General features: G+C 45.3%; 1 protein-coding gene and 1 long non-coding RNA gene across 3 annotated transcripts; one reads left to right on the forward strand and one right to left on the reverse strand.

Annotated features, from left to right (window-relative positions):
* Positions 1 to 25,908: 25,908 nt before the first annotated feature.
* Positions 25,909 to 194,229, reverse strand: TECR (trans-2,3-enoyl-CoA reductase). Of its 2 annotated transcripts, XM_069231698.1 has the most exons (13): positions 194,042 to 194,229; positions 131,447 to 131,497; positions 103,309 to 103,360; positions 103,171 to 103,215; positions 101,918 to 102,021; positions 101,180 to 101,295; positions 79,917 to 80,022; positions 79,627 to 79,699; positions 52,852 to 52,895; positions 52,117 to 52,174; positions 49,858 to 49,946; positions 26,608 to 26,653; positions 25,909 to 26,485 (listed from the first exon to the last, which is right to left on the reverse strand). In XM_069231698.1, the coding sequence occupies exons 1-13, from the start codon at positions 194,054 to 194,056 to the stop codon at positions 26,358 to 26,360; spliced, it is 927 nt and encodes a 308-aa protein (XP_069087799.1). In that variant the 5' UTR covers positions 194,057 to 194,229; the 3' UTR covers positions 25,909 to 26,357. The 2 variants fall into 2 exon arrangements, with proteins under 2 accessions (XP_069087799.1, XP_069087798.1); XM_069231697.1 differs by lacking the exon at positions 194,042 to 194,229 and having other exon boundaries at positions 26,208 to 26,485; positions 131,447 to 131,737.
* LOC138292860 (uncharacterized) lies at positions 148,952 to 187,940 on the forward strand. Its single transcript, XR_011202828.1, has 3 exons — positions 148,952 to 149,048; positions 158,493 to 158,633; positions 184,557 to 187,940. It is a non-coding gene; the product is annotated as an uncharacterized lncRNA (long non-coding RNA).
* Positions 194,230 to 288,358: the final 94,129 nt, after the last annotated feature.

Genomic DNA, 288,358 nt, shown 5'->3' on the forward strand with positions numbered 1-288,358 from the left:
TGAAGTGTAAGAGACAGATGCAGCGTTTTATGGTTTTCAGTATGTTGTTAGCTTTGATCAGCTCTGTAGATCCCTTTATGGTATTTCATACAATATCTCCTTAGCTGCCTACTGGCCTGAATTCTCTAATCTGAGATGTTGTGTATAGTTGTTGTTGGAAATGGGCCTTTTTGCAAGGTTATCCCCAAACTTTTTGCCTTCTTCCTCCTAATTTTTCAGATCTGCTTTGCTGGTTTTTGTCTGTGCGCGCTTTACCACTGCAGATCAGTGCTAAAGTGCAAGTGCTCCCTGTGTAAATTATATAAGTGGTTGGTTTATCCATAATTGGCATATTTGATTTACTAGTAAGTCCCTAGTAAAGTGCATTATGTGTGCCCAGGGCCTGTAAATCAAATGCTATTAATGGGCCTGCAGCACCGATTGTGCTGCCCACAGGAGTAGCCCTGTAAACATGTCTCAAACCTGCCACTGCAGTGTGTCTGTTTGTGTAGATTTGCACTGCCAATTCGGCCTGGCAAGTGTACTCACTTGCCAGGCCCAAACCTTCCCTTTTACTACATGTACGTCACCCCTAAGGTAGGCCCAGGGTAGCCCCAGGGGCAGGGTGCAGTGTATTTAAAAGGTCGGACATGTACTGTTGTGTTTTACATGTCCTGATAGTGAACTACTGCCAAATTCAGTTTTCACTACTGCAAGGCCTACCTCTCCCATAGGTTAACATGGGACTGCCTTTAAATAACTTTAAAGTGCAGTTTCCCATTGGAAGCAGATAGAGATATGGAGTTTGGGGACTCTGAACTCACAATTTAAAAATTCATATTTTGGTAGAGTTGGTTTTTAGAATGTCTATTTGAAAATGCCACTTTTAGAAAGTTGGCATTTTCTTGCTTAACCATTCTGTGCCTCTGCCTGCCTGTGGAATCCACATCTGGATCAGGCTGAAAGTTGGACTTTTTGTGAATTCCTTCTAGACAGTGACACAAAGGGAGCTGAAGTGTGTCCTGCATACCCTGATGGACCTTCCAGGGCAAGAGTGGAAAGGGAGGAGTCCTCACACAATGCAGTCTGTAACCCCCTGGAGCACACCTGGAGAACAACAGTAACTTTTCTTTGAAGTTTGCCTACTTCAAAGGCAGAAATGAGCATGAGTAGTGGACCCTAAGCCCCAGACTTTTAGAACACTTGTGGATCAAGAGGAACCTCTGCCAAGGAAAAGAGCTGGAGGAGGAGTACTGTCCCATTGCTGTGTGTGCTTTGTTGGGCTGGTCTATAGTTGCTGCTTCTGCCTTAAAGAGGACAAAGACTGAACTTTGCTGTGTATCCTGCATGTGAAGTTTCTCCAAGGGCTTGAAGTAGAGCTTGCCTCCTGTTGGAAGTCTCAGAGATATCAAAGATTTCAGATTCATCTTCCTACAGGACTCAGAACTGTGTTTTGTGCTGCAACAGAAGAAAAACCACTACAATGCCGCCAATGACGCCGCTGCCTGCACCATGACCTGACAACGCTTTGCACTGCAACCCTGGTCTCACCGACATTGCCATCGGATGCTGTCACCGGGCCGCTGCTTGCACGTTACCTGTCAGCCCCACACTCTGCATCAGCTTGCTCACACTGTAGCCTTGGTATCCCGATGCCGCCGCTCTACACTAACACCGATGCCACTGCCTACACCGTGGCCTGAGGACACCGCTCGTGAGGTACAAGAAGCACCGTCCCGTCCCACACCGCAGCCCCAGTCCACCAGCGCCAGTGCCATCGACTCCAGCATTGTCAACAGATGCCCCTGTCTGCACCACAACGCGCGGGTGCCGCACGGAGCATGCCCCAAGTCGTACTACTACCTTGAGCCTACCTGCGACAGTGCTTCAGCAATGACACCGCCGCTGCCTACACAGCAACCTGGAGACACCACACGTTGCATCGTTCTGCTTCACACTGCAGCCCTTGTCTCACCGATGCAGCAGGACGATGCCGCCACCGACCACTGCCTGCACTGTGACCTGCGGACACTGCACGTTGCATCGTCCCACTTCGCACTGCAGCCTGACGCCAATAACGCCAGTGCCCCTGAGTTCATCAGCTTGGAGTTCGATCTGCAACACGTGTGACTTCAATGGCCTGACGACCCCTGCACTGACCTCCGGAACCGACGCCTGCTGACGCCAGTGACGCCGTATTCCAGATCTCATGGTGAGGACCATGATGCCCTGCATTTCCAAGGTAGTGTTTGCGGGTCTTCCTGACACCATAGTTGGCCCGCAACCCTGCATTCAGACTGAACTGTTGGATTTGTTGTTCACAATTCCATGATAGCCACAGATGGAGCTATCAACTTCAAGAAACTGTATTTTTAAGTAATTTTTGCAAAATTCATATCTTTATTATTGTCTGTTGGATTTTCTCGTTTTGGTCATGTTTTACACAGATAAATATTGGCTATTTTTTTTTAAAGGAGTTTGGTGTCCTTTTGTAGTGTTTTTATTGTATTACTGTGTGTTATGAGCAAATGCTTTGCACATTGCTTTTGAGATAAGCCTGACTGCTTGTGCCAAGCTACCAAGGGGGTGAGCAGGGGTTATCTGAGCTGGGTATCCCCCTTACCCTGACTAGAGTGAGGGTCCCTACTTGGACAGGGAGTAATGCAGTATTTGGACTACATTAAAGTCCTCCAAAACTGTCCTTTAATGTGTGACAGATCTCTTCAGTTACTTCACGCCAGATCATTTGGTGATATTTGTTTCTTTGGCTGTACACTGCTAGTGATGGACAACTGTCATAGCAAATATGTATTATGTGGCTTTAATAGGTAAAAGTTACAATTTGTTGCTGACCTCTGTGTGATATGGTTTTAGTATTAGTGTGGGCCATAACAGCTATATATGGATTTACATAACTATACAATGTCACAGAAATCTGCAAGTTAGCCCTTTTTTTGCATTTCTGCATAATGAAAGCAGTTTGCTGGTTATGTTGTTTGCAATTCATGGGTAGTAAGCTGAAGATTGGACTTGAAGGTGCAATTGTTTTCTGGGCTCTGTCGCCAGGATGCAGGTGGTGCAGTTATTTAGGAAATAGCCATGTTTTCAACTGTCTTCGGAAGTGTATGTGCTCTTGGGGGCTTTTAATGCTGGCCAGTAGTGAGTTCCAGAGCCTGGCAGTTTGTACTGAGAAAGCAGTGTATTCTATGGATTTCCTATGGTAAGGTGGTACGATGGTAGCTGGTGCAAGCCTAGAGCACAGTGTTCTGTTTGGTTTGAATTACTTGAAGTTAACTTGTAGGTATAGCTGTCCTTTTCCTTGGGAGTCTCTGTGGACAATGCAGACTGTCTCGAACATTGCCCTTCTAGTTATAAGTAGTCAGTGGAGCAATTGCAGGACTGTAGCCACGTGTTCTCTTGGGTGAAGTCAGGGAAGCAGCCTAGCGGCAGCTTTTTACACAACTTGTATTAATGTAGGTACACCAAGGTATAGGCTATTGACATAGTCAAGCTTGGAGAATGAGGATGGCTTGCAGTTCATGTTGGTATGCAAGGTATTGGAAGATGAGACGCAGTGTTTTCATTGTGTAGTAGGCACTCTTTGTGACATTGTTAGCATGAGGTATCAAAGGTGAGTTTGAATCCATGGTGACTCCAAGGTTTCCAACTTCTTGTGATGTTGCCAGAGGGGCATCAAGTTCCTTAGGTCATATGGCAGTAGGCTGGTAGTTTTGTTGTTGTTTGCATGCCACAATCTCTGTCTTTGCAGTGTTGAGCTTTAGATGGTTATTCATCTTCCATGTGTTTATGGAGAGAAGGCAGTCATCGAGTTTTGAATTTTTAGAGGTCTTCGGGCTGTCCATTTTTAAATTATTTTGGTGTCATCTGCATAGCTGCAGTAGGTGAGGTTGTCTGATTTGGTAGGGGTAGGTGTTGAATAATAGAGGGGATGTAAAGGACCCAGTGTTGTATATGAAAAGGTGATGTGAAATGGGGTAGGTAGACTACACTTTGTGAGGAAAAAAGCAATCCATTTCAAAGCATTTTCATGGATTTCCATTTTGTGAAGTCTTCGCAGTAGTTTATGGTGGTGGACAGTGTCAAATGCAGCTGATAAGTCCACAAGTAATAAGGCAGTATTTTGTCCACTGGGAGTTTAGATCATCCTAGATGGATATAATGGCTTGCTCTGTATCTCTGCCTGGTCTGAAATTGGACTGTAGGTCGTACAGTAAGCCATAATGCCCTGTAAAGTTAGAGAGTTGAGTAAACACCGCTCCCTCAAAATGTTTGCCTAAGAATGTTCCTTTCGATATAGGTCTATAGCAGTGGTTTTCATACGTTTTATTGCTGCGCCCTTCCTAGTGGAAAAAACAATAATCATCAGGCCCCCCCTCAGAATTTTTCACAATTATTCTACTAAGTTGGCAATATTTAAATATGTTTAGGCTTATTTAAACATTGCAGTTCAGCTATGTTACCTTTTTAAAAATGCAATAAATGTATTTCTGCCTAAAACAAAGCACTGTTATCTGCATATCGCTTCCTTTGGCCAGAGCCTGGTGCCCCTTCTGGGATCACCAAAGTCCCCTCGGGGGGCCCGCCCCTCAGTTTGAAGACCCCTGGTCTATAGTTTGCTTGGCCAGATGGGTCAAGGTTTTTCTTTTTCAGGAGAGGTCTGATGTAGGAGGTTTTTGAGCTCAGATGCAAATGTACCTTGTTCCAGTGAGTTGTTGTGAAGGCATCTCACTACCTCACCTACAGAGGTTGATCAAAGGCTATATTTAAAGAATCTTGGTGGTGCTGAGTCTGATGGTAACCCTGATGATCTGTCTGCAGTGATAATATGGAGAAATCTTTTGTGACAGGGTATTGAGGATATTCATTGATAGATGGTTATTGTTGTCTCTTGCTGTGGTGGTTAGGTCACGCATTGTTGTGGTGTTGTCTGTGTTCTCCTTCAGGTACATTTCAAGCTTTATAATTTATTAGATCAATTCATCTGAGATTTTGTCACAGAAGTCTTGTGATCACAGTGTTTCTGTGTTTAGGCACTCTGGATTGCAGAATTCTGTTAGTATTCTATGGAGTTCTTTGGAAAGGCAGACTGCTTCTGTTATGTGCGTGGAGTAGTGGTATTGTAGTAGCATAGGGCTCTTTCATGTTTCATGTCCGGATTTTTTTCATTTGTGTTGTAGTTTGTTTAGTTGTGTTTTTCATTCTTTTGATGTTGTTATTAACCCATGTGTTCTTTTTGTGGTTAACTCTTGATGTGGTTTTTGTTGGTATCTGTTTGACAAGTGCAGTGGAGATCCCATTGTAGAAGGTGTGTATGTCTTTCAACCGCATGTGTATTGGAGGTTTTTGAAGGTGGGTGTTGAGTTGCTGGATGTCTATTTTTTTCCATTGTCTGTACAGTCGTTTGTGTGTGGAAGTTCTCATTGTCTTTGAAGTGTTGTTATTGATAGGTGCGTGGATCTTGAAGCTGATGTTGTGGCTGCTCCAGCTTACAGAGGAGTTGTCTATAACTGTGGCTTGTCCTATGGGTGCAAATATGATATCTAGGCCCAGATTTATGAAGCTATTGTATTGTCCATGAGCCACATAAGATTACATAAAGGACAATGCAAAGTCTTCAGTAATAGTAACATAGCCACACAAGGCCTGATTTGCATGGCGTTGGTGGCTTTGTGAAGAAATGTAGCGCAAGGCAGCTGCTTGCACTATGTTATGTTACACTTTAAGTTGGGAGGCATTCCATGGGTGGAGCATGGGCATTCCCATGCATCCACTCATGGATTTTTGGAGTACTCCCAGTTTTACAAGGACTTGTAAACCAGGGACTATATCAAAATCCTGCACCTTCCCAAGTGAGACACAATGAGGAGCAATATCTTTATTTCTCCTCGTTGTTTTCTCATTCTGCAGCACACATATTAAGAGGAAATGAGTATAAGGATTGTTTTGTGTAAAAAGGTGTCCTTTCCTGACCAAAAAGAATTCTGGCCTGCTCTATAGTTCAAGGGTGGGTCTGCATTGTCACTAAGCTGCACATGGTGCACCAGCACAAGGAGAGAGCAGAAATGCTCCAACTCTTTTTAAACATAGAGCATTTCTGCTCTCTCCATTTCACTCAATAACTTTGCTTGCTGTGAAATTTTAGTAAATGTGCCCCCAAGAGTGTATTCTGAGCAGTGAGTTGAGCCAGAAGCGATTTGTTGTAAATTGGAGCCTTTAAGGTTGGTTGTGATAGCTTAGTGAATGGGTGGATGGCTAAGGATGGGTGAGTGAAAGGGAGGATGGATGGAATGAAAGGGAGGATGGATGAGCAAAGTGACAGATCAATGAATGACTGAAAGGGTGGATGAAAGAGTGAAAGGGTGGATGGAGAGATGGATAGGTGAAATGGTTGATGGATGGATAGGTTTAATGGATAGGTTAGGAGATGGATGGATAGGTTTGGATAAGGATGGGAGGACAGACAGAATGGTGAAAGACTGAACAATGGATGAAAGAAGGAATGGAAGACAGAATGTAAAGCTGAAATGGTAGATAGCAGGTGGATGGAATGATGAATGTGTAGATGCTTGGATGAAAGAAACAAGAGAGCTCTTATAAAGAGTGTCGTGATGACTTTTTCATTTGCTCTGTGACTAGGGATATTCAAAAGGTAAGCTGTAGGGACAGCTACCCCTATGATTTACCCATGATGTGTATCCCTGTTCTTAAGTCAGAATGAAGTAGGGGCAATACTTGCCCTACGAGTAGTAAGGCACAAGACACTGCTGGAATAATTAACTTTTATTACAGAAGTGTTTTTATCTAGTTTAGCTAGCAAACTACATAGGAATTACCAACCACTTACTAAATGATGTCAAACTGCCTACCGACCCTTGCTCCCACTGACTCCTCAACCTAGGAAAACACAAGATTAACTCCCAACTCTCTGCCTTCATCAATGCCTCGCTATCCACTGCTCCTTACCCGATGCTTGGAAACATATGGAGGACAAACCCCCTCCTCAAGAAACCCTCGGAAGAACCCAGCGAACCCCAGAACTGCCGTCCCATCTTTCTGCTCCCGTACCCTACCAAGTACTGTAAAAGGCCATCAAGCTACAACTAATCAACCAACTGGAAAGAAACAACTTGCTTGACCCCTCCCAATCAGGATTCTGAACCAATCATAGCACAGACACAGCGTTGATCGCCGCAATCGACAACATCCGCACCCCACTTGACAGAGGAGACTCAGCCACCCTGATCTTGCTCGACTTCCACGCCGCCTTCGACACCATCTCCCACCACACTCTCATCAACTGCCTGTGCTAGAATGGAATAACAGACAAAGCACTCAGATGGATAGTGTCTTTTCTCCGAGGGGCACCCAGAAGGTCTGCCTCCACCCTTTCTCATTGCAAGCCTAGCACATCATATGCAGCGTGCCCCAAGGCTCACCCCCTCAGCCCCACACTTTTCAACATCTACATGGCCCCTCTTGCAGACATCCTCTGAATGCACATCATCAACATTACCTCCTACGCTGACGACACTCCGCTTGTCCTATCGCTCTCCGAAGATCCCTCCTCAACAAAGGCTAACCTCCACAACTGAATGAAGGATGAGCATGGATGAGGGACAACAGTCTAAAATGTAACACCAATTCGGAAGTCCTCATCTTTGGCAAACACACAGCCCTCTGGAACAACTCCTGGTGGCCCTCGGAACATGGACCCACACTGAAAGACCACACCTGCAACCTCAGCATCATCCTAGATAGCAAGTTCTCCATGAAACAACAGGTCAGCGCTGTCTCCCCAGCCTGCTTTCACATGCTCTGCAAAATCATCAAGGAGCTCCCCATCAATACAAGGAAGACAGTTACGCATGCCCTCATCACCAGCCGACTGAACTATGGCAACACACTATATGCAGGTACCTCCACAAACTCATACGAAGACTCCAGTTGATCCAGAATGCAGCCGCCAGATTGATCCTCAGCCTACCCAAGAAAGCCCACATCATTGAACACCTGAAAGACCTCCACTGGCTCCCGGTCCAGAAGAGACGCCAATTTAAGCTTCTAACCCATGCCTACAAAGCCCTCCAGGACAAGGGACCTACCTATCTGAACCACCGACTGCACTTCTTTCTAGGAACCTCCGCTCACTGGGTCTTCGCAGAGATCCCCCATGTACGCCATTGCCACAACGGAGGACGTTCCTTCTCCCATCTCGTCACCAAAATCTGGAACACCCTCCACCTTTGCACCTCGCCCTCACTGACCAACTTCAAAAAGGGTTTAAAGATTTGGCTCTTCAAATTAAACCTGCAGCAAAGCGCCTGGATAACCTTGCGGGTGATAAGCTGCACTATATAAATACAACTTGATTGATTGAACTGTGGCATTTCCAATTGCCAGGCTGAAAATATGAACTTTCTTTTAGAATGCCCCTACTCCCCACAAATATGCATCCCCAGCATGTTAATACACTGTGCTAGAACTGGCTTGCTTTGCAGTTCTGAAGATTACCACAGCACGCCCTATGTGCAGGAGCTTTGCGGTTCTGACTTTAACAGATATACAAGATGCTGTTTTTAAGCTTTAACGTGAAGCTTTCAATAACTTGGCGGGACAAGGCTGAATTCAGCAAGAAAAGCTTTTTTGGGTGCTGTGGATTCCTTGGCACCGAGGACAGAATATGAAGCAATCACAGGACTTGTCCTTTGAGGGCAAAGCTGTCCCCAGGTACATGCAACTGTGGTGCTACGGCAACGAGGGCAAATCTTGCAGACCCCTAATAGGGTTGCTGCAGTGACTATTGTCACTATGTCAGCAGAGCTGCAGGCATTATGGACAGCATGCCAGTGTGGCTTTTACAATGATGGCAGAGTTGTTGACCCACCACTGTTGGTGAGGCTGCTGTTACAGAGAGGGCAGGCACTACAGGAACTATGGAGAGGCCCTACAGACATCCTTGGTGCACGTAGCGGCAGCCATACTAGTTCCAAGCGGTCTGAGCTACAGACACCTTGAATGGCAGACATTAGCTGCAAGGAGGGCAAAGCTGCAGACACCTCATCACCATAAGCATAGGAGGTTGATGCCACAGAGACAGAGATGCAGACACCCAAAGCAAGAGGCTCCTTAGAAGCGGTTACAATGGGCGCCAAGCTGGAGACTCCTTGAGTAGCAAACAGCAGGATGATTGCAGCTACAGTGAGGACGGAACTGCACACACCCTGGATAGCATGTAGCAGTATGACCCACTGCAATGAGCAGGACCCAAGTCGAGGGAACACACCGGTAGACAGCATCCACCTACTATTTTTACAGGGTGGGCGCCTCCCATCCTGCCAAGACGTTGCACCCCACTGAAATATGCTGAACTTGTCCAGGTGTAATTTTTAGACACCGGGACACGTTCAACAGCGCCTGCATGTTGTCTGCATTCAATTCCCAGCTCCAACGTTTTTTTTTTTTTTCGCTTATAGCTGGACAAAATATAAAAGCGAAGTTTAGGGGCCATCAGGCCTCCTTTTTGTTCCAACATGATCCTGGCATGGTCTGGAGCCTCGCGCTTAGATACAAATGAAACAGAGGGGAAACAAAGCATCACAGCTTATTATCACTTCCCAGGTATTTAAGAGAGGGATGCTTTATACTTGTTCAGTCCCTATCGATAAGAGATATGCATGCACTGTTGATCTGTCCCAGTATTTAAACAAATAATTTAAATACCACAATTGTATTAATTTTATAGTGTTACTCATCCCAACGCAGGGTGTCAGCACACTTTAAGAAACATACACATTATACATTGACAATAAATCGTGTTAAGTGTGTAAATCAATGTACAAGGAGATGTGTTACAAAAGCCTGTGAAGGGTACAAGGTGTAGGAGTCGCATGCCCTTCATAGCTCACTGTGCACTGTCTTTAGATATACACATCTAAGAACGCCACGAGATAGAAGGACTTTTCTGTCCTTTCTGCTATCTTGCACGACGGTAAGCAGGATATTGTGTTCATACACCATTAGGGGCACAAGCAAGATAACTCGGACTACATTTTGGTGACTGAAATTTTTGTTTGGACGCTCGGGAGGAGTAAAAACGATATTTAATCCGTTCTCCTTGATCATTTTACGTAAGCCCTGATGAAGTCTCTGAGAGCTAATCCTCTCACAGGACGAAGCACGTGTTGGCTGTTTGCTGTAAAGTACACTGCATTTCAAGAATAAATTGACAATTAATTCTTATACTATCCTGGTCGGACTTATGATTACTGATGGTGAACAAGACACCAAAACAATGACACAAGAACAACGGAGTTTGTGATTCACGAGTGCCTTGACATTTTGTTTTTTAACTCTCTGTGCTACTTTGATTCAAAACTGGGACTAGACTAAATGCAGATCTCTCGACCAAACGTTTTAACCTCCAGAGTTATTTCATCATCATTATTATTATTATTCCCTCAGATTTACTGGGCACACAAAGATCTCTGCAGCAGGTGCCTTAAACCCATAAGATATTTTAAACTACAAACGCAGTAACCAATTAATCAGAATAGATCTACTGCCATGTTTCTCCTTATTGTCAATTTCTTTGGGGCGTAGTTAAAAAAAAAAAAGTATTAGTTGGGGCCCAGATTTTGCATCTGGGTTGCATCACTTTTTTTGGCAGAACCTTGACGCAACATCTCATTTGCCAAATCCCATAATGCATTTAAATGTACTTGTGATAAACTTGCCAAACGTGTGAGGTCTTACTATCTGATGTCACTTCTTGTGATGTCACTTCCTGTGATATCAGGCACATAGGTATCATGTGCTATGATCCCATACACCATGATGTCAATTGCATGCTGTCTAACTTGGTTAATCCTCACACTTTTTTTTTTTTTTTTTTTAGGACTTGTATCTCGATTATGAGGGTAGAGCTGCGGAAGCCGGAAAGGGGGGCAGGAGGTAATGTTATAATGTTGGCAGAGCAGAAGACACTTCCGAGAGGATGCTGTTGTAATGAGGGTGTGGAGGGACTGCTGACTCTGAAGATCATGCACTAGTAGAACTACTGCAATGTATGTGGAGCTGTAGATGGCCGCAGTAAGTCTGTTATGGTGATGGGGTGGTTTTGCATATACCCCAGGAGATATGCAGCAGTCAGCTGCTGCTACTATGCGGCCAAAAATGTAGAGATTCTTGAGAGCATACATCAGTGGGGCTGCTATTGCAGTGAAGGCACCACTGCAGAAACCCCAGAGAGCATTAAGCAGCGGGGGCTGCTGCTACTAAACAGGCATTGCTGCACACACACACCTCTGTGTACACCCAGTTTACAACAGTGAGGTTTGTGTTGCACTCATGGGCAGTAGCGCTGGAATACTTTTAAGAGTGGGGAGGGGTACTACCATCAATGCCAGTAGTGTAACAAAGACTCCCGCAGCCCGTGCAGTGCAGGGGGCCCCACGCAGCTCAGCACCTGGCCTAAGTGAGTCTGGAGTGGAAAAAGAACAAGTGTACCAAATGCTGGTAGTGCATTTTGCCAAACACGGTCGCAAATATAATTCAAAAGCATAGTATGATAATGCAGTATCATTTACAGACAGAACATTTTCCATTGAAAGCGCCATATACTCAGGTGTACAGATTTATTGTTAAAAAGCACACGAACGATAATGTGTGGAAATTGGGTTTCAGGATACAGGTATGTTTTGATTTGTTTTGATCCTATTAATATCTTTGTTTCCATCATTTCAAAATAACAAAATTGCATACAAAATTGTGCTTCATATGTGCTTTCCGAACAGGTATATTCTGAAACAATTGTACAGTTCCCCTATGGGTATTTACATTTTACTGTGCGTTAGAAAACAGTGACATACTACACCATTTACTTACACACTCCTTGTACCCATGCAACACTGCCACATATATCACTTTACAGACAGAGTAAGTTAACATCAAACTACATGTTAAAAGAATAAAAATCAATTTGCCATAAAATACTGCCTGGCATTAAAGTTTAGCAACATTACCAGTTAAAAAGAAATGTTAAATGCATCTTTATTGCTCATTCACCTTCTGAAGTGAAGTATGGTTATTTTGGGGGTGCTGCAGCCATTTTAAGGATTTTCTAGGCCCTGGGCCAAACTGATTTTGGATGCCCCTGTTCAGAACAGCTTTGAATTTATGATCCAGGTTCAGCTCTTTCATGCCCTCTTTGGCCAGGTTACTGACAATGCACAGGCACACTTGTCGAAATTCTATTCAGGGATAGTGACTTGTGTATTCAATTTTGTAACACAGCTGCAGCCCATTAAGATTTCTACAGATAATCTCTGTCATGGCCTCTCATTTCTCATGTCATATGTGAGGTCCTGTTTTGATCTCAAATAAACTTTTTATGTACATTGCATGAAGCGTAAACACAACATTTCTCTGCAAGATGTCTGTAATAGACTCCCACGCATCACCCACATTAAAACAAATCAAATGAAAACGGTCTTCAAAACAGTTCATTGAAAAAAATATTCAAGGTCATCAGTGCAAGAGTGCAGAACAGAGCTGGCTCTATAAAGGGGCCCCTTGAAGGTCCAGAGCCCACTTTGCTCACGCACCCCCTGCTGTCAGCGTCTATGCTCAGGGGTGCCTGCAGCAATGAGACTGATTTTTGATATTTAGGGAAAAGTAGCAGTAACCAGAGGCGAGCGTGAGAGGCCGCTCAGATAACTGGTACATAGGGCAAAGAGCGTCGCTCCCACCGAGAGCACGCAGTAGTGTGGCTATTGATGGCAGAGCTACAGAAACGCCGGAAAGCATGCCTGCTTGACTTTCCTACTGTGAAATCAAAATGTACAACTAACCGTTCAAGACCAATGGGTTATTTAAAAACTGAAACACAAATACAACCGCTTTAATAGCATCTTCCATCTAGAAGACAATTCCCTTACTTACATCAAGCATTGAAACTGCTGTATATTAATTAAGCAAACAGACCTTCATTTTTTAAAATGCTTGGGTGCCTATTTATTTATTTATTGTTTGGTAGGCCGCTGCCCACTTGCAAAACAGGCGCGGGTTGTTCATTCACAGAAACCTCCATAAATTGGGAGCAAAGTGGTACTTTAGGGGTGGCAGACGTCACAGCATTTAAAATAATCAGCTACAACGCGTCTTAGTCACAACATGTGTCGTTCCCTATTAGTGCTAAATGCTTCGTGACCGACACTACCTTCTTTTAATTACTAAGGTGTAGTTTATAATTCCCCCGCAAGGGGACGCCAGGCACCTACATATCAGTAGTTCCATAGTGTCATGAGAAAAAGAACCATATTTACCAGCGCTGTTTATTTTGATTTGAATCCAGTGCTTAATTTGTGCTTGTTGTTTCCGGTGCTGAGCACCGGCACTTATTTGTGAGGGCCGGGGCTTATTCTTATGCCTGAAGCATTTGCTGCGAGCAAAAGACACATATGGGAAAGACGGAAGAAGGAAAAACTAAAAAGCGTCATGAAGGGAGAAAGTTGCAGGATGAGCTAAAGGGGCCGGGAGTGGTTTATATGGATTGAAGAGGCCCGAGATGGCTTCAGGATTACGCTGCCTCAGTATTCAGTGCTGGTAGATTTAATTACAGCAGTCTCGTGTTTAAGAGAAGGGCTTTGAGCACCGGCACCTCTTTATTTACAAATTAAGCACTGCGTGAATCACTCTAGTAAGCTATTCGGAGCCCACTTCCAAGGGAGTGACTGGATCGCATACTGCTTTATCTGGAGCGTTCATTGACTGCTTCCTCTTAACTGATCTTTGGCACATGTACCTCAAAAGAATATAAACAGAGCAGCAGAGACGTTTTAAGACAAGGGCAAAGTGGGCAACTGGCAAGGGCCTCACTCTTCCAAGTGACTACCTAGGAAAATTACTTTTATCCCTATTTGACCTTTGTCTATTCAATTTAAGGATATCTGGGGTCCCCGGCAAGACATATTTTAACAACGTTTAACATATAGTTTTAGTGTTCTTGGCTTCATGTGGGCTGGAACTAGCAGGAAGCTGGTAATAATATTCAAAGATTTTCCAAACCGGGGTCCCCAGAGTATGTCTTGACTGAGGCCCCAAAATCCTCAACATGACACTGCAGAGCAGTGCAGGACTCATTGTGAATTTACACCCCTCTAATCAGTAGAAGATCCAAACAAATCAGGAAAGGAGAAATGAAAAATACCGGGCTATACATCTTTGAGATCTGTGAGGCATAGCCAATATGTGCCAACAAAATGCCTGCCTGTATCCAAGAGCTGCCAGATCCAAGAGGCCAGGCCCTGCCTTGAACGTAAGCAGACACTCTTATTTCAGCATCTCCTGCAAACTGAGGCCCATATTTATATTTATTTAGGGCCGCATTTGCGCCGCTTTTGAGGCAAAACGGCGCAAATTTACAAAATACAAATGTATTTTGTAAATTTGCGCCGTTTTTTGCGTCAAAAAATGACGCAAAGGCGGCGCTAAAAAAGTATAAATATGGGCCTGAGTGTCTTGGCCTTCATAAAGGTGCCAGCAAGTCTTACCTTGGACTCTCAAACAAAAACCCTGTTGCACATGGCGAGCAGACTTGATGCACCAGTCCCATTCAAGAAAATTGCAGATTTGTCACCAGCTTTTCAGACAACTGTACCCAGGGGTTTGCGGTGAGTTAGGAGCAGCGATAGTTGTTGAGGCCAAAGCCAGTTTATGAAATAATACTGAATGGGCTTTAGATGATGGGCTCTTGTATAGGTATCTTATTCAGGGTTATAGAGGGGGGGCAGAACTTGCTTTTGGCCAGAGGAAGGGAAATACCCAATGGCGGCGCTAGTGCCTGAGGTACCGGAAGCAGAACTTCAGAAGGGTGAGGAACTGTAGTGCTTAAAAAATGACTGACAATTTGGCGTGTAGTGTTAAAGTGGGAACCTTCTTTTTAGCAACTCCTTGCACAAAAAAAATCAAAGTTACTTTATTTTATTTTAAAAAGTGTCACTTGTGCCCGAGAAGATGTTTAAGATGTGAGAGTTTGTATCCTGTCAATTCAGAAAGAGGGCCTTTATTGGAAGAACACGTGCATCTAATGGAAAATAGATATCTTTGATGGTGAACCAGACTTTTGAGGAGACTTAAGCAGCCTGAAAAATGATGCCGTGCCAACCGGATCGTCGAGTAATTTTGGATTCTTTGCATGATGGCATGAAACTGGTCCCCTTCGATGTTAGAGTCGTAGAATGGTATTTGACTTACGAATGGGGAGAATTCCTACTCGGAGAGTCCTCTGGATTACAAATCGGTAGTTGCACCTAATGTAACGTTTTCTTCGTTGCAGGCAAAGCTTCAGTGGAACATGTGTGTCAAGTAAGTATCCTGGAAAAAAATATGACCCAACGTCTACAGTTTCATCTTTTAAGGTGTTGTGGACAGACATCGATGGAGGCTTCAACACCGAAGAGGTCTCGATGCTCATAGTTGTCAATGTCAAGGTATTTATATTTCGCACATGTCGATACTATCCTCTGCAGTATTCTGTCTGCTAGAGCAGCATAAGGAGCACTGCAACATCAGTGGCAAAAACTAGGATCAAAAGTACTACTCACTCATACATTAAAAGCACTAAAGATCTTCTGTTTGTGGCTAGACCTTGTCGGGGTAGATGGGCAACCTATCCTGTGCGCCTCTCCTGCTTTTTCCTTCAGGTCTGTTCCCGCCAAAGTGAACTCCTTTTCGATCTTTGCGTTTGCATCTTGAAAAACATTTGCAAAATTAGCATCCCTCTGTCAATTGGTTGTCGGACACGCATGTGCGTACATCCCCAACTACAACTCCACCGCTATTCTATCACATCCAAATGTGCCAACAAGGACCCTTTACAGGTTTTTCTATTGTAGAAAGAACATTTGACAAAGAGAGAGGCCATCTTCACTGCTGAAGAAACAAGCACTGGCAAAGCCAGTAGGCATCGCCTAAGCAAGAGCTAATGGCTTTGACAATGTGTTTTAGCCAATTTGTTCACATGGCTGCTCTTCAGTATGGCTAAAAGTTAGTGGCATAGAGGAGAGTGGCATGGAGTGTTGTTGAGTGAAATGGCAGAGAGAGGAGTAGCAGAGTGTGTTGTGTATTGGGATGGCATAGTGTGGAGTTAGGTGAAGTAGCATAGATTGGATTGGCGTAGAGTGCACTGGCATAGAGTGTTGCATAGTATAGTGGCAAAGAGTGCAGTGACATTGAAATCAGCATCATACAGTGCAACTTCATTCAATGCAGTGGTGTAGATCAGAGTGGTGCATAGTAGAGTGCAGTGGCACGGAGTCGAATAGCAGAGGGGTGCAGCGGCATTGAGTGCAGTGGAGGTGTGAAGAGTAGAGTGCAGTGACCGAGTGCAGTGGCTGAGAGTAGAGTGGCTTAGAGTGCAGTGGCCCAGAGGGGAGCAGAGTAGAGTGGTAGAGTGCAATGGCAGAGTGGATTGTTTCAGAATAGGGTGTAGTGGCGTATAGTGGAGTGGTGCAGGGCTGAGTGCAGTTGTGCAGAGTATAATGATGTAAAGTGGTGTAGAGAATAGTGGCACAGAGCACAGTGGTGCAAAATAGATCAGAGTGGCATACAGTGGACAGGCACAGAGATGAGGGGCATAAAGTTAAGTGTTAGATTAAAGTGCACTGGCGTACAGTTGAATGGGCTAGAGAGTAGTGTTGCAGAGGGGTGTAGAGTACAGTGGTGTGGGGTTGTTGAGAGCAGATTGGTGTGGCCTAGACTGCAGTGTTATATAGTGCAGTGGCAAAGAGTGCAAGTGTGTAGAGTGGTAAAGAGTGCACTGGAATGGAGTAGAGTGGTACAGGGTAGAGAGGAGTGGAGTGGTGCAGATTACAGTGGCGTGGAGTGGTGCAGAGTGGAGCGGTGTAAAGTGGAGTGCTGCAGAGTAGAGTGCAGTGGTGCAGAGTAGAGTGGAGTATTCATGGTGTGGTAGCACACTGCCAACACAGACAACACATTTTCCATTGAAATGCCCATTATATTTGCACACATACAGTTTTACTAATAAAACTATAAAGTGCACAGACAAAAATGTGTGGAAATTGCATCACCCAGTTTAATGATTTGTTTTGATCATATTAAAGTATTTGCTTCCAACACTTCAGAAATAACAAAAACATGTGCCTCATGTGTGCATTCATAGTTTGCATATATTTTGATATACTTACACAGTTCATTTAAATGTTATGTGCTAGAAAAAAACTCTTTCATACCCCCAGTATCCAGCAAGCTTTTCACATAAATCCTCTCACTTTGAAGTTGGAGAAGGAAAAATAAACAAGCACCCTTGAAAGACAGCGCCTGACATTTGATCTTGGTCTTTGAATGAACAGCAATTGTGACGAGATAACAGAAAGCAAGTTTGTGGAAGAATACAGAAAACACAGTTTGGGCAATGGGAGGGACAAACTGAACCTAGAGATCCTAAAGCAAGCAAATGGATAAGCAGAAAAAGTGAGTCACAAATCAGAAAGCCAATGATAATCAATGAGCGGAATTCATTCTTAGGTCAACTTTCTGAAAGTCCCTAAGATGTCTTTAGTCAACCAACCAGACAGCTGTGCTGTCTGGTAGGCTGTAATCTAGAAATGAATCATGACAACTTGTTGATCTTCATGGGTAAAGCCAATCAAAAGTGAAAACATCAAGTGAACAAAAAAAAAAGTAATTGATATCAATTATTTTCTGGTCAGAAATGGTTATGAGTAAACAGCCAAAAGCTCCAGTATTCTACCTCAGTGCAACTAGAAAAAAAACTCAGACACCAACAGCCAGTAAACGTTACTGTGGGACAGAAGTGGAGCTGCACCTCTTAAGGAGCAGTGTTCCATTTACAGTATCACAAAGCCAAGCCACTGCTTGCTGGCCTTCTTTTGCTTCATTATCTTTACTTTTTTAATTTAAAAAGAATGAAAAGAAGTTAACAACCACTAACTAGTCTTTTGAAGGAAAAATCAAATGAATTAATAAATTAAAGCCTCTAGATATATGCTCCCAAATGACAGTTTGAAAAAACATACTATAAAGGTGATCCTGGCTCCCTCACTGGTGGGACATATTCAGTGTTTAGGACTATCAAAGAAGATCCCATGATGGATGAGTATCTTTGTTTCTGATGGCTATTTCTTCCTGCAGACACCCCACCTCTTGAATTCTCCTCTAGGAGCCAGAATGGTCTAGAAAAACCTGTCAGATTGCTCTCCCGTGGTGGTAGGGGGAGCCAATGCAGTACCAGCATTACAGGAACATATAGTGCCTATGCACTCACAGCAACATCAGTCACATTTCTTTCTGGGCCTTCAGCATAATCCAGAGCACTTCTTCAGAGACATTTCTCTAAGAAATTCTTTCAACTGCAACAGTGAAATGTCGCCCTTAAAATTTGCCGGGTTTAAGAAATGTAAGGACTATTGGGTTCAGATGTCGGTCACTGACAAAAATGACATTTGCTTCTGGTGTCTAGGTTCTGGTCACAACTCACATTCTTGCAAGCCATGCCAAAGTATGCATATGAGGGCTAATAAAGAGAAGGAAGCCAAACTCTTTATGCAAGGATGACAGAAGTAGCACATGTAAGACAGCTTCGATCTCTATCAAGGTCACCAGGGGTCATCATCTTCCAGGTCTTCCCACCATAAGCAAAATAAAAAAAGGCATTGCAGAAAGAAAAGAAGCAGTAAGACCCCGAGGAGTTCTGCTCACCCCTCAGGCTCTTCTTCAGAGCCTGTTGACATCCAGGCTCCTTTGGAGCAGGTGTCACTATCTCGAACCAGTGACCAACACACAGCTGCATCCCAACTTCCCAATACCCAGTAGGAGTTTGGCGCCATACCTGAACATCATGTTCAAGGTTTACAGACAGGATATGGCCCCATCTGGACTGCCTTTGGGGCCCACAAGTCCTTTTGGGTGCCCCGCAGACTACTGTCAGTGGGTCTTCCCACAATGTCATTTGCACATTTCATGTCCCAGTTGGCACCTTTGGTCCCAACAATGCAGTTCTTGGCACAGACTCCACCAACACCCTTGTGGCCATCAGCCCCGGTTGTGCCTCTGATGCCATCAGCACAGATACAGATGCTGGCAATGGCTTGTAAGACTTCACAAACTTCAAGGGTTAGTCAGAGGAAAAGAATGGAAGCACTTCTTTCTGGAGGAGAAGCAATATAAGAGCTACTCCTTCTTATGAACTCTTTAGCACAGAGTCAGACCCGGATGAGCCTGGAGAGTTCTGGGATGTCTCTGAAAGTTTCCAAGACCTTGCAGAGGCCAGTAAGCTAGACACAACCTAAGCTGGAATTTACTGACCCTTCAGACTCTCTCTCCAATGGTGTCTTCTTATAATATGGCAGCTAGGAAAGCAGCAAAAACTTTACATTTATATTTATCCGCTGCAGTTTACCCCTCATTTAACAGACCCGCTCACTTTTAATGAAGATTCAGATCCTGTCCTTGCCCAGAACAAGCATTCGTCTACTTCAGCTGTTAACTGGACTATAGCCAGGAAAACCAGGCCAGCACTAGGTGAATCCTAGTTTCTCTCGGAACAACCTTCCACTGAAAGTCTAGTTATGCAGGCATCCTCAACCTCAAACGTCTCTGTGGGCAACTTCCCTTCAGCAAAGGCAGCAGAAAATCCAAAAGCGACTGGAAGCCTGGTCCAAAATGGGTTTCTCTGCTGGGAGCGTAGCTCTGAAGTCCCTCAATGGAATACTACGCTTTATGGAACGTGGCTAATTTGATCACACCCAAAACAGCCTGATGATCTTGTCCCATTTCATCATACAGGATGAGCAGGAGGCCTACGGGCAGGTCATTCAGTCAGCCCTGACAGGGATGACTCCATGGCCAAAGCAATGGGGACATCATTGGAGGGTGCATAGGCATGCAAGACTCAGGAAATTGGGGTTATCTAATGATTTCCAATTCACCGTCATGGACCTGCTCTTTTACTGTTTCAAGTTGTTCAGGAGTAAGGCACCACGCCACCTTGGAGCATTTCAAAGCCAGCTCAGCCACTGAGCTGATCCCTTGGTTTTAAGCCCCAAAGAACAAGGTACTTACATTCGGTAACACTTTTTCTGGTGGATACACTAGCTACATGTGGATTCCTCACCTTATGAATTGGCGCACTGGGAGAATTCATAAGGTGAGGAATCCACAGGTAGTTGTATCCATCAGAAAGACACACACCAAGGCTTTCGAAAGTTTTGTGATTTTGGAAATGAGCTCAACTTCCACCAGTGCTAGGCAGCCATGGCACAGCAGCAAGCTTAGAACTCTATCATGTGACAGTATAGAGGCTGGAGGAAGAACATAGCTCGGACCCCTTCCCAGTAAGTAATTTGTCACCTTCCCCTGCCCCCACAGCTCAGCCCTCCTCCCCCAAGCCACCAGAGGAAGGAGCTGTGGTTTGCCCTTGTCGGGGCATTCAAAACCATTTGGAGGCCAGGTGTCCTCTTTTCCACAGACATGAAAGGCCTTAACTTTAAGCCAATGAGTCATACAAATTGTGGAAAGGGAATTTAGTCTATGCTTCCACCATTTTCCCCCGACTGTCTATATTTCCCTTACTCATTTGGACGTTTCACAGGAACACCTACTTCAGCAAGAAGTGGCAACCGTGCTTCAGAAGAGAGTTGTGGAGCTGGTGCCAGAGCAGGAGATTGAACAAGAATGTTATACCTGGTACTTCCTTGTTCCCAAAAAAGACAACAGTCTTAGTCTGATCCTGGACCTTGAGGGCGTGAACTTCTTCCTTTGGGGACAGAAATTCAATATTTTGTCAGCTTCTTCTGGCAGTGGAACTCAGTAACTGGATGGTGTCACAACTTGCAGGGCACATATTTCCACATACTGATGCTGAAGTACTTGTGATTTGTTTTGGGTATCACTTACTACCAGTTTCCTTTAGGCTGACATCGGCCCCACAGAAAAGTGTTGGCTACCCATCTCAGAAGGTCAGGAATCCCTGCTTTTCTCTACCTGGATGACAGGCTCCTAAAAGCAAGGGCAAGTGAGATGGTGTGTTGCATCTGGAGTTGGCAGCATCTCTGCTGCACAACATGGGCTTTCCATCAATGTGCCCAAATCTGACCTAGAGCCTTTCCAGAACCTCCTGTTCACAGGGGCAGTACTAGATACCACCATGACGTAAGCCTTTCCTCAAGCGCAGCACATATGGGCCATCCACACACTGCTTACACACTTTCAGGAAGGTGCTTATATTCCAGTAGTGTGTGTCCTCTCCCTGCTCAGTCTGCTAGCTTATTGCATTCTCCTAGTCACACAAGCAGCTGGCATAGTAGGGATCTTCAGTGGTGCCTCTGCAGGCAGTGATTCCAACAATGGGGAGATCTCAGACTCCATATGATCCCCAGGGATGCAGCAGGTGTGGGGAAGAACCTGTCCAGATGGATAACTTCGCAACCCCCTCTGGCCTTGACTATGGTGGTAGGGTACGGTCCTCACCCAGAGGAGCTAGAGTTCAGAGGTCTTTGGTCTTCAGAAGAGCAGATTTTCACATCAGTTTACTCAATCCGAGAGCAGCTCACCGGGTGCTCAAGGCATTTCCCCCTCCCATCGCGGTCAGCCAATTCAGATCTTGATAGACAATACCAGCCTTGTTGTGGTATGTCAACAAGGAAGGAGGAGCATGTTCCCAGCATCTGTCCATATGGATCTCTTCCACTTGTTCGAATTCACACTTCCCACTGTTCTGTGCCTTACAGCATGCAGTGGAAGAAGCTTTGGAGGATGCATTTCGGTTGAAGTGGAACTTGCCTCTTCACTACGCATTTTCTCCCAAACCTTTAATTCCTCGGAAGATCCATCAAGACCAGGCTGAAGTCATCTCAGTGGATTTGGGTTGGCTAAAAGGGTTTGGTCCACATATATTCTGCACCTCTCTCTCTGTCTGTCCACTGCTCAGTTTCCCTTTCAGTGTGGATCTTCTCTCCCAGTCAGAGAGGCAGGTCTTCCAGTCAGATCACCAGACTTTACACCTTCATGCTTGGAGAGGGAGAGGGAGAGGGAGAGGGAGAGGGAGAGGGAGAGGGAGAGGGAGAGAGAGAGAGAGAGAGAGAGAGAGAGAGAGAGAGAGAGAGAGAGAGAGAGAGAGAGAGAGAGAGAGAGAGAGAGAGAGGGGGAGAGAGAGAGAGAGAGAGAGAGAGAGAGAGAGAGTGTGTGTGTGTGTGTGTGTGTGTGTGTGTGTGTGTGTGTGTGTGTGTGTGTGAGAGAGAGAGAGAGAGAGAGAGAGAGAGAGAGAGAGAGAGAGAGAGAGAGAGAGAGAGAGAGAGAGAGAAAAAACTAGATAGGCTTCCAGCTGCCTAATGATGTGGTGTGTGTGTGCTCTTATCTGCCCATCATTCCTCCATCAAATCAGTTTTCTCCAGGAGGTGGCACAGATTTCTCGCTTGGTGAGCAAATCACAAGACTGGCCTCTTGAAAGCACTGCTGTCTAGCATTCTCAAGTTCACACTTTCATTGTCCCAATAAGGATGTGCTTTAGGTTTAGTGGACAGTTGTACAGTGGATTTTTTGGCTTTCCTTAGTCTCTCTTACCAACCATCCAATTTCAAGTCCCTCACTGCGTGAATGTTCTTGAAAAGGTCTGATCAACAATGTATCCTTCAACCCCAATCATTATGCCCCAATGGGACTTTAATTTGGTCAATGTTTACAAAGTTGTTCCCTACACCTCTTGACTCTTCAGTGCAGTTTTTTTTAGCTGCCATTACGTCAGAGTTATGTTAGTGAGTTACAAGCACTGAGTGTCAGGCCTACTTTTACTTCATTCTATCGAAGAGCTGCTTTCCTTCCTATGGTGGTGCCCCCCCCCCCACCCACTTCCCCTTTGGTCAATCGGTCCCACTCCCTTAATTTTTTTTTGCTCCCACCTCATCCCACAAAGGTGAGGTTGCACACGCTGGATCAAAAGAGCCCAGAGTTTTACATCACATGCACAAAGAGATTCCGAGTGGACAACCAACTCTTCATCTGTTTTGCGGGCAACAGGAAAGGCAAAGAGGCACAAATATGGACCTTATCCAGATGGTTTATCTTTTGTATTAAAATCTGCTAAGCTATAGCTTGAAAGCAGCCACCAGGCATTAGGGAACACCCAATGAAGCACAACACTTCAACATCTGCTCTGGCCAGCAGAGATTCCGTAGGTGACATTCACAGAGCGTCTGCTTGATCATTTCTCCACATCTTCACCAAGCATTAATGTCTGGATTCGGTCATGAAGAGGGATAGGCATTTTGCCTGATCCATACTTCAAGAGCTCTTAGTGTAACTATCCATCAAGAACTCCATTATCGGGAGTCGCATTGCCTGGGAGTCTATTCAGTAAGTGAGGAATCTGCAGGTAGAAGTATCTATCAGGAGAAAAAGTTACTTATGGGCACTAACAATATTTCTGGTGGGGACTCTATCTACAGATTCCTCACTGATCCCACCAACCCCCCGGGTTGTGAAGGATGGTTCTAGGCCTCTAAAATGTTCAAATTTCTTATGCTGTTGCACTACATTCACAATCTGATGTAATTATCATCCTGCTGCCTTTGCAGCACGAAAAAAATGCATGGGAAACTGATGTAATCTAGACAATGAGGGCGCTTTATAGCTCCTGTGACCTCACATGCCGTTACTCCCGGAGTCAATATGAAGCCGGTGCTCTCTAACATCAGAGAAGAGGTATGGGAGACGTTTTTGCAGACCAGTCTGGTGCCGGGAGGAGAATTCAAGAGATGAGAAATTTGCAGGAAAATAGAGTATCTACGAGAAACATTCTTACCAAAGCCAAGTCTCTTCTTCATTAAAGCAGCCTTTAGCAGCAGGTTAGACTAGAGCACAGGAGTCGTGTGTGGACAAATTCAACAATTGTTGCAAGAAAAGAAGAAACATGACTTAATTCATAATTTATGTAAGAAAAAAGCTAGAGGGCATTAAAGATCTAATCCATCCCATTTTACTTGGAAAGCAGTCATATCAGTTAATGCCCTCTTAGTGTGTTTCATGAGTTGTTCAGATACAGAACATTGATCTCACTCAATCAACAAACGTAAGATCGGTAGGCAGGAGCCCAAGAAGACAGCTTAAAGTAAGAAGTGCATCAAAGACCCAGCTGTGCCAAGCAATGGGCACACTTCAAGCAGCGAGGGGTACCACAACACGCATGTTTCAAAATCACAATGATTGCGATGGTAGCAAATCAGACTGCATTGGAATCTGATGCAGACCTAGAGCTTGCATGCTATTCCCTGGCAGTCAGCCATGAAGAGACCCCCAAAACGTGACCTGGCCCGATTCCTTCAGAATAAGTCATGGTTATTAGCAACCGAGGAAGATACTTAACGTGACATGGCTGTTTCCTGCAGGCTTCGTCAGTGCCCTCGGCAACAGGGCATAGACACCTAAACGTGACACTGCTCATATCTATAGTAACAATAAACTGTGTATGCTAAAATAAAAACTGCTGTGTGGTTCTCCTTGTTTACCATCTCTAGAGATCCCTACACATCTAGACATAGGGAAGACTTAATGTCAATCAGCCATTCTGAGCCACAAAAGCACAAATAAACACAGGACATACAGTAAAAGTAAGAGGGAACTTATTGTATCATCACTGCATCTACATATGGACTAGGCAAAATAATCAGTAACTCGTTTAAGACATTTCCCCAGGCTAAAGAGCAAGCTGGCACAGAGCTAATCTTTCTTCGACTTAATGCTACTTTCTATAACCCTTAATCTATAGGGGAGAATCTGTGAATCCACCATGGTGCAGACTCTCGCCAGTTTTATATTCAGGAAGGACTCTGCCGCAACTTCTGACATACAATCGCTAACTTTGCTCAGCCCATTACCTCATCCCCAGTTTACAGGCCAGGACTTGTCTGCACCCAACACTTGACAGCTCATCCTTTGGTCCGTCATTCGAGAGCTCCCGTCTGTTCATTTATCACGTTACTGCATGAGCCACCAGATGTCCAGATTACAGATGCTGCTGCCCAATGACGTCACCACAGACCGACTCCAAGTCCTTTTTCAAATCAAACTGTTTGAATTTTAATCTGTTTTACGTGAAAATAGCTTGTTTGAAAAGAGGAAAAGAGTATCTGCGTTCAGTTTCTCAAGTCTTTTTTCTATCTTTGCTTTACCCATTCCTATCTTTCACTTTGCTGTTACTTCCCCCTTCTTTATTCATCCCCTTCCAAAAGCCGTGGTATATAAAGGTGTTCCTGCTCTTCTTGGCTTCTTTTCTAAGCCCTTCCCTTTACCATCCGACAAGAGTACCTCCCTCTCCTTCGAATTCATCCATGGTCTAAGTTTGTTTTCATTATTTGTTTCCCTGTAGTTCCTGGGAGCTCCATTGTGCAATATACTACCAAATCTACTGTGCATTACAATAATGCACCTAACTTTTTATTCTTGAAAGGGACTTTCTAGTTAAAGGTTATTTCTTCCAATTCAATTTTGCAAGGCCATGCTCCCAGAAATGCCTCGTCACTAGGCTGCTACAATTAGGATTCACCTGAGGCATCTCCAGTAACCCTTTCCATCCAACAAAGAAACAGATCAAGATTAAACATACTCCAAAGGCACCCAGTTACCTAGCTCTGCCTGATCCCTGTGACAACACTTCCACAGTAGTCTTGCATAAGATCGTGAGACGATACCCATTCTTGAGCAGGAAACGTGATTTAACAGTCACTCAACAGAATAGGATTTCATCAGATTTTAAACTTCAGAACAGCTGGCAGCACAATATCTGAGAGAAGGGATTATTTTAAGATTATGAAATACACAAAATATGTTTACACACTGCCAACAAGCACGCCGGAGAAAATAACATAAAAAGTGATCTCAGTTCCTCAGAATGAATGTATTTCATGATTATTTTCCTGGTCTTACAGTTTGACAACATACTGCATTATTTCCCACTAATTGCTTTCCCCCAATCACAGAACTAGCTGTCAACCTCAAAGTCAACCGATTGCTCTGAATGCATGAGCGCCATGTTGTAAGCATAATACGGTGGTTTGAGCTGGGCAAGATGAACACGGGAGTAGAAAGCAGATGATTCCAGACTTCGACAATGAGATTGAGAGTGTTCAAGAGGGGCACCAAAGGCATCAGAACATCAGCCGCTTCGAGGACGATCTACGCAGCTCCCATTCTAGTGCCTGGATTTCACAGTTTCGGCAGCAGGGTTCAGTGTCCACAAATCCCTTTTCTACCGTGCATTCTTTAGCAATATCAGGCTATTCTGGTCTGAATCAGGGAACCAGAAGCCCCTCTGAGCATGAGCCACTTTACAGCAGGAATGGGACGATGGGAGAGCGCAGAGGCGGGTAGTCACGGAACTCCTTAAGGTAGCTGCGATGCTTTCCTCTTGCCCAGATCGTCATTTGGATGAATCCAACCAGACTAAACAAGGCAACTGCAGAGAGAAAAAACACACACAAAACTAGAACATAAGTAAAAACAATGAACGAAATACCAGAAAAATCCCAATTATTAGGAGAGGAGAAGACGCACAGGAGCAACTCAGAGCAAACGTACCTGGCAGACACTGTGTCATGATGGAGAAACCAATCCAGGAGCCCACCTAGTAAAGACAAGAATATTTTAGCAGAGAGGCACGAGTGTCCAATTAAATGATAACCCACTCCACATACATTCTTTGGTCTTCAATTAAACTGTTAAACAGTAGCCTATTCGCTACATTGCACAAGCCCAGCACAACAATAGCACATTTCCTGACATGCATTGCGCTGATGCAAAACTGTGCACACTCCATCTGCTACACCACTCAGCACTAAGATACCCAGGTCCACATGCCTCATTGCCTGGCACGATATCCACTTCTTCCTCTGTTCAGCTTGAGGTCTATGATTCCCAAACTCCCTGCACTGCATGGCCACAGAACAATCATACCCTATACATTCTTGTACATGGCTCAGGTACAACAATTCTCCACTTATGCCTCTGCTGGGCTCCAGGAGTGAAATTTGTCATATTAGATTAGTGTGTGAAGATGTGTAGAATTCCTATAGCTCCCCACATCCAGGATATTTTGTTTGGGGTCAAGGACACGATGTTCTGTTTATTTTTGTACACTGGACACGTAGGCACAACCCCTTGCAGTATAATAAACCCTTTGCTTGATAGGTTACAATAGCACAATGTTCATCTGTGAAAGATAATTGTCTGCCCCCATGTCATGATTTGTATAAGTTCTTCAAACTTTAATACAGAATTAATTAAGAGCCTTTACTATTAGGGCAAGAACTCTAGGGAAATGCAGTGAGGTAGGCGGTTAGCATGCACTAGTGACAGTGGTTCCAATATAGAAACGTGTACAAGTTTGCAAAAATTAACAAACCTATGCTACCTATAATGCTCTCTGATTATATGCAAATATATGCAGAAGCATGAAGCAATATTGGTGGTTGAGTTTTCAAAATAAAATGTATACAAAAATGTGCAACTTGGAAAAAAAAGACCTTTTTGTGTAACATTGAATAGCATTTCTAAGAGGCGTCCTATAGTAAAATGTGTTTGGTCAATGGCAATTTCTCTTAAAGAAAATGAGAACAGTCATTGTAAAACCGTTATGGACAAAATTAAAAATATCCTGACGGATTTGCTTATATAAGTCATTAAAGGGCATCTGCAGGTATATCACCCCTGCAATGATGTAACAGCTTTCAAGAATTCAAAAGAGTATACAAAAGTAGGTATTGAAAGCTTACGCCTAGCAAAGATTTGTGCATTTTATTTTCACATGAGCAAATATACATGTATATATCTGCTTGTGTATAAGACTGCTGAACAATTCCAAATTCACGTTCCCTACACTACCCCCCCTCCCCCCCCCCCAACCCCACCCTGGAAGGGATATTTTAGTTACCCCCAAAGCATCTAGTGTTGGGCTCAGACGTTTGCAAGTTTTTTTTTTCTTTAAAGAAGTCTTTTCAATCACAAAATGGGCTTCATATTGGCTTGTTTTTCACACTGTGGGTGAGAATGTATATGGCGTATTGAGTTGGCATAGAATGGAGCACTATGCACACTGCAGTAGTCCATTAGTGAATTACAGAAGATATCTCTAGTCAACACAAGCTTCAAGGAAGAAGGTGGATGTGTATGAATCTAAGAGTCTCTGCTGATGGGAAGTCCCTGTGTTCCTCAGAACCCGGGTTAATAATCGGTACAATCACGTATGGTTCTTTTGGAATTATTTATGAAACATTTAAACACTGATGGAGGTGGCATGGCAAAGCTCATGATGGTGGCAGTAGCTTGAACTGGTGGCATCTGCCCCAGCATACAGGTGTTTTTTGCACTCCCAAGTATCCAGACTCCCACAGTGGCCACTAAGCCCCTGCAGCCCCAGGAGCATTTCTTTTTTGTGAGCCTGCTGCCCCGTGACACAGGGCCTGCCTGGTGCCCCATGTCTCCCTCCACCCCCAGAGACTAGGTGGCACGGCTGGTGGAGACTGTGAGAGAAGTTGAATATGGGAGTCTCCCGCTAACGATCCAAAGTCTACACTGCTCGGCCTAAGATGGTGCCACTGTACTACCTCAGCCGCCATGATCCAGGAGAGCACGTTTTACCTTGGTCCACTGAGTGGTGAGTGTGGGCCTGGGGCCGGAGCTACCTCCTTGGCACCCCCACCCTCCAGCCACCCCTTATGAAGTGAACAACAGCAGAGAGTTGTGACGTGCATCCACCCACATGGCCCATAGAGGTGGTTGAAACCCAAAAAGGCTCATCTCAGCGATGGACCGTATTGCCCCCTGCCCATTGTTTCTGTGACTGCTGTGGCATCAGTAAGGAAGTGGACACTGGGAGGTTCTCCTGTGAGAGGACAGGTGCTGGGGCCAGTCACAGGGGGTGCAGACTTTTCTGAAGCGGGTGCCTGAGGCCCCTGCCCCAGGAGCTGGGATCCAAGGTCCTACTGGGCGTGTTGTTGGCAACTGGAGGGTGGTGATGTTGGTGCCTAGTCTGGAGAGCCCAGCCCCCTCTTTTCTGCTGCAATCACCTGCCCTATCTAGAGCTGGCATCATGCGGCGGGTCAGGGCTGAGGACTGGAGACCTCAGACTATCAACACCCTAGAGCTAAAGTCTCACAGAGGTGACTCTAAAAGAGGGACCATCTACCACTGCCACAAGGGGTAAGCCTCACGGACACCCTTTTACTCTGAGTGTTGGATACCACTCCGCTGCTGGGAACGGCATGCCCTTGGATGGCCCTAGAGTCTAAGCCCCTCCACAATGGAAGGAGGTAAGACCAAGAAAGAGAGCATGATTAAGGACATGCTTCTGGTAGCCTCTGGGAAACTTAATGAAGTATCTATGCAGTGATCTGAGGTGGGAGAAGTCTTGCACTGTGACCCCACAGTTGATGACGACTAGATGACCAAGAGCTTTAGGACAACTTCTTGAAACTCAAGAGTGACATCAGAGCCTTCAGAGCGAATCTTCAGCAGAGTCTCTGAAGTGCGCAAAGATATTTTGGGAAGTGGGGGAAATCTCAGTCACAGAGGGAACTCCCTTGAAAAGACACATTATGAACACTGCTTGGACCTGGAAGAAAATAGGGCCCGGCTTGTAGACCTGAGTGAGCAAGTCCTTGTATTGCAAGAGAAGCAAGAAGATCTTGAGAACCGATCTTGGTGCTCCAATCTCCGCATCAGGGGAGTCCCCAAAGACAAGGAGGGAAAGGACATCCAGGGCTTTATTTAAGGCCTCACATAGTCACTTCTAAATGACTATGATCCAGATATGCTCCAGATTGACAGGGGTGATGTGGCAGGACCTCCCGGCAGGGGATCCAACCTGCCGCCTGACATTCTGGTCTGCTTACACAACTATGTGGACAAGGAGGCAGTGCTAGCAGTGACCAAGCGAGGAGGCCCTATCCACTATAACAGATGCAAGCTCCAGATATTTCAGGCTGTCTCTCCCATTATGCTGGCCAAACACCAGGTCTTTTGCCCAGTGACCTCGTTACTAAAGGAATATAGCTTGTGATACCAACAAAACATCCTTTTCGTCTCCATTTTGAATGGTAGGGATGCAAATGGGTGATTAAATCCCTAAAAGAATCTGCCGGACACCAGCCTCAACCAGACACAGATGAGGGCCCCCACTGGAACTACCCAGGCCAGCCAGCTCAGGGTGGATGACAGTACGCAGCCCACAACAACCTGCAACCCCCAGGAGAGAGGAGATTCTATAAGGGCAGAGAGCAGCACTGGAGCACAACCAGGTTAGTAGGCCTTCGTCTCCTATCCAGCAGGATGAGTTCACTAACACCATAGCTAAGTAGTTTAGAGACTCATTGGAGACAGCCGCAGGATTTGGGAACAATGGAGATGCCCTTGTGCGGTATGAGAACTGCATGACTCGATGGCGTTCAAATGAGTCATGGTGAAGCTGTGGCCGAGATGGGCCTTTAGAACACGTACCTGCAACAGAGGCCGTATTACCCCCAGTTGTCCACACGGCATGCACGAACACTATATGAAGACACTTACCTTTTGTGGTGTCCTCTATGCCCTACCCTGGGAAGGAGGCAATGCCAATGGTTTTGTTATTTGTTTATTGTTGGATTTATGGGGGCCCAGTTGGGCTGTTAGGAGACTGGTGTGGAAGGCCTGACCACTCGTCCTATTGCAACAAGGCCCTTAGTCTTATATCAAGCCCTTCCCAAGCTAAACCTGTAGACTACACTTTGCCATTCCTACTCTTAAAATAACCACTTACAATGTTAGGGGCCTCAACAATCTGCTCAAGGCGCTCCATTTTGAGCTGTCATACCTTTCCACAGAAAACTCACCTACAAAGGAGAGATCAATCCAGACTCAAATCCCTTATATACCAGGTCAATACTTCTCTTCAGCCGGCAGGAAGGTGAAGGGAGTGGGGAGCATAGAGTTGCTTCCTTGAGGCAGAACACACCCTTAAAGACAAAGCTGGCAGGTGGGTTGTGATCTGGGAAATGCTGAGAGGTGTACCCTTGACCACAGTCTCACTATACTACCCCAATCGAAGCTAAGAATCCTTCCTCATTGAGATTATCCACACTGTGACTGCATGATCCACAGGTCCTCTTATCCTAGGAGGCGATCTTAACTTGGCTCTCAACACAGAGGACAGATATAGACAAGCATGGATGGGGCCAACAGCAATACTATATGTAGCTGTGAGGATATTTTTACAAGAAATGGGCCTAGTGGATGCCTGGTGATGCCACCATCTGCTGAGCACTTATTTCTCACACTATTCAAAAGCACAAAAAAACATATGCTCATCTTGACTACTTCATGCTTGGTAGGCTCTCAGACTTACTTGATGCCACACAAGAACCACTCACTTTATCAGTCCACAGTCCAGTGACTTGCACACTCTTCCAAACATGCAATACACAGGTCCGAGCTGGACGCTTTTGACGTCTTCAAGACATCCTCCTCAAAGATCCAGTGACGGTTGCTGACATCAGCAGAAGGATTGCAGAATATATCAAACACAACATCACCAGGCTCATGTCTGCAGCTACCCTGTGGGATGCTCTGACGGTGGTTCTCAGAGGGAATTTTGTTGCAGAGGTTGCTCGCCTTAGATGGCTGCGGTGCATCCTATTTCAGGAGCCAAGGGAAGAGCTTACAGCTTTGGGACAAGATAACAAGGGCACCCATTCCCAGAAAACATGGAGGAAAATCCTCAAGACTCAAGATCAGCTTAAACGCCTGAGCTCGACCATGCTGCATTCTCCCTTGCTAGGTTAGATAATAAATACAGCTAACTGGGAAATAAGTCCGGGAAATTGTTAGCTATCATGCTCAGAGCCAAACAAGTCTGCAGCAATATCACTGAAGTCAAGGATCGGGACGGGCGGGAATTCCTCAATAAGGCTGAATGCTTTTGGGCCTTCTCTTCAGCCCTCTACACAAAGGAAGACACAGACCCACAGTTACGGGCCTCTTATCTATAGGGAGTTAATCTTCCCAAGCTTAGTGCATCCAACAGGAACGACTTAAGCATCCTACAGCGAAGGAGGAAATTTTATTAGCCATAGCAAAACTCTCCCCATCCAAGGCAACAGGGCACAACGGCTTCCCAACAGCCTTCTACAAATTCTCTGCATCGCCGCACTCACTCTATTACTGAAAGTGTACCAGGAAATGTTATGTCAGAATCCATTATTTCCCTGATTCTTAAACCTGGAAGGACCCCAAAGAGTGTGGCTCATATCACCGAATATATTTACTCAATTTGATGCTAAGATCTTTACTAAAATAACCACCCTTCGACTCCAAGACCTTCTGGGGGAATCCAGTGCACCAGAATCAATCAAGCCCTACCCCTGGGTGGCAGGTGGCCGATAACACCAAAATGGCGCTTCACCTAATAGATACTAGGCCAACAAGATTTGACCATTCCCTCCTGGTCTCCCTGAATGCAGAGAAAGCATTCAATAGGGTAGACTGGGATTTTATGTCAGAGGTGCTGCTGAAACTGGGGATTGGTGACTCATTTATTAATTGGCTTCTGGCAGGCTATAACTACCTGAGAGCAGTTATCCAGCTGAATGGTCTGCTGTCTCACTGGATTTTCATGTTCAGGGGGACCAGGCAGGGATGTCCCGTCACCCCTCTTATTTCCCTTCCAGTGAAGCATCTAGCCCAATGGATCCAGGTCAACCCCCTCATCAAGGGCATTAGGTTTGGCATGCAGGACACAAAACTCACTATGTTTGCAGATGATATATTAGTCTAGCTAACCGACTTGACGTCGTCAATACCCCCACCTGATGGCCGAGCTGGAGGCCTATCAGAAAGTATTAGGATTTAAGCTTAATGTAGCGAAATCGGAGATCATCAGTCTCTTTACTCCAACACCCGTCTAAGCTTGCCTTCAGCCGACATTTCCCCTTCGCTGGGCTGAGTCCCACTCTGACTACTTGGGATTGGCACTAGCCCCTACACTTTCCTGAGCAAGATCCATGAATCTTCAGTGGTTGAAGAGGGTGGTGAAAGCCGATCTGGGTAGCTGGAAACACAAATCACTATCTCTTCTGGGCCAGGTGGCTGCCATCAAGATGGCTATCCTCCCCAAGATTCTCTACATCTTCCAGACCTTGACCCTCTTGATTCCTAATGATTACAGCGCAGAACTTCTGTCATTCTGTTACATAAACCTTTGAGAGGGGAAAGCAGAGCGTATCTGTAGACACCAATGCACTTTCAAAACACAGTTTAGGAGGATGGGCATCCCAAAAATAGCATATTACTATGCTGCAGCACACCTTTGCTTCCTCGTCTCCTGGACTAGGCGAGAAACTGAAAAAGGGTGGTGAATGGTTGATCATACTATGGCAACGGGGCCCCTGTGGGGAATTCAATGAAAACACAGGCCTCAGAGAACGGGCATCCTTTATAGATCTCATGTAATCAGGGTTACCTGGAAGTCTGAGACAGAGTGGCGATAAAAAAGGGCTTATGTTCTCTCCATAGCCTGCAAATAGGTATAACCCTAGATGAAGCCCAATGGGAAAAAAATACTTATCAGCACACACTGAGTCACTCGCCACACAGGGGGAAAGAAAATGCTAGCCAAAATTTCAACCGTTGGCACTACACACCTGTTTGCTTAGCTACAATGAAAGCAGGAGAAGTCTCACGCTGCTGGTGAGGTGTTGGGGAGGAGGGTACATTCTTACACTTGTATGGTCCTGTCAGGAAAAGGTGTTTGACCTCCCACTTACTTCTTGCTGCCAAGCAATACTTCCTATCGCTCTAAGGGCCAACTGACGCCGCTCACAGAACTCAGTGGGATTGAAAGACTATGGTGGCTCCTGGGTATGGAAAAACTGTCAAGTGAAACTAAGGGTGATGTCAAGGAGTTTTCAAAACAATGGTGGCCACTATCGAACTTCTTTCTTTGCCTCGAGCTACAAGGAATTGACATTCCCTAAACGGCTCAGGGTCGTGGAAATTTTAGAGGTCTCCAAGCTCAATGCCTGTTACTCCTCAATTCATCCCTCTACTAATGATGCCTCTTAGCTTCTTGCTATCTATACGCACCTTTCAGGGCTTTGGTCCCTGCGGCACTACCAATGCCTTTTGACTTTTGCTTATTCCTTTAACAGAGTAATGGAGAGTAGATGGGCCTAGAGAAGGGAGGGTTTTTGTTGGGTGGTGGGTTTGTTGTTTTGTTGACTTGTTTTTACTAAATTAAATGACAATAAAACTTATTTGCCTTAAACATTTATGGGGATAGCATTAATTTGATCTCCGTATTGTCAAATACACTGAATGTAAACATAAAGATCACCAAGCTTAATAAAAGTGTTGTTGATGTAACAAATAATATTTCAAAAAAAGGTTTAAAAAAGGCAGGATGTGCTGAAGTAATAGTGATACAGAGTGCTCGTGCAATGTGACCAAGGCGATAATGTTAAAAGCAACAAACAAATTCGGAAGAGTCCCACAATACCTCAAATAACTCTGATATTATCCGTTAACCAGCATTTTACTCTCTCCGGAGCACTGATTTAAAATGTCTCCAGACCCGATGGTAGTAGTCCATGTTTTCCTTTTTATAGTATCAAAGTTTAGACTTCCTGTTTCAGACTGTGTAAATTAATGAGTCTACTGAGATCTTCCTCAGGACCAACATGAAAGATCAATCATTTTTCTGGGTCAAAAAGTGTATAAGAAAAACATGAGCCTTCTATGGTTGTCACAGAACATTTCATATGGAGGGTCAGCTAAAACCACTTACCTAAACTAATTGTAACATATGTGTGCCCCAACAGTGACCTCGAAACAAACCCTACTCCTCACCAACTGAAAGTTAAGGGGAAAAGATATCACTACTGACTGATGCTGAAAACAGCTCATGCAGGGATGCCCAATACGGAACAAGTGTCCCATACCGTAAAGGAGCCATATTCCAGTGGCACTTTATAGGTGCAGACCAGCGTTTGCAAAACCCAAACATTGGTTACTATATAGAATACAGAATGAAGGTGATCCTGATTGATGCACTGAGACTCCGTGGATACCCCACAGCCGTATACAGGATAAACTGGCAGGGCGATGCCTACCTATAGGGGATCAGTCCTTTTAGTGAATAGGAGGTAAATATATATTTGTGATGGGAGGGAATCTTGACAAGCGAAACATCACTTTTAGACAGCAACAAGTTAACAGACCTGGGAAACTGAAGGGATTCCTAAAATGGGACCAAACTGGAATTAGAAGGCAAGGAATCTTCTGGAAAGAACGAAGCAGTGTGTACCTAATGGCAGATCTGCAAACTTACAGGATACATTCAAATCAGACACATGCTGGTGTGACTACAGAGGATTCGTTCCCACTGGAGGATAGAGTCCTTCCTGCACCCTACCCCAAAAATTCCTCTGATTTACAGAAAAATAGTTAATTATTACCAAGTTCCATGGAAAAATGAAGAAGCGACTTTGAGAGAGAGCTAACAAACTAGCAAACTAGAGGATGATGGATGAGAGAAGGATTACTACTACTTTATATTTGGAGAGGCCATGGCCCGTTGAGACAACCAGTTGTAACACACTGTGGTGGTCATTCTGACCCTGGCGGTCTTTGACCGCCAGGGCGGAGGACCGCGGGAGCACCGCCGACAGGCCGGCGGTGCTCCAATGGGGATTCCGACCGCGGCGGTAAAGCCGCGGTCGGACCGGCACCACTGGCGGGGTCCCGCCAGTGTACCGCGGCCCCATTGAATCCTCCGCGGCGGTGCAGCTTGCTGCACCGCCGCGGGGATTCCGACCCCCCCTACCACCATCCAGATCCCGGCGATCCCTGCGCAGACAGTGAAATACGCGACGGGTGCAACTGCACCCGTCGCACAGCTTCCACTCCGCCGGCTCGATTCCGAGCCGGCTTCATCGTGGAAGCCTCTTTCCCGCTGGGCTGGCTGGCGGTCTGAAGGCGACCCCCCGCCAGCCCAGCGGGAAAGTCAGAATTACCGCCGCGGTCTTTCGACCGCGGAACGGTAACCTGACGGCGGGACTTTGGCGGGCGGCCTCCGCCGCCCGCCAAGGTCAGAATGAGGGCCTGTATCTGGTAAAAACACATATGCAACTCTTTGGTGACATGAATAATTGTTCACTTGAAAATGTTAATACTTTTTTCCTCCACAAAAAAAAGGAATCAGCAAAGCGTACATGATGTACTTTACCAGAAATAAAGTTTGAGGCCAGTCACCTATATCCACTTAAGTGGAGCTTTTTAGGTACCAAAAAACATCCTGCTCAGATAACTCCTGTTTCCTGCGTTAAGTGGAAGCTCCACCTAACTGATGGAGTATGGTGATGCCTCCATCACGCAGGGCAGGACCAATCTTGACCCTATTAAATCAGTTTCAACACACACTTTGGGGAATCTTTTGAATTCTTCTACACATTATATCCCCTACCGGAACACTGATTATGCTAAAATAATCATGGGTTTTCATGTAGGGATTTGCTTTTGTGAACCAGTGTGACCAGCTTGAACACTCTCTTAATCCAGGGCCTCCAGCGAGTAGCTCCGGACCTACTGGTAGCTCATCAATACTCTGGAAGTAGGGCTCGGCGGTGAAACCAAGCTCTGTACCTCATTGAGAGAGTGTATGGATATTATTATTATTTTTTAACCAGTTTTTATTAGTTATTTAGCATGTAGACATAAAGCATTGATACAAACAGATCTACACATTGCAGAGTGTAGCCATATTAAAGGCAGCAATGCTCATGTCAAGACCCTTAAAGTGATACTCGGCTAAACCAATGGCAGGGCTCCATGATAAGTTAATACAGTTTGACAACCTACAAGGTCTACCACATGAACATCTCTCTCCACTCTCAATCTAGCTAAGTCACAAGGTCATAGGTCATGTTGTAGGTACTGCTCTGTTAGTTGCACTAAGGGACAAGTTACTTACCTTTGGTAATGCCTTATCTGGTAGGGGTAATATCTAGTTACAGATTCCTTACCTTAGAATTTCACCCCTGGTGTCAGTCTGGATCCAGAGATTTTTCTTGAGCAGTACATCTGCATGCCGTTAGGTTGCATTGATCAGCTCCGTGTCCGTTGTCATCCACTCCAGATATAACACCCAGGTGCTATATGGGTGCCACACCGGCGCTCTGACATCAGTTTCTTTTCAAAATTTCCACGCCAGAAGTGCAGAGCCATGAAGAACACCAACTACTGGTGTGTCAAAACTAGGGCCCTGGAAGGGGAGTCCATGTCCCTAAAAATCAATTCGCAGTATTGGGAGGATGGTTGGGACGGTAAGGAATCTGCAACTAGATATTGTCTCTAACAGATAAGGCGTTTCCAAAGGTAAGTAATTTGTCCATCTGATAGAGACATCTAGTTGCAGATTCCTTACCTTAGAAAAAAATACCCAAGTAATACCTTTACTGGAGATGGGTCTGCAAACTAAGATCATACTAGAAAGTCCTGCAGGACTGAACAGGCATAGTACCCGTCCCTACAGACCTGACTGTTCAGGAAGAAGGGTTTTGGAAATGTGTGCAGAGATGCCCACGTTGCTGCCTTACAGATATCACGAACTGAAACGCAGCATGCTAACGCAGTGGTCACAGCTTTAGCTCTTGTAGAATGAGCACACAAATCCTCAGGGGGTTGCTTCTTAGCTAGTGCTTAGCACATTTTACTGCAAAGTATGACCATCTGGATACGGTTCTCTTTTGCACTGCCCGACCTTTCTTCGCACCCACAAAACCAACAAAGAGCTGATCATCCACCCGGGACTCTTTTTTACGATAAAGGTAGAATGCCAACACTTGTTTTTGGGTCCTGGCAGTGGAGTCTCTCCTCATCCTTATAAGGATGCAGGGGAGCGTAAAAAGTAGACAAGGTGAGGAATTGGTCTACATGGAAGGGTGTAACCATTTTCAGCAGAAAGGAGGCCCCAGTGTGAATCCCCACTTTGTCAGGATAGATGGAAAGGTGGGGTGACTTCGATGACAATGCCTGCAGCTCAGGCACCCTGCGGGCAGATGTAGTAGTCACAAGGATGGCGGTTTTGAACCCGAGAAGCCTGAGAGGACAATTGTGGAAAGGCATGTCAAAACAAATTCAAATTCTATTGGGGCAAAATGAATTGGGATATAGGAAACAAATTAATAAGGCCTTTAAGGAACTGATTTATAATAAGGAATTTAAACAAAGAAGGTTGATCAGCAAACCTTAAAAAAGCAGAGATCGCTGACAAATAACCTTTGAAAGTGCCCACAGCAGAGCACCGCTGAGACAAAGAAAGTATAAACAACAGAACCTCAGAGAGAGGGGCAGAAAGGGGGGGGTCAACAGACTTGTCTGTACACTATGCCACAAATTTCTTCCAACAACAGACATATACCATTTTGGTGGAGGGATGCCAGGCTGCTAAAATTACATTACTGACTTTGGGCAGAAGGTCAAATGCTGTCAACTACCACTGCTTAATCTCCTCGCAAGACGGTAGAGACTGGACAGGTTCAGGTGGAGAACCCTCCCCTGCTGAGACAGAAGATTCTGTTGAAGGGCCAGCCTGATCAGAGGTCCAAGGGCCATGCTCAATAGCTTGGGATACCAAATCTTTGTGCCCAATCCAGAGCCACAAGCATTATTTGGGCACGGTCGTCCTTGATCTTCTTGAGCGACCCTTGACCCCAGGGTAGGTCGCTCCCCCGTCCTCACAGCGCCACCAGACCTGTGTGCCTTCTCCCTTTTGCTGTCTGCCTGCTTGGTTTTGCCTGTGTGTGCCCCTCGCTGCCTGCTTGTTGTGATCGCGCTCCCCTTCTCTCCGTGTACCCCGAGTGCCTGCCTTCGCCGAGTGTCCCCACCGTCCCCCCCCGTCCTTCCGCTGCCTTTTCTCCTCGTTTTCTGCGTTTTTTCCCCGTTTTTCGTACCTTTTTCGGTACTTTTTCGTTTATAGGCCTCCTCGCCATTCTCGAGGCTTCCCGCCGTTGCTTTTCCCGCTTTTTCACCTACCCGCCCACCTCCCGCCTCCCAGCTAACCCCGCCTCCCCGGCTACCCCTTAAATGGCGGCCGCTGCGAGGCCGTGGTAGCGACCCTTGACCCCAGGGTAGGTCGCTCCCCCGTCCTCACAGCGCCACCAGACCTGTGTGCCTTCTCCCTTTTGCTGTCTGCCCGCTTGGTTTTGCCTGTGTGTGCCCTTTGCTATCTGCTTGTTGTGATCGCGCTCCCCTCTCTCCGTGTACCCCGAGTGTGTGCCCTTTGCTGTCTGCCTGCTTGGTTTTGCCTGTGTGTGCCCCTCGCTGCCTGCTTGTTGTGATCGCGCTCCCCTTCTCTCCGTGTACCCCGAGTGCCTGCCTTCGCCGAGTGTCCCCGCCGCCCCCCCCCGTCCTTCCGCCGCCTTTTCTCCTCGTTTTCCGCGTTTTTTCCCCGTTTTTCATACCTTTTTCGGTACTTTTTCGTTTATAGGCCTCCTCGCCATTCTCGAGGCTTCCCGCCGTTGCTTTTCCCGCTTTTTCACCTACCCGCCCACCTCCCGCCTCCCAGCTAACCCCGCCTCCCCGGCTACCCCTTAAATGGCGGCCGCTGCGAGGCCGCGCAGCGGACGCGCCAAAGGCGCGCCTAAGGCAAGCCCGTCTGCGCCCGGACCACGCCCAGCGCCCGACCCCCTGGTCCCCGCGCCTCCCGCCTGACCTACGACTCCACCACGCTCACCAAACTCAACCCCGGCCGCAGGCCGGGCTGCTACCGCGCCACCCCGAAACGGACCCACGGATCCTTCACCTGCAACAACTGCCGCTTCACCTGCCTTCGGGCCCACTCCGCTCCCGCCAAGAACAACGCCCCCGGAAGCAATCTCCACTGCATCCTGGTCAACACCCGATCCATCCACAGGCACGCCATCGAACTGTGGAACCTCATCAACTCAACAAACCCGGACATCGCCTTCCTCACCGAGACCTGGATGAACCCCTCCTCGGCACCCGACATCGCCATAGCCATCCCAGACGGCTTCAAAATCATCCGGAAAGACCGCACCAACCGCATCGGAGGAGGCATCGCCATCGCACACAAAAACTCCATCCGCATCTCGACCCACACCGACGACTCACTCCCCGACGCCGAACATCTCCACTTCACGATCCACAGCGACCCCAAGACCACCCTCAGAGGCACCCTCATGTACAGACCACCAGGACCCCGCGCCAAGTTCAGCGAAGACATCGCAGACTTTGTCAACCCTCACGCACTCTTGTCCACCGACTACATCCTCCTAGGAGACCTCAACTTTCACCTGGAGAACCTCACCGACAAAAACACCACCGCCCTACTGGACAACCTCGCCAACCTGGGACTGAAACAACTAGTCAACACACCCACCCACCACGCCGGACACACGCTCGACCCCATCTTCTCCTCCAGCAAACACATCACCGTCAGCCACGCCACCGAACTCACCTGGTCGGACCACAGCTGTGTCCACTTCAGCTTCAAGAAGACCACCATGCTTCACCACACCCAGCAACCACCAAGAAGACACTGGAATCGTATCACCACTGAACAGCTCGCATCAACCCTCTCCCAGAACCAACCCACCAGCACCACCGACCCAAACGAAGCTGCCAACAACCTCACAAGCTGGATCTCCGACTGCGCCAACCTCCTGCCCCCCCTGAAGACTCAAGCCAACACCAACAACCACAAGAAAAACTCCTGGTTCACCCCCGACCTCAAGAACTCCAAGAAAGAATGCCGCGCCCGCGAGAAGGCGTGGCGCCTCAACGAGACCGAAGAGAACATGTCAGCTCTCAAGGACGCCACCCGCCAACACCACCAACACCTCCGCGCCGCACGAAAAACAGCCTACCGGAACAGACTTGACAACAACGCCCACAACAGCAAGGAACTATTTGGCATTGTCAAAGAGCTCTCCAACCCGGACGCAGAAAACAACCCTATTCCCCCCTCACAGGACCTCTGCGACTCCCTCGCAACCTTCTTCCACCACAAGATCATCGACATATACAACAGCTTCCCGACCGCCAACGCAAACCCCCACCCGGAACCCGCCACCGACATCACCACCATCCTCACCTGGAGCCCTACCACCACCAAGGAGACCACCCGCGTCATGAACTCGATCCACTCCGGATCCCCATCAGACCCCTGCCCGCACCACATCTACAACAAGGCCGACAACATCATCGCACCGCACCTTCGAGACGTCATCAACGCCTCCCTCACCGCCGCCACCTTCCCGGAGAGCTGGAAACACGCAGAGCTCAACGCCCTCCTAAAGAAACCTACAGCAGACCCCACCGAACTCAAAAACTTCCGGCCCATCTCTCTCCTACCATTCCCCGCCAAAGTGATTGAGAAAATCGTCAACGCTCAACTCACCACCGCCCTGGAAACCAACGACTCCCTCGACCCCACACAGTTCGGTTTCAGGGCCAACCACAGCACCGAAACCGCCCTCATCGCAGCCACGGACGACATCCGAGCCCTGACCGACAAGGGAGAAACCGTGGCCCTCATACTCCTGGACCTCTCTGCAGCCTTCGACACGGTCTGCCACCGCACCCTGATACACCGCCTCAGCAACGCCGGCATCAGAGGCAAGGCCCTGGAATGGATCGTCTCCTTCCTCTCCGGAAGGACTCAGAGAGTCCGCCTGCCCCCCTTCAGATCCATAGCCACGGAGATCATCTGTGGCGTACCCCAAGGATCCTCCCTCAGCCCCACTCTCTTCAACGTCTACATGACCCCCCTGGCGAACATCGCACGCAAACACGGACTCGACCTCATATCCTACGCCGACGACACCCAGCTCATCTTATCCCTCACAAACAACCCCACCTCAGCTAGGACCAGACTACATGAAGGAATGAAGGAAGTAGCGAACTGGATGACAGACAGCCGGCTGAAACTGAACACAGATAAGACGGAGGTCCTCATCCTCGGCCCTACTCCCGCCGCATGGGACGACTCCTGGTGGCCCCCCGCTCTAGGCAGCACTCCCCAACCCACTGACCACGCACGCAACCTCGGCTTCATCCTGGACTCATCCCTCTCCATGACCAGACAGGTCAACTCGGTGACCTCGGCATGCTTCAACACCCTCCGCATGCTCCGCAAGATCTTCCGCTGGATCCCCACCGACACCAGGAAGACCATCACCCACGCCCTCGTCACCAGCCGCCTGGACTACGGGAACACCCTATACGCCGGCATCACCACCAAGCTGCAGAGGAAACTACAACGGATCCAGAACGCTGCCACACGACTCATCCTGGACATACCCCGCCACCACCACATTTGAAGAGACTTCATTGGCTCCCAGTCAACAAGAGGATCACCTTCCGACTCCTCACCCACGCACACAAAGCCCTCCACGACCTCGGACCCAAAATCATCAACAACCGCGTCTCCTTCTACACCCCTCCGCGCACTCTACGCTCGACCGGACAGGCCCTGGCAGCCGTACCCCGCATCCGCAAAGCCACCGCCGGAGGAAGATCCTTCTCTTTCCTAGCAGCGAAAACCTGGAACTCTCTGCCCAGCCACCTTCGCGCCATACCTGACCACCTCTCCTTCAGAAGGCAGCTCAAGACCTGGCTCTTCGAGCACTGACCCCACCCCCCCCTCCAGCGCCTTGAGACCCTTTATGGGTGAGTAGCGCGCTTTATAAATGCGATTGATTGATTGATTGAGAACTCTGGGCAAAAGTGGTATAGGCAGAAAGGCATACAGTAGGCCTGAGTTCCACTCAAGGTGAAAAGCGTTGCCAAGCGATAGCCACCTTGAAAACTCCAATGCGCAATACAGCTGGCATTGCAGGTTCTCTGTGGAGGCAAACAGATCTACCCAAGGCTCTCCCCACTGCTAAAAGAGACCTTGTGCCACCTCTAGATGGAGACGGCATTCGTGATCGACTAAGCATTGTCAGCTCAGTTTGTCCACTCTGACGTTCAGATAGCCCGCCAGATGTGACACCACCAAGGAAATGACCTGTTGTTCCAGCCATGTCCAGAGGCACAGATCCTCTTGACAAAGGGTCCATGACCCCACCCTGCCCTAAAGTACCAAGTGGAGGTGGCGTTGTCTGTGACCACCTACACAACATTCCCTTTGAGAGAGGAAAGAAATGCTTTCAATGCTAGTCTGATCACCCGGAACTCTTAACAGGTTGATGTGGAGACCTCTCCCAGGTGGCCGCCCCATCCCAGAAGTGACGCATCTGTCACTACTGTCAGATCTGATTGGGGAAGGAAGAGGGATCAGCCTCTGACCCAAACGACACCACTACAGATCTTGCGCAGTTCACTCAGAGATCTGGACCATGTCGTAGAGATTCCCCTGATGCTGCACCCACTGGAACTTCAGGTCCCAATGCAGAGCCCGCATATGCCACCTGCCATGTCTCCCGGCAGGATGCAACAGGCCCAACAGCCTCAGAGTCATTCTCAATAAAATTCAATATAAATACTGAAACTTCAGCATCCTAGCCTGAATATCCTGGACTCGCTCCTCGGAGGATAAGTTGGAAACTGCACTGTGTCCAGAACAGCTTTGATGAAAAGGAGCATCTGAGAGGGAGTCAGGTGTGACGTTGGCACGTTTACATTGAACCCCAGTGAATGCAGGAGGTCTGCCGTAGTCTGGAGGTGGGGGACAACAGCCTGAAGCGAGCCTGCTTTCAACAGCCAGTCATCGAAATAGGCGAACACTGAAACCCCTGATCTGCACAGATGAGCTGCGACCACCTCCATCACCTTGGTGAACACCTGAGGGGCACTGGTAAGGTAAAGGGGAGCACGGTGAATATGAAAGTAAGTGGAACATCTGTAAGGGCTTCATTAAAGGGGAGAAGGGGTTCAGAGGAGGAAGCCCCAAGCTGAAGCACCTCAGTCAGGTGGTTAGTCCTGACTGCCACCAAAGACAGTTCAATTCCAGGACCTCGGCCACTCTCCGCATCACCACTGAGTAAGAAGATCCCTACTTTGTAGCCGTGAATGGGGAAGAGAGCATGCCAGTATCTGGGGAGGTCCATACCCCAGTCTATTAAATCTTGGAGCTGATATTCTAAAGGGTCCAGCGACCCCTCCCCTTCCTCATCGAAACTTAGCCTATAGTAATAAGGCTCAAAATCTGACATAGGAGGCAAGGGCCCGTACTGGCGCCGGGATCGGTTGTTTTTTCAGAAAATGATTTTCTTTGTTTACTCCAAATGTAAACTGGTGTTTTTAATTTATATGCTGATGAAGACTACTAGACTAAAGTTGTAATTCCAAGACACATTTAAAGCTGTCTTAAAGTGAATAATAACTCAACCCGAGTTTTGAAGACTTACTGCTCTGGTGTTATGTCCCTTGCGCTAGAGGGTATGTGATGCTTTGCCTAATATTTCATTAGGCAGATGGAAGCATTTAATATTGATAAGCTTTAAATTAGTATTTCTGCTGGTAACCTCTCCTGCAATGTTTGGGTGGCCACTACTAATACTGTATAATGTTATATATGTGGTTGCTACTTTACATTGATAAAATCTGCCTGTGGCTCGAAAGGACTTTCCTTCAGCAAAAGTAGCTCTAACTACTGAAAAAGTTGGAAATGCCTGCTCTAACTATCGAGCTACGAATTTTCTGGAGCATCTTTGTGCTTTTCTCTGTTTGTTGTCCTGATATTGACCCTGACACTTTCAGAGATGGGGCTGAAAAATCAATACAACGTGTTAAAAATACATTCTCTCTAATGATTATTGTAAGTGATTGGATTTTAATATATACTGTTGTTTCACAAGACAATCAGACTGACAGCCTCTTTACAACATGTACATCAAGTTCACTTTAAGGGTTTCACTGAGTAATCATCTGAATACTTTGGTTATGCTTATTACATGCAATTTACCTTTGGAAAAAAACAATGAAGAAATGTAACGAGATTGTGACTGATTTGTTCAATTTTGGTATTAATCATAAGTCATTTATGTACTGCTTAATTATTTTTTGTAATGCTACTACTGAAAGACTGTTGGGGTTTGTAATTATAAGAAATATAAACAAATCAAAAATAAAACAAAAATAAAAAAAGACTGTCTGGCCAACCATAGCTTGTTGGCTTGCCCAGAGACCCACACAACAATGCCTGTCAAAGGAGCGTATGATTGAACAGGTGGCTGCTTTGCACAAGTCAGCTAGCAGAATGTTGCCCAAGAAACCCATGTTTGCTTCTTTCTTATGGGTGGAGTGTGACCTGGGTGGAACAGGTAGAACTCTCTTTGCCCTAGGTTTGGATACACTTTACTATCCAGCTTGCTATGCCAGCCTTAACGATGAAATGGTCCTTGTTGGGCTTCAGAAAGGCCACAAAGACGTGCTCAGACTTATAAGAAGGCTTAGTCCTGTTGGTGTAATACACGAGAGCCCTTTAACATGCAGCTTGTGTTGAGCTCTTTCCTGTACGTACTCTGATTGTGGTAAGAAGATTGGGAGTGCTATGTTTTGGTTAAGGAAGAAGGATGATACTTTCTTAGGTAGAAATTAAAGATTGGGTCTGAGAACAAGTCTATCTTTGTGAACCTGAACAAAATGCTTGCAGTTCACTAATGATTCGGATGTAATGCCTAGAAGGATGGGCACCTTCAAGGAAATAAACTGAAGAGGGTGTGAGAGTAAAAGCTCAAAAGGCAGCTCCCTTATGCCTTGTGGGGACTGTGTTAAGGTTCCACAAGGGTGCGGAAGGAATTCTGGGAGGTATGACCTTCTTAAGACCCTCCATTAATGCTTCAATTATTGAAATCCTAAATAGGAATTAATGTTCATTGATTTGCATGTAAGCTGCAGTGTCAGCTAAGTGTAGGGGAGGTCTGATTTCTGAAGATGTAAAAGCTAGCAGATAATGCCCTGGACATTAGCGCACATCAAACAAGTCAAAGCCAAATTCAAATTTGATTGGGGCAAAATGAATGGGGATGTAGGAAACATATGAATAAGGCCTTTAAGAGATCGATTTATAATAGGGTCTTAGGTGCAGCTTCTGGAGAAGGCTGACAAACATCTTCATAAGCATGGAGAACCAGGGTTGCCGGGCTCATCTGGCAGCAACCAGGATGAGTGTCAGGGGTGTCTGTCTCATCTTCCTCACCATGCACGAAAGGAGTGAGAAAGGTGGTAAAGTGTAGTTAAGGACCCCTAGTCCCCAGGAAATGCACTATGGACCCAGGTCCATAGTGCACTGTCCATGGAGATGGGACTTAATGGCACTTCTGGTGAATCTCAAGGTTTGGAGCACGGAAATTGCTGCTTGAGTGTGGGCTAGGCACTGCTGCCTGCCGTTGCTCTTGATCAGTTATCGACGCAGGAAAATGTGAGTGCCCCTTTCGGGAGTGGGCAGCGATCATTATTACGTACTTCATGTACAACCTTGGGATCTTTGTGATCCCGAAAGGAAGTACTTTGAATTGGTATAGATGTTTTCTTGCCACTTAATGAAGGTACTGCAGAGGGCAGAGTAGACGGGTGTGTGAAAATAGGAGTCCTTGAGGTCAACCACTGTCATGTAAGTACCCTGTAATAGCCCTGTTGGGAGCACAGGGATGACATCCGGAAGGATAGTCATATGGGAATGTTCAGATAGAATGTATTTTGAGAGGCCTGAAGTCCAAGACAGGCATGACAAAGCCGTAATTTTTGGGGATGAGAACTTACAAAGGCTAGATGCCTTGTCCCTACTAATGGAGTCTCTCTCTCTCTCTCTATTATGTCTTTCTTGGGAAGAGCTTGTACCTCTTCCTCGAGAAGGCAGAGATATTCTCTGCTGAGGACATGTGATCGTGTGTGCCTGTGTGGTGGGGGTGTGTGAAATGGGGGACAGTGAGGCACGTCACTGCTTGAAGTGGAAGCTCCTTTCCTGGAGCCACTTCTGCCCTGACCTCAGTTATTACCCCTTGGCTCCTCTGCTGGTGATCACTTTCGCAAGGAGTATCTCACATCCAGAGTTTGCTGGGACACCCATAGACTTTTTCAGTGTCCTTTATTTTTTCCTACATCCCTTCAAACTGAGGGCTGAGAGGATGCTTTCTGTCAAACGAGAGAGTGAGGCGATGCTGCTGAACCTTGGGTTTGAACCTGTAGATGCAAAGCCATGCAAGGCATCTCAGGTGGATGCTGGTGTTAGGGCCTCTAGAGGACGTGTCCATTGAGTGAAGTGCACAATTAATTTTGGTGTTTGAGATGATCTTGCCCTCAGACACTATCTCCTTCACCCTCTTCCTGTACTCCTCTGAAAGATATTTTGCAGACTCCTGCATCTCTTCACACTGGGACCAGTCTTAATGGTTAAGGAGCCCGACAGACTTGGTCATGTGCGAATGTCCCCACAGCTACCCACTTGCCCGATGCGTCGATTTTCTTACTCTCCTTTCAGGAAGAAACAGTCATAGCCAGGTTCTGGGTCTAAGGGCTGGCTGTATTGGTCGATGGGGTCCTAAGGACTACTTGGGTATGAAAAAGTACACTGGTAACCCTCTGGTGGCTCGGATGGAGACTGAGAAAGTGGTCGGCTGGAGTGTGGTGGCGAAGTAAGTGGAGTTGATGGTACAGGCAAGGGAAGCAGAGGTGAACATAAAGGAGATGACTAGTGCCTCTGTGCTTCATCTGTGCCAGTTCCAAAGGGGCCTCGGAGGATGATTCTGTTTCAAAAGGTGAGCCTTATCTTGTGAGGCAGTGTCTGATGGCTTTGGTAGAGGTGGTTTTTCTCTGGGCTTCCCGATGACGGGTGGGATAAAGAGATGTTTCTGCTTGGCATCCTGCTCCCCCTGATGTCAGTGCATGACTAGCAAATCCTATTCCTTCGATCTAGCTCTCAATAAAGGTTTTGGTGTAGACAAGGCATTAGGTCTTGACTGGATTTTCTGCACCGGCTCCGGTGGTGCTTTCCCCTTTTGCTCTGTGTAGGAGCACAAATGCTTGACGCCCTTTGAACTGTAGGGCTCAATACCCCTAGGCAGAGACCTGGTTGACTTCAAAGCCTTTTTTGATGCTGACTGGAGGGAGCAGTTTAGATGCCGACTCCCATGACAGCATGTTCTGCTTCGGCATGGGATTTTTTCTATGGCCATGACTTGGTGGTGTGGGTCTCGGAGCCAGGCGGCATACATAAGCCCTGTGCATAGTCTTTGTTCGAGGGCCACTGGTTTTTGGCACAGGCTTGATGTTCTTCTCTTCCTTGCGCTCTCATACGCGTGTCTGTCTCTGGGCTTAGGTGCCAGGATTCTGGATAGGCTAGTCTCCTCACCTTCTTTGGCACCAAAAGATTCTTCTTCTTTAAAGATGTTCAGGGTTTTTGGTGATGTCTCTTGGTGCATCTTGCGGTGTGTTCAACACTTTTCCTTTTGGTAACTTACAGTTTTCTTCAAGCTGAAGGTGAGGCAGGACTCACAGGAGACGTCACAGTCATTGGGAGAAAAGCACAGTTGCAGACATTGTGCTGGTCTGACTACAGGTATTTAAGAGTTGTTCCAGGCGCACGACTAAAAAGGTGTTTATTCACCTCCCCCCTTTGGTCCTCAAAGGGGGTGGGGCGGCAGCGCTTCAAATATTGATGGTGGTCCTTTGAAGGTGCCTGGTAGCGAGGCAGGAAGTAAAATTGTCAAAGTTCAGACTGGGATTCCGATGCGTCGCTGTCAAAATCAAACAGTAAGCATCCGAAGAAAACATGAGCTCTGAGCCCTTTCAGTACACATTCGAACCAGGTGGTAGAACCGCCTCCCCCCCCCCCACCACCACACAACGTAACGTGTAGTTGGTGCCCAAGAGCGCTGCCCACTGATGGAAGAGTTTCACCACATCTCCTGACTCAAGCAAATTCGTCACAGAAAAACAACTTGTAAAGGTCCAAGCCCAAACGCTAGATGGCAGGTGTAAGCAGAGGGTAAGTATCTACATGGTCTGAACAATCTATTACTCTTGCCTTTCTCAAGCAGAAATTTCCAACCTATTCCAGTGAGAGGACCCATAGATAGTTAGTGAATATCCTTTAACATGCACGTTTGTAAGTGTGCATAGACTCAGAGGGCATTCCAGCCATGTAACTACTGATCCCCGCCTACTTCCGTACCTGTATGTAGATTTGCAGAAAGATAGCGAAATTGAAAGGTGGGCAGTTTTTATAATTCAAATCCCGATATAATATGAACCCTGCTATAATCAGAGTGGGGCTATAAGGAGAATGCCACCAAAATTCGTCAACTCACTGCATGGCATCAAAAGATATCTTTTTTTTAACAGGACTAATAGATTTCAGAAACATTTTGGCCTTGGACAAGTAGATTTAAAAAAAAAAAAAATTCACACGGCTGCTTATGAGGCCGGGGTCTAAGCTCAAACTGCACAACGGCTCCAATTATCGTCTGCTTAATCCTGATACCCACAACCGCCATAATGCAGACTTCTCGTACTGCCTTGCCCATCAATAAACACCTGCTCTTTCCTAGATTCGTATCGAATCACATGTGATTAGCTGACACCTCAACTCTGTCAAAACACTGGAAGGAGCATCTGCAATAACTGCCCCATGAAGAGACTGGACACAATGATACAATCATGCACAATGGCTTACCCCCGCGCACATACATACAACTAAAACTCTCCTCGAAATGTGCATTCGTGTCAGCATTGAGCTAGAGCTAAAACACTTAAAACGAGGGAATCGATTTTATAAAGGGGGATGGAAACCAGCATTGAGGACGCTTAAAATGGGAACCATGGAATGTATCCTCTTACCTCGTATGTGTAATTCGGACAAGAAACGAGCAAGAAGAGCCAGGTGAACGGATTCTTGGTGGGGAACGGGATCTTCCTAGTCTTGGAACCTGTGGGAAGAAGGATAAGCTGGTCATAAGCATGAGGAACTGCAGAGCTCTGTTGCTCCCCATCCAGGTTTGCACTATACAAGTACTACTACAAACATACATAAGCATGCCAGACCCGGAGATGCCCAGAAAACCCTAACACCAACATTATATGCCTGCATGTCAAGTATTCTCACTTGAAGCAACTTCAACTTTTCAAAAAAACACAAGAAGAAAAACCTACATTTTCACTTTTACATATTTAAATGGTTTCTAAGGATTACCAAACCCATGTATCTGCACACTTTATATAATTTTAACCATGATCAAACATTTTACATTGATACCCCATCTCTCTAGTGGGCAAAGCTACCACTTACTGTCACTGTTGAATTGCTGACCAAAATGTCAACATCCTTTCAACTACCAGAAAAATATTAGTTAGACCCTGTTCAGGTAGCCAGGGGACAAACAGTGACTAATGGGCCCAAGGGGTTATGGCCTGGTACAATCCCTTAAGCACCTGACACTAAGTGGTAGCACTGGCAAGCAGTCATAGGTTTCTCAGGGAGATAGTGTGGGGCGCATCAAGATCAGAACTCATCACACAGGAGCATAACGCAGTACCTGCTGCCATTTCTCATATTCACTGCACCCCCACCACCATCAACAAAGTTTTCCACCTTGAGCTGGCCTCCTTCCTTGCTCACAATACTCTCCAAACATGGACTCAACTTCCTTATTCCCAGCTGACTGGTCACCATCAACAAGGATTGACCACAACGCTCACCGAGCATGGCCTCAACTTTCTAACACTTGGTTGACATGGCAATAACAGAATCCGCTTACTATAGCCTCCCAATTGCGTCTGTTATTTACCTATGGATAGTCTGTTCCGTCCGCTTCTCCTGAATCAATTTTGTCTCTTAAAAGTAAATTATTTCATTTTGTTACTGAATTAAATAATTAAACCGAAAAAGACTTCCTTACCATGCAGAAGCACAGCCAGACCCCACTCTTATTTGTGCTTACTTTGACGGCCAACAGTCGGATGCTCTTGGCCTAATAGGCGGTTACCTCATCAGCTAGACTGCAGGGCTTTGAATTTCGAATCTACAAATCTGAATTGAACCCAAAGCTCCAAGATGAGCGAATAACAGACTTTCAACAGTAGAATAATGATGCAGTCATCGCAGAGGACACATCTGAATACCCTAGTGAATCCAAGGAACACTATTAAGGTGGGCTAGGATGCAGTTATGGGGCGCAGGCTAGCACCACATTTACAGTACCTCACTTGGCCAATGCCAAATCCTACCCCATTTGAGAAAAATTTTGATCTGTATTCATTTTAAAATTCCCAGTCCCACCAACAGGCACGCATGGAACATCCTGCCTTTTAACAGTACTGATGACAGCACCTTAGCAAGCTAAGCTCAGAAGCTTGAAAGTGAGTAGTTGCCCCACCCACCCCAAACTCTGCCATACTTCTATATCCTGCAGTTCTTGTGGGTCCATGTTCCATTTTTCACCCGGCGTTGTGAAGCTGGGTAATCTTTCGACTAATTTCCCTAGCTATTTTTAACATTTGAGAAAAAAAGAAAAAAAAAAGATTTCTCTTTTCCACCCAATTCCTTTGAAGTAGTTGTCCTCACGGTGTGAAATACTGCAATTCGTGCAGCTCATCTCATTTGGTTTAAAAGCACCATGGTCAAAGTGCACCAATGTTGGATTTCTGTATATGTACCTCATCAGGCAATAGAAGAGACAACATTTGTCTTTATAAATGGGATATATTTTCGTTAGAACCATCAAAAGGTGCTTCTTTATAAAATCAACAAACGTAAAGGGCTACTTTACTCCTCCAGCTCCCAAAAGTCTTTTAGAACCAATATATGCTGTCAAGTCATAAGCTCTATGAAACCACTCTTTACTCGCTTCTAATTGTTATTTATGGACCAGGATGTGGAAGGGTCAGGAACCTTACATTAGTCATTTAAGAAAGTGGGATACTCGGTATGTGCCCCTTGATTTTCTTGGCATGTCATCTAATCATGTCACGTATGCCTGTGACTCCTTATTTGCCTTCTATTCTACTTACCGGCGAGAAATGACTCCTAGTGCAGAAGTCTCTTTTTCGACCGCAAAATACTGAAACCGTCAGAACAGTATCTCAAAGGGAGAAACTTACCAGCTGGACGTAGGTTCCGAAGGGCAATGTGAATGGAAAAGTTTCCCAACTGGCAAATCTGTTGTCGTGGGAGAGAATACACAAAACAAAATGACTGACGAAAATACATCCTATAGCCACACATACCAGTTTACTGAAGACTCCACTGCCCAAATCCCGAATCCTGCAATGCAAATACCCATCTCTATCTGTTCACCCCACTGATTCACGGACTCACAACTTTCACTTCCTATGTTAACAAATTCCTCATGAGGCAAGAAGCAGACACAATTTCAACTCAAAATCTGAAGCTAAGGACACCTCCACTATCCCCCCATCTATCAGTATGGGGCACATATTTTCCCTACAGCTCAGAAGAAATAAGCATTTCAGATTTAGAGCACTATCACGTATCTGTGCCCCCACAACCTTATCCAGATAGCTTTAAATTACTGATACACATGGCAGAGCCGCTTTCTCAACTCTACATCAACATCCTAAAACTGTATTTCAAGATGGTGATAGTGCTGAGCTTGTCATAAACTCTCACCATTTGCTTGTGTTTAACGTTACTTAGTCCCAAATATCTCCGTAACTCACACGGATATTACGCAATGATACCTTGTGATATCTATAACTCAAGGTCCCTTCATTCAAGGTTGTCTCCCATCTCCTCTATATGGATGGCACCTTGTGCAGGATTCACTTTCCCACCATATTCATTAAAGCTTGTTTGTGCTCAAAACACATTCTTACCAGGAATATAATAACTGCAACTTTGATCTGCTGTTCTCCAAAAACTAAAGAAAAAAATAGAAAAAAAAGCACAGGATTTTCAGGAGGAACATAAAGAAAAAGATGAAAATGGTACACATGCAAATAAAGCGGCATGGCTTATTAAAATAAGGGAATGGGATGTAGAATACTATTAGGTCAATCACGTTTGCTGGAGGTTTATAAAATTCACGGTGGTGTGACTGCACAAAACACTGAAGGATTACACACAATTAAGGTTACTAACCTTTAACCAACTAAAAGCTTCCATAGCAGCACTGAAGTTCTATCGCCAAACGATCCGTAGTGGCTCTAAATCTACAGTCTAATTTTCTCCAGATATGTTGGCCAGCTGACAGATGCAGAAGACATCAGAGAACATTTAAAATTCAGGATAAATAGTTAAAAATAGTAAGCCCTGGCACACACACAAGCGCCTCCCCTCCTCACACCAACTTTCTCCCGTGTAAGCAGAATCAAACATCTGGCTTTATGCTTCAGTAATTTATTTCGTAATGTACTAATGTAGACATGACGTGGGAATGGCATGATAGTGAGGAAGATTTTAGGGCTACAAGTACAAACGTCAGTAGCTTTTTATAACTTTTTTTTTACTCCTTCGTATAGTGCCTTTCAAATGGACCAGTGGAAGGATCACAGAAAATAACAAGGATTTCCAATGCAATAGGTCTCGTATTTGCTTGAGTTAGAGCTATTGGCTTTGTAAATTCTTAATGTACTTTTCATGCCACAGAAATTGCTCAACTCCGCCTCATAATTTGGTCTTTTCCTGCAACAAAATTGCAGTGGCCCTGCATGTAACTAAAGCACTTCCATTTACCTTCTTCCGTTTTGACATTACTTTCAGTGTCACTCAATGCCAAGAAAAATAGTCCCCACCCTTTTTTTTCTTAGAACTTGTCCGAAATATCTGAATGAGGAATATAGCTCTCAGAATGCAGTAGCTTATTCAAGGCAAGCCCAGAACTGGAAACAGTGGATCTGCGGTTGACATGGAGACATCTGATAACCTTACCAGACTTAAAATGATGTCTGTTTACTCTGGTTCTAACACAAGAGAAATTGATTGAAATGATCATAGCGACCCGTTGCCTAACATTTCCGGAATAAGGATCTTTGTTTTCCCGTGCACAGTGTCACAAGCAAATTCTGAATAATGAAAAATATATACCGGTTTGTGCAGTTTTTGTTCCACCAGAAGATGGAGACTGCGTGTTTTTATGTACCCGGGCACTTGCAATTTCACAAGAGGAAGTTGCTGCCCTTGTGTAAGTGGAATAGAGACAAAAAACACATGATTATGTATTAATCAAAAATAATGGATCCCGAAAAAAAAAAAAAAAAAGAATGAAAGAGGATAACTTTGCCAGAGGAAATAAAGAGTTACAGTGTCTACGGTGGTTACTGCGGTAGTCAAAAAGAGCTTGTGACGTGTTGCCTGATCCATCTCTCAAGATGGCAAAACTGAAACCACATGGGAGGAGGGAGGAGGGGCCATCACATGTTGTAACAGGAGGAAGCGTGACAGATTGATGGCCAACAAAAATCTCTTCGTGAAATCCCCGGTGTGGCAACTTAGCACCCAAAAGGAGGGATACTTAGCAATACGCACCAATAAAAGTGAAGCATTTAAGAGACGCAAAACAAAGAATGAATGGCAAGAGTGGTCGTGGTTAAAAGCCCATATTGAATACCACACGTCTTACAGACAGTGCTGCCAAAGCTTGACCTAAAAATAAAAAACACAAGATTGGTGGGTGTACTAGAAACTTCAGCTGTCTAGCAGAACCTATTCTTTACCACATAATAAAATAATCTGAGCATCTGATAAGTAATGAGTATCTAATGCACAGCGCTTAAAAATACAGCTGTACGGACATAAATAACAGCATAAAATGACACTGTAAGGCTACTGAAGCTGCCTTACCGTAAAAACATGGATTGGAATACCATTTGGAAAAACATAATATCCTTTAACGCTGCAGATCAATAAAAAATAAGGACCAACACAGCACATATTACATAATTTAGAAAAAAGTTCACACCAGAGACTTCAGAAACAAGTACAGGAAAGAAACCTTACATCCTTAGAAAACAAAGCAGGCATAAGAATCCTGTGCACAAATGAGTCCTAAGAAGCATACCTGAATGCTTTCATACAGCACAATTAGCAGGTCAACACCCACTCCAAGTGGTAAAGACTCAGCAGTCTTCAAAACATTACCCAAAGACACATTATAAACCCTACAAAAATAACTTTGGTCTCTTAACTACCCATTACACAACTTGAGATTGCCAAAAGCAAAAACGCGGAGATAAAATCTCTGAACTCACCCTAGGCTTCCTTTCCTCCGCAAACATAGCTAACAGATGCTCACTCCTTCATGTTAGAAATCTGACTTGGTCTGTTCTGGTTATAGTGAATCGCAGGCAAAGACAAATGCGCAAGAGGGCCAACAGCAGCAATCCACTGAGATACATTCTCATGAAAATTAAACACACAAAAAAAGAGGTATCTGAATCATTAAAATTGTTTTGAACTTCTCCCCTAACGATATTATTTTCTTTCATGCCATTTAACACCCAACAAAATAGAATGATGACTTATTCAACGAATTCACAGAATGTAAATTAGAAGCAATTTAATCTGAAGAAAATATCTAGAATGGGGATTTCAAAATAAACTGAAAGTACACAAAACGATCAACATTCCACTCTCCAAATGCTAAACAAGTATTTGATCTACAAAGGAAATATACCAGGCGAACAAGTTACTTAACTTCGGTAACTGTCTTTCTGGTGGATAACTAACTGTAGATTAATCAATTTGAAAATATTTCCAGGCGCAGATTGGCTACAGAGAATTCTCAAACAATAGCTCCAGTGCGCGGCAAGGTGGAGCAGTCCTGCTCTCCAAAAGCCTTGTGACACTGGAGAAATGACAAAGCAAAGTAACATATAGGCCCCACCCCTGCACACTAATACTAGATTCTATATTGCTCCCTTATAAGGCATCAGGCTTTGAACAATTTAGACAATTACAGGTGGCAATGAGCCAAAAACAAACCTGAGACCTTGTTAACAGATACAGGCATCCACTACATAGAATGGGGAGGCAGGACAGTGATGAGAATTCTGCAGTTAACAGTACTCACCAGAAGGATCGTTACCAAAGATAAGTAGAAAAAAGCTACCTACTTTTGGTAACAATTATTCTGATGGATACATATGCTTGAGTGTCCCCACCTTTCTAATGTCACAGGTGCCACACTGGATCTGGAAACTTGGGACATAGATCTCCTACATCAGCAGGGGGTGTTGACTCGATCTCAGCACTAGAAACAATGAAATGGTGAAGTCACTGAAGTGATAAAGTTTTAGAAATGGGGTCTCTGGTTGGCAGTCAGCTTGCACTCTGTCTAAGCAGGGACCCTCTTTCTAGTTAGGGTAAGGGAGATAGTCAGCTCAAATAACCCCTTCTCACCCCCCTTGTCAGCTTGGCACAAGCAGTCAGGCTTATCTCAGAGGTGATGTGTAAAGTATTTGTACAATCACACACAGTAACACAGTGAAAACACTACAAAAGGACTCAACACCAGTTTAGAAAAATAGCCAATATTTATCTGATTAAAACAAGACCAAAACGATTAAAAAAAACATATACAAGCAAAGTTATAAATTTTCAAAGAGTAAACATGAATTTAGTGCTTAGAAACACAAATGCTTCAATTTGGTGTTATCACAGCACTGTGATGGAGTAGTTCCCAACAATCTGACTCCGGTCACGGAGTTGCACGGACCCTCAGGTACAGTACCTTTTGAAAGTGAGGAAACAAGCCGGTGCACTGAGTCGAGGAAGCGAGGCGTCGCTGGATCTAGTACTGCGTCGATTCCTGTTCTGCGAAGCATTGGTGCCCTGCTGCAGAGCAGAGGAGATGAGGCGGCGTCGGTGCGAAGTGTTGGGTTCTTACGTTCCAGCAGGGTTGAAGTCTAGTGGGTCAAGATACAGTGAGGCAACCTCACAGGGTCACAGTCACGCCACAGGATTGCAGGCACCTCGGTGGAGTTGGCTGTCATGGGTGTCGGTGACATGGCGCTCTGGACTCAGTCACAGGACGACAGCAGGGCTGTGCCATCGTCAGGCCTGCAATGTCAGACGGGGTCGTCGCACTCCAACGGGGACCACTGCTTCTGTTGCAGGTGGCGTCACAGGGTCAGGCAACAGCATCAGTCCGGGCTTCGTCTAGCATCTGTGCACTTGGTTATTCAACCAGTTTCCCCTCCCAAGGGACCAGAGACTGTAACAGGCACCATCTGGGGAGCTAGGGTCCATAGCAAGTGAACCCAGAGGCTGGTAAGTGAAGTCCTTGCTGTCCCTGAGACTTCTTAACAGGAGGCAAGTTCAGTCCATACCCTTGGAGAAACTTCACAAGCAGGATACACAGCAAAGTCCAGTCTTTGCCCTCTCTAAGGCAGAAGCAGCAAATGCAGGCCAACCCAGCAAAGCACACACAACAAAGGGGCAGTACTCCTCCTCCAGCTCTTTTGTTAGGCGGAGGTTCCTCTTAATCCAGAGATGTTCCAAAAATCTGGGGTTTTGGGTCCAGTACTTATAACCATTAGTGCCTTTGAAATAGGCAAACTTTAAAGGAAAGTCTCTGCTGTTTAAAAGAAGATCCTGTCTTGCCCAGGCTTGGCCCCAGACATACCCCGGGGGGCTGGAGACTGCACTGTGTGAGGGCAGGCAAAGCCCTTTCAGGTGCAGGTGTCAACTCCTTGTCCCCACTCTAGCCTAGGAGACCCATCAAGATACACAGGACACTTATCAGCTCCCTTTGCATCACTGACTAGAAGGAATTCACAAACAGCCCAACTGTAAGTCTGACCCCAGATGTGGATTCCATAGGCAGGCAGCTGCACAGAATGGTTAAGCAAGACAACACCCACTGTTGGAAGCTGTCCTGGTGTGTGGTGAGCACCTAAGGTGTTATCACCTTATACGAGGTTCAGGTATCCCCTATTAGTAAGGTGTAGTCAGTGTCTAGAAAGCCAGGCTCTCTAGAAGTAGTTGTGGATGAGCAGCCAAGACCTATATAGAAGACACACAAAGCTTATGCAATACCACCTTAGTCATACAGCACTCACACACATGAAAGAACCACACAGTTACAAAAACAAAGTTACTTTATTATGGCAACAACAAATACCAAAATACTGTATAGACAATACCCCAACTGGAGGTAAGTAAACACACTATTATGTACACATTAGGAGTCCGTAATTAGCATAAAAGGCAATAGAAAATAGTAAAAGCAATAGTAAGTACTGAAGGCCCTAGGAGGACCAACCATATACTAAGTAAGTGGAATGCGAAAGTCAGGACCCCACTCAAGGAAGTGAAAATCGGTAGAGGGGAGCTGGAGGAAATAGGAATCCCAAAAGGTAAGTATCAGAGTGTCCCCCCAGCGACCAGGAGAAAAGAGGTAAGTATCTGGTTCTCCCCAAATCCACCAAAAGGACTTCAGAAGAGGATTTTGCAAGACCCAGAAAAGACTGCAAGAAACCAAATAAGGATCCTGGTAGAGGAAGACCTATGAAGAAAGGGGACCAAGTCCAGTTTGCGTTGGAGTGTTCGGTTGTGGGAGGAGCCACTACCCACCCATCTGTGGATGCAGGACCAGGTCGATGGTGGGCGAAGACGGTCAGCAGTGCACACCGGATCAGCAGAAGAGTTCCTGAAGTGATGCAGTCGATGTCATGCGGTGGAAGGAGAGTTGCAGTCCGTCAGTGGTGTGGAAAAACCACCAACAAGTCTTGGCAAAGGCAGGAGTCGTGGATGAAGATATGCAGGGCTGCTGAGGACCACCAAGGTCCAGGGGTACTCACTCCACTGAGGGGAGTCCCGGGTGACCCTCCGCAGTGAGGGGAGTCCCGGGTGACCCTCCGCAGTGAGGGGAGTCACAGGAAGAGTAGGCATCCCTCCACAGGCAGCAAGCACAGGAGTTGCTGCGAGGCCCACCCAGCACACCTAAAAAGGAGCCCCACGTCGCTGGAGACGCACAGAAGGCTGTGAATCGCAAGGAAGAGTGCTGGGGCTACATGGAGTAGATGCCAACAAACCTTGGTAGCTGCAAGAGATACGGTGCATGGGGGAACTGTCCTGCATGGAAAGGCAAGGTCTTACCTTCTCCCAAGATGGACAGCTGGTAAAGAGAACCAAGGGGACCACTCCAGACCACCACCTGTGATGCAGGATACACGCAGCTCTGGAGGAGAGGAGATGTACGCAGCCAGTCGTTGTTGCAGTTGGTGCCTGTGGATGCAGGGGAGTGACTCCTTTACTCCAAGGAAGATTCCTTCTTGCTTCTTGTGAAAGGTAAAGACTCGTCGCCCTCAGAGGATGCACAGCCGGGAAAACGTTGCAGTTGCTGGAAGAAGCCGGAGAAACAATGTTGAAGAGCAGAGTCATCGCTGTAGTTGCAGACTGTCGATTCCTGGAGGGTGCAGTTGCAGTTCCAGTGGCCAGAAGGTGAAGTAAACAATGCAGAGGAGTCCTGCTGGAATCTTGCACATCAAATCTGAGGACCCACCCAAGAGGGAGACCTAAATAGCCCAGGAAGGGGGATTGGTCACCTAGCAGGGTGACCACCTATCAAGAGGGGGCTGTGTTGTCACCTACCTGTCCTGGCCACTCAGATGCTCCCAGAGGCCTCTGCCCACCTTGGATTCGAGATGGCAGTATCAAGTGGCCACCTGGAGGAGCTCTGGGTACCATCCTTGGGGTGGTGATGGACAGGGGAGTGGTGACTCCCCTTTCCATTGTCCAGTTTTGTGCCAGAGCAGGGACCGAGGGTCCCATGACTGGTGCAAACTGGTTTATGCAAGGAGGGCACCAAATGTGCCCTTCAAATCATACCAGAGGCTTGGGGAGGCTACCCCTCCCAATCCTTGTAACACCTATTTCCAAGAGAGAGGGTGTTGCCGCCTCCTCCTCCCACAGGAAATCCATTGTTCTGCCTTCCTCTGCCTGAACTGGTCAAGCAGCAGGAGGGCAGAAATCTGTCCGAGGAGTGGTAGCAGCATGGGCTGCCCGAAAAACCCCAGACGACTGGTGGGAGCAATGCTGGGGTCCACCAAGGAGCCCCAAGAGTGCATGGAATCATACAATCCATACTGGCAATAGTACTGGGGTATGATTCCGCCATGTTTGATACCAAACATGGCCAGACTTGGAATTACCATTATGTAGCAGGACAAAGGAAAGGTTCATGCGTAAAATGGCGTCCCCGCATTCACGAAGTCCAGGAAAATGGAGCTGGAGTACATAGAGACACCTCTGCTCATGCAGGGGTGCCCTCACACACAGGTATCTGGACCCTGCCCTCTTGAGGGACGGGGCACGGCACTGAGGCAATATTGGGAAACCAACATAAACTCCGCGAGCACAAGGGTAGCAGAGTGGGAGGCATATAAAGTGTTGATCAGAGGTTACTGTATGTCGTCCACTTGGGGAGTTAGGCGCACTCTACACTCTGAGATCAGTAACCTAGATAAGGAATTGAGAGCGCTGGAAACAGCGGTGGCACGGCAAGAGGCACCCAACACCGTATTGCAAGAGGCGCGCTCAAAATATAAAGAAGCAGATACTCGCCTCCGTAGGCATGACCACAAATAATATTTGATGCGACAGCAGTGGGAGAGAGACAAGTCAGGCAGGCTGCTGGCATGGCTCCTAAAGGGAGACCGACAACAATCTCCGATAGGTGCCATAAAACTAGACAACGGAGAGATGGCATCCACACAAAAGGAGATAAATGGGGCATTCAAGAATATTACGCGAACCTCTACGCCAAGAGAACAGCCTGTACGCCTACACAGCTCACCGCATTTCTGGCAGGATCCCAACTGGCACAATTGTCTCAGGGAGATGCCGAGAAATTGGATGCCCCGTTGAGTGTAGCGGAGTTAAACGTAGCAATAGCACAGATGCCCAGGAATAAGGCACCGGGAACAGATTGCCTCCCACTAGAATATTACGCAAAATATTCAAATTATTTAAAGCCTCACCTGCTGAAAGTGTTTGAGGAAGCCTGGAACCACAAGGCGCTGCCCCCTCACAAAGAGAAGCCATGATAGCGGTCCTACCCAAGCAGGGACGGGACCCTATGGACGTTAAATCCTAAAGACCACTATCACTCTTAAACACTGACTGTAAAATCCTGGGCAAAGTATTGGCTAATAGGCTAGCTCCCGTTATTCACACCTTGATACACGACGACCAAAATGGCTTCATCCCCAAGCATAACACCTTTCTAAATATCCGCAGATTACTGGGAGTGATGGGGGGCACTTCACCGGGGGCGCTTGAAGAAATGGTGCTCGCACTAGACATAGAGAAGGCATTTGACACGCTGGGGTGGGGCTTCCTGTTCGACACCATGCGGAAAATGGGAATAGGCCCTAAATATATACAATGGGTGCAGGCACTATACTCTAGACCACAAGCAAGCGTGAAAACGAGGAGAGTCGTATCTGACAGCATCCCGATTGCCAGAGGCACTAGACAGGGGTGCCCCCTGTCCCCCTTGCTGTTCGCAATAGCGATGGAACCACTGGCGACCCGCCTGCGGATGATGGAGGACAGCTGGGGCATACTCAGGAATGGGGCGAAACATATAATAATATCTCTATATGCTGATGACGCCTTAATATACTTGCAGAAGGGAACCGAGACGATTCTGCTGGTAATTTCACTTTTGACTGAATTTGGGGGGTTATCTGGCCTAGTGGTGAACTGGGGAAAATCGTGCGTTTTCCCCTTGTCTCCACGGTCGCTGTCAAATAGAGGTACATCCCAGACCGGGCAATTGAAATGGTGTTTTGATTCATTCAAATACCTGGGGGTACAAATATATCACAGCTCAGAGGACCTCAGAGATGGAAACTTGGAGAGAGCACTAGCCTCCATAAAAGGGTCACTACGTTTCTGGTGTAAACTCCTGCCATCACCGATGGGCAGATTAGCGATAGCAAACATGCTGATACTACCTAGGCTACTATATTATTTTGCGGCACTGCCGCTTTTGATCCCTGGGAGTTTCTTCCGGGACCTGAACGGGGCCTGTTGCAACTCATATGGGTGGGAGGCAGAGCGCGCGTCTCACTTACTACACTGCAGCGCCCAGTGTCTGAGGGCAGTCTAGGCGCCCCTAACTTTGAACGCTACTATGCGGCTGCACAGCTACAGTGGATACTGAGCTGGATACATAGGCCCACACTGGCTGAATCGGAACGGGTAATGACGTACTTGTGCGGCACACCCTTGGTAGCCTGGCTGGCCACCAGGACCTCGAGGGATGTGTCCGATAAACCACTCATGCTAGTGGCGCATGCATGCTGGAAGAGATATATTCAAAATGGCCGCAGTGCGCTCCCCTACTTACCTCTCATACAGCTGGGCGTAATTCCTGGCTGGGAAAGAGGAGAAAGAAAACGTTCACTAGCGGCCTGGACGGAGGCGGTCATAGAGATGATAGGTGACTGCTTTGAAGAAGGGAAATTAATGTCCTTCGAACAGATACGGGATTTCTCTTCTGTAAATCCTGGTCAGTTCATGACATATTATGCCATATGCCACTCCATCAAGAAGTTGTGGCTAGCAGGGAACCAAGAACCTGCGACCTCCTCAGCATTACACCACATGCTACAATACGACAGCCAGTCGAAAGTAGTGTCGAACCTATACAAAACTCTGAACAAATACCCCGCACCCAGCCTAGAAAATATTGGAGAAGGTCGAACGCAGTCCTCCCAACCCCGATTTCGCAGGAGGAATGGCCGAACAAGTTACACCACACACAAGGGGTATCGAGAAACCCCAGGTTTCGCTTCATGCAATTTAATTATACACATCAAGCGTATCTCTCACCAGCCAGGGTTAAACATGCGCTTCCCAGCTCGGACCCAACCTGCCTGAGATGCCAGGCTCCGCTAGCTCACTTTTATCATATGTTCTGGGAATGTGCACAGGTGCACAGGGAATGGAGTGGTATAACAGAGAAGGTATCGGAAGTAACGGGGTTGGTGCTAACAGCAGACCCTAAATCCTACTTGCTGGGCCTGAGGCAGAGAGACAAGAAACATAAGCATTTACAAAAATTCACAGACTTAGCATACGCAATGTATAAAAGACTGATAGCAATGAATTGAAAATTGACCTCTGCTCCAGACCTGAAAACTTGGCACAACATGACACTGAGATGGGCTAGCGCAGAATTGATGGTGCTGCGGAAATCGGCTGGGGAGGGTCAACAGCATACAGGCAGCGAGGTCTGGGAAACCCTAATAAGTAGAATGGAAGCCAAAAGTGACGAGAAACCACCATGAACCGGAACAAACGGTGATCCTAAGACAAACATTTATTTACCTAACAAACCCCTACACTACGAATAGGCCCGACGAGCCAAACACTGTGGCCAATGGCCACCGCCTTGCCCACCTCCTTCACCAGAAAAGACCCACAGCGATGCCCGGTGCGGGTCTAGTGCCCCACACAGGAACACAAGACCTCGGAACCCACACACCACTGACTGTCACTTAACTGGGCTTCCCCCCTCCATAGCAAAACCACAAGACACGATAATTAACAATACTAACCCAGGAAACATAAGCTCATTAAACACACGGTAAGAGTGAACATGCAGGAACTACACTTGTAACTCCTAAAGCAAAATGACGAGACCTCAGTTAAGCTTTTATTGTTAATTTGTTTGATAATGGTGTAATATGATCTATTATATCCTGGCACTGTAAATGCTGGAAATGTATCTTAAGTTAAAATGCAATAAAAAATATAAAAAATAAAAATAAAAAATAAAATCTGTACCCTGCCGTCTGGGCTAGGAGGGCCTACAACAGGGGTGTCTTGCAGTGACCCGAGTGAAAGGGTGCATGCACCTTTTCATGCAGACTGCAATGACAGGTCTGTAGACACATTTTACATGGGCTCCCATGAGTGGCATTTTACATGCAGCAGCCCGTGGAGAACCCCTGGTGCACCAAAGCCCTGCGTACCATATACTAGGGACTTAAATGGGGGCACCAGTATGCCAAATGTAGGGTGTGTGATGTCACAAGCAACCACATTTAGAGAGAGAGAGCACAGTCACTGGGGTCCAGGTTAGCAGGATCCCAGTGAACACAGTCAAAACATACTGACATCAGGCAAAAAGTTGGGGTAACTATGTCAGTAAGAGGGTACTTTCCTACACCCACTTTCTAAAAGTGGCTTTCTCAAACAGACAATCTAAAAACCAACTCTAGCAAAAGATGTATTTTTAAATTGTGGGTTCAGAGGCCCCAAACTCCATATCTCTATCCAATGGGAAACTGTACTTAAAGGATATTTAAAGGCAGTCCCAATGTTAACCTATAGGAGAGAAAGGCAGTGCAATACTGAAAACCTAATTTGAAGTATTTCACTATCAGGACATGTAAAACACACCAGTACATGTCCTACCTTTTAAATACTCTACGCCCTGCCCATGGGGCTACCTAGGGCCTACCTTAGGGGTGACTTACATGTCTAAAAGGAAAGGTTTGGGCCGAGCAAGTGGGTACTGTACTGCCATTTGATAAAGTTTGTTTTGACCAATGACTTTGTGTTTCACCACTGCGCATATTAGTTGCTCAATGTTCACCAGTAGCACATGGTATGTTTTGTTCAGTTTAGCCGCCTATGGGCTTTGACATGGCATTAGCCATTACTTTCTGTATTCAGTTGAGCCGCCTATGGGCTTTGACATTGCATAAGTCATTACATTCTGTATTCTGCCTATTGGCTTTGACATGCTGTATCCAGTCTAGCCGCCTATTGGCTTTGACATTGCATTCCTATTGGCTTTGACATGATGTATTCAGTTTAGCTGCCTATTGACTTTGACATGCTATTAGATATTCTGCCTATTGGCTTTGACATGATATCATATATTACATTTTGTATTCAGCTCCGCTGCCTATTGGCTTTGACATGATATTCAGCTCCGCTGCCTATTGGCTTTGACATGATATTATACATTGCATTTTGTATTCAGCTCAGCTGCCTATGGGCTTTGACATGATATTATACATTGCATTTTGTATTCAGCTCAGCTGCCTATGGGCTTTGACATGATATTATACATTGCATTTTATATTCAGCTCAGCTGCCTATTGGCTTTGACATGACACTAGACATTGCATTTGATATTTAGGTTAGCTGCCTATTGCCTTTAACATGACATTGCATTTGATATTTAGGTTAGCTGCCCATTGCCTTTAACGTGGAGTTAGACATTGCAGTTGAGAATCCAAGCTGTATTTTTCCAAGCTGTGTTTTTGCACCAGAGAACCAAGATGTTTTGCTCTCACAGTAGACTAGACATGATAAGAGAGAGTACATGGGTGTTGTTTTTTCTTCGCTTGAGCTTGGGAACAGGAGTAGTCTTGGAGACCTGGCCAGTCTCCAAAAGGCTTGCTCAGTTTCCCAGGTCTGAGAGGAGGGGGCACACCTTTGTAACGAATGTAACAGGCTGCAGAGGGTCAGATTCGAATCTGCCGGACCTCGTGCTGGAGCTTGGCGCAGGCTGCCAGCAATCCTGTGTGGGTAGATGAATCTCTCTTTCTCGCGGCTGACAGGGGTCATCAGCTTGCAGACCTTAGAAAGATGAAGCTTTAGATAGTTCCCACACGGTGAAGTATTTGTTTTGCTTTGCATTCAATATCTTATAAATAGAACCTGCTGTGTATATTGCAAACTGATATATTTTGTTTGATTAACGCGGACTTGAAAGCTACTAATTCGTCATACATAAAATATTGTGGTTGGGGAAGAATTAACAACAATAAAAGTCTTCTTTGACCTCAGAAGTGCATTTCTGTTGTGTTATGTTAGTGCTTAGAAACTAGATAAGAGGAAAGCACTACAGGTACACTTGCCAACTCGTAGACTTATAACTATGCACTGGAAATCCCAAATTGCTACCTGGTATGGCCCACTGGCAGGCAGCGACACTTAAGTGGGGCAGAGAGGAAACAGTGGCATTGAGGTGAGGAAAAACTAGAGGCCTCTGTAAGTATCTCATATCTGCAGACTGGTAAACATTGTTATTTGACCTTCGTACCCACCCACCTGGCACTTAATTCCACCCTGGATGATACCTTACGATCTTCCTTTTAACCAGTCAGGCTACCTACAGTCCCTGATGACAGAAGCGAAGGTCACAACACCCTAAACACCACCACAGATTGGGGTAAACATGAGAAATTCGTATAGCTCGAGATTCAGTTGAAGAGGTTGTGCAACTGGGATTCTGCAACGAAGGTAAAAATCACACGCTGGCTCACTTGTTATACTGTTTGTGTTGAAGAAGAAATGAACCGTTCACACCTGCAATTCTTCTTATACATTCTGTTTTGTACATGTTTGGATTTGCACAGGTCACAATGACTAATGCTCCTGCATTGTATTCTGTAATGTGTTTGCAATACTGAAATATCAATAAAAATTAGTGGGTACATTTGCCAGGTCGAACTGGCAGTGCAAGACTGCACACACAGACACTGCAGTGGCAGGTCTGAAACATGTTTACAGGGCTACTCATGTGGGTGGCACAATCTGTGCTGCAGGCCCACCAGTAGCATTTGATTTATAGGCCCTGGGCACCTCTGGTGCACTTTACAAGGGACTTACTAGTAAATCAAATATGCCAATCATGGAAAAGCTAATCACCAAAACAATTTGCACAGAGACTACTTGCACCTTCAGCAGTGGTAAAGTGCCCAGAGAACCAAAGTCAAGCACAGTCAAAAATACAGAAAGCAGAGGCAAAAAGACAAGGGAAACCACACCAAGGATGCCAGGTCTAACACCTAGCATCCACCCCAGTGTCCAGCTTTCATTTAATTTTTCAGTTCATTTTTCTGTACTCTCAGGAGGTAGTGTCAAGGAAATGGCATTAATTGAAGCTCTGCAGTGGTTTCAACTGGAACCTTTATAAAAGGGGAGGTGGGTGTGATTGTTGAGGAATCGCAGCTAGGTGAGAGTACCCACTAGAAAGATGGAGGTAAGAAACTGTTTCTCCTGAAGCATATGCTAACCTGCAGATTTCTCACCTTTCAAATCTATTCCCAAGCAAATCCCCCCAAGACGGTGGGTCTAAAGGATGGTCACAATAAGAAATGTTGGAGGACTAAGAACATGAAATGGACATCCCTTCTCACTTCTGAATCTACGACAATCACAGCCACAGAAACAACTCTGACCAATGATATGGTGGATGATTTTGCCCAGGTGGAATGAGCCGAAATTCCTTCTGATAGTTCTTTTGACACAAAGGCATAACAAATTATGATGCACAAACGTATCCAGCTGGACAAAGTCCCTTTCAGCTGCCTGTGTACCAAGCTGATCATAAGACCTGATCTAGTTTGGGTAGTCTATGTAAAAACTGACCACCAGCCTGGGGTCTAGCACGTGTAACCACTACTCTTTGGTTGGATGGGGTGAAGGATAGAAGGCAGGGAATGTAATGGGTTTAACCATATAGAAATGTGTCACCACCGTGGGAGGAAAGCCAAGCCCACTGGGATACACATAGTGCTTGCAACTCACTGACACACATGGATGTAGTAATTGTAACCAGAAAAGCAGTCTCCATTGTCAATAAACATAACTGAAAGGACACATAAGGCTCACCTACCAAAAATGTTAAAACCAGGGTTTGGTCTGATTGGGGAAAGACTAAGGGAGCAAGAGGAAACTTGATTGTCATCTCCTCAAAGACTTTAATACTACGGGTGCCTTTAAGAAGGATAGATGATCAGGTAGCGCGAAAAGCTGCCAAGACCACAATGCACCTACCGTAGAGCCCTGCTGTGCCTGTAAGAGTGCAAATTAGAGGACCTCGGCCAAACCGGCCTTCAAGGGATTCGCATGTTATTCAGCACACCATGTGACAAATTGATTCCAGGAGGTTGGAGATCTTCGTATTCTTGGTGGAGGGCACCTCCACCACAGTGGCAAATGCAAGGACTTCAAATGTTCCTGCTCAATTGCCAGGCATGAAGGCAGATTCTAAAGCTATGGTTTCTAAAGTCAGGGGGTATGGAAGATAACCTGGGCCCAGCCTTGGCAAATCTTTGGAATCAAGAGTCGGAAGAACCATAGCAAATTCGAAAGCTCCAATTTCAATCAAAACTCATCCACAAGGCTCCCTGCAATGGATACTAGACGGCAAAGAACTATCAGTAATGGGCACTGTTTTGAATGTCAAAAAGAGCCACCTGAGGAATGCACAGTGGGCAAAGATGCTCAGAGTCATGTCCAGCTTCAAATGCCACTGGTTGCCGGCAAGATGACTAGGGCTTTCTCCTTGGGTGTTCAGACAGCTAACCAGATGACTGGCAACTAACCAAATTCCCTGCTGGTATACCTAGTTCTAAAGACTGAACACTTCCCAACAGAGAAGGTGAGACCCCACTTTTCATTGTTTACTAAATATAAACCATTGTGGACATATTGTCCGTCAAGATCCAGAGTGACCTTGATGGGAACGAAGGAAAGCCTTCAGTGCCAACTGATGTGAAGTTCCTGCTCTTCTGCCAAACAGAGGCCTCTGTTCCCTAGAAGTGCACCCTATCATAGGGTGGATGCACTCATCACTACTACAGCCACGGCTGGAAGAGGGCAGACTGCAATCTGTTGAATCGGTTCTCCTCCTTTATCCACCAGATCAGGTCTGCTTCAGCGTCTCAGGAGATGAGAATTGTGTCTGCCAGATGTCCACTATGCTGTAGCCACTTCCTGCAGAAGCCCCACTGATGTGTCAGTGTGCATGTATAACCAACAGGATGTAAGAAGACAGCAACCAAGCAGGGGTAGAGCCTTCAGGACTGGAATCACAGCTTCCACCCATAACATCGGAATCCTATCCCAAATGTCCCAAATCATCTGCGGAGAGGGGAAGGCTCACAGTGAGGGAGTGTCCCATACCGCCCCTTTGAACAGGAGAAGCAGAGAGGGCTCTAGGTGAGATTCAGTTGTCCAGATACAGGAATACGGCAATCCCCGACCTACGGAAATGGGCTGTAACCATTTCCATCACCTTCACAAAGGCCTGAAGTGCCAATGTCAATCTGAAAGGGAGGCCCGCAAACCGGTAGTGAGCAGACTCTACAACAAAACACAGGTACCTCGCCTGTGCGGCCACAGGATCAGCATATGAAAATACATGTCCTGCAAGTCAAGCAACACCGTCCAGTCTTCTGATTCCAACTGCATAAGAACCTGAGCCACAGAGCACCTTGAACTACTCCTGTGTAGGTAAAAGTTCAAGAGCCTAAATTCTAGGATTGGACGAAGACCGTCATTCTTCTTGAGAACCAGGCAGTACGGGGAATAGCACCTTAGCCCCATTTACTGCTCTCCAGCTGTTGCTGCATTAACTGTGCCTCACCTTACTGGGTAATTCTTTCACAGGAAGGAGGGATTGGATGGTTCACCCACTGTAGCGAAGAATACACAATTGTCTTATACAGTCCATCAAATAGTTACTACATTTCATCCTTTGATAAACTTTTTGCTAGACTCAACATTACTGACTAAATGAGGGTCACTCAATCACACTTCTCAGGCTGACAACCCACCTTCATCTTTTGGCATGATTGTTGATAATTATCCATTGCTAAAAAACAACAATATTGTCACTAACGCTGATGCAGTAGTAACACAAAGCACTGATAATCAAGCAGGCTCAATAATACTAGTTAAGGGTTGTTGATAATGTAGACAGTGGTAATCAAGATACTTTGCATTTACCCTCTCAAGCCACACCTTATGCTGCGATTTTTATGTTCCATCACTTAGAACTAGCATCAAGGGAAGTCACAGAGATCTGTTAAATAAAGCAGTGTTTTGGCTCAACATACATTCTCAAACCTTGCTGGCTCACATGTTTATCTAGTGACATAAATATTATTAGGAGTGAAAAAAATTGTGGTGGCCACTGTTTTGTTATTACTGTCAAGAATTCATCTCTGGCGGGCTCTGTTTTAGTTTTTTGTGTAAGTACTATATTAGCAGGCTCTACAATTCAAGCTATACCTTGAGGTTTCTTCTATCGACCTCCAGCTTCTATGGTGACTAAATCAATTCAGTTTCAGCTCAGATCAGCTTCCCTGGAATTATCCTCTAGTAGTCCAGAAGTTCTGAGGCCTGTGATCCAGAGACCACAGTGTGTCTGCAATGCCCACAGCCGCTGATAAACTAAAATAATGTTAACAGAATATTATTTAACTAAATAATATTACAGATTAAAGTGTATATAAATAAAGTAGCAAAACGAAAACCTGAAATCTTTAAAACGTTCTGTAAATGTTAAGGACTTTGAAATTGGAGGCTAAAAAGTAAGTTGGTATCCTCAGAATGATTTGTGGGATCAGTGCAAATGCATCAAAAAGAAAACAGTATGGAGGATTGGGGGGTGGGGGGGGCTCGGTTGAAGTTAGAAAAGCTCTAGCCTTCCCATTAAAATTAATATTATGTTTCTTATAATTGTGAATTAAATTATTTATTAATTTGTTCATCTGTTTGATGAATGCTTGTGTCCATAATTCTGTCTATATTTTGCGGTTCAAATCATTGAAATGGATTCAGTGTGGTTACTGCTCTAGTCGATCTAGGGTTCATTCACTCAGTCCTTTACAGAACAGATTTTCCCCACATTGATTAGCCAACATCTCACCTTCTGAGAAGCTTCTAGAGCCCGCTAACATTACTTTAGTAACTCATAGGGATCTTACAGTAGCAGAAGGTACGGCTAGTAAGGAGTAAGATTGGTTTCATGGAATATTGCTAGTTTGCATTTTGTTTTCCCAGATTTAATTAATTAAAGCTCATTATTCAGTATCAGACTATTGCCTTACAGGAAACCTGGCTGTTACATCTTTACCCATGGTTGGGTATACGTCTTTTGTAGTACTAGCCATTCCATTTTCCTCTGGGACAGCCAAGAGGGGTGGCAACTAATGGAGTGTGTTGCTCTGAATGTTGATTATCCAATTAAAGTAATCAAAGCTCTCGTAACAGTCCAGTTTTCCTCTTGAAGTTAAATGGACTAGGGCATTTGATCTTAATTTTTACGATGACAAATTTTGTGTTAAATTATTCCACCTTTTGGACAATGCTATGGGTAATAGCAGGTTTGAGAAGGCCGTACACTTTTTTGTTGTGGCTTCAGCGTAAAGTTTCAGGGTGTGTATTATAAAACGGATTCTCTTGAGAATTCCTTTGATGCTGGAAATTCTTCTTACATCACATATAAACATTTGGATCTTCATTGTTTCAAGTTACTTGAGATTCTGTTATAATGCAATCTTTTGAGTTTGTGAAATATTTATTCCAAATCAATTTGCACCCAGACTTATTCCACTACGGAATCCTAAGAGCTCTACAGATTAAGTGTTTGTTTATAGTGAATTGATAGACTTCATTTTTCATTTTGATATAGTGAATAGGAGGTGTAGTGACTACAAACCACTTACAGCACTAGCTTAAATGTGTCCCATTCCTTTTTGGAGTCTAATAAAGCTGTTCCTTGTTAAATGGCTAGTATAAACATTGGCAGACTGTTACAGTGGAGATATGTTTGCCCTGACAATTATCTGCAGAAAATGATTTCCCAAGTGTTTATGCATATCGTGATTTGCCCTGAAGATCTCCCACTTCTTTGCTAATGTTAGGACTTCCTATGTTTCAGTGGTTTGTGACAAAGTTGTAAATGTTCCACTGCCCACAGATGGTAAACAGTTAAAGATGGGCGGTTTGATATTGGCTGCGTTGGTGCAAACAGTAAATTAAGGTCAGCCCTAGGTGATTCACCTACAAAAGAGAGCTACATTTAATTTTGCACAGCAGAATTTGAGACAATGCTACGCACCAGCAATCTTGATCTAAGAGAGCGAGTGTGAGACAAACTGTGGACTGCTTCTAGATCAGGCAATTATCCTGCTTTTTGGAAAGGGATTCATGGGAAACTCCATAATGGGGAAGTGCAATAATTCCTCGGGCTCAAATTACCTCGAACAAGTGGTCAAGCCACTTCTCTACAATATATATTACTTTTTCTCTTCAGTGGCAACCTTCAACTTCCTTTGGCTGTTCCAATATTAGGGAGAATTTGCCAAGGCATGGTAGTCTAAAAATTAGCTAGTGGAAATGTGTCGGCCTTGAATCTAGTGCTTGTAACAAAGCACCTGGCATAAATGGAATACCTCTTGATTTGTTTAGATCGAACATTGGTTTTTGGGTCCTGCTTTTAACTAGCAACTAATCAGTTATGTTTCTCATACTGACATTCCTCGATCCTGGTCCAGCTCTATCATCATCCTCTTTTCCCAAAAAAATTACAAAAGCAATCAAAAAGTTACCACCTCATTTCTTTAAAAATATTCAGCTGCAAATGTAGTATGGCAAGTACTTATGGCTAGGATCAATAGAGAACAACATACTACTGGTTTGTAAACATGGCTTCCATTCTGAGGTAGGGAAAACAGAGCCATGCCTAAATCATATGTTGATAAGGAAATACCAACATGATGGTGCTTTACATCTGGGATTTATGGATTTCTTCTATAGGGTTAGTTGGACCAAATTATGGTTAACTTTAGATTGGTGGTTCTTAACTTTTGACTTCTGTGGACCCTCCTCCCCCCCCCCGCCCCCCCCAACTCCACACTTAAATAATACTGGAACACGGGGATTCCCAATGAATCAGTTTTTAAATATGGAAATCCCCCACTGAGCCATTACTGGAAGATGGGGGCAGTGCACTACGCATTATAGATGACTGGAACTGTAAAATATTACACAACAATACACACAAATTATGAAATATTTTAATTAAATCACAAAAAAAAATCTAAATGTAAATTTTAACTGGAAGGTTCGAGCTTGTTTAAATTCAATTCACACCACTCATCACCCATAATGTATTCCGCACTGCCCCCACGAATCAATTCAAGGATACTAGCTAACTTTTAGCCTCCAAAACCAATCTGCTTCACATTTACAGAACTTTTTACATTTTGCTTATTTATATACATCTTATTAATCTGTTATTTCATTTTCTAAAAAGTTGCACCCCCCTGGAAAGGCTTCATGGACCCCTAGGTGTCCCTGGACCACAAGTTAAGAACCACCGCTTTTGAGTATATTTGAGTAGATAGTGCAACAGTGGAATTCTTAAAGAAATTACACATTAATCTAAGTGCAAGGATTAGATATGGTCCAAATGGTGAGTTAACTTACAGTTTTGCACTTGGCAGACGAGTACTTCAGGGCTATGTGTCAGCCCCTTTAATTTTTACACTTTACACTAAAGGTATGGGGGACCAGCTCAGACACACTGGATAAGATGTTTCGCATTTGGCTTGAGAAACGATCGCAGTTCTCTCATATGCAGACAACGCCGTTTTGATGGCTGGATTGGCCAACAGCTTGAAGGAATTGATAGGTGCTACTTTAATACGGATAGCTTAGATTTATCGAATCATTTTTATCAAATCTTTTCTTTTAACTCTTAGGAATAAATCTATGAGATCCAGAATGTTCTCAGTCAAAGTCCATATTTTGAACAACTTGCTGCATTTTTCTTATTTAAGGTTGTATTTTGACAAATCTGATACATGGATCAATTTAAGACTGTTGTTTGTAAATACTTTGGTGTAGTTTTCAATTTGGTAGTGAAGATTGATGATTAACCAGTGAAATGGCTGAAAATAATTTATATGGCAAAATGTTGTTCAGTTAGCCCCTAGGGGCAGGTATTGGGGACTTTAATGATGCTGGGTCCCTTCAAATCGAAGAGAATCACTTCTGCCGGCGATCGTTGGGTTTACCACCTGGCACTTTGTAAACCTAGCTAATTGTAACAATGATTTGCGGATGCTATCAATGTGGCTCCTGCTTACTGTGCCTTTCTAATTGGAATAGCATGACAGCCACGTTATTTCAATAAATAATTCGAGACTGCCTCAGCCTGAAGTCCACAGATACATTTCTTTGGCTGAAGTATGTGACAACCATATGTGGGCACATTCACTGGTCAGACATTTTTGACAGTACAGCCTTTTTAAGAAAATCAAAAAATCATGTAAGAAGTGATTTTATAATTATAATTTAACATTGAAAGTGGCATCTGGCCCTTTAATCTCCTGTGTGTATTGCTACTAACTTACTACGAACTGTGATGATATACAATGTTATCTTAGCTCATCACTGTCTATTTTACCCTGATTTAAGATTGGCAGTATGCATTTTTCACTTGCTCATTCTAGCGGGTGGGATTCTTTGAATTCAACCAGATGTCTGCCTCTGTGATAATGGTTAGGAACAAACAATGATGCACTTTCTTTGTGACTTATTTAAGTTACCAAGGGCTAGATACCTGAAACCATTATTAAGGGTTTTGCACTTATGTATTAAAGTGCTGCTTTTTCACATTTACAAATGCTCTCATCTCTTGTAACAATTTACTGTATGTGAAAGTTTTTAAAATATGAAATGCGACTAAGATTTAGTTGGTAATCGTGATATTATTAGAGGGTTTTATTTATGGACTATGCTTTTTTTATTTTGATGATTTTTATGGCAGCCTGTTGCTGAATAAATCTAATATTATAACGGCTACTACTACTACCACTACAAAACTACCATACTAAATTCCTTTGCATTTCTAAAGACAGGTGACCTCCCGGTGAGGTTGTTCATTTGGCGCAAAACGGATACCTCAAACAGCCATGAATAAATGCAAATCAACCTTCGATTTAAGCATGGGTATGGATAATATTCTATCCAATTATTACACTACCCTGCCAGTTGCCCTAAATGCTCTTGAAGATCGAGGTTGCTCCTGTATGAGGTTTAAACTGTGGGAGCCCAACGAGGTGCACCACTGCATTTTCTGTATGGTGGGCAGAGTTCAAATGCCATTACCCCATCATCCCTGGGCAGTGGTCTTGGTTTGGAGACAAACACTTAAGGCAACTGGTTTGAAAGATTTGTGTTGATGGGCGAAACATATATTTAGGTTAGTGAATTCCCCACCCTGCCTACACCCCCCCCCCCCCCCCCCAACACACATCCCACCAGTTGTGTCTCAACGCCGCTCAGAGACACAACAGCCACTTGGAATCTCCACTTTCAGAGTAACTACATAAAATCATATGCCCAAATTTACAGCTCAGACACACATTACTTCGCTCCCTTATAGATACTGATGCATTTCCCAAAATTAACCCACCCAAAAAGATGATGACAATGGAAAGACTGGCAGATAAAGACGAACTACGGGTCTACAGAACCCTATTGAAGAAACAGTCCTGACACGTTTGATGACCTAAGATACATATGGAGCCAGGCACAGACTCCAGCAGAAAGAGGTATTGGAAAGGCAGGCTGCTTACACCCCTTAGTCAGCTGGATTCCAGAGATGGATGATGCTTGTGACCATTAGGTTGTAATGCCTTGTACTTACTAAATAACCTGATACTGCCTATGTCACTCTGAAACAGCAGGACCTGTGTGTTGGTGGTTGTTACTTCTGTTTACTGAGTATTCTAGAATGTGAATAAAATGATCTGCATATATAACAAAAAAACACAAAAGCCTCTCACAGATGGGTAATGTCATTGACAAATAGGTGGTAGAAATCGTTCTTGGGGATAGGATGTCAACTGTTCTAGCTCCATACCGCTAAGCTCCCACAAAGGACACAGCACAAACAGCAATCTCTCTCAATCTCACTCTCTCAATCGTCCTCTCTCAATCCCTCCCCCTCTATCACTCTGTCAGCTCTCTATCTCTCTCGAGCGCTCTTTCTCAATCTCTCGCTTTCTCTCCTACTACCAGGCATATATTTAAGGCTCACTGTACACAAATCAATATACACGAGGTAAGCGTAAGGTTCTGGGTACGCATTGTAACAGAACTTTACAGAAGAGGGGTCAAGTAGCCCACATTCTCACTGACCAAGATAGATATGTCTGATCACACTATAAATCACTAAACACGGTATGCTGCTACTAACGCTTCATGCACTACACCCATCAGGGACAGTAGTCATCTGCTCACTATGAGGGCATGCATGCTAAGCCCCTCCAGGTCACAGGTCAGGGACAGGCTTGGCTTCTGTGCACACACTAGTTTAGTGCGACACCAGGGCCAAAACAAGTCAGGGTACCACATTCAATGCAGTCGGGCACTCAGGGCTGGGGAACATATCCATACACAAGCATGGAAAATTCACGTCCCAACAGAAGACATCCACAAGGTGACAAGTGTTTTCTGCTCTAGCAAAAGCATTTAACAATAATCAATGGGAATTCGCAAAAAAATAACATATCTTGTCAGGAATCTATCTTAAAACACCCTTGGGGTGGGGGCAACAAACAAATGCTTTCTGAAAGATTTAGGAAGGTTTCTAAAGGAAAACAAACCTAAAAAGGCTTTGCTTAGTGTACAAGAATCTTATTACTAAGAGTTAAAAAAAAAAAAAAAAAATTACCCAATTGCACTGGTACAGCATGATGGGATCTCTGAAGACCCTGACTGCTTTAAGGTGCTGTGGCGGTTTTCCAGGCTATGGGTTCTGCTGCCTGTCTTTCTACACTCCCCTCCTTTCCCCTTATGTTTTCTTTAATAATAAAAAACGTTTTGTGAAAGATATTCCTGATCACTTTTTATGTCAGGGACTTTTTTTTTTTTTAAAGAAAACTAAACAGCATTTGGACTATATTGGCTTTTTCCAGGCAGTATTACTGGTCATTCTTTAGGAGGATTAATGAGGTTCCCATAGGAGAGTCTATGAAGCCACAAATATGCAGAGACTGAATTTATAACTTTTTTAATGCATGAGAGGATTCTGTATCGTGAGTGACCCTCACCAATTACAAACTATGAGGGATCCCAAGGTGGGCATAACAAAATATGTTCTCTTTGAAATCAACAGTTATTAAAGAATCCCAATCCCATTGTTAGCACCTGGGCTGAGGTGAGCACATTGAAATGCTTCTTTCTCAGAGAAAGTTAAAGGGATGAGCAAAACGAATGAACTTGAAACTCTAGGTTTCTTATCCTCAACAATAAATCTAGAGCAAAACTCCAGGTGTAGCAGTATCAAAGAAAGCTTCTCTAAAGTCCCACCTATTCATAGTTCTGGAACAATGCAGACAATTTCAGGAATCCAGGACAGAGGTACAATGATGATAAAGTTGGGAGGTGCTGAATTCCGAACACATTGTGACACGCAGCATACTCAGGGCTACTGAGCAATCCGACTCCCAATTATGAAGTGGGGTGATAAATGTAGAGTATGAAGAAGATGCTCCAAGGGAACAAAAGAGAATTTGCATTACACTGCCAATGCTGGGCAACCTGTTAGAGGTAAAGGTTCAGTGCATTGCAGTACTGTACATTTTCAGGACTTATAAAGGACTGTTCTCAGTCCTATGTCAAAGTCCCTTTTTACTCTTTTTAAAACAATATTAATGGACTCAGGTGTGGGCTACTAATAGGACGGTCAGGTGTCTGCTGCAACTTCTGCACCACCAATGGAAGGAGTGGGAGAGACAGAAAAGGGTACGCGAAGATCCATCACTAGCTGCACACCCTGCACTGCTGCACTGTGGCTTGATTGAAGTGAGCTCCCCACCAGGCTTGAGAGGCATCCGTGGTGATGGTGACTTGCCTAATGGGTCTAATAAGGATGGCCCTGCAACAAGTTGCTGCTGTTCCACTACTGCAGAGAGCAAAAGACACTGGATTTTACCAAGAGCAGATCCTCCATCTAACCTCCACATGTGACCATTGTGCTGAGAAGAACTATTGCAACGGGTGCATAATTAGCCGGGTTTAGGGTACAATAGGGATACAAAAGCCCAAGAGGCCCATTATAGTTCTCATTGGGAGACAACATAGCCAAAAAAGAAGTATAAGCTGGCTGAAAACTGCACTATCTTGGGGGCTTGGGTAGGCTTTGCCAGTAACAGAGTTCAACACTGCCCCTTGAAAGGGTTGGAATTGGAGTGGTTATACAGGTGACTAACACACGTTTAATGTGAAACCAAGGCTGTGGAGAAGTGAGATGGTCGCCTGTGTGTGCTTTGGGCACTTTTGGCTGCTTGCACTCTTGATCAGTCTGCGACCACTGCCAGACACTTGAAGAAGATAGTTGGAGCAGTGGGGAAAGAAAAGGAAAGTACTTTGAACTGATAATGTTACTTACCACAAAGTGCAGGTAACGTTGGTGGTAGGATGGATGGAGTTATAGAAATAGGCGTTCTTGAGGTTTAATGCCACTATGCAGTTACCTTGCTGGAGCAGAGGTATCACACCCTGTTGCATCACCATAAGGAAATGTTCTGAAAAAAACATATCTGTTGCGAGGCCCAAGGTCCAGAATAGGTCTAGATGAGCCACCCTTCTTTGCAATAAGAAAGTAAAGTGAAGACACCCATTTACCCTGTTTGTGCATAGGTATTGGCTCAATGGCACCCTTTTGAAGTAGCGCTTGGGCTGCTTCCTCTAAAAGATGGATGCATTTTCTGCTGAGCATGAGCCTGTGAGGTGGAATGTTGGGTGGCGGTGTAAGAAGTTGTAAGCAGTAGCTATGTTGAACTACCACTAATACCCACTGTTTGCCATGATTGAAGTCTTCTCCTGACGAGGTTTGTATGACTGAAGGGTGGTGAAGAAGAGCAATGTTTGAGAGTGTAGGCCCCTTTGCCAGAACTCTGCGCTGGGTCCTGGATGGCGTCTTCACCAGAAAGTCACAGCCCTCCTGGAGGATGGGCATATCACTTGGTGAAATGTGGCTGACCTGTGTATCATTTCATGATATGCTGTAGTATCTTCTGGGGGTGATGGCTTAGCTAGGTACAGATCTGTATTGCCTGGGAAAACCAAAACAGTCGTCCTATGGGTATTCAATAGCCAGTGGGTCAGAAGGTGCATCTTAGGAGTCGGTCGGCTTACATGGGCTCATGGGGGTCGGTCCACAGGAATTTCGAGCTGCAATGTCAGCAGTACTGAAAAGACGTCCTTTCCATTACTTTATGCACATTCTGCACTAAGAAGTTCTTTGGGGTGAGAGGCCAAAGTGAGGCATTGATGGGAGGCTGGTATCTATGGAACAGCATCTGGCGAACCAAGCAAAGTCGAAGATCTTCCGTTGACCGGGTTTCTTCTGCTGATCCTGGAATTGAAACAATGAACTGGGCCAGAAGAAAATCACGGCAAGAAGTCAACACAGAGCCCTGTTGGTATACACCCAACTCGATGGTGGAAAAAAACAATGTAACATGGAGTTGATGACCATTGGCAACTAAGGGAGGAGTAACTATACCTCATGACCCGAAAGGCCTCAAAGACCGCCCCCCCATCCCCCACTGTGGGCAGTCAGGTGGTAACATGCTATTCAGGTTGTGCATCAGATCACGCAGGACTTTGTACCATTATGCCAGCTATGAAAGCTCCTATGATTTGAAGATCTTTCATGCCATGCACTGCTTGCCAGCCATTACATGTGGCAGTTCAGAATGACACACACAAACTATAAAGAGCATGGTAGGAAGAGACATAAGAGCTATGAAAATTCTACATGCTGCAGTGTAGGCAAGGCATCTAAGAAGGGCTCTACTCACGTGGTGGAGTGTACAGTGGGTGGTTTATGTAATATGCCATCCAAGCCGTGAATCCCCAGTAGTACGTACAGTTCTAAAGTAAAACAAATGAAAACAAAAAAAACGTTGATTTATTTACTAATAGTGACATTCACTATTAGCCCACCCGAGCCGCCACCTAACAGTTAACAATCATTCATTACTTAAAAGCCAGAGCTTTAGCAGTACATTTCTTCAGTACACTATCTGGAGGCTGTACATTACCAACAAAGATTGGATTCTCGTTTTACAAAGCCATTCTGCAAACTTACCTTGAATATGTTACGTAGCGGCATGGTGCCGTGAGAGAATCGATGGACAAATAAGGTCTCTAGAAGACGTTTGATGTAGTGGAAAGAGTGACAGATGCAAGCAAGACTGAAAGGGAAAAAAAAGGTCTGACGTCAAACAAGGGTACTAGAAGAAAGTATAAAGACTCTACAGTGAGGCAACCAGAACAGTGGCGGATGCTCCCAGATGAATTCACAACAGAATTCCTGAGGGAAATGAGTTAGCTTTCTGTAGAGGCCAGAGTTAGACTTAAAATATTAATACTGGTGCACATGAATATTTAAGAATGCAATACATTTAATTGTCTGGCTGAGATGAAACGAAAACATACCTACTGGTAACAACAGCCCTCTGGCTAGAACAGATTACTGCAAACGTATTTGTAACACGCTACCTATTATTGTGGTGAGGGCCTTGAATCATGAAAGGCAGATTCTCGTGTGGGTCAGGACATCCCTCCTCTAGCATGACAATGATAATAAACGGTACTCTGGGCACCTGCTTGTATGGTGTTTGGCATTCTGTTTTCACATCTGCATTAGTTATGAACAAAGTTATTTAAGCATAAACAAAAAAAAGGGGTTAGAACCGTGCAGTAAGGGCAGTCAGGTATAATCACATAACTTAGGTCTTGTGAGTATGGCCTCAGTGGTTTTCATGTGTAACGTCATTCTACAATGGAAACCTCTGAGGAATTGATCGTTGTTTTCCGAAGGCAGTTAAGCTGTACTGTCGCAATAGCACTTGAATTGACATTTGCACTGTAGTAATGTCTCATGTTAAGTTCATAGCGCATTTCTTCCAAATAACGTGTTATTAGGCCACATTTCAAATACACTGGAAGCCATTTCCCTTTGTCCTCAAAGTCAAAATGTCCACAACCCCTAAATCTTGTCTTCATTTTAGCTTATATTTGAAAGGTCCCTTAGAGTCTGCTTGCCCTCGATGTAGGGGAGTTTATCCCCAATCTTCACACTGATGCTTGAAGTCTTTTGGGGCCCATTCTGTCGTCTGCGGCACCCCTCCCCCAAGTGGAGCATTGTTTGTGGGGAGAAGTGTGGGAAAGATTGATGGTAGCGTTTTTGTCGCTGAAGATTGTGGAACTGTCCCTCCCAGAAACGTAAGAAAATTTTGTGATTCTGGCCCAAGTGGGTTGTTACAGGGCAGAATGGGTAAGAAAATATGTTGGAATCCACAAACGCCACATCACCCTGGACTCCCTTGGTTTAGTTCAAATGTGTGGCGTGGCTAGGTTTGCTGGGTGCCAGCTGAACACTGGCACATATAATATGGCCACCCACATAGCCAAAAAGACTAATTCCAACTGAAAATCTTGATATCTTCATGTTAAATTTTGGGAGTTTTCCTGTTGTGGGCGACAACTCCACCAACACAAGTGGAATACAAGTTTAATCAAGAGAAATGTGGGAACACAGAATAATAGAACATTTGTTATTATCTATTGAATTTCTCTCAATTTTGTCTTCCAAATGCAAGTCAGTGTGCGTGAAACAACAGTTTGTATAACTCTCTAAATCATGACATGGTTAACCCCAAATTCAGAGTCCACTATGCCACTAATCTAAAGCCCAGTTTCTTAGGCACATTTAGCAAATTCACAGCATTCCTTCAAACCCATTATTCCCACATTAGATTTTACCATCTGAACTGATTCATAGTTCCCACACAATGAAGCTGAAGTGCGGTTGATGCCTCTGCCTATCACAGGTTTTTGGATAACCAACAAACAGTGTATTGCTGATCATTGGCTGGCTAAGAACACTTCCACTCATACTCGCCCTTCACTCACACACACATACACTTGCACACCCACATACACACCTGCACGCTGTACTGCACACAAACGAGCACACTCGTGCACAGCTTCACACGCAGAGTCAAAAAGGAAACAATAGAAATTTTGAACGTGCACCACTTAGAATAGAATAATTAAGTCCACTTAGTCCGTATCATCACAAGAGTATCTTCTCTTTATTAGGTTTTCCTTGAATGTAAAAACAAAACAGCCAACGCGTTTCGACCTTTCCAAAGGACTTCTTCCGGGCTTATATATATATATATATATATGGAATTTTATATTTCCTCACATCCTGGAGCATAATAAAGTGATAACGCCAAAGTGTGGCCGCATGGGCTGCCGGTCCCGAATGGAATCCATGTTGGAAAAAAAAAAGGAAACAAACATACATAACGGTGTGTCCCAACGTGAACATATTTACTTTTCATTCTCCATTGAAAGTAAGAATAGGCTTGGAATTTCATTGAAATGCAGACCTATTTGTTTATCCTTTGTCTCCATTAAAAACTGTCCATGCTGAAAGACCAGTATCAACTGCACGTTGAGTGATGCGTGGCTGTCAGTGTGTGGTGGGTTTTTCTTTCTGTTTTACATAAAGCAGAACATCTGGCAAGCTGCAGACCACAGCAGATCATAGGGAGCCTCCTACTAAGCAGCATTTTGCATTTTATGAGCACATACGTACAAGTTAAAAGCGAAACTAGATGTCCCAAGATGCAATTGCTGTAGAAAACAAGTATTTGCAATGCAAGTGGTCTCGCATTTGCGCATGTTAGAGCTATTGGCGTTGTAAATGACAATGTTTTTTATCCATGTTTTTTGGTCTGCAGTAAAGTGGATGTATGTTGTTTGGAGTGGAATTATGTGGGTTGAATTGGAATTGTTAGGGGGGAATTGTGTGGTGTGTGTAGTGTATTTGTGAGGTGGAATTATGTGGCATGGTGAATAGATAGGGGTGAGAGCTTCACAGAATAGACAGAAAAGAAGATAGAGAGGGATTGGTGGTTTGTGCATGAAGTGGTGAATTAACTCTAGGCAGAGGAGCAGAAAGTGTGTGAGAAAGAGAGAAAGAAGGGGAGAGCAGGCCAAAGATGCATAAAGAGGGGATGCCTGTGTACGCAGAAGACTCCCCAAGATGAGGAGGAGAGGTGGGTTTCAGGGATGGAAATCTTGAAAATGCACAAGAAAAACTGCACAAATATCTGAAATTAACCAAATGAGAGAGGTGGGAAGAGTGCGTGACCGCGCAAGAGAGAGCTGTGTGTGAGAGAGAGTACGAGAGGGATGAGTGGGAGGGGCACCCAGAGGGTAGGAGGCAAGAGGTGGACTAGTACACAGCGCAAGGAGGTAGGGGAATGTAGCATGTGTGAGCAGGTAGTATGGAGAGGAGCTAGGGACTGTGAAAAGAAGTAGAAAACAAGCACTTGAAGTGCTGAAAAGAAAGAAAAAAGTAGTTAACTAAATGTTGGCTGTGAAAGGATAAAAGTCGGTCAATCAAAAGGATGGTATAGAGGTTATGCTTCAGAGAAAGGACAAGCACAAGAAGAGGAAGGCAATCCACTGAATAAGAAACAAACAAATAATCATAACAATAAAGCCAACCAATGTTAAACAATCAGCAGGCTTTAAGCTTCTGTTATGGTCTATAAATAAAAACATTTGCAAATAGGCTAGACCCAAAAATGCCAAAATAATAAATCAATACGGCACATGTGCTGCATAATTTGCCTTTTCTTGCAACATAACTTAGTCAACGCTGCTGCATAATTTGGTCCTTCCCACCAATCGACCATCATCACATGGTCGGTGATTAAATAGCAACTTAACTTTATGGATTCTTGGTACTCAAGAGCTTTTTTTTTTTTTTATATAGTTTAATGTTGTATTTTCTATAATCTTGCTTCTAAACGCGTGCTGCACTTGCATAGATGGGCATTAAAAACATTCTCGAAATACATGGAGGAGGAAAACAGAGACCCAATATCTCTCCAGAGGCTAAACCGTGAAAACTGATTAATCTAGTGATTGGCTGAAACAGCATCCAACAGCGGATACTTTTTTTTTTTTTTTTTAAACTGGTGAATGTTGCACGCCAGCTAGACACAGGAGCCTCTGTCAGGTCGAGAAAAAGCTGTGAAGATAATGTAAAGGATAGCACGAAAAAATATATAAACGTGCCCATAGTTCACACTGAAAATAATCTGTTTAATATAATTCAACATTCAACTATAGTTTTCCAGTATTCGAATCTTTCATAGATTCACATGCTTGAATAATTCCCCGTCATCGAGATGGTAGTCCCCAGTATCTTTTATAAAGTAGTATTGAGATAGGCTTAAACCTAAAAGCCCTAGGCCTCTCAGTTTAGCATTCAATCACAGTCATTTGGAGAAAAAAGGATCAAACTTAAGAATTCACCAATAAGGCTAACCTCTCTTTAGAATCATCCTGAGAGAAGCTCCAGTCCCTCAGAGTTTCGCACCACAAGTGTGTACTGATAATTACAGTGAATACGAAAGGTAATGGTGAGCTTCTTCAGGGAGGTGGGTGGGTCGTATGTGAATCTATGACAGATTCCATTACTGGAGAACTATAGTTACAGGTAAGTATCTCATTTTCTTACTCCAGTATTGGAAATTTCATAGATTCACATAAGCAGTAGTGACGCACATTGTAGAATAACTATCACAGTTTCCTAAGCATAAGAATAAATTGTTTAACTAAACAACATATGTACATATTAAAGTTCCAAATCTTAGACATTTACATTTGTTATTTGAAACCATACTGTATATCAGTTTTTTTATGTTGGATAGATTTAAAATAAACAATGTGCAGATCTGACTTTAGGATGGCGGGATGAGAGAGAGATAGCTCACCTTTACTGAAAAAACTTTCTTGGGGCCGCCTGGCCCACAGCTAATTTTCCTTGAGACACCTCCTCTAGGCAGTAATGTCTGGTGAATGTGTGGCAGCTTTCCCATGTTGCTGCTCTATAAATGTCATGGAGCAGCACTCCTACAAACAGTGCTGTGGATGATGATACTGCCCTTGTAGAATGAGCAGGAACAGAAGCTTGTAGCTGCTTGCCTGCTGCTTGATGGCAAAACCAGATTGCTATAGAAATCCATCTTGCGATGCTCTGTTTGGACAGAGGTTGACCTTTTCTAGGCGCACTGTAACCCACGAACAGTTGGCTAGTTTTGCGAAAAGATTTGGTCCTGTCCAGATAGAACTTTATGCATCTTTTTATATCTAATGAGTGTAGAGTCCTTTCTGCTGCAGTTGTTGGATTTGGGAAGAATATTTTCATGACCAGCGGCTCGTTTATATGCAAGTCTGAGGGACCTTTTGGTATGAATTGTGGGTTTGTGCGTAGGATTACTTTATCCTGCCTAATCTGTGTGGATCTCACTGACTCGCCTGGCTGACGTGAGAGCTATTAGAAGGGCTACCTTCCATGAAAGAAACTTTATAGATGCTCCATGGATTAGTTCAAATGATTGCTTCATGAGTTGTGCAAGGACGGACAGTGTTGAGATTCCAGGAAGGAGGAAGAGGTCTGAAAGGTGGAAAAGCTCTGAATAGGTCCTTTAGAAATCATTTAATTATTCTGGATGACCACAAAGAAGGTGAACTGCTTGACAGTCTAAGAGACTAAATCGTTGCCAGGTGAACTCTAATGGAGGAGTGAGCAAGGCTGGAGTGTGCTAGATGTAACAATATTTGTTCCAGTGTCGAGGATATGGGATTTATCTGTTGTTGGCAACTAGGCAGAATCTCTTCCACTTACGTGAGTAGGTTTTATTAGTGATAACTGCTCTGGCCATGGATAGTTTATCCCTGCACTCTGGCGGGATGTCTAGATGTGTGAACTCATTGTGCTGAGGAGCCATGCTGAGTGATTGAGGATTCAGTTGCAAGATTTGTCCTTTGGTCATTGTCAGAAGATGCGGAGATATTTTCAGTGCAATGTGAGGTTTCACTGAGAACAGGAGAAGATCTGTGAACCAATTCTGTCAAGGCCAGTTTGGATCTATTAATATCAGTGTGCTGTGTCCCCCCTTCATTTTGGTTAAAGTCACTGGAATGGGAGGAAAAGCATAAGCAAAGATTCTGCACCATGCCATGGAAAACGCATTCCCCCATGATCTCCGTTGGCGGTGCCAACTTGCGTAGTATCAGAATTTGGTGTTTGCCTGGCAAAAAGGTCGGGGTTGGGTGTCCTCCACTGGGAGAATATGTGGTTGACCATGCACTGATTCAATTCCCATTTGTGGCAGACTGATTTTAGTCTGCTGAGAGAGTCTATCTTGTTCTGATTCCCTAGGACATGTTCTGCTTGTAGTAGCACTCCATGTTGTATGGCCCAGTGCCAAATCTCCTGTGCCTCCTTGGGGAAGGGAAGGGATTTTGTACCTCCTTGTTTGTTGAGGTAATGCATTGTAGTGGTATTGTCTGTTCCTATTAGTAGCTCTGAATTGGCTATTCTTGCAAGGAAGACCTGCAAGGCTAGATTAACTGCCTTTAGTTCTAGTAGATTGATGTGCAGTTTTCAAAGAGGTGGTGGCCATTTGCCACTGATTTGCAGGTCCTGCAAAAACGCTCCCCAACCTTTCAATGATGCGTCTGTGGTGATATCCCATGGAGATGGCCGATGTTGGAAACAGAGGCCGATGGATAGATGATGCTTTTGAGACCACCAGAGCATTGATCATGGCCAGCGTGATCTTGATGTGGTCGTCAAAGCTTCCTGTGGCTTAAATCCATTTCAGGATGAGTTGTTCCTGGGGGGGGCGCATCTTCAGTCTGCAAAATGGTACTAGTGGGATGCATGAAGACATCACCCCCAATAAAAACTTGTAAAGGCATATTGAAATGAATGTTCTTTTTTTAATGGACTTTGCCAGAGATATTAGCCTTTGCTGTCTTTTCATAGTGGTACTGGCTATGCTGGATTGGGTGTTCAGGTTTTCCCCTAAGAAAGTGATCATAGGTGACTGCTGAGGATTGGACTTCTCCCAATTTATGGTTAGACCTAAGCTGTTGAGTAAGGCAATGCACTTTTTTGTTGACTTGCGTGCTGCTGAGAAGGTGCCTGCTTTTATCAGCCAATCGTCCAGGTTTGGGAATACTTGGTACCAGGAAAGCTGATATAGGTGCTAGGCACTTAGTGAATATCCTGAGGGATGATTTTAGGCCAAATGGAAGGACTACCATGAATCTTAGGTACGGTACTGTCTGTGGGAAGGATGAATTGAGATGTGGAAATATACATCTTTCAGATCTAGGGTGGACACTTAGTCTCCGTGCTTCAACTGGATGAGGACGTCCTGAGGAGTTATCATCCAGAATGATTGTTTTTTCAGATAGGTGTTTAACTCTCCGAGATCAAGGATCGGTCTCTAGTCTTTCCATTTCTTGCAAATGAGGAAGAATCTGGAGTAAAATCATTCCTCCTGAAGCAACGGTGGAACCTTCTCTATTGCGCCCTTGAGAAGCATCTTGTTGACCTCCAGTTTGAGTTGGTGTGTGTCCTAATTGCACCAGTTGTAAGACCCACTGGTCTGATGTTATGGATTGCCACTACTGGAGAAATTAGGTGATTTTGCCCCCTCATTTGAAAGGCGCATGTCTGGGGGTAGCCGGAGCCCTGGATGGATCAAAGCCTGCGAGATCAGTCTTTTTTTGACGAGCTGGTCATCCTCTAGAGGTAGCTCTATTGTAGGCTGCCTGTGAAGGTTGTCTTTGGGAATATTGTTGGCAAAATTGTTGAGAGGTGGATGAGTACAATGGATAGCTGTACTGTTGATAGCCACACCTATACGAAGGCATATCACGTCCTCTCGTACCACAAAAGGAAGACTTCCAAAACTGTAGTGTACCTAAGGATTTAGCAGTCTCTGTGTCCAATTTTACTGACAGAAGAAATGTATCAATATGCTTTCCAAAGACCACTTGCCCATCAAATGGAAGGTCCAGTATTTTATTTTGTACCTCCGGGCGAAACGACGTGGCCTTCAGCCAACCTGGTCTCCTAAGGACCACAGCCCCTGCCAATTGACGGAATGCAGTGGTGGCTATGTCCATTTCACAGTCAACAATTTCTGTCGATGGGCTTACTCCCCTTCTTGTAATATTTTCTTAGCATCTAGTTTAGCATCCTCTGGCAGCTGTTCGATATAAGGGGCAATGTCAGCCCATAACTGCCCGTCGTATCTCGCTAGAACTGCTAGAGAGTAGGCAGCTCTTACTGTTAGACTGGACATTGAAGAGAATCTTTTCCCAACATTGTCCAACAGTCTTCCTTCCTTATCCGGCGATGCAGATATTTGTGTGGAGGGATTTTTGAACCTCCTCTGGGATGTTTGTGCTTTCACGGAGTCTGGATGAAGGTGACCAGATAAGTATGCTGGGGCATCTTCAGGTGCTTTATATTTTTTATTCAGACTCGGAAGCACTCCTGTGACCGTTGCTGGGTTTTACATGGCCTCTAAACCCTCTTCCCATATGTAACTGCCCATTGGCATGGGGCATACTGACTTTTGGAATGGCTCCTTAAAATCATAGAAAAAGCAATCCATGTGCTTGGACGGCATGAGAAGTGCAAATCGTTTGGCAACTCTTTCCATAAGATTATGGAATCCTCCAATGTCCTCTGGAGAGGAGTCTACCTTTGAAGGTGAAGGAGATGATGGAGCTGGAATTATATATTCATCCCATTCTAATTGGTTGTCGAGGAGCTCACCTTGCTCTTGTTCTTCATCAGAGATATCTGTGTCCTGTAAAAGGGTGATATTAGGTGTGAGAACGTTAGCCAATGGTAGAGTCGTCAGACTCTGAAGCAGGGTAGCTACCTGAGGAATTGGCGATGTTATTGATGTTACTGACTGTAATGTAATGTAATGGAGGTGCTTCATCTGTGGGTGAAAACCGCTTTCTATAGTCCATCAACATGGCCTGCAAGTCTGTTATTAAGGTACTTGGCATATAGAATCCCTCCTGAGTGGCTGTTCCTGTGCTGAATAATACTGAAGATCATATTCGTCACAGTATTTGTCATCATCATCTTGATATTTTACTTTCAATTGCGAGGGACTACAAGCTGTTCCAAATGGTCCCTCATCATCAGATTCATCATCCAACTCCAGCAGATGGGCTGGTATCAATGGGGCTACTTACTTGGAGAAGTATGCTACGGGGTAATTCTCTGAGTTTCCTGCCTTTTTTGCAATTTTTCGCTCATCGACGGAATCGTCAACGGTGTTGTAAATGACTTTGTTGACAGAGTAACAGGGGCACACGTCGCTGGTGTTTTTGCCGTAGACTATTTAGACTATATTTTTATCATCAACGGCTTAGTGGATGAGGCCACCGTCAACGAGGTAGTTGTTGGAGATGACAGCAACGAAGAAGCAGCCATGGTTACCTTTGTGGATGACGTCGTAGTATAAGTCTTCATCAACAGCGATGTCCTCATTGACGGTTGATAACACGTTGGTGGCGGTAGGGTCACTGGAATAGACAATGAAGCTGTTGACGACAGTGGAAAAGATCTCAACGTTACTGTCAGCGACGAGGTTGTCGTCGACGGTGGGGATTTAATAGATGGTCTGTGTACTGGTGGAGCAGAGGAAGGCTTCTTAAAAGTATGAGACGCCTTAACAGGGGGTGTAGGAGGCTCAGATGATGATTTTCTAGCCCTTTCTGAACTGCTAATTTGTTCTCTTTTTTCCATAACGGAGAGTTTATGAGGAGATGAAGAAGGGCTGTGGCCTTTGTAAGATCCTCAGGCGGTCTTTTTGTAGGCCTTACTTGGCTGCTCTGAGGAGGACCCGGACTAAGGTGACCTTGCTCTTTTTTTAGATCGTTTAGAACAGTCCTCACCGTCAGAGTCAGAAACTGGATGATCTCTTGACTTAAGTTTTTGCAGCCATATCAATAACCTGCCTTCCCTTTAAGGTTTTGGAGGAAAAAGTACGACATACATTACAATCCTTTGCAGAATGGTCCAGACGAAGGCATTAGATGCAACTCTGGTGTGGATCTTCAGAATGCAACCTTTACAAGATCTGAACAAACCCTTTCTTTCTTTGTCAGACATGGTGACAGCCTTTGTAAGTAGAAGTAGAAGTCAGGTGAGAAGAGTTAAATGCTTTTGGATATCCTAAAAACAGTGAAAAGCAGAGCAGAGCTCTGTGGAGGCTCTCTATCACTAAGTGCAGTAGAAAATCTGAGGCACTGGAGCTTCTCCCAGGAGGGTTCTAAAGGGTGGTGTTGCCTGATTGGTGGTTTCTTAAGTTTGGTCCTTTTTTCTCAAAATGACTCTGATTGAATGTTAAACTGAGAGGTCTAGGGCCTTTAGGTTTAAGCCTATCTCAAAGTAACTTTATAAAAGGTACTGGGGACTCCCATCTCCACGAGAGAGAATGATTCAAGCATGTGAGTATATGAAAGTTCCAATACTGGAGTAAACACCAAGCTCCCTCCGAAGACAGAGCCTGACAATTAACTGGTCTCTGAATGCACTGCAAATGTGACAAGATAAGATGAAGATTTAAAGGCCTTTTCACAGAAAGGGAGCACTCTGATGGAAACTGTAAATAACGTTTGGGAAAGGGTAGGGACGTACTCAAGCTGGGCAGCCTAAAACAAGTAAAGCCAGTAAATGGAAAGCAAGAAAATGTAAGTTACAAACCAAAAAGACAATGCTAAGAACGGGGGCAGAATGCATTCCCAAGGAAGCTTTCTGAATGTCCCCAAGATGTTGTTAGCAAACCAGAGAGCTGCACTGACTGGTAGGCTTCGACCTAAAAAGAGATACAGCTGTGAAAAATCAGCTCAGCAGGGACAAAGTGGGTTAAGGGACCCTACATTCAACAGTTTCCCAAAACAAAAAATTCCCCTTGCACTCTCTGGGGGCATCACAAATCCTTCAGTCTCTCTTGGTTACCATGCATCCAGTAGCCTCTCAAGCATGTCCATGCATCCAGTTGTGGGTTCCCTGCGTCCCCCAGTCTCTCACTGGCCTCTGACTGGTCATCCTGCAGTCTGTCACGTGTTCCCTGCACCCCTTGTCAGTTTCCCTGCAGTCTCTCAGAAGACTCTCTGAAGTCTATGGTGGGTTCCCTGTACCATGCAGTCTCTTATCAGTCTTTGCAACCTCTAGCCCCGCAGGGGTCCCCCTGCATGCAGCAGTCACTCACCAGTCTGACTGGGCTCCCTGTGACCTAGAGTTTTTTACTGGTTTTCCTGTAGTCTTTCTTCAGTCTTTCACAGGTCTCCCTGCAGTCTCTTTTGGGTCACAGAGAATTCTGAAGTCTCTCCTTGAACTTCCTCCATTCTGTAGTCTCAGAGGTGCTGTGTATCCTCTAGATTGCTATTGGTCTTCTAGTGGTTCCCTTCCCTCCGAAGGCTCTTTTGTGTTTCTCTGAATACTTCACTATCGTGGGCCGGTCTGTAGGTTTAAGCTGCACTACAGACTGAGTGCCACCTCTGCTCCAAGGGGATGCTTTCTGGGTCCAGACACACAAGGGGTTCTGCTACAACAAGGCTTCCCTTCTGTGCAGCTTTCTTCCGCTTACTCTAGGGTACTCTGGATAAATTCACCAATTGCAATGTTTTCAAAGTGTTTATGGCTTTCCAGGGAATTCTGTCTGGGCACTTATGAGGTAATCAAATTCATCAAACACTGCTTCCTGCAGCAACCTTTCCTAAGTAAAATTGGAAGGGTGACTCCTTCCAAAGAATACTGTGAAAAATGGGGCCACATTATGACTTTCCTACTTTCGTATCTCCTCTTTTATTTGCTTTCTTGTTATTCACTTTACTTTTCACATTCTTTGTCATTTTTCCACCCTTCAATTTTGTCCTTCCTTCTCTCTGATCTTCTTTGCTTAGTCCATCTTCTCCAATCTCTCTACACTTCTTTCTCTTCAATCCACGAATCCTGCTCATCTTCGTTTCCTTAAATTCGTTATCTCTTCTTCCCTCTTCATCCCATCTTTTATCAATTCATCCCTCTCCAAACTTAATTCTATCTTTTCCCACCTTCCTTACGGCTGTCATTCAATCCATCCAGCAATCCGTGAGCCATTCTTCTCACCATCTATCCCATCATCAGACCTTTTACTCAAATCTCTACGTCCACCCCTTTCTCCATCAGTCCTTCCCACCTTTCATGTACACTTGCTTGCCCATTGTTCCTTTCGCCGTTCATGCCTTCCCCCTGCTGTTACTTGACCCATCCCAATTCCCCCCTTTCACCATTTTTTCTTGTCCTCTTACCTGCATCCATCACCCCCAGTTGGTTGCCCCATCTCATACTGCCATAAAAACAGAATAATAATTTGCAAGCTATAGGTATCACCTATGTGGGAGCTAATGGCTGTATCAAGGTTTTATTTAGCCATATTGTACAATAGTGCGGATATGGAAAATGTCACTTACCCAGCGTACATCTGTTCTTGGCATGAGACGCTGCAGATTCACATGCTGTGCACATCCCGCCATCTACTGTTGGGCTCGGAGTGTTACAAGTTGTTTTTCTTCGAAGAAGTCTTTTTCGAGTCACGAGATCGAGGGACTCCTCCCCTTTCGGCTCCATTGCGCATGGGCGTCGACTCCATCTTAGATTGTTTTCCCCGCAGAGGGTGAGGTAGGAGTTGTGTATATAGTAATAGTGCCCATGCAATGGAGTAAATATGTATGTACATAATGTGTTTAAAAGTAATATATTTACAAATTACAAATGTACAAGTCTGTTTTTTTCTCATCTTAAAACGGCGACAGGCTCCCGGGGAGGTGGGAGGGCGCATGTGAATCTGCAGCGTTTCATGCCACGAACAGATGTACACTGGGTAAGTGACATTTTCCGTTCGATGGCATGTGTAGCTGCAGATACACATGCTGTGCATAGACTAGTAAGCAGTTATCTCCCCAAAAGCGGTGGTTCAGCCTGTAGGAGTTGAAGTTGTTTGAAATAAAGTTTGTAATACTGCTTGTCCTACTGTGGCTTGCTGTGTTGTTAACACATCCACGCAGTAATGTTTGGTAAATGTATGAGGCGTAGACCATGTGGCTGCCTTACATATTTCAGTCATTGGTATGTTTCTGAGAAAGGCCATGGTAGCACCTTTCTTTCTAGTTGAGTGTGCCTTTGGTGTAATAGGCAGTTCTCTTTTTGCTTTTATATAACAGGTTTGAATACATTTAACTATACATCTGGCAATGCCTTGTTTGGATATTGGATTCCCTGTATGAGGTTTTTGGAATGCAACAAACAATTGTTTTGTTTTGCGAATTTGTTTCGTTCTATCTATGTAGTACATTAGTGCCCTCTTAATGTCTAATGTATGTAATGCTCTCTCAGCTACCGAATCTGGTTCTGGAAAGAATACTGGGAGTTCCACTGTTTGATTTAAGTGGAACAGTGATATGACTTTAGGATTTGTTCGCAGAACTACTTTATGTTTATGTATCTGAATAAAGGGTTTTTGTATAGTAAATGCTTGTATTTCACTTACTCTTCTGAAAGATGTTATAGCTATCAGAAAAGCTACTTTCCATGTTAAGTACTGTATGTCACATGAGTGCATGGGTTCAAAAGGTGGACCCATAAGTCGTGTTATGACAATGTTGAGATTCCACGAAGGAACTGGTGGTGTTCTTGGTGGGATAATTCTTTTCAGACCCTCCATAAATGCTTTTATGACTGGGACCCTGAATAATGAAGTTGAGTGCGTAATTTGCAGATAAGCTGAAATTGCAGTGAGATGTATTTTAATGGATGAAAAAGCTAACTTTGACTTTTGTAAGTGCAGTAGGTAGCTGACGATGTCTTTAGCAGATGCGTGTAATGGTTCAATTTGATTATTATGGCAGTAATAAACAAATCTTTTCCACTTATTTGCATAGCAATGTCTTGTGGTTGGTTTCCTAGCTTGTTTTATGACCTCCATACATTCCTGTGTAAAGTCTAGGTGCCCGAATTCTAAGACTTCAGGAGCCAAATTGCTAGATTCAGCGATGCTGGATTTGGGTGTCTGATCTGTTGTTTGTGTTGAGTTAACAGATCTGGTCTGTTTGGTAGATTGATATGGGGCACTACTGAGAGGTCTAGTAGTGTTGTGTACCAAGGTTGTCTTGCCCAAGTTGGTGCTATTAGTATGAGTTTGTTTTGACTCAATTTGTTTACTAGATATGGAAGGAGTGGGAGAGGGGGAAAAGTGTATGCAAATATCCCTGACCAACTCATCCATAACGCATTGCCCTGAGTGTGAACCTGTGGGTACCTGGATGCAAAGTTTTGGCATTTTGTGTTTTCTTTTGTTGCAAATAGGTCTATTTGAGGTGTTCCCCACCTGTGGAAGTAAGTTTTTAGTATTTGGGGATGAATTTCCCATTCGTGGATCTGTTGGTGATCCCGAGAGAGGTTGTCTGCTAACTGGTTTTGAATTGCAGGTATGAACTGCGCTATTAGGTGAATGTGGTTGTGAATCGACCAATGCCATATTTTCTGTGCCAGGAGACACAACTGTGTCGAGTGTGTTCCTCCCTGTTTGTTCAGATAATACATCGTTGTCATGTTGTCTGTTTTGACAAGAATGTGTTTGTGGGTTATTATAGGTTGAAATGCTTTCAGCGCTAGAAATACTGCTAGTAGTTCCAAGTGATTTATGTGAAATTGTCTCTGCTGAGTGTCCCATTGTCCTTGGATGCTGTGTTGGTTGAGGTGTGCTCCCCACCCTATCATGGAGGCATCTGTTGTTATTACGTATTGAGGCACTGGGTCTTGAAAAGGCTGTCCTTTGTTTAAATTTATATTGTTCCACCATTGAAGCAAGGTGTATGTTTGGCGGTCTATCAACACTAGATCTTGAAGTTGACCCTGTGCCTGTGGCCATTGTGATGCTAGGCACTGTTGTAGGGGCTGCATGTGCAATCTTGCGTTTGGGACAATGGCTATGCATGAGGACATCATGCCTAGTAGTTTCATCACTAATTTTACCTGTATCCTTTGTTCTGGGTGCATGGCTTGTATTACCTTTTGGAATGCCTGAACCCTTTGTGGACTTGGAGAGGCAATCCCTTTTGTAGTGTTGATTGTTGCTCCTAAGTATTGTTGTATTTGACACGGTTGTAGGTGTGACTTGTTGTAGTTGAGTGAGAAACCTAGTTTGTGAACACCGTTGTTGCATATTGGTTTTGATTAACCAATCGTCTAGGTACGGGAACACGTGTATTTGCTGCCTTCTGATATGTGCCGCCACTACTGCCAGGCATTTTGTAAAATCTCTTGGCGCTGTTGTTATCCCGAATGGAAACACTTTGAATTGGTAATGTACCCCTTGGAATACGAACCGTAATTACTTTCTGTGGGAAGGATGTATAGGTATATGGAAATATGCATCCTTTAGGTCCGGTGTTGTCATGTAGTCTTGTTGTTTGAGCAGTGGGATCACGTCTTGCAGTGTCACCATGTGAAAGTGATCTGATTTGATGTAGATGTTTGGTGTTCTGAGATCTAATGTAGGTCTTAGAGTTTTGTCTTTTTTGGGTATGAGAAAGTACAGGGAGTAAACTCCTGTTCCTCTTTGATGAATTGGTACTATTTCTATTGCATCTTTTTGTACCAACGCTTGGACCTCCAGTTGTAAGAGTTCCATATGTTGTTTGGACATGTTGTGTGTTTTCGGTGGGACATTTGGAGGGAATTGTAGAAATTCTATGCAATAACCATGCTGGATAATGGCTAGGACCCACATGTCTGTTGTTATTTCTGTCCAGTGTTTGTAGAACTTGGTTAGTCTCCCCCCCACTGGTGTTATGTGTTGGGGATTTGTGACGTTGAAGTCACTGTTTATTTTGTGGAGTTTTGGGACTCTGGAACTTGCCTCTACTCTTTGGGAATTGTCCCCCTCTATATTGTCCCCGAAAAGTTCCCCGCTGATATTGACTCTGATAAGTTGGCCTTGTTTGTGAGGTTGAGGGTTCTGTGCTCTGTCCCCGAAAGCCCCCTCGAAACTGTGTTTTTCGGAAAGTGCCTCTGCTCTGTGGGGAGTAGAGTGTGCCCATGGCTTTAGCCATATCTGGGTCTTTTTTGAGTTTTTCGATAGCAGCGTCCACCTCCGTCCCAAACAACTGCTGTCCGTTAAATGGCATATTCATCACGGCTTGTTGTATTTCCGGCTTGAATCCTGATGTACGCAGCCAGGCGTGTCTCCTTATGGTCACTGCTGTATTTACAGTCCTAGCAGCTGTGTCCGCTGCGTCCATTGCTGACCGTATCTGATTGTTCGAAATACTCTGTCCTTCCTCCACCACTTGTTGTGCTCTCTTTTGGAACTCTTTGGGCAGGTGTTCTATGAAATGCTGCATTTCGTCCCAATGAGCCCTATCATATCTAGCCAGCAAGGCCTGGGAGTTGGCAATGCGCCATTGGCTGGCTGCTTGTGCCTCAACCCTTTTCCCCGCAGCGTCGAACTGGCAACTCTCTTTGTCTGGAGGTGGTGCGTCTCCTGAGGTGTGTGAGTTCGCTCTCTTGCGAGCTGCCCCTACTACCACGGAGTCTGGTGTTAATTGCTGCGTGATGTACACAGGGTATGTTGGTGGTGGTTTGTACTTCTTCTCCACCCTTGGAGTAATGGCCCGGCCCTTCACAGGCTCCTGAAACACCTGTTTGGAGTGTTTTAGCGTTCCCGGTAGCATAGGGAGACTTTGGTACTGGCTGTGTGGTCGATAATGTGTTAAATAAAAAGTCATCCTCGATGGGTTCTGCATGCAGGGTGACATTATGAAACACCGCTGCCCTTGACACCACCTGTGTGTATGCTGTACTGTCCTCAGGTGGTGACGGTCTCGCTGGATAACAGTCGGGACTGTTATCTGATACTGGCGCATCATAAAGACCCCATGCATCGGGATCATCCTGACTCATTCCGGTATGAGTTGGGGACTGCATCATTGGTGGAGTGACTACCGGGGATGGTTGTGGTGAGCTTTGTGGAGATGGTGGCGGGGTTACTTGTTTTGCCACCTTTGCCTGTGGCTGCTTGTCTTTCTCTTGGAAGGCAAGTTTTCTTTTCATTCGAATTGGGGGAAGAGTACTGATCTTTCCTGTGTCTTTTTGTATGTGGAGCCTTCTTTGAGTGTAATCTGGCTCTATTGACTCTAGTTCCTGCCCGAATCTGTGTCCTTGCATTTGTGAGGACAGGCCTTGTTCTTCTGTGTAGGAACTTGATTTTGGTTCCGATGCCAGATGTTCCGGTATGGAAACCTTTTCGGCTGTCTTTTTCGGTTCCGACAACACTTTTTTTTATCTTCGGCGTACAGATCTCTCGGTGCCGACTTGTTTCGGTGTCGCCCTCTCGGTGCTGAGATTGCTCTGACCCGGTGTCTCGGGCTCGAGTCTGCTCTGTGCCGGTATCTCGACCGGAGTCGGATGACTTCGACACATGCATGCCCTTTTTCGGTGCCGATGGTCGGTCACCTACTTTTCGGGTTAAGCCATGGCCTGCTGGCGGTGGCGGTGGCGTCCCCTGGGCTTTAGTGCTTTTCCCGTGAGTTTTGTGTACCGACGTCTTACTCACGGTTTTTGGCGTCTGTTTGGGGTCGACCTCGTCCGAGTCCGAATCCTCGATGGAAAAGGTTTCTTCTTCCTCTTCCAAGTGTCTTTGTCCTGTCGGCGCCGACGCCATTTGAAGTCTCCTTGCTCTTCGGTCTCTTAACGTCTTTCTGGACCGAAACGCTCGACAGGTCTCACAGGTATACGCTTTGTGGTCTGGAGACAGACACAAATTACAGACCAGATGCTGATCTGTATAAGGATACTTGTTGTGACATTCGGGGCAGAAGCGGAATGGGGTCAGTTCCATTAGCCTTGAACATGCACGTGGTCGGGCCCGACCAGGCCCCGCCGGGGAATCGAAAAACCCCGAAAGGCCACCGGAGCTCTTCAAGATTCGGTGTCGATCTGTTGTAACTAACCCGATACCGAACGCAAACAATACCGTCGAATTTTCTGAGATTTTACCTAACTTTCCGAACCAAAACGCAGAGCGAAAAGGAACACGTCCGAACCCGATGGCAGAAAGAAAACAATCTAAGATGGAGTCGACGCCCATGCGCAATGGAGCCGAAAGGGGAGGAGTCCCTCGATCTCGTGACTCGAAAAAGACTTCTTCGAAGAAAAACAACTTGTAACACTCCGAGCTCAACACTAGATGGCGGGATGTGCACAGCATGTGTATCTGCAGCTACACATGCCATCGAACATTATATATATATATATATATATATATATATATATATATAGAGAGAGAGAGAGAGAGAGAGAGAGAGAGATATTACACACACACAGAAATAAATCTATGACAGTATTGACTGATTTCTAACTTTAAAAAAAAAAAAATTAGAGACTTTGTCATTTTGCACTGCAGCTGTACTGCTGTAGAACATGGCTTAAAAGAAACTCACACATTGACAAAGTCAACAGATCTCGCATGCTTGTTCCAACTTACATTCGTTAGTGTTTGATTTCAACAATTAGATTCTTTGGGAAAACCACGAGCGATGATAACTGACGACTCCTGGCTGAATTTGGGATGGTCTGTTTTTCAGAAATATACAGCATTCTGGGTTCACTCACTGGTTTCACACTCCTTTATCCCACAAACTGAAAGTACTTAGAAACCACAAAACCGGAAATATTGACTTACCACTTAAACTGGAAAGAGATACATTTTTGTACAACTTTGCCCGTTCCTGAAAGCTGAGACAACAGCATTTTTGGCAAGCAAAACTTGAGTTTATATAATTTTTTAAAGAAAAAAAAAAAAAAGATTTTCTTGTGCAGCACTTTTTTACATTCTTCCTCAAAACACGTTTTACTACATTTTGGCTTTTATCTTGGTTGCCTCCAGTGTAATAAAAAACACAAAGGTACCTTTAGAATCCACAACATTTAGGTAAAGAAACTCAAATTTAGCTTGGATACATTTTGTGTGGGAAAAAAAAAAAAAAGTTGATGACGACCTAGGTTTGAGCTGCCCAAAAATCAAATAAGTGGCTCAGTACTAGGGTGAAAAAGCCTCAGTTCTTAAGGGGTTACTGCGTGATAGTGAAATTCACATTAGTCAAAACTTTACTATTTCTGTGGCTAGGCTAAAAGAGGGGCTCTGAGGATCATTACACCATTTTATGACTGCTCTCAGCAGAATGTGGAAAGCGGCGTCCTGAGTGAACGGCGTACTAAGTAAATAATCTCAAAGACATGACTGGAGAGTATTTGGATCACTTCTATTCTAATGCTGGGACAGATGGATGTACACTGAACGTGGCCTTCGTATTCTCCCATTTTCTGGGCAGCTGGAATGACTACAATACGGTTAGGCACACAGCAGAATGGCAATGTCACTATCTGAAGAAAATAGAAAGGTTCCTGCAGCTACACTTACTACAGAAGGCAACAGCACTGAAAAAAATAATGAACTGCAGGTAGTGTGGAGGTGGGATCAAAAATATATAGTACTCCAGGAGAAAATAGGAAATGGCAATCAACTCCACTGCCTGCGCTTGGGAAGCATGCACGGTCTATTCTGCAGCATATGTCAGAAATACTCTGTGTGCTTTGATGCAAGCTCAATCACTTCCTGATTCTAATCCTTACTTGCTTTCCTCTTGTAAGGAGAGGTGGGTGGCAGGCATCTTTTAAGAGGAGTCATTGGTGCTCGTGCAGAGGCAGAAGCCCGGATCACTGGGTCTGGCAGACCATTAGTGGAAGAGATCCCAGTCTGGTGAGGCCACACGGTTGAAACCATGCTAGGGGAGTTGTGGAGTGGCTACAACCAAGGAAAGGTACTCATTTCTGGTGACTGCACTGCTGATCACTCGTAATGGTATGTACTACTAAGAAGGGCTTCAGGAACGTGTATACGGGAAACTGGCTCTCCCTGGGAGTTAAGCAGAGGTCTGTGTATATCTGGTATAGAGTCCAATACAATATACCTATCCTGTATGTGTGAAAAAGCAAACAGGAGGCTTAAGATTTTCATCATGTGTTGGATCCAGTCAGTAAGGGATACTGGCCCATCTGAACAGACATTGCACATTAAAGGGGTACCTACTTCTGTAGAGGGTTACGTCTGTATTTGACAATCACACAGTCTTTTTGGTCACAGAGCCCACAAAGCCTGAATCTGCACCTCTGAGGACAACTGGCTGCAAAGTAAGGCACAGACAGGGCGAGACAGAAATAATGCTGGACTACTCGCCAGCTGCACATAAAGCCTAAAACAAAAAGGCAGTCACCTACTCCACAGAGTAGAGTTTTGCTGTCAAACAGAACAGGGCAATCCTTTGAATCTGGTCAGTTAAGTGCAAACAAGTAAGAAATGGACCAGAGGTGCACAGGTGAAGGCTGCATATACGACTTGTGATGTCAGCTCTGGCCTTACTACCTGCAGTTCTGTCATAGGTGGCTGGGACTACTTGTAAGGTGGTGACAATTCCACACACTTGGTACCCTTGCCTTGGATACCTATACAATTTCATGCTTAAAATTGAATACTGGCAGCAGATGTTTTTCGCAAGGGGTACCACAGAACTGACCTTTGCCAGGACAAGTATTTACAGAAAAAAAGGAAGAAATTGAGAAAGTCATTATACATATGCACATAATACAGCTCAAACAATTATGACTGAATTTACACACATCTTCTAAACATTTCCATAAGGAATACCACACACAACACCAATAAGTGCCTTTGCTTCTCATTGTTCAATATGGTAGTTAGATGTCTACAGATCCCATAAGACTACAGTGGATAAGTTGGTACCGGAATCTGACGCAAACCACTATTCACATGTATGTAAGGCATTTCAAAGCAGACCTCTGAAGCACATAAGGACTTCTAATACATGAATGATACTAGTTATGGCACCTCTGTTTAAGTGAGGAGTTCTATGGTCCATGCTTAGACAAGGGCATAGGTTGTTAAAGTTCAGGATCCGTTTTACCCAAGCAGAATTACCTGGAAAGCAGGGGCTCAGAAATGTGTCAAAATATGCCGGCCAAAGACTTGAACATTAACAACCATTGTAGTACTCCGTTTGGGAGACAAAATCTTAGAATATAACCTGGAATAGAAGGCTGTTCTACAGTGCCTTTTTATGCCTAGGGAGAAGGATTATGACGAATCTGCTCTGCTAAAGAATCATGAGGCCACGGCTGAAAATAATTGAGGAGTTGTGGTACTAGGTGCTGGTTCACAAGAATGGATTCAACTAGATTAGGGCAGGTGTTGTATCAGTGCTCAGGCAGACTCTTCAAAAGAACAAGCTCACATGCAGCGATTGCTTGCCCCCCCATGCTTCCATCAGTATATCCCACCAGATCGTCTGCCTACCCCCTGTCGAAATACTTACTGGACCACAGAATGTTGGCTTGATATGAAGTCGTACTTTGGGCCATAGATAAATGGGACTCGGAAGTAGAAAAGTAAATAGATGAGTAAGGGACCAGCATACTCAGTCAGAAAAACCTAGAGAGAGAGCAAGTGCACATAGAGTAAGGTGTCAGGAAACCAACAGAGTGAACAAGTAAGGGACAGGGAGAAGAAACAAAACACAAGAGCAGGTACGAGAGAACGCAGGGGGATTAGGACATGTGGAAACGTGCAGGGAGTCAGATAGTGAGCATGGTATCAGAAAATATGCAGAAAACGATGTGAAAGTGAGCAAACAAAGTGTTCCTGGTTTAAAAAGGGCATCACGAGCGAGAATTAGTAGAGGGTTCTGTAAAAAGGGCGAGCAAGGGATAGAGTTATTTGACAACAGAATCTGCACACATAAAAATGGCACCGAGTATGATCTATGACTCACTGAGAAAGTCTTCTGAAGAGAGGAAAAGGGCCGTCATTAGCAACGTACTGTATCAAAAGCATGCGCCCTGAGAGAATACGATTAAAGCGGAGGAAATATCATTATTCTTTCTGTCGGAGAAAGGCAAGGAAGAGAATCCGAATCAAAGCTGTAACGATAAGCTAGAGAGAGAAGAGGAAGTACTTCTTGAAGGTGTGATGGGGCAATGTCTTGAAAGATGGAAGAACATGTAACAAAACAGTAGTGGAGATAAGGTGTTACGTGAGTAGTCCAAGACCTTACCTTCACCCAGCTAATCTGTGCCCCTAGGTCTCTGAAGTATAGAGTGGCGGTGGTCCCCACAGGCAGGTTCTGCAGAATGTCCTCATCCTTAAGTGATCTTCCCTCTGGAAAGACAATCCAGATAATCAGAAGTGGACATCACCAAAGCCAACATTCTAGCCCTGGTGTCTCACCCAGCATCACATCCACAGTGGTACTGCAGTACCACACGCAAAACACAATCCAGCAAAGTGCCAGCGATCCTTGCCGAAACCAACAATACAGCCCTAGCATACATCACCACAGGTACTAAGTCCGAAGACCAATATCATTAAAATCTTTCAATGACCTTGTTCTTTAAAAAAAAAAAAATTCAAAGTAATCTAAGATGGGAAATGAAATATCGTAAGACAATAATTACTGTGTAACACGATTTGGCTCTCCCCAGAACTCCGCAATCAAAGTTACTATTGGCGTAAAAGCGGCACGTTTATTGTCTTTATGGGTTTGCTCAGTGTAATATGTTAAACACAAATTGTATATTGTATTGTGATATTATGTTTGTGTAAAATCATTATCTAATAAGAATCTCAATCGCTTTGAATTTTCTGTTGGGTACGGTTTTATTTTCATAGTAAAATGTGAAATATATATAGGTAAATTATTTCCTAGAACCGCCTTGGCTTCTATATGGTTTGAATGCCCAATGTTCTGAGTCAGTAGGGTTGCCCCTGCTGTGGCTAACTGGTGCACTATACAGCACTGTTCTCAAAGTGACTTAGGGGTATCTATCGTCTATCAAAAAGTAACAGAATTTCGAGGTCTCACTGTCTTTCCTTAACCACTCTCCCGTTCCCTCTGGCTCTCTCCTACTCCAGTCCTCACACTGCACTCTCAAATACCTGTAATTCTCTTTCCAGGCATACCAATATGATGCCTAATGCTGGCTACTGAGACCAAATATTGCTGTTCCTGGTGAGAACCTAGCATTTGGAAAAGATCACTCCTCTCACAAGCCACATCCCACACCTTCTATCTTACTTCCTCCACTTTGGCTCTACTGGTGACTCTGTTCCATTTCACTTATCTAACCCAACACATCTCTTTAGTGAACTGAAAACAGGGTGGCATAAAATGATATACAAATAGCAAGCCTACTACATTATCACTAATGTGTTTAAAAGAAAATTCCATATTTGCTCATTCTTATAAGTGCCTCCAGCAATTTACTCTGTTCACACACAGGAGCATAAAATGTCAGGTTGAGTACTTACTGGGGTCGAGCCGCAGAGACTGCCGCGCAGCGTACCACTGGGGATCTAAAAGAGAGAAGACAATTGTGACATGCCCAATGCAGGAGGCCAGCACAAGTAACCATTCCAAAAAGGAACATATGTTTTTCTTATACCTACAGGATTTAGTGAACATATTTTTAATCTCAGCAATGGTGGCATTTGGCTCAACCTGGAAGACAAGAAAGGAGGACACATGAGAAAACCCATGGCTCACGCTCACACAACCTCTAGCAAGAGCCACAAAAAACAGACATTTTACAACAGACTCTACCACAGTCTCCAGCAGGATACCTAGGAGGAGGCTAGAGTGATACAGCGAGGACGAAATCCCCCCAGGCTCCCTTCAAAGACCAGAAACAATTAGCCATACACAACCAAGACCCAATTTCAACCGACTTCCATTAGATCTAGGAAGAAGCAGTACCAATACTGCAAGGACATCCTTTTCAGACTCCAGCAGGAAACTCTGGTAAAAGGACTCATGATAAAGGAAGGACCCCGTGTCCTCACACTCAAGCTAGCCCAGGGAAACAGCAGCCCTGATAAAGCAAGAATCTCCTTAACACAGACTCCCAGGAGAACCAGAAAGAAGAAGTCATAAGACAAGGACACCCTCTTCCTCCAGCGAGATCAAGTAAGAATCAGACATAATACTCTAAGTGCCTCCTTCCTACAGACTCCAGAGAAAACTCAATGTAGGTGACGCAAGAGCCCATGACCTGTGACACAAATGTGTATGTTACTGATTGAGGGTGTCTCTGATAAAGGGCCCTCAAGACTGTTAATTAGCCACAAACCAGCAGCTGTGCCAATTACATGCAGATTCAGTCCATCCTTGCTGGTGGCTCATGGCTCTAGTGTGACTATTCCCATTACTCAAATCCAAACAAGGCATGACCATTACAATCTGGGGTACACTCACAGATCAACAGCTTCTGTGTGAGTCCTTTTGTGCTTCAATGGAGCTATTAATATTTTTGAATTCAGTATATCAAAGGGACAACTTCATCACCAAATGGCTAAAGTACAACTCCTGCGTGTCTGTGGCCTTGCACGGAAGTTCAATGTGACATGCTGCCCCTTTAGAACAGGTAAATAGTTGCTGCAGTGACTTGGCTCCATGCCTTATCGATGCATTACAACCAACCTTCAAAAGTTGGCAGTGTAAGAAAATTCTAATTTGTTTAAACTAGTGGTACCCAAATTGTGGATCTTCACCCGCTGGCGAGTCGCTAAAGTCCAAGCAATAAAGAATCCTTTAAATGCTGTATTTATCTTATCATATTTACTGTGCTTCAAAGACACAGGTTCAGTGTCAGGCTATGTCTTCTGACAAATTGCTGCTTATTTGTTTAACATGGAGATTAGCATTTGCAAACTCACTTTGGAGTCAGGCAAAGAAAAGTAAAGTGAATTATGTGACAATCTTGCCAAGGTACAGGGAGTATCAAAGGATAGGCTGGACAATATCATTTTTTTGTTTTAAAACACAAAATATGCATACCTATAAATGAACTGAACAAATTCAGCAGTTAGGAAAGCAAAAATGAAGTACTGTGTTTTTTTTTTTTTTTTTAAATCTGATGTGTGATGGAAACAAAGGTTTTAATAGGATCAAAACAAATCAAGACGTTTTATTGATACACAAATGATAAAGATTCACTGAAGCCCAATTTACATACATTATCATTCTGTGCCACATAGTTTATCAATAAAATTGTATCTGAGTAAATTCTGTGGCCATTTCAATGGAAAATGCACTGTCTGTAAATAAGGGTATGCTACCACACGATTCTTTAGTTACATTAAATTGATATATATCTCCCACCTTCAATCCATTAAAGCTGGGTCGATCGCAAATGTTTGATGTCCTAAACATTGGGTGTGGCTCTGAAAAACTTGGGAAGCACTGATCTAAACACATTCAGTGGAACAACATGAAACTGAGCTGCCTTCAGACTCTGTTAGTTCAGTTGAGAGGGTAGATAGACCAAGTTCAGAGGAATGGAGGAAGGGAACAAATGATTATTGCATTATATATAAAATACCTACTCCACAGGACTGTTTTCATGTACACTGAAATACAGGAAGTGGAATCTCTATATTGGCCAATGAATCTTATTCAAAGTGCATAGTCCAGAATCCCTTTGAACATACATTATGTGGCAGACGAAAAAGAAGTCTCGATCCAACGAGTCGTTCTCTTACAACACAGATGTTCTCTTACCTGTAATCCTAGTTCTTCAGGGGAATCTCCATTGATAACCATAAGCACTGAATAAGCTTGCCCACATGTGTGGATCCCAAAGCACTTTTTCCAAAGTCACATGGTGTGTAGTATCTCGAACTTCGCAGCCCTTTCAAAGTAAGGTAATGTGATAAAACTATCATTTAGCAGCCTACAACAAAATAGGCTATAATACGTATTCCATTGATTTAGTTAAAAAAATAGAAGAAAATATGGTAACTCATAGGATCACTAAAGAAAAGTGACAATTTAAAACATCCTTCCCAAAGCTGTTTAGTTTTCCTTTATTAAAAATGATAGGGCAAGGAAGGGCAATGCAACTGTATAGGCTGCAGCAATGTAAGAAAGAAAATAGAACACTGGGCATTTAAGGACACCCGTACCTCCAGTGGGACACCTGTACCTCCGGTATCCCATCATGTCCTATAGGTGGCAGTTGGCTCACTTCTTTATGATACAGAAGGTAACAGAAAAGTATAAACCAAACTTTATCTCTTTCATTGAGGAGGAGGAGGAGTTGCTTATGATGTCAATGGAGATTCCCTGATGCAGAACTAGCAATACAGGCAAGAAGCCATTCCTTCTCCTTCAGGGATTCTCCACTGATAATCGTAAGCACTGAGTAGAATAGCTAGCTCATCCCTCAAACTGTGAAGGGAGTGAGTTAGCATAAAAACTACTAAGAAAATAGATTTGTCAAAGAGGCGTGTTCTACTTGGGCATCTGCTCTAGAGTCCAAATCGAGGCAATAGTGTATTGAAAAGATGTGACCAGATCACAGAGAATGGAATATTTCTCAGTAAAGCAACAGTAGCCATTTTAGCTTTGGCTGTATAGGGGTTTAGCTTTCCAGGTAAGGTTTTGTTAGCTTTCTGGAAGCACAGGAGTATGAAAGAGAATATACATCTAGATAGTTTACAAACATTTGTTGGACTTTCTCAAGCTCTTAGCTTTGTCGTCATAAAACTTTAACACCCTTCTCACATCAAGAGTGTTGAGGGTCTGCTCTGCTGTAGAAGAGGGATTCTGATTCTGAAGGTAGGTAAAGGAAAACATTGATGGACATGAACATTTGATACCCATTTATGGAGGAATCTGGGATGTATTCTCATTACTAACATATTACTGTGAAATGCTGTGCAAGGCTTGTGCAAACAAAGGGCTTGAATTTCACTAACCCCTAGGTCTGAGCTTATAGCAAACAAGAAACACTTTTCATAAGTACTTTTGGGAAGTCATATGTGAAGATTAAATAGACTAAACGTTTGTTTCATGTATAATAAGAATACACAAATAAGGTACATGTGATCAATGACTTGCCTTAGTTCCATAACAGCATTGCCATCAGTGCAGGAGTGTTTGTTTATGTTTAAACAATCACTTTTAATAAATATATTACTAAAGCATAATGTGGTAGAGCACTAACATTTACAGACAGAACATTCTGAAGAAATGTCCAAAACCCTTCCCACTAACTTGCAGATGTACTGATAAAATGAAATAGTGTATAAACAATCTGTGAAAATTGGGTTTCGGAAAACATATTTATCATTTGCACATCACCACGTAAAGTGTTCTGATTTGTGTTCATCCTATTAAAATATTTTGTCATCACACAGAAGTACAAAAAATGATTTTCACTACTACTAAACTACTACAACTACTAAACTACAACTACTAAATATATTTTGTACTGTTGACTTAGTTATTAAATATTGTTAGGAAAAATCTGACACCCTACAGCCTTTCACTTCACACTGTTTTTACAGCAGGTAAGACAGTTCACCTTACATGATCCTGGAACTCTGCAGTCAGAAGGATAAGTAACTGTAAGAAGACAAACTGACTTTTGACCTCTGTCTCTGAACACAGAGCAAATGTGACAATATAAGAACAAGATTTAAAGGTGTTTTTATTGCTCCTTCACTTTTTGACTGAACAGAACACCTGTTCTTTGTCAAGTCGCCAGAAGGGGCGAGTAAGTCCTAAAATAACACAATCTGAAAATATTACCCGCCATAGTAAGTAGTTTGAGGCCAAGACAGTAAAACGCGACTTTAATCTAGACCTAAAGCGAGGTCTTGCATGTCGGTTACAAGACCTGGAATGTTTAGTCGAGGTGTCCCTGCAGCAGGTGCTTAAATAGGTCCAGTAGACATGGCTGGAGGAATTTCCACAGGAATTAAAAGGAAAGGGGAGAGGTCTTTGAGGTTGGCTGAGGAGGACGTAAAGAAAGTGGTGTTCCAGGTGGTGAAGAAGGAAAATACATAATAATGAATGGAGAAGCCGGTGTGGAAGGTGAGTAAGCCCTGGAGTACTCAGTCTTATTTTGATGGAAGCCTGCAAGTTTTCATCCCAAAGGTCATGCAGCAGTCTTCTTTCCCACAGTATAAAAGCATCTTGATGCCGATGGTCTCCTTCACCTCGATGCAAGCACATAGGTGCTGCAACACTTCTTGACGTTGAACGGGGATGTTGTTTCGCATCTTGCCTCCTCTTTTAAGATCTCTCCCTACGGGGAACACATTTACTCATACTTTTCCATTTCTTATAGTTCTTAATGTCTGCCATTTTTATTTATTCAATAAGGTGTTTTGTAAAGCGTGGTGCACTGAAAATAGTTCACATCACTAAGTTAATCAAAGGCATAATAATGATGATTACAGCACATTATATTTTCAGTCTAGAGCTCACAAGTAATTTTCATTGTTAGCTCAAGCCACAAGGGAGGCTGACTAGAGACATGTTCTTCCTCGACTATTTTGGATTGCACACCTCACCCACCGGAGGCAGTCAGGGAGAGCGTGAAGCATCACTATCCCAACTAAACTTTTGAAAGAACTGCGCTACCTGGTACTGAGGACAACATAAAATAATTATTGTATGCGACCATCCCTGTGTGCCTCTACCAAACCACCCCAAAATCTTTCTTCCGTACCACTTGTTGACCTCAACATCAATTTCTTTAAATTATAAAGCTGTCCTCCTATGAACATAACCCACAGGTAAAGCAAAATATTGAGGATAGAAGCTGAAAATGGAGTTCAAGTATGAGGGTTCTTGCAAAACAAAACTTACCTGTACACTGTGGTTCTCTAGCATTAATATATTTCATAGATTCACATGCTTGAATGTTCTCCCCTTATTCTGATGGGTTCATGTTTCCCCACTACTATAAAGAGATTGCAAACCTGAAACCACAGATTGGCTTTGACAGCACAGGCTCAAGACACGTTTTAAGCAAATAGTGTGTCAAAAAGTGATTTATAAACTTAAGCTTCCACTTGTAAGGGTATCTAACTGAAAGCTGATACACGCAGGGTTGTTAAATGACCTGTCAGTATCTACATGGTGGAGACCTGATAATCTTCTAGAAGACACCATAAATGTTGAATTTCAGAACATGTTTCACATCAAAGTTGTGAAGTCTCCTCGACAGAGGACGCTGAAGCCTTCAATATATACCTAGGCCAAATGTGTTAGTGAACTCTGCCTTACAACAGTTGCATTCAATATTAGGATTCTTTAAAGCTAGGCCATGTGTTGTTCACCAAAACAGCTTATCGTCTGGCAGTCATTATTTCCCACACATAAATAACCCTCTCACACACCCCTTTGTCCGTTGGCCAAATCGAAGATAACCATATTGCTTTGTAATTTGAGAAACTCTCTTTACTTTTAAGGGGTTTAAATGTTTTGAGTTTTGTATGAAAGGCGTAAGCAATACAAAACATGATACGTCCCACTCCCCAAGAAGCAATTATAGAACATTAACCATCACCCCAGAGACACTCAATTCACACCACCCACTTCTCACTATGCCTGCCTAACTGAGCAGAGGCCACTGGAGAATACATTCAGCAATCAGATGATCGCACAGTGTGGAATTCCTACAATGAGGCAACAATCTAGGGTATCACTTGGCACATGCCATTATTTGGACACCCAAAACTAACACCTGTCAAATCATTACATCTTCCTGGGGTCCCCCTCCGATCGTGGGGCATTCCAAATGTCAAAATTGTACGTGGTGTCCTTTAATTTTTAATACGAAAGATTTGTGTGGGCACCAAGGTCTTTCCTTTGAAACAATTTAGTAATTGCCGCACTGCAAATGTCATCTATGCTATTCACTATTCTTGTGAACCTTTGTACATACCACACCAATGATAAAAACATGCATTATCCAACACACTTGTCTCATCAGATGTAGGACTGAAAATGCCACACTAGTTTCCCATTTTACGTCTATGAATCACACAGAAAATGACTTTAGGTGGCAGGTTATTGATCAACCTACTCTCCTCCTACGGGGTGGGGATCCGACACAACTTTTATTGTGTTGTGAATGCCTTTGGAAAACCCGCTGTGATTTTCAGAAAATGTCTGAACACTCTTGATGAGTGGAATGGAATGGTTTCTTACCTGTAACTCCAGTTCTCTCGTAGGGGTATTTCCATGATAGTCATAAGCACTGAATAGTTCCGCGCGCCTGCGGGGACCCCGGAGCACTGGTGTGAAGTATATTCTTAAGTGCAAATACCAACCCTTTGAAAAAAGGTTTGTCAAAAAACACTTAAGAATAACACTGTGCAGCCTATGTGAACAGCTACACAGGCCAAATTGTTAAAAGAAAAAACAGTTATAGTGTAAATTCTCGTTTAAACATCTATTTATTTTATAAATATATTAACAAATACATTCTCATATTTTATTTACACCTCTCATGAGAATAAAACAATGCAGGGCAGTGTAGCCCATAGGCTGCCATTATACAGAATGAAAATAGAGCTGTGCCTTTAAGAAAGTAAAGTCTTCCTGTTTCCCATCATGCACAGCAAAAGGCAGTTGCCTCAGTTCTTTTTTGGAGGCTTGTAACCTGACCTGAAGAAACAAAACATTTGTTGGAGTACCAACCTCGATAATATTCATGTTCTATGTCAACTCCACCGGGGAAGAGGGAGGGTTGCTTATGACTATCATGGAAATACCCCTACGAGAGAACTGGAGTTACAGGTAAGAAACCATTCCTTCTCTCGTAGGGGATTTCCATGTATAGTCATAAGCACTGAATAGAGTAGCAAGCCCATCCCCATAACCGCGGTGGAGTAGACAGAAGAATACTGAGAAAAAATTAATCATGCAAATAAATTCTTGAGCAAGGCCTGTCCAACCTGCGCATCTGCCCTAGCGTCTGTGTCAAGGCAGTAATGCTTAGTAAAGGTATGGACCGACTTCCAAGTGGCAGCCTTGCATATTTCTGCCAAAGGGACATTTCTCATCAAGGCTGCAGTAGCTGCCTTCCCTCTAGTAGAGTGGGCTTTTGGCCTACCACCAAGGGATTTATTTGCTAACTGATAACATAACATTATACATGAAACAATCCACCTGGATAAAGATTGTTTAGACGTGCCCAACCCTGTTCTAACTGGGCCATAGTTAATAAAAAGCTGTTGTGATTTCCGTAAGCTTTTTGTCCTGTCCAAGTAAAATTTCAAGACTCTCTTTACATCCAGAGAGTGCAGAGTTCTCTCAGCAGGAGTAGTTGGATTTTGAAAGAAAGTCGGTAATGAAATTGTTTGGTTCACATGGAAGTCGGAGACTACCTTAGGTAAAAATTTTGGATGAGTTCTCATTACCACTTTCGCAGAATGAAAAAACGTGTAGGGTTCTTGAGCGCAAAGGGCCTGGATTTCGCTGACCCTACGCGCTGAAGTGATTGCCACTAGAAAAGCAGTTTTCCATGTGAGATGCTGAAGTGATGCCTTATGTATTGGCTCGAATGGAGGTAGCATCAGACGCGATAGGACAACATTCAGTTCCCATGGAGGAGATGGTCTTCTAATGGGAGGAAAAAACTTTTTTAAACCCTCCAGGAAGTCCTTAATAACTGGGATTTGAAAAAAGGAAGTTTGTGAGGGGCTCTTTCTGTATGCTGTTAGAGCCACCAAATGTACCTTTATTGATGACAATTGTAAGCCCGATTTTGCCAAACTTAACAAGTATGGCAGAATAGACTCCTCTCCGCAGGATATCGGGTCAATGTTGTTGCCTAAGTACCACACGCAGAATCTCTTCCACTTGCTTGCATAAGTGGATCGTGTGGAAGGGCGCTTTGCATCTTTCAGGATTTCCATACAATCCTGAGGTAAGTTCAAGTGTCCATATTGCACTAGCTCAGGAGCCATGCTGCCAAACTCAACGATGAGAGGTTGGGATGGGACATCTGCCCTCTGAACTTCGTGAGCAGGTCCGGACGATAAGGGAGCCTGATGTGTGGTTTGAGTGACCGGTGAAGAAGGTCTGGGAACCACCATTGGTGTGGCCATTCCGGAGCAATCAGGATCATTTTGGACTGAGCATTGGATAACTTCTGGAGGACCGCCGGAATCAGGGGAAGCGGCGGAAAGGCATAAAGAAATGCTCCTGACCAGCTTATCCACAGGGCATTCACCCAGTGTCCCTGGATGGTAATATCTGGAGGCGAAGTTTTGGCATTTTTTATTTTCTGGGGTTGCGAATAGATCTATAGAGGGGGTACCCCATAGTGCGAAAATGGAATGAACGACGTCGTCGTGTAGAACCCACTCGTGGTTCTCGTCCATTACGTGGCTGAGAGCATCCGCTTGAACATTCTGGATGCCCGGCAGGTGAGTTGCTACTAGCGACATGTTCCTGGCTACAAGCGAATGCCAGATTGTCTGAGCCTCTCTGGATAAAATCCTGGACATGGTGCCTCCTTGTTTGTTTACGTAGTACATAGTGGCCACGTTGTCCGTCTGGAGAAGGAGAGTTTCCGCTCTCAGAGAGGGAAGGAAAGCTTTGAGCGCAAGGTGGACTGCACGAAGTTCCAACAGGTTGATATGATAGAGACTCTCTTTCTGTGACCACTTGCCTTGGACTCGAAGATGTTCCATGTGCGCTCCCCATCCGAGCAGTGACGCATCTGTTACGATGGTTTGAACTGGAGGCCGATGTTGGAACGGAATCCCCACCAAGAGATTGTCGGGTAGACACCACCACTTGAGGGACTGTAAGGCGTGGGGAGAAAGGAGGACTTTGCTCTCCCATTCGTTCATTAGTTGACTCCATTGATCCTCCAGGTTTTCCTGTAATGGTCTCATATGGAGGCGAGCATTGGGAACGAGATGGATACAAGACGCCATCGAGCCCAGTAGAGAAGCTATTACTCTTGCAGTGGTCTGTGGAGTCTCTTGCAGTTGTTTGCACTTTTGGAGAATCGATAATCATCGTTCCTCCGAAGGAAACACCTTTCCTAGATTGGTATCTATAATGGCCCCTAAGTAATGCAACCTCTGAACAGGTGTTGCTGTGGATTTCAGGAGATTTACTTGAAGACCTAGCCTCTGCAACAGCTGTAGAGTCCATTTGAAATGTTGTTGTGCCTCTAGATAACTGGAGGCCTTTATGAGCCAATCGTCTAGATAGGGGTAGACAAATATTTGATGTTTCCTCAAGTGGGCGGCTACCACCGCCATGCATTTGGAAAAAGTCCTCGGCGCTGATTTGAGGCCGAAGGGCAGAACCGCAAATTGGTAATGACGTTTTCCGACGGTGAACCTTAGGAATTTTCGATGTTTCTTGGTCACCGGAATATGAAAGTAAGCGTCGCAAAGGTCTATTGCACAGAGCCAGTCGCCCTGACGAAGATGTGGGTAAATTTGGTGCAAGGATAGCATCCTGAATTTCTCTTTGCGAATCCACTTGTTTGCTGTCCTTAGATCTAAAATGGGACGAAACTCTTGCTTGTCTTTTTTGGGCACAAGGAAATACCCCAAATAAATCCCCTTCCCTTGTTGGCTGATCGGGACGGGTTCTATGGCTCTTTTTTGTAATAGAATGGTGACTTCTAACTGAAGAGCTTCGAGGTGTCGGCTGGTTGTTTTGGGTGGAACAGATGGTGGAGGACTGGTGAATCTGAGAATGTAACCATGTCTCACAATATTCAATACCCAGGCGTCTGTTGTGATGCGTAGCCACTCGTCCAGATGATTTGAGATGGATACTTCCCCCTACCGGAGTGGATAACGGAGGAGGGGGAAGCGAAGATTCAGGGCTTCGACGCGGGAGCCTGTCGAGTTGCCTGAGTTTGAGGTGTTGAACGACCCCTTGTCGACCTTCGTTGTGTGGAGAAACCCCTATGATGCTGCTGCTATTGCTGGGGACGTGAAGACATCCAATGTGGAGTCTGATACCTGTGGGTGAACAGTCTTCGTTGATATGGGCGGAATACCTTTCGCTGTTCTTTCGGTCGTTCCATGCCTACTGCTTTCAGGGTATCCAGCTCAGACTTCATTCTGGCCATCTCGTCATCGGCATGAGAGCCGAACAAAGTGGAGCCTGAGAAAGGTAGATTTTGTATTCTCTGCTGTGCTTCAGGTTTAAGCGATGTAAGTCGCAGCCATGCATGTCTCCTGAGCGCTATTCCGTGAGCATAGTTATGTGCGGATAGTATCGAAGAATCCACCGCAGCACTTATAACTTGGTTAGAAACCATAGCTCCCTCGCCCACGACCTCCAGGAAATCTTCCCTTTTGTCCTTAGGAAGATGCTCCGCAAACTGCAGTACAGAGTCCCAGAGGGCTCGATCATATCTCCCTAATAGAGCAGTGGCACTGGCTGCTTTCATGGTGAGGGATGCAGTAGAGCATACTTTTCTTCCTGCAGTATCGATCTTTCTGCTCTCTTTATCTGGAGGTGAAGAGGAAGACGGTGACGTAGAATGCAATTTCTTTGCTGCCACTATAACCACAGAGTCCGGTACTGGGTCCGACCTCAAGAATAGAGGATCTTGTTCTGGTGGACGGTATTTTTTAATAAGTCTGGATGGAGCAGACTTTGTTGCGGCCGGTGTAAGAAAAATGTCCATTGCCGGTTCAATAAGACCCGGAACCAGTGGAAGCAAAGGTCTTGAAGATGTCCTGTGATGCAAGGTCTCAAAGATTACTGACGTCGATGGAGCCGGCACCGCCAGCGGGATATTCAGTTTGGTTGCCCCTCGCACCAAGACCTCCTGGAATGTATTCACATCATCTATGGGGGACACTCTCGGGGACGGTGAGTCCGATAGGGTTGGAGAGTAGTCCCGTGTAGACGAAGAAGAATGTCTATGATGTGAATGCTGAGATCTCTGTCGTGATTCATGACGATGGTGCCGAGAGGAAGAAGAACGTCTAGAAGAATGTCCAGAACGCCTGACAGATCGCGTTGGAGTCCTCGGAACAGGCTCTGAAGGAGGAGCCGGAAGAGGAGACGTAGGTGTTACCGGTGTCTGCGGCAACGGCGACTGCCGAGGCGAGAGCTGTGGAGACGCTGGAAGCAGGATAAGTGAGGCCGAGGATTCCGATGTTGTATAAACCCTTCTAGGCCTCTTGGATTGTCGACTCGACGTCAACACACTCCTCGACGTCGAAGAGCGGTGACGGCGACCTCTGGACGTCGATTCCTCTCGCCGTGGAGAACCCCTCGACGACGACCCTCGACGTCGTTGTGGTGACGGCGAACGTCTCCGACGGCGAGTACTCTCTCTCGACGTCGATTGTCCTCGCCGTGTCGACGGCGAGCCTGACTCGGATCTCCTCGACGTGGAACGTCCTCGCCGTGTCGACGGCGACCCAGATCCTTTCGACGTCGTGTGTCCACGTCGTCTCGACGGCGAAATGGTTGTCGACGGCGAACGATGTCTTTTCCTCGCCTGTTGGCGCCGTTCCCTGTTTCGACGTCGACGCCCTGTGCCGTTTTTCAGCAGGTCTGGTAGGAGTTATAGAGGAAACAGATTGAGCCCTGGTAGAAGCCTGACCTTCTCCTCGCTCTGTGGTGGAATGGCCACTTTTTCTTCTGTCCTCTCTCGCCTGAAGTCGGATTTTCTCCCTATCACGAAGAGTTCTTCTGGAGAAGGTTTTACAGATGTCACACGACTCTGGCTTGTGGCTGGATGGAAGACAAATTATGCAGACCCTATGTGGATCTGTTTTAGCCTTTTTTCTGCCACAAGAAGGACATTTGTCAAAAAGTGAAGGCATTTCTAAACGAGAAAAACCTCAAAATTCTGTCACAATTTAACAGAAACTAGTAGGAAATGATCACTCAATGTTAAAAACGTCGAGTGAAATTGAAATTCAAAAAGATTTTAAATGAATTTCTGTCACAAAAAACTTTGTGAGGCAGAGCTCAATGCTTCAGGGTCCTGTCAGAAGGAGCCGGAAAAAAGAACTAAGGTAACTGCCTTTTGCTGTGCATGATGGGAAACAGGAAGACTTTACTTTCTTAAAGGCACAGCTCTATTTTCATTCTGTATAATGGCAGCCTATGGGCTACACTGCCCTGCATTGTTTTATTCTCATGAGAGGTGTAAATAAAATATGAGAATGTATTTGTTAATATATTTATAAAATAAATAGATGTTTAAACGTGAATTTACACTATAACTGTTTTCTCTTTTAACAATTTGGCCTGTGTAGCTGTTCACATAGGCTGCACAGTGTTATTCTTAAGTGTTTTTTGACAAACCTTTTTTCAAAGGGTTAGTATTTGCACTTAAGAATATACTTCACACCAGTGCTCCGGGGTCACCGCAGGCGCGCGGAACTATTCAGTGCTTATGACTATACATGGAAATCCCCTACGAGAGAAGACAGGATTAACATTTCACTTGGTCCTTCTAATGCTTGGTCCCTTTCTGCAACACTGTTTCCCATTTGAGAAGTGTTTACGCATTATATGCAATACCGTTTCACATTTGACAAGTCTTTATGCATTATATGATTTAGTTCCAGAGTTGAGGTTTTGCCTCTAGAATACTTTGACTCTCATGTCATTTGGTGTCCTCCTTGTTTATTATGTAAAGAATAACCCTTTTCATGTATACAGTCCGCTTATCTCTTTGCTAAACCATGAACTGATATTCAATGTATAATCCTTTGGTGTCATTTAAGATGTTACATCTCATGATTTATCCTTGCATATTTGTCTCTGTGCTTGTAAATGAGTTACATTTGAAATGGGAGACTGTAAGCCCTTTCTCACAAGGGGATAGCTTTTGGCTTATGTTTTTCCCCTTACTTGTTTGAATGATCATCTTATCTTTAAACATCTGTTTATTTAATATTTTATCTTGATTTATTATTTGTGATTTATCATCCTCATTATGTCCGACTATGTTTCATTTATTACCCTTGCTGCAACCCAAGATCCTTCCAACCCAGTGGTTTTTCCCTCCCCGCCCCGCTTTTGCAGATTCATCCTTTTGTCAAATTAATGATTCCAGAGGGTCTTCTTTTCCCAATTTTGGGTTCCTTAGAATAGTCTCCTTTGTGCACTCAACGGACCCAGTCAACTGAGCGCCACTTTTGATAGTGCCCCTGGGTCCAGCTGCATGCAGTAGCCGTTCTAGTAATTCTTGACGTGCCCATGCATGTATGCCTTTTTATTGCTGGAACTGATTTGCTGGAGTTCCATGTAGATTTACACGGACGGGCGCCTCGCACTGAGGAAGTTTTATTTCCCCAGTGAGTTTTTTTTTACTTTTACATCAAACTATTAATTTTGAAAAGTTCTGACTAGTAAGCGGCCCTTTGTTCTGTTACAGCTACCTTCAGACCTATGACTGCTGCGTTAAGTTGAGGCGCTTTAAGTCTCACTTAACCGCTGAGCTTTTTCTTGTTTGCAACACCCAATTAATTTGACCAAGTTCTGACCGGCTACTGTACCCTCTAATTTACAGCGACCTCCATACCAGCGACTGCTGCACTAGGTAGACGTGTTTCATGTTTCCTTAATTGCCAAGTGAGTTTTTCACATCTCTGTCTTCCCACTCGCATCACTGCTTTTTCCAGCCATGTGACCAGCTGAATTCCTTTTTCCCCCCTTCCTTCAGGCCTTGGGTGGTCGTTCTAATGTAACCCTTCAGCATGCCACACGACATTGTCAGATCTTGTTAGGCTGAGGGTAAGCCTACAACCTCTTGTATACTTTTATGTATACTTCTTCTGTGGGCTTCCAGCTATTTCAATTGTTAGCTTGAGTGTAGTTTAAAAATCCTTACTTGTTAGTGGTCAGTCATGCCTCAGTGTGGAAGCAGGGACCAGCTACTGTATAATTATGCTTGGTCCTGTTTAACTGCTCTGTAACAGACTTATTTTTACTTTGTTTCCTGCTCCTGTCCAGCGAAGCTTCCCTTTTCATTTGCAGAGCATTCTTCCTCTGAGCTTAGGTCTAAACAAGGCTATAAATCAGGCTGTTATCTTGGTCACATTTGGTCTTTGTGGGCTCGCTGCACCCTCTCTCAGCTGCCTGGCTCCTGCCCTTTCTTGGCTTGAATTTTCTTTGCCAAGTGTGCCTGCCTTTGTGCTGAGAGCAAGGGCAGAGGATCACTTGTAACTGCTTATATCCTAGGCACACAGCTCTAAAGGGGGTCTGCAATCCTTAGAAATAATGCCCACTTCTGCTCCATACTGGGATCCCACTTGCAGCTCTATCAGTGCACCTCAGCCGTGCCAGTGCCAGGAATCTGACAGAGCACCTCAGTTCCTGGAGTCAGTACACTCTGCTCCTCCAGTACTGGGACCTCAGGTGCAGTTCCATCTGTGCACCGCATTTCACTCACTCCAAGCCCTCACCCGTGCCAGGAACCCCACACACACTGTCTGCCAGAGCACCTCAGTTTCTGCAGCCAGTGCACTCTGCTGCTCCAGTACTGGGACCACGGGGCAGCTCCTTCAGTTAGCCGCAGTTCACACACTCCAAGCCCTGAGCCGTGCCACTGACAAACTCCACACACGCATGCTGCCAGAGCACCTCAGTTCTTGCAGTCAGCACATTCTGCTGCTACAGTACTGGGACCTTGGGCACAGCTCCATCAGTGCAAAGGAGTTAACACAAACCAAGCCCTCTGCCGTTCCAGTGCCAGGAACCCCACACATGCTGTCTGCCAGAGTAACTCAGTTCTTGCAGTCAGTACACAGTACTGGGACTCCGGATGCAGGTCCATCAGTGCACCTCCGTTCATACACTCAAAGCCCTTAAGCCGTGCCAGAACCCCTAACCCACTGCCTGCCAGAGCACCCCAGTTCTTGCAGTCAGTGCACTCTGCTGTTCCAGTACTGAGACCTTGGGTGCAGCTCCATCCGTGCACCTCATTTCACACACTCCAAGCCCCTCAGCTGTGCCTGTGCCACAGCCCCACAAACGCTATCTGCCAGAGCACCTCAGTACTTACAGTCAATACATTCTGCTGTAATAGTACTGGGACCTCGGGCACACCTCCATCAGTGCACCTCAGTTCACACACTCCAAGCCCTCAGCTGTGCCAGTCCCAGAACCCCACACACGCTGTCTGCCACAGCACCTTGGTTCTTACAGTCAGTACACTCTGATGTTCCAGTACTAGGACCTCGGGTGCAGCTCCATCAGAGCACCTCAGTTCTACCCCTAGCGAGGTCTCTTCCTTTCCTATACTGGGACCCCGCTCACATACAGTTCCATTCTAGCAACTCAATTCTAATATTCAGTCCTACTGCCAAGCCAATACTGGACCCAAAAGAGCAAAACACAGCTCAGCCAGTGCAACTCAAGTCTAACATCCAACGCCACTGTTGATGGGAACCACCACAGCTCCGTCAGAATCCATCAATTCTAATATTCAGTGGACAGTTCTTCTCAGTACTAAGGTTCACACATACGCCCTTCAGGATTCCTCGCTTCTGTGGTTAAGAGGCAATGCCACTCCCATACTGGTCCTGACTCGCAGCTTCACCAGGGCATCTACAGGCTAACACTCGACAACACTGGCAAGCCAATACTAGGTTCCACACATAGCTCCATTAGCATACCTAACTTCTGACCTTGTGTGCATGTTACTATTCCAGTACTGCAGCCAGCCCACATACAACTCGGTCAGTGCACCTCAACCCTAACCTGCAGCGCCCCATTATTCCAATACCAGGAATTCCATGGCACTCTGTTTCTCATTCTTCAACCGCTGCCTTTCTGTTATTCCAGCACTGGGCCAGGAGACAGCTCTGTCTACACCCCCAATCCTGACCTAAAGTGCCCCAATATTACTGCACTGGGGTTCACATACAACTCTGCTAATGCACCTCCTCCTGTTCTGCAGTGTCCCCTGCTGTTCCTCACTCTGACTTCTATTTGAGGATGTGGGGGGAGCTAGTTAAATTTATTCTTAGCTCCCTTCTTTATTTCGGAGGGTCTGTTCACTGATCTCACTCCGTTCTTTCCTTTACTCTGTTTACTCTTAAGGTTCTTTTTTTTTTTTTTATCCCCCATGTTTCTCTTTCCAGCTCTTAAAGTACAAGTTACTTACCTTTGGTAACAAAATATCTGGTAGAGACATATTCTAGTTGCAGGATCCTTACCTTAGAATTTCCCCCAGGCGTTAGACTGGATCCAGAGATTTTTCTTCGAGCAATACCCTTGCGCGTTTCACTCTTTCAACTGTTTATTTCTACTTCTCTTTTTTTATTTCCCTCTTCCTCTTGCTACCTGCTACCTCCTTTCAAAAATCACGAAAACTTAGTTATGTCTTTCCTTGTTTCATTCCTCTCTTTTTTTTTTTTTTTTTTTTTTAAATCAGGCGTGCATTCTTACACTATTTTTTCTCTTCCCTTCATTCTTTCTTTGTCGTTTTTATTTGCTCTTTCCTTTGACTTGGTATTCGTCATTTCACTTTTTTTTTTTTTTAGATCTTTCTTTCTTCCTTTCTCTGGTGTTTTTCTCATCTTTATCTGTTAGTTCACATTTCATTATAAATCTCTCTTTTTCCCATCTGTGTGTGGAAGCCACAAGTTACTTGTTGGGACCCGAAGTGTCAAAGTGGCTTTCCCATTGTGCGTCTGTGGGAAATGTGTGAGTACATACATGCCCTGGTTCTTTTGCTGCTTGTTTCTCTCACCATCTCTTTTTTTTCTGTAATGTTCATTTTTCTCTTTCTTTTCACACTTTTCATTACTTTTTCCTCTCTATCTTTTGTTCGCTAGCTTGCTTCCCCTTTTTTGTCTCATGTGTGTTCTATTTCTTCTCTTAGTTGTGTTTTCATTTTCTCATTCTTTCTTTCCCTTCTTTCTTTGGGACCTTCTCTTTCTTCCTTTTGTCTGTTGTATTCCTTTCGCTACTCTCTTTCTGTCCCATCCACTTTCTCTCCTGAGGCCTAGTTATCAATAGAGCAACAGGAGCAGTAGCACGGGGCCCAGAAACCTAGGTACCTCACTCAACTCTAATTACTGCAGTATTTTCCCACTGAAATTGCAGTCAACCATTTTCCTTTCTTATTCCAGGGCCCATGGTTACATTATTGCCCCACTTGTTCTCTCCATCTTTACCCCCGACTCTCTCTTTCCTTTCATCCTCTAATCCATCTCAAATTATATTTTTGTTATGTTGTTTTGAGCATTACACTCTAATGCCAAAAGTTTATTTCTGATAAAAATCTTTATGATAACCGTATATGTTTTAAGATAGAAGGTAAATTGAAGTGCTTTAGTTAAATGCTAGGCCACTGGAATTATATGGCTGGAAAAGACAAAATTATGAGGCAGGGTTAACCAATTTATGTGGCAAGACAAGTCCAGTTATGAATTTACAATGCCGATAGCGCTAACTCAAGAAAATGTGAGACCTATTGCATTGCAAATGCTTGTTTTCAGTAGCTCCTGGTGATTCATTCTGTTTGATTAGGTGAGTTTTTTGTAACTGAAGACACACAAAGACCCTTTGCCCCCGTCATAGGCCTGACCCTTTTGGGTTAACTTCCAATTTTTCCTTATTTTACTTTGAGCTTCCTACTCTGGGAGTGTGACTGGCTGACACACTGTTTGCAATTGCACATTGGGTATTGTTCACCCTCCATCGACTTTGGGTTTGGATATTATCCCGGGTTTGCACGTGGTATCACATTTTGTGAGGACATATCTTGTTGAATACTTACAGGCATTACCCTTTGAGCCCAGTGATGTGTGAAACTGGAATTTGTTTGGCTCCGGCTAGGACCGTATGGAGGGTAACTTTCTTCATTTGTGTTTCCTGACAACAATCTTCCGCTTTTCTGTGCATCCTTGCCCTGATGATGACCTAAAATACTAGGGTTGAAACACTATCGACATTACCCAGTGGATTATAGGGCTACATGCCTAGGTTCCAGATTATTGGAAACTGATCAATCACTTTTCATGCCTAATAACTTTTGAAATTATTTTCTGTTACGCTGTGTGTATTTATGTTGTTCGCACTTCCTTCTGCTGCGTCACATGCGCCGTTCACGTTCCCTTTCGCACAAGCACTATGCATCCACTTTTTAAACTACAAAATATTTACCTACCATGATGCCTTTTTCGTGTTCAAAATGATAATATCATAATAAAAACTCATAGCTAGGCGCCTCTCGTTTTTTTCTTTTCAATTGTTTTTCTTTTGAAACAAGTATATTAGTACCTATTGAGACATTGTTCTAAACTATGGATTGTGAAGCGGGGCTTCTGATATGGAGCCGTCTATGCTACAAAAGACATTGCCACTTTCCTCAATCATAGTCTTTACGCCCTCCTAGAGCAATTCAGATTGGACGTTAAACTCTGGAGAACCCTACCGCTCTTGTTGATGGGTAGAGCGACAATGTTAAAAAATATTACCCTGTCCAAGCTTTTAAACATCCTGCAGAACAGTCCCTTTCAGATCCCTGAGGGCTTCTTTAAGAATGTGGAGGCCAAGAACCACCTACTGCTATGGAATCAAAAGGTGCCTCGCATTGCAGTACACAAGTTGACAAGAGGGGTGTACAATGGCAGTACTGCGCTCCTAGACATAAGAAAATACTATTGGGACACACAACTGGTGAGCATTAATGACTAGGTGATTGCACAACAGAACGAGCCCTCAATACAGATCAACAGACACGCCATGGGAAGTAGAGGCTATCCAACGTTACTATAAAGAAATAGACTACTGACAAAACTACAGTCTACACCACCACAGGTGTGGCAAAATGGAAAGAAGCTACAAAATTCCTAGGCTGAAAGGGGCAGCTCACCGAAGGACACCAGTGTGGGACAGTAGCGCCCTAGATGATCTAAAGAAATCTTAAAGGCTCCCCAAGATGGGACCTTATAGGTACTGAATTATTAGGAGCTATGTGGTCAAGGGGTTGGTCAGACTAGACATACTAAACTTAAAGCATCGCCTGGTGGACTCAGACTTTAAGATACACACAACTTAAACATGCCTTTCAAAACCACATCACAAGGGGCCCTATACTCCATGAATCCTCTACACTGAAGACACAGTTCTTTCTCATCCATTATTTAGCAAAGCAGCATACCTAATATATAAAAAAGATTATGAACAACTCTCTGGATACATTAGAGAGATCACAAATGACATGGGAGGCAGAAGTTCGCAACTTGGAAGATGAGGACTGGGAGGAAGTATTAAGAGCCCTCTAGAAGCAGCAATAAAAGCTGGCTCCAGACTAATCCAACTGCATATATTGCACAGGTCTTTCTACAGTCAAGTATTGCAAAGAAAACGATGAATAACACAGATAATGACAAGTGCCTGATGGGTGCATCCAGGCAGGATCCTTTTTCCACATGCTATGGTTGTGATGAAAGTATGCCAATATTGGGAACAAGTAAGTGCCTATTTGACGCATCTCACTGGGAAGCAAATAGACTGCTCCCCAAAAACATTTATACTAAACATATGAGGAGAAGATGTGATACCCAAGTGCTCAAAACTATGGTGACTATGAAACCCATAACAAACCAAGTGCAATATAGACAGGTGTTGGGGCGCGCAAGAGGCACCGGACCTGAAAAACTAGAAGAGAGACCTGGACTGGTTTATTTTAGTCGAAAAGTTGATATAGAAAGGGAAACAATGCTGCATGAAATGAGAGAAAATATGGGGTATATGACAAGTGTACAGAGAAATGCATGCAACTGTATAGTAGTTTTGACTGGGGGGGTAAGCTGTAGGGGCACAAGACACTCACAGGGTAAGTTAGTGTGTCGGTATGTAAACCTAAATGTACATGGTTGATATGTGCACTTGTAAGCACAGTGATGATAGATGTAACTTCTGTGTTTTAGCCAAAAACAAAAGGAGGGCCTATATGGTGGGAGGTTTTTGAGAACGAGAAAAGGTGGTCCTGTGCATGCTACTCCCATATAAATCACAAAACACTGAATGCACAGTTCCACAATAAAGACAGTAAAAACTCATCCACCGGCAAATATCCTTAATAAAAGATCTCTAGCAAAGGGCCCCCCCTTGAGGGGCCCGTCAGGCATTGCAGCGCCGGCCTGACGAGGACAAAGCCAGATGATGAAGCATGTCACCACTTGGTGAGTGAGGGCTCTTGTTCCTGATTTAGGATATGGATATATATATATATATATATATATATATATATATATATATATATATATATATATATATATATATATATATATATATCCTATTGTATTTTTGTTCTTTTGATATCCTTTTTGTTTATTGAATTTTACTGTTTTTCTAATTCGTTTTGTTTCCATTTTGACTTTAATAGTGTTTTGGTACTGCATAAATACTTTACACATTGCCCTAAATTAAGGATGTATGGTCAGTACCATAACTACTAGAGGAATGAGCTCAGTTGAATTTGGTGACTTTGAGGGTTCAGCCTAAATAAGGGCTGTGATTATTCCTTTAGGTGGATAGTCACCCACCCCAATGGATAATCACATTTCTTTAAGAATGCTTCAATTCCACTGGCAGTTACTCTGGGCCATCTTTTCCACTCGATCGCTCTTAACCACTGTGCAGCTAGACAGTACAGCATACGATTATGGTATGAGAACTAGGGAGGGTTGAGGTGTCCAATCGATGATACTAAATGGCATCCTGCCACACAGTATCACACGAAAAATTATTACAACCATTTACATCACAAGGCTTTCTTCCTGCTGCAAGGCAGACAACACAGCTAAAACCCGATGGATATCTGGCCTCCTGACGCTGCTTACAGATATTCTTTGGTCCTGGGTGCTCCAGGTCAGGAAGGTTTCAGCAACCCACGTTTTTGCAGCACACACTTCAATTATTTACACCAGGGCTACCTCATCAGCAGGGTCGGATTGGTAAAGCGGGCACTCGGGCAGTGGCCAATCGGCCAAGGTCTTAAATGCAGCTGTGGGACACTTTTTTTTTAGGGTAGAGTGGTGGCCGATTTGAAATCGATCTGTGCCTGTTCAGATATTCAGCTGTGGTTCACTAGTGTGAACTAATACGTGAACAAGGAGTGCAGGCAATGTTTACTATTTTTTAAATCTCAGTGGAGCTAAGAAAGCAAAAGTTATACTCGTAGATCTTGACAGCTAGACAGATCATTGTTTCAGTTTTTTTGACATTTCTGTTTTAGAGAACTCCCCTCCTTATTTTGATTCTACTTCAAACACTGAAGCAGTGTTATGCGAAAAGGCATAATCCGCAATTGTGGGCCACTTTTCTTTAGGGCGCCCAGTCCTGTTTTTCATCCCAATCCAACCCTGTCAGCAGCATGTCAAAAACATGTTTACCGCGGCCTCCCCTGAATGTCCCCAATGCAGGACGCCTGAGGTGGATTTTTACCACATGGTTTGGGAGTGCCCAGTAATCCAGAAGGGTCTTGGGCGGTCACAAGTATAACTGCTGCAGTAGTGGAACGCGTACTCATGCCCTTACCTGAATCATGCCTCCTTGGGCTTCGACCCAAGGCTAAAGGTGATAAGTACTAGCATAGGTTTATTGATCTTGTTTTGTGCTCTTTAAGTGGGAGATCCCAATGTCCTGGAAAGCACACGCCTGCCCCGACATACACTGCTGGATCTCCACATTGCTGCAGTGGGCAAAAGCTGAGTTTGACGCACCTTGCAAGTGTCGCGGACGTGTGTGGGTGTGGCTGCTGGAGCGTGGACCTGGGACACCTACATTAGCAACCTGGAGGCGACAAATGACACGTCCACCTTGAGCGCTACACGAGCTCCTCCCATTCCATTCTCTCACGCACATACTGCACTATTATGGAGCACCAATGCCCCTTGTCCACACGACTAGTTTCGGCCTTGTACTCAACCTGCCAAATCCCTCTGCACCTGTGGGGGGCCATGCGGGCCTTACTGAGGTTCTGTGGGCGCTATGGGATTGGTGCTGTACCGAGGGGCATACCCCCACTAGCATGTAAGACTCCATGCTATTGTCACAAGCCGTCCCTTGACTCCGGCGGGTGGGTGTCTCTGAGTTTTTTTTTTTTTTTTTTTTTAAAGGGACAGTTCAACCAGGGCTTTGTTTATTTCAAACTATGTCAATCTAGAGGCCAGGGTCGCCTGGGGACACGGCAGGCTTTGCATTCCTTTGTTGTTCTGCTGTAACTGAATGTGTCCACTGGTGCGCAGGGTTGCCGTACCAACATGCCACTGAGGGAGGCTAAATGGAGGAGCAGCCGGGAATGGGCACGGCTTAATAGAACCCACCCCAGAATTCTTCACTGCTGGAACAAGACTCCGAAGCAAGAGGGCGGAAGAGCGGTACAGAAATTAATAATACATCTGGCACTCAGGAGGAACTCCAAATCCTTGTCAACCAACACATACGTAACTGGGTTTTATTATTACACACCACACCTGACCCGCTTATTTAACTGGTAGATGATGAAAGGCTCCAGCAGTCACGATGACGTTGCAAATGAAAGGTTATAGACATCACACAGACTCGTATGTCGAACAGGAGACCTTTTTCTCAGGACACGCACGTTTCGTCCAGCAGTTGAGATAAACAACAGGAGCCAGACCAGCCATGTCGTAAAGGTAAACCCTAATGGTACAAAGGTAGCCGGTATCATTGCTATCTGCTGGGCAGTTCTTAAAGTTACCCCAAGCCACACTTTCAGGTGACAAGGTTATAGCAGTGTGAGAACATCTCCGGACGGAAGAGTAATTCTCAACAGTACACAGTCAGGCAGCAGTCACGCGTAACGCTACGCTTTCGGGTAGAAAGCAGCATCCCTGGAAATGCACCTTTTGGCATCAGAGTTTTTCACAAGAGTAAACGGAGTCAGCAGACTTACCTAAAAAACGCAAACATGTAGCAGAGCCACCCAGAGCGTACACATTTAGCCAGCATATGTATTCCTAGCAGTTCACCTTCATCAAGCGTCAATTGATCGAGCAGAAGTTTTATCACAAAAGATACATATTTGTGCATCAGAGAATAATGGTGGATAACACCTTAAAGCAGCATAACATTCCCTAATACAACACACTCATGCAGCAGAGTTAATTCTATGAACTCTCATTTAAACAGCAAAGTTAGCCCTCAGATTCCACATGTTTTCAGTCCTTAGACCAAGGTGACCAATTCAGACAGCAGATTGCTTTCGGATAAACTTCCAATAGGAGATGTGCCAAAGCAAATACCCGTGATACTGGATCATAACACAAGAGAAAACTGAGCACACTTATAACGCATCAATTTCAATTCTGTTAGGACAACACACAAACGAGGAGGAGGAGCAATTAGATGATACACAGAACTAAGCATTGGCTACTCTCAGATTTACTCTGCTCAGTTCTTTCCGACTAGATCCACCAGTCAGTGTTCCTCACCCTGTGTCATCTCGCTTTCTGTGATGCACTAGATTTTACAACAGGCTACAAGATGGGGGTAAGAGATCCAAAAACGTGTCTCCCCTGTCCTAGGGGAATTGATCCTGTTTGGTGCTGTCCCTTGTTGACTCTGTGTGTCCTAATCTCTCTCTGCCATGCTACTCCACCCACAGATTTCTTGGGGAGCAGGTCGGGCGAGAACACCAAGGCACAATCATTTATTTCAAATTCCACATTGTAACAAACAAGCCAACAAGACTTGCTACACTGAGATCTTGCACAAGATCACTCAACATTATGAACCAAAACACTCTTTAGCACATGGTCAACCTAAAGTTGAAATCGGTGGTAACAGTTTCCATTACTCATACTGAAAAATAATTTGCATGTGTGCTTCTAGTGCATGCTCGGTGGCTAGCTGTCCTCCAGTGCTTATGGTGTTGTCTGGAATGATAGACAGTTCACCAGGAACCACTGTGTTAAATTAAACACTCCATGAAGACAGACGTATTGAATATTCTAATAAATGTAGTATTTTAGTGAAATTCATGAATTTCGCCTGGGTAATAATTTTCTCACTGTCCCCTTTATGTAGACGTACAGTTTATACACAACTGCAGACACTACGAATATTTCCAGAATAGTCTGAAATTTGAGCGGGAACACGTCATGCCTGTATGTTCGGAGTTCCCTCACATAATTCTAATTCTTATTACGAGCTTCAGAAAAATCAATGCTTGCATCCCACTCTTTTTAAAGACAGGGTCTGCAGGGCTTCATGCTGGTCATCCGTGAAGCCATCTTTTCGAAGGTAGGCTAACAGATTCTCCCTGATTGCGGGCACGTCGTTCAGCTTTGTTCCTCTAAGTGGGGCAGATAGGAGGAGGGCACAGCTTCGTCCTTTTAGGTGAGACAGAAAGTCATCCTTGTAAGGAGAATTAGCAATTCTGTTTATGTAAACAGAATATGTGAGCAGAAAGAAATAAGATGTAACATAGTCTAAGTAAGTGAGGAAGAAAGACTGGTGGTGTAGCTTTGTACTTATAGATGGGTCAGAGAAGGAAGGTCTATCTTTGACCTACAACTGAGGAAAAGAAGAGGGCAAAGATGATTATTTTCACGTGAGGTGGAGAGAAGGGCTGCTTGTTCCTAAAATCAAACACAAGTTAGAGATGGGTGTTTGTGAATATTAACATAGCTGAAAACTGATCAATGGAATAAGAAAATATGTTGAAAACTGTACACAACACAGGGAAAATATGTATTTGTCCAATTTCGAAATCCTGACGGGATTCCGCAACAGGATGTGAATTAAAAAGGCACTAGCAGTGCCTACTGCTGGTGACTACACAGCCAGGGGGACAGACTTGCTGACTTGGACGGGTTAGGATTGACATAAGTGCCCAAGAACCAATGTTGTTTATGGGTAAATTTAACAGAATGTGGACATTTCTTCTCCTCTGACCTCCACCCTACCAAAGGCAACGCCTGTCTGGTACTGGGGTGACTGTGAGTACTTTAAGGATCGCTAGAGTCGGATTGTCTTGTCATCAGGCTTCAGGATATGTTCTCTTGAACTGAAATGCTTGCAGTATAGGCCCTTCCGCCTGCATGGCCCCTCAGATCCCCCACGTGCTGACAGGAACGGCGAAATGCAACACCAGTCGCGGCTGGATACGGTGCCCTGGAGGCACCTGCTCCCATCCCGCAGCAGCAGGGCTGGCGACACTGCCACCTCCTGAGTAAAGAGCGCGTTTGTTTGGACAAGGCAGGGGGTTACTGCATAAATCAATTCCCGTTTTCGATGGCATGGGCGAAAAAATCTTTAATTTGAGGCCTTTGCGCCCCATCAGAGGCCTTCTGAATACAAATACAGCCTTCTCGATGAGGCACGCATTCTATAAGGCACTCTTTCTCAAACTCTTTTGATGTGAAGAGTAACTCGGCTAGGGTGACAGACGTCCAGAATTTACCCGGACAGTCCCAGGTTTTTAGAGGACCGTCCCGTGTCCCGACGCTTCTCTTCATTTTAAATAAACGCCTCGGTTTTTAGGACAAAGGTCAGGTTAGTAAATAATTGTCTCGGTTTTTGGGACAAAGGTCAGATCATGTAGGGAAGCATAATTTAAAGGTATGCTCTCCTTTAACAGGCGCCTACAAAGTATGAAATAATTAAAGTAATGTATCTGTTACTGTCAGGCAACACAGTCCCCTGTCTTCTCCCAGCAGAGACGGAGTGGGGAGCAGAGAGAGGTGGGTGGGGGCTGGTTGGGGGTGCAGGGTGGGAGGTCAAGCCATAGCTAATTTTATAGATGTAGACACACACACACACACACACACACGCGCGCGCACACAGGCACACATTTAACACATTCACAAAGCTACGCGAAAAAAGGGGATAGGCCAGATGTAAAAGTGAGAGTAAAGTCTTTAGTCCTGCTTTTATGTCTGACCTGTCCCGGTTTTTGCTCCTCAAAATCTGGTCACCCTACCCAGGACATAAGCCTACTTTTTCATTTTCCACATACGTAAACTGGTTGTGACAGAATTGAAGTCGATCACTCCCAGCAACTAGGTCACAGCATTCTGTTGACCCAAATGCAATCGTGGCTTGAGTATCCCTGCTACAGGAGCAAGCTATCTATGGCCATGCACAGCAGATCGCCTATTACGTGTTTACAATTTTATCACTATGGTGCAAACTTACATTGTCAAACACTGTTTATCTAAGTACTGAGTTAATTTACTAATACATCAGATCACAAACTAGAAACGCATATAGCGATTTTTCAATGTACTGATCAAAATAACCATTAGTGCAGGGGTACTGAATCAATAGTTTGTCTTCGTTTGGTCAGCCAGTTTCTTCCCTGGATCAATCAATTAGTACGGGAACTGTTTACATCATCATTCTTTTCTTTGCTTTATCTTGCTGATTCTTTCTACCATGGACTCATATGTATAGTATGGCTGTTCTGTGGTACAGCATAACTTTTATACCTCTATAATGACTAACCGTAATCTGTTTTTGTGCAACCTGCATATGCATTCATATTAAAAAGAAAAAGATTATATAGATACAAAGTAAGCCTGACTTCTCTGCCACTGAAGGGCTCAACAACTCTCTGAAGGCCCTCTTACAACAGAGGCAAGGTAGTCCTGGGTTCTCCTTTATGCATTTGTAGACCATCCACATTCTCAACACAAAGACAGAGCAGTGACAAGTCTTTGGAATACTGGATGTAACCCTTGATTCTCATTATAGGTTCAAAAAGAGCTTTATTCGCTGCACGTATGCAAGTAGAACAGGTCAAAGACCTAAATCTTTTTTAATTACACTCAAATTACTTTGTTATGGTGTTCCTATTCAAACTGCTCTGTTGGATGATCCTGAAAGAGCTGGAGTCTCAACTTCCCTCTTGATGTCTCTACCAGCTAAGGGCACAATTTCCCAACAAAGCCCCTGCATATCATGCCACCCAGGAAACATTAGGTTCGTCTGCTTTGATTCAGGGATTAGGAAGGGCAAGCACACCACTTAGTATCTAGGCCAGGCTTCTCCAACGAGTAGATTGTGAGCTACTGGTAGCTCTCCTGTGCGCATTATAGCCCAATAAATAAGAATCTTTATCTTAGTTGAATTAATGTATGTATCCCAAAATTGTGTGTTCAAGTCAGAAAATATGTGTATTTCAGAACTAATGAGCTGATGTTTGGAGAAAAATGGCTGAATTTAGAAATTGTATTTAAAACTGATTTATGAGTAACAAATTAAATTAAGTTATATTATCCTTACTTTCGTCCCATGGACATTGCAGCTATGGCTTTTATGTATTACCCATGTAAAGGCATTCCAAATCGACAAAACTGTTTACATTACTCCTGGCAACCCTTTCTGATGCACTGAGGTGATCACTGCTGTTAATTTTACACATAGTGGCCACTAACGTAAACGTGTCTGCTGTGGTCTATATTACAATATTAATTAAATATATTAGTAGCTCACAATGATTTGTCATTGAACACAAGCATGTTTTATTCTACAAGAGGCTGGAATCCCCCGATCTTAGTAATGAAATACAAGCTTCCCAGGGGAGACAAGCACAGCCTCCTGTACATACACACAAACTGGTACTGTATAATATTGTGACTGTGGGAGGGGAAATCCAGCCTCTCTCCAAGGCTCAAGCTCTGGGGAGTTGCTAATTAAAGCACCCTGCACAATCTAATGCCACATCACTTTACACTTCTTGTTAGGTAATTCTGCACACACTTTGAAGCCATGTCTTCAATCCTTTATAAAAACTAGAAACAATTGCCCCAACTACCCAGTGAATAAAAAAAGCAGGGTCCTTACCTTGTCCAGGAAACACAGCTTCTCCCGAGTCTTCCCATCCAGAATCTCCACCTCAAAAAAAACAACAGCCTTTTTAACTTTTTTGGCCACTTTGGGCGGTGCGCGCTTCACAGCAGCCCCATCGGCACTTTTCTTGCCTGGCTGGTTCATTTCGGTGGCCACCATATTCATATCCATGTCTGCTCTGTCTGAGGAAGCTTTGGGCGGGGGGGAAATCTTCTTAGCTTTGTGTCTGCACTTTCAGCTTGTTTCAAGCAAAGAGCACTCTGGAGTCCGGGGCATAGATTCTTCCACTGGCACGGTACCAGCGCACACCCCAGCTCCTGGCACGCGTTGGTCTGCTTGAAATAAGCTGAAAAGCAGTGCCCCGGGAGCCTTCAGGAGGACAGGGCGCACCGCTGCATTGCAAGTAGATGGTTCCTTCTCCGTCTGTATTCCCTTCCCTCGGAGGTGTAACTCGAGAGGCCGCAGAAAGAGGCAGCTAAATATAAATCCTTGCCCACCCGGGTGCACCTCGGCACCGGTTCGCATCTGCTGAGACCCCCCTTTCCAGACTGGTTCGTATCGGAGCATCTTCCGCTGGCGAGCTGTGGGGTGCTTAACTGAGTGGCTGGGCCCTGAGAAGAGGGCACAGGGCGCAGGCCAGGGCCTGGCACCCGCGGGCAGGGAGATTACACCTGAATTGAAACAGCTGGGGCGGTAATGCCACAGCTGTCCGGGACATATCCCCCCCAACACGACAGCTTCTATCCCAGGGATCGGTCAGGATCGTGCACCACCTGACCCGCCGTAAATCAGAGGTTAATATTAGAATGCCGTGCGACCCATTACAGCCCAATAGCTAGAACGCACCTCTCCTAGCATCATACCACACACACTCATACTACAAGTCGGTGCTCGCCATAGACTCCATAATCGATGTTACACCTCCCACTGCGTAGTGCCCCCAATAATATTTACTGGACAAGTGCAACGGGTTCTACTGAGTCCAGTCGACACACAGACGGCCCCTTCCCAAGGCAGTGGGCTCAGCTTTGCGGCTACATATGTGCATAGCATGAACTGCCGAGCTAGTGTATCGGGTAGGAATGTAAGGCAGTACTTCTCAGACCCCACACAAAAAGAGGAAGTTATGCACTTGAACCGAACACCAAACAGTGATACATAAAATGTATACATACATAAGACTCTGAGTGGCTGGTTTTAGCGACGCTAGATATACCACGCCAGAGTTACCACGGGTTCTAGAAGCACTGCAGATTCCCTTCCGGTTGGTCGCACTTGACCTTGCTCAAAAATACTTTTTTTTTTAGGCCGTGTGTGTGGGCGTTTGGGGGGGTTACTCTCTTTTGAACTGAAGGTACCATCAACCATCAGTTTGAAGTAGCTTCACCAGAGCGGTCAAACAATAAATGGTCAAAGAGTCTGAACTCTTGAGGATGCCACCGACAGCAAGAAGCTCGTACAGCTGCCAAACAGGCTAGACCAGTTGTGTGGTTTAAAAGAAGACTTTAGTTTCGAGTCACAGACATTTACAATGCCGGCATGCAGTTAAATCACCACTGCAAAATTAAAAAAGTGTCACAAAAATTCCGTTAGTCTTGCGTTATTTTCACTGCACATACACTTCACTCCAACACCAACACTTGTGTTCGCTGCCCTTTCCCGGATTCAGACTTTTTCCATTTGACGTGGCTATGTCCCCCAATCAAGGAATACTGGCAACGAATAGGGGTACACACTCAAGATGACACCGAGAGCTGCCATGCTGGGAGTCATGGACGATACTGGTAATACCCGAGAGGTAGCTTATTAGCATGGCCACGGCCCGTAAATGGAAACTGACTATTGCACCTACGGTGGCAGGGTGGAGGAAAGGGATGGACCTGTGCGCAGCACAAGAAAAACCCACATTTTAGGCACGGGAATGCCCCTACGAACATGAACGTATATGGGGGTCGTGGTTGGATCATTATGGGCTGCGGGTTACTACATAAATGGTATCGTCTGTAATTCTCTGCAAAATGCCACGAAGTGTGTGGCTGGTCGGCGAGTGTGCGATTTATGTATTCTTATACTACACTGTTGAGAAATCAATAAAATTGGTTATCAACAAAACTTCTATAATAACAAACAGAACACAAGGGTTCAAAGCGCCACGCAGTATGGGTATCTGTAGGCTGGTCCACCATGCCAGGTTTTCTTACCATGAATTACAATGGTCAAACGAACAACACCTAATGCCTTGATATTCACTTATTGACATATGTGTTAATGCTTTTCTATCCCAAAACAAATAAGGCTAAGTACTCACCTTCTGAAAGAATCATCCCATACCAAACTAATATATACAAACGAATGATTATAGTGAATAACAATTTTTTCTACAACGATTTTCACATCTACATCCAAACACCACAAACAAACCCATATTCAATATATTATACAAAGTCACACACAACCAATATATTTATGAATTCCCATATGTGGCCTTTCAATTGGCCTCCAACAGAACTCTATAGCCAACAACACCATTCACCACTGTTCTAATCTCACCTACAAATGACCAAAGACATGCAGCATACACCAGGCAGAAACCCCCAACATTCCATGCACAACACTGCACCAAAGCCATATAGTTTGCTGCTAAATCAAGAGCACTGTCCTACAGAACATCAAAACACACCACGAAAATGCAGATACAACTAATAAAGATAATACACACTCACACGTACAACATAGCACAATACACCATCTGAGTTGTGATGCATGTATAACAAGCATTGGCAAAGCCAATAGATCTTGCCTATGCAGATCTATGGGGCTGTCATTTTTTTAATCTATGTTGTACAGCAGCGTGTCACAGATTTCACAACGTGTAAAACAAAAATTGACACTTTGCCTGAAAAAATAGTTGAGGAATGATTTAAAAAACTTTTTGGAACGCCCATTGTGAAATGGGAAACTTGAAAGAGTTAAGTTAAGGAAATTATGTTAATGAACCTTAACTGCATTTCACTACAAATGGCATCTTGGTGGTATCGTGTAAATATCGTCGGTAACTCGCAATTGCCTGGAGGAAATGGAGGGGGTTTCAGCCGTTTCCCGAAAACTCGGGAGGTCTGTCGTGCAGCAGTACTAGAGGGGAGGATATCCCATAACGTAGGTGGGAGGTCAGAGTAGAATCTGCCTGCAAAATGCGCTTCCCTGACTTGCAGTATGGTGAGCAAAAAGCTCATCCCAATCCCTGGCACCTTTTCGGAGCATAAAGGGTCAGTTCCTTCTATAAAAGAAAACAAGCATTGGAAAAGCCAATAAGCCTCACCTATGTCAGAGATACTGTCTTTGCCAAAGTCTTTTGGCCATACTGTACAGCAGCGTGGCTGCTTTTCGGCATGGATAAAAGTTGTGTGTTGTGGAGCGGAGTGGGGCAGACTAGAGTGGCGGAGGTTAGAGTGAAGTGGCACTGTGTGGATTGGAGTGACAGAGTGACGTGGAGTGCTGCAGTGTGGCACAGTGTGGAATGGAGTAAAGTGGAATGGAATAGAGTGAAGTAATGTGGCATGAAGTAGCATGGTGTGAGTGAAGTAGGGTGGCAGAAAGTAGAGTGGTGTTAGAGTAGAGTCGTGTGAGTGGAGTTAAGTGGTGCGAGTGAAGTAAAGTGGTGCGAGTGAAGTAAAGTGGTGTGGGTGAAGTAGAGTGGTACAAAGTAAAGTGACGTGAGTGAAGTAGAGTGGCGTGAGTGAAGTAGGGTGGCACAAAGTAGAGTGGTCTGAGTGAAGAAGAGTGGTGTGCATGGAGTAGAGCGGCACAGAGACATGCGGCACATAGTGAGGTGTCACTGTGTGGAGTGATGTAGAGTGGAGTGGTGTACAGTGACAGACTGGAAAGGACCGGATTAGAGTGGAGTAGCACAGAGTGCAGCAGCATTAAGCAGAGTGGCATAGAATAGTACATTTATAGGTGTAAGTGACTAAAGCCTCAATAAGGACTGCAAATAGGGTGAAAGCAACAGATAAGAATCTGTATGGCTGTACTAAAAGTAGGTAAGCACATTGCACATCCAGGAATAATGGCAAAATGTTTATAAAATAAAAAAGTAGTGGGTTGAAACGAGACAAGGAATCACAAAGATGAGGAAGAACACCTATACTTGGTCCATGTCCCAAGGAAGAGCCAAGACAAGAAGGGAAGCCTACAATAGTTCAGCGACTGAAATAATCGCAAATGAGTAACAAAGAACTAATGGTATGCTGTTGGCAGACTTTAAGCCCACTGAATTGTAAACAATACATTTCAAAGCACAGGACATGTACTAAGTAGATGAGATCTAAAAAGGCCTTCCAACAGTCTAGGTATGCTGTGCACCTCACGCAAGCCTGTGTTTTAACCTCAGCTATAAACAAAAGTTAAATATGGCTGGAGATGGGCTGCCCAACCAGTCTCATTAGTAGATGTCATGTTGCATTCAGCACCATCAGTGGGCAACGGTGAAGCTCGTTTGAAAAATCAAGGTATGATAATCTGAGGGGTATCTCACTACTTGGGTTCGATGGGGATGTCATTATGGCATGCATTTAGCACTCCACAGAAACTACAATTCAGACTTGGATGTGGCCCTGGTCTGTGCATTCAACCAGAGATCCTTCTCTTTCAAGAATTCCAGGTTTCCAACCACAGTGACATGGAGGTGGCTGCAACATGGCATTCCAAAGGTGCTGGTTGGAGCGCTGTGCACATATGTTGTGTTTTCATTGATTAACTGCAAGAAGCACTCATCTCACAAAGACAATTCATTATTTCACCATATTTTTAACTCTTAAAGACGAATCACAGCAAGATGGATTTGATTCTTATTTCTGAGGCCAGCTGATAGAGAGGAAGAAATTACTAACCTTCAGTATTGCTCTTTTTGGTGATACTCTTAAGCACATTCCTCACCCTTTTAATTTTCCTCAAGTGCCAGACTGGATCCGGAATCTCTTTTCCACCAATTGTTCCTGTGCACCAGCAGGTGGTGCCATCGAACTTGGCAGCAACCTCACCTCCACAAGTAATGACAAAGAGCCTTATACAGGCGTTACTCCTGTTTATTGACTGAAGTTCACAAACAAGCATTCTCCACTCTTAAACATATTGTGCCAATAACAGACTGACAACTGTGACAGTGCACAAAATCCAACTCTGGACCTTATTAACATCTAGAAAGTTGTTAAGGAACCTGTGGTCAAAGAATATCCACCAGTAAGAGAGTTATTGAAGGTAAGTAACTGCTTTTTCTGATGGGTACTTCTAACTAGAGATTCCTCACAATCTGAAAAGATACAAAAGCAGTATCCCAAAGGGTGGAGGAAATGAGGAGGGAACTTCGCAACTGGACTGAGAAGGCAAAATGGCTATCCCTGTGGCCCTGAGACTCAAGGCTGTAGTGAAGGTGTGGATGGATACCCATGTAGACGCCTGGCAGATGTTCAGCACATGAACACCCCTGGCCAGGTCTGTAGTGGCAGACTTAGTTCTGGAAGAACGAGTCTGAAGGTCCTCAGAAGTCTCCTTTTTGGGTAAGGCCAGTCTTTGCTTTATGAAAAGACGATCCATCTGGGTAAGCTTCATTTCTGGAATCCTTTCATTTTGTAACACCAGAGAACTCCACTAAAAGTTGATCATCCACTCTTGTACTCCCTAGTCTGGTCAATGTAAAAGCTAAGGGCATTCCTCTGGTTCAACAGGTGAAGTCTTTCCTCCTCCTTACAGGATGTGGTGAAGAGAAGAAAGCTGGGAGTATAACTGATTGCTCCACATGCAACAGTGACACCACTTTTTGCAGAAAGAAGCCCAAGTCGAAACACCAGCTTGTGCTGAAAGAAAGTGGTATATGGTGATTGCAAGGCCATGCGCCTGCAATTCACTCATACAGCACGCTGACATAATCAACAGTTTTAAGGGTCAGTAACCTCAAAGAAGAGCAGTGCGTAGAGTCAAAAGTGTGCTTATTAAGATGGTAAGAACTAAATGAAAGTCCCACTGCAGCATAACAAAAAGTGCAGGAAGCGACATCACTGGTTTGCCACCAAATTTGACTTCACTTAATGGCAGACACGTTGCGCCAAAGGCAATCCCGTCTGCACCAGAATCGTTGGTCCTCCTCCCTACCACCTCCGCACCTGGTTGCTACTCCATTCCGACTCTCCATGCCCTGAACCCTGGTCAAATCTACCAGTGCTGCTGCCATACCTCTTTGCCCAACACTGAAGGTGCACAATATTGTGCAACCTGGCTTTTTATATACACCAAGATCAGTCTCCCTGGCCTTTAAATACTCAAAAAAACACCACCACACACACCTGACCCCCCACTACACTGCCATCCTCCCTGTTCTGCATAATCAACATTTGTTCCCTCTTTAAATACAATGGCAAAATTTGGAATCTGCTACACAACTTCTCACCGACCTGCTTTTACTGATGGAAACATGTCTGACTCCCAAGTCAGCCCCCATCGTCACCGTGGCAACAGGCCCTGGATACAAGATAGCAAAGCAAGACAGGACAGACAGACAAGACGGAATTCACTATCATCTTCAAAAAATCCATCCAATGCTACAGCAACTCAGAAAGCAGCACCAGCAGCATGGAACACTTGACCTTCAAACTCTTCATCACCACCAACTACACCTCATCTACCACGTCGTCCTCCCAGACCATGTATCCATATCTGGAGCACTACTGTGGAATTTGTTGCCCCCCCAAATCCTAAACTCTAGCACCTTGATCCTCCTCAGCCACTTCAACTACAACCTGCAGCCATTAACAAATCAGAACACAACCAACCTCCTCAAGGACCTATCCAACCTTGGATTCACTCAGTGAGTGGAAGGCCCACAAACAAATCACCGGACACCTACTGAACTTCATTTTCACTAGCTACAGCAACATCACAGTAGACAATCCCATCACCTGGTCCTAACATATCCTAATCTGCTTCAGCATGCTCTTTCTACATCACCATACAAACATCATCGTCAATGCTTCATGATGTGACTGGAACAATATCTCAGAAGAATCCTGGTCTTCTGAACTCCTACACCACATGCCTCAACACAACGACCTCCCTGAATTCATCTCCAACTTCAACTTGATTACTGCCTGCACAGACACTTTGCTCCTCTCAAAGCCAACCAGACCACAAGTAAGCTGATGCACGCAAGAGCTCAGACTCACCAAATGCCACTGCAAGCAACTTGAACAAAAATGGAAACAATGTCAAGACAGCGACAACAGCACCTAAAAATCAGCGGTCAGAAACTACCATCAGCAAATCGAAGCCACCAAACGCTCCTCAAATACCAATAACATTGAAAGGAGTGCCAACAGCACCAAGGAAATCGTCAACATAATTAAAGACTTCACCTTTCCACCAGCACAACCCTCTGTTGGACCTATGCACCCAGCTGTCCCTATTCCTCAGCAACAAGATCACAAGTATCTATGATTATTAAGCCCCAAACAGACCTTTTTACCTTTGCAGCCCTCCTGCCCATCAATCAACACCCACTGCACCACCCGGACCACTTAGCCCTCCATCATTTCTCAAGAAACTACAGCACCTATGCAGTCAATACACTCCGGAGGACACCCTCAAATTCCTATACTCACCACGTCTTCATCAAGGTACTGGATCCCTAGCAGCACATACCTCACCTAGATCCTGAAAGACTCAGTTACCACAGCCACTTACCCATATACCTGGGAACATGCCACAGTATTCCCCTTCCTCGCAAAACCGTTAGCAAACCCAAAAACGCTAGCCAACTACCAGCATACCTACCTGCAATACGACCCAACAACAGTCATGGAAAACATAAAAACCACTTAGCTACCCACCTCAATGACTACCTCCTAGACACCACTCAATTTGGATTCAGGCCACACCACAGTACAGAGACCACCCTCATCACTGCCACAGGCAACATTCGGATAATCATGGACAGAGAGGATACTGTGACCTCATCCTACTGGCCAGCATTCGGCAAAGTCTTTCAGTCCATCCTCATCCTTATCCAAGGACTGCACAAAGCCGACATCTAAGGACCCACACTTCGCTGTATTTGTTTCTTCCTGACAAGCCACACCCAGTGGGTCATCCTGCCCTCCTTCACCTGGGATGCTGTCAACCTCATCCAGAGTTTCACTAGCATTGCATCCTCACTCAGTTCCACTTCAACGCCTACATGACCCCACTCTCCAGCATCAACTGCGCCCACAGAATCAACATTGTTTTCAACCACACCCAGCTCATGCTTTCCCTCTTTGACAAGACACCAAACACCCAGAACAATGTCTCCACTTGCATGATCAAATATCGCCAGATGGATGAAAACCAACTGCCTCAAGCTCAACACAGACAAGATGGAAGTAGCAATCTTCAGCAAAGGCACCTCTGAGGCAACATCTGGTGGCCTGCTAAACTCGGGCCCACACCCGTCCCGGCAAACCACAGAAAGAACTTCAGCACAGTAATCGACAACTCACCACGACCGGCCAACTGAACACAGTCTCCATCTCCTGCTTCCACACACTCAGGAAGCTCGCTAAGTAGCTTCCCGCAAACACTCGAATAACTATCACACAATAAATCTCTCATCACCAGCAAGCTCAACTACAGCAAAGCACTATGCTGGAATCAACGTTCAATTGAACCAATGACTCTAGACCACACAAATCTAAGCTGCCAGGCTCACACAAAAAATCCGACCCTGCACTTCAAAGAGCTCTACTGACTCCCAATCCGCAAATGAGCGCTCTTCAAACTCCTAACGCAAACAAAGCCTTTCACAAATATGGCCCCAAGTACCTCAAAAACACATACCTTCCCACAAACCTACCAGACACCTCCACTAAGCTGGACTCCTACTTGCACACACAAAGCCCTGCATACGCAGAACCAGATGTATCAGTCATGCCTTCTACTACCTAGTGCCTACAATGAACTTCCCATGCACATCAGAGCCGCCTGCAGTTAGCACATAATGTAACATACAACACTCAACACACAAAACATATGTATGCCCTTAAAAAAGAAAAAGAAAAAGAAAAAAAAAAAAAAAAAAAAACACACATCACAACTGGTAATGTAAATAAACCAAAATGATCCAGCAAATGGAGAGTGGCCAAACGGGCCTGACAAATAACTGAACTGTGCCCATAGCAAGGTTACAACAGATTAAAGGCAGGACAAACATAAGAACATCAGAAAGTTTAGCTGCCAGCAGATCAACCAGAATGTTTTCAACCAAACTTTGCCCAGAAAAGATTGGCTTTGTGGATGGGTGGCTTGCAGACAAGATGACATGCACAACTTCCTTGGGCAGATCGAATCAGTTCAGCTAGTTTCACTCAATTTCAACTTATGTAGGTGTAGGTTGTGGAGATTCAGGTGTAGCAACCTCCTTTTTGGGGGGGGGAAGGTCCTCCAAAAAAGGACAATAGAGCAGGGGGCAGGCACTCAGACTCAGTAGGTCAGAGTACCAGACTCTTAGATCCCAGCCTGAGAGTAGCAGAATTTGCAGGTTGAGTAGTTTGAATAATCTACTCAACCTAATTGTAATGTACTTGACCCAGAAACAGGTCTCAAATTGTGTGATTCTAGGCAAATATTGTATTTTACAGTCCACTTTTTCTTCATTCTCACATGAGTGCACCTTCAAATATGTGAGTTCAGAATTTGTACTGTAAAAAAAAAAAAAATCTTTTGTTTGATTAAATACAAGAAACGTTTGTTCCATGTATAATAAATCTAGCCCACATATTGGGTACAAATGATCCATGCATGACTTGCCCCTTAGTTTCCTAATATCTTTGCCATCAGGGCAGGAGTGTTTCTCAGTTTAAATTTAAACACTCACTATTAATAAAAATATTACTAAAGCATGATGTGGTAGCGCACTGTCATTTACAGACAGTAAATTTCCAAGAAATGTCCAAAAACCTTTCCACTAACTTGCAGCTTTACTGATAAAACTATATAGTGTATTAACAATCTGTGAAAATTGGATTTCAGAAAACATTTATCATTTGCACATCACCAAATAAAGTGTTATGGCTTTTTTTCATTCCATTAAATATTTGTTCATATTACAGAAGTAGGATAAATGGTCTTTCACAGCTACTGAAATATATTTTGAAATGATTGTAAAGTTGACTTAGTTATATAAATGTGGGTTAGGAAAAGACTGATACCAAAAGCCTTTCATTTCACATAGGTCAGACAATTCCCCTTACAAAATCATGGAACTCTACCATCATAAAGAAAAGTATTTGCATTGCAAGAAGACAAACTGACTTTTGACCTCTGTCTCTGAACACAGAGCAAATATGACCAGAATAATATTTAAAGGCATCTTAATTGCTAATTCAGTTTCCAACTGAACAGAACACCTGTTCTTTGTCCACTTGCCCGAAGGTTCAAGTGGAATCTAAAATTAGCTCGACCTCATAAAATAAAACTGGAGTGGTTAAGTAGATTTTATGAGCCCTGTTTGGTCTAGTCATTCCTGACCTCTTCAAAACCTGGAGAAGCTAAGGCTGAGGTGGGAACATGTAAAGACGATTAAAGTTCTATGGTAGGTGAAACATCTCCTAAGTAACCTTAATGAAACTCTAGAGTGCAAAAAGCTCAAAACAGTGTTCTCAGAGATTACGAAAAGATCTACTCAAAGCATGCTCCATGGCGCGAATACACCTTCACCCACCACATGCAGATGCTACATGTGGTCACTAGACAATGTCTGCTGAGCTCATCCTAGTGTCCTAGGACCCCAAAAGATGGCTTACAGTCCAGGGAATCCCCTGAAGGTACAGGCAGCGCCAAAGCGTCAGTGTCTCCTAGCATAGCTCATGTAGCCCTCCACTAAAACTGCTGCAATACCATAGGGCATTCACGTTGTCCATTACGCCCTGCATAGGCCTTGATGGAAGGAAAAGAGGCCTTGAGAGATAAAAAGGTGGGGAGTCTCTGGTAGTGTATTATAGAGGCATGAAGTCGATTTAAAGGCTCCTTGGTGTTTGGCACAGTGTTTAAGTGCATCAGTCACAGACTTTCGAGCAGAGCTTTGGACACCAGCACTCTTTCCTTCACAAATTAAAAGGAAAGAGGTACACATTATCAAGGAAGAAAGAAGTCATCCAGTACACCCAAGCAGGGGACATTCCCATCACAATGAAGTGGGGTATTAGTGCTAGCAAATGGCTTTCACCCCACAGCACAATTCATATTTATGGGAATAGTCTCGAATATATAGTAATGGAAACCCATTAACAATCTGAGAAATGTGTGAAGGCTCTTATGAAGAAGCAAGTGACCATTCAGAAGGGAGACTGGCAGCCAATCACAGGACTGCCCCAGCAATAAGATCTGAAATAAGAGACATCCTTCAGCTAGTGTGACTAACTGACCTAGCAGCACTTGATCAGAATGAAAGTAACTCCCCTACCTTTTGTTCTCTATGCCATTTAAATTCAGGAGCTTCTCTGCTTGCAGTAAGAGGCCTTGGTATTTCATGGTAAAACATCCTTGAAGCTAACTAAAGGTGAAGGCAACTCTACAAAAAGCACCCAATGATACACTTTTCATCTATATGGACTGAACAGTACAGAAGCTAAAGGAAGGTTTCCAGAACACGATCTCCTCCCATCGAGCACACTACATTAGGCTCAGAAAACATCACACTTGTGTCTCGCTAACATGACAGAGACACATTATTTTTCAGATGTCCAGAAGCATTTTAGAAACCAAGAAAGAATGCACTCGCTGCAGTTTCAGGTTCCAATTGAAGACTGTATAGGGGGCTGGAAAAACAAGGAGCAGGCAGCTCACCAACTCGTCCTGCAGACAGGACAGACACTGGTAATCACATAATATGTTAATCGTAGCTAATAAAAAGGTACAATGGAAAATTAGACTAAAACATATTATTCAAGCATTGGCAAAGCCAATAAGTCTTGCCTATGCAAGAGCTATTAGCTTTTCCAATGTGTTTTAGCCATGCTATTCCCCAGTGTGGCTGCTGTTCAGCATGCCTAAATGTTAGTGGCATCATAGAGTGTTGTAGAGTGGAGTGGCATAGGGTGGAGTTATGTAGAGTGGCACAGAGTGGACTGGTGTACAGTGCACTGGTGTAGAGTGTTGCAGAGTATAGTGGCGTAAAGTGCAGTTGCACTGATTGCAGTGTGAATATTAGAGTGGTGCATAGTAGACTGCAATGGCTCAGTGTGGAGCAGAGCAGAGTGGACTAGAGCGGTGCAGAGGGCTATGGGGCAGAGTCAAGTAAAGAGGCATAGAGTGGTGCAGAGTAGAGTAGCACAGAGTGCTGCAGATTAGAGGTTAGTGCTATAGACTGCAGTGACGTAGAGTGCAGTAGTGCAGAGTAGAGTGGCAGAGTTCAGTGGCGGAGAGTGCAGTGTGTTACAGAGTAGATTGCAGTAGTGTAGGCCGGTGCAGACAGCAGTGGTGTAGACTAAAGTGGTGTAGAGCGCAGTGATACAGAGAGCGGTTTTGTAAAGTGCTTTGGCGAGGAGTGCAGTGGCTAAGGGTAGAGTGGCGTAGAATGCAGTGGCACAGAGTGGAGTGGAGTAGAGTGGCATAGTGGCGTAGAGTGCAGTGGGGTAGAGTAGACTGGTTCAGAGTAGAGGTGCAGAGTGGAGTGGTGCAGGCCAGAGTGCAGTTGCGTAAAGTGGCAGAGTGTAATAGCGTAAAGTAAAGTGGCATAGAGCGCAGTGGCACCGAGTGCAGTGGTGCAGCTTGGATTAGAGTGGTGTATAATGAACTGGCAGAGTGCCGGGGCACAGAGTTGAGTGTTAGAGTAAACTCCATTGATGTATAAAGTGCAGTGGTGAAGAGTGGAGTGGCGGAGAGTGGAGTTGTGCAGAGTAGATTAGAGTGGCCTAGACTGGAGTGGTGTAGAGTACAGTGGTGTAGAGTACAGTGGTGTAGAGTACAGTGGCGAAGAATGCAGTGGCATAAAGAGTGGTCACGGGTAGAGAGTTGTAGAGGTGTAGAGTGCAGTGGCTTAGAGTAGAGAGGTGAAGAGCATAGTGGCATGAAATTATGTAAAGTAGAGTGGTGCAGAGTACAGTGCAATGGTGTGGAGTTGTGCAGACTAGAATGGAGTGGCATAGGGTGGAGTATTCATAGTGTGGCAGCACACTGCCATTACAGACAACGCATTTCAATCGAAATGACGATTACAGTTACACAGACATACAGTTTTACTAAGATAACTATACAGTACACAGACAAAATGTGTGGAATTTGCATCACGCGGTTTGTTTTGATCATATTAAAGTATTTGTTTTCAACACACTTCAGAAATAACAAGAAATGTGCTTCATTTGTGCGTTCTTAATTCTGATATATTCTGAAATACTTACACAGTTCATTTAAGTGTTTTCGTGTGCTAGAAAAAAAACTCTCTGACCCCCAGTATCCAGCAAGATTGTCACATAAATCCTCTCACTTTGATGTCAAAGAAATAAAAGTAAACAAGAGCCCTTGGAAGACAGCGCCTGACATTTGACATCTGTCTCTGAATGCACAGCAAATGTGACAAGAAGATAAGAACAAGATTTAAAGGCCTGGTAACAGAAAGCGAGTTTGTGAAAGAGTACATAAAACACGATTTAGGTAACAGGAGGGACGAACTGAACCTGGACAGTCTAAAGCAAACATAGCCAACAAATGGAAAGCCAAAAAGTGTGAAATGCAAACCACGAAGTCAATTGTAAACCACGAGCAGAATGGTTTCCTAGATCAACTTTCTGAAAGTCTGCAAGATGTCTATAGCAAATCAGACAGCCGCGACCTAAAAAGCAACGGGGGCGAAACATGGCACCACCACAAACCAGGAGTAGACAATTGAAATTGAAGTTTGATGCAAAAAAAAAAAAAAAAAAAAGCTTGATATGCTTGTTTCTTGCAAGCCTCAAGTTATTCAACACCAGTATCACCCATTAAGCTAAATGTCTAAATCAGTGAACAAGTGAAGTCTGTCAACATGTTACAGAACGTGTAATACCATAACTCCTAGTGGCTTCAAAGAACTATGTGCAAAGAATATCCAGGAATATCTAAAAGTATCTGAGATCTAGGCACAACACATCTGACTCTAGAGAAAACTCAACCCGTAGTGTCTTCGGTGGAAATGGTGCTCCTAACAACAGGCAAAGTACGTGTAATGTACCTTGCAGTGCTTACTGAGAACAGTGTGGTGCATACCATGCATGGTGTACAATCTGATAAAATACTGCACAAGCAATGAAAATACACATGCAGAAGAGCAAAACGTTGCTAGATTTGTAACAAATTAAATATGGCATCATTCCGGAAGGCCCTCTGAGAGATGAAAACAAAGGAAAGATCTGAAGGTGAGGCAGCAGTGCAGAGAGCCTGAACCAAATGATCAAAGGACTGCCAAGAAGGCTCTAGTTCTTAAAGTGCAGTGAAAACTAAGAAAATGTGACAGGCGCACATAAGAAAAACACCTAGAGAGGGCTTGACCAGCGTATGGCTCTGCCTTTAACAAGCTGGATGCAGCCACACTAGGACCAGGAATAGGTGCGCAATATCACGCGAGTTAAGAAAGAAGCTCAAATGGGCAAAACATTGTGTTAGAATTCTAGGCATATATGCTGTGTTCCATGAGGTAAGAGTAGGCACCGACCTGAGAAGCATGGCATGCGATAAAGCCATATGGAAAACACATGTATCAGAAGTGTGTGGCACCAAGGCATGTCTCCGGTCAAGACTAAATGATCAAAACAAAACGCATTTTAAGCGGTAAACAAAAACAACAGCAAAACCACTTTCTATATTTCAAGTCTCATGTTTATCTTCTCTAAGCCCACTGACTGATGACGAGACCTTTTGGCTAGGTCGGGCACTTGGAGCATTCGATAAGAAGGCTACATATAAATCAAATAAACAAGCGTCTACATTCCACGCGTCATAGGGAAGCTCAAGTATTGGAAACATGTAAAAACGTATGCAACAGTGCAAGGGCCACATTCCACCCTTCAAGTGAAGTGAAGGTAGATGTGGCTGGTATGTGGTGGCAAGCAAGTCATCATCGGCATTCCCAAACTCACAGGGAAGCATTCGGAAGTCTGTTGCAAAGGAAGGACCATATTCCAAATGCATGTTTCGGTTTAGTTTTTATGTTGATCAGAACTGAGCTAAAAGGTATCTGCATGAGTGGGACCGGAGATGCCGAATGAGAGTCTGGCATTCAGTAAGTTCAAGCCAGAACTTCAGCACAGAGGGATGTGCAAACATTGACAAAAGTGGACATGGGGCTGAAATTCAGTTGGGAAGTAAATGTTGGTATGCCGGAGCTCTAAAACTGGGGTGAGATTTTTTGACCTAAAATGGGATTGTAAAACATAACACTATCCACTTGCTTACAATTTTATACTCTTAGTTATTCTGACAGCTGTAAAAGCCAAAGCATGCATGATGTGCCTGCAAGTGCTGTCAGCTTGCATCACTAATTCCTCTCAAGAGGAAGTATGCCACACTGCGCCTGTGAATTGTACAGGTTGTGCGTTTGCTCCTTCAACCTAGGTGTTTCGTCTTTTGGGGGCGGGTGGCAGAGGTGGGTTGAGTGGCAGGTGGTAAGATTAGGATTCGAAGGACGGTAGGAAACCTCACTGAGAGAACTCATAGGGCGAGGAGGGCAGAGTCTAGATATTAAAACAATGGATGGGATAGCTGCGAAATTTGTTTGTTCAAACTTCTCAAGAGAAATAAGTCTGATATTTTTTTTATTTTTTTTAAAGGGTGAAAGTCTACCATATGCAGGTGTGTTTGGGAGATAAATCAGACAAAGGCCACTTTTAGAATTTTCCTCCAAACAAGTTTTTGCAGGAAAAAATCTCCAGCAAAAAACTTTCAGCTGGACCTCTTTGGCAAAAGCTAAGTTTAGTAAATTACATAAAATTATCCACTTAACAACGGGCTATTACTACAAATTTTCCCAAACTATGATGGCAAAACTAATATTTGGCATACCCTTGGTCAACTACATATAAACAGTCTAAGTGTTACTATGCAAAATGATTAACCCTGCAAAAAAATAGACAATTAAACCAAGAGTCACTAAACGTTTTTGAAAATAGGAAAAATGGAGGAGAACTGAAATCTCAAAAACTGGTCAAGCAGCTGTAATTTGAATGTTCCACAGACTAGTGTGGCCAACACGGGATGGCATCAGCAGCTACAATAACAGCCTCTGACTAAAAATCTTAGGAGCTCAATACCTAGTTAGGATCGTTTTGGGAGACTTTGTTAGGGTGACCAGACGTCCAGGATTTCCCCGGACAGTCCCGGTTTTTAGAGGACTGTCCCGGTGTCCCGACGCCTCTCTTAATTTTAAACTAATGTCCCAGTTTTTGGGACAAGGGTCCAAATTATTTCATAAATGTCCCGGTTTTTGGGACAAAGGTCAGATTATCTAGGAAAGCAAAAGTTCAAGGGATGCTCTCCTTTAACAGACGCCTACAGAGTATGCAATAATTAAAGCAATTTATCTGTTACTGTCAGGCAACACAGTCCCCTGTCTGCTCCCAGCAGAGAGAGGTAGTGGGGAGCAGAGAGAAGTGGATGGGGCGGGTTGGGGGTGCAGGGTGGGAGGTCAAGCCATAGCTAATTTTATATGTATAGTCTTGTAAATGTGCGTGTATATATATATATATATATATATATATATACACACATACATATATATACACACACATATATATATATATATATATATATATATATATATATATACACACACACACACACACACACACACACACACGTTTAGGCACACATTCACAAAAGCTACGCAAAAAAGTGACATGCCAGATATAAAAGTGAGTGAAAAGTCGTTAATCCTTCTTTTATGTCTGACCTGTCCCGGTTTTTGCTCCTCAAAATCTGGTCACCCTAGACTTTGTAGATTTGACACTGGCTCTAACTGTAAGATTTTCACAGCAGTTTGGGATAAATTGTCAACACTCGGACAGACATAGATAACATTTCGTTTTACAGCCCTTGCTGAACACTTTGCGATTACGACTCAAAGAACAGAATGACTAGATGCTGAGAACAGTTAGCAAAGGATGGAGTGCAGGTCCGGGGCATGGCCTTGCACGCCTCCCTTCCGCTAGGAAGCTGGTGCACCCTGCATTCCCTCCTGGAGAACTGAGCTCAGCTCTTGGAAGCCATTCAGCACTCTCAGCAGATATCAGCGACTGTGGCCAGCGGCCCTATAAATAGGACAAGCCCAGGACAGGCCACTCATGCCCGAGAGCCCAAGGGAGCGCGCGCGGAGGCAGAAGGAATCCGAGGCAGGAGGCGGACACATATTGCTGAGACCCTCAACATCTTAAAATACGAAGTTCTCTGCACAGGCCCCGCCCACACCAGGTGACGCTGCTAATGCAAGGAGGAGACAGCAGAAGAAATGGGAGGTGCGTGCGGAATACAGAGCAAGGGAAGAAGCAGAGAGGCAACAGGGAGACTGCGAGGCGAGTACAGCTAGGAAGGATGGATGAAGAAGGAGGTAAGGATACGATAAAAAATGATGGAAAAGATTGGAGAATTTAAAAGGATCAGCCAGACAAAGTTGGAAAAACATCTTGCACACAACTTCAAAGATGAAAGAGGAAACAAAGTAGTAAGAGAAAGTCTTGAAAAAAAGGATCACGAGGTAACAATAATAAGAACAGGTAGTGAAATAAGACACAGTGGGGCACGGTAGAAAGAAGTTAAAACGAAAATTTAGAGCCAGTTTTTTTGTTGTATTAAAAAGGTAAAAAATAGGAGGGCAGAAACTAGAGAGATGAAGAAAAACAACAAATAGGGAAATGGTAAACTGGATCAAAATCACGTCTTGTTGGATAAGAGATGGAAAGTAACGCGGAGAACAAAAGAACACCGAGAAGCAGCGAGGATCTTAAAGAGCGGGGCGTGTTTGCAACTTCCGAGAGGAGCCCAAGATTCCACAGCTCCAGACAGCTGTCTGCAGCAGCAGATCGGACGTCCCTGTCCGGAGGACGACAAGCAGAAAGGTAAGGATATCTTAGCTACTAGGGAGAGGATGGAGGGTGAAGCAACAGCTGTGCATGGTTACAAGATACTTAGCGCCGGGATCCTGCTGCCGCCCTGCCATGATCCTCCTACGTGTGCTTTGAGGGCCAAACCTCAAGAGCCTTAGAAAGATTAGACCTATTTTCTAGTGTCAAATATAAACTGACTATTTAAACAAATCAATAGCTGTTATAAGAGTGCAGACACCAAAGCACCGCTCCTGCCATTTATCCTTGCATCACCACCACAGTAGAACTTCTAGGGCAATCACTTGTCTCACTACCTTTGTAGTAGAGGTGTGGTTGTGGTGCTGCAATCTGCAGGCACCGGGGTCCCGCTTCAGCATCAACTACTGTGGCACCAAAGCACCACTACCAGGATAATTTTTTGGAGCCATCAAAGTAGCAATTCTGGGCAACCTTTATTGTCATGTGCTCCTAGCATCTCACACTGCCAGTCCTGGCTTCTTAAATCTGGCCATGTGGCTCAATCACGTTACTGATGGTCCAGGTGACCCACGCACCGAAATACTGCTGTTCATGCAGCTAAACTCGTCACACTGTACTTCTCTTTACCAACTGCCACAGCTGGAGACAAGGTGCCCTCTTCATTTATTCTGGACAGTAGCGCACTGGCATTCTCCTCATAACGTAGCTTCATGCACTCCAAGCTTGCTAACATTGGTGTAAAGAGGTTTTTCAGACTTTGAGGCCAGACTGCTCAATCAGGAGAGCAGTAGATCCTTGCTAGCCTACTCTATTCAAACCAGAAGAGAGCAGCAGATACCAGTATGCTTCTCCGCTAATCAGGAAAGAGCAGTGGAAGCCAGCTTACTGTGTCACAATAAGACAAGGGCAGTAGAAGCCAACCTTACCTGCCCCAATTGGACAAGACCAGTGAAAGCCATCCTCCTCTCCCTTAATTATGAGACATGTAGAAGGCACCCTACTTTAATACCTTCACAAGAAAAAGAAGATGATGCCACCCTTTAATTCTAGTTCCTGGGCTGTCCACAAACAACCAGGTTCTAAAACCCAGCTTCTTTGGCTAGAAGTTAAATGAGGGTGGACTCTGAGGGTTTTCTACGATCAAAGCACAGGATTCGGTGCCAAGACAATGCTTTTTTTGTAAATAAGGAAAATGAGTTCGGGAACAGAGGGGTGCTCTACCTATAATTCATATGTGGACAGAAATGTTTTTTTTTTAGGGGGGCAGGTGTCTTCTTAAGACATATGGTTGTACTAAGGAAAAAACATGCTGGTCCCTTAAGTGTGGAATATTTAGTTTTTGTGAAACTTTGAAAACTCATTCTAAAAAGGTACCTGTAGAAAATGTTGCAATCCTACATATTGCTTAAAATGTACTCCCTACAAAATACAGAAGTCACTGTTGCCAGTCAAGAGGGTTGAAAACAGCACTCAAGAATGGGGGGGGCTCATCATCCCAGGCGGCTGCCCTGCTTGGAGGGGGGTCACCAGAACCTGCACAGACAGGCGGGCCATCAAAGAGCCCTGCCTCACATAGAAGCCACCCAATAGACTGACCAACAGCTGCAATATGCAGGGGTCCGATGAGCCTACTTTAGCTGATACAGCAAGCTGCCAGCATCTGAGGGTAGGAAATAGTACTCTACCACCGAGAGCGGCAAAGATACAAGTTACAAATGGGCACACAACTTCCTTGGATGGCAGAAATGCCAAACGTTTTTCAGAAAGGATGACAAGTGAGCTCCGTCTTGTCAGCTGTGCACCATGGGTCAGTTATTGAAAAATAGTTAATGATCTAGAGCGGATTGCTACGTGGCTAAGAGAGGCAAAATCCAAGTTTGCTGCTCAACATTCTTCTCCCCGTGAGGGGCATAAGATAAAGAGTTTTTAAGCAAAGCCCCCTTGGAAGCGGTAGCTCTGGCCACACCCTGTACAACTTATGCTAGAAGAAGTAAAGCCTCTTAGTGCCAACAAGTGCAACTGTATCCAGCAGCAGAGCAGGTGACACAATCCTTTAAGCTTTACTGAGAGAAAACATCAGCAGCTCTCGCTGTCTGCGAGATTATTCTACTTCTCCTAAACAGCAGATTCAGCGGAGTATGTATCAATTTCCTGTCTGAACATATCTAGTGCACCTTGAAATCCCAAAGCTATTGCCACAGGGCCAGGTTCATGAGACAGAAACTGCGACAGCATTTACTTGGGAAGGCGATCAGAAGCATCTGTTCAAGTATCTTGGAGATTCACACAGTTTAAGGCCAGGTTAACATACAAACACATAACTACACCCCTTGCACTATCCTCTAGCACACAAGATTCGACTGTACTCTACACTGCAGTTCTCCACTGTCCCATTCCACAACATCTGTCCAAATTTCACCTATGTGCCCCTAAGAACTCTCCGACACATACAGCCAAGTAACATACTGCATAAACCCAAAGCACAGGAGATTTATTTATTCTTTAAGGAGCTTTGTTATGTGTTTTGCGTGTAGACAGTGCAGTAACTTCAGATTCCGAAGGATGCTGGTAAACCCATCTTGACGTTCTAGCTGCAGTTCTATAGGAATGCTGGAGAGCACTTTATGGCATACAATGAGTCCCAGTGCTACCTCAGTTTTTTCAATATAACATCCATAGTCCATCTTGTCGAGTTATAAGCTGGTGGAAGTGCCCACCCAATGGACAAAACTGAATATCCGGTCTTACACACATTAGTGCACTTTCTGTTCCAGTCATCGGTTTGGAACCATATTAGCAATCAGGAAGCAGTTTGTGATGCCTTATGGTGCCCACCAGTGGTCTGGGTACTTCTTCTAGCATCCAGCTGTGATACAGGAGGTTTGAGAGAAACAGACAATTGGCTGAGTCCCTGGGGCAACTGTGGGATTATTTGGCCAAGAGCAGTTGACTGCATGCGTCAGAGGTGTGATGTCTATGCACCAAAGGAAGGGCACGTTCATAACATTGGCCATATTCCTGATAAATATTTGAGGGGAAAAAACTATCTTAGAAGCAAACGATGCTATACTACTAGCCGTCACCCAAAACGTCATTCTTTCTCTGAACCTCCATGTGAGCCGCAACTGGACTCTAGCCTTGTTAAATATACAACCAGGGCGCTTTTTTAAATGCCAATTTACAGTAATACCATTTTCCCTATGAATCAAAATAAAAGGCAGAGAGAAAGACAAACTGACAACATCCTTATGGGTCCACGTCTACACCCATATCACAGACTGCATTAACACAGTCCACAGAAAGCTATGTGTGTCTTGCCGTTGTGTCCCTGTTCAGACTACTCTGATGTTCGTCTGCATGGCCTAGAAGTGTGGGCCGGACTGACTTTTCTGGGGTTGGGCCAAGACACATGTTCATATGGTTGGCCCAATTAAAAACAGCGAAATGCACCCGAGTGTAATAATCCCTGTAGAGAAGGCCGATTCGTGTATTCTCAATGCATCATTTTGTTGCTGATTAAGTTATCTGATGGAAGAATGCTAAAATTATAAAAAAAATAGGTATCTATAAGTAATTTGGGGCAGGGATGGAACAGTAAACCTAAGATTGGTCTCTTTAGGAATCGGAGGAGGTGAGCCTAAATGGCGGAAATGATTCCATGAGTGGTTAGCAGATGCATTCCCATCACAGTTGTTGATCCCCTACATTACACTCTGATGACCTGACACAGTAGAACAGCCTCAGAAGACATTTGAGATGAAACAGAGAAACGTTGACTGGATAGGCGTTGCTAGAAGAAAAAGAAAGCACGTTCTGTTTCTTACCACACAAATCAGTAAAATAACGTAATTGACTGAGACGTTCTCATTGCCCCATCTCTTGCATGACAGGATTAAATTACAGAGAAGGAAGCGAGACTAAGAGAAATGTAGTTTGACCAATAGTTCTCCGAAAGGCAGGTTTGAAGAGCTGTAGATCGGAGGACAGGAATATCAGAAAAGGACATCTTTCACGTGACGGGCTCAGGCAGTTCATTTACTTCAAGCTCTATGAAGAAACCTTCACATCTACAGTAATTTCGTTTCATCCTGTGCCTGGGTAGAAGTAAAAGAGCATGCTATCGGATATGGCGCAGAATCCGACTTCCTCTGCTTACATCTCTATTTAAACAGAGCTTTCGAGCTACTTTACAATTGTCCTCGGGTGTTCTCCGGGTTGACAATGGCGTTTGCTTACTGTACACGCCTACCTGCAGTAGGCGACTCTGAACGTCTAAAGGGCAGAGATGGGTTCACCCTACGGTGGCTCGTTTGAGGTCTTTGACACGCTCGCCCAGCAGTTAAAATATATCTTATCTTTAGCAAACTTAGACTCTGCCTACAGTGTTATCTCAGAGCCCTTCGGCCTCAAGTTCCATCTCAGCTATAAACCTCATAGCTCTAAAAGCTGTACAGGCAGAACTGAAAACGGAAACCGCTGGGCAGAGGGAGCTCGTTTTCAGCAACGTGCACAAAGGAGACGTCGTTGCAACCCAATCTGCCCCGTATCGGTGGGCAGCTGTGTCCATCCCGCTCAGCACGCGGTGCACAATGGCTCCCGGGCTCCATAAATTCACCGGTCGCACAGGTGGCGGGGGTGCACACTCACGTAGGTCACGTGCCCCTTGAGTATATGAAGAGTCGTCGGTTTGCTCAGATGAATAGAGCTGTCCAGCGGAATGACCAGGAAGCACAAGCAAAATGCAACCTTGTGATAAACCGCCCCCACACTTGTCCAATGAAAAGGAGACCTGACCAATTCTAATCACAAGACATGTCTACAGCGAGCTAAGGCTTTCTTCTCGCTGGAACAGTCTCATTAAAGATTACCTGTAACGAAGGTGCTTTAATGTGTCCTGACGTTTGTCGAGTGAAAAACATCCCAAACCATGGCGGATCTGGCAGTAGTAAAGTTACACAATCTTAACTCGTTTTAGCTCACACTGCTGCATTTCCGGGTTTCTTGCATAACATTTACATTCCCATTAATTCCTTTTCATGCATTCTGCATTTAGGATGGATATACGCACAGGGCAAATTGTCAAATAACTGGCAAACGCACCTCTACACAATAGAATATAACACAAAGTACTCGGACTCAAGAACCTCAGTTCGACAGTTTAAGTTTCCAAGAAGAAATTCACTCGGATCACAAAGGGAGATAACAGCAATCTAGCTTCGGGTCCCAAGTAAAGTAATAACCAGGTTTTCCCACCCGTTTAAAATAGGTAGGAAAGCAGGCATTAGTAATGGCGGTCAGCTATTAAAGTTAACAAAATGAGGATGAAAATACACATTAAAGCTATCAAACACCAGAAAATAGATCGTCTCAAAATGGAACAAATTTAGAAACCATAAAAAATCAACATGCCGAGATATAAAGCTAGAGAAGTTTCTGTGTGTTCCTAGCTGAGCTCTGGCTGATCCCTGCAGACCACAATGAAACCGGGTCAGTAGAGCTTGATCTTGACAAGTAGGACAACCTTCCCTCTGACGCTAAGGGAGAGTTCAATAGCCGCAACAAGTTAAGAGAGCTGGAGTAATGTGCGCAAGACGAGGACTTCTCTTCGGAGATCTCTGGGGCATCTCATAAGGTGTTGTGCCCTGTACTGCAGCCTCTTCCCTTGGGAGAATGCACAGTTCAAGGTGTGAGGTGAAGTATGCAGACAGGAGCTACAGATCTCAATCCTATGCCAGTCAAATCTATCCTCTAGGGTGAGCACTAGTGAACAAAGAACAGGAACAGTAGGTAAGACTCAGTCACGCAGTAACCAACAGAGAGTCTTGTGACAGGATACGGAGTCCAAGCGCTCTGTCCACCTTTATTTATCCCTGATGAGTGCAAGATCACTCACTGCGTAGTGGCAGGGTGGTATACCAGGCCTCCAATCTTAAACTTAAAATCAACAGCAACAAAAAATGCGATTCTCAAAGTGTTCATTACAGTTGTGAGTCTCTCAGGCACTAGAGTAGCAGAGGGATGCTTACAAAGATCTATTTCTTGTCCTAGTGGTTGACTGTCAGTGATTGGTTGGATGTTCGCTTCCCTCAGAGTGTTATGGTTACTCGCTGTCAGAGGCAGTCTTTTCAGGCAGTTTGGTGACTGGGCAGTAGTCCTCCTATTACAGTAAGTTTTCCAATGAGTTCTGTATGTTGTGGTTTGCACTGATGCATCACCAATGGGATGATGGCCCTTCAAATTCCTAAACAGGGACACACTGATTTTCTATTTGCTTTTCTGTGACCACTTTGCCTCTGGTGCTGACCTCTACCCATGGTTCACTTTCCAAGAGTGCCCTAAACTCTCCTCCTGGTGAAGGTCTCTCACCACCTTTTTCTCTCTTTTGAATGTTCACTGGTTATTCCACACCCTCCCCCCACCCCACTTTGATGGTATAATAGTTGTCTCTTTCTCTCCTGTTTTTCAGCCAGTAGTCAATAGAAAGTGCTATCCGTTGTGGCGCCACAGTATGATGTAATTTGCTGGGTGCCTGAGAAGCACTGCTGCCAGTGACAGCAAAGTGAAGGGAGTTCCTAAACATGTGTAGAAGTTATGGGTAGCTCACTCAACATTTTAGTTTTGCTCAGCACACATACTTAGTGCTTTATTCAGAGTTCTCATAAATCTCTCCACCTCTCCCTTGGCTTGAAGACGCAGAGGGGTAATTTTCCGGTCCAATGTCCCTTGGGAGTCAAGGTATACTTGGAATTTGGTGGCCTGAAATGGAGACCGTTTATTTGCCTTAGCGATGGGTGGGATGTTGTATCCTGCTCTAATCTTCTCCAGCTTCAGCTTGGCATCTTCAAATATTGTCAAGGGTAAAATGTCAACTACCTTGAATTTAACACAGGCATCGATAAACAGCAGGAGCTACTTTCTATCTGGCGTGTGTACATAAGTCATAAGTCAGCTCTACCTTCCGCTAATAGTGTTGTAAACACTTCTTCAGTTATTATTGGGTTGGGACGCTTACTGACACCTGTAGCCTGTGTTTGTTAACAGTCTGGTCCACAAGGATGAACACACTGGGAAACCACTCCTCTGCCCAGAGTTTCACCTTAGTTTTGCAGTCCACAGGTTGCATTTATGTTCCGTTTCAGAGGGTCTGAGGGATCATGACCTTGAATCCTCCGAATGCTAAACCTTCCTTGCTAGGGCATAGCTCATGATGCACTCTCCAAAGTGCCGACAGGATGTTCTTGCTTTAGCTCCCTGGCTTGTTTGACAGACAAGAACATTTTCCAGGAGTTGTTCTTCACTGCCTCCATAAAGAGGTGGTGGGAGAATGTTCCTGCTAAGTGGTATCAGAGGCCTATGGTTTGGAGATTACCTTAAGGTGGTGTTGGTATAAGTATGAAAGTGAACAGAGCTCCAATTAATGGCAAGAGCCGCATTCTCAATTTGAGAATATCTTTTTTTTACTGTGTCAGTGCTCTGCTTGCATAAGCAAGTGGTGCCCCAGCTGTTTAATGCTGTCCTTGTAGAAACATAATCAGTGTTTCTATTAATGACAAAAAATGTCATTGTTACACTGTAAAGATGTTTTTAAATAAGTGAAAGCAGTTGTTGTTCTTTCTCCCATTCCTAGGGTGACTTCACTTCAGTCAGCTGTCTAAAGGGCTGTGAAATTGTTTCCAGATTAACGACGTCTGCAGTAATACGTTAACATCCGAGGGAGGGTTTACATTTCTGACATCTATGACTTTTAGTGGGGCTCAGAAAAAGCTGCACTTGGAAAAAAAAAAGTTATTAATTTGATGTTATTTCTCAAAACATTCTACTTGCTGTGATGCACGGTGAAGCAGCCGTTCTAGAGTCTCTTGATGAGTCGATTTTAGTTGACAGTGATGTGTTGTGATACTCTCGGTGAAGAATAAGGTGTAATCGCTAATGTTCAGAACTCAGGGCAGGTCACAAAGTGTTTCCTTGTTGGCATTCTGCAACAACTCCACTGCCAAAAAGATTCCAATGGGTAGTCTTTTGTAGCATTTTATACCAATGTGCTCTGAAAATATGTTTATCGATATTTTTATCCAACAGTAGCCCGAGATAAGTGAACTTGAGATCAAGTTTGGGAAAAGATTTGTCTAATTAACAATATTATACATGATTGCCATCAGGTGTCTCTCATTTTATGACTATTTGTAAACCACATACCCAAGCGGAGTCTCTCTGACCATGGTTGTTTGGCCTTCATTTTGAAAACCATAGAAAACGGCCATCCAGATAACATTTCAATAAACCCTTATATTTCCGAAGTTCAGCTTGCACCAGATGCACTGGGTGAAACAGCAGTCTCCTGTGACTGTGAGAGACGAGCTCGATAGTATGGTCAATGTGTAAAATTACAGTATGTGATTCAAAGCATCCAAGTCTGAGGACCGCATGGTCAAATTTATACTGGAGGTTTGTCCACGAGGTTTGTGTTGAGAAGAGGAGAAGCATCCTTTGGATGCGGCTCAGCTGATTAAATTTCTATTTTTTAGTTCATGACATTCAACAATGCTCCTGTGAATAAGGGCCAAGATGCGCAACTCTTGTATACGGGCTTCACACTTTGGTTGCAGTATTCTATAGTTTGATGCTTTGCCTGCAAAAAACATTGAGGAAACAAATACTTAATCTTCTATATTACAGAACAGGTTGCTCGGCAGTCTGTGAGTGTGATGGGGTCACATCTGGGAAATTGTGTACAACTTGGAGGCTGGGGCATGTAGGTATTGTGTCCACCTTTAGGGGGGGGGGGGGGGGGACACCAGGACACCTATCCTCAGATCAAAGCACAGTGCAGTTATGTCGAAGCTTACCACTCACTATTCGGGTACCTTCTGTACAGCTAACCTCGGATATATTACACGTAAGTGTATTTTCACAAAAAGACCCTTTCAAGACGCCTACCCAAGCTTAATCCACATATCGTTCTTTGGCAGGGCAGGAAGGAGCGGACCATGCATAAGAGCCAGTGCAGGACTTCTCAGAGCTTTGAAAGCATGCAGCTGGAATAAGCGAGGATGTGCGGGTCATGGGTTTGAATCCGAGCAAGACCGACTCTGCCTTCAATCATTCCACAGGTTGGTATATTTAGTAACATTAAAATGGATACCAATACCGGTTAATTGCATTTAGCAATGACAGAATTGCATTACAAAGCTTTTTAAAAAAAAAAAATAGTGATAGGTGAGAAACTCCCAATACCTGCGAGATGTGCGAGCTCGGAGTAAGCTTTCTCCTGCATACGAAGGCAGTGAAAAATATGAAACACCCTTTAGAGCTACACGTAAAACGTCTACATTTTCAAATGATATGTTTTGGAAAATTATGCTCTAAAAGTATCAATTTGGCTTTTTTGTTTTTTTTGTTTAAGAGTAGTAGAACCCTCCTAACCTTCTCCCACTAAACCTCCTCTGGAGAGTTTGGGCTTACTCAGTGCATGTGTCTTCTGTTTAAGCTAAATGCCTATCACAGTATACTAGCCGCCTGTGGTTAGAAGCCAAAACACAGTGGGAACTCCTTGCATAGGCACGCAACTATGTTCTGTATTGAAACGAAAACGAGAGAAGTACAACTGTCACACAGCCCTGGTCATTTTCATAACGGTTTTCCAGTACTTGCATACTTAATTTAATGATTCTTTACTTAAATTAGCGCCTTGTCAAGAATTTTCTAGTCACGGTCTATAATCTGAGCGACACAGGTGGCCATCCTATGGCCAAACAAAGGCCACGAAGGTAGACATTTGTACTGCTCACAACGACGGAAACCCGTCCCAGCGTCTCCCTGGATCTGCAACCGTTGCAAAAGCACCACCCCCTCTCGGCGACTGATTTCGTGAGAGAATTGGTGTAGTTCAGAGGGAACACAAAAGCAATTGCGCCCCCTTGTGTACACATCCATTACTAACCACCAGCCAACCCTGGGGTAAGCTGTCAAGCGTGCACCTGTTTGACACATTTCTGTACGATTTCATTGCAGGCACTTTGTCGGAGTCACATTTCGCAGTGTATAGTTCGTTGCTAGCACACTCGACGAAAAGTGCACTTAAAACCACGTGGCCAACCATGCAGCTGTATTTTTTGTCTATTTACACGCCAACTAAAAGTCTAGATTCCTCCTGCCCATTATTAAATGTAACCTGACCTTTAAAAGTAGGAAATGGAAAACCAATAAGTCTCTCCTTCAGAAGACGTATTGTCTTTGCTAATGCTGTTCGTGGTCGGCAAACAGAAGGGGGGGGGGGGGGGGGAGACGCTTTTGCCAGTGCTGTGCACCATCCAAAATAAAGTTGGTGTGTGCACGTGTTATCATGCACGCAAGTTGTTTTCGTGACGCTGTGTCGGACCAGCATGATGAGATATGAACCTGCCCTCGTCACCATGCATAGACATACAGCATTCCGGGGGGCATTTATTTGAGGTTACCTCTGCAAAATAGCGATGTCAGCCTTTGAGTGCTAAACGGAAAAATACAAAAAGTACACGAGTGCGCTTTCTGCAAATTGAGGCTGCTAGGATCGCCAAGAAAAGCATTAGAAGGACATAAGCCGTCCATTAAAAGGAAAAACACAGGAAGAGCAAAGGAAGCCATCAAATAAGCAAGCAAGCAACTGAGTGCCAATAACGCAAACCAATTCTAACCTAGGTTCTGGCCCAAAGTCCACTGTTAGGATTCGCATTGTCCACAATGGGGCTTTTCAACATCAGACTGTAGGAAAATTGTCTGTAGGCGAGACTCAACAACATACATGTTGTCCTTCGTTAAAACTAAAGAACTTACAATCATTTTAAATAATGAAATTACTATTTTCTTACGTTTTCAGGCGTGTTCGGATATGACACTCCACTAGACTGACCCATCCATGTTACCGATCAATCTTGTCCCTCCTCTAGGCTTCCCTTCAGCTAGAACAGCCACCCGTCTACTTTCAATAGCTGCCCATCTCTTCTCGCGTCTCTTATTGTGCGTGCTCAAATCAAGTCACATTTTAAGCAGGTATTTTTAAAACCAAGAAAAGGAGCGTACGGTTGTTTTTATTCGCAACATTCTAAATGTATCTAAATCACTTTTGAGCGTAAAATCAGCTGATCGGTCCCCATCACTTCCGGGTACTTGGGTGTTTTCGGTGCTCCGACGCACATGCTGAAATTACCAGGGATTCTGCAGTAGGTTAGAAAATGACTTAAACGGATTTAAGATCCTGCCACGCAAGACGTCGGTAGAAGAGCGAGGGGCTTTCGGCGCACTGCACGGAAGGCGCTGCTAATTCCCAATCCTGCTACTTACAGGACTCGCGCAAGGACTGCCCGGTATTTAGCAGCATGACATAAAGCATGACAGCAGCCGCCGCCATCCGTCAGTGCCCGTGTAATCATATTCAAGCCTGAAGCGCTGAAGAGACAGGAGTACTTAACTGGGGTGGGGCAGTACCGGATGCACACCGCGCGCGCTGCCCAGAAGCAGCCTGCAGGTCTCAGGATTGAAACCGAGCCAGGTTACCTCAACCGTTCATCCTTTGGAGATTGATAACAATATTAACCGAGGGGTGGATAAAGACGCACCTAATGCGAATCGACGTGAGATCCTAAAGTTTCCTGTGGTTGCTAAACATCGGCTCTCGAGGCTTCACGGATCCTGCAGGCATAGGAAGAAATGAAACGAAGCTGATAAGAATAAGAGGATAGATGGGAGAGCAGCTAAAAGGTCTTCTGAGAATTGCTCATCTACACAAGAAGGTAGGTTAAAGTTGTGGTGGAAAGAGAGAAAGGGAGCAAGCACATTATTCACGGTGAAATGCTAAAGTATAGTATCTTTCCTATTACTAACACGTAAGACCTCCACCCAACCAAGGTTGGATTAAACCAACAACTTCTCAAACCCCCTCAACATCAAGGTTATGCCTAGCCCACTACCATATACACCTGCTAGAGGTGGGCATGGCCAGCAGTGAATGGAGTAGACGGTGAAATCAGGAGCTCCAGCGTGCGAGGACCCATCCAGCTCCATCCTGCCAGTGGGTGGAGCCCCAAAAGGCACTGCCTGCCGTGCCCGGACTCCTTGCACACCATAGGGATAATTGCAGGAGCGGGGAGGCTGCTCCATAGTACAATTGGCGCCCCAAAAACCTTTCACTGTCGCTGTGGCAGCAGATCCAACATGGCAGCAGTGACCTTACGATGAGTGGTGGTCCCAACAGTGGGAGGGGCTGCCGAGGACAACATTTCTACAGCACTGAACAGCCTCCAACCCCAAGACCACAGAGGGGAGGATGCTTTCACTGCCCCGCCACCCTGCTCAGAACCGGAGAGACCATAAGGAGAGCAAGGCCCTCAGCCAGCTTCACGACGAAGCGAAGGCAAGCTCTTGGTCAGAGGGCCACCTGCAGGTACCGCTCAGTGATCCCTACATGGCATACCACCAGCATTGATGCTAGCACAGGGTTGACAGTGCTCACCCGCCGATGGAGGATTGCCTCCCCCTGAGGGCACAGGTGCGACCCAGTGAGTGAGACTACTGACGGTGCTCCCCTCCCCATCAGCCTATCCCTCAGAGCGGAGCCCTGCAGCAGCGGGCCCATGGGCCGCGATGGAGCTGGATTGACCACCAGCCTAAAGCTGGAACCAGCGGGAACCCCCTTACAGGGCCAACAGCATGCAAGCACACTCCAGCAAACAGAGGCCCTTGAGAAAACCAATAGCCCCAACAACAACACGCGTAACAGGAGCAGCGCAGAGTGGTAAAGGCGGTGGACTCTGTGCTGCTCTGAATCCAGACCCTCATCACCACCCCAAGAAGAAGAAAGGAAGAGCTCAGACTTGGACCACGGGTCTTTCATTTTTGATGAGTCTAGCATTATTTTGCCTGATGTGAATCCCAAAATGGCTCATGAATTTAGAAAAATGGTGTCTACTGTATAAGCATTGTCAGCTGGGATGGGGACAATTTGAAGGCTACTTTTATATTGTGAATGAGACAACCAGATGCTTTTCTATGTGAATATAATTGTGATGTGATCAGTTGCTGGATGGGAGCTGGGATTTGATTTGCTTGAATGTGGTTGTTGTTGATTCACGGGGCCCATTGAGTCGAGAATTAATGCAAAGCCTGTTGCAACCAATGACGAAGATGCACCCAAGGGGGGCACTGTTTTTGCCAGTCAGGGGCAGGCTGACAGGGATACCAATTGCACTACCATGGCAAACGTAATGTCTTACAAGCTGAGCTCAAGGAACATCCAGGATATACATAACATGTCTAAACCTCCCAAGCTATTCTCCTATTTAAACAGATGCAAAACCCACATTGCTATACTACAAGAGACACATTTAACAGCCAAGGAGGGATTGGGACTCCAGCGTAGATATGGGGGTTGGGGGGGGGGGGGGGTGAGGAGTCTTTTATACTACATTTTCAGCTTTTGTTATAGGGGTGGACAAGAGCAGCAGTTCCCTTTCAACATACCAAGACTGTAGCAGACCTGGAGGGCAGATGTGGCAGTGGCTGGTGGACTCATTGGGAGAGACATTGACTTTGTAAATGTAAATGGCCCCAAAGTGGACCAGAGTGCCTTCTTGGTGGGATTTTCCACCCCTTAGGCCCCCTTCTTGACTCGGTATACAATTACTGGTGGAGATTTTAACTGCTTAGCAGACCCCAATATGGATCGCTCTCACCTCCCACTGTGCGACTTCTTGACTCTTTGCACGACCTGTGCATTCATGGACTGACGGGAGAGGTGGGGCATTGTGGATTCCGGAAGGCGCAGAAATCCCCAGTCCCGAGATTAGTCCTTCTTTTCAATCATGCACAACTTGCACACACGACTTGACACTTTTCTGTGGTCATCTGACGTCCATGGTCATATACAAGACAGAGTACCTAATCCACACTATCTCAGATCACAACCAAGTCCCATTGCAATTGCAGTGGCGCAGACCATACCCCAATACCCCTACTTGGAAGCTTGAACCTGAATTACTTGAAAATCAATTGATGAGACAGACGATTAGGGAGAAAATAGGAACCTTTTTTGTTGATAATACTGGAAAGGCCTCATCCCCACAGGTGGAGTGGGACGCACTCAAGTCTAAACTTCAGCGTTACTGCTCAGCTGAATCTATGGGTGTCCGGAGCGTGTTCCTTATAGAGATCACTAATGCAGAAAAGACACTCAGGGAGTTAGAACAGAATCAACCTGGCCATCCAGAATTACACCAGCTGTTGCTGGATGCCAAAGAAAAAGCAGCAAAGCATACTGAGGGGCTACGATGCCACAATTAAAGGGTCTATATGGAGAGGGAACACACAGAACGTGACCGCACCAGCCATTTGTTGGCCTGGTTAGAAAAACCCAGCAGGAGGAGCTCAGCCATCTTAGAATTGACCTCGTCTGCTGGCGTCAGTTGTAAATGTCGTTTTGGGTATAGAAGCTGTTTCAAGCAATACTATCACGACTTACACAACAGCAAAATCTCCCACGATGAAAGAGTGCTCCAGGCCTTCCTCACGTAAATGCCCCTACCTAGCCTTACTGAACAGGAGGTGGAGGGGCTGGGTGAAGACATAACTTCACAGCAAATCAAAGGGTGAATCAAGGGTGTAACTAGAGGAAAAACCCCGAGATACGATGGATTCCCAGCAGAATTGTATATCACTAATGCTGAGGAACTGTCTCCTGAGACTGGCTGACCTTTACAAGGCCACCAAGGTCTCTGGGAGTCTACCACAGACTACCAGAGAGGCACTTGTGATACCCGGGAAACCTGTAAATGATTACAAGTCATATCTGCCACTTTCAATGTTAAGAATGGATTCCAAAATACTGAGCACAATTCTTGCCAATACGTTGCTGCCATTAATGACAAAACTTATCAATCCTGATCAAACAGGTTTTATTCCCAGACAAAACACCTAATTGAATGTGGGACGACAACACTAGTAGAGGCCACCGTGTATGACAAGGAAAGGGCAGCCGTCCTAGCTATGGACATCAAAAAGACTTTCAAAAGTCTAAAATGGAACTCCCTGTATGGGGCTACGTTACATAAGCGCCTGGGTAGGCACTTTGTCACCTGGACCAGTCTGTTATATACCAACCCTACTGCCAGGGTCCACAAAGGACAGACCAATGCAGACAGCTACATCATAGAGCGGGGGTGAGACAGGGGTGCCCCCCTCACCCCTGCCATTTGCAATAGCTATGAAACCCCTCACGAGTCTGGCTATGACGGGAACCCACTATAGAGGCATACAGATGGGCACCACACTTCAGCACATAGCACTATATGTGGACGACCTACTGCTTTTTCTGAATGATATGAGGGGAGACCTGGGATAGAGAGGCAAGACTATGCTGGAGGACTTCGGATCCTTATCAGGGTTAAAGGTAAATTAGCAAAAAGAAAGATTCCCCAAAAAGATAGATGTCGGGATACCAGAGGGCCTGGGAAACCTCCAATGGGAACCCAGCTGGCTATCAGGTTAAAAATTTTTACACCCAGACTGATATATTTGACGGAAACCTTGGCCTAGTGCTGAGGAACCTGAAGACGCATATCAAATTTTGGTGGACGCTACCACTGTTGGTGGCTGGCAGAGTAGTGCTGCTGAAGATAGTGGTGCTTCCTTGCCTTTGTACATCTTTGGGACACTTCCCATATGGCACCCTAGGTCATTCCTTAAAGATCTGAACACCCAAATCTTGGCCTTCATTTGGGATCAAAGTCGTAGACGTGTGGCCTTATACACTTTGCATCGCCCAACCACATAGGGAGGATTGACAGTCCCTGACTGAGTCATACTACTCAGTGGCCGAACCCCAGTACAGTAGTATGCACAGTGGCTGGCAGGTAGACAAACTTGAGGTAAAGTGATGGGCCCCTTTGCCCCAAACTTAGATGAACTCACTAGGACATAACTGAGAGTGGGTTGCCCCTTGCCGAACGGAACAAGGGAGTTCGCTGTAACACAAAAGTGCTAGGCCCGGAGACTGAAGAAGATGTACACTCTGACCCCTTTCTCACCAGACTTACCACTTAAAATGCTAAAGGTGCTGCCATACTGGGGTTATGGGGGTGGGGTGGGAGGGGGGGGGGGGGGAGGGGGGTCTAGATGAATGAGCAGTAGCAGGAGCCGGCAAGGTGTGGGACCTGTTCAGCCAGTTAGTACTGCTCCCATTTGACAAGTTTAGAACAGACTTTGACTTACCACAAGACCACTTTTTAACCATCGGCAGTAACTGTGGCCGTTCACATGCACTGGAAGTCGGGCTCCACCGAGCCTAAGCATCACCACTTCTGTTAAGATTTGGTGCTTTCGGCTGCAGTGCTCAGCATAAGCATGTAACAGCTTTGTATGTACCAAACGGATACACTCTAACCACTTGAGGTCCTGCGATCCAGATGGGAAGGGGACTTGGGGACCCCTATTAAAGAAAAGGCCTGGGAAACTATTTTATGAAGGATTCCCAAGGTCACGAGAAATGCAAGGTTTAAATTGATTAACTTTTATCTGCTACACAAAGCCTACCTCAACCCAGGGTGTATTAACAAATACTTTGGAGTTATTGACACCTCTTGACTTAGGTTCGGCGAGGAGGTTGCTGAGTTTCTGCACATGGCATGGTCTTGCCCTCACCTGCGATCATACTGGGAGAAGGTCAAACTGACAGTTACTAATATAGTGGAGAGGGAGGCCCGGCAACCCTGTGTCATTCATTGCCTACTTCATTGGTTCCCCCATACCTCCAAAACCAAGGTTACTAGTGAATTCCAGATCTGGCACTGATTTTAGCTAAATGATAAATCACCTGCTATTGGAAATATCTGAGGGGACCCCAAGTACTCAAATGGCACAAAGAACTGGAGAAATGGGTGGCCTATGAGGGGGGCTGTGCTGCTGCGGAAAGCACAACCGAGTACAGGCAAATTGGAGAAGGCCCGTGCATGGGAGACACTGACTGACAGTTTAAAGAACCCAGATCTGCCCTCACAGGAGACCTCGCAAGCCTGGGTGCACTTGAATCAGGTCTACCCTCCTTGGGCCGATCATCCATCCATTTACCATAACAGGCATGTGTACCCCCGCCCCCATTTCCCCGGGACAGGTACTTGATTTAGCACCAGTCTCCAAGCCAGCAGGTTTATAATCCAAGATCTGAAAGTCATCCTTTCATACAATGTAGTATTCCAACTCAATGGGGGAGTGGAAGGCGATTAGGAGGTATCTGTTGCACTAGACATAGCTCAAATTAAATCTATGCACACAACAAGACATTCTGGCCATTGGAATTTTATGAGTCGGCAAGCTATGCTGTAACTGTTTTCTTTCTTAAAATCAAAAACATTTATTTACAAAACAAACTATACACCTGCTAGAACTCGTGCTTAAAGAGGCACACCTTGCAACAGTTTCCTTTTCAAAAAGTAGACGATGGGATGGGAGGAGATAGAGCACGGGGGAGAGCACAGGAGGAAGCATTATAAAACTAGATATAATCTAGTTAAGTCAGAGGATAGCTCCAATCAGTTGGACGTTCACCTTGAGGAGAAAACAAGTGATTTTGGCAGGTCGTCCCTAAATTGCAGCTAGGGAGACTAAGACATTGTTCCTAATGAAGGAAGACAAATGGAGTACTTTGGGTGTGTAATAGTAACATCTGTTGTTTATAGCACTTGGAAAAGGCAGAAGTGAGGGATGAAGAGCTACATAAAATTATTATGCGGTCCTATTCGCACCTAATCTCCGTGTGTGGGGCAGCAAAGAATCAAAAGCTAGAAGACAACTGCATTAGGCAGTGATGCATCGCACAAATGTGCAAGGGCCACTATGTGCAAAAACTGGCATTGCTCACAGAAGATGCTCTCAGGAAGTAATACTTGCAGTACGTGGAGAATAGGGGTGAGGTGTGATGTAATGCAAGTTTTCCATGATACCGAATGAAATAAAAGAACATGTTACATATCTTCTACACATCTGTTCATATTGTGTTGTAGTTTAACACGCTCTGCATACTGCTGCCATCTAGTGCTGGGCTTAGGCATTTGCAAGTTTATTTTCTTCGAAGAAATCTTTAGAATCACAAAATATACTGTGACTCCTCCCTTTAGGAGCAAGGTGCCTGGGCATCAATTCCAGTTAGTGTGTTATCAGCATAACAGGTGAGCATAGGTATATAGTGGTGAGTTAACGCTGTATGGAGACCATGTGTATTGTGAGTGTAAGAAATAGGTAATAAGAGTAGAGATTTGTAGTACACCCAGCCTCTGGGGTACGAGGGTGGGCGACTGATTTTACAGCACTACATGCTATGATCGGATGCTTACAGGCAAGTAACATTTTCCATTTATCGCACGTGTAGCTGTAGATACCCACCCTCTGCAAAGACTGTAGAGCAGAACTCTGTATAAGCAGCGGTTAGTCCGAGGATAATGCAGATCTCTCCAACAAAGTTATGAGTACTGTCTGGCCAACTACAGCCTGTTGACGGGCTAGGTTATCCACACAATAGTGCTAGGTAAATGTGTGGGGTTGAGAAAGTTGCTGCTCGTATATATCAGCTGGCGAAATATTGCCCAAAAGATCATGGCTGCGCTTTTTTGCAGGTCGAGTGAGGATTCAGGGAGGCAGGGGTCTTTGGCTTTGTGATTGCAGGTCTGGATACACTTAACTATTTACCTAGTGCGCCAGGCTTAGAGAAGACCATTGTAGGGTTTGTGAAAGGCTACAAATAGCTGGACAGACTTGTTGAAGAACGTAGTCCTAACAATATAGTTTGAGAGTCCATTTAACATCTACAGTATGAAGGGCTCTCTCAGCGACACACTTTGGCTGTGTGAAGACTGGGAGTTCTGTAGTCTGATTGAGGTGGAAATGAGATACTACCCTCGGGAGGAATTTATGATTAGTTCTGAAAACAACCCTGTCCCTGCGAACCTGACAGAAGAGCTCATGGAGGGGGGGGGGGGGGGGGGGGGAGGGAAGTGTCTTCAGTGCCAGAGGGAAGTTATGGCTATAAGGAAGCTCTCCTTCCACAAAAGGAGCTGTAAATGGCAAATGTGTGGGAGTTTAAAGGGAGGCACCCATGGGCCTGGTAAGCAAAACATTAAGGTTCCATGCAGGGCAGCCACACCCAGGAGGGGAGGGTATGAGTCTCTTGAGGCCCTCCATGAACACCTTGATGACAGAGATCCTAAATAAAGGAGAAAATTAACTGTTTTGCATGTATGCTGCAAAAGCAGGCTGGTGTATTATTGAGTTGTAGGCAATTTCTGACTTGCAGATGCAAGAGGTAGCAAATGATGATCTGTACAGCACGCTTTAGAGGGTCCAGTTGCTTAGGGATGCACTAGTGGACAAACCTTTTTCTCTTTGCAGCATAACACACACTGGTAAGTAGGTCTGTGGGCTTCACACCGGATACTCATGCACTCCTGCAGGAGGCAGCGATAGCCAAACTCAAAGACCTCAGGTTTCAGGTCAATTGCTGTGCTGTATTAGTCTCAGTGCCTGATTCTGTCTTTGTTCTATGTGAGAAGTTCCAGCCTGTTGGGGAGCTGCTTAAGGGTGCTGATGGACATCTTATGGAGTGTGGAGTACCAAGGCTGCCTAGCCCAAGTGGGAGCCCCCAAGATGAGAAGCAATAATTGCCACATCTTCCTTACCACATACAGAAGGAATGGAAGAGGAGAAAAAGAGTAGGCAAATATCTCTGACCAGTTCACCCACAGAGAATTGTCCGTGGGTGCCCCCTTTTGGACTCCAACAGTGGGTACCTAGAGGCAAAGTTTGGGCATTTTGCATCGTCATGGGTAGCAAACAGGTTCATCTGTGGAGCAACCCAATGGTGGATTTATGCGAGTAGAACTTGAGGATGGAGTTCTCAATTGTGGATTTGATGGTGCATTCTGCTGAGCGGGTGTTGGACCTGGCCCTTTTTGAAGGGTCATCCCCAAACTTTTTGCCTCCTTCCTCCTATTTTTCGGACCTGTTTTTGTTGGCTTTAGTACTCTAGGCTCTTCAACACTGCTGACCAGTGCTAAAGTGCAAGTGCTCTCTATCTAAATTGTAACCATATCATGTATCAGTATCCTGGGATTGGCATACTTGAATTACTAGTAAGTACCTAGTAAAGTGTACTAGGGGTGCCCAGGGCCTGCAAAGCAAATGCTACTAGTGGGTCTGCAGTGCTGACTGTGCCACCCTCGAGTAGCCCTGCAAACATGTCTCAGGCCTGCCACTGCAGTGTCTGTGTGTGCAGTTTTAAACTGCCAGTTCGACCTGGAAAGTGCGCCCACTTGCAAGGCCCAAAACCTTCCCTTTTACTACATGCAAGTCACCCCTAAGGTAGGCGTAAGGCAGCCTCATGGGCAGAATGCAGTGTATTTAAAAGGGAAGACATGTACTGGTGTGGTTTACATGCCCTGACAGTGAAACGCTGCCAAATTTGTTTTTCACTATTGAGGCATATCTCAAGCCATAGGTTAACATGGGGATTGCCCTGAAATATCTTTTAAGTACAGTTTCCCATTCAGAGCAGATAGAGATGTGGAGTTTGGGGGGTCTTTGAAATCACAATTTAAAAATACATCTTTTGGTAAAGTTGGTTTTCAGATTGTAAGTTTGAAAATGCCACTTTTAGAATGTGGGCATTTTCTTGCTTAACCATTCTGTGCCTCTGCATGTCTGCTGGAATATGCTTCTGGGTCAGGATGACAGTTGGGCTGTTTGTGAATTCTCTCTAGACAGTCATACAAAGGTTGCTGAGGTGTGCCCTGCATATTCTGATGGGTCTTGCTGTGCTAGATGGTGGGAGGGACTGACACTTGCACCTGAATAGGGCTGTGTCTGTCCTTACATAAAGCAGTCTTCAACCCCCTGGAGTGTGTCTGGGGCCAGGACAGGAAAGGGCAGGGTCTTGTGCACTACAAAGACTTTCCTTTGACGGTTACCTACTTCAAAAGGCAGAAAGAAGTATAAGTATTGGACCCCTGAACCCACAATTTTAGAATCCTTCTGCCTGAGGCCATTCTGCTTGGAAGAAAAGCTAGATGCTGTAGGAGGGACTGCCACTCTTCCTGTTGCTTTGCTGTGCTGGCCTGCTGCTTTTGTCCTGGGAGTGAAAGGACTGGACTTAACTTTCTACAGTCTGCTTCCAAAGGTTCTCCGAGGGCTTGGTCTGAGCTTGCCTCCTGTTAGAATCTCAGGGACATCAAAGACTTCATCGGCCAGCACCTGCGCTTTCTTGCTGAGAGTCCTGAGTTGCCAAGTGGTGCCAAATCCAGTCCCTGGGGCTTTGGAAGTGAGTTCTGGTGAAACCAAGTACATCAACTCCAGAGCGATTTCGGAACCGGTGCCACTGTCAAACTGTGCCGCGGTCCCTGCTGAGTTCAACGACCGCAACAGATGCCGCAGGCCCAACGCCGCTACAGCACCTCCAAAGTCCCACCACAGCATACGTCACGAGTGTTGTGTCACCGACGTCTGGGACACCCGACTCCACCACAGCACATGTGGCTTCGTGGAGTGACCGAGAAAACGCGAAGTAGACACCTCGCATTTTGACCTCCTGGATTTATCGATCCCGCTGAATGATAAGGAACTGACGCCTCACCACCGATGCCGCATCACCTCCCCTGTAGCAGTAAGGAACCAACGCATCACCTCCCCTGCCTAGCAGTAACGAAGCAACATCTCATCTCCCTGCCAAAAGTATGAACCAATGCTGCACTGGCTCCAGCGACGCCTCACCTCCCCAACTCCGTTTAACATCTGTTTCAAAAGGTACTGTACCTGGGGTCCGTGAGACTACGTGACCAGCCCGCACTCCCTCACAAGTGGTGTCACACTCTGTCAAGACGTCACAATAGCCACAGTTGGCGCTATACTGAAGTTTAATCTTTAAAAATTCATAACTTAACTTGTGTATGTTGGTTTTTTGTCGTTTTGGTCTTGTTTTATTCAGAGAAATATTGGCTATATTTCTTCTGGTGTGGAGTACTTTTGGGGCGGTTTCAACTGTGCGTGTGTGCGCAAACGCTTTACACATTGCCTCTGAGATTAGCTTGACTGCTTGTGCCAAGCTATCAAGGTAGTGAGCAGGAGTTATCTAAGCTGTGTGTCTCCCAACCCTCACTAGAGTGAGGGTCCCTACTTGGGACAGGGTGCAAACCACTCCGAACCAGAAACCCCATTTCTAACAGCGGGTTGCCAAAGTTGTTGTCTAAACTGAGATGGTACTCCGCCAGGAGATATATGCTGTGGTAGATGGTCATGTGCCAGATCTGTTGCACTAGGCTTGAGAGCTAGGAAAAATACATGTAGCCCTGCTTCTAGAGGTAATAATTACCTGGTGGCCATGTTGTCCATTTTGATGAGGACTACTTTGCCCAGACTGCTTTGAGAAAAAAAAAAAAAAGGCTCTGAAAGCTAGGCATATGGCCACAAGTTTGAGGTACTCGATTTGCCACCCTTGGAAATAGGGGGTGGGAGGTACATTCCCTGTACTGTCATGTTGTCTAGATGTGTCCCCCACCCTGAGAGGGAGGTGTCTGTGGTAATAGTTACCTGAGGGACAGGGTCTGCGAAGAGCCAGCCTTGCAACAGGTTGTTGTTGTTCCACCACTGCAGAAAGCAATGGGTGTTGGTCCTGCACTAACACTAGATAATCCCAGTGACCTGTGCTTGTGCCCATCACGTCAAGAGGTTCTCCCTTACCAGGTGCACATGGAGCCTGGCATGGAGTATTATGGCAATGCAGGAGGCCATCATCCTTAGGAAGTGCGTTAATGTTCTGACTGTGAGGAGACAACTGATCTGAAAATGAGCCAGCAGCTGTTACAATGCCCACACCCTCTGTTGGTTGGGGTATACTTTTTTGTAGCAGCGCTTAGGGCTGACCCACAGGAAGGGCTGGACCTGAAGGAGTTGGAGGTGGAACCTGATGGCATACATGATGAATTCAAGGTAGTGGGGCATGGAGATCTGGGCTTCAGTGATGGGTAGGCAGTGCAGCCTGCCAGTGCTCTTGATCAGCCAATCGTCAAGATAAGGGAACACAAGTGCAGCCCACCCTTATATGAGTGGCTACCACCACCAGGGACTTGGTGAACACACTTGAAGGAGTGTTAACCCCAAAGGGCAGTACTTTGAATTGGTAGTGCTGGCAACTTACCACAAAGTGAAGGTAGCGCTGGTGGGCGGGGTGTATCAGTAAATGAAATAAGGCATTCTTGAGGTCTAATGGGATCATCTTGCTGGAGGAGGGGAATTACATGACATCATGAAGGGCTGTCATGTGGAAATATTCCAACAGGACATATTTGTTAAGTGACCGGAGGTCCAGGATTGCACTGAGGGAGCTGTCTTGGGAATGAGGTGGTAAGGAGGGTAGATGCCCTTCGTCCAACAGGGACGGTTCACCATCTCTATTACGACCTGGAGGAAGAGCGCTTGCACCCCTTACTGAAGAAGGTGAAGCTGTTCTCTGCTGAAAGGATGTGTGCAGGGTAGGATGTTGAAAGAGTTATGATAAGTTCTAGGCAGTAGCAGACGTCTGCGAAAACCCACTGGACCTCAGTGATTTCCTCCCAGCAGGGAAGGAAAACCTGCAGTCTCCCCTCAAAAGGTGACGCAAGATCAGGAGTGATCAGAGTGATGAGGCAGCGCAAATCATTGTTCGAGGTGAGGTCTCTTCACCAGCACTTTGTCTACACCTCCCCTCATTGTTAGTCTCCTGTCCGCCTAGATGGACTGCTAATAGTTGTGTGTTGGTCAGGAGAAGTACCCTACGTTGTTTATCTATGCTGCTACCTCCGAAAGGAGCCCCTAGCAGCTCGAGTTTGAAGATCTTGAACTGCACCCTCTGATTATGCAATATCTGTGTTTTTACTGATTGTCTCCATCATCTCATCAACCTGTGGTTCAAATAGGTATTCCCCATTGAATGGGAGGTTGAGAAGATGCTGTTGGCCCTCCGTCTTAAACCCCAAGAAGCAGAGGTAGGCATGATGCCCGAAGAGGATGCGGGCAATAAACTAGGGAGGATAATCAAGGGACGATGGATGTTGCCAATGGTCTTATCCTCAGATATTATTTTCTCCCCTCTTCCTGAACTCCTCAGTGAAACATTCAACCAGCTCTTGCATTTACTCCCACTGGGACCTGTCATAGTGGGAGAGGGCCCCTATGGAGTTGCCTGTGCACCAGTGGGTAAATGCCTTATGGCCACGAAATTGCCTACTGCATCAAGGTTCTTGCCTAAGCATGCCCTTGAGCATGGAAAATAACTGCACCATCTGCTCTGATTTGCATAATGTTTCAACAAGGAAATCATGTTCCTCATGGAGAACATGCGTGTTCACCTTGAGGAAGGCGGCTGCTCACTGACCGTGTGGTACACCACAGAATCACATGGGGAAGATGTGGTGTGCGAGCCGTGCAGCTCGTGAATGGCTCATGGATCGAATGTTGATCAATAACATTCGATCCACCTTAAACGAGGAATTTGGGGGTTGACGGTTGGGAAGGAGAGCAGCGGCCAGGGTGTACATAGCTAGACATCGCTCCCGCAAGGACCCAAGTTAAATTGTTTCTTCTTCGAAATAATTTAATAAAGAAGAATACTAAAATCATCACCAATCTCCATCTTAATAGAAGATCCCCTGATCAGGTCTGGGTCACCCAGAGGATCAACAACAAAGCAATCCCAAGGGTCCTATGTGGGCCCTGGCTCAAACGGTGTGTGATAGGAGTCTGCAGGGCCAAAGGTGCTGCCTGGGTCAGAGAATAAGCATGAGGACCCCTCAAATGACTGGCAGAGGCAGTGGGGGTGGTGTGCATGAGCGTGAAATGGTGGTGGAGGTGGTGTAGGTTGCAGCAGTGAACCAGGGAAGAGATGGCCTCTGGGAAGGAGTGCAGTGGAATGCCAGAAGGGCTAGTGTCCTCTCCTTCCTCTGCTTCAAAGAGATGTTTTTCGCTGACAATGTCATAGTATTGGCGGCAGACTGCTGCTGAATCCTGCTGTGTGCTTCAAGACTCCTTTTGCTAGCAAATATTTATTTTTTGCATGCAGAAGGCAGACGATGATATATGAGGTGTTGTTGAAGTCCATGGCGAGGCAGAGGTCACTAACCTTGTGATAGTCGGACCACGGGTAATTCACATGGCACACGTGGCTTCGGAATGGTGGGGGGCCCTGGCGTTCGGGTACTCATCAGTCTCCAGAGGGTGTCGGTGAGAGGAACACAGCCAACAAAGAGATTTTTTTTTTAAATAAGCGTGGTAGTAAGAGCTTTCACTGTGTTGGTTCACAAAAAAAACCTAAAAAACATGGAAGATGCATCAACTTTCAAAGCACCATCGGTACACATTTGAAATAGACACAGGGAAAGAAGGAAAAAAACAAACAATCAAAGATGGAGTTGGTGCCAATGGGCTTTAAGGGAGTAGTCACAGTACATCCTGTGACTCAAGAAAAAAAAACTTGCAAGCATCCGAGCTCAACACTGGATGGCAGGAGTACGCAAAGCATGCGTATCTATTACCACACAAGCTACAAACAAAACATTTCCTCAAGCATAACAAGAGGCTTCGATGGCTGAAGAAAGGACTGGTGGGTACGCAGCAAGGAGGCGAGTTAGAGTGCTCCCTTGGCAAGAGGTGGCTAAATGAAAGCTGTCAATTATGCACTCTCCCCCGCAACTGTAAATATTGAGTTGTGACTGAGATGTGTGCCGTTAGTAGCACTGGAAAACAGTAATCCTATGCTTTAGCATGAATGCTGGTGGCAATGATCCCCCCCAGAAGGCACCATAAACCAACAAGGTGTTGCCTGACTGGAAGTGTGCCATCGTATCTCTAAGACATAGAAAATATTCGAGGAAAGGTGAGAAGCCAAGTCTTCTGAACAGTATTCACAATGAGGATACTGGCCAAGCTGCTATGAAAACGGTCTGTAGATTCCAGATCCCCACTCTTAGACTACATATTCTACATCTGGACCAGATGACAGGATAGCCTGCTCATACAGCTATGCCATGGATGTAGTACTCGATTGCCCTCATGCCCTTTACCCTATACACCCTTCACATTTGTGGGCCTTTGAACCCCATTCTCTCAGCTTCCATTCTTTTGGTTTAAGCCAAAAGATTATGGACATCTTGGCAACTTTAAAACAGTCTTCCTTGTATTTAAGCACTCAGCCTCGTGCATTTATAGGTCTCTTCACCCAATTTACACCAGGATAAAGTAATAAACCTCAGCTTCCATGCTGAAGCCCCATACACCTGACATACTTCCATTGCTCACTGGTAAGAAAGTCGAGAGCACTTTTTTTTTAGAGAAATAACTCCATTAAACCCAACTTTAGGCTGTTATTTCCGAGATAAGGAAATACTATGCAAAACAAGCCTGGCTTATCATTAACGCCCTCGTGGCTTGACTAGAGGTCACGTTAAAGGTAGAAATCCACATCCACCGAGAGCCGCGTCGGTCAAACAATGCGGGTAACCAATAACAAAGATTGAACATTTCTCTAAGAATGATCAACCACACATTAAGAAAAGGTGTCTTACGACCATAGGCACCTCATGCCAGCTTGGACTTTACTATACATTCCATTACTTAAAGCTGACCACCACTTTTAATAGGGAAAATCAAAGCACAATTTTTAGAATAGTGAATCAACACATTTCAAACTTCTATCTCTGCGCTCACCCATTAAATTACAATGAGATCTACAGAAAGCACGACTCAGTGACTGGAGAGACAAAGCACTCCAATCTCTAGAAATGATCTTCTTCAAACCTCAAATCATGTATGTATTGACCACAATAGACGAATCATCATGAAAGAGAAGTAAGCATCCAAGACAGGTTCGTCACAGATATTAGAAGGGGAAGCTTGCCCCAGACATAAAGGAATTACTGTGATGACACCAGACCAAGCCTCCTATTGTGCAAGATAGGCAGCAGCAGTGAAAGATTCCCTCACGTGCATAAGACAAAGTAAGCACAGCAGTAGCACAAGACTGCCTTATGTGCAGATCGGGGGCAGAAAGTGCAAGAAAATCAATACAAGATTCCCTGACAAAGAAAGAACAAGTACATCCAGCTAGGAGCAGGGCAACCTACGCTGATAACTAGGTTAGGAGCAGCAAGGCAGCAGTAAGAAAAATTGCCTTGACATTTAGTACAGATTCAGCAAAACACAATACAAGGTCCCCCTTACACACACAGTTCAGTAGAGGGAGCATTAGTGCAAGCTTGTCACACACTTACAGCTCCACTGGTTGCAATCAATGTATCTGCAAACCCATAAAGAGAACTTGTAACAAATGATAACAGTGGTACCAGGACCATTATGGATAGATGAATAGATACAATTAGAAATATTGGTCAACAGGAGGTCTCATTCTCCACATCAAATGACAAGCAAGGGCATACCTTGAATTGCAGCATATAATACTTTATAGAAAGCATTTTCTTGGGTCTATGCTAGGACAGAGTACAAACTTTTTAGAAGCTGGCTCTGCAAAAAAGCAGAAGTGGCCTAAACTTCAGCAGGTCTATGTGGAGATTTTAAGAATTGTCAGGCATCCTGCAAAAAGTGTCACACAAGGAAAGGCATTCTTGAACAGACCCACAGTCTCGCCCTGTGAGCTGTAAATACAAAGAGGGTTTCTGCTGTATTAGTCTAGTCCAAAAAGAGTTGTATGACAGAACATTATCTGGAAAGTATATCGATTTACGGGAATATCGTGTCCTAAATATTGGTAACAAAAATATCCCTTCATTAGGGGTAGATTTTCTATGATTACTCTAGTGGGGCTGCATTTTTGTGACGGGAATTTGGGTGAAAATCTTTCTGCCAGACGATTCCAACAGGGTTACAATATTCTCGTTCCGATATTCTATCACCATACTCACAGAACTGGATAGTTTTCATTACACAAACGACGAACCCTGAATATTCGGGAACTGTGTGTATCACTGTGAAATACATAGTTCTGGATGTGCACATCCGTATTTCTTCTGTGATTTACCCCCTGTATGGCCTTATACCATTCTCACTGCCTGTGCCTAGTAGACATCACAGCTTAAGACAGTCCATTGTATGCTGGAGATAGCAAAACACTGTCCCGCGCCAACAATGCGCGCCGCACGCTGCCTAACTGGATGTTGATTAAAGCAGCGCAAGTTAATTATGTGTAGGACCATTATTATCATTTGCTGCAGTCGCATTGCAGCCTCAGTATTTCAGGACCACGCGTCTCGGACTGCAGTGTAGGAGCGCCACTGAAGAGCCAAGTGTCACTTGTCCTGCATACCGGGTACTGCAGAATGCAGAGTTACTTTCCACATTACATAATGTATTTTGCAGAACCCAGCTTGTTGCCCTGCAGACTAGGTATTCCAAAGCGCTATTTGCCAAATCGCACAATGAATATTGCAGAAACCAGGCTAGCAGGATGAAGTTTTGTCATTTGTTGCTTTATATACTGAATAATACAAGACCCAGTTTTATGCTGAATATCGCTGGACTCAGTGTGACTGGCAGCACTGCATACTGCAGGACCCAGTGCCACTGGTTGCAGGGCACGGTGGGCAGCCCGGAACCCAGCTCAATGGTTCCACTGCATGCTAGGTATTGCAGGACTCCGCGCCATTATGATACAGTGTATGCTGGGTATTCAAGGAACTAGTGCTCTCTCTACAATACGTGCTTGGTGGGGATTGTTGGACACAATATCCCAAAGCATTCTGTATGCTGGACAATGCAGGACCACGTAAAACTTGCTTCGGAATATGCCGGACTGATATTGCTTGCTGCGACTGATTCTCTTTCTCGCTTTACATATACCCTCAAAAGTTCACATTGGCACCGTCGCCCACCTCATCCTCACCCTATCTCTACTAGCTCAAACTAAAAATATGTAATATTCTACCTGTGGTTGCACGTCTCATCCATGAATTTTCAGACCACGTTAACTGTTGTATACGTTCTAGTGTAATGTCTTTGTAGGTTTTATCCAATACATGATTGCAAAGTTCAAAATTCTTCTGTTCAAAGTGCTTCGGCTTACCATGAAATAACCCGGTGTCCGTGTTACACTGCACATGGGCATGTGTAACAGTACTTGTCGGGTATTACTGGGCTGAAAATCACTGGTTGCAGTTCATGCCGTGTATTTCAGGATATAAGGTCAACGCCACAATGCATGACTTTCACCGTATGTATGACTGAATGTTTCTGGTCACAGAGGGTGGTAGATATTGCCGAACCTGGCATCACTCACTCCAGTACATGCTATGATTGAAGAAGTGAAGAAGCCCGTGTCCCTTGTGGCTGAACGTGCACAGCAGCACCCTACAAAACCAGTGCAGCTCATTCTTGGAAGTATTTTACACCACTGCCAAGGCCAAACAGCAGGGGCCAGAGACTCAGCCAGCCACAATTTATATAAAATAAACAAAAAAACACATGTTGACCATGAACTCCGACCGACCTCATTTTGGATGCATCTTGAGTACACAAAAACTGTGCTCCTGGCCTCACAGAATACCTCAGAAGCAACCTGTAAAGAGTTCAAAAGCAGCAGCAATGTGCTTGCTTCAATGGCTAACAATCAAACTATTCACTATGTTCAAATTACTGTGCATTACGCATAGAGCCTTCTATGGCATAGGCTCATCATTGCTCCAAGCTAAACTTTCTGATCGCCAGCCCTTAGACCCTCAATGAACTTACATCCCCATCATGATCACCAAGAAACCTTTAAAAAAAAAAGAATGAAATAAGAAACATGCTTCTCAGTCTTGGCTGCAGACCTATGGAGTTCCAGTCAGAATGCGCACAACTTAGGACTACTTGACGTTTAGAAAAGGGTTAAAACCTGCCCACTCTAGCCTCCTATCAAACATCATAACACCAAGCCGGGTAAAACTGCTCACTACTAAAACAATGGTCATCCCAACGAGAACGCAACTACAGATCTCTCACTTCTTACATCAATTGAACAGTCATGAACGCTCACCACTTCCCACTATATATGAACAAACCCTCAAACAACCAGGCTCCATACACCAGCATATAAATAATAACTCTGTCATAAGCACATCAAACCACACAACACCATACACACTCAGAGCCTCTCTTCCTCATCACACACGCTATTCAATCAACTCTGTACAATCACCTTCCTTCATTCACATATTTATGCAACAAAACACCCAACATTTACACAGGCAGCAACCATCCAGTACCCGAGACCATACCCACCTCTCCCAATTTTTTAACCCACCCCCCATCCATTGAAAAGGCCCAGCTCCTCTATCTCCAGCCCTTCAGATAAGATACTCATGCATCCCGCTTCCTTCCTCGCTCCAGTACCTCCCTTCCACTCTTCTCCTAAACAGTATCTCCAAAACTCCCTTGTTCCAACTCTGCCCTAAACCCAAACTAGCCCCACTGGGCTTCTCCAGTTACCACACTTCCTCTCCAATCTCCATTCCCCAACCCATCTCCATTCCCCAACCCTATCGCCTCCAATTCCCTTCCCATTTTCTGTCTCTCCCTCGCTCACCCGTCAGAACCCACATTTTCTCCAATATATACATTTCGTACACACAGATTACCCGCTTCCCAGACTCCATTCCCTTTCATACCGACACCCACCCAAATTCCTCATCTAACTTGACTAAAAAACACACACACACACCTATCTCCCTCACCAGGCCTTTACACATTATAAGCCCTAACGCCTAACCTCTGTTATTAATCTTTCAATTGCTTTTACACTCTATCAAAGTCCTTCCCAATTGCTCACCCCACAACTCCCTTCACCTTCCATACATTTTCTCCATTTCTCACTCCCATCACAACAATGTCCCCTGCTCCACCACATCTCCCTCCACCATCTGTTTCCTACTTTACACGCTCACTTTCACTCCACGTTCCCACATTAACTCCCAGCATCTACTCCTCTTTTGGCACCATTTCTACCTCAACCTCCTCTTTTTTCCCCACCTCATCTCCTCATCCTTTCTCAACGTGCTTCAAATTTCTATCCCAAACCCCTCACATATCACCCCCTTGCATCATTTCCCCCTCGCGTAACACTCTTTCCGCTTGAAACATCTTCTCACCCTTTTCCATCACCCTGCCTCACCACTCGGTCCCATTCACATTTCCATTTATTCTTCTACAACCTCCCACACTCACTTCTTCCATTATCATTCCCCTGCACAAAGCTGTTTACTCCGCTGCCTCTCAGCCTTCATAGACCCTACTCTTATGGTCAACTACCTGCACCTCTACCACTCCCTTTGCATCATTTCAGCTTCTCATATCGTCATCTTCTTTCTGTATCCCCTCTGCCCAATACTCTTCACCCCAACCCTTTATCTCCTGCTGTCACCTCTTCCACTACTCTTTCTACTGCCCTCAAGCCATTTTATCATTGTCACTTAATCACCTTCCCTATGCCTTCACACTTACAAAATGGTACACCAAAATACCACCTAATTCCATACACCACTTCAAACTAACTAACATATACCCTCAACAGTAATTCTAGACATATTTATTCAGTTCCCTACCAACTAACGGAAAACCGACAACTCAGCCCTCACTAGAAAGGATGTAACTGTGGCGACTAGGACAGCAACTGAAAACATTTAAAGCCAGCTGTAAACTGGAACGCCCACAGCCACCCAAAGGCAGTAGATCGACCAAATCTACTATCAACTGAGAAGCTTAGGAAACCCACATGCTCCGGAATAGGCACCCTGGTTAACAAGATAGAAACACATATTCACGGAAAACAAGGAACATAGGGCAATGTAGCCCACCACAATAGCACTTCACAAAAAAAAAAAAAAAACAATCACAATTATGAAAAGTGTCCTGCTATTAGAATCAACGTAAACACTAGACAATGCAATCACTCACATCCCTAACAAACAATCCAAAAGCACTTACAAAGTAAAGTCATACACTGGATAGTTTGAGGTCTAGGAAGACCCAAGAAGACAAGAGGACACTGGAATTTAAACCACAGAGACAACCATATAAAACTCGACCATTATATGAGCTGGACTAGAAGGTTTCAATTATCCACCTCCTTCAGAAAACACCTGCAGTGAAAACCCTAAATTTTTTTCAGTGGACCTAATTTGTCCACAAAGCACCACTAGAGAGTATCTCCAGTGGGCAATGCCACAAGGCAGTGGCAGCTGGCTCATATGGAGTATAGGGTTCACCCTGCCAATCCTGAAGGTAAACTTTTAGGGTTATAAGTTCACTACTCTGCTGCAATAGCCATGTTGGTTTATTATTGGGATCACCTTGTGAGACTCAGGGACTTAGAGTGAGGAACAGGTAGCCCATTGTGTAGGTGCAGACGAAGGGCACACAGTTGTGAAACCTTGTTTCTAATCCCTGTACAAGACCAGTAACAAAATAAATACAACAGAATGGCAAGATGTAGTCACTTTTCAGGCACAGGACTCTAAAGCATGCCTATTTAATGGCAATTTTCCTTTCACTCCACCTTGCTAGAAGTAGGCGAGTGCAACTAGGTTCAACCAGATCTTTAATGAGGAGCAAAAAGGTGGTGGTCAAACGAACTGACGCATCACTCTCTCATTCAGGAAACAGAATCAGAGTCCATTGTCTGGCCTTTGGTAACAGGAATACAGTTCCGAGCTGGAAGCCGCGCGCATGTGCAATCCAATGTCACACAATACTTCTGCACAAGCCCTAGTTCGTTTGGTCCCATGTGCAATTCCCCCCGTGGTCTGAGCTGACTGAAAGAAATAGCCTTCTGAGTGCCATCTGATGATCAGAAAAGGGTGGATTGAGTTAAGTTGACTGGGCTGATCGGTGGTTGTGGGCTTTGTAGTTTAACATGAGAAACCATGAGAGGCTGTCAGTCTGAGCACAGGCCTAGAGCGACACAGCAGCACTTTTCCACTGGCTCACGCCTGGTGCGTGCTAACACCGTTTGCTAACAGTTCTCTGGAGGAGGAAATACCGAGGACTCTTGTCTGTTGGCGCCCTCGCCATGCACAGTTTTCTCATCAATAATTTGATTGCAAATGTGGCTTTGATAATATCATAGTTGCCCTAAAAGGGCCATCAATGATATAATATGTGGAGTATTTAGTAGTGCATGGTGACGGCGCGAGTTATAGTTACCTTAGGGTGCAAGGTATAGTTACTTGAAATAATTAACTATAACTGCTGAATTTCTATGGTTTTGTACGAGTAAATTCAGAACCTAACTATAACATTCCTGAACCTTTGTTTTTTTTTCAGTGAATTTCTATGGTTTTTTTTTAACGTAAAGTAATTTTAATTACTAAATGTTAATCCAACCACTGCCATGCATGGCGGTTTGCCGCAAGGCCTGGACTGCAGCCAGGCCCTTCTGCCAAGCCCTTATAACCACCCAACCGCGCATGGCTAAATGCCGTGCGCAGCAGGGGTTGGCCACACGGCCTGTCTCTGTCAGTGGATCTGAGAGTGGGTGTGTGAGTGGGTCTGTGAGTCTATGAGTGGGTGTATGAGTGGGCGCATTAGTGTGTGAGTGCATCTATGAATTAATGACAGTGTATGAATGAGTCTGTGAAAGCTTTTTTTTTTTTTATGTGCTTACAAATATTTGCGATTAATTGCAAATACTTCGCATCATAGGAAAAAAAAAAAAACATTTTAAACCCATATTTTGGCCCTCCAACACCCCAGGGTTCAGGGCAACTCCACCCTGACTCCTTATCACACTTTTCATTTCAATGATCAGCCCCCGGGACATTTCCCCGTTCCCTAAAATGGCAGCCACAACTTTCCAGTCAGGTTGTGGCCAACCAATCACAGCATTCCTGTTCGCACCCACATTTGTGAATACATCATGAAGAGTTTGCAACCTCAGATATACATATGTATTTACCCTTAATATCTCAAAAGCTACTGAACGGATTTACACCAGACACCCAAAGCACAATCTGCGTGCCGACAGCTAGCTTTCTGCAACATCTGGTGTAATTACGTCCAGTGGTTCAGGCTGTAGTCATGTTCAAAGGTCCTATGGGAATTAACTATGGAAACACAATTTTTTTGACCCCCTTTTTTCTCAGCCCCCGCTTGAGAGATCACCGGGGCACTTTTTTTTGGTAAATTTCGTGAAGATTCGGCGCCAAAGATATAGGCAAGTCAAAAAATGCTGTATCTATGGAAGCTTGATCCCAATTGTAACTACCTACTGGTGACCGCCGTTTTATATATATATATATATATATATATATATATATATATATATATATATATATATATATATAAAAATAAAATAAAACCTATTTATATTTGACAATGCATATAGCTCTCTGATTGCCAAGATCTATTGGCTTTGCCAATGCTTGTTATGATATGGTGTAAATCGATATAATATATAACCCAAAAACGCAAGCCGCTCCTTCCGGGACCAAGGACCCAAGAGGGGTGCTGTGTGTGCCGGCTGGTAAACTCCAACAGTCGGACGAAATGGTAACACACTCAGGAAATACTAGAAGGTGCAGTACGTAGTGTTCCATACAAAATCTCACAAAGCGTTTCGAATGACAGTCTTAATCACATGACTATGTCATTTGAAACGTGTTGTGAGGCTTTGTATTAAACACTACATACTGCATCTTCGACTGTGTTCTGAGTGTAGGTTACCATTTCATCAGGTACTTGGGAGATAGATAGACAGATACACAAATGCATACAGTTAACAAAAAAAAAGAAGCAAGGTATAAATGAAAAGATGAAAGAATTGGTATATACAAGTATTTATTCAAAAGTGTACGAGTGGTGTTTTGTTTTGTAAATGTTATAGACATGCACGGGTGTATCATATCGACATTTGTAGGGGAGGGTTGTGTTAAAAAAAAAAAAAAAAAAAAAAAAAAAAAAATCTATATATTTATATTTTTGCCTGAACATATATTTTTCTGTTTCTCCAGACCCACTGGATCCATTCATCCAAGGACACACCATCCATCCAAGCACCTAACCAAATCAACCATTCAAGAACTAACCGAGCCATACATCTATGCAGCACACAGTGTACTGGTGCATTTTTGTGCTGACAACTTAGTTGACTCACAGTGCAAATTGCCATTTTAAGGTCTATCTTGACAGCACAACTGTTACTAGGTCTTTGTGATCAACCTAAAAAAATGCTTTTTGGAGTACTACAGAGAGAGGCTTTGCTCCGCCCAAATGCTGGTGGACAGGAGTACATGTTTTGACTGGGCACAAGTTGTGTGCTTCCAGAGGACAAAGTACTTCCCTCCATGCTGCTGTGATTATTTTGTTTGTTTATCCACCTGCTTGAGCCGGTAGCAGTATGCTAACTAAAGAAGGTTCACTACCAAGTTTAATGGCCTTGAACTTTCAGGAGCATGCACATGGCACTCAAAGTGTTTTAGAAAACAAGATAATTTATGGTGAAAGATTTTCCTCTGGCAGCAGCAATTAACTTTAGAATTCAGACTGCAGCTGGTGTGTTGAGAGCAGTAAGATTCTTAGGGCTACAATAATCCACACGCATTTTTAAGTGTGCCTTAACAGCGCATCTGTCTCCCAATCCTATGCACCAGCAAAAATGAGCTTTCAGAGAGGTACTGAGAAGGGCTTGTGCTCCACCTGCATGTTGGATTCCCTGAGTGGGGTATCCGACTGGGTCAACATTGTGTGCTTCCACTAAAAAGAGAGCTTATATTGCCCTCTTTGCTTGCAACAAAGTTTATACTAAATACATCAGGACTGGGTTGGTTATGATCGCAACTCAATAATAAATACAGGCACGATGTGTTTATTATGAATTGTTACGAAAACTGCAATAGGCCTGATGTAGTTATGGTGAAAAATATATGTTCAAGTCAATAGGAACTTAATGACTGATAGTTATTACTCTGTACTAAAGCCTACAGATTTGTATTTTGTTACATGTAGTCTGATAGATTATTGTTGTAGATAAGGGTTTTGGTGTTGGTGACTTAAAAACTGTGGGTATAGAAGATGTACACTGTAACAATCCCTGTTAAACCCTTTAAGGAGAGATAGTATTCTGCTTTGCCAACAGTGCTTTTGTACAAGTTTGTAATTTTATGTATGCCTGATGCTTGCCTTGTGGGAAAGCTTACGTTCAGTAAAGTAGGCCTGACTTGGTTATAGTGACAAGCCAATGATAGCAACTATAGTCCTGAATGATGTGCAGGGAAAAGTAACTCCTGATGGCATAGGACTTGTCTGTTTATTATGAAAAGTTATGATGTAAGCAGTTGGCAATGCTTATTTGTTGCAAACATTATTTCTTAAAGCCAACAAGACTTTAGTAGGGGAGTGTTACTGCACTGTTACAATATGCAGACAGGGATATTTTTACATGTAACCTCAGATTACCATAGCAGGCACTCTCACAAACCCTGGGAGTAGAAGATTGTCACTGTGGTTATTGTTGTTAGGCCCTATTAAGAGGGAATGTATATTGTTTTGACAACTGTAGCTGCATACATGTTTATAATTGGGTACCTGTATCCATGATAGTTGCCATGTTATATGAACTTTAGTAAGCCTTTGTTGGTTATAGTTATGACAATTTACGTCAGATACCTTAGGAGTATTCGGTTTATAATGAAAAGTTATGACAAAGCAAGTATGCCTGACTCATTTATTATGAAAAGCATATGGGAAAGGTAATAGGCTATTAGGGGTGACTTGTTATTATACTGTGCTAAAGTTTGACAGACAGGTAAGTTATAGGAGTGTTTCAAATTCAAAAATGTATTTTGCATAATAAGTCAATGTCAGGAAAGTTATGCAAGATGCAAATCTGTCATTTAGCACTATATTCCAGCATGAACATGTCCTAGCATCAAGATTGTATGCGAAGACACATTTTGCCCTAAAACGTAGTGCGAGAAACAAGTTCCACAAACACCTGCTTTCATTCTGGTTGTTCGTATTGCTCTGCCACTTAATTTTGCCACAAAGGGGGAGGATTAGTTATGCATAGTGGCATAATGACCAAAATTCAGGCCCTTCGCGTAACACAATATTTCCAAAATTATGTAAATTAAGGCAGAATAATTTTAATTTCACCTGGTCTTAGTATTTTCTTTTACATGGACCCACACAGATTACTGTAGTAGGCAACGGTATGCATAGAGGCAGAAGATTTGTGCCATGGCAATACTTATTAGGCACCATTATAGTAGGGATGGTATACTGTATTGTAGTCAGAATTTTATTATGGTATACCTGATGGATACCTTGTGAGAAAGCTTTATGACCAACACAGTAAGTCTTAGAAGGTTATGGCGACAAGCCAATGATAAAGGTTAGAGGCCCAATTGTTTAGATAAAAAGATACAATAAGGGAATAACATGGGCAAATTGATGGTGAAAAGCATAAGGTAAAATCAGTAGCATTTATAGGTGGATTGTTATTACTCTGTATTAAAGCAGAGTAGTCAGTATTTTATTACATGAATTCTCACAGCTTACCTTTGTACTGAAGGATTTTGGTGTTGGTTAACCCCTCTAACAAACCCCAGAGATCGCAGATTTCCCCACTAATAATTCTTGCTCAGATTTCTTGGAAAGGCCTGACAGGATAAGCTGTTTGTCAATACCTAGTAATAACAAATATATATACATACATCCATATCTCTCTGTCACACACAGACACACACACACACCTTTGGGTCAGCATTCTTCTGCCACTGTTCTTGGTATCACTTACTTTCTGCTTCCATTCATGACAGTGTATTGCCTGGGGTAATGGCTCAGTCCACGACAGTCATTGTCTCTCTCGCTCTGTGAATGATGGTAGTTTCTAATCATATGTGCACATTCACTTGAGAATAAAAGACGTCTCAGTGTCAGGGTTACTTAGCCAGCCCTTCAGATTTCAGTTTTCTTCTCTTATAGTACCCTTTTATTTAGTTTTCCTCTTTTTTAGGTCTCGTCTGACACAGCGCAAGTGCTCTCACTTGCACAGATCGTTTAGTTATTTGAAAAAACTAAAAGGAGAGCTTTGGGCCTGCCCATTACTTACCATTGGTTGGCTTCATTGTCACTCTTATTTTCTTGCGCCTCATTGGTGAGGAGGTGCCAGCTTCAGTTTGTCCCTTTGCTGGAGCAGGGGCCAAGTACAGACTGATTTGTGTTATTGACTCATTTGTGTTATTCTGTGTTGCTTGTGCTGGGATTGTAGTACCTCTTTTAGGTTTCAGCTTGATTATGACTTGGTGAGAACTTTGCAGATGCAAATTAGTAGATATTGTAAAGCTGGTTTTGAAAATCATGCAAGCATGTAATAAATTACTTTACAACATAAAGTATTTTTCATTCTACAATGTCATCTCTGAGCCAAAAGCATGGAAACAAACATTTTTAAAACCTGTTTGAAGATGAAAAAAACATCCTCTAAATTATAAAACAGGTAATTCACAAACATACATTTTGGCCGCGTGTCGCTTTTACTGATTGTGAAGCTATAAACGTACGCCCTTTAAGACTGTTGCAAGACAGTATGTGATTTTAAGAATTAACATTTGCCACTGTGTTAGATTTGCTTATTTGTTGGTCACCTCTTTTATAATTTATACGATACTTTATTCATCATCAAACATGCAGTGTTTTCAAAACGTTTATGTTTTCTCCTTCCCTCTACCCAACCCTGATCTCTAAAATCACCCTTGCCTCCCTTTATCTCTACAAAACCATAAACTCTAACATCGCCCACACCTCCCTTTACCATTACCCCCTCCCAAATCCTAAATTCACCCTTGCCCTTGGTCAACCCATAAAATCACTATTTTGAAAAATAAAATAAAAAGTAAGCTATTCAAAAAAATAAAAACCTACCTGTGAAGCAAAGTAATGTATGGTAAAGATACAAATACTTACTTGCTTGGTACTTACCAACACAGTAAAGGTTCTGTGTGGCAAAGGCTGTTTCACCTCAGGCAGAACGCATCCCTGCTCTCTCCTTAAACACTCCAGTTCCTTCACATTAGCACTCCTAAGTGTTTTGAAGGTACTGACAGTTGTTTAGTGCCCATCTCTTCCCATCCCTAAACCTTAAATTCACCCATGCCTTCCTTTACCTCGACCCACCCCTGAACCCTAAAAATCGTCCTTACCTCCCTTCACCGCTGCACTCCCCTGAACCCTAAAATCATCCTAATCTCCCTTTACCCCCACCTAACCCGAACCCTAAATTCATGCTTACCTCCCTTTTTATCTCTACTAATCCCTAAACCCTAAAATCACTTTTTTAAAATAACATAAAACTACATTATTGAAAAAACACGTACCTGCGTAGTAAAGACAACGCATAGCTAAAAAACAATCACAAAGCCAATGGCGCCCATCATAAATGAGACCATTTGGAATTATTAATGTTGGTTTACTTAAATGGTCACTTGCTTGCCGCTTACTTCATCTGCAGTGCTGCCCATCCCATATGGCTACTTCCTCTGAACAAGGTGACCATTATGGAAAGCAGTCCATGGTTTATAACTGTTTTAACATTCCAAAATGATCAACTTGTTGGTTCTAAACGTAGCGCCATGTTTTAACTTTAAAATAATGATAGACTATGAACAATAACTCTATAAGGACACCCACTGCAATACCTAGTGTTATTATTACAAGCGTACAACATCAGTGTTTAGATAACAGCATGTTTTCTTCTTTCTACATTCATAGTTTTAACTTATCCAGCAGTGGCCGCTGCATAACTCAAGGGCAGGGGCGGAGAGCAGAGGGGTTTGGGACGGAGACAAGATAAAAATAAAAAAGCACTCACCTTGCCTCCAACCCTGCCGCCTAATGCCACCTCGTGCTCCTCTTCTTCTTGTGTCCCAGCATTCACTGCTGGGACACAGGCTCTCCAGCCATCCAGGCGCTGCTTTCATGCAAAACCTTGCATGAAAGCAGCACCGGGATTGCTCTGAGCGGCACTGACTGCCGCTCAGTCACAGCCCTGGGGTCTGTTCAGTTTCTCCAGTCTGGCTGTTAAACACAGCCGGGCTGGAGAAACCCAAGTGCGCATTTGTGTTTGGATGACCTCCGATGGCTGGCCAAACACACATGTGCACTTCGGTGCACTCTCCGCTCCCACCTCCCGTGGCCCAGCCAAACTCCTTCCTGCACTGCTGGCTGTGCCATAGAAAAGGCGCCGCCCCTGTACTTATCTTGCATATGTGGTTGATTGTCTGTGTTTTATTGCAGTTATATCAGAAGGTGAAGGAAAGCTAGATAGAAGGCTGAATGAATGCATGAATGCAAAGATGAGTGACTGCATGTATGATGCCACAAAAGGCACTTTCCTTCATATGCCAGACCTACTAGCATTGCCAATGCTTGATTAATTGCTCATGAGAGTCAACGCCGTTTGTCCAATTGTTGGGAGTTGTAAATGTTGAAGTAAAGTTGCAACAACATCGGCGCACGCTATGTGAACAGGAAACGTTTGTGTTGTTGATCCGCCCCATGTGGTTATGCAAATGATATAACCACAGCCTAGCTCGTGACAATGCACTTTTATTTGCAAGTCCCGAGGCTATCCAGCATTCCATCTTAATAATATTCTCAGATTGTCCTCAATCACGGAGACAGCTGATAGTTAGACCCTTCACCTCAGCCTGGCTGGGCATACAGATTCCTAGCTACCAGCCACAAGCTCCAGTAAGGAGGAGTGACGCACAACAAGGGGGTTGGGCAGAAGGCAGGTTCCGCATGCTCTCAATGCAGCGCCCCAAACATCTCCACTTCGGATGTTTTGGAAACAGAAATAAAAATGTCATATTCAGAACCGTACGACCGGTCATAGGTCGCCAGGCAAGCACCAATATGCACTGGCAGCTAACGTTCTTTGTTTCTGACATTAGGCTTGAAAAGACAAAAGGTCAGTGTTTTGTTTAGCTCTTGATATCACAACATAGTTACTTCGCAGCGCTGCAAATGACTGGTCACTGAACGCAATGGTATGGGCCTTATAAAGATGAAAGGCAGGGCAGACCCTTTCCAAGTGGTTATAACTCAGCAGTCCTAAACATATTGTTACACATTAGCCACTTGCAAGGGGCATACTGCTCTAGCGATCTAAATTCGCTTTTTTTCGGTGCGCTGACAGACGTTTCACTCTACATGGAAGTACTTAAATTAGATGTGTACCCAAAGCAGCATATAGGGGTGCTAGACGAGACGACAATCTCCCCTCTCCCTTTAGTCCCGAAAGAGCCGTTAGTTCCCCCTTTGTGGCGTTCCCTCACCTTGCTGTGTTAAGAATCACACTGGTTTATAGCTCAACTCTATAAGAAGCTGTTGGTCTTCCCATGCGTCCCGGTCTATATGTGGAGGCAGAGATTGCGTCATCATGTATGTGCCCAAAAAGCTGCCGATAGCAACTCCATGGACTAGGAGGCCCGTCACTATAGGACAGCTCCAGTGCACCACTCGGCCGACCACTGCCTGGAGCCGCCCACCTCAGCTGATAGTCTGTTCACAAATGGACCAGAAACTAAAGGGCTGTGCACAGACAGCACGGAGACTGAAAAATAAATTCAAACAGAACAGAACCAGTCCACTTTCATGCCACTGCATCATTACTTTTTGATACAACATCCGTTTTAGGAGTAAGAAATACATGTCATGGTGTTGTACCTGCCAGACAACTTCCAGCACACGCAGTGTTGGGCTTTCTAGACGAATTTAGCAGTGCCCAAGAATAGAGCTTGGTGGGACTGGGTACAATGGTGGCAAAAGGAGACATTGCAGGTAAATGAAATTCCCTGGATCCTCCCATTGGCAGAATGGCAACCAAGAGGAACCCATCTACAGGACCAGGGGATGCCCCCAGAAACACCCCAGGATTTGGGGGAAATTGTGGACTAATCACCGGTTGGACTTTATGTAACAGAGTGTATGAAGGTGTGAATAGTGCCAATATGGATTAAGATTAACGCTGGAAATTACTGTTTCGTTTTTATACATAAACATCAAGAAAGTTGATTAGTAAAACATTTTGGCAGGGAAGCGTCAGAGAAATCAAAATGCCCAGTTATGAATCTCAGGTGGGGAGGGTGGCTCCTCTTCTCTTTAATTGAAGAGTCCCTTCCCTGCTTTCCACCACTTCCTTTAATTAGAGGCCTTCTCGAATTGCTTTTCAAGTTTCAGAAAATTCTGGTAGTTTCTTTCTAGAAGGAGTGGCAGGGACTATTAGCATGCCTTTGAGCACTTGAGAGCTCAGAGTGGTTAAAAATCCCTTAATGCCTGATCATAAAACTGGTGTAAAATAATCCCCCCTCCCCCCCCCCCCCCCCCCCCGGTAAACATGCTTCGTTCTTGTCAGATGTTTCTGACACATTCAATTTTACAAGAGTAGTTCAGGTGTATAGATCATCAGGTAAGCGGAGGAGCCATAATGGTAAAAGAAACTGTGAATGTTTACGGCAAGACAAAAAGACATCGGGATGAAGATATGTTTGGGAGCCGTCCTTGGTTCACAATATAGAGTATAGAGATCATTTTTTTGTTTAGATTAGTTTAAATGTCGGCCTACGAATGATTCAGTGCACAGCTCATGTTATTCTTTCTGCGTGAAGACACAGCTCTGCCACTGTACCCAAGCGGTGGCCCACATTCCCACTGTAGTACTGAACCAAGAAGTACTCTGCCACTGGAAACCGCTTTACGGCACAATAGTCTGCATTATTGTACTAGTACTTCTAGAACCAACCACACACCCTTTAACATCACTGCCATGCCCTGCACCCCTTCCCCTTTACTGTTCCACCTCACTTAACCATGGAAAACACTGCCAGTGTCCCTCGTTCAGCTGCAACACTCCCTGCTGTTGCAGTTTGGAGACATGCAGCTCTGCTACTGCATCTGAACCACAAGCTGCAGTATCCTGCACTACTGAGTACGGAGAACCCCACACGGCTTTGCAGACTCAACTCACATGTGCCCAGCAGGCCTGCACCTTCCCTTGTTTTTCTAGTATAGAACGGGGTAACTTGCAAAATTCCTGTGGAGACCAAGAAATGCTTGGTGCTCGATTAAAGTGCTGAAATATTTCAGGCATGCCACGAGCAGAAGGATATTTAGCAATTTCATGTAAAATGTGTGTTAGAAAATGCACCATTTGACCCCATGAGAAACCCACCACCCTCAATATTACTCCTGAGCAACTAATGCTTCTTGGATTTGCTACCTGCAATTTTGGAAAGGTGTTACACCCATCTTCCAAAAGATCACCCATCGCAATTGCTGCAAGGGCAAACACTATTGCAAGGCCTGCATTACATATTACAGGACCCAATTACTACCTGCAGAACATATGGAGTTTTTGCAGGACACTTTGCCCCTTGCGTAGTGCATGCTGGTCACTTTAGGGCCCAGTGCCCCTTGACACTGTGCATGCAAGGCAAGTATTACGTGACTCTTTTAGGTGTGCTGCACACTTTAAGAGCTGCTTCTCATACTGTAGTATATAACAGAGAGCGCCTGGGACGACATCACATGCAGCACTACATCGGAGAGACCAAGCCAGACAATGTCACATGCCGCAGTGCACGCAGTGCTTAATTTGTAAATAAAAATGTGTCGGTGTCCAAAGCCTTCATCTTAAACACACGGCTGCTGCAATTAAATGTGGGAACAGGGGATACTGAGACAGCATAACCCTGAAGCAATCTCAGGCCCCTTCAATCCATACAAAGCCCACCCCTGTCCCTTCAGCTCACTCCAGCAGCTTTCTACTTTCTCCCTTTGTGAGGCTTGTTCGTTTTTCCCTTCCTCCGTCTTTCCCATATGTGTCTTTTGCTCGAGGCAAATGCTTGAGGCAGAAAATAAGTACCGGCCCGCAAAAATAAGTGCCGGTGCTCAGCATCGGAAACAATAAGCAGAAATTAAGCACTGAGTGCACGTCTCTTGTTACACCTCGTGAAAGTAAATATAGGACCATATCTTACTTGCCACAACGTATTTTCATGGTCTACTGAAAACCGTTGCACACCAACCAAGGACTGGAAAGGACAATGTCACCAACACAATGCAATCTCGGTATTGCAGCGCCCCACACCACCTACTTCAAAGCCCTGTGGATCTTGCAGCTTCCAATGTCAACAACTGTAGTGCGTGTAGGAAAGCGGCATTCAAGATCAGAGCTAGGTCTGTCACATTTTTGGGTGTCAATTACAAGGACGGAGTGGGGGGGTGAAGAAAGTAGGAGGATGTTTCCATTTCAAAGCTAGAATGTTTTACCTGGACACGGGCTGCCTGTGGTCTAAAGAGTTAAGGGCAGTCACTTTTTGTCCAGGGCAATGAAAGCTTTGGGCTCACGCACTCTCAAAATCCTACAGCGCATGCGCAAACATGCGCTTGTACTTTGGCCGTTGATTACGCACTTGCACTTGCGGCTACTCACCTCGTAGTGCTTCATCTCTACCGACACTGCCGCGCGGAAACTACGTCACGACCGAATCCGTTGCAACTGCCCTCGAGTACACTATTAACAGATGCGGAATACTGTGCAGAGAGGAAGGGCGAAAAGCTACCTGCAGCCAAAGCCACGAACCAAGAACGATGGGAGGGGCTCATCACAATTAACCAATCAGGGTGATGCGGCAAGCTTCCCCATGGAAACCAGGCCTTCCGATGCCTACTTTACCAATCAGAAATGTCCTTTTAGTGAAAGACGGGTGAATAAACCAATAATAATAAACATGGTAGGAAGTACAATGTAGCCAATGAAATGAATAGAAGTCAAAATGAGCAGTGACAGCTCTTGCTCCAATCGGAGTGCAGCCCTCGATTCCAGCCCTTCGTTGTCCTCCAATGAGAAGATGATTGTATTCTCCTCCCTTGCACCTGTCTAGTTATTTGGAGACTGCCTGACTCTTCAGAATACTTTCTTATTTTGAGGCTGGGAGAGGGAAGGGGAGGAGTTTATCCTCCCTGGCTGTGACCTCAATGCCTTCCAGGTGGCCGTGTAATTCGCGTAATCTTGCCTGCCGGGATCTGTGGCCTGGCTTTTGAGAGCACTCTTTTTATGTTACTAGTTGCCATTTGAATGCTGGGAGTTGTAGTCCTCTGTAGTTCCCTGACCTTGGGGTGGCTCGGCTGCTTCAATTGATGATATGGCAGGACCAGAAGCTGATTATGTTTCACTTTCATTACTGAAATCTCACAGCAGCCAGTCAAATATGAATATATAAACAAACGTTACAACAGGTGACCTCAATAGCTAATTCTATGTCAGGACCGGAGGCTTTGGATTATGCTTTTCTCTCTCTTTACTGCAAAACTCAGCAGCCAATGAAATTCAACAAAACAAAAGAACTAAATTTCCCATAAACTCAGTAGTTCATGTCCACCAATCACAAGTAACCTGTCCATATAACTGGCTCTCGCAGCATAGTCCTTCCTCTTTCTTTGCTGCTGCACCCAAGAGATAAGTACATTCTGTATTCACTGTGTGTGTTATTTTATATAAATAGCTCTAGTATTTGGTTAGCACAGCGTGGAGCGGAAGCAGGCTTTACGCGCGTCGCAGTGCCTGCCCAGCGCGATGCGCCTTTATTTTATTCTATTTTGTTACCGTTCCCACAGGACAAAAAGCTCGGCTTTTGCCAGTGGGCATGGTTGCGCTCAGGCTTGGGAGTCGCTCCGACTCCTAGACCGCGACGCTCGTGAAGAGGACAAATCCTCTTTTCACGTTTAGGCTCGCGCATGCGCCCTCCTTGTTCGACCCTTAGCGAGGTGAACAAGGTGTGCACGGCTCGCCAGGAGGCTCAGGAGAGGCTATTTTTAGCTCTCTTTCCTCCATGAATATTATTCGAGCCCCAGAATGCCCGACGGGGTGAATTTAACGTTGTTGGCTCTGCCGAGGTGTACAAAGCAGGAGCTCCCTCCACACTTAACCTTTGCTGTGCCATTAATAATTTAGTTACCCATAACTTTTAATCAAGTTTCCTTCTGGGAATTATTCTTCCCCCGTGATCTCCTTCATTTCCTCTGTTGCCATGGTGTACTACGCCGGAGAGGATGATTTCTATCAGGATCAACCTGAATTTGCAGATGACCATATGGAGGAAAGACTAGTGGAAGCCCTGGGCTACCATGTCCAGGACTCCGTAAATCAGGCTCTTATTAATGCGCTAAAACCCTTTGCTCAGACCTTGAGACGATTTGGGCAGCGTGAATTGAGGGGTCGTCCTCTAATAGAGGCTGGTTCGCAAGCCGACCAACTACCTGATCTGGCTTTGTCCCATGGAGCCTTAAAAAGACCATTGTCGTCAGCAGACATACTAGCGAATATTGCCGCCTCGGTGATGCAAGATCACCGCTATGATGTTTATTCGTCACTAGACACGTCAGAAGGCAGCAGAGAAACATCTGCTAGACCAGACAGCCTTTCTTCCTTTGCTCAGTCCTCCGCTTCAGACCAAGATCAAGAAGACCCCAAACCATCGGGGAAGCGCAAACGCAAATCCCATAACACGCAAAAGCGTAGTTCTTCCTATTGCAACCTTTCCTTTGATCCTGAAAGTATAATCCACCCCAGGTCCACGGAATGGCTTCCATGTGAGGAGGTTGCTCAATATGTACAGGATCATATTCGCAAAGGGTTTGACCGTGAGGTTAGGAACACCCTACGTTCGGAATGCCCCCATCCTTCGCTCCAAGGCAAGGTAACGGAGACTCCAGATCTTGATCCAAATATCGCAACTTTTATGCAAAAAAGTTCAAAAGATCCTAAGAAGGGTCTGCATCGTGCCTGGAAGAATTGTCAGGACAGGCTTCTTGATATTTCTGGTCCCATCACAAAAATCCTTGAATTGGCTGTCCAACCCAAGGAGTCTGAATCTTCTGTGGACCCTCAGACAATTTTAGAGTGGGCTCAACAAGCTATCTGTCTATTGGGAAATGCAAACTGCGCCATGTCTACGGAGCGCAGACGCTCCTTCCTCATGAGAATTGATCCAAAGTTGGCAGATTTGGCCCCCAACGACGCAGGCCAAGCAGCGAATGGCTTACTTTTCAGTGACAAATTTGTGAAAGATCTGGGGAAGTATGTTGCCACCTTTTCCGCCTTGGATAAAGCTCAATCCTCCATGAGGAAAATGTTTAATAGAGGCCTTTTTGCCAGGGCCGGACGTTTTAGAGGCCGAGCGCCGGGCTGTGGCTTCAATCAGGCCTCAGGCAGTTACAACCAACAAGGATACTATTCTAGATCAGGATTCTATCCCTCCCGAGCCAACAGAGGCAGAGGCCGCGGTTACCGGAATAGAGGTCGGCGCCAACTCTGTCGAAGGGCCCTCCACAGGTGAGAATTATTCCCTTTTCAGAGGTTTTCTTGGGAGGGAGATTGAAAGATCATTTAAGAGCATGGGAACGGATATCTCAAGATCCGTGGATTCTTCAGACTGTCCAAGGTTACAAGATAGAATTTTATGCCCCACCTCATCAGACGAACTTTCCTTGTCCCCTCGTTTTTTCCCAAACAGACGGTCATTTCATAGATGTCGAGATTGCCCGATTAATCCAAAAACGTGCCATTTGCCGTTCCGAGGCATTCCCAAAAGGGTTTGTAAGTTAGAACTTTCTGGTTCAGAAAAAAGGAGGTGGCTCCCGGTTAGTCCTCAACCTGAGGGAATTCAATTCCTGGGTGGTATACCGACATTTCAAAATGGAAGGCATCCAACTTTTAAGAGACCTTCTGTTAGAGGGGGATTTTCTGGTACGGTTAGACCTAAATGACGCCTATCTTTCGGTTCCCATCTTCGAGCCTCACAGACGGTTCCTCCAATTCCATTGGCGGGAGACTTGGTACAAATTCTCCGTCCTTCCCTTTGGTCTTTCATCCGCCCCTTGGTGTTTTACCAAACTGTTAAGACCAGTAGTTCAACTACTCAGAGAAAGGGGCGTCCGTCTCATTATTTATTTAGACGATATTCTGATCATGGCTAAGTCAGAGGAGTCAGTCCTCCTACACCTTGCATGGACAGTCCAACTCCTGCAAGATCTAGGACTTCTTATCAACGTAGACAAATCAGTGTTAACTCCGTCCATGGTTGTAGAATTCTTAGGGTTTCAGGTAGACTCTGTCAAAGCACAATTGTATTTACCTCTTGTGAAGAGGAAATCCATCAAGAAAGAATTGAAGAGAGCCCTTGCCTCTCAGACTATATAATTGAAGACCCTAGCATGCCTTGTGGGTCTCTTAGCTTCTTCAATACAGGCAATCTTCCCAGGGCCTCTCCATTATCAAGCCTTACAACGCTTGAAGATTCTTCACCTCCCCAAAGGCCTTTCGTGTGCAGAACAGATTGTTCTGTTGGACGAGGCCAAGTCAGAAATCAATTGGTGGCTAGAACACATGGATGCTTGGAAAGGCAGAGTAATCTTTGCTTCGAGTCCAGAAATGATTATCAAATCGGATGCCAGCCGGTGGGGCTGGGGAGCCCGCTGCAGCTCTGTTCAGATGGGAGGGTCGTTGGTCCCAGGACGAATTATCTGTCCACATCAATTGCCTAGAACTGCTAGCGGGAGCTTTTGCTATTCGATCCCTGTCTCCACAGCAGGGGAAGTGTTGTATTCTTCTCCGGATGGACAACATTTCAGCAGTTCAATACATCAACCGTCTGGGCGCGACCAGGTCCCGGGTACCAGTAGAGATTGCGAAGGAGTTTTGGCAATTTTGTCTTCTCCATCACATATCGGTGACAGCAGAATATATTCCGGGACGAGCCAATCTCATTGCGGACTGGAATTCTCGATTCCTCAGGGATGGCAGCGATTGGAGGCTGGATCCTCTGGTATTCAACAAGTTGAACTCTCTTTGGGGTCCTTGTGGGATAGATCTTTTTGCCTCCAGACTCAACACTCAACTGACATGTTTCTTCAGTTGGAGACTGGACCCGTTGGCGGCCGGGACGGATGAGTTTCTCCAGTCTTGGGAGTCAGGGATGCTTTATGCGTTTCCCCTATTCATCATGATTCAGAGAGTACTCTCTCAGGTGAGGAGACAGAAGGCAGAATTGATTTTAGTGACGCCCATCTGGAAGGCTCAACCTTGGTTCCCTTTGGCAATGTTGATGTCTTACGCTCCCCCTGTAGTGATCCCGCAGGAGCCTCGACTATTGTTAGATCCGGTGGGATCTCCCCATCAACTGATTTGGAGGGAACAATTAAGCCTCATGGCCTGGAGAATTTCCGGAGACGCTGACAGGTGCCGGGAGTTTCGGACAACGCAATGTTCTTCTTGTCACAATCTTGGGCTCCTTCCTCTCACAAACGATATCAATCCGCCTGGAAAAGATGGGTGGATTGGTGCAATGAACAAGATATTGATCCCGTGGGGTCCTCCATTGTTATGATCGTCAATTTTCAGTCAGAACTAGCGTCGCAGGGCCTAGCTTATAGAACCATTAACAATTTCAGATCGGCGATTTCAGCGGGTCATCCCCATATGGAAGGTAAACCGTCTGGGGAACACCCGTTAGTGTGTAAACTGTTGCGGGGGATTCGCATGGTGGCCCCTCCTCAACCCAAATACTCTTCCCTGTGGGACGTAGATATTGTTTTAAAATGTTTGAAGTCATGGCCATGTAACGAGGACCTTTCACGCAAGCAACTTTCAGCGAAGTTGACTATTTTGCTATGTTTATTATCATGTCGCAGTGTCTGTTGTGCGAGCTCTGGATTTGGCAGGTAGAGTATTTACTACTTCGGGAGTCTCATTTACTATTTCTAATCGTGCTAAAACTTTTTCTAGAAGTGTTTCATATCCAGCTTTTCCTCATTACCAAAAGCTCTGTATTGTAAAATGTTTAAAAGCTTATGAGGAACGTACTAGAGAAGTATGCCAAAATTTTCAGGGTCAGTTGTTGATTTCATTACAAAAACTTTTTGGTCCTGTTTCAGCAGTGACATTAGCACGTTGAGTCCGTTGGATCCTGCATGAAGCTGGAATTGATGTTTCTCAATTTGGGGCACATTCTATCAGGGGAGCGATGGCATCTAAGTCATTCTCGAATGGTTATCGTTTAGAGGACATTATGAGAGCGGCAGATTGGTCATCGGACTCTACATTTAAGGTATTTTATCATAAACCAATTGTTGATGTGGTGTCAAATGTTGTGAATCAGCTTTGAACTAGCATAATCCGAAGCCTCCGGTCCTGACATAGAATAAAAAAAATTCTAGCTATCGCGTCAAGAATTTTCAATTCTATTAAGGACACGGAGGCAAGGATTATCCCTCCTATGGATAAAATATCTTTTATATTTCTTGTCTGGTGAATAAAAAGTTTATTGTAATACTGTGACTTTACAATTTTGACATTCCCACCCTAATGATGTAGACGAGAGATTAGATTCCATGAATATTATTATGGCTTATTCCTTTTTTCCTAGGTTCGGAAATCAAGGGTGTCTGATCAAGTTCGGATCTTCCTATTTTGGTTCAGTTGACGTCGTAGAAGCCTGAGATGGCGGTGTTCTATCGTCAAGACGCTGGGTTATTCCAGGAGAGACGTTGGATACAGGTTCAAGAGCGTCCAGTTCGGTTTCTTGTAATCCTATGGTTTTATTACAAAGAAAGAGGAAGGGCTATGCTGCGAGAGCCAGTTATATGGACAGGTTACCTGTGATTGGTGGACACGAACTACTGAGTTTATGGGAAATGTAGTTCTTTTGTTTTGTTGAATTTCATTTGCTGCTGAGTTTTGCAGTAAAGAGAAAGAAAAGCATAATCCTCGCCTCCATGTCCTTAATAGAATTGAAAATTCTTGACGCGATAGCTAGAATTTTTTTTATTGTGATGTTCATGAAATAATTTATTTATGTATCATCCTCTCATTGCCCGCAGTAGTCAAAGATACATGCTTCTTGATTTTATATATATATATATATATATATATATATATATATATATATATAAAATCAAGAAGCATAAAACCTAGTGGCAAGCGCCACTAGGTAGTTATAGTTGCAACCATGTTTCCATAGCAAGCATTTTTTGACTTGCCTGTATCTTTGGCGCCGTTTGACGAATCTTCACAACATTCTCCAAAAAAAGTGCCCTGGTGATTCTTGTTGCGCACAGAAAGTTTCAGGGTGATTCGTCAAGTGGGGACAGATGAAAAGGGGGGGGCGGGGTGAAAAAAGTTGTGTTTCCCATGTGAATTTCCATCTGAACTTTAGACACGTCTACAGCCTGAACCGCTGGACGGAATCGCACCAAATTTGGCAGAAGGGTAGCTTTTGATACGCAGATTGGGCTTTCACTTATTTTGGTATAAATCCATTCAGTAGTTTTTGAGAAATTAATGGGAAAACAAATTTGGATATCTTTGGCTGCCACACCTTCATAATTAATTCTGCTAATATTTAGCGAATATTAATGAATTCTGGATTTTGCATGCAAAAAGAAGCGTTGTAATTGGCTGACCGCAACCTGACTAGAAAGTTGCGGCCGCCATTTTATTTCACAGGATAAGGTCAATGGGTGGTGAAAATACTAATTGAAAGTGGCATATGGGTTCAGGATGAAGGTACCTTGACCCCAGGAGAGTGATGTTTGTGAATTGTAGGGCAAATTATGGGTTTAAAATAATTTTGCATCACATTTCACAATATTTGCAAAATCATGAATTATTTGCAAAATGTTCGCAAATGTGAAAACATTTGAAAGAAAAAACACAGGCTCATTTATACACTAATTCATTCACTCATACATGCACTCAGAGACTCACACACCCACTTTCAGACCCACTCAAACACTCACACATCCACTGACCGAGACAGGCCTTGTGGCCAACCTGTGCTGCGCATTGCCAAAGGACGTGCATGGCTCGGGGTTGGGTGGTTATAAGGGCTTTGCTGCAAGCCACCAACCCCAGGCCTGGCACCATATTAAAGGAGGAGTTGGGGTAGTATGCAGCTCCTTTTCCTGGGTCAATTTCTGCCCCGAGGACCCCAGTTCCTGGGGCCTGGCTATATAAACAAAGTAGGAGGGGGCCACGTACCCACATCCTTGGGCCGATTCCAGCCCCAGGGCCCCCATCTCCCAGGGCCCAGCCAAATATGCAAAGGGTGAGGGGGGCCACTTGGACCCCCCACCCTGGGCTCTTTCAGCCCCAGGGACCCAATCTCCCGGGGCCCAGCCAACAAAGACCAAAGGAACCAACCACACAATCATTGGGAGAAATGGGGGGAGCCCCAAGGGCCCCCCAGTCCCAGCTGGTTTTCTGCTTCCAACGGGAGCAGGCACTGCTCTGCATGCAAGGAGCAGTTAATAATGCTGCTCAGTGCTTAATTTGTAAATAAAAAGGTGCTGGTACCCAAAGCCCTCCTCTTAAACACGCGGCTGCTGCAATTAAATGTGGGGACACGGAATACTGAGGCGGCGTAATCCTGAAGCCATCTCAGGCCTCTTCAATCCATATAAAGCCACTCCCTGCCCCTTCAGCTCACTCTTGCAGCTTTCTGCTTTCTCCCTTTATGACGCTTTTTTGTTTTTCTCTTCCTCCGCCTTTCCCATATGTGTCATTTGCTCCCAGAAAATGCTTGAGGCAGAAGAATAAGCCCGGCCCTGAAAATAACCGGAAACAACAAGCACAGATTAAGCACTGATGTTGCTCCCTGCAAGTGGGAGCAATCTTTTTATCTGTTTTTCCTACCCACTTCGCTGCGGGCAGGGAAACTGATGAAAAGTTGATTCCCAGAAGGCGGGAGAATTTTTCATGCTCTAGTCTGCTGGGAGCAGACTTAGTATTTGCTCCTGCTTGGCAGGAGGTTTGAAATTGCTCCCCCCAAGTGAGGGCGAACACAGGTTTTTCTGCCTGAGCTAGTGCGGGAAGGGGGTGGGAACCCTGGGACATAGCCTGAGCTGGTCCTGGGGGATGGGGTCCACAGGGTCATTATTGGCTCAACGGGGGGGGCACGTGGCCCCCCTCCCCTTTGCATAGATGGGCTGGCCCCATGGATGGGGTCCTCGGGCTGAAATCAGCCCTGGGATGGGGGCAGCACAGCCCCCCTCCCAGTTTGGATATTTGTCCATGCCTCAAGGGATGGGGTCTCCGTGGAACAGGTTTGGTAGGCTTCCCTAGGTGCCGGCTGAGCTAGAAGCCAAAATCCACTGGTAGGTACTTTGCAAAAAACACCTCTGTTTTCTAAGAGAAAATGTGATGTGTCCACTTTGTGTTTTGGGGCATTTCCTGTCAAGGGCACTAGGCCTACCCACACAAGTGAGGTACCATTTTTATCGGGAGATTTGGGGGAACGCTGAGTGGAAGCAAATTTGTGGCTCCTCTCCGATTACAGAACTTTCTGTCACCGAAATGTGAGGATAAAGTGTTTTTTTAGCCAAGTTTTGAGGTTTGCAAAGGATTCTGGGTAAAAGAACCTGGTGAGAGCCCCACAAGTCACCCCGTCTTGGATTCCCCTAGGTCTCTAGTTTTAAAAAATGCACAGGTTTGGTAGGTTTCCCTAAGTGCTGGCTGAGCTAGAGGCCAAAATCCACTGGTAGGCACTTTGCAAAAAACACCTCTGTTTTCTTTGAGAAAATGTGATGTGTCCACTTTGTGTTTTGGGGCATTTCTTGCCGCGGGCACTAGGCCTACAACAAGTGAGGTACCATTTTTATCAGGAGACTTGGGGGAACACTGGGTGGAAGGAAATTTGTGGCGCCTCTCAGATTCCAGAACTCTCTGTCACCGAAATGTGAGGAAAAAGTGTTTTTTTAGCCAAACTTTGAGGTTTGCAAAGGATTCTGGGTAACAGAACCTGGTGAGAGCCCCACAAGTCACCCCGTCTTGGATTCCCCTAGGTCTTTAGTTTTCAAAAATGCACAGGTTTGATAGGCTTCCCTAGGTGCCGGCTGAGCTATAGGCCAAAATCCACTGGTAGGTACTTTGCAAAAAACACCTCTGTTTTCTTAGAGAAAATGTGATGTGTCAACTTTGTGTTTTGGGGCATTTCTTGTCAAGGGCACTAGGCCTACCCACACAAGTGAGGTACCATTTTTATCGGGAGACTTGGGGGAACGCTGAGTGGAAGCAAATTTGTGGCTGCTCTCCGATTACAGAACTTTCTGTCACCGAAATGTGAGGATAAAGTATTTTTTTAGCCACGTTTTGAGATTTGCAAAAGATTCTGGGTAAAAGAACCTGGTGAGAGCCCCACAAGTCACCCCCTCTTGGATTCCCCTAGGTATCTAGTTTTGAAAAATGCACAGGTTTGGTAGGTTTCCCTAGGTGCTGGCCGAGCTAGAGGCCAAAATCCACAGGTAGGCACTTTGCAAACAACACCTCTGTTTTCTTTGAGAAAATGTGATATGTCCACTTTGTGTTTTGGGGCATTTCTTGCCGCGGGCACTAGGCCTACAACAAGTGAGGTACCATTTTTATCGGGAGACTTGGGGGAACACTGGGTGGAAGGAAATTTGTGGCGCCTCTCAGAGTCCAGAACTCTCTGTCACCGAAATGTGAGGAAAAAGTGTTTTTTTAGCCAAACTTTGAGGTTTGCAAAGGATTCTGGGTAACAGAACCTGGTGAGAGCCCCACAAGTCACCCCGTCTTGGATTCCCCTAGGTCTTTAGTTTAAAAAAATGCACAGGTTTGATAGGCTTCCCTAGGTGCCGGCTGAGCTAGAGGCCAAAATCTACTGGTAGGTACTTTGCAAAAAACACCTCTGTTTTCCTAGAGAAAATGTGATGTGTCAACTTTGTGTTTTGGGGCATTACTTGTCAAGGGCACTAGGCCTACCCACACAAGTGAGGTACCATTTTTATCAGGAGACTTGGGGGAACGCTGAGTAGAAGCAAATTTGTGGCTGCTCTCCGATTACAGAACTTTCTGTCACCGAAATGTGAGGATAAAGTATTTTTTTAGCCAAGTTTTGAGGTTTGCAAAGGATTCTGGGTAAAAGAACCTGGTGAGAGCCCCACAAGTCACCCCCTCTTGGATTCCCCTAGGTATCTAGTTTTAAAAAATACACAGGTTTGGTAGGTTTCCCTAGGTGCCGGCTGAGCTAGAGTCCAAAATCCACAGGTAGGCACTTTGCAAAAAACACCTCTGTTTTCTTTGAGAAAATGTGATGTGTCCACTTTGTGTTTTGGGGCATTTCCTGCCGCGGGCACTAGGCCTACAACAAGTGAGGTACCATTTTTATAGGGAGACTTGGGGGAACACTGGGTGGAAGGAAATTTGTGGCGCCTCTCAGATTCCAGAACACTCTGTCAGCGAAATGTGAGGAAAAAGTGTTTTTTTAGCCAAACTTTGAGGTTTGCAAAGGATTCTGGGTAACAGAACCTGGTGAGAGCCCCACAAGTCACCCCGTCTTGGATTCCCCTAGGTATCTAGTTTTAAAAAATACACAGGTTTGGTAGGTTTCCCTAGGTGCCGGCTGAGCTAGAGTCCAAAATCCACAGGTAGGCACTTTGCAAAAAACACCTCTGTTTTCTTTGAGAAAATGTGATGTGTCCACTTTGTGTTTTGGGGCATTTCCTGCCGCGGGCAGTAGGCCTACAACAAGTGAGGTACCATTTTTATAGGGAGACTTGGGGGAAAACTGGGTGGAAGGAAATTTGTGGCGCCTCTCAGATTCCAGAACACTCTGTCAGCGAAATGTGAGGAAAAAGTGTTTTTTTAGCCAAACTTTGAGGTTTGCAAAGGATTCTGGGTAACATAACCTGGTGAGAGCCCCACAAGTCACCCCGTCTTGGATTCCCCTAGGTCTTTAGTTTTAAAAAATGCACAGGTTTGGTAGGCTTCCCTAGGTGCCGGCTGAGCGAGATGCCAAAATCCACAGGTAGGCACTTTGCAAAAAACACCTCTGTTTTCTTAGAGAAAATGTGATGTGTCCACTTTGTGTTTTGGGGCATTTCCTGCCGCGGGCACTAGGCCTACCCACACAAGTGAGGTACCATTTTTATCGGGAGACTTGGGGGAACGGTAAGTGGAAGCAAATTTGTGGCGCCTCTCAGATTCCAGAACGTTCTGTCACCGAAATGTGAGGAAAAGGTGTTTTTTTAGTCAAGTTTTGAGGTTTGCAAAGGATTCTGGGTAACTGAACCTGCTGAGAGCCCCACAAGTCACCCCGTCTTGGATTCCCCTAGGTCTCTTGTTTTAAAATATGCACAGGTTCGGTAGGTTTCCTTAGGTGCCGGCTGAGCTAGAGGCCAAAATCTACAGGTAGGCACTTTGTAAAAAACACCTCTGTTTTCTTTGAGAAAATGTGATGTGTCCACTTTGTGTTTTGGGGCATTTCCTGTCGCGGACACTAGGCCCACCCACACAAGTGAGGTACCATTTTTATCGGGAGACTCGGGGGAACACCGGTTGGAAGTAAATTTGTGGCGCCTCTCAGATTCCAGAACTCTCTGTCACCGAAATGTGAGGAAAAAGTGTTTCTTTAGGCAAACTTTGAGGTTTGCAAAGGATTCTGGATAACAGAACCTGGTGAGAGCCCCACAAGTCACCCCGTCTTGGATTCCCCTAGGTCTTTAGTTTTCAAAAATGCACAGGTTTGGTAGGCTTCCCTAGGTGCCGGCTGAGCTAGAGGCCAAAATCCACAGGTAGGCACTTTGCAAAAATCACCTCTGTTTTCTTAGAGAAAATGTGATGTGTCCACTTTGCGTTTTGGGGCATTTCCTGTCATGGGCACTAGGCCTACCCACACAAGTGAGGTACCATTTTTATCGGGAGACTTGGGGGAACGCTGAGTGGAAGGAAATTTGTGGCTCCTCTCCGATTCTAGAACTTTTTGTCACCGAAATGTGAGGAAAAAGTGTTTTTTAGCCAAATTTTGAGGTTTGCAAAGGATTCTGGGTAACAGAACCTGGTGAGAGCCCCACAAGTCACCCCGTCTTGGATTCCTCTAGGTCTTTAGTTTTAAAAAATGCACAGGTTTGATAGGCTTCCCTAGGTGCCGGCTGAGCGAGAGGCCAAAATCCACAGGTAGGCACTTTGCAAAAAACACCTCTGTTTTCTTAGAGAAAATGTGATGTGTCCACTTTGTGTTTTGGGGCATTTCCTGTCAAGGGCACTAGGCCTACCCACACAAGTGAGGTACCATTCTTATCGGGAGACTTGGGGGAACGCTGAGTGGAAGCAAATTTGTGGCTGCTCTCCGATTACAGAACTTTCTGTCACCGAAATGTGAGGATAAAGTATATTTTTAGCTACGTTTTGAGATTTGCAAAAGATTCTGGGTAAAAGAACCTGGTGAGAGCCCCACAAGTCACCCCCTCTTGGATTCCCCTAGGTATCTAGTTTTGAAAAATGCACAGGTTTGGTAGGTTTCCCTAGGTGCTGGCCGAGCTAGAGGCCAAAATCCATAGGTAGGCACTTTGCAAAAAACACCTCTGTTTTCTTTGAGAAAATGTGATGTGTCCACTTTGTGTTTTGGGGCATTTCCTGCCGCGGGCACTAGGCCTACCCACACAAGTGAGGTACCATTTTTATCGGGAGACTTGGGGGAACGCTGACTGGAAGGAAATTTGTGGCGCCTCTCAGATTCCAGAACGTTCTGTCACCGAAATGTGAGGAAAAAGTGTTTTTTTAGCCAAACTTTGAGGTTTGCAAAGGATTCTGGGTAACAGAACCTGGTGAGAGCCCCACAAGTCACCCCGTCTTGGATTCCCCTAGGTCTTTAGTTTAAAAAAATGCACAGGTTTGGTAGGCTTCCCTAGGTGCCGGCTGAACGAGAGGCCAAAATCCACAGGTAGGCACTTTGCAAAAAACACCTCTGTTTTCTTTGAGAAAATGTGATGTGTCCACTTTGTGTTTTGGGGCATTTCCTGCCGCGGGCACTAGGCCTACCCACACAAGTGAGGTACCATTTTTATCGGGAGACTTGGGGGAACGCTGACTGGAAGGAAATTTGTGGCGCCTCTCAGATTCCAGAACGTTCTGTCACCGAAATGTGAGGAAAAAGTGTTTTTTTAGTCAAGTTTTGAGGTTTGCACAGGATTCTGGGTAACAGAACCTGCTGAGAGCCCCACAAGTCACCCCGTCTTGGATTCCCCTAGGTCTCTTGTTTTAAAAAATGCACAGGTTCGGTAGGTTTCCTTAGGTGCCGGCTGAGCTAGAGGCCAAAATCTACAGGTAGGCACTTTGCAAAAAACACCTCTGTTTTCTTTGAGAAAATGTGATGTGTCCACTTTGTGTTTTGGGGCATTTCCTGTCGCGGACACTAGGCCCACCCACACAAGTGAGGTACCATTTTTATCGGGAGACTCGGGGGAACACCGGGTGGAAGTAAATTTGTGGCGCCTCTCAGATTCCAGAACTCTCTGTCACCGAAATGTGAGGAAAAAGTGTTTCTTTAGGCAAACTTTGAGGTTTGCAAAGGATTCTGGGTAACAGAACCTGGTGAGAGCCCCACAAGTCACCCCGTCTTGGATTCCCCTAGGTCTCTAGTTTTAAAAAATGCACAGGTTTGGTAGGCTTCCCTAGGTGCCGGCTGAGCTAGAGGCCAAAATCCACAGGTAGGCACTTTGCAAAAATCACCTCTGTTTTCTTAGAGAAAATGTGATGTGTCCACTTTGTGTTTTGGGGCATTTCCTGTCATGGGCACTAGGCCTACCCACACAAGTGAGGTACCATTTTTATCGGGAGACTTGGGGGAACGCTGAGTGGAAGGAAATTTGTGGCGCCTCTCAGATTCCAGAACTCTCTGTCACCGAAATGTGAGGAAAAAGTGTTTTTTTAGCCAAACTTTAAGGTTTGCAAAGGATTCTGGGTAACAGAACCTGGTGAGAGCCCCACAAGTCACCCCGTCTTGGATTCCCCTAGGTCTTTAGTTTTAAAAAATGCACAGGTTTGATAGGCTTCCCTAGGTGCCGGCTGAGCTAGAGGCCAAAATCCACTGGTAGGTACTTTGCAAAAAACACCCCTGTTTTCTTAGAGAAAATGTGATGTGTCAACTTTGTGTTTTGGGGCATTACTTGTCAAGGGCACTAGGCCTACCCACACAAGTGAGGTACCATTTGTATCGGGAGACTTGGGGGAACGCTGAGTGGAAGCAAATTTGTGGCTGCTCTCCGATTACAGAACTTTCTGTCACTGAAATGTGAGGATAAAGTATTTTTTTAGCCAAGTTTTGAGGTTTGCAATGGATTCTGGGTAAAAGAACCTGGTGAGAGCCCTGCAAGTCACCCCCTCTTGGATTCTCCTAGGTATCTAGTTTTCAAAAATGCACAGGTTTGGTAGGTTTCCCTAGGTGCCGGCTGAGCTAGAGGCCAAAATCCACAGGTAGGCACTTTGCAAAAAACACCTCTGTTTTCTTTGAGAAAATGTGATGTGTCCACTTTGTGTTTTGGGGCATTTCCTGCCGCGGGCACTAGGCCTACAACAAGTGAGGTACCATTTTTATAGGGAGACTTGGGGGAACACTGGGTGGAAGGAAATTTGAGGCGCCTCTCAGATTCCAGAACACTCTGTCAGCGAAATGTGAGGAAAAAGTGTTTTTTTAGCCAAACTTTGAGGTTTGCAAAGGATTCTGGGTAACAGAACCTGGTGAGAGCCCCACAAGTCACCCCGTCTTGGATTCCCCTAGGTCTTTAGTTTAAAAAAATGCACAGGTTTAGTAGGCTTCCCTAGGTGCCGGCTGAGCGAGAGGCCAAAATCCACAGGTAGGCACTTTGCAAAAAACACCTCTGTTTTGTTTGAGAAAATGTGATGTGTCCACTTTGTGTTTTGGGGCATTTCCTGCCGCGGGCACTAGGCCTACCCACACAAGTGAGGTACCATTTTTATCGGGAGACTTGGGGGAACGCTGACTGGAAGGAAATTTGTGGCTCCTCTCCAATTCTAGAACTTTTTGTCACCGAAATGTGAGGAAAAAGTGTTTTTTAGCCAAGTTTTGAGGTTTGCAAAGGATTCTGGGTAAAAGAACCTTTTGAGAGCCCCACAAGTCAGCCCGTCTTGGATTCCCCTATGTCTCTAGTTTTGACAAATGCACAGGTTTGATAAGGTTCCCTAGGTGCCGGCTGAGCTAGAGGCCAAAATCCACAGGTAGGCACTTTGCAAAAAACACCTCTGTTTTCTTTGAGAAAATGTGATGTGTCCACTTTGTTTTTTGGGGCATTTCCTGCCGCAGGCACTAGGCCTACAACAAGTGGGGTACCATTGTTATCGGGAGACTTGGGGGAACACTGGGTGGAAGGCAATTTGTGGCTCCTCTCAGATTCCACAACTCTCTGTCACCGAAATGTGAGGAAGAAGTGTTTCTTTAGCCAAACTTTGAGGTTTGCAAAGGATTCTAGGTAACAGAACCTGGTGAGAGCCCCACAAGTCACCCCGTCTTGGATTCCCCTAGGTCTCTAGTTTTAAAAAATGCACAGGTTTGGAAGGCTTCCCTAGGTGCCAGCTGAGCTAGAGGCCAAAATCCACAGGTAGGCACTTTGCAAAAAACACCTCTGTTTTCTTAGAGAAAATGTGATGTGTCCACTTTGTGTTTTGGGGCATTTCCTGTCACGGGCAATAGGCCTACCCACACAAGTGAGGTAACATTTTTACCGGGAGACTTTGGGAATGCTGAGTGGAAGGAAATTTGTGGCTCCTCTCCGATTCCAGAACTTTCTGTCACTGAAATGTGAGGAAAAGGTGTTTTTTTAGCCAAGTTTTGAGGTTTGCAAAGGATTCTGGGTAAAAGAACATGGTGAGAGCCCCACAAGTCAGCCCGTCTTGGATTCCCCTACGTTTCTAGTTTTCAAAACTGCACAGGTTTGGTAGGCTTCCCTAGGTGCTGGCTGAGCTAGAGGCCAAAATCCACTGGTAGGTTCTCCGTGGCAAAATCAGCTAGGGGAAGGTGGTTGCGTGGCCCCTTTCCCCTTTCCATATTTCGTGGGCCCTGCAGGATATGGCCCCTCAGACTGAAATCACCCAGGGAGAGGAGGGGCATGTGCCCCCCTTCTGAAAAACAACCAGGCCCCAGGGGATGAGATCTCCATGGTCGAAATCGACCAGAGGAGGGGGGGCCTCATGCACCCCTTGTCCCCAAAATATATTTATTTACACCCCGGCAACCTGACCCACCCAGGGGGCTTTAAAAAAAACAAGCGCAGGAGACTGTGCTTGTTTTGCTTTTTACAAATTTTGCCACCTCAAAATTTCGACAAAAACATTTTTGGCCCCAGCCAGCCCTTTGGGGCCCAACCACCGGGCCTAGGGGTCGTGTGTCTTTTTCTGTTTTTTTTTAGGGCTCGGGACCGAGTCCTAAGATAGCTGCCACCACTTCCTAGTTAAAGTGGTGGCAGCCAATCAGATCTCAGTTTGAGATCTTTCAGATCTGTATATCCTCTGCATCTCTAGATATACATAAATCATTTATCTTCAATTACCCCAGAACTCTTGAACCAATTTACACCAAAGTATAAGAAGAACTCTTCCTGGACCAAGATGTAGCTTTTTGCCAATTTTGGTGTAAAATCCAATCAGCAGTTCGGGTTGTATTTGTGCCTAAAATACCTATAGGTAACTGCATGAGGAAAATGTGTTTGGGACCCCCCCTTTGTCTCTACCCCTACTTGACAAATCACTCTGAAACTTTCCAGACAGAAGTTGAAGTGATTGGTTTTAAAACTTTTATGAAGATTCGTCAAACACCAAAGTTATAAGCAAAACAAAAAACGCATTTTCTATGGAAACTAGGTCCTAACTAAAACTACCTGTGTGTGTGTGTGTGTGTGTGTGTCTGTTTGTATTTATATATGTATGTATAAATTCACACATTGAAAAGCTTTTCAGTTGAAATGATGCATGTTTATCCTACATTTTCAAATTGGGAAGAAAGAGCAGGTGACTGTATTATCCCCAGTGGCTCATATTGTAGTAGAAGCATTTTAAGTCAATGTACACCTAAAATAAAGCAATTTTTGGCTTAAAAAGTCAGGAGTCTCCAGTCTGAATAAGGTTGGCATGAATGGTTATTGATTTTAGGGTACAGCGTACTGTGAATAACTAGTGTTTCTTTTTTGCTCAAAACACATGATCTTCTTAACACCACAAACTCAGATCGGGATTTACTAATCTGGCCAATCTGCCTTCCTTTCCCAGACAAGACCATCTTTCTGAGAAGTGCATTTGTGGTAAAAATAAGTAACACAGTAGCACTTTAGATCGAGCTTCTAGAGCATAGGAGCACATTGAGCAGTCGGACAGCATTTGCTCTTGCTTCCTGAGTCATGTCGGCCATTTTGAGAATCGGCTGGTGCACTAGTTCAGTTTCTTTGGAGGAAGACTAATCAGCAGGTTGCTAAGAGCAGGACACCATCTTTTCACAAACACAATAAATTCTAGTTGACAGGAGATTTTTATCTCCTTGAAAGAACGGGGAGAAGATAAGGTATTTGACACAGACCTAAGACATCAACATGGCAACCATGGGCATATGAGACAGGAGAAGGTGGCAGATACATATAACCTAGACCCTGAACAGGTCTCAGTGACTGATATCACAGTTTCCAGGTCAATAGAGACAGCAATGTCAATGACATCGCAAAAGTGACAGAACATATGTCAAAACCGCAAGGGCTCTGCTGTGATCTGACACAGATGTATCCTTCTGATGCAGGTAGGGTCCCCACTGGGGTACCGGGCTATAAAAAGTCTAACGAGTTGGCAGAATCTTTCAGGAAACTATGCCACCTGTTACAATCTTGCTAAAGGGACTTTTCCTATGAGGAGGCAGGCTTGTGAATTGTTTCCCCAATTGTTTCCCCTCGACTCCAGCCTTGACTGGGACCAATGCTCTGACCACAAACTAGGGGATACAAACTATTGATCTTCCTATGACTCAACAAATAGTCTCCAATAAACCAGAAGATTGGCATTCCTCAAAGGGTGGGGGGGACAAAATGAGATTAAGACCTAGTCAGCCAAAACCTCTAATGACCGGGAGAGGAGCAAAGATCTCTTTAATCCTGATGATATCAGGCACTCCTACCCTCGTAGTTGGAGGCTTCCTCCAAGTTGACATTGTACCTCAATTAGAAACTACGGCAGCCCTTTTATTTGGATGTACGCAATAAGTTGCTGGCAAAATGCCTAAGACCCTCCATAGAGGGTATTAGAAATGAGGTTCCTGGTTGGGTAGGGTATGCACCTTAGCCAGGCAGATCCCACCACTCTAGTCAGGGCAAGTAAGTTACACACTGATGATTACATCATCATCTCACCCCCTGGTAGCTTGGCACAGAACAGTCAGGCTTATACGCAGAACAGTCAGGCTTATACGCTGAGGTCATGTATAAAGCATAAGCATAACACACGTACACCAGTGACATAATAAGTGCACCACAAAAGAGACTCCACACAGGATTAGATATAAAAAATATGCTTCTATATTACATAGACCAACACAAAATGGAACAATAACTACTTCATCACTAGGCAATGGTCCTCCATCACAATGAGTGCAATAGAGAAAGGCTTATAAGTTACATACGTCATAAAAACATTGTTACCATTCATGCTATGCAATCACCTTATGTAGTACTCATTATTCTGAATAATGTGAGGTACAGAATGGCATACCATAACATTGAGAGCATGTAATGCAGCATGTGATGAATGGAGACATGAGTCACTAAATGTTATTGTACACACATAGATTGCCTTGTACCTGTATTTCCCCCCATGGTTAGGGAGGCCTTCGTTGTGCCCCCAAAGGCCTTTACAAAAGAAGAAAAGGCACAAACTGTAGAATCCACGCAGGGAGGCCTCATTCTGCTCTCCCCGCAGTCAGGAAGACACAGGAATGCAGCTGTACCACCCACGACAAGGGTGGAAAGTGTCAGAGGACCCAAGGTGTACCTCCACTGGCACTGGTGCAGCCTATCAGCAGTATTCTCTCCAGGCCAACCAGGCCTTATGTGAAAAACACTGAGCCGCCCAGAGAGGAGCGTGGGATGGCTGAAGAACTCATCCTTGCTCACCTATCATACTGTGGGGAAGTACAGCCGCCTCGGAGAAGGCAGTTCACTGGCCAGGCACCTAATGCCGACAGGGTGGTCCCCCCTTCTCTAGGGACCTGCTCGCTCTCTTCATAAGTGGTGGTAGCCGGCAGCGACGTGTGAGATTTTCTCTACACATTGCAGCTGCAACCTATGCTCTCCTCGTCTCCTCTGTAGAGGGATCTGTGCCAAGGGAGCTCTCGACAGCTAGCAGCACAGTCGATGTGGTGTTACAGGAAAGGCGTGTCTCGGGATTGCAACACTCCTTGCCAGGTTGTCTGTCACAGTCCCCTTGGTGGTGGTGGGGCATTCTGTAGACAACACAGGCTTGGCAGTTCCACACACACTTAGGAAGGGAAGCACAAAGTGCTAACAGCGCTCCAGGATTGCAGAGCTCAAAGTGCTCACAGAGAGCTGAGATATTAAGCCATAAATCTCTCACAAAGCCCTTAACTTGAGGAGATGAGGCGCTGACTAGAAAGTAAAGCGCTCCCCACAGGCTAGTCTTGTGGTAGGGCAATGGCAAAAAACAGCACTCTGATGGGGTCAATCGTTTGTTGTCCCTCATCAACGTAGTGGGGCAAACCAACAAGCCCTCTGAGAACACTGGGCACTGAGCAGGGAGCAGCAGACAGGCATGCCAGGACATGTGAACAACTGATGTAAATGGCAGTCCCTCCTGGTAATTCAGCAGATCTCTGGCAATTGCGCAGTCTGGAGAGTCTGGTTAGACCACAGTTAGGGAGCAGCTGGCAGCAGGAAAACAACTAGAAAAGCAATCTAGTGAGTCCTTTATGTCACCCAGCTGACAGCAGGGCAATAGCAGAAGAGCAGTGAAGATGAGATCTTTTGTGCAGCTCAGCAGTTCTTCTGAAAGAGATTCAGTCCCAGTTCCAAAAGTGCTTTACCATTATGGGGTCAGAGCCCCTGTACTTATACTCAAAAATGTCTTGGTAGAAAGGGGTGACTTCAAATGAACATTTTTAAGTGAAACACAAACCCGTTTCAAACCAGCCCTGTCTTCAGACATGTAAGGTGTGAGCGAGTCTCTCTCTCCACAGCCCAGGATGACTATCAGTATGCAGATGGCTCTTCTGTCACACTCAGCCCCTCCTGTGTTATGACTATCTGGAAAGTATACACCAGGTGTAGCTGGCACTCTGCTCTAGACATGGATTGGACAGGCTGCAAAATAGTAGAGTTATAAGCACAGAGTAATGCCCACTTTCTAAAAGTGTAATTTCTAAAATAGTAATGTAAAATCCAACTACACTAGTAAGCAGGATTTCTCTCTACTATTCCAAACATACCAAACATGCCCACGCTACTCTTCAGAGATCAGAAATGATTATTTAGACATATATAAGGGAATTCCCAATGCTAACCTATGAGAGGAGCAGGCCTCCCAGTAGTAAAAAAAAAAATAGGCTGTTTGTCACTACTAGAATATATAAAACATAGTACATGTCCTGCCTTTTACACACACAACACCCTGCTCATAGGGCTATCTAGGGCCTACCTTAAGGGTGACTTAGGTGTAGTAAAAAGGGAGGTTAGGCCTTAGCAAGCAGTTTCAATTGCCAAGTCAATGTGGCAGTCATTTTCCCACGCAGGTGCTGCAGTGACAGGCCTGATACAAGTTTGAAAGGCTACTTCTGTCGATGATGCAATCAGCGCTGCAGGTCCACTAGTAGCATTTAATTTTCAGCTCCTGTGAATATGGTATACCACTTTACGATGGACTTACAGGTAAATTAAATATGCCAAATAGCAGTAAGCCAATTATACCTAGATTTAGGTGAAAGAGCACATGCACTTTGCCACTGATTAGCAGTGTCTAAGTGTCCAGAGTCCCAAAGCCAGCAAAAAGAGGGTTAGAAGACAGGAGAAAAGCAAAATGTGTGGGGATAATCCTGCAGAAAGAGCTAATTTCAACAGAGGGTAAGGTCACAACTCCTGAGTTACATACCAGTATGGCAACTTTCATGGGGAAGTTTATAAAAAAAACCTACGCAGGGTATTAGTAGATCCTGGCATTCATACAAAATTCATCCATTACAAAAGATGATAGACACAAAGGACTATGCCAAGAGGACTGGCCATAACATTGACCCAAAAATAATTTTGTAGTGGGCCCAGATATAGATCTATATGTTGGGCAAGGCCAACTGTGCCCTTTCCATGGAGCAAAGGCAGCAACTTTAATTGAGAATGGACCCCAAATGGGGGAAATTGGCCTCCACAGAGTCCGGTCCTGAAGTGAAGTGTAACCTTTTGGGGGTTCCTTTGTTAAAGATCTAGCTAAATTCATGTAGGCCTTGAATAAACGACCTTGAATTGCTGACTTGGTCCTTCGCTATTCACAGCTTGGCAATTAAATAAAATGAAATGTTGCAAATTGCGGAGGATGGACAATGTTTAAGCAGTGTAATAGGTCAATAAATTGGGAGGTGCAAGATTCAAATCCCTGGCAGAGATCACCAAGAATTCTTGGCATTACTGCTAGGGAAAGAGAATTTCAGTGTCAGCAGCCCACCTACCAGGGAGTTCCAGTACCACTGCAGATTGAAATTCATGATTCCTGGATGATGGAGACTAGATTGTCAAGGGTTTTGACTGTAGTGCCAGAAATTGGGGACACCGTCCTGGGACTTATTGACATCCAGATAATCCGCAATGCAACTCAAACACTGAAATTCTGCTCTTTGGACCAGGCCCACTACCTGGATGGATTGGGTGCTGGCCCAGGGACTGTCCAGCTCCCCCTCCTCTTATGGCGGTGGCTAGGAATTTAGGGCTATTATTTGATGATCAACTCTTATTCAAGGCTCAGGTTTTTTCTGTGGTGAAGATATGTATTTGGATAATGAATGCGTTGAAAACGTTTTTGGCCTTTCTTTCATGGGAAGCACAGAAAATAGTTGTCCAAAGTTTGATCACATTTAGTCTGGAATACTCTAATGTTCTTTATTTGGATTTACCAGACTACTTAAATCAGCACCAGTAATTGTGCAAAATATGGCAGCCCGTCTTTTATTTAAGCTTACTAGGTGGATACCTACATCCTTGTAGTCGAAAATTTAATTGGCTTCCGGTTGGTAAGAGAATTGTATTTGAAGCTTTAGTGTTAGTCTACCATGCCTTTTGTGGAAAGGGGCCACATTATCTCAATACCAGGAAATTACAACACTGTCCTCCCAGAGTTTTGCACTTGGAGATGCACGGTTGATAGTGGTCTCTTGGTTTAAAATGTTCAGATGATTAGGTTCTTCTTTTTCTGTCCATGTTGCCTTGATTTGGAATCACTTACTATTCCAACTTAGAAATATGTCTGAGGCTACCTTTCGTAAACTGCTAAAAACCCATTGTTTAGCCTATAATTTTAGTGTCTCCTGTCTGTTTTTGCTGTAGCACTGGGGCCCCCTTCGAGTAGCCATATGGTCATTTATTCACTCATTCCTTCATTCATTTATTCATTCATTCATTCAAATGAATGCTCAGGTTCCCCAATTCTTCAGTTGTGGGGCAGATCCAGAGGCCAGACAAGTGGATGTGTTTCTTCAAGAATGGAGCGAAGGGGCGAACTCCACCTTTTCTCCTTTCATCATGATGGCCAGGGTGGGGACACAGGTCAGGGAGCAATGAGAGGAGATAGTTCTAGTGACTCTGATCTGGAGGCCTCAAGCATGGTTCTTGTTACTCTGGAAATGTCATGGAACTGTCCACCAATGTTTCCAACTATGAAGCATATTTTATGTGGTCTGGGAGGAGAATTTCACCCAATGATTCAGGACATCTTAAGAATCTCATGTTTTGGACGATCTCAGACATATATGAAATAAGCCAGGACTTTCACAATCAGCTATGTCCTATAAGGAACAGGTAAGTGTCCCAGGAAGCCAAAAGAGACACAAGTCTTCCTGGTCAGCTTGATAAAGCTGGTGTTTGGAGAGATAGATAGATGCCACGGGGGCCAATATTGATTCATTTTAAATTTCTCATCACAACTGGCAGAGCTAAGGTTAGCATACTTCACCATTAATTTATTTAGCTCAGCCATATCAGCAATACATGTACCTGTGGTAGGTAACCTAGTGAGTTCTCATTCCTTGATTTGTAAGCTCGCAAGAGGTGTCAGGTTGTCTAACCCACCAGGACACAAATATACACATTTGGAATGTAAACAGAGCTCTCCGTCTATCTAATAATTGGCTAGATAATTCTGACCTTTCTAGGAAACAACTCTTTACTAAGTATTTCAGATATGCTAGAATTTGCTAGGAATTCCCATGCGGTCTCCGGTTTATAGGTCCACACAGATGCTATGTCACCCTTACCGCACTTAGGGTGGCTCCGTTCAGCCCCGGCTGCCCTTCCGCTGGTGCCTTCTGTTACTTCGGTCCGGAAATCTTTCTCAGGATGGAGCAGTGTTGGCCCTTCGGTAGCGCCCTTTTAAGGTTTGGAAGGTGTTGTACTGGTATTGCGGTTGGCACTGAACTCTCGGGTGACATGCATTACACACTCTACATAATCACTTTCCCACATAATGACCTGCATACAAAGTGCTGGGAAGGGGATGGTTATATGTCTGAGGGGGTGTATGACTTGCGCTGTTTTCATGTTGCCCACAATTCAGCGCCTTGAGACCCTCATGGGTGATTTGCAGGGCTTTACAAACCCTGGCCACTATGTGCGCTGTTTTTCTGTTTTCACATTTGCCTGCCAAGCCTTACTCAATGGATGTGCCAGGCCCGGGGATCTCGTACGGCAGACTCACGTGACCAGACGCCTCACAAGGTGACATAACCTCGGGCACCATCTTGGATGCCTGATCTGTTTAAGGAGCCGAGCAAGAACCTTCCATGCTTCGCATCAAGAAATCCCGCGGCGAAGACATCAACCTGGAATGCTGCTTTGGAGTGCAGAGCCCTCCCTTTGACGATAAGTACTCTTGACTACTTAATTATGTTTTCTTTGTGATTACTGAACTTTGATCTCAGTGGGAGCTGGGGAGGTTGGGTCTTGTGCATTTCGGGGGCATAATTTGACTTAACTCTACAACTTCAGTCCAGTTTATACCTTCTGTTTCCTAAGTGCATCTTTATGCCTAGGGCTCCACTCTACTGGTTGGTAATGTTATTGTTGATACAAAAGGTAACCATTTCTTACCCATTTCTTTCACCTGTCAAAATACACAGAGCAATCTTGGACATGTACTCCCTCAAGCTCCTGGAATTTGAGTTATTGTATTCAACTCTTTTGTTTTTTTCCCGTTTGCCACAGTATCCTTAAACCGGTGGGTGAAGAAGTGTGCAAAACAATGAAGCAAGACAAATGGCAAAGCCATATACAAACACAAACTTTGCATACTAGAAAAATCTGTGCCAGGGTCACACATATGGCATGCTTTCCTATACACGTTAAAAGCCTTTAGTAAAAGAGAGGAGAGAGAGAATATTGCCTGAAGCTCCAGACCGTGCTTGAAGTGGGCACACAGGCTGCAGAAACAAATCAAAAGTTGGAGACAAAGCAGCCCGCTCGATACATTGTGTAATCACAGTAATTCCCGGCGCCTAACAACAATGAATATCTTCTTCTCCAATGTAACCCGTGATCATGTACAGAGGACAGCGACATGCCTGAACAACATACCACCACAGAGCATGAACTCAAAGAAAAAAATAGAAGTACCTTCAGCACGGTGCCACAGAGGAAGGACACTGACTAGTGTCCAATTAGAAGTGACCGAAAGGAGTACTTGGTCCACAGGCAACCCGACAGCGAAGAAGACGAAGAAGACAACAGGAAGTGAAGCAGGACGACATGCATATATGAGAGCAACGTTGGACTTAGCCAATGGTGAGTTCAGGTAACTAAGTGGCTGGTCCTAAGCCCCTTTGAATTTTCTTTCTTAACAATGGATTTCGCAAGCAGCAAGCAGGCGTGCGTGCAGGCGAAACCTAAAAAGGACTAATGGGAACCTTCTGAGATTCCTGGGTAGGATCATTACCTAGCAAAAGGCTGAGCTTTTGCAGAGTATTATCTATACCTCTGAAGGTAGTTCTGGAGGTCTACATCATGATGGCCAATGTGGCTTAACTCTTTCTGCACAATCATTTATTGTGTTAGCTTATTGTTTTAGTTACTTATTTTATTTTGTTGTTTGCTCCAGATCCCTTCCTCTTGTGCTCATTCTGACCCCAACATGTACAACTTCCGGTGGTGGTGGCGGTGGGGGTGTGAGGGAAAGTTGGTCCATGCTGCCCCCGAAACAGGCCAACCAAACTCTTGTGGTAAAGCGATTGTGACAGTATTAAACTTGTCAGGGTGATATACCTCAGACGAGGTAATGTTCACCGTCTCTAAACACACAAAGTTTACCAGGCGGACAGTTTATTACCCAGCATTTTCTGATTATGTGTGGTGCAATGTTGGCAAGAGTATGAGAGTGTATCACACCAACTCAGACCAAAAGAGGTCAAACAATGTTTAATTGCAATTACTAAACTCAATAAATCCGTTTTTTCACCCACAATTCCTTGGTGGGTTAGATGGCTGTTGCGGGAAAGAAGCATTAACATTATGGTATTTAGCACCCATTCAGCCAGTGGTGCAATGTCTTCTAAAGCCTTCCTCTCAGGGGCCAGATTGGAAGATATCTTAAGAAAAGTCAACTGGTCACTGGATTCCGGTTTGTTTCAAACAGTTTACTTCAGCCAATTACACAATTGTCTTCAATGGTGGTAGGTAAGCTTTAAAAGAACATAACCAGAGCCTCCGGGTCTGTTACAGAACGAAGAATTTCCTAGCTATCATGAAGGAAATTTTCATTTCCTAGCTATTGTGAAGGGAAGTTTAAATTCTATTAAGGACATATAGGTGATGATTATCCCACCCAATTTGAGAGGAACACTCTCAAATCAGCGAAAGTCAGGAAACTACATTGGGTATAACAACGTTTGAATGAACTGTGGGCCAGATGTAGGAAGCAGTTTGCACGTCGCAAACAGCGAATTTCGCTGTTTGCGACGTGCAGACTGCACATTGCAATGCAAAAAACCTGTTTTGCGATTCGGTAACCTGGTTACCAAATATAAAATGGGTTTGCGAGTCGCAATTAGGAAGTGGTGTCCCCTTCCTAATTGCGAGTCGCAGTGCAATGCAGGATTGCTTTGTGACTGCGAACGCGGTCGCAAACCAATCGCAGTTAGCATCCATTTCAAATGGGTGCTACCCCATTCGCAAAAGGGAAGGGGTCCCATGGGACCCCTTCCCCGTTGTGAATGGCACTGCAAACATTTTTTCAGAGCAGGCAGTGGTCCTATGGACCACTGCCTGCTCTGAAAAAATGAAACGAAAATGTTTAATTTTTTGGTTTTGTAATGCATCTCGTTTTCCTTTAAGGAAAACGGGCTGCATTACAAAAAAAAAAAAACTGCTTTATTTAAAAGCTGTCACAGACATGGTGCTCTGCTGTCTCCAGTAGGCCACCATCCCTGGGAGTGCCGCGATTCTCAAGGGGGTTGCAAATTGCAACCCACCTCATGAATATTCATGAGGTGGGCATTTGCGACCCCTTGCGAGTCGCAAACAGTGTCAGGGACACGGTTGTGCATACGGTTTTGCGACTCGCAATTTGCGACTCGCAAAACCCAACGTTCCTACATCTGGCCCTATATTACTACGATGAGGTCTTATACATGTATAAAGGTTTTGATAATATGCACAAGTGATATACATTGTACAGTGTGATGCACATAGTAAGGTACTAGTTACAGAAGAGAGACAATCAGGTTCAACAAGAGGCAAAGAGGAGTTTCAAGCTATCATTTCTGCAAAGAAAGAGGATGATAAAAGAATAATATGCCATTATATACTTGTATGGGCACTGCTGTTGGTTTGCAGGCTAGGAAGACAACTCAGTGAGTTAAGCGATTGCTGTAGAAAGCTATATGCAGCGTGCGGTTCATGATTTGAACCTTGTGAGGACTCAGCCTTATGTCCTTCTTAAGTTGATATGTTTGGTATAGATTTTTTTAGCATTACCTGTATTTTATAGTCATTTGAAAGAGCGGATGTGCAATTTAAAAAGGGAATTGTCCCTACTACTATCGTCCTCGTCACAGTGATTACTTTTGAGGTGGTCTCAATCTCTAGGCAGATGAGAAATACCTGTAAATATGCAGCAAGCTGACAGCCCACCCACATAGGCACTATAAATGGCTAGCTTACCCAGCATTCTTCCTGTTTTGTTCTTCTGTATTTGTTTGGCTGAGACAAGGACCTGGATGTGTCAGATCCCTGCTGGGCTTTGATCCGCTAACTCTACTATGATTAGTTCAGCTAGCGTTGTTCCTGTTTTTTAAATTGTACATCGTGGAAGCCATGTGTAGGCAGGATGAAGGATGTGCACTGATTCCTACCTGGTCTTCAGTGTCATTACTGTCTGGTTTAGGAAGATAGCAGTAAGACATGGAAGTATTTGCCAAGTTAGATGGTGTTCTTACTCAAAAATATGAGGTCAGAAAGCCTACTATGCCTTTCTGCTTGATGACGTGGGAGAATTTAATAGTCCCCTGATCCTGAATATGGCTGTGCATGGTGCATGCATGGTGGGACAAGTTTCGAATCACTAAGGTGAATGCACATATTATCCTCTAAATTTCCAATCAGCTTTCACAATCCTTTTTTTAGGTAAGGAAGTGCTGGCTACAGGTAAATGGCTGGTATAATTCTGACGATTTCTGTAATGATTTCTTAGCACCTTATTGTAAGAAGCTGGCTTTTTATGTAGTGTATCAATGTAGACGTACAGTATGCAAAAAAGTCCAGACAACCCTTATTGGTTTACAGGGACTTATTTTAATAATCCCAAGTGCTCTATTTGTGGTATCATGGTCGAGCCGTTTAGGCTTATTAGATGTGAGTGTTGAACATTTATTGTACACACACAGTCAAACACACTCAAGAAAGGAATCCGAGACCAGTTTATACAAATAACAGATTTTATATATATTTAGACACCAAGATCATCGATATTGGGTAAGTACTTTAAACATTTTAGATTTTTCAAGTAAAACAGCAAATATTGTGTTGTGAGGTTATTTTAGCATCATTTTTATGGTCACATTATTTTAGCCATAGGCCTGCAGTTTGTCCCTTTAGCCTAGAAAGTAGTTCATTTTATTATTTGAGAAAAGCCTCATTCTGTGTTGATGTTTTTATTCTTTTATCTGTTGTTCACTCTGCTCATTAAGTGTAATCATTTCTTATCTTCACTCAGTGCTTGCTCTAGGCTGTACATGACAATGTTGCCGACACAAAGCAGAACATCACATTCCCTGTTGTTTCATGGAAACATATGTATTCTTACAGTAGACCAGTATTCTCAGAACATCAGATGTTTTTATTATAAAATAATATATACGTTACAGGGAAATTCCAGCCAGAAGTTGCAATTGCATACTGTTCGCTTCATTGCAGCAATCTGCTGACACCAGACATCTTTTCTGCCTACATGGGAGAAGACTTTCGATAGACCAATAGCCCTCTTCGCTACTACCATATTGATGTATGGGGGAAGGTGTCTTCCCAAGTGGTCGTGAAGGGCGGATTAGGGCTAACACTGCTGTGCTCTAGTATAGAACCTTAGTGGTGTAGGTAGGATTCCTAAAACCTAGCATTGTGACACTATGGTGGGACTTTTCTTATGTTTCACTTTGTGCATCACCGCTCCGCTATTATCATGTTTCATTATCCTAATCATTGCAGTACATGTCTTTTCATCCAGGATGCTGTTGATTCACTAAAATTAATTGAACCAATTCCTGCCTCAGTTTATCTTTGCATGTGTGAGAATAATGTAACTGGGAGAAAAGAGTAAGATATATTCTAGCATGATTTCCCTGAGAAATCAGAATGTCATGTGCCTGGCTGCCACAAATCACCTCTACTCTGCTAACTGGCCGGAAGGGTTAGGCTGTCAGTTGTCACACAATGTGGAATTGGACTCAGTTCCTCATAATCCTGTGGTGCTGCCGCCCGAATCCAGCAGTATTATTGTTATAATGAGAGCCAACACGACAATAGCACAGCTGTCAAATTTGAGGCATGAGCCTCGAACGACATAATGTTATCCTATGGGTGAAACATATACTGTGTAGGTATACTTGCAAACGCTTTTTGGAGTTGTATCCAGGACTTAAGGTGCTTAGGGGCCAAAGTCCAAGGAACCACCAGCAGTTCGGTTTTACCTGCCTTGGTGTGCAGAGGTGCTAGTTGCTTCAAGCTGTATGCATTGAAGTCCATGGACGGGTGAACTGCAAAAGAAAGGTTGCAAGGGGGGACTTGGGAACAAGTCCGGCAGAACCCACAGGGGGCTCAGCTCTTGAGGGTCTCTGGCAAACAAAGACACAGTCGTTTTCAGTGAACCCAAGCTGGGGGGCTAGGGTGCAGAGGTGTTTGGTCCAGCGGGTCGCTGCAGTTTGAGACTCTCACTTGGTTTTGGTGACCTGGAGAGGGAGAAAAAACAGGGCAGCAAGGCCAGTCTTGATGATGGCCTGATCCTGAAGTCCCTCGATGGCAATTCGATGTTGGTGTCTGTGGTGTCCCGACTTGACACGCTACAAGCCTTGGTAGTTGCAAAGGCTCCAGTACCAGGGAACTTGTGTAGAGTGGCTCCTGGAGGGGTCAGCGCTTGAGACTTGGTGGCAATGGAGCTGACCTCCAGGACTCAAGACAACCTCATCCTGACGAGATGCTCCCTTGGTGGGCCCAATGGCTGGCAAAACTAAGTACCAGGCAGATGCTGTATGTGCCTGCAGATGCAAGGGGATTGCTCCTCCACCCCAAGAAAGATGCTGCTTGTTTGTTGAAGGGTGGAATAGTCCTCCAAGGGTTTGATGAAGATGTTCAGCTTTTGGACAAGTCGGTCTTCGTGATTGTCACTGTGCAAGCAGCCAGGCAGGGTTTGGGGCCAATTTTGGTGCATTGTTCTGACCTCTGTTCTCACAACTTTGGCTCTTCTTTGTCATTCCTTCGGTTCCCAGTAGACACATCTGACTGCCTGGTGTCAAGGGGTCCCCTAAATACTGCATTTAGGGGCATTAAGAGGACTGTAGGATGGTAGTCAATGGTTATTCACCCCTAGGGTGACTACACTCCCTATGTGGCCACTTTTTGGGGAGGGTGGGCATATTCCTGATCATGAGTTCCTGGTTTCACCAAAAACAAGATGGTGGAGCCATTCCTTGGCTGTGCACTTCAGGTAGCCCACCTTAGGGGTGTGAATAGCCTACAACTGCAACACTCCTCATGAATATCTAATTTCCCACCTGCTCTGGTGCCGAATGGGTCGCAAGGCAGAGAGTGGTATTCCCCAGGTCTGGGGAGAAGCCAGGGTTGCATATCGAGCCAGCAGGGACTTTGAAGCCTCTGACTCAGATATGCTAAATCACTAGCCAACCTGCTGGAGATGGTGTGATCATCTTCTTCTGGATCAGGCATTGTTTCCGGTCTCTGACAACACGGGCTCCCACCTGCAGGTGGTCAGAAACTCACCTGTGGTGCCAGGCTGGTCAGTAGCAGTCAGCCAGCTCACTAAAGGACTAATAGGTAAACGCATGTTGTTGGGGCCAGGAGCATGCATTTTGCAGAACTACAGTTCCCAGGAGCCCTTGTCCCCAGAGGCTACCCACCTTCAGTCTTCATGCCCAAAGGAGCATTTAAGCACAACAGCTGACCAGCTGTGTGGTACGCACCTGGGTGCATGCCTGGGCCAAGACGGGGCCAAGAGCGGGCCTGTCTGCACCCGTCCACGGCTGAATGAGGGTGGGTTGGGCCAACCCTCTTGGTGCCTGTTTCTGGGTCCTGGCAGCAGCACCATAGTCCATTGTATGTTTTTAAACAATAGGAGGAAGCATCAAAGAATGTGAAGTAAGTGAAGCTGAGGCCATCTTTCGCTTCAATTAAAATCTTTTTTTGTGGTCGTATTATATAGGTGCTAATTGTTATCTGTGGGTCCCTGTGTCTGCATCCATTTGTTGCTATGGGCAAGCGCAAAACAGGAAGCCAAAAGCCAGCCCCTGTGGCATCATGTACTACTATTGACTCATTTTAGCTTGGGCGGTGGGGGTTATTACTAAGGAGATAGTCTGGTGGAAAGGCTTCTACCCCTTAGGGTGGCTGGGCTAAGTGAAGCTGCAAGGTTGCTAACTGGCTCAGTGGATTTAACTACAGATACTGCTATGTATTGGACAAAGAGGTTGGGAGGTGTGGCGAAGTGGCAGTAGGTCCCTCGGATACTGTATCCATTGCCTCTGCATCTGCTGTTCATACACCCGCTGCCAAACGGAAGAGACACTGCAGAAAGGGGGCCTTTGGAGATCCGGGTCCCTCTGTCCTAGCCAGTACAGAGGATAATGCCTTTTCCTGGGAAGGGTTTCCAGGAGGGTCATCTTGGAACAAATTCCCAACAGCTATTAGTGACTTACTGACGCCACTTAAAGACAAGTTGGACAAATTAGAAGGGGAGGTTAGGAAGGTTATTGCTTTCCATCAGAAATTATCCTCCTCGACACTGGTCACTAACAGCCCAGCAGGAGTGCAACACAACAGGCAAGGTAATACAATAACCTTCCAGGTTTCAGATAACCTAGTAGGTAATGTGAAAGGGATCTGTTTGAGGGCCCCCCACACTGGGCAGACAAGCAAGGGATCTGGGACGGAATATGAACCACTGCCAACAATCATGAGCCCCATAAGATCTAGCCTAATACTCAATATGGGCCTCTGCCACAGTCTTTCAATAGAGAAACAGGTGACACACAGGGTGAGCCTACTACCATTGATCTACTGCCAGCTTGTTGTAACTGTTATGGCAAATGTTCCACCATTGCAGCCAGGGTAACAAACCTTTCCAGGCAGGTAGGGCTAAGGGCGGGGTTCATGTTCTTATTTCTAACAAGTTTCCTGTAATAGCTAAAAAGTCTTCCTGGTTGGGTCCCCACACTCAACTACTGTGGCAAACTTTTAGGGGAAGGAAGGATGTGGCACTAATTAATTTTTAAATTAATGTTTTTGATTCTGCTCGTAGTGGAGTAGTCCATGAATTGGATTATCGCCTGCAAAAATTTGCACGTCATATCAATTCAACTTATATTATATTATGGGCCAGAGATTTTAATGTTCAGCTTTGTTTTGCCCCAGCAACTCGGGTTTGTGGGTTTAATAATCAGGACAGGTGGGCTATGACCATTCTTGTCACAATTATTATGGAGATGATTTCAATTCAATCGTATCCAAACATGATTTATTGTTATTGAGATGTAAACATGGTGGCAACAGGGAGGTGATTCCATCTTTTAGGGGGAGATACTCCTCATCTGTTATTGACCACGTTCTAGTGTCTTCTGTTGCTAATAACTTCTGTTGCACCCCCTGTATTGCTCAATCTGTATTGAGTGATCATGAGCCTATTATCCTCCCATCTTTATTTTGGAGCCCAAGGAATGAGACCTACACTACAATGAGCTGGGTTGTCACATATAGGGGTGAGATTAAAATGGAGAGACATTGACCCTTAAGGTGTTTTACAGAATACTGTGCAGGGAGTCTGTATGAGCGTTACTATTGTTTCAAGAGGAAGTAGTTCCAAATAGGTTGTTAAGCTGCTTTGAACATTGTATTTCCTGTATTAAAGCCATTTTGACACGTCAAACTAAAGCTATGCAGTCGGAGAAGAAAAGAGGATAGTTTGATCATGCATGCACGAAAGCCCTGGGGGGACTTAAACATGCTTTCCACAACTTCTCCAGAGATTCTGTTGCTATTGGGACCCTGCGCATTAAGTACAGGGAGGCCTTGGAGACAAGAAAGAAGGTGTTGCAAGAGAAAACATAGTCAAAATTAGTTTTGATCACAGAAACAAATGATAATAAACTGTTTTGGGAAACAATGAACACACTTTTCCTGTGTTATGAGACATCCCCCGAGATAGCTTATTGTGTTACTTGCTCGGATTTGGTGTCCTATTTCTCTGATGTCTATAAACATAATGGTGGGGCTGGTGAGCTAGTTGGGTATGAGAAGTTGAGGAATTAGAACCCCATTCATTTGGACATTACCATTGATGAGGTAGTTTTGGCCCTCCATGATAGTGCTGGGGATAGGGTCCCCTGTCCTGATGGCGTGCCTTTGAATGTCTTCAAATCAACTATTAATCTTTGAGGTCCAGTCCTTATTGGGGTTTTCAATTCCGTAGTGGTTGGAGAGATCCCATCATCATGGTGCTCTTATATTATTATACCAATGCATAAAAAGAGGGATAAATCAGATCCCAAAAATTACCATCCAATATTGTTACTGGATTCGTCAATGAAGGTATTAAGTAGGATCTTATTGTCAAGGTTGGAAAAGTGGGTAGAGGATAATGATATTCTATCCACTGCCCAATTTGGCTTTAGACATGGCCCTGGGAAACATCAAGCAATGTGTAAACCTAGACTTGTTCGTTGGGAAGTATACTAAGAAAAAACAGGGGCCTTGTACCTCCGTTTTTTAGACCTCAGTAGTGCCTTTGATCTTGTAGAACACACTATTTTGTGGCCTACTTTGCTGGACTTGGGAGCCCTAAGGGAAATTATCGACTTTCTGGCCCATCTGTATGAAAATTTATCACCCAAAGTCTGTTGTGGTTTAATGGGAGAATGCACCCCTCTAGTCAAGTTTGGAAGCCCTGCTGCTATTTTCTTTATTTATTAATGGGGTGTATAATTTCTTGCAGACCCTTCAAGCTGATTCACCACGTGTAGCAGGGTGTCCTATACCTGTGCTATTATCCACAAATGATGCCATTGTGATTTCTAGAACCCTGAAGAGACTTCAGAAATTAATGAACGTTTTTGAGGAATTTATTACTTTAAAGGGAATGTGATCAATACAACAAAAACATTTACAATGGTCTGTTGCCAAAAGGCCCAGAAATGTAGAAGATGTTTCATACAGAATACTCTAATTACCACTGTGAATTCCTTTAGATATCTGGGGGTCCTATTTTCAAGTATGGGATCCTGGGACATCATATTTCCATGTGTAAAATCAAAATGTGCAGAAACTTGTGTGGTATTTTTAGATTTGCAAGTACGTTAGGTAGTAGACCTAACGGTGGGAAATGGTGGGTATCTATAGGACTAGAGTTGTGCCCATGGCCACTTATGGGGCTGGTCTTTGGGGGTACTAAAACAGCACACCTCTGAAAATAGAGGAAAACAGCTGCTATGTTTACCACCTCAGCGTCAAATTGGATCACACATCAGCAGGTGGGATTAAAGTATTTGGAGGATGTGCTGCTGCTGAGCCTCTTGCTACTATCGTACAATATCTGGACCAAAGAAGAAACTAATTTTACCAAGTAGATTATTTTAAATTGTCTAAAATTGGACAATACTTCTCGGATTCACTGGTTAGCTTACATTGACTATTCTTTTAATACCTTGTTTAATATAGCTATGAGGCTTTCCTTTTCTAAGAAAACAATTAAATAAACCTTCCTGCAGCACAGACTGGACTGCAGGAGGGATATTAAAAAGATGAAATTGACAGTTGGTTTATATATGTCCTTTTCCCCTGAGGAAGATTGTAAATGTTAGTTGTCCAGAGTCATTAACATGCAGCACCGTTTCGTTTTGACGAGATTTAGACTGGGAATGGTGTATCACTTAGTGGCGTTTACGAAAATGAAGACTTGTCCAACTGAAGTGGCTCGCTGACTCTGTAACGGGCCTAGTAATCAAAGCACAATGCACTTTATGCTGTTTTGTACATTTTATGTGCAATATGGGATCATTTATTTTAAACCCTTCCTCATTGCCCAGAATATAGGAACCCACCAGGCTGAAATGAAATTTTTATTTGATCTAACTAATCCTCATCTGTGTTGTAATGTGGCACTTTATATCTGAAAATCTATCTACATGAGGAAAAGTCTTAGAATTTAGTCATGTATAGAGTTAACATGAATACTTGTATGTGATGTGTTTCATGTTTATTTTTTTTTGTACGACTGTTTGTAACAATCTATTTATGTACTTTTATGGCTATTATGTATATGCCAAATAAAGTGTACAAACCGACTAGTAGGTTTACAGGGGGCCCTAAGATGGCCTCTGGGTGCCTGTCATAATAAATCTGGTACTGGCATCAGTATGGCCAGACAAGGTGTTTGACACCATACACCAGTATTTTCAGTTAAGCCATCATGTAGCTGGGTAACTTGTAATGACTGGTGCCCAGTATATGTCCTCAAAATTGCCTCCTGAACACGTGCCATGTCTAATAGTGGAATTAGGCATCCCAGGGGTACATCTGCTCATGCAGATGTGCCCTCGCATGTAATAAAATGCACCCTGCCTTAGGAATCTAAGATCTGCTCTACGGGTGACTTACATATATTACAGGCAGTAGGCATGGGCATTGCACACAGGGTGTGTGCAGTGTTGTGTTTTAAAAATGGTTTGCACCATTTCACACATTCCGCAATGGTAGTCTGCATGTGTTTGAGTGTGGGTCCCTTAGGGTGGCATAATACATGCTGCAGACCTTAGGGACCCTCTTTAGTACCCATGCCCAGGGTACCAGGAGTAACATTTACCAAGGACGTACAAGGGTATTAAAGTCCTTGCCAATTGGGTTCCAATTGTCATTTGTCTCATTTTAGGGAAGGAGCCCTTGCGCAGGGGACTGGTTAGCAGGGACCCAGTGCACAACAAGGGTCACAAATCAGCAGCTAGAAGTACAAATGGGGGCAAAATGGGGGGAGAACCTGAAAAAACCCTGGTTTCCTACACTTGTTTAAGGATGGGCAAACAAACAAAAAGAAGTTTCATGTTAAGGAATCCCTTCTACCTCTTGCTCACTTTTATCCTTCTTGGAAAGGTCTAGAGAGGGCTGTAAGATTTTGAAGACCATATTTGCACAATAATTTTGTAAACTATGGCCCTCATTAAGACCCTGGCGGTCGGCGGTAATTTGGGGAAAGGTGCTGCCAACAGGCTGGCAGTACCTTTTCCCAAATTATGACATTGGCAGTTTGGCTCAAGCCAAACCGCCAATGTACCACTCCGGCCGCCAGGGTGGTAACGGCCGCTGGGCTGGAGACTTCGGTCTCCAGTTAGGCAGCCGTCACAATCCCACCCTCGGGATTATGACCCCACCTACAGCCATGGTTTTCGTGGCAAGCGTACCGCCAAGGAAACCATGGCGGTAGGCATAACCAGTGCCAGGGAATTCCTTTCCTGGCACTGATAGGGGTCTCACCTGCCCTCCTCCCCCTCCCCCTCCCCAGAGTCTTCCCCCACCCTCCCCCTCCCTCTCCTCTCCTCTCGCACATTTACACACCCACACGCGCACATACACAATCAGACACACATGCATACCCACATCCACCCACACATGCACTCATACACACCCACACACGCAACACACACCAGCATACATTGACGCACACACGCATTCACAACACACAACATACACGTACACTCACATTCAGTCATTGACGCACGCATTCAACGTGACTCACACCCGCATGCACGCATACAAAAACAGATACACCCCACACACACAACACCCCTACACACGCACACACCACCCCCCACCCCCCTCTCCTGTCAGAGAACCTGACTTACCTGCTTGCAGGGGGTCCTCCGGCAGGAGACGGGTCGCGGCGCTGCTGTCAGCAGCAGCGTCCGACAGCAAAACGCCGCCAGGCCGTATCATTGCTCATGATACGGTAGGCGGAGTTTTGCTGGCGTGGAGCTGCTGCTGACAGCAGCGCAACCTTACCGCCATCTGCCGCCATGACCGTCGACGGTATTCCGCCAGCCTTCTGGCAGAATTCCATTGAGGGTCATAATGCAGGTGGACGGCTGGTAGCCAGGCGATGGCATGTTGGCGGCCGTCGCAGTGGCGGTAGGTGGCAGTTACCGCTAAAGTTGTAATGAGGGCCTATGTCTTCCATGCAAGCACCTACTGCTTCTGTATCTAAATCAGATGGTAACTGTAAAAAATGTGTTTATTATTTGGAGTGGGTGACTACCTATGTCAGGCAACAATCACAACCCTTGTGAGGGTGAACCCTGAAAGTTGGTAAATTAACCTCAGCTCAAAACCCTGGTAGCTAAGGCACAGAGCAGACAGACTTAACATAGGACAATGTGTAAAGTATTTATGCAGTTCCAAACAGTAATAAATTTGAACTGCAACAGAATAAAACCCCAAATCAGGTTAGGAACATAGAGTACAGAGTATTAAACAAAATGACACCAAAATGACAAAAATCCAATAAGGTGAACTGGAGATATGATTGTTTAAAACGTTTTAAGTGGGAATAGCGTCAAGAAGCATTAATTGCCAATAATATTTAATGGTCACAGTAGTCTGGGATCTAGGAGCAATTTCATGCCTACCGCAATGGAGCATGGGTTGGATACACAAACCAGGTTTGTCCTGGTCAAAGATTTAACCTTCTGACTTTAGTCATTTAAGTCCCTATCCACCACAGGAATACACTTCTAAAGCACACAGGAACCTAAGGGAAGGCACTTGAAGACTCACAGGGTGTCATGCGGAGGCCAAGGAACAGGAAACAGCCAGGTCCAGTTGCCACAGGTCAGCTGGGCAGTTGGAGGAAAAGGTCTTCTTATAGCTTGTTGTGTCCCTGTAGCTTTAACACGCAGTCATCCTTATGACACCTGGAGTTCACTTCTTTGGGAAGGGTACAAGAGACAGAAGGTCCAGTCCTTTCAGGGCTCTTGTCCAGTCGAAGACTGCAGATTCACACCTCTTCTGATCGAGGGTGGCTCCTCTGTAATGGCAGAGGAGCGTCACCCCCCCTGGCCAGTCAGGCAGAGACAAATAAAATGATAATAAAACAATTTTATTATCATTTTATTTGTCATTGTCTGACAGCACGTCTAGGACAGGGCGGGCAGGGACAAAAGGAGGAGGAGTGGTGGGCACTGTAAAGTGCGCATGTCGGTTTACCAACATGTACACTTACACTTCTCCAGCCCAGCTGTGTTACACAGACATTTGGCAAAATGGCACAGGCTCCTGTGCCTGGACGAGCGTCAAACCAGCCCACTCAGGCCCAATCCAAGCGTTGCCGTCATGCTTGCTTCAACATGAGAACATCATCTGGATTGGGAGCCTGTGCTTCAGTGACTGGTGGGAAGATGAGGGGTGATGGAGGCAGACGGGAGCAATAGGCAAGACTATTTTGTTTTTTTAAATGATTTTTTACCCACCCCCGACCGTAAGCCCCCCTGCCCCACCACCCTTGATCGGAGGCAGCCACCACTGCTTCTGATGTTCCTCAGGCCCAGGAGCGTTCTGAAGTGGGTGCTTGGAGATGCCATATTTATGCCTAGCAGAAGCTAGTAGGTGGAGATGACTGCTGTTATCGCCCTAATCTCAGGGCAACCCTACTCACTTTGGGGATTTTTAAGACTGTGGAAACCTTTTGCAGCACTAAACTTGGTTTCTGAGTGCTGGGGTGAGGATGTAGGCAGGTAATCCTAGTATCCTCCAACATCTAATAATAAAATCTAGTTTAGGGCAGTCACTGTACCCCAAATAAAGCACAAGACAGTATTCTGGTAAAACAGAGCAGGGATTTTCCAGCAACCAGACAGTGGATACACAAACATTGTTTTGGCATCTTGTTTTCACCCTCTGAAATGTGCTCTATGTGCTATATGTAAAACCCCAGCAGACCTGTCAAGCAGGATTTGCTATTCAAGCAGTATTTTACAATGTCAAGTCAAATGTAAGCCCACTGTGATTAGAGCCTGCCTGACTGGGGTGGGGGAAGGGGAAAGGCTGTGCCCAGGTGTCAGCTAACCTTTTGCCTATGACACAGAAGTCCTCTTTGAAGACCTCCCAAAGTGTTCTATGTAAAACAAGCAAACTTGACAAGCAGGATTTGACATTCAAGCATCATTTGACAATTTGATGTCAAAAAGATGCTCACAGTCCAACCCTGCATATTCTGTCAGGTTCAAAGGGATCATCTCTGTCCGTTCAGGTCACCCTATAATTTTTCTCCTTTGAGGCATATCACACCCATTTAAATGCTAATTACTGTCTGGCAGAAGTGGGAGAACAAATTAAAGTGGACCACCAGAGTGTTTAGGCAGGGAAAAGTTGACTTTCAAAAAGTACCTTTTCATTAATATTTATCATAATTCTGACTTGACCATTGACTTGGATTATCAATAATTATTAAAAAAATAGCTGTAACCAAATGTAGCAGTATTAAATGTGATAAGGTAACCCACTGTTTTTTCTATGAAACAGCCAGCCTTAATATAGTGAAAATAGCTTTTGGGGCTTTTCACTGTAAGGACATGTTTAACACTAAGGGGGTCATTCTGACCTCGGCGGTAAAAGGCCCTTACCGCCGGTCAGAAGTCCGCCATTCTACCGCCACGGCCGCGGTAAACCGCCACAGTCATTCTGACCCACAACTGCCAAACCGCCAAAAACCCGACATCCACGGAAGGCTGCCTCATCAGCGGTCAGCGATAAACTGGAGATGACCAAACCTCCACCGTCACACCAACACAAACACGCCCATGCCATTACGACCCACGAATCCACGCGGCGGTCTTTTAACCGCGGTATTCCATTGGCGGTACACACCGCCGCGGTCAAAATACACACACCTTTACAAAACACAGCCACATTTGACAATTCGAAATACACACACCTGATACACATACACACACCACACCCACACATCCAATCAACTATAAAACACACACCCACATCACCCACAAACCCCCACTACTAGAAATTCGGAGAGAAGGCGAGAGAGAGAGAGAGAGAGCACAGCTATCGAAAACTCCAACACACAGAGGAACACAACATCATCACCCACACTACATCCACGCACAAAACACCACACACCACCACACACACCACTCTCATCACCACAAACACCACCCCACACCACCCCATGGCACCCCAAAGACACCCCAGGTTCTCGGACCAAGAACTCAGGGTCATGGTGGAGGAAATAATTAGGGTAGAGCCCCAGCTATTCGGCACACAGGTGCAGCACACCACAATAGCCAGGAAGGCGGAGCTATGGGAAAGGATCGTCGACAGGGTCAACGCTGTGGGACAGCATCCCAGAAACCGGGAAGACATCCGAAAGCGCTGGAACGACCTACGGGGGAAGGTGCGGTCGATGGTGTCAAGACACAACATCGCTGTGCAGAAGACTGGCGGCGGACCCCCACCCACTCCACCCGAATTCACATCATGGGAGCAAGAGGTCTTGAACATCCTGCATCCTGAGGGCCTCGCTGGAGTAGGCGGAGGAATGGACTCTGGTAAGTCTAATCCCAACTACTTCACCCCCCCCAACCACCAGCATGCCAACCCCCACCCCCACCCTCACCCCCAACCCCCCAGCACACATCCTCCCTGCCAATGTCTCACCAGCACAACCCACCCAACACAACACCAATCCCTGAATGCCAACACAAACCATGGACACCCATCACCCAAGCATGACCACTGCACATACCCATCCCCCCCCACAAACCACCCTCACAACTCCTCCCACAAGGGAATGCCAGCACTGGGGGACAAGGGCACCCACAAATCGCACGCCATGGCACACACAGAAGCAATAACCATACTCTTTTACCCCTGCAGGGCCCAAACGCCAACACACCGGCCAGGAGGGTCCAGATTTGTGCATCCCGCCCCCAGAACAGGCCCCCAGTGATGACAGCAGCTCTGTCGACCTAGAACCTGATGACCAGCCCGGACCATCGGGGACCTCTGGACAGTCGGTTCCCCACACACAGACACAGGCCACAGCAGACCCAACCCCCTCTGGGAATACCAGCACAGGTCCCACCCAGCGGGCCCATGCCTCTGTCTCCAAGACGCGTCAATCAGCGGTGTGTCCGCCACTACAGGGCACCCAGGCTGACCCACCACCCCAACAACAACAGGGACCTGGGGGCAGTGGTAGTGGGCACACCGTCCAGGGGACAGAGGCCCGGGGAAACAGGGAAACTGGGAGGGCTTCTGTGCGAGAGGGGGTTGACCGGCCCAGGGAACCCACTCTCCAAGAGGCCCTCACCACCATCATGGGAGCATACCACCGCTCCCAAGAGACGATGGCGACGGTACTGGCCAGGTTCCAGGAGATCCAGGCACAGCAGGAGGAACGGTACATGGGGTTCAGAGACGAACTCAGGAACATCGGTACCGCAATGGGGACCATCGTCCTGGCCCTCAACCAGATAGTCACCACATTGCGGAACCATGTGGCACCCCAAAGGGCCCCTGTCACCAGCCCGGACGATGAACAGCCTACCACCTCCGCCGGCGCTAGTGGACAGGAGGCCCCCACACCACGACAGGCCACCAGAACCCCACCTCCTGCTGAAGATCAACCACCCCGCAAGCGGAACCTGAGATCACACAAGAAGACAGAGTAGGATGCCAAGACCCCCGCCAGCCTAAGATACCCCCTGATGTCATCCCACTGTCCCACATTGTCACCCTGTCCAACCTTGAACTGCCCCTGCTCCATCCTTCCACAGGCATATGGGCAATGCACCTGTGCTACTGAGAACTGGACTCTGCCATGGACATTACTCCACCCCCACCCATCACCGTTTTACTATCATGGACCTATACGCAGCACTTAAAATAAATCACCAATTGCACTTCAAATGTCAGGAGTCTGCTTGTATTCTTTACAAATGTATTACACATAACGGTGCAATAATGTTCATTTACATTGTGATGACAACATACCAGTGTCAATAAGCATTAGTCCATGGGCAAACAAAGCAGAAGTCACGCTGTGGGTCATACAGCTCTGAAAAGGGAAGGGAAAGTCAAAAATCAGTTAAAAGGAACTGGGGGGAAACACAGAAAGTAGAGATGCAGGAGGCCAGAAGTAAATGTAAAATGGCGTGGGTGATTCTTAATTGTGTGCTACTGAAAATACTGTTGTATAACTGTGTCCCTGTTGTCCGTGTTGTCCCCGTCGTCTTCCTCCTCTTCACTCTCCACAGGCTCCACAGCTGCAACAACACCACCATCTGGACCATCCTTCTGCAGAAAAGTCACCTGGCGTCGCAATGCAAGATTGTGAAGCATACAGCAGACCACGATGATCTGGCACACCTTCTTTGGTGAGTACATGAGGGATCCCCCTGTCATATGAGGGCACCTAAACCTGGCCTTCAGGACCCCGAAGGTCCGTTCTATAATCCTCCTAGTTCGCCCATGTGCCTCATTGTACCGTTCCTCTGCCCTGGTCCGGGGATTCCTCACTGGGGTCAATAGCCAAGGCAGGTTGGGGTAACCAGAGTCACCTATTAGCCACACACGGTGTCTCTGTAGCTGTTCCATCACCTAAGGGATGCTGCTATTTCGCATGACATACGCGTCATGCACTGACCCAGGGAACTTGGCATTTAGATGGGAGATGTACTGGTCAGCCAAACAGACCACCTGGACATTCATCGAATGGTAATTTTTTCTATTTCTGTACACCTGCTCATTGTCTTTTGGGGGTACTAAAGCCACATGGGTCCCATCAATGGCACCAATGATGTTGGGGATATGTCCAAGGGCATAGAAATCACCCTTCGCAGTGGCCAAATCACCCTCCTCAGGGAAAACAATGTATCTCCGCATGTATTTCATCAGGGCAGACAACACTCTGGACAAAACCTTAGAAAACATAGGCTGAGACATCCCTGATGACATGGCCACTGTTGTCTGAAAAGACCCACTTGCCAAAAAATGGAGTACTGACAGAACCTGCACCAGAGGGGGAATCCCTGTGGGTTGGCGGATGGGGGACATCAGGTCTGGCTCCAGCTGGGCACACAGTTCATGTATAGTGGCTCGGTCAAGTCGGTATCGAAGTATAATGTGTCGTTCTTCCATTGTCGACAGGTCCACCAGCGGTCGGTACACGGGAGGATTCATCCTTCTCCTCGCAAGTCCCAGCGGACGGTGCCTAGGAAGGACAACATGGAGCACAGAGTCAAGCAACCCATAGGTTCGTTCCCACAGCTTGCACAGTACACGAATCGCTATGCATTGAAAGGCTTGTATGAGTGGCAATGCAAGGCCTAGGCCTGTGTGACGCAGTAGAAATCATGCCATGTGGGCCCTTGAAATGGCGGCTGCCTGACCTGTGAAGTGTGACAGTGGAATATGAGGTCACTGCGCTGGCGTGGCACACCGTGGCGGTAGGCGGTCGAAGTCCGCGGCGCAAAGCAGCATTGGTTAACATTGAACCCTATGGGTCTCAGGAGCCAATGACGATGTGCGCCGGCGGTCGCGGTACGCACCGCGGCGGTACGCACCGCCGCGGGCGTGACCGCCATTTTCTATCTGCTTAATCACTCGAGACCTGATCATCCACAGGAGAGGACCTATACTGCAAGTGCTGCTGTGACCTCGGTCTGTAAGAGACAATGGCTGCTGCGACTGGGAAAAGGGCCCCTGCCTTCACTTCAGAAGAGTTGGAGAAACTTGTGGATGGGGTCCTGCCACAGTATGCGCTACTCTACGGTCCTCCAGACCAACAGGTAAGTACACTGGGTTCACGTTGAATGGGCTATGCCTGGGTTGTGTATGGTGGATGTAAGATGGTGGGGTGGGGAGCGAATGAGGAGTGCAAGGCACGACAGATGAGAGCATGTGCCACATGGCAGGGTTGGGGAGGGGGGGGCAATCACATCTAACATGCAGAAAAATGTTGAAAATTCCTTTCCCACCCTGTACATGTCAAATAGGTCAGCGCCCATCAGAAAGTCGACATTTGGCGTGCCATCGCCAAGGAAGTCCGGGCCCTGGGGGTCCACACAAGACGGGGCACCCACTGCCGAAAGAGGTGGGAGGACATCTGCCGCGGGACCAGGAAGACCGCCGAGTCACTGCTGGGGATGGCCTCCCAACGTAGGAGGGGTGCCAGTCGTACCTTGACCCCCCTGATGTCCCGGATCCTGGCGGTGGCCTACCCCGATTTGGATGGGCGCGTGAGGACATCACAGCAGACACAAGGGGGTGAGTACCAGCACATTCTGCTATCTTTACACGCAGTGGAGGCGTCTGGGTGGGGGAGGAGGGCTGTGGGTGACATTAGGCCAGGGCGCTTTCTGTAGTGTAGTCCCCTCCTTTAGGCATGGCCCTGTGCCCCCGTCCCCCACCTCTGTAGGGTGCCAAGTACAGCAATCCATGGTCCAGCATCACCCATGTGCGCATATGTTGTCCATAGACCTGTTGGCCTAGTCACAAGTACTGAGTAGTGTACCCCGATTGCGCGGCGTAGTGCATGAGGCTCCTATGTCTGTCCTCTCCGCCAACGGTGTTGACAATGCATGCACTCAACCTGTTTTTATTTCTCCCCCCACCCTTTTTCTTTATCTTCTTGTGCATGTGTGCATTAGCATCATCAGGCGGAGGAGAATTGGCATCGGAGCACGAGGGAGCTGCAACTCACAAGGCCCCGGTGCGCCATGGTACAGACACCGAGGTCACCAGTGATACGGTGGGCGAGGGGAGCACCACAACGGGGACCCGTGGTGACACCAGCGACACCGACACGTCCTCGGAAGGGAGCTCCCTAGCGGTGGCGGCAACATCCGGGCCCCCCGCCTCTACAGGTACAGCCGCCACCCAGCGCACCAGCTCCGCCCTCCCAGCAGCCCCTCAGCCTTCGCTCCGTGCCCGCTCGCCCAAGAAGGCGGGCATCTCCTTCGCTCCAGGCACCTCAGGCCCTGCCCCTGTTACCCCTGCTGCCCTCAGTGCGGAGGTCATTGACCTCCTACAAACCATCGTTGTTGGGCAGTCTACCCTTTTGAATGCCATCCAGGGGGTAGAGAGGGAGGTGCATTGGAGCAATGCATACCTGGAGGGCATTCATTCGGGTCAGGCTGCCCATCAACGATCGTTCAATGCTCTGGCCTCAGCACTGACGGCAGCCATTGTCCCTGTTTCCAGCCTCCCTCTTCTAACTGCCTCCACCCTGTCTCTGTCTCCTGTTCCTCAGCCTATCCCATCCACACCATCAGACCAGCCTGCACACACCTCAACACCCAAGGGCAGCTCATCCAGACATAAGCACCACAGATCACACAAGCATTCACCCAAGCAACACCCAGATGCAGACATGCCAAAAGTCACTACCACCCCTGTGTCCCCCTCCTCCTCGTCTCCCTCCTCCCTCCCTGTGACGTCTCCACTCACACCTGCATGCACACCTCCATCAGCCAGTACTTCCATCACCAGCACACCCTCCAGTACAGTCCGCACACGTGCAGTCACCACCCCCACTGCCATTTACACGTCCCCTGTGTCCTCTCCCACTGTGTCTGTCACCCCCTCTTCCAAGACACACAAACGCAGGCAGCCACCCACCCAACAGCCAACCACCTCACGACAGCCTACGTCACAAGCACCTGCACCCAAATTCAGCACACCTGACTCTCCTACAACCACATCCTCTTCCTCCACTCCCATACCCACTACACCTACCCTTTACATTGGTCCTAAAAAACGTTACCTCTCCAAACTTAACCTCTTTGCCCCACCTGACCCACCCCCTCCATCTTCTACAAGAGTCCCAAGAGCACCTCAGCCACCACCAGCCCTGCTTCAAGTGTCACCATTGTGCACGGGTTTTGGAGTCCACCCTTTCCCAGCACTGATACATCGGCCAGCAGCAAGGGGACAGCCAGCCCCCCCTGGAAAGAGGACCCGTAAAATCAGGGGCTGCCGCGAGAAGACTGACACGGCTGCCCCCAAGGAGCAAAGTCCTGGGCCGTCACCTGCCACAACATCCAGGGGAGGCAAGGGCCAGAGAGCCTCATCGAAGGAGGGCAAGGGCAGCAGGGCGGAGAAGTCAGCCAGCAGGGGCGCGGACCAGGAGGGCCCCACAAGCCCCATCCCGGGTGTGAGGGAGGACACCCACGGGCCCAGGACTCCGTCACAGAAGGGTCCAGCAACTGCACGGTCGGAGGGCGACTAAGCATGGAGTCCTGGCCAGGTCTGGCTCCCTTGAATGACTGGACAAGCACCGCTGAAGAGGGCCTGCCGTGCAGAAAGGCACCGCTGAAGAGGGCCCGCCGTGCAGAAAAACACCGCTGAAGAGGGCCCCGCCGTGCAGAAAGGCACCGCTGAAGAGGGCCCGCCGTGCAGAAAGGCACTGCTGAAGAGGGCCCGCCGTGCAGAAAGGCACCGCTGAAGAGGGCCCCGCCGTGCAGAAATGCACCGCTGAAGAGGGCCCCGCCGTGCAGAAAGGCACCGCTGAAGAGGGCCCCGCCGTTCAGAAAGGCACTGCTGAAGAGGGCCCAGCCGTGCAGAAAGGCACCGCTGAAGAGGGCCCCGCCGTGCAGAAAGGCACCGCTGAAGAGGGCCCCCGTGCAGAAAGGCACCGCTGAAGAGGGCCCCGTCCGTGCAGAAAGGCACCGCTCCGCTGGGCCCCGCAGTCTCAAGCACCGCTCTGCTGGGCCCCGCCATCTCAAGCACCGCTCCGCTGGGCCCTTCCTGTCAAGCACCGCTCCGCTGGGCCCTGCCGTCTCAAGCACCGCTCCGCTGGGCCCTTCCTGTCAAGCACCGCTCCGCTGGGCCCTTCCTGTCAAGCACCGCTCCGCTGGGCCCCGCCGTCTCAAGCACCGCTCCGCTGGGCCCTTCCTGTCAAGCACCGCTCCGCTGGGCCCTTCCTCTCAAGCACCGCTCCGCTGGGCCCCGCCGTCTCAAGCACCGCTCCGCTGGGCCCTTCCTGTCAAGCACCGCTCCGCTGGGCCCCGCCGTCTCAAGCACCGCTCCGCTGGGCCCTTCCTGTCAAGCACCGCTCCGCTGGGCCCTTCATCTCAAGCACCGCTCCGCTGGGCCCTTCTTGTCAAGCACCGCTGGCCCATTGGCAGTCCCGGTTCTGTGTCGGGCAGGCCTTCACGACGCACTCTGCCCACCATGCCTCCTCCATGCCCAGTGGTCTCTGTAATCCAACTGATGGACTGTGGCTTTGCACTCCCCAGGATGTAACAGTGGGCAGTCCACCCACTGTAGAGACTTGTGAGACTGTGGCTTTGCACTCCCCAGGATGGCACAGTGGGCAACCCACCCACTGTAGAGACTTGTGAGACTGTGGCTTTGCACTCCCCAGGATGGCACAGTGGGCAACCCACCCACTGTAGAGACTTGTGAGACTGTGGCTTTGCACTCCCCAGGATGGCACAGTGGGCAATCCACCCACTGTAGAGACTTGTGTGCCCGTAAGCTTTCCTCCTCCCCCCTCCCCTGTGTCGTAGGTGCAGTACTCACCGTTGTCGTCTGCGCCGGCGTTCGTACTCGTGGTAGATGAGCAGGTAGACAATAGCTGGTAGGATGTTTAATTCGGGTTCCATGCTGTCCAGATTCCTCGTGGAGTGTGTATAGGTGAGCGTTTTCCCGTTCGTAGTCTGTTTCCGCCGTGTTTTTATCGGCGGGGCTCCCGCCCCGGAAAAGGTGGCGGATTGGTGAGTTGTGATAGGGTGGGCGGTACATTGTCTGCCGCCTGGCTGTTGGCCGTGACCGCCGCGCTGTTTGTCTGTCCCGCCGTGGCGGTCAGAGTGTTAAAGTGGCGGCCTGTGTTGGCGGTTCCCGCCAGGGTCAGAATACCTTTTTTTTTACCGCCTGCCTGTTGGCGGGTTGGCCGCCGCTTTATCACCGACCGCCAGGGTCAGAATGACCCCCTAAATGGCTACATGTCCTATTTTTAAATGCCATGCACCCTGCTTTATGGGCAATAAAGCCTACACAGGGGTAACCCATAAATATTTAAAAGCATGATTTTGACCTTTTATAAGGTATTATTTTGATAAGTATAATTTGCAGCTTAAAAACGCAATATCCAGGCTACAAATGGTAAGCCTACAGTCATGGTCACACTGTCCCTTGAATGGGCAGCACAATGGATGCTGTGGTCCATTAGTGACATTTAATATACAGACTCTGGGTACACTTTATACTGTGTGCTAGGGACTTTTGGGTAAGTTAAATGTGCCATTTGGGGTATACTATTTTCACCATGTTGAAAGGGGGAGCACAAGCATTTTATCACTGGTTAACAGGGGTACAGTGCACAGAGTTCTACAGTCCAGCAAAACAATAGGGTACAGCAAAAGGTGAAAATTCTGGGTTGACCCTGCAGAAAGGGCACATGTCCTACAGTAACATGGACTCTAATTCAGGTTCTTCATCATCTGAGTTGGAAGATTGAGTTCCCCTTGTGATCAAAGTGATAAATAAATTGACAAGGAGACCTTGAGTGAAATCTTGCTGAAGGTATGTAACAATACTGTGTTTCATAATAGGTCCACCTAGCAAGTCCCCTGAGCCAGTTTCATACAATTTCAAAATCCCCTTCTTTGTGCTGTCCTCAATGGCGCAAACGTGATGTGATCCCAAGAGAATGTAAGGATTCAGATGGGATTCATGTTTCTAGATTTATGATTAGGTTATATCTTCTGGAGGATATGGAAAAAATGATTCCATAATCAGCTACTGTTGACACCCTGTTTTTAAGTCTAGTCAGTGGAACCTCTGTGGTGGAGGAAGTGTTCCTCAAGCATCCAGCTGACAGGAAGATTGATGCAGCTTTACACCTGGCAACAGCAGCAGACATTTCTGAAGCCTTCACTACCTGGTCAATAAAATCAGAATTTATTTATTTATTTGGGGTTTTTCTAAAGCACTGCAAGCTGCTAAGATAGCCTCAGATTGCTATTGGTTTAGGTACAGGTGACGAAAACCAAAACCAAAATCTCATTACAATGGTGAGCAGATGGTAAAGCCTCAGAAGGGGAATGTAAAAAAGTTACCCATTAAGGTGGCATTTTATTCATCTAACCAGTCGGGGCATGTGAACAAAATAGTTACCCACATGATTATTTGACTATGTAGGTTTCTAATAGCTTTCTGAATCTTCTGAAGCAGAGTCAGATTCTAGTCTCAGATGCTGAGGTTGACGGTTCAAGAAAGATGATCCATGTGCGTGGAGAGCCCTGCTGACAGATCTAATGTATCGGGGGGCACAAAGGGACATTCAGTTATGTTTGGAAGATCCTATCTTCCTAAATAAGAAATAGGGAAGAAACTGCTTAGTCAGGAAATCCAGCAATCAGCCATGCAATGTTTTGTGGATTGAACAGGTGGATTTGAAGTTAGCTTGTTACTTCACAAGGAGTCAGTGAAGGTACTGCAGAGCGTGGTCATATGAGTTCAAGCTAAGCAGAACACAGACAGCTTGATTCTGAACTTTTTGTAGTTTAGATGTGGATTTAGTAGGGAAGCCGGTATAAAGTCTGTTGGAATAGTCAATAGTCAGGAGGACTTTGAGCGTTCTGTTTTGTAGGAGGCCATGTAAAAGCAGCTACAATTCTTTTCTGACACAGTGAGGATTTTGGCACTGACAGAGCGAGCAAACATTATTGCCCAAGGACATTGTTCCCTTAAGGAATGCTGTAGGAAACGCATTGTAATCCCAGATTTTTCACCTTTTTCTGGACTCTCTTTTTAATGGACTTTGAACCATGTGTACTGTTACCCCTGCTAAACGGGAGTAAAATGGCTGTGCTCCCCTTTAAACATGGTTAAATTGGCTTACCCCTGATTTGCATATTTAACTTACCTATACGTCCCTTGTGTATGGTGTAGGAAATACAGTCAGGGCTTGGACGTTAAATGCCACTTGTGGACTGCAACACATATGGTCCAATCAATAGGTTTGGATTGTTAAAAATGGCTTCAAGCCTCCCATATCTAGCCTAACTGCAGCAGCCTAAAAACCTGCTATGAAACCTGATATTTAATAGTGGAACATATGTGAAATTAAAGTTGGCATATTCCTTCAGTGATAGGGCTGTAGCTGAATCCTAGAAAGTGTCAAAGAACAAATCATAAACTTAAAACTTTAACTTTTGACAAGGAACAGCAACAACATTCATTCATTCGAAGACTATTTTTCATTTTTTTTAAAAGTCCAGTTCATTTATGAAGTTAGATTTGTAATAAATATTTAAAACTTCTTCTGTATGGGTTAGGGTTTGTCTAAGAGTCATTCCCACCCACTAATGCCAACCATAAATGTGGCACCTTAAGGAATACTCCTTGGAACTCCTTTTGGACCTGTGGAAGAACTAAAGAGGAATGGGCCTGGTTTGCCATGACCGAGGAGAAGCCCCAGAGGATTGGACCTGCTCCCTCTTGTACTCAGGTCAAAGAAGTGGACTCAATGTGTCAGTGGGCTGCCTTCAATGTGTGTGGCTACAGGGACACATGCTACAAGAGGCCTTTTTCCTGAAATACCAGTTGACCAGTATCAACTAGCCTAAACTGAACCTTTCTGGTGGCCTTTGCTGGAATGAGTCTGGTCCCCAAATGTTGCCCTGGTGTCCTGGGAGTGTTAAAAGTGGCCCAGGAGAGCAGCTCCATAAACCCTGAAACATTGTGACTTAGAACATTTTTTGACTTCTACAAGCTTAGGAGCCATCAGCAGGACCTTGCAGAAAAGGTGTTCAGTTTTGAAGTACCTTCCTCAGACACAGCTTCAGGTTTGCCCTGCTGGCAGATTCGGAGCTCCATTAAAAAAAGGCAAAGCCAGAAGATAACATCTTTGACAGGGACGGACCTGTTTGGGGTATCCATCCTTCACTCCTTTGATGTCGGCCTGAAATCGCTCCTAAGTCCCGGTCTCCCATTTCCATAGACTCTAACATTGGCACTTAATGCTTTTTTGCACCATTTTTACTTAAAACTTTTAAAAAATCATATGTCTAGTTCACCTTATTGTATTTGTGTCATTTTGTTTAATATAGTTTACTGTTTTGGTTCCGCATAAAAACTTTACATATGGCCCTAGGTTTAGTCTGCTTGTCTGCTCTGTGCTATTGCAACCAGAGGTTGAGCTCAAAGTAAATTAGTGACTTTGGGTTTCACCCTGACAAGTTAATGTAATTATTCCTTGAGGCGTGCAGCTGCTATACCAAATAATAATCCACTTTCTTCAAATTACATAATGACTCAGCACAGAAGTTGCTGTGTCTCTTCTGCCTTTTTAAGACGTGAAACGTGTTGTTCTAGATTTGGAAGAGAAACTCCATAAGCTAATCAAAGAAAAGAAACAGTCCTCTTTTTTTCACCAATAAATGTCATCTTCATAGTTTTCTGTGAATTCCTCTTTCAGGCAAATTTCCAGAAGAGGTCCTCATCCTCATCTGATCTGCGAAGACAGTGTGGAATAATTCTTCGTGCTCCTGACTTACATGGCCTTAAGTGGTCATTTAAGCTGAATCCAGCACTTCAGCTGCGAATGGGAAAACCTGCCTCCAACGCCTGGAGTTTGAAGGTGATCTTGGAAGCTTATCTTATAGCACTCATCTACCTTCCCCCAGAATCTGGGGAAATAACTATAAAACTCATCTGCTTTCCTTCAGAATCTAGGACAATAGCTGTATTCCAATACCAGCCATCACAGTCTCATCAATAAGTTGGCTATACATCAGGCAACCATTCTATTATCTCAAAGGAAACAATTGTTTCTGTTGCAACAAAGAATAGGAGTTTATTCCAGCTTATTTCTGATTCATTCCCAGAGTTTCAGGAGGTTTCAAACTGATTATTGACCCAAGAAAAGCCAACAGCTGGTACAAGAAAATATCAATCAAGGTGGGGACGCTTCAGAAGATAATTCCTCTTATTCTTAAGCCTTCACAATCACAATTGACTAGATGGGTGCATATCTTCATATACCATTTGCATCTTGTTATAAAATGTGTCTAAGATTCTGCCTATGGAGAAATCATTATCAGTATTTCAGTTATTGCCCTTTAGACTTAGATCTGCCCATATTTGAAAAAAATGATGGTACCCTAAGTAGCTCTTCTGTATCTGCGTAACTGGCGGATTTTCCTGTGCCTAGACAATTGGTTATTAGGGCCTGACTTATTTCTGGGTGGAGTTCCCTCTCCCCAAGACTGTGGGCTTCCCGCCCAACTTAAATGCTGTCAGACCATAGTTTGACAACAGTGGAGATTACTCCTTTTCCACTGTGGCCTAATTTTTCCAAAGGCCTGATGAAAAAGGACCCTTGAAAGTTTGGCTGTATGTCTGCCTCCCTTATTTACATAATTAGACATAGAGCTGTTTTTCAATGCCAGTCACTGCCAGGAAAAAGCCTGGTGGTAAGGGGCACTGAAAATTGCTCAATGGTCCCCTCACCATGGAAACCCCCATGGTGAACGGGGCATTGCTTTTTTTTAGTTTCAAAAATAAAATCCTGCTTTGGGATTTTATTTAAATTATAAAACTTTGGAAATTTGCCCGACGGATCCATCATGCTGACAGAGCTGTGTGGCAACATTACAATGAATTGATAGGAACTGCTGTGACAACAGTTCCTGTCAAAGTTTGTAATGTTTGTTTGAGTTGACCTACATTTCATAATTTGGTTGGCGGTGGTGACTCCTTCAGGGAGACAGGGTAATTTACTCCTTTGAATTGACAGAATTTACTCTTTTTGGTTGACGGATATTTCATAATTTGGCTGGCGGTGGTGACTCCTTCAGGGAGACAGGGTAATTTGCACCTTTGCCTTGACAGAATTTACTCTGTCCACCAAAATATAAATCAAGCCCTTAGTACCAATCACCAGTAGATGCTTTACAGGGACTATAAGTTCTCTGCAACTGTCTTCATGGTCTGCTTCCTAATCTTCCAAAATGTTAATTTCACAGAACAGAATCTTCATTGAAGCACACATCAGGCAAGCATAGAAAATGGTAATTCTTCCAAGAGAAGGAGAAGAATGTTTTAGAGCAATTATTGCATATTTACTGGCAGTTTATCAAGTTCTAGCACATTTCTGGTCAAGGGCTTCTTGTGTATTTATGGTCGGTAAGGCTCGCCTACCACTACATCCTTTTGTGATTCATCTTCTAAAATATTAGTGACCTGCATCCCAGGACTTTAATAAGCTAAGTCAAGAGACTTCATTTTTGGCTCCTCTTCTTCAGTCCTGGTTGAAGCTGAGGGACTTGGCAAGAGGGTTGCCACTGTATCAGTGACAGTAAATGCCGACTGGAAAGGATAGGGTGCTACTCTACTAGCCCTTTCTGTTTAAGCTAAACGGATTTAGAGGGAAAGTCAGGAATTTCCAAAGTGGAAGAAGTTTTCAGCAGCTCTTCATGTTTTGTGCCACTACCAGCACAATCTAGAACATCAACATGTTACGGTACACATTGACAAACAGGTGACTCTTGCTCTATTCACCTTATGGGGGAATCTGCTTCCATTCTCTCAACCGCACTGTGCCGTAGCAAAGTTCTTGGGTGGGTGCTCATCTTTTTCAACTAAAATCCATTCACTTCAAGAAAAATCACATTTTTTAGCAGGCCAATTGAACAGAAACTTTAATTATTTCCAGGATCTGTCTCCTACTCCTCACATCTTCAATACCTTCCGCTTAATCTGTCGGAGGTCCAAAAGGGCATTTCTAGATCTTTATGTCTCTGAGGGAAAAACACAACTTCCCAGACTATTTTCAAAATTTCCTGCTCTTGGCTCTTGGGGAGCGGATGCTCCGTTTATACATTAGACCGACGTTACTCAAAGTACGGCCCGCGGGCCGCCAGCGGCCCCACGGACCTATCTTGGCGGCCCGCGGACGTCCGAGAAAAGCCATATAATAATGGCCACAGTACATAAACATAGAAGAGGGCCGCGGGAACATGCGCAAAAGTGGCTACTTCGCGCATGCTCCCGCGGCCCTCCTCTATGTTTACCTAAGGCGGCCATTAGTTATGGCGTTTCAATGACGATGCTGGCTAGTGGTGGGAAGCCAAAGCCCCTTAAAAGTTAGCGCTTGCAGCTAACTTTTACGGGCCTTTTTGTCTGCTTCCTGTCACCGTCTCCACGTCTGCCGCCCGCCCGCCTGCCGTGCCGTTGTACATTTGTGGCATATTTACAGTGCTTTATTAAGGCAGGTAAGGCTCTTTGGTTATTTATTTATTTGTTTTTAATGTAGTGTGTGTGTTACTGGGGTAGGGGTGAGAGCAGATGGCGCAGTGTGTGTGCGCTGTGTGTGTGTTACTGGGGTAGGGGTGAGAGCAGATGGCGCTGTGTGCAGATGGCGCTGTGTATGTGTGTGCACTGTGTGTGTTACTGGGGTAGGTTTGTAGTTATACCTGGATTCAAAATGCAGCATTGTTTAGCAATGTTTTGAAAAAGGGGGCGGGGTGGTTGTGCCCCCTATAAGCCAGGCCCCCCCCACCCCCGCTGTCACTTCAGTGCGGCCCTCGGCCGCAAACCATACTGCAATTTTGGCCCCCGAGAAAAAGTTTGTGAGTACCCATGCATTAGACTCATCATCTTCTTAATCCATTTACCCATTTTTTTCTTTTTTTTCAACTGCTCTGAAGCTAAAATGAGGTAGCAGAAGTAACTGTTTTTGTTTTTATTTAGGATTGAGATTAAAATTTGTTTCCAGTTTTATTGTTTTACAAATCGTAACTGTGACATTATATGTACATGATAATGCAGTTCACTTTTAGATACTCAAGTACATCAAATCAATTGTATTGTAGCATCTTGTTTTTTTAAGTTATCTTTATTGGTTTTATGCATCAAACATAATTCATGCCACATAATGCAAGGAGCATCAAATCATTCACTTATATCTGTGAGATTAGGACACATTGGGCAACCATCAATGAAAGATCAAAACAATGTGTAGACCACCAGATGATAGTGCGGCAGAGGGGTGCAACCACAGTTTAGGAATGACCTCTATCTGGAAATCCGTACACTCAATCATCTCCAATCGACAAAGGTTCTAGTGGGGATACACCTCGTCCAAAACGGTCTTTTTAATGGAGAGAGCCACATCTTTCCAATCTTAATCTCTCACATTTTACCCCTATTATGTTCGTTGATGTGGGAAGCCTCAATAAAATACATCTCTGAAAGCCGCTAATGGTGCTCCAGGGAACATTGTCCCGGCTAACAGCGTTATTGCTGCCTGGCCACACCGTAATCTGTGTTCAGAATATGATCAGTCATCTGTGGTTTGCTTTGTGCTGTCAGGCATCTAAGGGTGTCCACAGTCTGCACCACTTGTTTGCACCCAGCTCTCGTTTATCTATACAAGAATGTGGGTCGAGAACCATTCAAGGTGTGAGCTCAACTGGGGGAAATTGCAGTGTTTTGGTCAATAGCTGCCAGTGCTCAGGGTCTCCCTCCAATTTTGAATCTTATCTCATTAGTTTCATCCTGATTTCCTCGGCTATACACCATTTCACAATATCTGGCTAGCAACCATCAGCGCCTGTGGGCTCAGCCAGTGTATCCCAGTCGCCTACGTGCCAAGGGCAGCGTGAAGCAGATCAAAATACTTTTCATTTTATTCGCTGTGTACTTAGGTTTGTAGGTTATTGTATAAATCTAGCCAGTGCTTTAAATGGGAAATATTAAGTGCAGGTACTCATTAAATTGAGCAAGGGGCGTGGCTACTGGGTGGAGTTAGAGACGGGGCGGGGCATGATGATACAAAGAAATTTTTATAGAGTATTCATTTTGCCCTTGCATTGCCCTTGACAGTGATCTCAAACTACTGATATGTGAAAATTAACAGCTACATACAGTACTTAATTTGTGCTTGTTGATTCTGGTTCGGAGCACCAGCAATTATTTTTGCGGGCCAGCACTTATTTTTCTGCCTCAAGCATTTACTGTGAGCGAAAGACTCATATGGAAAGACGGAGGGAGAGAAAAATGAAAAAACACCCCAAAGGGAGAAAAGAGAAAGCTGCAAGATTGAGCTGAAGGGGTAGGGAGAGGCCTTAAATGGATTGAAGAGGCCCGAGATGGCTTAAGGATTACACTGCCTCAGTATTCCGTGTTCCCACTTTTAATTGCAGCAGCCGCCTGTTTCAGAGGAGAGCTTTCGGCACCGGAACATTTTTATTTACAAATTAAGCACTGGCTACATATGCTAATAAAGAGTGGTGTGAATATCTGCTGGGATTAGATCCTAAATCATAATGGTTAGACCTTTTGAACCATGAATGCAGCCAAGCCATCAACACCACTATTAGCACTTTCAGGCTAATAATCAGAGTGCCCCAGGACAAATGAGACTCTGAAATAGCAGCATTAATAATGAGCTCTACACCAGTTACAAGACATACCAAAACGTGAGAAATGTATCAATATAAACAAACATGTTAACTCTTTACCGGAAATGAAGGCCAATCAAGATATGTTGATGTTTGCTTGTTTTGCAATATTTGCAGCTTATCACTGTCATACTGTTCCTGCTAATTTGCATTTGCCACAATACTTAAATATTCTGGAGTGCACACACAGAAGCAAGCACACGTGTACACACAGAAGCATGCACACATGCACACACAAAGCATTGCACACATTTCTTTGAAGCTACCTCGTGTGTCCAGTTCTATTTCACTCTCACACACAAAAATACACACCAGCAGAGACACACACACAAACTCACTTCGTTTGGGATTATTCCTGCTGCTGCACACAGAGAGCGTGAATGTGATTGATAGAGCAGGCCTCAGTGGGCACTACTTTGTCAAACACAGCGGGCGGTGACATCCCCAACACCCAGACATACATTGCATAATGCAATGAGCCCCTGTTGAATGGTTCAGCAACGAATCAGTTTACGGCTAGAGAGGCGCTCTGGCGGACAGAGTGCCCTACTGATCAGCTCCACTAACACCCTCGAGCTCAGCAGCACTAGCACCAATGAGCTTACATTTCATGAGTACCGGTACTCTCCTTGGCAGTGGAAAAGTGCCGGTACTCAGATAGGTAAAAATAAGAAGTGCTGGTACTCAGTACCCGTGAGTACCGGCCCATTTAAAGCACTGAATCTAGCTGTAACTCTGTCTGATAGCAGTCGGTTACAATTATCCAATATGCGTGTACCCAGGGGAGTCCCACGTCAGGTGGAAATATGTGGCCTCTATCTGGTGGAATTTAGGACACTCTCACACTCTAGTGGGGTCAATCTTATTATGTAACATGGCTGGGGAGACATGTGTTATATGTATGAAATTAACCTAAATCAATCTAAATCGAGCATTATGTGTGATGTTTCCAAAGAGAACCAGGGTACCGTTCCACTGGGCATCAGTGAATTCTTAGGCAAGTCTATTTCCCATTTTGCTCAGGACTTGAGAGGAGAGCTCTGGATATTTGCTCTTAGAGCCGTATATATCAGTGTTATTGTTAGACCAGGCATCCTTGGCGTGGTCTCCTCAGTCTTTTTTGCCTCTGCTTCCCATGTTTTGAATGTGCGGTACTCTGTTTTGCTGTTTTTGGTACTCTGGGCACTTTACCACTGCTGACCAGTGCTAAAGTGCAAGTGCTACTGTGTAAAATGTATGTGTGATTGGCTTTCCATGATTTCCATATTTGATTTACTACTAAGTCCCTAGTAAAGTGCACTGAGGGGCCCAGGGCCTGTAAATCAAATGCTACTAGTGGGCCTGCAGCACTGGTTGTGATTCCACATAAGTAGCCCTGTAAACTTGGCTCAGACCTACGAATGCAGTGTCTTTGTGTGCAGTTGTAACCTGCCAATTCGACTTGGCCAGGGTACCCACTTGCCAGGCCTGAACCTTCCCTTTTAATACATGTAAGGTGCTCCTAAGGTAGGCCCTAGATAGCCCCATGGCCGGGGTGCAGTGTATGTTAAAGCTGGGACATGTACTGATGTGTTTTACTTGTCCTAACAGTGAAATACTGCTATGTTTGTTTTTCACTGTTGCAAGGCCTATCTCTCTCATAGGTGAACATGGGGACTGCCTTTAAATATATTTTAAGTGAAGGTTCCATTTGAGAGCAGATGGAAATATGGAGTTTGGTGTCTCTGAACTCGCAATTTAAAAGTACATCTTTTGATAAAGTTGGGTTTTAAATTGTCAGTTTAAAAATGCCACTTTTAGAAAGTGGGCATTTTCTTGCTTTAACCATTCTGTGACTCTTCCTGTTTGTGGATTCCCTGTCTGGGTCAGACTGTCAGTTGGGCTGTTTGTGAATCCCCTCTAGACAGTGATATGAAGGGAGCTGGGGTGTAGCCGGCATATCCTGATGAGCCATCTGTGCTAGAGTGGAGGGAGGAGTGGTCACTTACACCTGAATGGGCTGTGTCTGCCCTCTCACAATGCAGTCTCCAACCCCCTGGTGTCTGTCTGGGGCCTGGCCGGGGCAAGGCAGGATCTTGTGAACAACACAGACTTGCCTTTGAAGTTTGCCTACTTCAAAGGCAAAAAGGGGCATAAGTAGTGAACCCCAAACCCCAGACTAGATTTCTGCAAGATCACTTTTGGATTCAAGAGGAACCTCTGCCATGGAGAAGAACTGAAGACCCGAGGAGAAGTACTGCCCCTGCCTGTGACTGTGCCTTGTTGGGCTATCCTGCAGTTTCTGCTTCTGCCTGCAAAAGGGGACAAAGACTGGACTTTGTTCTGCGTTCTTGCTTGAGAAGAATCTCAGAGGGCTTGAACAGAGCTTGCCTCCTGTTTTGAAATCTCAGGGCCATCAAAGACGTCCCCTGCCAGCACCTGGACTCTCTGCTGAGACTCCTGCCCTGCCAAGTGGTCTCCTATCTAGTCCCCGAGCACTTGAAAGGTGAAGCTGGCAGAACAAGAGCTGAAATCCATGCAGAGAACGCCATCAGGGTAAATGTTTGATGCACCATCTGCAATGTGACTAATAAACGATGCACCACTGGCTTTGCAGCTGAAATTGACGCTCCACCTGCATCGCTGCTGGGAGATGGACGCATCATGGCTGGAGAAACAATGCGCAACACCTGCTTGTGGCTGCTGATAACGATGCAAACCCCACGCAGCATGGTCTCCTTACACTCTGTAACCGAATTTGTCACACATCAACCCTGGGAGTTAAGGTCAATTTGACCCTGCACGGATCTGAGGTGCCCTGTCCGGAAATCGACTCATCAATCTCCTGCGAGGGAGAAAAACGACACATCGCCTACCCGACCAGAGAAGAAACGACGCACGGTCTCACTTGCGAGTAAGGAATAGACGCATTGCTGACTTTTCCGACTCACGCTTGCCCGTGCGGCTTTATTTTTTACGCAAACCAGGTTCTTTGCGTAAAATCAACATTTACATTGTTTTCTATGGAGTAAGACTCCTATTCTTTTGAAAATTCATATCTTGACTTGTGTATGTTGGTTTTTTGTCATTTTGGTCTTGTTTGAGTTAGATAAATGTTACATATTTTTCTAAACTGGTGTGGTGCCCATTTTGTAGTGTTTTCACTGTATTGCTGAGTGTGTTGGTACAAATACCTCTCAGTTAAGCCTGCCTGCTTGTGCCAAGCTACCAAGGGGGTGAGTGGGGGTTAACCAGGTGTGTTTCTCCTTTGCCCTGGCTAGAGTGAGGGTCCTTGCTTGGACAGGAGGTAACCTGACTGCCAACCAAAGACCCAATTTTTAACAGTTGTGATTGCTCTGCCAGTATCTACGTGGGGCAGTAGCTCCAGCGTGTGGGACACTCAGGATGTGGGTTTCTGTACCCCACACTTTCTGGGCTGTGTAGCATAGTGCATAGTAATGGGAGATATTAATACCACCCCAGATTGAACTGGACAATAGCCTGCAGCGGGGTCTAAAAGTCGCCCTAATAGAAATCTCCTCCCATTGAAGCGCCTCCCGCCTTTGTGGCATCCCTACTGGTAAGATCGCCCCTGCGATCAAATCCTGGTATGTCCCATATTGACACAGCTCCAGACTATGAAAGTTCTTTGCCCCATCTGGTCAAAAACATCTGCCAAGCACGTAAGGTGATTTTTACTACACATGCAGTTGCCGCTGTTGTCTACCTCCTGTGTACAGTCGCTCTGTGAGTGTGTCCACCTCATCCACCGCCCCATCTACAGCTTCCCATCTGTACTATTCTGCAGATTGTACCACCCTGCTGCAAACTATAGCTGTGCCGCCTGATAGTAGATCTATATATCTGAGACCCTAGACCCTTTCAATTCACATGTGCATTTTTGTGTCTTTACTGGCCCTACTATGCTTACTACTCCATACTATGGGGATTGACAGTGACCTCAGTTCCTTCAGTAACTCACATGGTATGGGAAACAGGGAATACTGAAAGAGATATAAGGAGCGCGGGAGAGCCAACATTTTCAGGATTGATTCTGCCAACCACTGACAAAGACAATGATAACCAATAGTCAGCGCTACTGTGGAGATAAGTCAGTTGCTGTAACGGATTAAAATCTAAAATCTTTGTTTGTCATTTGTCATCTCAACCCCGAAATATTGGAATAAGCCCATGCACTATGGTATAGCCATTTGCAGCAGCATCTCATGAGCCACTCGTTGTAGGCGCCCAAGAGGATACAACACAGACTTTTGTGGATTTACTCATAGTCCAGTCTGTCCTCCAAAGTGTGTCAGCTCATCTAGTGGTAGCCCCAAGGAACAGCTGGGTTCACCACATACACCAATAGATCATCAGCGTATAATGACCCCACATGTTTCTGGGTCCACGTTGCAATGGCCCAGTTGTCAAGTACTTGTTGCAGTGTGCACGCCAGTGGTTCCACCGCTAACGCAAATAGGAGGGGAGTTAAGGGGCAATCCTGCCGTGCACCCCTCTGTAGTTCCCATTCTGTATATATATGGTCATTAGTCCTGACTCTAGCCAGAGGTTGTGTGTACAGGGGGCAATCAGCTTCTGAAACCGTGGCCTGAAATTCATAGTGATCAAAGTGGCAAATAAATATCACCAACCAATCGTGTCAAAGGATTTTGCAGTGTCTAACGAAATCAAGACAAAGGGCCTCATTATGAGTCTGGCAGTCCTTGGACTGCCAGACTCACGGTGGTGGGCCGACTGCCGCTGTAGTGGCGGTCCGCCCGCTATATTATGACCATGGTGGAGACGCCACGGTGGAAACGCCACCACCGCCAGGCTGCCACCACCAGGTATCCTGGCGGTGGTGGCATTTCAAATCTGACAGGGCAGGGCAGCACTGCAAGCAGCGCTGCCCTGCGGATTATGAGTCCCATTCTGCCAGCTTTTTCTGGGTGGTTTACACTGCTAGGGAAAGGCTGGCAGAATGGGTGACTCGAGGCCCATCTGGGGGCCCCTGCACTGCCCATGCACCTGGCATGGGCAGTGCAGGGGCTCCCATGCACACCCTCGTCATGCATTTCACTGCCTGACTTGCGGGCAGTGAAATGCGAGACGGGTGCTGCTGCACTCGCCGCACAGCCACATTGGCACCAGCTCCATTAGGAGCCGGCGTCAATGTAAAGGCCCTGTTTCCCGCTGGGCAGGCAGGTGGAAACACTGTTTCAGCCCACCGGCCCAGTGAGAAAATCATAATAGGGACAGAGGGGGCTCCGCTGCACTGGCGGTGCCGCCTGCCAAACTCATAATGACTCCCAAAGTATTCTGCACTCTCCGCCACTGTGCCAATCACGTTTATTAGGTGCCTTATTTTTAATCCTATACTCCTATCCGGTATGAACCCATTGTGGTCTGGGTACACTAAATCTACAATAACCCCTTTCAGATGTCACACCAACAGTTTATGGAGGATTATATTGCAACAGTTCAGCATTGAGAGAGGCCTATACACTTGACAGGTTGTGGGGTCCTTGCCTTGCTTTTGTAGTAACATAAAAGTATTCTCTCTCATGGTTTTGGGGAGCGCCCACTGTTCCTTCGCCTCCTGGTACACCACCAGCACCTTTCTGACAATGTCTCCGCAAACGTCTGATAACGGGGTCTTAGATGTATTTAAATCCCTTATCTCTACCTTAAACTCAGCTTGTGTGATTGAGGCTTCATTTGACTCTTGCTGAGCCTGTGTAAGCCTACATATCATTGGTGATGTAGAACCAGATACTTGTCCTCTGACATGCCAGCATTTTAGAAGAGGAAAGTGGGAGATTTTAAATAATAATTGGGAGAATGTGTTTTCCCCATGGACTTCTTTTGAAACAGTGGCAATTTCAGGTGGGAGACAACCAAAATAAAGACATTTTTGTCTCAAAAATCGCGAGTCTCCTGCCTGCATTGGGTCTATTGGCATGTATGCCTCCTCTTTGTGGATCAGCAGCTACATGTAGAGTGCCTTATTATATGAGTAGAAAGTGATGTTAAACTGGCATAGTCTGTTCACCATTCACCATGTCCCCTTGTTCATTTCATACAACTGTGATTCTGGCAGAGGCTTTGTTGTTATACAGGAGGCACGCTACCAATCTCCCAGGTCTAGCTACCTCCTGGTGAAGCAATTTTATGTACTGTATGTTGTGTAGCGACTCTTTATGTGCCACTTGATTCAATATTACCCACCTCAATACATACGTCAGATTATATTATATTTTAGCAACCAGAGAGGACTCCCACAAAATTGAAAATGTGATCTACACTAGAAGGGTCCTTTTGGATCACTCCCCACTGACCTTTACTTGTCACTGTCAGCAATGCAGGGCTTGGATCTCCACATGATGACTGCTGGAAATTCTGCATGAGGGAGTACTATGTCCCTAAACTGCAAGATGAGTTAATGCAATATTTTGGGCAAAATGCTAGCACTGCCAAAGACAGGGCACTGAATGGGCAGCAATGAAGGTGGTTACGAGGGGGTGGTGGTATCTCATCCCCCTCACCCCCCACCGGGATCAGTTCATGTTATCCAGCCAGATCCGTGAAAAAATAGTAATTTTTGTAATGCACAATCTGTAACTGTCATTTCACCGCCTAGAAGGATCACCTTATCTTTTGGACCTCGAGAGTGCAATCTGGGAACAACGTTATCTCGGTATCCTCTATACAATGAACCTTCCAGGAGAATCACATCTCTCTCTCTCTCTCTCTCTCTCTCTCTATACTTCCGAAGTGTGAAGTAGTTCAGAAGTGTGATTCTTTTTGTATGAGTATCTTTGGAAAGGGGAAACTCTCTTCTTTCCAGTCGTACCGTGGCCCAGTGGATCCCTCCTTGGGGATCGCCACAGGAGAGCTATCCCCAAGCAGGGGCCACCCAAGAGCCACCAGATTTAGAGGTAGCGGCCCTTTGGCGAAGGCCTTGTGGTCCTTCAACTACCCTCCAAAGTTTCAGTCTTTCTGCCCTCCCTGGGGACTGATCGGGCTATTACCCCTATTTGCCATCTGGGCAGAAAAATAGGTGTGGAGCTCCCCACCTGGACATGGCAATGCCCCCACCCACAATATACAGTTTTTCAGTCCCCTGCCCCCTCAGGGGGGCAGACAGGTTGACTATCCCCAATCTGCCCCTCAGGGGCAGAAATCTCACCCACTAGAAAACAAGGTATTTCTTAAAATAACAATGTAATGCCTGCGAAGGGCTTGGCCATGTCCCCACCCAAAAAAGGTAGACAGTCTTTCTGACCACCCCTAGGGGGCAGCTGGGGGCAGTTACCCCCGATTTGCATCCCTGGGAGGGGCAGAAAGCCCACTAGACACCAGGGTTTTTCTAATAAAATATAGAAGTAGACTGGGTATTTACCCCAATTTGCCCTTGAGAAGAGAAAAGAAAAATGCCTAGACCCCAAGGAATTCAAAATGGCACAAAAACAAACAAACAAGGAGGTGGCAGCTTATCCTGACATCGAGCCATACACCCAGAAGGGACAATAGTTTCTTTCTGCCTCTACTGAACAGATAGGAAGTTTGTCCTAATTGCAGCGGTTACCATATGTGACAGGCAATCACTGTAACAAATCTTTCACACGTCCACAGGTACCCCAGCCAATGTCAGCGGTGAGCATGTGCCACTCGAACCCAGTCCCCCACCAGAAGGTGCCCACCTGTACAGGGACCCGAGTCTACACCACACAGGCAACACGATGAAGGCCCTGGTGTAAGTGGGAGTGGGCACACCAGTCAGGGGACACAGGCACAGGGGCCCAGGGCCAGTGGGAGGTTAGGTGTGTGCCAGGGGGAGGCCCAACCCAGGAAACCGACCACCCAGGAGGCACTCACACATTTTCTGGGGGGGGCTACTAACAATCCCAGGTACTTACCATCTTGCAAGAGAACAAGCGGCTGCAGGGGGTACACCACCAGGAGGTCATGCAGCAGTTGCAGGGCTTAAATGCCAACATGGCCACAATTGCAGGGGTGGTGCGTGACATAGCCAACATGATGTGTGAGTACACAGCACACCAGAGGGCCCCTTCTACTAGCCAGACTACACACCAGTCAACAACATCTGCTGCAGCTATTCAACAGGAGGGCCTGCCACATTACACACAGGCCAACAGCACCTCTCCCCCTGCAGAAGGTGAACTACCCTTCAAATGTTCCCTGCAACCCAGACAGACACCAGAGAGTGTTGCCAAGGCCCAAACCACAGCCAGGAAATGAGCCCCTCCTGAATGTCTCCCTTGTGTGCCACTGAGACACCTTGTTCACTTTGGACTGCCATTGCAACTTTTCCTATGGCCCCATGGATACTGGACCTGTGCAACAAACTGACTGGGCCACTACACAGACGTTTTCGTCCACCATCACCCCACTCTACTGCACTATCCCATCCTTTTTGTCACTTCAATAAACACCCTTGAACACAACTGAAGTTTCGGTGCTTTGTAATACAACAATATGCAATGTCTTAAAATGTATTATCCTGTGCAAATGTCCTGTAATGTGTGAATCCATCCACCAAATGTGTGTAAGCTGTCTGTAATCATCACATCAGTACACAGTTGTGACCACTCCAACATCTGCAAAAAGGGAAATCATAAGTGACAGTAAATTGAGGAATAAAGGTAGTGGTTGGCACAACACAGCAGCCACACATCACTTAACTGTAATGGAGGTATGAACAGTAGTATAGTCTTACCTGAGTGTCAGTGGAAGTACTGCTGTATCATATGTGTCCTGTTGTCGACATCCTCCTCCTCCTCACTGTCTTCAGTGTCCTCTGCTGCCATAGGTACATTGTTTCTCCCCTTCTCCTGCAGGTAGGGCACATGGCGTCTGAGTGCCAAATTGTGCAGCAAGCAGCAAGCCACCACTATCTGGCAGATCTTCTTAGGGGCGTAGAGTAGGGATCCACCAGTTACATGGAGGCTCCGGAACCTGGCTTTCAGTAGCCCAAATGTATATTCAATAACCCTCCTGCTACGCCCATTTGCCACACTGTACCAAATTTCTGCCCCTGCCCTCAGATTCCTGACTGGTGTCAACAGCCAGGACATGTTTGGGTAGCCAGAGTCACCTGAAAGTGATGAGGGACACACATTACTCATGTACAAAGGCACAGAGTACAACTTCAGGTAGCATACATTGACATACATTGGGTAAAGACTCAAGCTCACCTATGAGCCACACTCTGTGCATCTGTAGTAGTGCCATCACCTGTGGGATGCTGGTATTCATCAACACATAGGCATCATGCACAGATTCAGGAAACTTGTTTGTGATGTGGGAGATGTATTGACCAGCAAGGCACACCATCTGGACATTTATAGAGTGGTAACTCTTCCTATTCCTGTAGACCTGCTTATTTCTCCTGGGAGGGACCAAGGCAATATGGGTCCCGTCAATGGCCCCAATCACTTGTGGTATGTGTCCCATGGCGTAGAATCCACCCTTCACAGTGGGTAAATCTTCACTCTGGGGGAATAAGATGTAGCTGCCCATGTGTTTTTGCAAGGCAGCCAAAACCTTTCCAAGCACATTCGAAAACATTGGCTGTGACATTCCTGTAGCCAAGCCCACAGTCCTGGAAGGAACCACTTGCAAGGAAGTGGAGCACTGACGGTACCTGTACTGCAGGTGGTATTGTTGTGGTGCTACGGATAGCAGGAATCAGATCTGGCTCCAATTGTTGACACAGCTCAGTAATTGTGGCCCTGTCCAGACGATAGGTGATAATGATGTGCCGTTCATCCAGTGTAGCCAAGTCCACTAGGGGTCTGTACACCGGTGCTTGCCTCCTTCTCCGGAGGGGTAGGTATCTAAGTAAACCAAACATGAGATGTATGTGACTACAGGAAGTATGGACACACAATATAACAGTACACAGAGCATGTATGTATGTAGCAGACTGGAATTGTCTTGTGTGTACCGTCGGTACCTATGACGCACATTAAATTGTCCTCCATGAGTACCAGCATTAAGAAGTGACAATCGCCTGTCCTGTATGCAGGGACAGGTGGAAGTGACCTCACTCCGCAGGCGTTTGTTGTCATGGCAGAAGGTGGTCTGCACCACCGTGCAACTCCTCATTGGTTAACATGGAGGTCTATGGAGCACAAGAACCAATGATGATCAACACCTGCGGTGACGGTACTCACCGTCATGGTTGTGACCGCCATTTTCTCTGTCCCACTTCACTTGATTCCTGACTCTCTACAGATCAACACTTTCACTGCATGTTCTATTGTGTCCTGTGTCTGCAACTCACGATGGCCCATGCTACAGGGGAAGGGGCCCCAGCCTTCACATCGGAGGAGTTGGAGAAGCTTGTGGATGGGGCCCCAAAGCAATGGGGCAAGGACCTGCACCCTCCCAAACCCAAGTCCAAGTACCCTCTCCCAAGAAATACCCCTCCTGCTCCCTGAGGTGCCTGCCTACCATCAGCATGATGCCCCTACCCAGTGGAGTGACTTGGGCTCTCAGGAGTCAAGTTGGGTCTTGGACGTTGCCCTGTGGGTTTACACAGATATCTATATAATTTATTTTATTGAGGTCGCTGTTCCCACTGAATTACAGTGGTTGCACCAAAGGTATGTGTCCTGGCTTTCTTTGCTCCTTGCTTATGTTGCTGTTGGATTTCTCTGCAGGTAGTTCTCGGTGTGTGGCATGTGTGTATGGTGTGTGTTGTGCGTGAGGGTGTGTCACTCTCCCCTCCCTCCCTTGTGTGCTAGGTGGCTGTACTCACCGTCGTAGTCGGTGTTGCTGCTCCTGGACAGCCATCAAGTGTCACAGCATCGGCAGGACTTCCAGTTCGGGTTCCATTGTAGCAGCAGACTCCTCTGTGTCCCTGGAGGTGAATGTCTCCTTTTATATGATTTGTTTCCGCCAGGCTTTTTGTGGGGGTTGTCCCACCCCGGAAATCCTGGCGGTCTGCTATGTCATGATATGTTGGGTGGGGTGTGGTGTTCCGTCAGCTTGAAGATGGCAACCGCCGTGGTCAATGGACGGACCCCACTAGTAGTTCGGGTGGTACATTGGCTGTATAAGGGAGGGATCATCGCCATGGTCATAATTTGGCAGTATTCCATCGGCGTGGTGGTCAATGGCTGCCAATGTCATAATGACCACCTTAGTTTTTAAGAGAAATGCAGGGAAATGTCTAACTCTTGTTAAACAATGTTAACTTTGTTTCGGAAGGAAGAACATAGGACTGAATAGGTTGAGAAAAACACGAGACATACCAGTAGATGTGAAATTATCTGCTAAATCTTAATGGTGGGGATCAAAACAGGCAGTGTTGCTGGTAGCTGGCACCTCCCAGGTACAATCAGGCACATTCTGGCTTTGGTGCATCACCTATATTTAAATATGATTCAGAATGGTTTCTCATTAGTATAAAGTAAGGCTAGTGTGCTAACTGTAATAAGCCAAGCCTGCAAATCCTCACAAGATGGCGACCTTAATACAAGACAAAATATTCTCTTCCCTGGGAGCTTGGGAAAATGAAACCCGACTGGTCATGAGAAGAAACCTAACAGATGTCAAGTATGTGACCTAGGCAGAAATCTCCTAAATTTTCTTAAAGCCCAATGACTGTGATTTATAAAGTGCAGATGCAAGTGAGTAAAAGGTAAAACATGCATTCAGAAAAAAATCAGTTAAAATGTAGAATCAATTTAAAGATAAAAAATGTAGTTTACTTTCATGCAAACAAAGCAGTAAACAGCAAAGAAATAGAGTATCTGGCAGTAGCAATAATGCTTACCAATTGCTATAGTAGTCTGAAGATTTCCTTTAAAAGGTACTGAGACAGTTCTGCAGCTGTGGGTAATCCTTTTAAGGAAATTAAACCTGCACGTTTGGAGAAATCATCTACTTTTCACCAAAACATTCTGTATCTTTTAGATTCTGGCAGGTCCATGATAGTCTAAACTAGGTTGATATTTAAGACCATAACTGTGTAGGTGTGGGTAATGGTTCTAAGAACCCTACTGTCTTTTGATGAGATAATTTTGTCTGAGTAAAAACAATACAATTGCTAATATATCTTTGTACTGAGTTCTTCTGTTTAGGCAACCAGATCAACCTATTGGCCAAAGCTGAGGTCTTTCTAGCCCTACTTTGACCAGAGCAGTGATTATCATGGCACAATGGTGTCATTCTTTCATCTTTTCTGACAATAAATACACTTGTCTTTTACTTCTGCAAGCTAGAACGTCATTTAACCAGTTTTTGTTTTTTAACTCTGGTCTTGTGTGATCTGATTGAGGGCCTTTTGATTAGATAGCTTATTTTCAGTATAGATGGTTGGAACTGGATCAAGAACTGAATTCTCATCTGTGCCTACACATGAGAGGGCACCTACTTTGCCTTGTTTACTTCCCAGTTGATATTTGATGGTATAATGGAAGTGTGAAAAGTATAACAACTACCGCACATGCTTAGTATTGTCACATTTCATTGTTTAACAAAACAACAAAGGGCCTTTTTGAGTTTTTGCCCGATGGGTACTCTGTCACAAACGTGACAGTAAGGCCATCCACCTTATTACAAGTGCATTTGAATATAACACACTTGTGAAAAGGCGGACAGTATATCGGTCACAGCTTTCACTTTACTTAGGTCCATTTGAATGTCTTTAGCTAAAATAATAATTCTAAGGAAAGACAACTTTTTCACTTCACAGATGCATTTTCTGCAGCTACATATAAGGAAAGTGTCATATAATAAAAGCCTAGGAATGACTTCTCTCCTATGCTCTCTGTGTGTTCCTGGAGTTCCTGAGAATACCAAAATATCATCCTAGTAGATAACTACACATGTATTTAGTAAATCTCAGAAGACATCATTAGTAAAGTGTTGAGATGCTGCAGGAGAACTGTATAATACAAATATCATTACTAAGTACTCGTAGGGTCCACAGTTGGTAATAAATGGTATATTCCATTCACCCCATTCTTTAATTCTGGTGAGATCATAGGTGCCTCTCAATTCAGTGGTTGAGAATATATTAGCATCTTTTACCTGGTCGAAGAGGACAGAATGAGGAATAAAGACTGTCAATTTTTTTATAATTGTTTCTTTGGCTTCTCTGTAGTCTACACAGGGATGGTAGTCACATTTCGGATTAGGAATACAAAAGATGGACACTCCTGCAGTCAAGACTTTAGCCCTCATTACGATCCTGGATGATTTAAGACTGCCAGGGTGGCGGTCGGACCGCTGCAAATGTGGTGGTTGGGCCGCTGCCATTGTGGCGGTCTGACCGCCACATTACGACTGTGGCAGTAGCGCCGCGGTCAAACTGCCACTTTACCACCACAGGATGCACTGGTGGTGTTAGCGGTCCTAATCCACCTGGGCAGCACTGCAAGCAGTGCTGCCCTGGGGATTTCGACTCTCCTCTCCACCAGCCGTTTTATGGCGGCAGTACCAACATAAAACGTCTGGCAGAGACAGAATGCAGGGGATCCCAGGGAGGCCTCTGCACTGTCCATGCTCTTGGCATGCGTAGCGCACAGGCCCCCCTGTCCAGTCCTGTTGCAAAGTTCACTGTCTGCTTTGCAGAAAGTGAACTTTACAATGGGTGTTGGTGCACCCTACACACTATAGCATTGCCACTGGCTCTATTACGAGTCAGCGACAATGCTGTAGGCTGTTTCCTGCTGGGCCAGCGGGCAGAAACTCTGTTTCCATCCGCTGACCCAGCGGGAAACATGTAATGGGTCCGACAGGGAGGTGGCCGCACTGGAGGCAGCCTACTTTAAGGACTTTGGCAAACGGCCTTTACCGCCCACTGAAGTCTTAATTGACCCCTTAATGATTTATAAGTCCCTTTGCAAAATTTTCTTCTAACTAGGCCTTTGATGTTACAACTTCGTTCGATGTTGGAAGATAAATGCAGTCATGAGGAATCTTCGATTGCAGCGAGCGATCGATAGCATAATCATATATACAATATTTAGTAAGTTCATTTCTGCCTTTTTACTAAAGGTGTCTCCAAATCCTCTATACACAGGAAGTTTGGTGTGCTCTTCAACTGATTTCTATAAAGCAAATAAAAGTCAGTACTTGTCTTTTGGGAAGGTCATAATCAACAATTTTCCTTGAAGTTGTCTAAATCCATCACAATACACCCTTTCGTTCAACCTCCGAAGGGATGGTGGGTGCGTACACATACATTGTAAAAGCCTATGGTAAAATAGGGCAGGAAATGACATCAAAAGTTAGAGGCTCCATGTGCTAATTTTTATTGCCAATATTGAAGACTGTTTCCTTTTGCAAATCTTCTGAAGAAAGAGGCTGACCATCTGTTCCCCAGATAAGGTCTACTACTGTCTTTGAGGGAAGAAGAATGTTGTTCTTCTTGGAGACTCTTTCATCAATAAAACATCCGAGGCCCAACACTCAATCTTAGCCATCAAAATTACAGGTACTGAAGGTGAGGTAGTCACAGTCTTAACATGAAAGTAGGATCTGTCTGTGGCAAATACTGAAGGAGGTTGTATGCTCACCAGGGATTTGCTTTTCAAGAATGAGCAATCACAATTCCTAGCAATGAGGAACAATTATGAACAAAATGTCCTTTAATGCCACTTTTCAAATGCCTTCGCTTCATCTTCTCTCTTTCTTCTCTAATCAAAGATTATCTTATTGAGATAATCTGCATGGGTTATTCTGCTGACACTGCTACATGTATTTCACCGATTATAGCAGGATAATGTTGTTTCACTCATCTAATGTCTTTTAGTTAATCACTTTGTTGCACCTCTACTTGCAGAGTTAGAGCAGTAAGGACTTCACACATGGCAGGCCGATTGATCACCAAAGATAAAGTATCCTTGATCTCTTCCAAAAAACCATTTTAAAAGTCTATGCCCCCAGACTTGTCAGTCCATTTCACTTCACCATGACGTTGCTGTAAATTACTGATGTAATATATCACTTCACGATTCCTTTGATGACTAGTAAGTATTATATGATTCCTACTATGGTAATAGGACTGCATATTAGGACAGCAGAACTTCAAAATTTGGGAAACTTAATCCGTCCACACCATCAGAAACTGTTGGCCCAATTCCTAGCTAGCCCTCAGTGCCTCACCCGGAGCCCAAACCAACCGGGGCAGAAGGTGATTATGGCTACCTGAACAGGACACTCTGACTCCCCAGTGAAGCCATGAGAACAGCCCTTACACTTTTGTTGTATTACTCATACATGCCCAGGCAACATACAAAAGAGATGGAAGATAAGTTTTCAATAGATTTCAATGAAACAATCATAATCTAGCATATACCGACTGACCTGCAAAAATAAGACAGATGGAACAAAGCATAGTAATCAGCATTAGAAACATGGTAAAGAAAAGAAACAGTCCAACCATGATGCATGTGGTTCTAGATGTTCTAGAGGTTCTACAGACTCTAGAAATTTCTACCTAACCCTCAGACTACACAGGAGAGCAGAGTGGGTGTACCCTTTTGCCTAGCCTGCTCTAAGGGATTAGCCTTAGCCTCATACTTAAGGAAAGTGCCAGGATTGGCCTGCGGTATATATGGCAATCCTTTCAGGGTGCTGGAAGATTAGTGCCAGGTGAACAGCATGTCAACACTGTTTTTGTCCCATGCCGGTCATGGCTGGTATGTCATCTGCCCCTCCCGGGTATGTCTATCACGGATATAATTAAATCTTACTGTATTGGAAGTACAGTCCTGATGTAATGCTATGTGTAGATGTAAGATGCCGTCACCTAAAAAGGCAACACAAACTAGCATATTGTGTACCATATTCTTAACCGTGGACAGAAAGTACTGATTGCATGCCATGCAAAGGCTAACTAAGCAAGAAGCAAATTCTCTAAATTCCTAGAATAAAAGCAAGCTGATAAATTATGTAAAATGTTATTGCTAAAAGCAGCCCTACTAAAATGAATAAAATCTGAGATGTAAAATGAAGCTAAATGAAACTAAAGGGGAACCAACACAGGTTCGAGAGGCCCTCACAACAGAAGTAGCATCAGATGTGCTCTGTTTGCCTCTTGTAGAAAATGTGTGCAAAATGATTTAGAAATTATTGCAGTTGACATAACTTCGGGCTATCATTATTAATTAATGAGTTGCCCATGCTAAAGCTTACGTTGTTAAATGAGTTAGGATAAATGACACCTTGGATGTTTCTGTAAGAAATGCTTGAGGTTGAAGCAACAAAAAGTAGTTTTCATTGTACAGTAAAGGCCTGAAATCTTTGTGAATCTCCATCAAATTTTCCTGAGGAGCCAAAATGTTTCCTGACATTGACGGATTAATCCAGAAACTTGTAAAGGCTGCAGGATACGATTGTGGAGGATAACTGCCACCATAGTTAGTGGAACTCCTGCATCATTAGATACTGGATGTTTTTTCCTAGCTCCAGTTTCATTGAACTTGTTCAACAAAATGGTTCCCTCTTGTCGAGCAATATCTAAATCTTCTTGAATTTTATAAATGGCTTGCACGAGTGTCTGAATGGGATTAGGATCAGAATCCTTCTCTTAACAGGCATCGCAAACTGTTAGCTTCTGGTATTAAGGAAGCAAGTGTTTGGATTTCAATGCTAATCTCCAACCCTCCGCCCTCAGAAAAATGCATGGCTGAGTGTAGTGTGAAGGCTTGGAGCCTGCACTATTCATTGGGGATAGTAAGGTAAGGGTTTAAGGAGAAATAGAAACACAGGACGCAGTCTTCTATCAAAGTAACGTGGTGTCTCAACAGTGGTGGACATTAGGCTCACGCACCTCAGCTCAGTACAGCCTAATAGAATGAAATGTGAAATGTGACAGCAACAGAGGCAATTGTATTATAGATCCCCACACAGTACTCCAACCCAGGACTTAACAGGTTCTTCCGGAAGTCATGCCTGTAATGGGTTCCCAGTTTACCTCCTGCTACCCAGAGAGTCTGAACACTGCATCAGATGATATGCAGGTGTGTGGATGTTGCAGAGCTACAGGAATGGGAAGGACAGGAGTACACCAGATGAAGATGCAGGCAAGTTTGTACCACCGCCCAACAGAATTGTGACACACTGTAAACACCAGAATATAGGAAGCCCTGGGATGAACGGAACTGCTTAGGGAGAGGAAACAAGGAAAGTACAAGGAGAAACCACATAGCTGTAGGCAAGCTTGGTAGGTGGGTGAACTAAAGCAATGGCAAATACACCTAAACAGTTGTGGGGTAACTGGCCTCTACTACTGTTGGTTTTCAATTAAAATCATCTACACGTTCCCACCTTCCCTCAAGGCTTTATTATGATTAGTTTCATAGTACTCCTGAGCAGGAAGGCTCACTAATACCCTTGTGCCCTAGGTATCACTGGCCAGCCCACCACACTCTCCACTCACATTTCTTCCTCTTCCTGCTCTATTGTGTCTTTCTAGGGCCTACACTGCCCTTAGCACCCCTCTTCCTTCATCCTGATGCTGACGTATTTATGTTACTGGATAGTGCTGGATAGTATATATATATATATATATATATATATATATATATATATATATATATACTGGATACTAGATATATATAATAGATAGTGATAAGGAAATAATACTGCATTCTGCCACTCCCCCCTTCACACCTGTAAACCTTGTATTAATTAGTAGTGTTATGGACATGCTACAGATAGAACTTATGTTGTTTTCCTTTGTCTTGGGTGTCTCAAGTCCTGTGGCCTCCCAGTATTATTTGTACCTATGTATACTTTGACTCCTAGCTTAACTAGACCCAACCTGTTAAATAAGTATTGTTACCTTAGTCACCTTCCATCATTCTCTTGAAATCTTACGTATATTTATTGATTCTTATGTATTTTGTTGTTGGCCTTTATAAAGCACTACTAACAACCCTCTGGTAGCCTCAGGGTGCTTTTTGGTATCTCTACTGTAAGTCAGGCCTCTGAGCTACAGCTTGATACTTTCCTCCCTCATGGGTTAAGGTATCTATTGATGAGATATATTTTCTGTTGTTAGATCATCCGTGTTGTTACACTTCCTCTTCATAGTTAAATGTATCCATCATTACTCAGATTTTTCTATGCCTCATCTTGACCTCCTTCCACCTTATCACAAGTTTGACACTTTTCAAGAAATGTAGTGGGGCTCCACAATACTTTCAATCATGTTTGGCCTAGTATAGTTTGCATTTCATTACATGACCTGGGAAGTTTTCACTGATTCATCAAAAACTGCGTGATACATACTTTCTTATTTCCCCAAAAATGATATGCCTTAATTTTAAATAAGAGACCCTAGCTACATCAGTATCATGTGTTCACTGGGACGTTCCAAGCTGTGTTCAGTTGAAGACACACCACTCAGGCAGCCGAAACTGGGCTTCTAGCCCTTCAGCAAGGATCTAAATATAATATTTTCTTCATAATTTTATTTAGTCAATTGAAATTGGAGGCAGCTGGATGGATGAAGTGTCTGCTGTCGTATTTTACCATAGGTTGCAATAAAGAAAAAAATTAAATGACGCTTTGTCATTGGTGAATAATCGTCGCAGGACCACAAATGCTTTAACTGATCTAGGTCCTTCAAACTGAACATCAACAAGAGAAGAGGAAACGAGAAAAGAGAACATTTTCTATAGACACCCAACACTCTGATGGAAGCTCCTCTATTCCTGCACTCTGAAGAACCTATGCAGAGGTAACATGTGAAAAGAACTGACTAAAGAAGAAAAGGACAGAACAAGCAAAATGGATTTATGTATGTACTATGGACAACCTGCACATTTTATAAGGAATTGGCTGAAGCTGCAGGTAAATGATGAAGCCTGATCTTAATCTGCAGACCAAAATCAGGTGAAGGAATTAATCAACTGTCTAGATAGAGCAGGGCTTATTTCTTATTGACGTAACTCTGGCAGCTCCTTTGGGCCTTTAGAATGTTCTGCTATGTTAGACTCTGACGTCGCTGGCTCTGGCTGCCTCATGGATATCAAGGTTGTTGATGTCTATCAGATTCCATCACGGCCTAAAGACACACATGAACCTATCAAAGGAATTGATGATACTCTGCTAATTTTGGTAAAATGGTAAAGTATGTAAGGAAACTTAAGACTTAATTATGGCCACAGACATGGTGCATTGGGAATTTATCAATTTTGATCTGATTGATACTCCCATGATTGATATTGTACTGGGTACACAATAGTTACACCAACTTAATCCCTTGAACAACTGGAAGACATCCCAAGTGCAATTAAACTCAGATCATTGGCAATTAAATTGTTTCCCTAAAATATTTCTGTTCCAGTGCATCCTGTGAAGGGATGTCTTATATCACAGACTCTAGAGACTAAGGCCCTCATTACAACCCTGGCGGTTGGCGGAGAAGCGGCGGTCATACCGCCAACAGGCTGGTGGTAAAATTTTTGGAATTATGACCATGGCGGTTACCGCCATGGTCATCCGCCACTTCTCCGATCCGACTGCCAGGGCGGAGACGACCGCTGGGCTGGAGACCAGGGTCTCCAGCCCGGCGGTCGTCACAATACCGCTGGCTGTATCATGACCCGGCTGACCCCCATGGATTTCATGGGGTTAGGAAATTCCTTCCCTGGCACTGATAGGGGTCTCCCCAACCACCCACCCCTACCCCGAGTCCTTCCCCTACACCCCCCACCACCCCTGCCAGCCCCAAAGATGGCAGGACCCCCCTCCCCACCCCTACCCCCAACATTACATTACACATTTACACCTGACACGCACGCAGGCACCACCAACACACATACCCGCACACACACCAACATACATGTCAACAGCCTCACACACAGTCATACGCACACAACCACATTCAGACATACACGCACACATCCATACAGACATACATATATACAGACACGCACTCATTTCCAAACACACAACACCCCTGCATGCATAAAAGTACTCACACACCCCCTCTACATACACACACGCACACCCCCATGCACCCACACCACATCACACAACACCCCCCCAGCTCCCCTCCCCTAACAGACGATCAACTTACCTGGTCCGTTGATCCTCCAGGAGGGGACGGGATCCATGGGGGCAGCTCCGCTGCCAGCACCCCGTCAACAGAACACCACCACGCTGAATCACAGGACGTGATTCGGTGGGCGGTGTTCTGTTGACGGGGCGGTGGAGGTGGAGCTACCTCCAATTCCCCGCCGTCTGCCAGTATGGCTGCTGGCAGCTCTCCGTCCGGAAAAGGACGGAGGGCTGCCAGCGGTCATAATGCGCCGAGCGGGAAACCGCCTGAACTGGCGGTCTTCAGCACAGCGGTCCCTCAGCAGTCTTGTAAAAAGACCACTGAGGTTGTAATGACCACCTAAGGCTCGGTTTCCAGAAGCTTATTCTTATTTCAGAGATGTGTTCAGAGAAAAGGAGGCAGACACAGTACCACTCAGAATACATGAGTGTGCCATAGACTTGGTCTCTTGTGCCAAAATCTCACATGGTCATGTTCGTCCGTTAACAGAAAAGAAGATGAATATCTGAAAAACCACATCAATTCGAACCTGTCTAAAGGTTTCTTCAGAAGTTCTTCTTCAACAACCGGAGCCCCTATTTTCGTTGCCCTAAAGGCTAATGTATCTTAGACAGTGTTTGCAGTATAGAAAATTAAATTGTAGCACTATGAAAAATAGATATCCAGTGCCTTCGTTTTCAGTCCTTTTGGATCCAGTTTTCACAGTCAAAAATATTTACCATGCTTGATTTGAGCGGAGCCTCTAATTTTGTCTTTACTAATGCAGGGGATGAATGGAAATCTCCTAACACAGTACAGACATTCTGATCTGATGATGCTATTCGGACTATGCAATGTGCCTGCTGCATTTCAGCAGCTTCATGATATCTTTCATGATATTTTGGTCACTTGTGTCATCACATACTTAGATGGCAATCTCATCTTTTCCAAGACTTTAGAATCACATTGAAAAAATTAGAAACGAGTTATAGAGGTTACACAGATTGTAGAAGTCAGACTCTGAAATCCAAGCCCGAACAAAGACAGAAACCATCCAGCTATAGTAAGAGAAAAATGTATTAATGTGACACAGGGACAGCTGGCTCTCAAATCCAAAGGACTCCCCCGGCACCAGGCGTCCGCCACCAAACCAGACAGCAGAGGAGAGGGCACTACCGCCCCAAAATTGGCCAATTCGAGCAATCCCAATGCACAACCTGCATGCACAGCACCACCAGCTGTGAAAATACAAGGAGAACTCCATCAGCTCACCTCAAGACTCACACCGGTACCTCTGCAGGGGAGCTAATTCTTCAGAGGACCACTAACGCGGAGTCACTGGAAATAGTGCCACACGGGCACCTGTCACAACACAGAAGGCAATAAACAAAGAGGGCCAGAAAGAGCAAATGCCCAAGGGGAAGAAAGATGCAAAAGACAATCTCTAGAGGCAGGGACGCCTCCGGGGGGGAAAAGGGAGAGAGGAGAGAGAAAGAGTGCACAGGAGCAATACCTGGCCAAGGAGGTGACATGTACTCACGGCCGCACCAAACCCTCCACGAGAAGGGCTGCACTGGGGAGTGCCAGAGGTCCACAGACAGGCCCCAGGATAGGGGAGCAGGGGCGCCAGGTGACAGATCACACCTCGGGACGCCTTCTCCACCACCTGTACAAGACAGACTCTGAAATCCAGGCCCAATCAAAGACAGAAACCGTCCAGCTATAGTAAGAGAACAATTTCTTAACGTGACACGGTGACAGCTGGCTCTTAAATTCAACTGTCCAAATTGCAGAACTGTAACGTGACCTTTTATTCCTTCAAGCCACAAAGGGTGGTCCCATTAATTGTCCAATCAACATTTAGCACATAATCATTTCTCAGCATTCCTACACGATCAAATCACATGCCCAGCTATCTCCAGGCAATATTTCATAATATTTATATATAGTATCCAATCAGATTACAGAGAAATAGTGCATTATCAGCAAATACATAGAAATAAACATGTGTTCCCCGCAATATCAGTTGGGGACTTTTTGAGATTAAGAAATATGTTAGGCAATGACAGGGGTCCTGATTTAATAATAGAGCATTAGTGCTGAGCTAGCATGCTGTGGTACATCACGAGTGCTGTCTCTTGAGCGAACCTTGTATCAAACTGCGTTCCAAGCATAAAATCAGAAAAACAATGGTTCATCAAGTCCCACTGTTTCAACAACGGACAGTGTCATTATCATTGAGTGTCATAGGTCCATCAAAAACAAAATGGATTCCATACCATATAAAATTGGGATTCTATTAGATCACAAGAACACTCCATATATATTCTATTTTGGATAAATATATCTTCAAAAGTATGTCAGGGCTAAATTTCGTCTGGTCTAGGACTCAGCATGGATCCTTAAAAGGTCTCAGTGGTCCTAGAGTGGCTAAGTCTTCTCAATGTTAAGGAAGTACAAAGGTAATTATGTTGAGGCATTTCCCATGATAGTTGCACCTATTGCACATCTTACTAGAAAAGATACAGCTTTACTTTGGGGCCCGGAAAAAGAGAATGCCTTCACTCAACTAAAAGCTGCATGAATGACAGCACCTATTTTCAGGCAGACTGATTGGGATTTTCCGCTTATTGTCAAAACTGACGCTTTTCCTTTACTTAAGGAGCTATTGTATTGCATAGAGATCATCTCACTGAAGCAGTTCATCCTGTGGCCTTCTTTTTTTAACCTTAACCTCTACAGAACAGAATACCTTCTACTATAAAGAGTTATCAGCTATTAGAGAAACTTTTGCCCTTTGTTGTCTTTATCTGAATCCAATACTTGTTTAGACAGATCACAAGAACTTCAGGTTCTTGAAATTGATGAAATGTACCAGCTCTCACCATGCCCTCAGGATATTGTTTTTTGAGATTTCAATACTGCATAACATAAAGGCCAGGAAAAAGACAAGGCAAAGCAAACGCTGTACCACAACTGAAAGAAACAGACAAGGCTTTAACAGAGGCTCCTCACATTTTGGTCACTCAATGAATAAACATTTTGGCTTGGGAGAAATTCTTGGGGTAAATCATTATTGAGATGGAGGCCTGGAGGCCTGCGTTTTGGGTAAAGGAAGATCCAAACATAAGAAATAACCTAGAGGATATGTTTTTTCGTCATAGTGCATTATTCCTGCCCAGACAAGATCATCAAGAAGAGGTTTTGTAGTGGTGTCATGAATTCCCCATTGCAGGATATTTTGGTGAAAGAGAGGATTCTGGGCTTGGTTAGGAGAAATTTTGGAGGCCAATATTAAGAAAATACATATTGCATGAAACTATGCCCAGTTTGTGCTCAAATTAAACCTTTACACATTAAACCATCCGAATTGTTGATTCCGTTGTCCACACAAGACGAACCATGGATAGAGATTTCCATGGATTTCATTATGGACTTACCTCCATCCAAGAAATACTTTACAGACTTGGTTGTGGACTTTTTCACTAAGCATGCCCATTTCTGACCTGTACACAAAATACTCACTGCTCCTAAATTGACTATGGTCTTTATGAAAGATATTTTTAATTTGCATGGGATACCACTTCAAATTGTAATGGACAGAGCCTCACAATTAATTTTACAATTCTAGAATGCCGTACTACACTATTTGGGGACAGTAATTTGCAAACCACCCATCACCCCCTGCAAACAGATGGTCAACTTAGAGGGTTGCTATAGCAGTACTTGCGATGTTACTCTTTAAATCTCCAGGAACAATGGATCTGCTGCAGGTTGATGAAGCACAGCTATCTGACTGATGAAGCACACTTGGCGGCAAGACACCTGACTTTGTTCTGCACATAGCTTTGGGCATCAAAAGTAACAGATTCAGCAGGAGCTTGATGGTGACATGGCAATTTTGAGGGACCCTTGCTCACTACGGCCTTGGACCTTGTCCCATTAGAAGACTTTGGCTTCCATTACAGACACTGCATGGTATCTGTGAAAGAGTACCCTCTCCACCAAACTTCCAGTCCGCCTGCTGTATTTACAGGTGGGAGGACCATAAATATTTCAGCGACAGAGCTACGCTGTCTCTCTGTATGGCCAGCTGAGGTTTACATATGCCCCTGTCTGTCTGATTTTAAGTAGACGGTGTTATATGAAGTTCTGCTGGTCATCACCACAAGTTAAAACCTAGCCTTGATGGACAGTAAAAAAAAGCTCCCCCCACACCATAGGAGACAATTAGTATGGTGTGGGGCCCCATAGCTTTTTTTCTTTTTAGAACAAAATCTCACTTTGGCATTTTGGTTTTAAAGAAAGGAAAAATGTGTTTGACGGGCGGTTGTCATGTTTTAGTGGAGTTGTCTGTCAAACTTTTAACACATTCACTGGCACTGCCAGAAGAGCCGTTTCTGCGAATGACAAGAGACATTCACAGGACAAATGTACATCTCTAAATGTGTAGTAAGGGTGCTCCGTCAGGGCGGCAAAGTACCTTACTCCATCGCCCCAACGGAGTAAACACCATACTCTGCACTCTAAGTCAGAACCTAAGTCCAAAGGTGAAAACTTTGACTGGGATGACCTGCCTGGTGTATCCGACCTCTGCTTCATCACAGATGGCCTGAAATTACTACCTAAACAAAATTCCTAAGTCCTGATCAACCACAAACATTTGTTTTTCAGTAATGCTGCACTTTTTCTCAGTGTTTTCTGCTATAAAAACTCCAACAATATTAACTCTGGTTTCCCTTATCCAATTTTAATGATCTCAGTATGTTCTTACTCATTAATATTTTTTCTATTTTTCTAAACTGATAATACCACTGTTTGAGCTTCTCAAACACTTCTCTTGAAACTGCCTTTTCCCTGTGTCCTAGTTACCATGGGCTGCACAGTTTTTCATGACTGTGTTTTGACATAAAAAGATTGTTTTAATTAAGTTGGTTGGAATTTCCTTTCCCAAATTAATAACCCCATTTCTGACAGTCTCCCATCCTACCAAATTCACATACCTGTGTAAGGAAAGAAGCACTTACAAAGAGCTCCTTATCCAGATCTAGTCATGTCCTCTTTTTCAACCTCAAAATTCACAATGCTAAACACAGGCTATGAGAGCTCTGTAAACTTATACAGGACCAATGCATGAAACCCACCACTTTCCCACTTAAAGTTCCTAACTGAATGGCCTAACTGAGCACTTTATCCTACAAACAAATCAGAGAATTAGAGATGGTATACACTGCCTGGAAATTCCAACTACAAAATGAAAACAATTCCTTTCACTGGAAAAACACCATCAGCGTCATGGACCTCTTCGATTCCCAGTTCAAAACTTAACTTGTAAACAGCCATTCCAATTACTAAGCCTTCTCCCTATTACCCTGACCCACTGCCACCTCACTTTGCCAAAGAACATGTTGATGCCCGCCCGGCCATGAGGCAAGAAGAACAAGTTACTTACCTTCGGTAACGAAGTATCTGGTAGAGACTCTATCTAGCTGCAGATTCCTTACCTTAGAATTCCCTGGCGTCAGCTTCGAATCCGGAGTTTTTTGTGAACAGTACCCTGCGCGCGCGCCGTCGGACGGCATCGTTCGGATCCGCGTGTGTCGACCAGCTCCGCGTGCGTCGTTGGAGTCGTCTATGACGTCACGGTTGTCTATATAAATGCCATCTCGGCGCGCGTACGTCAGTTCTTTTCCACAACTTCACGCACCAGAAGCACAGAGTCATGGAAGAAGCGATGAATACACTTTTAACCTCTTTGACTGTTTGGAGAAAAACACTTTCATGCCTGTAGAAAGGCAAAAAGTTGCCAAAATGAAACATATATATATATATATATACACATATGTACATGAGAAAAAATTTCCCCAGAGCGGGGAGGCTTGGGCGGGTGTAAAGAATCTGCAGCTAGATAGAGTACCTACCAGGTACTTCGTTACCGAAGGTAAGTAACTTGTTCATCTGATAGAGACTTCTAGCTGCAGCTTCCTTACCTTAGAATAGATACCCAAGCTATAACCCATGGCGGTGGGTCTGAAGGAGATTATTTTCTTTTTTTTTATACAAGGAAGTCCTGCAAGACAGAACGGGCAAAATGCCCCTCTCTCCTCACCTGGCTATCCAGGCAGTAGTGCTTCGCAAACGTGTGTAAAGAAGCCCACGTTGCGGCCTGACATATATCCACCACCGGTATGCCACGTGCCAACGCAGTGGTAACAGCTTCCCCCCTAGTGGAATGAGCTCTCAAGCCCTCAGGAGGCTGCTTCTTCGCAAAAGCGTAGCATATTTTTATACAGAGAACGACCCAGCGCGAAATGGATCGCTTCTGTACTGCCCGACCCTTCTTTGCACCAACGTACCCCACAAAGAGTTGGTCGTCCACCCGGAACTCTTTAGTGCGGTCAAGGTAGAACGATAACGCTCTTTTTGGGTCCAGTCGATGGAGACGCTCCTCTTCCTTAGAGGGATGCGGTGGTGCAAAGAAAGTGGGCAGGGTGATATTTTGACCCAGATGGAAAGGGGTCACCACCTTGGGGAGGAAAGAGGTACGAGTTCTTAACACCACCTTGTCAGGATATATCGTGAGATAAGGAGGTTTAGAAGATAAAGCCTGCAGCTCACTCACTCTCCTGGAAGATGTAATTGCCACCAAAAAGGCTGTCTTAATAGTGAGCAGCCGGAGAGGACAGTTATGCAAGGGCTCGAAAGGAGCACACATAAGGAAGGTAAGAACCAAATTAAGATCCCACTGGGGCATAACGAAAGGCACAGGCGGGAACAGATGTACAAGCCCTTTCAAAAACCTCTGTACTATAGGTGATTTAAACAGAGATGGTTGATCAGGCAACTGAAGAAAAGCCGATAAGGCTGCAAGATAGCCCTTAAGAGTCCCCAAGGAGGAACCCTGCTGGGTGAGAGACAAAATAAACAAAAGGATGTTAGACAGAGAAGAAGAAAGAGGATCAGTAGACCTCTCTGAACAATAAGAAACAAAACGTTTCCAATGGCAGGCGTAGATCGACTTAGTAGAGGGACGCCTGGCTGCCAGAATGACATCACAGACCTCGGGAGGGAGGTCATAAACCATCAACTGTCACCGCTCAATCTCCACGCATGAAGGCGCAGAGTTGATAGGTTCGAGTGGAGAACCTTCCCCTGGTGCTGCGACAGAAGGTCCTCCCGAAGAGGCAGCCTGATTGGAGGACCGATGCTCATTTTGAGAAGCTCTGGATACCAAACTCTCCGTGCCCAATCCGGAGCCACAAGGATTACTTGGGCCCGGTTGTTCTTGATTTTCTTGAGAACTCTGGGCAGAAGTGGTATAGGCAGAAAGGCGTACAGGAGGCCTGAACTCCACTCGTGACGAAAAGTGTCGCCTAGCGATAGCCCCCTTGGAAACTCCAACGCGCAAAACTGCTGACATTGCGTGTTCTCTGCGGAGGCGAACAGATCTAACCAAGGCTCTCCCCACTGTTGAAAGAGTCCTTGCGCCACCTCCGGATGGAGACACCATTCGTGATCCTCTAAGCATTTTCGGCTGAGTTCGTCTGCTCTGGCATTCAGAGAACCTGCCAGGTGTTGAACCACCAGGGTCATACCCTGCTGTTCCAGCCATGTCCAGAGGCGTAAAGCCTCTTGACAAAGGGTCCATGACCCCACACCGCCCTGCTTGTTGCAGTACCACATTGCGGTAGTGTTGTCTGTGAACACCTGCACCACCTTCCCTTTCACAACAGGAAGAAATGCTTTTAATGCTAGCCGGATCGCCCGAAGCTCCAACAAGTTGATGTGGAGCCCGTATTCCCCCGGAGACCAGTGACCTCTGATCTCCACCTCCCCCAGATGGCCGCCCCATCCCAGAAGTGACGCATCTGTCACTACCGTTAGATCTGGTTGGGGAAGGGAGAGGGGTCTGCCCTTGACCCACTCGCAGTTCACTAGCCACCACTGCAGATCTTCCGCAGTCCTCTCCGAGATCTGAACTACGTCGGTAAGATTTCCCTGATGCTGTGCCCATTGGAACTTCAGGTCCCACTGCAGAGCCCTCATGTGCCATCTGGCATGCTTGACCAACAGGATGCAGGAAGCCATGAGTCCCAGCAGCCTCAGAGTCTGTCTCACCGAGATCCAGGATAGAGGCCGAAACATCAGAATCATAACCTGAATATCCTGAACCCGCTGATCAGGAGGATAAGCCCGATACTGCACTATGTCCAGAACAGCTCCGATGAAAGAGAGCTTCTGAGAGGGAGTCAGGTGTGACTTCGGCACATTTATAGTGAACCCCAGCGAATGCAGGAGGTCCGCCGTCGTCTGGAGGTGGGTGACGAGAGCCTGGGGCGTAGGAGCCTTCAACAGCCAATCGTCCAGGTAGGGGAAGACTGAAATCCCTGACCTGCGCAAATGAGATTCCACCACAGCCATCACCTTTGTGAACACCCAAGGGGCACTGGTGAGAACGAAAGGAAGCACAGTAAACTGAAAGTGCTCGTAGCCCACCTTGAACCGCAGGTAACGTCTGTGGCTTGGCAGGATTGGAATATGGAAATACGCATCCTGCAAATCCAACGCTACCATCCAGTCTCCTTGGTCTAGGGCAGACAAACCCTGAGCAAGAGTGAGCATCTTGAATTTCTCCTTCTTGAGGAAGAGATTGACGTCCCTTAAATCCAAAATAGGGCGAAGGCCTTTTTTCTTTTTGGGAATCAGAAAGTAGCGGGAATAACAACCACTGTCTACTTCTGATATCGGGATTCTTTCTATGGCTCCCTTGGCCAGAAGAGCCGAAACTTCCTCGCGGAGCAAAGCTAAATCAGCCATTCCTTTGTCGGAGGGATAGAAGGAGGGAAAGACTGGAAGGGAAGGGAGTAGCCCTTCCGTATGATCTGCAGGACCCACTTGTCCGTGGTGATGGAAAGCCAGTGAGGGAGATGAAAACGAATCCTCCCTCCAACTGGACGGACGTGATCCCGCAGAACCACACTAGGAGGGCTTGGGTGCAGTGGAGGGGGGCTGTGTGGCAGTCGACCTCTGGCCAGACCCTCTGGGTCTGATGGTACCACGACCACGTCCTCTTCCGGGATGCTGTGAAGCCTGAGGACGGTGGCTAAATTGTGGCTGGCGTGGCACCACACCCCTCCTGAAGCCTCGGAAGGGGCGAAAAACAGACTGCTGTCGTGCCGGCGTTGAAAGGCCCAAGGATCTGGCCATGGCTCGCGAATCCCTGAACCTCTCAAGCACGGAGTCTGCCTTTTCGCCAAAAAGGCGAGAGCCATCAAAGGGCATGTCCATCAAGCTGGACTGGATATCCCCTGAAAAACAAGTGGAACGTAGCCAGGTGTGGCGACAAAGGGCCACTGACGATGAAATCTCTCTGCCCAGCGAGTCGGTCGTATCCAAGCCACACCGGATTGTAAACTTGGCTGCATCTCTCCCATCCTTTACAGCCTGGGCGAGAGTGTCCCGCATGCCCTCCGGGCCCTGGGCAGCACTTGCGCCACCGTATCCCATAAAGTATGGGAATAACGGCCCAATAGGCAAGAGGTGTTTACAGACCTCAATGCCAGGCTGGAGGAAGAAAACATCTTCTTCCCAAGCTGATCCAGCCTCTTGGATTCCCTATCCGGGGGAGCAGAAGGGAAGGCACCACGTGAAGTAGAGGCTTGGACAACCAAGCTCTCAGGAGTGGGGTGTTGTGTTAGGAAACTAGGGTCGCTGGGAGCGGGTCTATCGCGGCGGCCGACCGTCCTGTTCACAGGAGCCCCTGTGCTGGGTTTGGACCACGCACCCAGAAGGACGTCTGTAAGAGCCTCATTGAAGGGCAACAACGGTTCCGATGTTGACACCCCCGGCTGAAGCACTTCTGTCAGGATATTTGTCCTGACTGGCACCGTAGGCAAATCTAGGTCCAAGACCTCAGCTGCCCTACGCACCACCATAGCGAAATAAGCCACCTCCTCCGTAGCCACATTAGGAGGAGAGAGCATACCAGTATCTGGAGATGTGTCCAGTCCACTGGCCTCCCCTAGATCCACATACCAGTCCTATTTCAGTCCTGATTCTAAAGGGTCCTCTGACCCCTCCCATTCCTCTCCTGCGTCTGGCTGTTCTAAATAATGCTCAGACAATGATCTGGGCCGAATCGGCTCCGTCAAAGTCGGAGTCGACGTCGCTCCGGTTCCGGATCATCCGGAATAAGGATGGGGCTGCCACCGGTGGGCGCCGGTGGCGGAATCGTCGACGTCGGACCCGGCGCCGAAGGAGGTCGACTGTGTGAAACTGGTGCCGGTCCAGATCCGTTATCGGATCCTGAGGTCCCCAACGGCGCCGAGGCCGAAGCCACCGGCGTCGAATCCGAAGGGGCCCCTGCTGACCCCGCGGGGCCCAAAGACCCACCCGAGGGTACAGGCCGCTCAAAAACGAGAAGCATGGCCTCGTAAAATTCTTTAATTTGAGCGGGGGTCGATCCGGTCCCCAGAAAGGGGGGAAGACGTGGAGTCGACCCCTGGCGACGGCTCCGCAGAACCGCGCTCAGAACGTCGACGTTCCCTAGACGCCTTGTCGGTCGACGGGCGTGGCGAAGATGAAGTTCCCTTGGACTTCTTCTTCTTCTTGTGCCTCTTACCTTCCGATGACCTCGAGGGCGAGGAAGAGGACTTGGGGCTCCGGGAGCGGTGCCGCGACCTCCTCCTACTGCAGGACCGTGACCTCCGCGGAGTCGCGCCAACCGAAGACGAATGTCGGGCCGTAAGAAGCTTAAGGGATCTCTCCCTCAAGGCCTTCGGCGCCATGGCCCGACAATCAGAGCACGAGGTGGAATCGTGGTCCTTGTCCAAGCACCAAAGACAAACTCAGTGCGGATCCGTCACCGACATGGTGCGATGATTTGCACCACACGGCTTGAATCCTGTCTTTCTCGAAGACATGACTCCAAACAGTCAAAAAAGCGCTGACAAACCGTCGAAGCAGGGTAGCTCTTTCCAAAAACTGCGCTTAACCGGCGCGGAAGGAAAAGAACTGCCGTACGCGCGCCGAGATGGCGTCTAAATAGACAACCGTGACGTCATAGACGACTCCAACGACGCTGACGACGCACGCGGAGCTGGTCGACGCACGCGGATCCGAACGACTCGCAGGGTACTGCTCACAAAAAACTCCAGATTCGAAGCTGACGCCAGGGAATTGTAAGGTAAGGAAGCTGCAGCTAGAAGTCTCTATCAGATACCATACATTCCACTCTTGTGCCAGGCACTTTTCCATAGATACTAAATGTAGCCACCTTATCGTCTATTAAAAAATACAATGCTGGCCTTGAAAACCTTGAAAGCTACAGACTCATTACAGGAATACCTTTCCAGGCTAAAGCCATAGATTAATGTATAGCTACCCATTTGGAGAAATGGATGTCAAAATCCAGTTACAGAGACTGCATCAGTCATGTTTTAGATCTGCAAAGAAACACAAATGATGGACAGAACGCAGGACCAATCAAACATTCACACCCAGTCACATATCTGGGTTTAATCCATCAATTCTTTTGCTCACCATGCAACCCAGTTTAGACCCAACCATATGCAAATCAGTCTTGACCCTGTTCCTCATGGAACCAGTCCATCCCGAGCTGCCAAGCCAGGTCCTCTGCGGACCACAAACAAGCATCCTGGGACTGGTTTCAGGGTATCACCCTTGATTAGCCAGGCTAGCTTGAATGGAGTGGCATAGTGAGCCTGGGACCCATGTCTGGGCATACCCGGCTCACCTAGGGCAACAAAAGCAAACAAATGATGGACAGAATGCAGGACCAATCAAACATTCACACCCAGTCACAGATCTGGGTTTAATCCATCAATTCTTTTGCTCACCATGCAACCCAGTTTAGACCCAACCATATGCAAATCAGTCTTGACCCTGTTCCCCATGTGAACAGTCCAGCCCGAACTGCCAGGCAAGGTCCTCCCGGGACAGGAAACAAGCATCTTGGGACCGGTTTCAGGGTATCAACCTTTGTCAGTCAGGCTAGCTTGAATCCAGTGGCATAGTGAGCCTGGGACCCACGTCTGCGCATACCCAGGGGACCTAGGGCAACAAAAGCAAACAAACACAAATGATGGACAGAATGCAGAAACAATTATACATTCACCCCAGTCACAGATCTGTGTTTAATCTATCAATTCTTTTGCTCACCACACCAACCCACTTTGGAACCAGCTATATACAAGTCAGTCTAGACCCTGTTCCCCATGGAAACAATCCATTGTAAACTGCCAAGCCATCTCTTCCCTTGACTGGACACAAGCATCATGAGACCAGTTTCAGAATAACAGCTAAACTGGCTTGAATCCAGTGGTATAGTGAGCCCAAGACCCACGTCTGGGCATACCCAGCGCACTTAGGGCGACAAACGTAAACCAACAGAAATGATAGATGGAATGCGGAACCAATCAAAGATTCAACCCCAGTCACAGATCTGGGTTTAATCCATCAATTCTTTTGCTCAACATGCCACCCCAGTTTGGACCCAGCCATATGCAAATCAGCCTTTAAGTTTTAAGTTTCTTACAGCTGGGACAGCCATGCATTATTATTGGATAGAAATTGGCTCAGATTGTTAATATCATCTGAGCTACAACTGTGTATCATATGCATACCACTGGAAGTCATTATCTCTGTGGAGAATACCTTGCATAGCAGTTCAACATGCAAGTTGAATTTTAGGAGGACTTGGAGAAAAACTTGTGGTACTCGAAATGGAACAGTGGTGGGTACTCATATAGAATCACATTGAAATGCATTGTGTTCCGTTAAACAAGTATGCTTTGAACTAGTTCAGCACCATAACTAATAAAATGTTTAGGAGGATGTTGTGATTGATGGCATCAAAAGCTGCAGCTTGATAAAGGAGTACTAGCATGGACTGATTGTCTATATCAAAGACTCATAAGGAATCGTCTATGATCGTGAGTATAGAGATTTCTGTGCCGTGACCCGATCTAAAACAAAAGCAAAGAAACACAAATGACAGACTGAATGTGGAACCAATCAAACATTCACCCCCAGTCACAGATCTGGGTTTAATCAATCAGTTCTCTTGCTCACCGTGCCACCCCAGTTTGGACCAAACCATATGCAAATCAGTCTTCATCCTGTTCCACATGGGAACAGTCCAGCACGAACTGGTAACAAAGTCCTCCCTGGACTGGAAACGAGCCTCCTAGGACAGGTTTCAGAGTGAAAACCCTTCATCAGTCAGGCTAGCTTGAATCCAGCAGCGTAGTGAGTCCAGGACACACGTCTGGGCATACCCAGAGTGCTTAAGGGTAGATTTATAGAAAGTGGTGCTGCGCCACTTTTCCTGCACCTCTTAGGACCTCCCTACCGCCACCATGTGTGAGCCGTATTTAAAATAAGGTGCACCATGGCGCAGAGTAGGGGTCAATAGTGTCATTCTATGTGATGCTACTGATGTACACTGCAGGAGTAGCACCAAAATGGTTGCGCTACTCCTGCAGAGTACATAGGGGCCCATTCTAAATAATAGAAGCCCCCTTGCAGGCGTTAAAAGTGCTGAAAAAAATGGCGCAAGGAAATCTCATAGATTTCCTTGGGCCATTTTTTCAGCCACCCCTCCCGGAGTAACGCCCCCTGGCATACATTATGCCTGGCTCAGGCATAATGTGGCGCAAGGGTTTACAAAGTGAAGCAATGCAAGCATTGCACTACTTTGTAAATATGGCTTGTGGGAAATGCCACCATAACGCCACATTTGCGTCTAAATTAATGCTGCAAATGTGGCACAAGGAGCTCATAAATATGACCCTTAGAGTGACAAAAGCAAACAAACACAAATGATGGATGGAATGCAGAACCAACCAAACGTTCTGTCTGGGTCTAATACATCTATTCTTTTGCTCACAATGCCACCCAGATGGGACCTAGCCACATGCAAATCTGCCTTGACCCTGTTCTCCATGGGAACAGTCCCGCCCATACTGCCAGGTCAGCTTCTCCCTGGACCCAAAATAAGCATCCTGAGAACAGTTTCAGGAGATCATCCTTCATCAGCCATGCTAGCTTGAAGCCAGTGACATAATGAGCCCGAAAACCACGTACGCACATACCTGGCGCACTTAGGGCCAAAAAAGCAAACAAACACAAATGATGGACGGAGTGCAGAACCAATCAAACATTCACCCCAGTCACAGATCTGAGTTTAATCCATCAATTCTTTTGCTCACCATGCCATCCCAGTTTGGACCCAACCATATGCAAATCAGTCTTGATCCTTTTCCAACCCCAACTGTCAGACCACATCCTCCCTAGATGGGAAACAAGCATTCTGGGACTGGTTTCAGGGTATGACGCTTCATCAGCCAGGTTAGCTTGAATCCAGTGGCACAGTGTGCCCGGGACCCACGTCTGGGCATACCAGGCACACTTAGAGCAACAAAAGCAAACGAACACACATGATGGAAGGAATGCAGAACCAATCAAATGTTCATCCCCAGTCACAGATCTGAGCATAATCCATCAATTATTTTGCTCACAACACCACCCCAGTTTGGACTCAGCCATATGTAAATCAGTCTTGACTCTGTACCCCATGCAAACAGTCCAGCCCAAACTACCAGGCCAGGTCCTCCCTGGACCAGAAACAAGTATCCAAGGACCACTTTCAGAATATCAACCGTCAACAGACAAGCTAGCTTGAATCCAGAGGCATAGTGAGTCAGGGACCGACGTATGGGCATACCTGGCGCACTTAGGGTGACAAAGCAAACAAACACAAATGATGGACGGAATGCGGAACCAATCAAACATTCACCCCCCAGTCACAGATCTGGGTTTAATCCATCAATTATTTTACTCATCATGCCACCCCAGTTGGGACCCAGCCATATGCAAATCAGTCTTGACCATGTTCCCCATGTGAACAGTCCAGCCCGAACTGCCAGGCCAGGCCAGGCCAGGTCCTCCCTGGACCAGAAACAAGCATCCTGGGACTGATATCAGGGTATCGCCCTGTGGTATTTTGTTAAAAATAAGAAGGAAAAAAAGCTTCAATGTATTTAAAATGTATCAGATAATTTGTGTAATTGTACTTTTGTTTTCCTTGAACTTTGTTTACTTTTGTCGTGTAACATGGTATCTTCCAGCTGCCCCTGCTCCAACAACGGTACTGCCTGGAATGTGGAGAGTTGGCAGTTGGCGAAGGAGCAGAGCAGGAGTGGCTGGAGTTTCTTTTCTTCCTTCAGATCTTGACTAATAAATACGGAGTGCAGCTTTCCTTCCGTGTTTTTTATATATCATCTACTTCACACCCTTCATCAGCCAGGCTAGCTTGAATCCAGTGGCATAGTGAGCCCGTGTCCCATGTCTGCGCACACCCGGCGCATTTGGACCCAGCTATATACAAATCAGTCTTGACCCTGATCTCCATGGGAATAGTCCAGCCCCAACTGCCAAGCAACGTTTTCCCCGGGCCAGAAATAAGCATTGTGGGACTTGTTTCAGTGTATGACCTTCATCAACCAGGCTAGTTTGAATCCAGTGGCATAGTGAGCTCAGGACCCACATCTGGGCATATCCAGCGCACTTAGGGCAACAAAAGCAAACAAACACAAATGATGGACGGAATGCGAAACCAATCAAACATTCAACCCCAATCACAGATCTGAGTTTAATTCATCAATTCAGTTTTAAGCTGTAAAAAATAAATGGACATCATTATAGGTTTAAGGTAGTATATAAACATTAGGATGACTGGTGGACCAATAAGCAGATCCAATCATTAAACAAGTATAAGTTACATACACTGCTGAATTATTATGCACATTTCAGTTGCCATCTATAATGCATACAGAAAAAGAAGAAACTAGCAAAGAGATCCATATTATGCTGTAAGGATTAATCAGTCAGAGACAAAGGTGCATGTACATATGCAGTTTTATGTTGATGTTGAGAATCAAGGGAAAGAGACTGTCCCAGATCAAGGTGGTTTGTCATCTGACTTAGGGTCAACCTGGAGTAGAATAGTGTCAAAATCCATCAATTCTGCAGGTTTTCTTTTATAGAAGTGTAAAATGCAAATCATAGTATCATTGGCCTGTTACCACTTATGATCTCCATTTCAGGTTCCTGAGACAATTTCCAATTGATGGCTACTGCCCATTCTGCTATCACCAATGCCAAATCTAAAAATATACATGTCATTTTGGTGAGTTTGGACTGTGGCATAAGGATCAGACGACAGACCCTAGGATCTAGTAATTGTCACCTACTCACCCAGTCTGAAATACGTTTTTTTCCTTTTTTTTTGCCCTCACTCCACTGCTACTTGTTCCACTGTCCTCCTGGGGAGGAAAACCTCAACACTATTCCCAAAAATACTGGCTGTAAGTCTTTGCTGAATAGTGTTTTTCTGTCAGTACCCATCCTCTTCTCAGCAGAGCTGTGGGATAATTGTTGGACCATTATAGCTCAATTTCTTCAGGCTATAAAAGGGTGCAACCTTTTCTCAGCCACTCTCTTGTCACATGCTACATTGCTTTCACTGACGTAACTGGCTGCAGTAACCCAATCTTGTTTTAGTGGGGGACCATGTGATGTCTACTTCTTACAAATTTCTCTTCTCGCTATCAACATCAAGAGGAACAACAAACCCTTTGCCATTTATTCCATGCATTTGGCACAGTGTCAATCCCAAATACCATTAAGGAATTGCTTACCTTCACTTCGGCCCTCAAGGTTTTACTCACGCCCACTGACCTTGTTCCAAACGACAGCTGCCTCTTGCACTCCACAAACGTGTTTATCATCTGCTCCTGCCACATTGCATCTCTTACTCCTTGACGTTCCTCGTGCAAGTTTACTCCTCCATAGGGAGGTTCAGTAGGCCCAATGGAGCATGAAAAAATTGTTTCACTTTAACAATGCCGGCTTCACTGTCTTGTATCGAAAGGTAAAAGATACTTGCAATAAGTCCTGGCGTACGAGCTCTAGCAAGTCCTTCTTATAAATCTGACAGTGCACCATGCTTTTCTCGTCCTCTGCTGCAACCATATCCCAATACCACAGAGATACTTTTTTTAATGTTTCTGTTCTCCCATAGAAGAGCTTCATGTTTCCCGTTTCCCCCCTTTGTCAGACGCTGTGCTGCCTACCATGAACACAGCTGGACAGTGGTGGCTGGTGACTGAAAGTAGTGGTGGGGCACAAATACAAGACGGAATTGCACCTTGTGAGAGAGCCTCACTACCCACGTATTTCCATTCACCTACTCACCCACTGCCTTTGGTCACCTACCCATTTACTCATCCACATTGTCATCCACTGCCATTCACACAACTCTTATACACAGACACCCAGATTTTCTCAGCCACTCTGTCAAGCCCTGCAAACACATTCAAACAACACATTGCCTCACCCATCCAGTATCCAGCAGTTTCAGTGATAAAAGGTACACGTTTATATGAGCTGCAGATTACATGTTTAATATGACATATCACGTCATTAG

This window comes from Pleurodeles waltl, chromosome 4_2 (genome assembly GCF_031143425.1).
Source record: "Pleurodeles waltl isolate 20211129_DDA chromosome 4_2, aPleWal1.hap1.20221129, whole genome shotgun sequence".
NCBI classification, from domain to species: domain Eukaryota; kingdom Metazoa; phylum Chordata; class Amphibia; order Caudata; family Salamandridae; genus Pleurodeles; species Pleurodeles waltl.

Coding starts and splice junctions, on each gene's coding strand:
- TECR (XM_069231697.1), bottom strand. CDS start 131,623: ATGGATATGAATATGGTGGCCACCGAAATGAACCAGCCAGGCAAGAAA. Junction 103,216..103,308: donor AAATATGTTCACTAAATCCT/GTAGGTATAAGA, acceptor TCTCTCTTTTAG/ATCCCCAGTGGTACGCTGCG. Junction 102,022..103,170: donor GTCTCTGCGGCTCGACCCCA/GTAAGTACTCAA, acceptor TTGTCTTTCCAG/AGGGAAGATCACTTAAGGAT.